General features: G+C 43.3%; 1 protein-coding gene and 2 pseudogenes across 3 annotated transcripts; all 3 read left to right on the top strand.

The window, feature by feature from the left end:
• Nucleotides 1-79835: 79835 nt before the first annotated feature.
• Nucleotides 79836-83977, top strand: LOC308512493 (cyclin-Q-like; the record flags this gene model as incomplete). The annotated part of the gene is made up of 2 exons (XM_081082221.1): nt 79836-80643; nt 83952-83977. The coding sequence occupies 2 exons, from the start codon at nt 79836-79838 to the stop codon at nt 83975-83977; spliced, it is 834 nt and encodes a 277-aa protein (XP_080938347.1).
• A 58075-nt stretch (nt 83978-142052) lies between these two features.
• On the top strand, nt 142053-142625 carry LOC308512492 (TCF3 fusion partner-like; annotated as a pseudogene). The gene has a single exon. The product of its transcript is annotated as a TCF3 fusion partner-like (transcript).
• Nucleotides 142626-160932: 18307 nt separating this feature from the next.
• On the top strand, nt 160933-280435 carry LOC308512491 (centriole and centriolar satellite protein OFD1-like; annotated as a pseudogene). The gene is made up of 17 exons: nt 160933-160963; nt 181782-181889; nt 183129-183265; nt 183890-184052; nt 198757-198855; nt 202350-202445; nt 204440-204513; nt 206091-206184; nt 207088-207277; nt 208704-208834; nt 209362-209457; nt 214047-214171; nt 215635-215747; nt 216745-216858; nt 224343-224494; nt 225150-225302; nt 280415-280435. The product of its transcript is annotated as a centriole and centriolar satellite protein OFD1-like (transcript).
• Nucleotides 280436-288358: the final 7923 nt, after the last annotated feature.

The raw sequence follows: 288358 nt of genomic DNA, 5'->3' as shown, positions 1-288358 counted from the left end.
GGGGGAAAAATTAGACATATGTAATACTCTTTGTAATACTTTAAGCAACAAAAAAAAAAAAAGGAAAAAAATGTTAATGAGGTATTTTACCTTCAAGTTTTGCACAAAGTCTTCTTAGTTTGATGTCTCTCACAGGCCATCTCACTAAGGATTGAGTGCTAAATTGTATCTTTTTAAATCAGGAATGCTGAGTCTGTATTTGCATTCCCTAACATTTGATAAAATAGATTCATTGACACACTCAAGGTGTTCTAAACAATAACCAAAGTATATGTTACCTTGATAGATTAAAATAAAAACTCAGCTCCTCAAGTGCACTGCATATATTTCAAGGGCTTAATCATCACATGGGGTTGGTGGCTACCGTACTGGACAGGGAGGCCCTGACCATCTGCTATGTGCAGCACAGGAGGTACTACAAGGCTGAGTACCTTGTTTCCAGGGGTGGGGAGGGCTGCTGTTGGTGAAACTGGTCCCAGGGGAGATGCTGCAAGCACTGGTCAAGGGGAGACACTGCAAGGGTAGATGCTGCAGCTCTGTTTGCCTGTGTGGCAGCTGCAGCCACAATTAGGGACACAGCAGGGAACCTTTGTTTGGGCCCCAGTGTCCCCAACCTCAGTCCAGGGCTCACTAAGTTTTGTGCTGAGCAGAGGTCTCTGGGCTCTGCAAACCTCCAAGTGGGGTGTGTGTCGGGGGTGTGGGGTGAGACTCCGGGCTTCCTAAACTGCTCCTTATATTTGATTTGCACCCATAGATGAGAAAGTGATTCATGCGCAGGTATCATGAATGTTTGTTTACCAGCTGTTGTCAACCTCTTGGTCAGGAACAATGGAACTACATCCTGCATATCAGATATGTACATTACTATTCATAACAGTAGCAAACTTACAGTTATGAAGTAGCAACGAAAATAATCTTATGGTGGGGGCTCACCACAACATGAGGAAATTTATTAAAGGGTCGCAGCATTAGGAATGTTGAGAACACTGGTTTAGACAGTTGTGGAACTTTGGAACAAACCTTGGCTCACACTTATTGGGTCCTGTGCTCTCAGCTCTTCGCCCTGAATAACTCTGCTCAGGGGCCTTGTCTCCATGGGGAGCCCCTCGTAGATTTATTTTTAAACATATATACCAGACACACCCTCTTGGCCAGGTCCCAAGGAGGCAGGACACTCTCTGAGGTCCCACCTTTAGGGGTCTGAAGTGAGGGGGGACAGTGAAGACAGTCCAGGCTCAGAGAAGGCCTCTGAATGAATAGGCATGAACACCTTCCCACCTCCACCGCCAACACAGGACAGCCTGCTGAGACCAATAACCCCAGGGGTAGGCTGCCCTGTCCAGCTCTGGGCTCAGGAGGCACTCTGAGAGCCTCTAGCATGTCTGGGTCCCTGTGCTCCTCACCACCCTTGATCACTGCACAGGCATAGTTTGTTTCTTGGGTGACCAGTTATTTCATTGAGGCTCAACTGGAGCCATGGTCCTGGACTTGCAATCTGCCTGTGCCTTTGTCTTCATTTTCAAGTTCATGAACTCTCTCTTCATGACTCAACCTCCCTCAGCATTCAGGTCTCTGAAGCAGAAGCTCCAGAAGAGCCAGTGACACTGGGTGGGGAGGAGTGCGGGTTATGATGAGGTGGCCTAGCCCCAATAAGGCAGGGGCACTGCCTCTCAACTTCTGATGGATCCTGTCAGTTTGTAGCCTTCAGGGATCTCAGACCATTCCTCTGGCTACTGGTTCGGCACTCCAGCCTCTGTGATCATCTCTAGGCTCCAGCGTGGAAGGGGGCTGATGTCATTGTTTCATATCCCATCTGTGGCACTTACCACAGTGCCTCAAGCAACTGGGGGAAATGAGAGCAAACCTGCCTGAGCTCCCAGGATCCCTGCTCACTGATTTCCTGTTTCCCTGTGTCCAGGGACATTTAGGTCTCCATGGCTGGAGTTCTCTCTGAACTCCTCTCACCTCTCGTCATGGACACAAGGAACCTACTCCAGTTTGGTGGCCCCTTGAAAAAGAAGCGTACCACAAGAGACACCACAGATGAGAACTTCCTTTAGGCTCTCTGTCTCCTTTGACACAACAATCAGTCAATATTTCATGAGGACTGAGCTGGGGGAGAGTTGGAGGGACAAATCCTGTGCACTGTACAGAACTGACCCCCCCACGGCCCTACCCGCTGCCCTCGTACCAAGCTTGGCACAGTGTCCTTTCCATCTTGATGAAATATTTCCCAATTGGCTCCTTTGCCCCATCTATCAAAAGATAGCATGGGGCTTTGTCTGTTGAGCAACTTCCTCCTAACTGCATTCACCTAATTTGCCAGGATGAAAGCATGAAGAAAATCATCGACCCACAGGTGTCATGAATGTGGAGTCTATGAGGAACTTCTGAACAAACTTGGGCTTGTGCTTCTGGAGCCTTGTGTACCGGGTCCTTCTCTCTTCCGTATTTTCCCAAACTCAGAGTATAGCCATCAGTCCCAGCTTGAGGAATCTCCTTGCCCCTCCTGGAGCAGAGCCTCACAGGGACCAGGCGGAGCCTCTCCTCTCTCAGGTGGAGTCACACCCTGATCACCTGTCCTTCAATTCTGTAATGCCAGGTAGGTGCTGTGCCCAGTGCCTCCTTAGACATCAAGGAAGGAAAGGGCAGAAAGTTGAGAGGTGCCAATGGATGTCACCCAGGCTCCACACGGAAAGCATCTTCCTGCCCATGATGGGAGGGAAGGAATGCCTTAAACAAAGAACCACATGGGAACCAGTGTGGGAATTCATAAGCGACGTCCTAAAATGTCTTTGATTGTAGGAGGAAAATGTCCTCTTTGGTTTATGGTAAGGCATAATTCAATGGGAAGCACTAGTGAAGGCTACAGAAGCTAGACTGTGAGCAAGGTTATACTGATGGATATTTCTAGGTCCTTCCCTTACTTTGTGTGCAGTCCTAAGCAGTGGGAACAGACTCTCAGGTTTCCATTAATATTAAAAGTATTTCAAGAAAAGGACAGCCAGGTCAATTTAAACGCTGTTTAAAAGTTGGTTTGGGGTAGCTCCTGTGTCTGGAACACCTCCATGTGCTACTGTGCAAAACATCCTGAGAACAGCCTCTCAGAGCCGTGTGTGTGTGTGTGTGTGTGTGTGTGTGTGTGTGTGTGTGTGTCACTGTGCAGGACTGGAAGGCTGGTTCCAGAGCCTAGGTAATGAGGCCACAAAGATATCCTGGTGTTAATCCCTGGGATCTGGGAATGTTACCTAATAAGGCAAAAGGGAGTTTGCAGATGGGATGAAGGCTTTGAGATGGGGACTGGGATTGTTAATTGTATGCCTTGGTTTCACAGCCCACAGGAGAGGACAGCAGCCCAACCTAAACATGATTTCTGGGTGTGTCTCTGAGCTAGTTTCAAGAGAAGTTTAGCATTTGAAGTGGTGGACCCTAAAAGGATATCACCCTCCCTATGTGCACAGCATCAATGCACTGAGAACCTGACTAGAACAAAAGGAGGAACTCACCCCTATATTCATGAATCACTGTAGGGTTGGGACATCACATCCCATCTCACAGGCCCCTGTCCTCACACTGGATCTTAAACCATCAGCTCCTCTGGTTCTCATGTCCTCAGTCTCAGGCCAAATTAGGCCAACAGCTTTCCTGGGCCCCCCAGCTTGCAGATCTTGGGGTTTCTCAGTCTTTGGAATCACACCAGCCAAGTCCTCATATCCTCCTGCTGCTCTGAAGAACCCTGACTAATACAGTGGATTACCAATGTGTGCATGCAGAGTTGGGGACAGAAGATGAGCAGGAGATGGGACCACAGAGCGGATATTGGAGTCATGTTGCTACAGCCATGGAATGCTGGCGACCTAGCAACTGGAGGAGCCAGGAAACAGAATCTCCCTGGAATCTCCACAAGGAACCAGTGCATCTCTCACCTTGACTTCTGCTATTCTAAGCCCGTGGGTCTTCTCAATCCCACAGAGCCTTTGCTTCTTTGTACAATATTTTTCTCCTCACAATTTGAGAAGTCAGTGTGTCTTCACCTGGCACCATGTTTCTCATCCAACCTTGCTATTCGGTGTTTTTAGGTAATGTGTCCTCAGCCTTGAGCCAAGAGCTGCCTCACAAGCAGCACCATGGTGCCTAGTCTATGGTGGGGCATACTAACAAGCCCTGATAATAGCATCTGGGCCACCTGGTGTGGCAGGCAACACCTTCCAGTCTAGAGGAAGTTGATGGACAAAGGGCAATGGGCTCACCGGGAAATAGAAGGGGTCAAGGAACCTGGTGCTGAGCTGGAAGGGACAGAAGATGGGAAGGAAGTAATCTGGGAATTGCCCCTTCCCCCTCAGCTGCCTTCCCTGAGGAATGCAGTCTTGGGACCCAAGGGGGATGTATAGTCTTAGGACCCTAGGGGCACAAGAGCCTGGATGTGGGGAAGGTACTTGCTGGGCTTTATGCTGTCCTGGGATGAAGTTTGAAGTGCTGCTTCCCTGCAAGCCCATGAGGTCCCCAAACTGTTGTGCCCGATACATCATCTCTTAAAAGAGCTAATACATTCAAGGGCTCTGCTTCAGAATAAAACCACTGCAAAGACAGAGGATGGAGCCATGCAGAGGAGCCATCCTCACTAAGGGGAATAAGAAGGAGTGGAGGGCAATATGCAGACCCCAGCTCTGCCATTGACACCCAGGAAATGGAGTGCCCGAACCTGTCTCAGTCAAGCTGTCTTTACCTTTGCCCACACCACACAAAGGGAAGTCCGGGGATAGCTCATCCAGGAGACACCAGGACTCCCCGAAGAGAAAAGGTAGGTATCCCTTGACTGGCTCCATTACTGCATGCTGTCCTGGGCTCTGTCTGACCTTACTTAGAGTATATGAAAGAGTTTGACTGTTTTGAAAGCATTTACTGATTGAATTTAGGGAGAGAGGGGAGGAGAGAGAAGGACGGGGAGGTTTTGTTCTGATTTCCTAAGCACTCATTATGAATTCCTGTATGTGCACTGGCCAGGCATCAAACACCCAACCTTGCCATACCAGGATGATGCTGTGACCCACTAAGCCACCCAGCCAGGGCAAGAGCTTCATTCTTGGGAAAGCTCTTCTTTCCAGGGTTGCAGGTGTATGTAGACTCCAGGTCAGTATGGAGTGGAATGTGTTGAGGCAGGTGAAGGAAGCAGATTTGCATGGAGGCCCCTCCCTCCTCTGAGGCAGGGGAGAAGATAAGAGAAGTGTGGGGAGCCAGGCTCAGGCTTGGGGTGTCAGAAGGCAGCATTGTTGGTGTAGCTCCACCATGACCTGGCCTCTGCTCCTGCTCACCCTCCTCACTCAGGGCCCAGGTGAGGCCTCTGTGGAAGGGACCGTGGGTTCACCTTGGCCTGATTCTTTGCCTCCTCTTCAGGCTCACCAGGTCCCCAGCACTGCACCCACCAGTGAGTGCTTTTGCTGTTTTCAGGGCCCTTGGCCCAGTCTGCCCTGACTCAGCCTCACGCAGTGTCCAGGGCTCTGGGACAGGCAGTCTCCTCCACCTGTGCCAGACACAGCGATGATTTTAGTTGTTATGATCATGTCTCCTAGTAAAAAGAATGACCAGGCATGGCCCTAAACTGCTGGTTTATAAAATCCAAAAATGGCCATCAGTGATCCCTTATTTATTCTCTTGATAAAAATGTGGAAAAAGAGCTACACTGCCCAGGCCTGGGCTGCCATTGCAGGATGGGGCTGATTAGTACTGTTGTTCTTCACATGAGCCATGGCACTACCCACTGCCAGAGTCCATTCATTGTCTTCACTTGCTGAGTTTAGACAGAGACCCCCCAAAAGCTAGTAGCCCTTGAAAGTCCTAGTAAAGGTCAGGGCTTGAAAGTCCTAGCAAAGGTCAGGGCTGTGCACCACCCAGTTAATCTAGGAACCACTCAGTTAATTTAGGTAATAATAGTTGAAGCATCCCCACCTTAGTTCCCTTAATTCCTTAGATACTTATGTAGATCCTTCTTGATTATTGTTAATCAGATACTCCCAGAAATCTATTGATGGGCTAATCAGATACTTTGTCTATTCCTGGAAATTTTCTGCTGATCTGTGTGTCATTGAAACCTCCTTACCCTAAGGGCTACTCCAGATCAATAAAAGATTGGAGCGGCCTGACCAAGGAGGAAGTCCTTCAGGACTTGCCGCCTGGTCCCCCAATATTGCAAAATTATCTCGCGTCTTTTTCTCTCATTTGCTGTGTGGCTCCTCTTTCAGATACTGAACCCTACTCCACGCAGAACGTGGAGGGAGTCTCACTCGACAATCCACAGTGTTGCTTGTTTGTGGGATCGTGAGACCAACACCTGCCCTGGGCTCACAGGCTCCCTCCTTGCTCTGAAGATGCTTCACCACCCCGAGCAGGTGCTCATGCAACATGGCTCTGAGGAAAATTCATCCTCTCTCTGTCCTTCCTCCTCTCACAAAGCATTGAGAGCACAGTTGTTTTCTTCAGATAGTGTTCTCTCTCACACACAATCCCAAAGCAAACTCTCCGTTACTGGCTGGTTGTCTTTACTTGTGTTTTGTGCTTCCAGATGACCACTCATTCAACCTTTCATTGTAACAGCCACAAGGAGGCCCCTCGTGTGCTTATTGGGTAGGTTTCCCACAATCCTCTGGGAAATGCCCACTTTAAATCCCTTAGCCTCTTGAAGGGACAGAACGGAACTTGAAAGAACTAAGCAGAACTAAGCAGCAATGCACCCTACTCCCTCTTCAAGGACGAAGCAGGGACATACTCTTCTCCCTCTCCTCTATCTTGTCTTGCAAGGCTGGGCCCTCAGCCCAAGCCGCTCCCCCGCGAGCGTGACCACAAGAATGCTGGTATTGTCCTAACTCTCCCAACCACCCACCTGAGTGGACCAATGAAGCTCCAGAAATGTAGCGACGATCCTAATAAGGCTACAGTGGAGGACGGCTCCAACCTTCAGAACATGATGGTCACTTCCTGACCCTTATGCTGTAAAACCCTGACCAATCTCTGTAACTCATGCCACCCCTAAAGCCCACCCCAAATAGCTAGCCCTATATAACCTTTGTTGTCCTGGGACACTCTCTCTCGCCTCACCGCTGTGCCGGATAGAGGCTGGGAGCCAATTCTAGAATTGATCAATAAAGACTCGTTGCTTTTGCATCGGAGGAGGCTCCCTGGTGGTGGATTATTGGGGACCCCGAGCTCTGGGCATAACATTTTGGGGGCACGTCCGGGATCCCCAAGAAAAACCCACGAGGGACCCGACTCCCAGAGTCTGCTGTCCGCGGTAAGTGTCTCTGTGTTATCTGTTCTGTCTTATGGGAGCTCGCTTCTGCAATCTGGCCTGATAAAGATCTAAGTGGACGCACTGGCGGGTCTCGGGCAGGAGGAGGCAACAGACGCCTTGCACCTCCATCTGGCGGGGTGTAAAAGCCCCCATCTGTTTTTTTTTGTTTTTTTGTGTTTTTTTTTTTCAGTTTTTCTTCTGCGGGGTCGGAAGGCTGTTCTTAGGTGTCTTTGTTTGTTTGGTGTCTGTGTTCTTTTGTTTGATTTTGTGGACTCACTGGACGGACGCTATGGGACAAACACAAACTACTCCTTTAAGCATTATGGTTGATCATTTTAAAGAGGTTAAGGGAAGGGCTAACAACCTCAGTGCAGAAGTGAAGAAGGGTCAATGGCAGACTTTCTGTTCCAGCGAGTGGCCGGCTCTCAATGCCGGGTGGCCGCCGGAGGGGACGTTCGACCTCCCCACCATTCGCCGGGTCAGGGAAGTCGTAGCTCAGCCGAAGGGGGGTCATCCCAATCAACTCCCTTACATTATTACTTGGCAGGACCTCGTGGAGGACCCTCCCTCCTGGCTCAAGCCCTTCCTGGCTCCACGCCCTCCAGAGCCGGCACCCATACTTGCCTTGCAGGATGCAGAAAAGAAGAAGGTGGTTCTGGGCGTAGATGGGAATCCAACTACCAACCAGGCCCAGATAGATGTCTCTTTCCCTTTAACCAGGCCTGAATGGGACTTCAACACTGCTGAAGGTAAGGAGAGGCTCAAAATCTACCGTCAGACTTTGATGGGGGGGGGTCTTCGTATGGCTGCTAGGAAGCCTACCAATTTGGCCAAGGTAGGGAACGTAAGACAGGAAAGGGATGAATCTCCAGCTGCCTTTCTAGAACGGATCATGGAGGCATATCGCACCTATACCCCCATGGATCCAGAAGCTCCTGAAAATAAGGCGGCTGTGGTCATGAGCTTTATAAACCAGTCAGCCACAGACATTAGAAAGGAACTGCAGAGGATAGATAGATTAGTGGAAAAGAGTTTTCGGGACTTGTTGGAGGTGGCTGAAAAGGTGTATAACAACCGAGAATCTCCTGAGGATAGGCAAGCCCGTGCCATGGTGGCTGCCATTGACAAGCAGACCCGAAACCTGGCCAAGGTTCTGCTGGCCACCACCACGGAGAACCCTGAGGAGCAGACCCGCCACCTTCGCCAGCTTGCCGATGACCAAGAGGGAGGTAAAGGGACCGCCCGGGGAGGGAAGAAGAAGCTGCTACGGAACCAGTGTGCTTACTGCAAAGAGATAGGACACTGGGCCCGGGAATGCCCAAAGAAGGCCGGTAAAAAAGGAAACAAGACAGATCAGGTGGAGGTCTTGGAGCTGGGAGGACTGAGTGATTAGGGGAGTCGGGGTTCGGACCCCCTCCCCGAGCCCAGGGTAACTCTTAGAGTGGAGGGGACGCCTATTAACTTCCTTGTCGACACTGGGGCACAACATTCGGTCCTACGCACACCTCAAGGGAAGCTAGCCAGCAAGAAGTCCTGGGTGCAAGGGGCAACTGGCATAAGCCAGTATTCATGGACTACCCGAAGAACAGATCTAGGAACGGGCCGGGTATCCCATTCCTTCATGGTAATACCGGAGTGCCCCTACCCCCTATTAGGACGGGACTTGCTGACCAAGATCGGAGCCCAAATAACTTTCAGACAAGGGGGGCCCCAGGTCACTGATGGCAAAGGCCATCCCATCCAGGTTCTGACTCTGAGACTGGAGGATGAATATCGCCTCCACCAGGGGGCGCCCCCAGGAGAGAACAATATGGACAGATGGCTACAAGAATTCCCCACCGCCTGGGCAGAGACGGGGGGGCGGGGGGGGAGGGGGAGTAGGACTGGCCGCTCACAGGCCCCAACCCTGGTAGAGTTAAAACCAGGGGAAAGTCCGATAAGAGTCAAACAGTATCCAATGCCCCAGGAGGCCCGGAAGGGGATTCAGCCTCATATCCGAAGACTGCGAAGCCTAGGGATACTGGTTCCATGCCAATCTGCCTGGAACACCCCCCTCCTGCCAGTCAGAAAGCCCCACACGAATGACTACCGACCAGTCCAGGACCTCTGAGAAGTAAATAAAAGAGTTATGGATACACACCCAACCGTTCCTAACCCGTACACTCTCCTAAGCTCTTTAACACCCACTAGAGTGTGGTACACTGTATTGGATTTGAAGGATGCTTTTTTCAGCCTGCCGCTCGCGCCTCAAAGCCAACCCCTGTTCGCCTTCGAATGGCACGATCCAGAGGGCGGCTACAGTGGACAATTAACCTGGACGCGGTTACCCCAAGGGTTCAAGAATTTGCCCACCATCTTTGACGAGGCACTGCATGAGGATCTCGGTGAGTACAGGAGAGAACACCCTAGTCTCACCCTCCTTCAGTATGTAGATGACATCCTGGTTGCTGCAGACACTGCCGAGGGCTGTGAGCAGGGGACCAAAGACTTGTTGACCACCCTAGGGACCTTAGGGTACCGGGCCTCTGCGAAGAAAGCTCAGATATGCCAAGAAAGGGTGAGTTACCTGGGGTACATACTGGAGGGCGGACAGCGGCGGTTGTCGGACACTAGGAAGGAGACAGTCCTGAAAATCCCTATTCCCACCACCCGGAGGGAAGTAAGGGAATTCCTAGGATCAGCTGGCTATTGCCGCCTCTGGATCCCAAGTTTTGCAGAGATCGCCAGGCCCCTATATGAAGCTACCAAAGAGGGAAAGGCCTTTGAATGGACTGAGACAGAGGAAATTGCCTTTAATCAGATAAAGAGAGCTCTTTTGGCTGCTCCAGCCCTGGGCCTGCCAGACATTACAAAACCCTTCCGCCTCTTTGTAGATGAGCGCAAGGGAATAGCAAAAGGGGTTTTAACTCAGGCTTTAGGCCCCTGGAGCCGCCCGGTAGCGTATTTGTCCAAAAAGCTGGACCCCGTAGCCGCCGGCTGGCCACCGTGCCTAAGAATCATTGCAGCAACCGCGCTCTTAGTCAAGGATGCCGACAAATTGACCCTGGGACAGGAAATCTGGATAACAACCCCCCATGCCCTTGAGGGAGTCCTAAAACAGCCTCCTGACCGATGGATGAGCAATGCACGCATGACCCACTATCAGAGCTTATTGCTCAACCCTCCTAGAGTGCGGTTCCATCCCAGCGAGGCTCTCAACCCCACTACCCTGCTGCCTGACCCCGACCTAGATGCCCCGCTGCACGACTGTGCGGGGATCCTGGAGCAGGTACATGGACTTCGGAAGGACTTGACTGACCGGCCCCTCCCTGATGCAGAGGCCACCTGGTTCACGGATGGAAGCAGCTTCGTGCGGGACGGATGCAGGTACGTGGGTGCAGCGGTGGTCACCGACACAGACACTGTGTGGGCAGAAGCACTGCCCCCTGGGACATCAGCCCAGCGAGCAGAACTCATTGCTCTCACCAAGGCACTGACACTGGGGGCGGGGAAGCGGCTCAACATTTACACAGACAGCCGTTATGCATTTGCTGCGGCTCATGTTCACGGGGCGATTTACCAGGAAAGAAGGCTGTTGACAGCAGAAGGACGAACAGTGAAAAACAAACAGGAGATTCTCGACCTGCTTGGGGCCCTATGGCTTCCCACGAAGCTAGCCATTATCCACTGTCAAGGGCACCAGAAGGCAGATGACCCAGTAGCAAAAGGTAACCAAAAAGCTGATCAGGCAGCCAAGGCAGCGGCCTTCACGCTGGTCCCTGCAATGGCCATGCAACTACCAGACCCCGGGGACCCAGTTCTACCAGATCAGCCTAAATACTCTCAGGAAGAGCTGCAGCAGATCAGAAAACTCCCCCTCGCTAAGGAAGTGAAAGGATGGTGGTACACCTCAGATGGGAAACTCATACTACCGGACTGGCTTGGGGTCACAGTATTAGAACGCATGCATCGGTCGACCCACTTGGGAGCCTGGAAGTTAAAGGACTTAATTCAGCATGCCAAAATCAAGATCCACCAACAAGACTCCAAAATCAATCAAATTATAACCTCCTGTAAGACCTGCCAACTCACAAATGCAAGAGCTGGGTCAGGTGGACAAGGAACCAGGCTCAGAGGCACCAAACCAGGAGCAAACTGGGAGGTTGATTTCACTGAAGTCAAACCAGGGAAGTATAGTTATAAATATCTTTTAGTATTCATAGATACCTTTTCTGGCTGGGTAGAGGCATACCCAACTAAGCATGAGACGGCCCAGACGGTGGCCAAGAAGCTGCTGGAAGACATCTTACCCAGGTATGGTTTTCCTGCTATGATAGGCTCCGACAACGGGCCAGCCTTTATTTTGCAGGTAACACAGGCAGTAGCCAAAGTCATAGGGGCGGATTGGAAATTGCATTGTGCTTACAGGCCCCAGAGTTCAGGGCAGGTAGAAAGAATAAATAGAACTCTAAAAGAGACCCTTACCAAATTAACCATGGAGACTGGCGGGGATTGGGTGGCTCTCCTTCCATATGCCCTTTACCAGGTGAGGAACTCTCCTTACACCCTGGGACTCACCCCTTACGAGATCATGTTTGGTAGGCCCCCTCCTATCATCCCTAATCTAAAAGCTGAACTTCTTATTGAGTTTGAAAATCAGGAGATATTTTCTTTCCTAAGAGAATTGCAGAGGGTGCATGAGGACATTTGGCCGCGCCTCCGCGCCATCTACGAGGCTGGCCCCACCCCGACGCCTCATCAGTACAAGCCAGGTGACTGGGTGTTCATCAGAAGACACTGCCGGGAGATCCTCAAACCACGCTGGAAAGGCCCCTACATCGTCGTGCTGACTACACCCACCGCTCTCAAGGTAGACGGCATCGCGACTTGGGTCCATCACTCCCACGTTCGCCCGGCTGACCCCTCTGCAATCCAGGAAGACTTCATCACACAATGGAGCATCGACCAAGACCAGCGCAACCCGCTCAAGCTCAAGCTGCGGTGCACTCGACCTACCTGATGTTGGTAACTTTACTCGTGAACACTCCTGCCACCGGGAGCCCGCACACTCCTTATAATATCACCTGGCAGATCATAGACACTAACTCAGGGGTGATCCTTAATCAGACTTCTCAAATCCATCCCAAAGACACCTGGTTCCCTGAACTGCGAGTAGACCTCCTAACTCTCCTTCCCAACCCACTCGACACCAGCGATTACTGCCTGGGTGCGGCAATACGCCAGGCTTTTGAGGACTCAAAACCAAGGAGAACCCTCTATTTTTATGTCTTCCCCGGACACTCACAAGCTCAGTCCCGGGGAAATGACCCTTGTGGAAGTGCTGGAGACTACTTCTGTGCTTCCTGGTCATGTGTGTCAACCGGACACATCTGGTGGAAGGCCCCCAAGAAGGGTGACCTAATCACCATTGGGCGACCGGCTGCTCCACCGTGTCCCCAGAGTGGCCGTGTCTACTGCAACCCCGTGAGCATTTCCTTCACAAAAGAGGGTAGAAAGGCTACAGGATGGGACACCGGAAAGACTTGGGGATTCCGAATCTATTCTTGCAGGGGGGCTTTGCGTAGGGCGGACCCTGGGATGTTGTTCACCCTCCGGGTTCAAAATACTCCCCTTCACTATCATTCCCCTGTGGGAATGGGGCCCAACAAAGTACTAGCTCCTCAACCTCAGCTGACCACTCCCCGGGTATCTACAACTGAAGGAGCATGGGCCCCGGCATCACTGCCTAACACCCTACTCGCACCTACCATGAAGAACCTGACTCTGAGTCATACCCCCCCCCCCCCCCCGCCTGAAGTAGACCCACTTATAAGCATGGTTATAGGAGCTTATTATGTTTTAAACGCCTCCAGGCCTGACCTGACCAAATCTTGCTGGCTCTGTCTAGACGTTGAGCCACCGTATTATGAGGGTATCGCGGTTAAGGGTAACTATACAACCGCCACTATTGTCAGCTCCTGCAGGTGGCAGCAAACTGTTGCAAGGCTAACCCTCCAGGCAGTAATGGGGCAGGGGGCCTGCGTAGGCAACGTACCCCCTGAGCAGTTGCATCTCTGCAACGAAACTCTGACTATCCCTGAAGAGGCAGTATACCCTTTGTCTCCCAAGAATGCATGGTGGGCCTGCTCCAGTGGCCTCGCTCCTTGTGTCCACTCCCTGGTCCTTAATTCCCAGAAGGAGGGCTTTTGCGTGCTCGTGCAGTTAATTCCCAAGTTAATATACCATTCAGAGAAAGAGGTCCTTAACAAATTCAGCGCTGCCAATCCCCGAAATAAAAGAGAGCCCATCACAGCCTTAACTATGGCCGCCCTCTTGGGATTGGGACTAGCGGGAGCAGGGACTGGAATATCCTCACTTGTCATACAAGACAAGAATTATGGAGCCCTAAGAGCAGCCATTGACCTAGACAAGGAAAGAATTGAAAAATCTATTACCCATTTACAGGATTCTCTCACCTCCTTATCTGAGGTAGTGCTCCAAAACAGAAGAGGACTAGACTTGCTATTCCTGCAGCAGGGGGGCTTATGTGCAGCTTTGGGAGAGGAATGTTGTTTTTATGTTGACCACTCAGGTGTTGTTAAAGAGTCTATGGCCCTCATAAGGGAAGGATTGCAGAAGCGGAAGTTGGAAAAAGAGCGGTCTCAGTCTTGGTATATATCCCTGTTTAATTGGTCCCCATGGTTAACCACTCTCATTTCTGCCCTCGCGGGGCCCCTTGTAATCCTCCTAATGTTGCTAACTTTTGGACCCTGCATTATTAACAAGCTAGTTCAATTTGTCAAGGAACGCATAGGGGAAGTTCAATGAATGGTCTTACAAGCTCAATACCGGCCTCTAGCGACAGGGAGAGGTAGAAATGCAGTCCGTCTCATGATTGAGCCATGAGTTCCAAGACAAGGGGGGAATGAAGGGACAGAACGGAACTTGAAAGAACTAAGCAGAACTAAGCAGAAATGCACCCTCCTCCCTCTTCAAGGACGAAGCCCCTCTTCTCCCTCTCCTCTATCTTGTCTTGCAAGGCTGGGCCCTCAGCCCAAGCCGCTCCCCCCCCCCCCACCGAGAGTAACCACAAGAATGCTGGTATTGTCCTAACTCTCCCAACCACCCACCTGAGTGGACCAATGAAGCTCCAGAAATGTAGCGACGGTCCTAATAAGGCTACAGTGGAGGACGGCTCCAACCTTCAGAATATGATGGTCACTTCCTGACCCTTATGCTGTAAAACCCTGACCAATCTCTGTAACTCACGCCACCCGTAAAGCCCACCCCAAATAGCTAGCCCTATATAACCTTTGTTGTCCTGGGACACTCTCTCTCGCCTCACCGCTGTGCCGGATAGAGGCTGGGAGCCAATTCTAGAATTGATCAATAAAGACTCGTTGTTTTTGCATCGGAGGAGGCTTCCTGGTGGTGGATTATTGGGGACCCCGAGCTCTGGGCATAACACTCTCATACCTGTGCAGACCACCTGGATTCAGCTCTCCACAAATGAAGTGGGAATGAGAATAAAGGAAAAAAATTTATTTCCTTCTCTTCCTTTCTCCCCTCCTTCCAATTTGATTTTCTGTCTTTTTATGCTCCCAATACTTCCCAGAACCTAGGAAGTTTTGAGGCTGGGTTTTGAATGAAAGGTTCTGTGTCCTCTCAGAATCACCTCTGCACTCAGGTATCTAAAGGATGCTTCTAAAAGCAGACCATGGCTGCTTGGATCTTGCAGAATCTGTGGGAGGTGGCCCCATTCCTCAGGGGTCCCCAAAGATTTCCGTGATGCTGCAACACATTTCCAGTGATAATCCCAGTTAAAGTGCATCAAACAGTACAAGTACACATAACTATCAGGCCAAGAAGTTCAGGACTGTTGAAGGAAGCTGGGCCAACGTGCCACAAGCCCTGGTGTGTGACCTCATGATCCAAAGGCTGTAAGCCATCTCTGACTTCCAGCCCTGCAGATGTCAGCTCTTAGAAATGACATGGATGATCACCCTACCTGGAAGTTAAGTCTTTGCTATAATTTCCTCCATTTAAATCACTTGGTGACATTTTCCCAAGTACTGCTTTGTTTACCATCATGCTTTAATCGTCCAAGCTGCAACAGTGACCCATGTAGACCCTCTCCAGTTGTGTCACAGCGCAGTGGGAAAGAGTCCCTGCTAATGAAGACGCGGAGAAGATCCTGAGTCCCAGCCCCACATCTGTGTAAAGCTGGTCAGAAGGGTGAGCCTGCCTGTAGGGTGTGTGTGTTTGTGTGTGTGTGTGTGTGTGTGTGTGTGTGTGTGAGGGGGCGGGGAGCGAGCAATATCGCTATGCTGGACACCAGTACGAACCAGAGAGTAATGGCTCTGCTGACCCTCCACCGTGGCATTTGAGATTGGTTGTGGCTCCTGACTGTAACAGCAGGGCCCATAGGTTGCATGTTATTTCGATGTTCATAGGACTGTGGGAGCCCCCACTGGCCCTTCTAGTGTTTCTCCTCAAAGGTGGACCACCATTTCCTTTTAAGAAGGTAGTCACTATTTCCTAAGAGGGACTATTACCAGGAGAACCAGGACAAGCTGTTGGGTGCTCAGGGTCTCTCTGATGAGACCTTGCTGGAATAAGAAGCACACTGTTCCCTGGGTATTTGGGGTCTCAGATGGTAGACATGGTCCCTGCATTTCTCAAGTAACAGCATTGGACACCTGTTTAATTTTTATTGGATGTGGAAGAAGGGTCATTTTTGATGGAAGGGATTAGAAGTGCTTTAGGTGTCACTATGGCCAATGTACCCATCACTCTTCTCCCATAAGATTCAGTCAGAGACTCAGCACCACAGAGCATGACCTTTCATGTGTCACAGAACCTCCGTGTCAGGTGCCTCTCTCTTTATCATGTACTATTTCCGGATGTTTCATCTTTCTCCCTAGTTGGCATTCTGAAAGGAAATTATTATATTTCTTTGACCTGAAAGTATGGGTTTGGGAATAAATATTAGTGTGTTTAAATGTATTTGTTTAGCTCTATTGGTTATTAACTATTTTTGCAAGTGGTCCTTTTGCCTGCTCTGGCAGCCATCATGCTTAGCATGTCTACGTCACGTGTTATCATGTGGGCACACGGGTAGAGGATGGTGTTAAATGAGTGTGGTTACTCCTGCAGCACTGGCCCTGGGTCCCTGTGGTCCTGACAGAACAAGGCACAATGAAGAGGACAAGGTGCAACTCCATGAAGGTCAGAGGTCTGCTTCCTGCAGGAAGGATGAGGATAACTGGAATGTGCCTAGGGCTTCCCACACTTTTCCCAGGAGATGAGGATTCAGTCTACTTGGTCCACAGGTCCAGCTGATGGATTTAAGAACAGGTCAGGGATTAGTACCATTTCACTGTTATCTCACACCAAAGACATTACTGTGGAAACTGACTTAATGGAGCACATACAGGTTTAGGCACTGACACTGAAGCCATGGTATCACATAGAATATTGTCACCGCCTAACATATCCAATTTACACGGCTCTGCTCCATCACAGATGCCTGACCTCCCTTAGCCAAGTTGTCACCACCCTTTGCTCTTCAGAATGTCTGTGCTGTGGTATGAACAATAATACAAACTTTGTGCCCTAGCTTTGTGGGAGCATCTTGATCCATAGGACTTCCAGTCATTACCTGAGTACAGTGCCATGTCAATCTGGCAAGGACCACTCGGTTCTGACTTGTCTGTTCTCCAAATCCAACTCTTTCCAGAAGAATACACCCCGCCAACCATCTCTCTGTGCATGAGGCAGATTTTGCCACCAGAAGTCATATGGCTCAGAGGTGAGGATTCCCAGTGGATCACGTAGGGGGTACAGTGAAGAACATGGTGTGCCCCATTTGAGATCCTGCCACACTCTTGGGAGGAGACCTGGGGTTAGGTTTCTTGCCAAGTCACCTCCCTGAATCTCAAACTCAGGATCCCACTTCGTGTTTTCCTCTCAGTGCAATCAATCCTACTGAGCTCTCTCCATCATGGGTATTGTGACCTTCAACGTTGTGGGAAGTCATTCTGTCTTCCCTTGATCCCATTTTCTTTTCACCCACTTGCCCTCCTGCAATTGATTTTACTCAACGTCTAATGTCTCCTCAGGCAAGGCAAAGAGCTACCTCAGGAGCACTAACCCTCTGCCAAAACTACCTAGAAACAAGCAAAATGGTCCTAAGGGGAGGGTCTGGTCCACCTCCTGTGGCCGGTGACAGCCCATGCGAAAGGAAGTGGGATACAAAGGTAACTGGGCTCAGATGCATGTAGGAGTTATCGAGGGGCCAGGTACTGAGCTGGATTGGACTTGAAAGAGTAAGAGAAGCAGACAGAGCAGAGTCTGCCACCTCCCTCTCAGCTGCCTTCTCTGACTCTCAGGTTGAATCATCTTAGGCCATCAGGGGGCACCGCTGTCCTCATATGGGGAGGAAGTTTGCTGTGGTTTACCCCTGACCTGTATGAAGTCCTCACTGGTGTTTAACAGGAGATTCTCTTGAGTCTGTGTCTGCCACAGAGGGGTATGCCCTGTGTCTGCTGTGTCCCAACATTTCAACTTCCCAATATTTCTACTTCTGGAAGTGGCAATAACGGGCCCCGAGCATCAGACACTGTGCAGATTGGGACAAGGGGGGCATGAGGACTCATTGCAACTGAGAGTGTCAAGGAAATGGCTGAGAAAGAATAAAAGAGTCCAGATTTGTCCATGGTTCTGGAGTAACCAAGCGATTGGATGTTTTCCGAGACAACCTCAGTCACTGTCCGCTCTTTCCTCCCAATGTCACATGAGGGAAGTCCTCAATTCCTCAGTCAAGTACCATGTTGATGCCCACAGGAGGAAAGACAAGGACATCCGAGGTTGGATCCAGTCACCAGGTCTCAGTGTGTCCTGAGTAAGAAGAAACACTCAAACTATTCCCATTCTCTCAGGTTGGATCGCCAGATTGTGTTCGTGGTCTTTTCAGGGTCCTGTGTCCTTGTCTGCCCTCAGGGTCCTGTGCCTTGTCCAGCACACCTGGAAAGTAGGTCACCATCTGCTTGCTGGAAGAAGTGATGGCACTGGGTTATGTGACCTGGTGCCGTTTATGCCTCTGACATGGCCCCTAACCTCCTGATTTATGGGGTCACACTGGCCCTCAGGAATCCCTGAGCACTTCTCTGGCCCCAAGTCTGGCAACACAGCCATGCTGACCATGCCTGGGCTGCAGTTGGCGGACGAGGCTGATCATTACTGTTGCTCACACACAAGGAGTGACACTCTTTACACAGTGGAGCCAGCTCATGAGACAGTGGAAACTCAACTGGCCTTGTACTCACAGGCTCCCTTCGTGCCCTGAAGATGCTTCCACAGCCTTCATTCACAATGGCCTGGAGAAACATTGCAGGAGCCTCTCTCACCATGGCACGCAAACTGTCTCTCTAGCTTATTCTTTTTTTTTATTTTTATTTTTTTTTTAAATTTATTGCTTAAAGTATTACAAAGGGTATTACATATGTGTCCATTTTATCCCCCCGCCCTAGACAGTCCCCTAGCCTCCTCTATCCCCCAATGTCTTATGTCCACTGGTTATGCTTATATGCATGTATACAAGTCCTTTCGTTGATCTCTTACCCCCCTACCTCCTGCCCCCCATCCCTCCCTGGCCTTCCCGCTGCAGTTTGACAATCTGTTAAGGCAGCTCTGCCTCTGTATCTATTATTGTTCAAAAGCTTATAATGGTCTCTATTATCCATGAATGAGTGAGATCATGTGGTATTTCTCCTTCATTGACTGGCTTATTTCACTTAGCATAATGCTCTCCAGTTCCATCCATGACGTTGCAAATGGTAAGAATTCCTTCCTTTTTATAGCAGCATAGTATTCCATCGTGTAGATGTACAACAGTTTTCTAATCCATTCATCTACTGATGGGCATTTAGGCTATTTCCAGATCTTAGCTATGGTGAATTGTGCTGCTATGAACATAGGGGTGCATATATCCTTTCTGATTGGTTTTTCTGGTTTCTTGGGATATATTCCTAGAAGTGGGATCACAGGGTCAAATGGGAGTTCCATTTTCCGTTTTTTAAGGAAACTCCATACTGTCTTCCATACTGACTGCACCAGTCTGCATTCCCACCAGCAATGCACAGGTGTTCCTTTTTCTCCACATCCTCTCCAGCACTTGTCGTTTGTTGATTTGTTGATGAAAGCCAGTCTGACAGGTGTGAGATGGTACCTCATTGTTGTTTTGATTTGCATCTCTCGGATGATTAGTGACTTTGAGCATGTTTTCATATGTCTCTTGGCTTTCTGAATGTCCTCTTTTGAAAGGTGTCTATTTAGGTCCTTTGCCCATTTTTTGATTGGATTGTTTATCTTCCTTTTGTTGAGTTGTATGAGTTCCCTATAAATTTTGGAGATTAGGCCCTTATCAGATATGACATTGGCAAATATGTTTTCGCACACAGTGGGTTTTCTCTTTGTTTTGTTGATGGTTTCTTTTGCTGTGCAGAAGCTTTTTATTTTGATGTAGTCCCATTTGTTCATTTTCTCTTTAGTTTCAAGTGCCCTAGGAGCTGTATCAGTGAAGAAATTGCTTCGGCATATGTCTGAGATTTTGTTGCCTTTGGATTCTTCTAGAATTTTTATGGTTTCCCGTCGTACATTTAAGTCCTTTATCCATTTTGAGTTTATTTTTGTGCATGGTATAAGTTGGTGGTCTAGTTTCATTTTCTTGCATATATCTGTCCAATTTTCCCAACACCATTTATTGAAGAGACTATCTTGGCTCCATTGTATGTTCTTGCCTCCTTTGTCAAATATTAATTGAGCATATTGGTTCGGGCCGATTTCTGGGCTCTCTATTCTATTCCATTGATCTATATGCCTATTCTTGTGCCAGTACCAGGCAGTTTTGAGAACAGTGGCTTTGTAATACAACTTAATATCTGGTATTGAGATCCCACCTACTTTGGTATTTTTCAGGATTGCTGTAGCTATTCGAGGTCTTTTTTTATTCCAGATGAATTTTTGGGGAGTTCGTTCTAGATCTCTGAAGTATGCCGTTGGTATTTTAATGGGAAGTGCGTTGAATTTATAGATTGCTTTGGGTAGTATGGACATTTTAATGATGTTGATTCTACCAATCCATGAACACGGTATGTTCTTCATTTTTATGTCTTCCTCTATATCTTTTTCAACGTCCTGTAGTTTTCTGAGTAGAGGTCTTTTACCTCTTTAGTTAAGTTTATTCCTAGGTAGCTTAATTTTTTTGGTGCGATGGTAAACGGTATTGTTTTTAGAATTACTCTTTCTGAAAGTTCACTATTGGTGTATAGAAATGCCTCAGATTTCTTGGGGTTAATTTTGTATCCTGCTACATTGCCAAATTCATGTATTAAGTCTAGTAGCTTTTTGATGGAGTCTCTAGGGTTCTGTATGTATAATATCATGTCGTCTGCAAGTAAGGATAGTTTTACTTCCTCTTTTCCAATTTGAATGCCTTTTATTTCTGCTTCTTGCGGAATTGCATGGCTAACACTTCCAGTACTATGTTGAACAGGAGTGGTGAGAGGGGGCATCCCTGTCTTGTTCCTGTTCTTAGGGGAAACGGTGTTAGTTTTTGTCCATTGAGTATGATGTTGGCTGTGGGCCTGTCATATATGGCTTTTATTATGTTGAGGTATGATCCTTCTACTCCCACCTTGCTGAGAGCTTTTATCAAAAATGGGTGTTGAATTTTGTCAAATGCTTTTTCTGCATCAATTGATATCACCATGTGGTTTTTTTCTTTCAGTTTGTTTATGTGATGTATCACGTTTATTGATTTGCGGATATTGTACCATCCTTGCATCCCTGGGATAAATCCTACTTGGTCATGGTGTATGATCTTTCTGATGTACTGCTGGATCCGATTTGCTAAGATTTTGTTGAGGATTTTGGCATCTATGTTTATGAGGGATATTGGCCTGTAATTCTCTTTCATTGTGTTGTCTTTACCTGGTTTTGGTATTAGGGTGATGCTGGCTTCATAGAATGAGCTTGGAAGGGTTCCTTCCTCCTGAATTTTTTGTAGTAGTCTGAGGAGGATAGGTTTTAGTTCTTCCTTGAATGTTTGGTAAAACTCCCCTGTGAAGCCGTCTGGTCCTGGGCTTTTGTTTGCTGGAAGCTTTTTGATGACTGCTTCAATTTCTTCCATAGTTACTGGCCTGTTGAGATTTTTAGATTCTTCCTGATTGAGTTTTGGAATGTTGTATTTTTCTAGGAATTTGTCCATTTCCTCCAGGTTGTCTAGTTTGTTGGAGTAGAGCTGTCCATAGTATTTTTTAACAATCATTTGTATTTCTGTGGGGTCTGTGGTTATTTCGCCTCTATCGTTTCTGATTTTGTTTATATGGGTCCTCTCTCTTTGCTTCTTGGTGAGTCTGGCTAGAGGTTTGTCAATCTTGTTTATCCTTTTAAAGTACCAGCTCTTGGTTTCATTGATTTTCTGTATTGTTTTTTTGGTCTCTATGTCATTTATTTCTGTGCTAATCTTTATTATCTCCTTCCTTCTGCTCACTCTGGGTTTTTTTGTTGTTGTTGTTGCTCTCTTTCTAATTCTTTGAGATGTAGAGTTAGCTGATTTACTACCATTTTTTTTTGTTTTTTGAGATAGGCCTGCAGAGCTATAAACTTCCCTCTCAGGACTGCTTTCATTGTGTCCCATAGGTTTTGGATTATTGTGTTTTCATTGTCATTAGTTTCTAGGATGTTTCGAATTTCTTCTTTGATTTCATTGGTAACCCAATCAATATTTAATAGCATGCTATTCAGCTTCCAGGTGTTTGAGTATTTTGGGTTGTTTTTATTGTAGTTTATTTCTAATATTATGCCATCGTGGTCTGCGAAGATGCTTGGTATGATTTCAATCTTCTTGAATTTGGGGATACTTTGCTTGTGACCCAATATATGGTCTACTTTTTGAATATGTCTTATGAGCATTTGAGTAGAATGTATATTCCCTGGCTTTGGGGTGAAGTGTTCTGAAGATGTCTGTTAAGTCCATCTGATCTAGTGAGTCATTTAGGATGGCTGTTTCTTTGCTGATTGTTTGTCTAGAGGATTTATCCAGTGTTGTCAGTGGTGTATTAAAGTCCCCGACTATGATTGTATTGTTGTCTATCTCTCCTTTGATATCTTCCAGGAGTTTTTTTATGAATTTGGGTGCTCGTGCATTGGGTGCATATATGTTTACCAGAGTTATATCTTCTTGTTGTATTGATCCCTTAAGTATTATGAAGTGGCCTTCCTTATCTCTTGTTATGGCCTTCACTTTGAGGTCTATTTTGTCCGATATAAGTATTGCTACCCCAGCTTTCTTTTCCTTTCCATTTGCCTGAAAGATATTTTTCCATCCTTTCACTTTCAGTCTGTGTGAGTCCCTTCTAATGAGGTGGGTTTCTTGTAGACAGCAGATGTATGGGTCATGTTTTTTTTATCCATTCAGCCACTCGATGTCTTTTGTTTGGAGCATTTAGTCCGTTTACGTTTAAAGTTATTATTGAAAGGTACTTGTTTGTAGCCATTTCTGTTTTTGTGTGGCTGTTTTCTTTCTTTGCTTTTTATTTCTTATTTTTATACCAGTCCCTTTAGCATTCCTTGCATTGCTGGCTTGGTGGTGATAAACTCCCTTAGGCTTTTTTTGTCTGTGAAGCTTCTTATTTCCCCTTCAAGTTTGAATGATAGCCTTGCTGCATAGAGTATTCTTGGATTCAGACCTTTGCTTTACATCACTTTGTAAATTTCTGTCCATTCTTATCTGGCCTGATGTGTTTCTGTTGAGAAATCATTTGACAATCTAATGGGAGATCCCTTGTATGTAACTTTCCGTCTCTCTCTTGCAGCCTGTAAGATTCTCTCTTTGTCCTGAACATTTGCCATGGTAATTATGATGTGTCTTGGTGTGGGTCTTTTCGGGTTCACCTTGTTTGGGACTCTCTGGGCTTGTGTGACTTTTTTCTTCCCCACCTCAGGGAAGTTTTCTGATATTATTTCTTCTAATAGGTTTTCTAATCCTTGTTCATCCTTCTGTTGTTCTGGTACCCCTATTATTCGTATGTTGTTTCGTTTCATGTTGTCCCAAAGCTCCCTTATTTTTTTTTTTTTTTTTTAAAGAAAGTTAATTTATTGAGATGTATGTATTGCAGTATTGGCCAGCATGTTTTTCTCCTACCTGTTTTTCTGAAAAGCAGCCAAGTTGGTTGTTCTCTTTATTTTTTTTTTAATTTTTTTATTGCTTAAAGTATTACAAAGGGTATTACATATGTGTCCATTTTATCCCCCCGCCCTAGACAGTCCCCCAGCCTCCCCTATCCCCCAGTGTCTTATGTCCATTGGTTATGCTTATACGCATGCATACAAGTCCTTTAGTTGATCTCTTACCCCCCTCCCTCCTGCCCCCCAACCCTCCCCGGCCTTCCCACTGCAGTTTGACAATCTGTTTGAGGCAGCTCTGCCTCTGAATCTATTATTGTTCAAAAGTTTATAATGGTCTCTATTATCCATGAATGAGTGAGATCATGTGGTATGTTTCCTTCATTGACTGGCTTATTTCACTTAGCATAATGCTCTCCAGTTCCATCCATGACGTTGCAAATGGTAAGAGTTCCTTCCTTTTTAGAGCAGCATAGTATTCCATCGTGTAGATGTACCACAGTTTTCTAATCCATTCATCTACTGATGGGCACTTAGGCTGTTTCCAGATCTTAGCTATGGTGAATTGTGCTGCTATGAACATAGGGGTGCATATATCTTTTCTGATTGGTGTTTCTGGTTTCTTGGGATATATTCCTAGAAGTGGGATCACAGGGTCAAATGGGAGTTCCATTTTCAGTTTTTTAAGGAAACTCCATACTGTCTTCCATAGTGGCTGCACCAGTCTGCATTCCCACCAGCAGTGCACAAGTGTTCCTTTTTCTCCAGATCCTCTCCAGCACTTGTCGTTTGTTGATTTGTTGATGATAGCCAGTCTGACAGGTGTGAGATGGTACCTCATTGTTGTTTTGATTTGCATCTCTCGGATGATTAGTGACTTTGAGCATGTTTTCATATGTCTCTTGGCTTTCTGAATGTCCTCTTTTGAAAGGTGTCTATTTAGGTCCTTTGCCCATTTTTTGATTGGATTGTTTATCTTCCTTTTGTTAAGTTGAATGAGTTCCCTATAGATTTTGGAGATTAGGCCCTTATCAGATATGACATTGGCAAATATGTTTTCCCACACAGTGGGTTTTCTCGTTGTTTTGTTGATGGTTTCTTTTGCTGTGCAGAAGCTTTTTATTTTGATGTAGTCCCATTTGTTCATTTTCTCTTTAGTTTCAAGTGCCCTAGGAGCTGTATCAGTGAAGAAATTGCTTCGGCATATGTCTGAGATTTTGTTGCCTTTGGATTCTTCTAGAATTTTTATGGTTTCCTGTCGTACATTTAAGTCCTTTATCCATTTTGAGTTTATTTTTGTGTATGGTGTAAGTTGGTGGTCTAGTTTCATTTTCTTGCATATATCTGTCCAATTTTCCCAACACCATTTATTGAAGAGATTATCTTGGCTCCATTGTATGTTCTTGCCTCCTTTGTCAAATATTAATTGAGCATATTGGTTCGGGCCGATTTCTGGGCTCTCTATTCTATTCCATTGATCTATATGCCTATTCTTGTGCCAGTACCAGGCAGTTTTGAGAACAGTGGCTTTGTAATACAACTTGATATCTGGTATTGAGATCCCACCTACTTTGTTCTTTTTCAGGATTGCTGCAGCTATTCGGGGTCTTTTTTTATTCCAGATGAATTTTTGGAGAGTTCGTTCTAGATCTCTGAAGTATGCCGTTGGTATTTTAATGGGAAGTGCATTGAATTTATAGATTGCTTTGGGTAGTATGGACATTTTAATGATGTTGATTCTACCAATCCATGAACACGGTATGTTCTTCCATCTGTTTATGTCTTCCTCTATATCTTTTTTCAACGTCCTGTAGTTTTCTGAGTAGAGGTCTTTTACCGCTTTAGTTAAGATTATTCCTAGGTAGCTTAGTTTTTTTGGTGCGATGGTAAACGGGATTGTTTTTATAATCTCTCTTTCTGAAAGTTCACTATTGGTGTATAGAAATGCCTCAGATTTCTTGGGGTTAATTTTGTATCCTGCTACATTGCCAAATTCATGTATTAAGTCTAGTAGCTTTTTGATGGAGTCTCTAGGGTTTTGTATGTATAATATCATGTCGTCTGCAAATAAGGACAGTTTTACTTCCTCTTTTCCAATTTGGATGCCTTTTATTTCTTCTTCTTGCCGAATTGCAATGGCTAACACTTCCAGTACTATGTTGAACAGGAGTGGTGAGAGGGGGCATCCCTGTCTTGTTCCTGTTCTTAGGGGGAATGGTGTAAGTTTTTGTCCATTGAGAATGATGTTGGCTGTGGGCCTGTCATACATGGCTTTTATTATGTTGAGGTATGATCCTCCTACTCCCACCTTGCTGAGAGTTTTTATCAAAAATGGGTGTTGAATTTTGTCAAATGCTTTTTCTGCATCAATTGATAAGACCATGTGGTTTTTTTCTTTCAATTTGTTTATGTGATGTATCACGTTTATTGATTTGCGGATATTGTACCATCCTTGCATCCCTGGGATAAATCCTACTTGGTCATGGTGTATGATCTTTCTGATGTACTGCTGGATCCGATTTGCTAAGATTTTGTTGAGGATTTTGGCATCTATGTTCATGAGGGATATTGGCCTGTAATTCTCTTTCATTGTGTTGTCTTTACCTGGTTTTGGTATTAGGGTGATGCTGGCTTCATAGAATGAGCTTGGAAGTGTTCCTTCCTCTTGAATTTTTTGTAGTAGTCTGAGGAGGATAGGTTTTAGTTCTTCCTTGAATGTTTGGTAAAACTCCCCTGTGAAGCCGTCTGGTCCTGGGCTTTTGTTTGCTGGAAGCTTTTTGATGACTGCTTCAATTTCTTCCATAGTTATTGGCCTGTTGAGATTTTTAGATTCTTCCTGATTGAGTTTTGGAATGTTGTATTTTTCTAGGAATTTGTCCATTTCCTCCAGGTTGTCTAGTTTGCTGGAGTAGAGCTGTCCATAGTATTTTTTAACAATCATTTGTATTTCTGTGGGGTCTGTTGTTATTTCACCTCTTTCATTTCTGATTTTGTTTATTTGGGTCCTCTCTCTTTGCTTCTTGGTGAGTCTGGCTAGAGGTTTGTCAATCTTGTTTATCCTTTCGAAGAACCAGCTATTGGTTTCATTGATTTTCTGTATTATTTTTTGGGTCTCTATGTTATTTATTTCTGCTCTAATCTTTATTATCTCCTTCCTTCTGCTCACTCTGGGGTTTTCTTGTTGCTCTCTTTCTAATTCTTTGAGTTGTAGAGTTACCTGATTTACTACCATTTTTTTTTGTTTTTTTAGATAGGACTGTAGAGCTATAAACTTCCCTCTCAGGACTGCTTTCATTGTGTCCCATAGGTTTTGGATTGTTGTGATTTCATTGTCATTAGTTTCCAGGATGTTTTGAATTTCTTCTTTGATTTCATTGGTAACCCAATCAATATTTAATAGCATGCTATTCAGCTTCCAGGTGTTTGAGTATTTTGGGTTGTTTTTATTGCAGTTTATTTCTAATATTATGCCATCGTGGTCTGCGAAGACGCTTTTTATGATTTCAATCTTCTTGAATTTGGGGATACTTTGCTTGTGACCCAATATATGGTCTATTTTTGAATATGTGTCATGAGCACTGGAGTAGAATGTATATTCCGTGGCACTGGGGTGAAGTGTTCTGAAGATGTCTATTAAGTCCATCTGATCTAGTGAGTCATTTAGTATTGCTGTATCTTTGCTGATTGTTTGTCTAGAGGACTTGTCCAGTGATGACAGTGGTGTATTAAAGTCCCCTACTATGATTGTATTGTTGTCGATCTCTCCTTTGATATCTTCCAGGAGATTTTTTATGTATTTGGGTGCTCCTGCATTGGGTGCATATATGTTTATCAGGGTTATATCTTCTTGTTGTATTGATCCTTTTAGTATTATGAAGTGGCCTTCCGTATCTCTTGTTATGGCCTTCACTTTGAGGTCTATTTTGTCCGATATAAGTATTGCTACCCCAGCTTTCTTTTCTTTTCCATTAGCCTGAAAGATATTTTTCCATCCCTTCACTTTCAGTCTGTGTGAGTCCTTTCTAATGAGGTGGGTCTCTTGTAGACAGCAAATGTATGGGTCATGATTTTTTATCCATTCAGCCACTCGATATCTTTTGGTTGGAGCATTTAGCCCGTTTACATTTAAAGTTATTATTGAAAGGTACTTGTTTGTAGCCATTTCTTTTTTTGTGTGTGTGGCTGTTTTCTTTCTGGGATTTTTATTTCTTCTTTTTACACCAGTCCCTTTAGCATTTCTTGCATTGCTGGCTTGGTGGTGATAAACTCCCTTAGCCTTTTTTTGTCTGTGAAGCTTCTTATTTCCCCTTCAATTTTGAATGATAGCCTTGCTGGATAGAGTATTCTTGGATTCAGTCCTTTGCTTTGCATCACTTTGTAAATTTCCGTCCATTCTTTTCTGGCCTGATGTGTTTCTGTTGAGAAATCATTTGATAATCTAATGGGAGATCCCTTGTATGTAACTTTCCGTCTCTCTCTTGCAGCCTGTAAGATTCTCTCTTTGTCCTGAACATTTGCCATGGTAATTATGATGTGTCTTGGTGTGGGTCTTTTCGGGTTCACCTTGCTTGGGACTCTCTGGGCTTGTGTGACTTTTTTCTTCCCCACCTCAGGGAAGTTTTCTGATATTATTTCTTCCAATAGGTTTTCTAATCCTTGTTCCTCTTTCTGTTGTTCTGGCACCCCTATTATTCGTATGTTGTTTCGTTTCATGTTGTCCCAAAGCTCCCTTAGGCTCTCCTCCTGTCTTTTAATTTTTTTCTCCAACTGAAGTACAGTTTGGGTGTGTTTTGCTTCCCTGTCTTCTAATTCACTAATTCGGTCTTCCGCTTCTCCTAGTCTACTGTTGATACTTTCAATGGTGTTCTTTATTGCAGCTATATCGCACTTCATTTCTTCTTGGGTTTTAGTTAAGTTGTCGATTTTTTCATCTGTTTCTTCTTGCTTCTTGGATAAGTTGTCGATTTTTTCCTCCATCCGGTGTATGCACTCTAGGACCCTTATTCTGAATTCTTTTTCTGTCATGTTGTATGCCTCTGTATCACTTAGCTGCTTTTCTGGTGAGTCCTCCTTTTCTTTCCTTTGGGGATTTCTTTGTCTACCCATGTTTGATCTCACTGACGTATATAGATATTGAGTCGTTCAGTGGCTGCTCCCTAGGTGGCAGTGGTTCCTTGGGCTGTGGTTGCTCCTTGGGCGGTTGTGTTAGCAGCTGCTCCTCTGTTGTTAGCGGGTCTTCTGATGGGTGCTGTTCACAGCTGTTGTGGCTCTTTTGGCTGGTGGAGGGAGGCTTCACCCACAGCAGCTGTTCCTCAGACAGAGCGTGTGGAGATCAGGAGGCCGCTGTTGCTTGGATCTGCTGCGTTGATTTAAAGGCACAAAATACAACACAACAAGGCACAACGTACCAGGCACTGAACACAAATGAATTACGGTATTAATAACCCCAAATAAAGATGGCCACCCAAGCTAAGAGAGTTGGGGGGTAAGGAAGAAAGAAGAAAAAAAGATAGAGAGAAAAACAGAAAAAAGAGAAAAAAAAAAGAAGAAAAAGAAAAAAAAAGAAAAATAGAATGAAGTAGAAGAGGGGAGGAGACTATTCATATGAGGAGAAAACTCCGATTGAACCGCCACTAATCCCAACAAATTCCAGCAACGGATCTCTGGAGTGAATACAAACTACAAACAGCCAATAATATCAAGTGAGGCAAGGGAAAGCAGAAGCACAAAAATAACTGGCCGGGGGTGGGGTGGGGAGGGGGAATGAGAGACAGAAAAAGAAAAAGAAAAAGCAGAACAACCTCACATACAATCCTTAAAGAAAAGAGAAGAAAAAAAAAAAACACAATATACTCAACAATCGAGCAAGCAACAACAGAACAATAGAGAAAAGAAGAGAATAAAAAATTTGGATAGTGAAGAAAGATAAGGGAGAGGTGGATAAGGATTTAGAGCAGGTGATTGGAAAAGGGATATATAAGTAGGGTGAAATTTAGACAGGGCATATGAAGAATAGGAAAAATCTAAAGCAGGAATAGGGTAAGAGAAACAGGACAGCAAAAGGGGAAAAGTGGGGAAGAGAGTTTTAGCACAGCAGCACAATTGAGGTAGAGGAAAATGATGCTAAAGGAATGATGAAAATAGAATGGAGAACCTTAGTCCCAAAATAAAATAAAGAGAAAATAAAATGACACTTTAAAAAAAAAATGGTAAAATGGCAGCAGTAATAATACTGGTTAAAAATAAAAATGTAGTAATTAAAAGGGTAATATCAGGTGATGAAAAAAGAAAATAAATGGTTTCTTAGTTAAAAGGTGAAACAATAATTAAAACAAAAATAATTAAAAAAAAATGGGCTGTAATGAAGGTGCTTCAGATCTTCTGCTCCTCTTTTTGGCACACCAGGTATTCAGGAGAATGTTGAATTTTCCTCTGATACACTGTTCCTCTGTGTTGTAAGCCACAGTCCTGATTTTAAGGCAGGCTACATGGGTTTCCCAGACAGCCCTTATCTGTATTTACAGAAGAGTCAGTTCGTGGCTCTGCCTCTGGGTGGCAGTGCGTCGGGATTGACCTCCGAGGGTATAGGACCTCTCTGACCAGGTGTTCTCTATTGTACCAGAAGCTGGTTTGGGAATGTCCTCCGCCCAGAGCTGGTTTTCCAGTAGTCACTCCCCGCTCTGTTTCCCAGGCTCCCCCAAAACAGCCTTCCCTTACAAGCTCTGTGACTGACCCCAACTGGGTAGTCCCTTGCACTGGGTTCAACAATCAAACGCACAGATTTAAGAGCCTGGGAAGTTGTGCGAACTCGCAACGCTTCACCTTCCAAATCTGCGCGAAGTCTCTGCGCGCGCTCTGGCTCCTGGCACCGAGTAGCCGGCAAACTGGCGTAATCTGAGGCTGCCCGTTTGTGTCCCGTCCAACTGTGGGCTTATTTATAGCGTTCCCTTCTGCCAGCAGCCCTGGGGGTGCCCTTCCACACTCGTGGGTCACGCTGGCTCCAACGGCCGCGGTCTTTGTGGGGCGCAGAGCCCCCACCCCCCTGCGCGCGTTCCACTCTCCAACCTAAACTGCAAACTGCACCTTTGGGGAAAGTCTAACCTTTCTGTGGGGAGAAGCAGAGTTCCTCCGAGTTCACGTAGTCGCGCTGCTTGAGAGCCATTGTTGCCGGGTTAGTAGCTGGTCTCTGGATGCCGGCGACAGTCACCCAAGATGGCACGGTCTCCGTGGCTGTGCCGGCGCACCTGGAGAGGTTTCAGCCTCAGCCTCTAACCGTTCCCTTTATCTAGGATTTCTCTGTCTTTCCTGGCTGCAGACTGTCTCAGCTGAATCTCCTCTGCTTATTCGGGCTGTATGCTACCCGTTTCAGCTGCCCGCCCTTATCTGCTCCGGGACAAGGCACCGACACGTCTGTCTAAACCTCCGCCATTTTCTCTCCTCCCCAAAGCTCCCTTAGGCTCTCCTCCTGTCTTTTAATTTTTTTCTCCAATTGCAGTACATTTTGGGTGTGTTTTGCTTCCTTGTCTTCTAATTCACTAATTCGGTCCTCCGCTTCTCCTAGTCTACTGTTGATACTTTCAATGGAGTTTTTCATTGCAGCTATATCACTCTTCATTTCTTCTTGGGTCTTACTTAAGTTGTTGATTTTTTCATCTGTTTCTTCTAGCTTCTTCCATATGTTATCGATTTTTTCATCTGTTTCTTCTTGCTTCTTGCAGAGGTTGTCGATTTTTTCCTCCATCCGGTTTATGCACTCTAGGACCCTTATTCTGAATTCTTTGTCTGTCATGTTGCATGCCTCTGTATTACTTAGCTGCTTTTCTGGAGAGTCCTCCTTCTCTTTCCTTTGGGGGTTTCTTTGTCTACCCATGTTTGATCTCACTGACATATCTATACGTTGAGTCGTTCAGTGGTTGCTCCCTTGGTGGCAGTGACTCCTTGGTCTGTGGTTGCTCTTCGGGCGGTTGTGGTAGCAGCTGCTCTTCAGTTGGCAGCAGCTCCTCTGGTGGGTGCTGTTCACAGCTGTGGTGGCTCTTCTGGCTGGTGGGGCGAGGTTTCACGTACAGCTGCTGTTCCTCAGCAGAGGGTGTTGGTGCTCAGGAGGTTGCTGTTGCTTGGATCTGCTGCGTTGATTTAAAGGCACAAAATACAGCACAACAAGGCACCACGTACCAGGCACTATACACAAATATATTCACGATATTAATAACCCCAAAAAAAGGTGACCACCTGAATTAAGAGAATTAGGGGATAAGGAATAAGGAAGAGAAAAAGATAAAAGAGAAAAAAGAAAAGAAAAGAGAAGTAGGGACCAAAAAAAGGAGTGCAAAAATGAAATTGGGAAAAAGGAGGGGGGAAAATAAAAGCGAGAAAAGAAAAGAAAAGAAAAAAAAAAGAGCGAAAAGAGAGAATGAAGTGGAAGAGGGGAAGAGACTTTTTTATATGAGGAGAATACTCCTATAGAACAGCCATTAATCCCAACAAATTCCAGCAACAGCTCCCTGGAGATGAATGCAAACTAGAAACAACCAATAATATAACGACGAAAATAGAATGGAGAACACTAATCCCAAAATAAAATAAAGAGAAAATAAAATGGCACTTTAAAAAAAATGGTAAAATGGTAGCAGTAATAATACTGGTTAAAAATAAGAAGGTAGTAATTAAAAGGGTAAAATCAGGTGATGGAAAAAAGAAGAAAAAGAAAAAAAAAGAAAAAAAGAAGAAAAGAAAAAAAAGAAAAAAAAAGAAGAAAAGAAAAAAAAAAAGAAAAAAATTGGTTTCTTAGTTAAAAGGTGAAAAAAGAAAAAAAATTGCAGTAGTAAAGGTCCTTCGGTTCTTCTATTCTTCAGTGTGGCTCGCCTTAGACCTGCCAGGTATTCACGAGAGTGTTGAGTTTCCCTGCGATACACTGTTCCTCTGTGTTGTAAACCACAGTCCTTATTTTAAAGCAAGCCGCATTTGTTTCCCAGACTGCCTTATTTTGTGTTTAGCAAAGAGTCAGTTTGTGGGTCAGCCTCTGGATGGCAGTGTTCTGGGGCTGGCCTCTGAGGCTATAGGGCCTCTCTGTCCAGTGGAAGTTCACTGCCCAGAGCTGGCTGCGCAATAGTTAGTTACTGGCGCTGTGTTGTTGCTGGGATTGAAAATCCCTCCCTCTCTAGCTTATTCTTTTGGGACAGTGACAGTTTCCTCTTTACCTGTGTGTCAGAGTCCCAGAACATGCAACTCTTTCCACCTCTTCAACTGCAGTCATGGGGAGAAGAGGGCGTGCATGCATGGGGCCATTTTACCGTTCTCAGGAGAATCTCCACTTTAAGTGCTTTGATCTCTACCGCAGAGCAGAGCACCAGAGATGGATTTTCTTCTATTGTTGCCCACTTCAATTCTGAGTGCCCAGGCTCTCTTGGCAGGATGGCCCTCCTCAGTGGGTGGTCCCTCTCTGGGCCCGTTGCTGAAAGAAGAGCAACTGAAAAAGGGGACTGTGTTGCTGAGGGACTGAGGAGAGTCAAGTGCTCTCAGTCTTTTGGGATATCTCATTGTGACACCATATCCAAGGAGGCTGAGCAGTAAAGGTCTGGAGTTGCAACTCTGTTTTTGGAGAATGTCCTCTCCCTTAGAGCAATGGACTCCTAATCTGGAGGCGGTTCTCACAATGCCTGTCTCCCTATCACCTGGCCTCTTTCCAAAATGGCTCCTTTTTCCCCACAAGGGAAGAGATACCGGGTGTGTGTGTGCCCTCTTTGCAAGGACCCTCAAGGGGTCTGCGATACGTCGATGAGTTTCTACCTGGCACATATGTATTTCTGCTGTGTATATACAATGCCAAGAACTGTTTGCATGTCTCAATCAGCCTGGCAGAAGCACTGGAAAAACTGCACTGTGACCGATTCTTGCCATTTTTCCAGGATTTCCCCGGTTTTAGCACTGAAAGCGTATATCTTAGCAAGGTCCTCATTCTCAGGGCAATTAGGATAGGTGTTCATGGTGAACATTAATTTAATGGTGATCTCGAGTGGGCTACGGGGTTCTGGGATTACACATTATATCTGGGTGTATCTGTGAGGGTGTTCCTGGCTGTGACCGACATGTCACTGGCTGACTCAGTTTAGCAGACACATTGCCCTCCCGTGAGATTGAGCTCAAACAACCTGCTGAGGATCTGAGAAGAACAAAAGGCCAGGTAAGAAGGATCTGACCCCCCCTGTGTCTCATGGATTGAATGGGGACATCTCATCTCACCTTCTCCTGCCCTCAGACTGAAATTTACATAATCTTCTCCCCTGGTTCTCAGGCCTTTGTAGTGAAATTGAGTGGCAACACCAGCTTTCCTGTCTCTGTAGCTTAGTGGGCAGCTCCTGGGACTTTCCTGCCTCAGTAATCAATAACCATGTGAGAGCCTATTTTATATATCCAGGGTGGAGCAAAAGTAGCTTAACAGTTGTTCATGTGGAAAAGAATAGCATGATTAATAAATAATAATACAGGCATAAACTCTGTGTTTCCCATACTCACAGCTGTAAACCTGCCTGTGCCCCAACCGTGTGTTTCTGAGTCAGGACAGACGGAGCCCAATGACAGAGCCGAGGGAATCAAGCCCGCCTTAGGGTGTCCTTACTTTCCTACTGCAGGAGTTACAGTGCTGAAGGCAGAGGATCATAGGACATCCCCAATTGCTGTGTGGGACAAAGGTAACAAGAACATCACAGGATGGCTGGGGTTAGGGCGATCCAAATCCTGCCCTTCTCGGGGACCACGGGCAGAGCTGGAGATTGGAAATTCTCCCTCAACCCCTTCTTGATCCCGCTCTGTTGGGAGATGCTTACTGGCACTTCCAGAAAAGGAATTATCCTGACACAATCAACATTGATATAAACAGTAAACATTCTTTGTGTCCCACTTAGGAATGGCTCAGCATGCAGCTAATGAGACTCTACACAGCAAAGGATAACAACGAAAGTACCTTTCCCAACTACAGGCCCTTGCTGACCCCTTGCGGCCTTAGATAGTGAATACCGAGCACCATGCTCTGCTCCTACTCCTGGCATCCCTCCCCAGCTCATGACCAGGGCCCGGGCCCCTCTGATCCAATTCATGATCCTTTAAAGTCCGCCAGAAAGGCTTATGTTGGTCAAAGATGTGTCGCCCATGGTAAAGCATTTCTTCTTTGAAAGCAAGGATATACCTTCGCACAGACCCCAGTCCATTTTGAGATGTGTCAACAGCACCCTCTCCTTAATGGTTTCCCCACCTTGGTAGGAACACCTTGGAACTTAGAGGGGATGGAAGCCACCTCTGATGCCCAGAGAAGACCTCTGACAGAGCATGGAACTATCGACTCCCCACAGGTCTCTGGGTAATGAGAATCCCATGGAGCTTGGCCTAGAGGTTAGCTCATGTCAGCTATCCACAAACCAGTGAACCATGACGATCAGGGTTGCTACCTTCTGGGTCTAGTTCCACGGCTTCTGGTTTAGCAGTGATGGCAACTAGAAAACGTCACCTGTCTTCTGTGCTGACAAGGGTAGGTGTCTGAGAAAATTGCAATGTCAGTGACTACCCAAGTCAAAGGTATTGAGAAGCTATGGACCGGGAGCTAACATCAGGCCCCTGTCCTCCTGAAGTGTACACAGCCCCTGTCCCCTGAAAACGTATAACATGTCCTTTTTCTTTCCATTATTTTTTTCATGGCAGTTATTTTTTAAAAATCTTTATTGTTGAAAATATTACATATGTCTGTTTCCTTCCCCCCAGCGACCCTTCCAGGCCACTCCAGCTCCCTTCCCCAGGCCCTGACCACCCCCATTGTCTGCTTCTGTGGGTTGTGCATACATTCACACAAGGTCCTTGGTTGGTTATGTCTCAGCCATCACCCACTCACCCTCCCCTGCCTTCCCTGTGAGTTTCCACAGCCTGTCCATGCTTCCATGTCTCCGCCTCCATGATTTTTAAATCAATGTATTTTGTTCATGAGATTCCAAATAAGAGTGAGATCACACGATACTTGTGTAGTTCTGGCTTGCTTATTCCCTGAGCATAATGCTCTATAGGTCCACCCATGCTTAGCAAATGAAAGAGTTCTTCCTTTTTTTCTGCTGAGTAGTATTCCATTGTGTCAATGTACAGCAGTTTGTTTGTCTTATCCACTCACCTGTTGATAGGCACTTAGGTGCTTTCCAAATCTTAGCAATTGTAAATTATGCTGCTATGAATATAGGGGAATATGTATCCTTAATGATGTGTGTTTTGGGTTTCCTAAAATATATTCCTAGAAGTGAGATGGCAGGGTCATATGGGAGTTCCGTTTTCAATTTTTTTATGGACATGCCATTTTGTTTGTCATTATGGCTGCACCAGTCTGCTTTCCCATCATCAGTGTGCTAGGGTTCCCTTTCCTCCACAACCTTGCCAGCACTTGTTATTTGTCGATGGTACCCATTCTGACAGGAGTGAGGTGATTCCTCATTGTCCTTTTAATTTGCTCAATGTCCTTTTGGTTTCTGGTGTGTTGAAGGTGCTCTTTACATATTGACCTTTATACTCTACGTTCATATTTAGGGTTTTGTAGTAGCTAATAATTAGATTTGCCTCATAATTTTTGTTGAGTTCAAAGATCCATTTATTTGACTTATGAAGAATAATTGATGGTCATTCCCTTTTTGCTACTTTCTAAGCACAACAAAATGTAGTTTGTGTAGACGTTATTCCTCAATTTCTTCTTTCAACAGATATTTACACGTGTGCCTTCTGAGTGCTAAGTACGAGAAACACCTTATTTTATTCAGCAATGAGTTTTGTGGTAAAGACAACAGATATTCAAGGAAAAGAAAGTAAGTACTATTATGCACAAGAATGTTGAGAAGGAAAATAAGGGTGGTAATTTAGGCGGAATCAGTGGGGGCACTTGAAAACGCTTTTATTCATAAAAAATCAAGGGAACCAAGGGTATTAGCTAAATCTTGAATGTTGGGGATGTGGCAGAGGTGCGTAGTTCTCGAGGGAATATTTTAGACCCAGAATATGTGAATGGCTTTTATGGCTGTCACTTTGTATCAGGGCCCCTGTGTGGCAGAAATTTTATTGGGATTTGTTTACAAAAGTAATACCAAATTTTCCTTCTGAAGTTGTTTATGTGCATCAGTTACTATCCCATCAGTTATGTTTACACAGCCAATTTGACTTTGGGACATCAGCGAATTTGAGCATTTATGATAATGAAAATGCTACATTTTAAAATGTTATATTCATAGACCCATTTAAGTAAAAATAGCTGAGTGATGTAAACATACGATAGATTATGTAATGATTCTATTTCATAATAGAAGAGATGAAATCATTTTAAGCTGTAAGCAAAGAATGCAATTCAAATGGAGAATTTTTACTTCTGGCATTTTAACCGGAGAAGTAATAAAAATAATACAGACTATAAGTAAAATAACAAAGCACTCTGAACGAATGATTCAATACTTTATTTCAAAGCTAGTACACACTTGTTGACCACCTGGGCATACTTTAAAATGAATAAAAGCTGACAATGCAAAAATGAAGAGAGGGCAATTCATGTAATCTCTCATCATATGGGAGACATGTAAAACTTTGCTTATTTCTAGGGGGCATTTGCATAACTTTTAATAATCAATATATATGGCCCACACTTTTTCCTCCACCTTAGTGGTTTCCTGAGTCCGCACCCCATCTAATTAGCAGCTCCAGCCAAGCTGTTTGTAGCAGCTTTTCCATATGCATGGCCTGGGCTGGCTCAGGCTTCAGACTCTCTAACACCTATCAAACAAGGAGCAGCTGGCATCAGAAAAAAATGTTAAAAACAACCCAAGATCCAGCACTAGCAGAAATCTGAATTGCTTCATGCTGGGTCTCTCCAGGGCATTTCCAAGCCCAATGAAAATAGCAGCTGGTGGTGGGCATGGTTGGAAGGTGCTGTGCCCAGCTTCACAGACCCCTAACTGGAAAACAGGGCAGCATGCTCTGAAGCAGAAACACAGTGCTTCATTTTGTATACAGTTCACTTCAAAGACTTTATGTACGTATGGTCATAGACACCCTGGGAAATCTGGGCCATGAATATAACTCACCATCCAAGCACATTGCTTTGTATGTTTGTAGTAAAGTCAGACAAATGCAATTTTGTGGGAAACTTTATCCTGAAAATTTTAACACAACAAGTATTCAAATTAAACATTTAAGTATGTTGTAATTAAATTAACACTTATGAAAAAACCTTGAAAAATTCAAATTTTGCATTCTCTGCAGAAATTTCATAAAGAGTCGATAATTCTTGCTTCTTCCCCATCCCACAGTTTGCTTTTAGTCATTCTTAAATAACAGAAGACAATGTCTTTACAAATTAAATGTCAACCAAACCTTAGCATTATTTTTTATTTCAGTGTCTACTTCCTTTGTCACAGGGGCTTCCCCTATGACTCCTCCAGAGGAGCCCAATAGTTTAGCTACTGCACTGTATGATTCACTCTCTCCTGCGCAGATGGTGAATCCTATGATCCCCGCCAGCACCACGCTCAGGACCTCTTACAGGGGTGTCCCATTGGCTGTTGCAGTAATTGTTATTCCCCCTCCATCATATCCATCTCGTCTGCGGCTGTAATAATCATCCCAGCGACTCCTTCCACCATAAGTCAGAGGGGCCCTCATGTTGGTGGTGCTCCACCTGAGCTTCCTGGAAAATCAGTGAACAGATAACAATACTTTCACATCTTAAGGAATAATTTTAAGTCAGTATGACATAACCCTAGTAAAGCCTTAAATAGTTGGAAAACCTATGCTTTTATACATACACCTGTGCTAAAAATATGTCAGTATTGCTGAGGCAGGCAAGGGAGCTTACATTTATCTAAAATACAGCTGAAGAATAATGTTTTAACTGAAATAATTGATTATGAATATATGTGAAGGTACATTTTCTGGAAACAGGCTGAAATCCTGACCTTCGTATTATTTCTATGCTTCACACTGTCAAATTCTCCTTCTGAAAAAGAAAAAAGTGAAAAGAACCCCCTGGATGTTGTGCCTAAGTGTGTCGAGCACCAGCCTTTGCACTGCAGGATACCGGGTTTGACTCCAGGTCAAGGGCATGACCCTGATTTTCAGGGTCCATTCCTGTCGCTGGATGGGGATTGTACATGAAGAAACGAAACAAAGTATCTCTCTCACATTGATGTAGAGTTCTCTCAGCCCCACTCCCTCCGTACCACTCTCCCGAGGTCAATGATATATATCCTCAGGTGAGAAAAAAAAAAAAAGAAAATGTTGTACTTTGTTTCATTAATAAAGACAATAAATGAGTGTGATCCTGCACCCCTGAAAGAATTGCACTGTTCCAAATGAGCTGCTAACAATAGAAAACAAGACCTCACAGATAATACAAAACCCATACTGCATATAGTCCTCACTGTGGCAAATGGAAGTAAAATTAGAGTAAATCACAAGGCGGCCTGTTAAATCCAATCCTGTCACTTACACACAGTCTATCTGGACACTTACCATAGCTCTCATATGAACCTCTGTAAGAGCCTCCAGTTCGATATTCAGAATAATATCTACCAGGACTGCTGCCACAGCCATCACGATCACTACGTTAAAAAAACACGGTATTAATTTTGTCCAAGTTAACAACTGCAGTGTGCTACTAGATAAAAAGAGAGAAGGCTTTTAAACACCTGTGTCTCCTACAGGAGTGCTCATCTCCAGAACCTGAAAGGCCATGGTCACAGTGTGCATCCTCCCTAGATGGTGGGCCATAATGCTTCCTGACTCGGGAACCTGGATCAGCTCTGCCGGAATAACTGAAGGAAATAAAGCAGAAGTATTTTGAAATCACCTTCTAAGATACAGAACAGGGACACACTCTGACTACACAGATAGGAAAATGCCAATGGGCAGAAGGCTTCAAGAGACATTTCTCCAAAGAAGATACACAAACAGCTAACAAGCTCATGAAAGGATGGGTCATTAGGGAAGTGCCAATCAACTAAAATGAGATGCTTTATTCCTAAGTAGGTTCCAATGTTTGAAGAGGAAAACATCAGGAAATGTTGGGGATTTAGAACAACTGGAATCCTGTGCACAAGGAACAGGAAGGTGACAAGGTCTGGCTGCTGTTGGAAATAATGGAAATTAGGACTCTGAATATACTACATGCTACTTAGTCGGTCAATGGTAAATATTTAGTGTTATGATAGATGAATTTCACCTCACCAACAACAGTACCTAGCATATATTAGGTGTCCTTATGTTTTGTTGCCGGTTACCTATAACTAGTAGTGCCATCATCATTTCTTGGAGACAAATGGTAATTTCTCCTGGAAGGGGTTTTCTCTTTGCAAGGAACGCCTGCATAATTCTCTCTCACACATGACAGCGGTCCTGTAAATGACAAATACTTACGTGAGGGTATCACAATGGAGATCAATATTTTAAGGAAAAAGCAACTATTCAAAGCACCACTTTATTTCCTCTTTCAATGAAAATGTTTACATTTCCTCTAAGACTCCAATAAGCTCATGGTTAAATGCACTGTAGAATGTTATTCTGGAATGTATTATCTTTTGACATCTTGTCCTCCCTCTATATCTTCCTTAATTTCTTAAATGACCATCGGTGGGAAAAAACGGGCCTCTATCCTATATAACAAAAGGGTAATAGGCAAATTAACTCTATCAGCAGAACAACTGGAAATGACTGATCACTATTACACACGCTGACCACCAGGGAGAAGATGTCCAATGCAGGAGCTGCCCCCCTGGTTGTCAGTGCACTCCCACAGGGGGAGCTCTACTCAGTCACAAGCCAGGCTGATGGGGGCCAGCGCAGTGGTGGTGTTGGGAGCCTCTCCAGCCTTCTCAGCAGTGCTAAGGTCGTCCTACTGCAGCTTACGCCTTCTCCCTGCTGGCAAGTGGACATTCCTGAGGACTCTTGGGTGGCCAGAAGGAAGTCTGACTTCCAGCTGAGGTGGACATGCTAAGCCAGCAGGTGGACAACCCCCGAGGGAGTCCCAGACTGCAAGAGGGTACAAGCTGGGCTGACGGGCCTCCCCGAGTGAACAAATTTTTGTGCACCAGGCCTCTAGTCTACACTAGTAAAGGACAAACTTGCAAATTGACCGTACCTTCACTACACCTAAGCCATGCCCACCCGCCAATCAGAGTGACTATATGCAAATTAAACCAACCAATAAGGCAGCTGGCAGCCATGGAGCTGGAGCGAGCAGGAGGCTTGGTTGCCCCAGTGATGGAGGAAGCCAATCTTCCTGCGTGCCATGACCGGATCTGAGCTCCACTCAAGGCAACAAATTTTCAATTATAGAAGATAAATAAATCCTAGATTCCTGCTTTAAGCTGGCCGTGGCCTCGGAGCTGGAGCGAGCACGAGGCTTGGGCTGCCCCTGGTATGGAGGAAGCCAAGCCTCCCGCCCGCCCTGGCTGGCTCTGAGCTACACTCAAGGCTACAAATTGTCAATTATACTAGGTAAATAAATCCCAGAATATAAAAAAACAAAGACAAAAACAAAAAAGAGGAGAGGCTGGGAGCTTCCATCGCCAGGGTCTTGGCCAACCTAAAAGCAGCCCTCAGCCCCTCACCCAGGCTGGCCAAACCTTCATGGGGTTAGCGTATCCACTGGGGTGGGGCTTGACCAGCCTGAAAGAGCCATCAGCCCCTCATCCAGGCTGGCCAGGCACTCCAGTGGGCACCCCCACCCTGACGGGTGTGTGACCTGCTGCAAACAGCAATCATCCCCTCATCCAGGCAGGCCAGGCAGCCCAGTGGGGACCCCAACCCTGATCCAGGACACCCTTCAGGGCAAACCAGCCGGCCCCCACCCGTGCACCAGACTTCTATCCTATATAGTAAAAGGGTACTATGCCTCTCAGCACCGGGATCAGCTGAGCCTCGAGGCCTCCCGGCACCGGGATCAGCGTGACAGGGGGCAGCCCCCAAACCCCCTGATTGCCCTGAGGCTCTGTGTGTGACAGGGGGCGGGGCCATAACCTCCCTATCCGCCCTCTCTGTTCGTGACAGGGGAAGGTGCCCCAACTCCCCAATCAGCCCTGCTCTGAGCCCGACCAGTGGCTGCACCTAGGGATTGGGCCTGCCCTCTGCCACCTGGGAGCAGGCCTAAGCCAGCAGGTCGTTATCTCCCGAGGGGTCCCAGACTGCGAGAGGGCACAGGCCGGGCTGAGGGGACCCACCCTCCCCCTCGAGTGCACAAATTTTTCTACACCGGGCCTCTCTCTACATATAAAAGACTGAGTGACTGTATGTCTTTGTGACCATCAGACCCACAGCCAGTATACATGATGTGCACTGGCAATCTACATTTATAAAAGGCAAATATGCTAAGTGTCCATCTGGGTAATGACATCATGTAGCAATGCCCGGCTTCCTCTCCCCAGCAACTCACCTCCTTGCAGTTTCTTCAGTCCTGGAACATGACTTGGTTTAGAGCCAGGTGGGAATATTTTACACTAACCAAATGTCTGTGAAGCATTTTCCCGTGTGTCTTTTGATCCTCACAGAAGTCGTGGAATAGGTAGATGGTAGACTCGGTGGTATCCTATTTTCTCTTCATTAGCCAGAAAACAGAGATTTAGAAAGCTGAGAAACTTGACCTGACTGAAAATAAGGAAGAAATGATGGAACTTGTAAATGACTTCAGGTTTTCTCACTGTGAAGAATATAGGCAAACACTGCTGCAGTTAAATGGTTTACTCTTTGTTCTCCCTGGGTGAGCTACAATAATAACCTGCTTTGTGTTGAAATTTACTGCTGTGTTGCTCACAATTACCTGAAAGAGAAGTTGCGCTGCTTCACTGGGTTGGAAAAAATTTAGCTACCTTAGACAGCAGGTCTAATTAAGCAAGTTTACACCCTCTCGCTCTCTCTCTGTCACTCTAGGTTGACCTGCCCATGTGCGAAACATATGCAGCTCTTGCTGGCGCCAATGGTATGCATGTGTTTCAATTTGTCATGGCCAATCCTGAATTTGGTTGACACTTCTAATATAGAGAAAGGGCAAATAGCGGCATTACAATATTTCTTCTAATTAATTCCTTAGTATTAATTAGTATTTCCTTAGTATTAATTAATTAATTAGGGCCACAAGTATTCTAATAGTGGCAAGATGTCATCTGTGAATAGTAAGGTTTTATTGGGCCCAAAGCCTAAGGGACCATTATGAGTCGTTGCTATGATGCACACTGACCAGCAGGTGGCAGATGCTCAACACAGGAGCTTCCCCCTGGTGGTCAGGGAGCTCCCAGAGTGGGACCCTTGCTCAGGCAGAAGCCAGGCTCATACCTGGAGAGTGCAGCTGTGGCAGCAGGAGCCTTCGCTGCCTATGCCACAGTGCTACCAATAGGTGGTGGCAGGTGGAGTGAGGCTTGGATGAGCGGGAACACAGCACCTGGCTCCAGCTTGGGCTCCTGCCCACCTGCCTGCCGTTTTGTGCACTGCTACATCCCTCAGGAGATGTCAGACCTAACCTGGCAGTCCCACATCTCCCAAGGGGTCCCAGATTGTGTGAGGCCGCAGGCCAAGCTGTGGGATGACACCGGTGCTTGAATTTCATTCACCGGGCCTCTAATCATTTCATAATTTATCACCCATTTAGCATGGTTCTCTTCTAATGCTGAATAATTTAAAGGTAGAATCTGAATTTTGGTAATGATGGCCATTGAGATTTAACTGCTCTTTAGCGGTATTTTTTAATGGCTTATATGAAGGGCACTAATCTCCTTCAAAGATGAGAAATATTACATTCCCATAAATATTACTATGTTCCAGTGCTAATTTTCCACTAATGCCACTAAGTGAGCCTTTCACTAATTTTCTTTGCTCACTAGCTCATCCAAAATTGAAATGGGCAGGCTGCTTGTCTATATTCAAGTGCAGAGGCATATTCTTCTTAACTACACTGATGCTCTCAATACTTACATTTTTCCAACATAATTTATAGTGAGGGTCTCTATGTTAGATTTTAAAACATCTCTTTACTAATATGAATAAGTCACTTTTACCTGATTTCTTCACAACTATGTGCATGCAATGATTTGGAACTTGCAATGCCTGACTCTCTCAAGTGTGCCTTCCCACCCTTGTTTTCATTAAAACACCATCAGAACCCACATTAATCACTTTTCAGTCTGTTAAGAAAATGCAGACCATCCTCGGGTTACATTGGACTCGAAGTACATCATTTTGTGGTTACAGTGCCATCCTCTGAGTATTTATTTTAAAAAAACTTCCATCATTTATATGTATTTACATATGTGCTTTATGTTTTTTATTATTTACTAGAGGCAAGGTGCACAAAAATTTGTGCACTGGAGTGGGGCCCCTGAGCCCAGCTTGGCCCCTATCACATACTGGGAGCCCTCAGGGGATGTCCTACTCCCTGCTCCATGCTCCCTTTGGGGAGTGGGCCTAAGCCACAGCCTGGCCTCCCTTTGTGGGCGGCGACCGGGCTGATCAGTCGAAGTCATCAGCTCAATCACCCCGCTGTTGCAGCCACTGCCAGTCAACCTCAGCCACCAAGGTGTTTTCATCAACACGGACTCCAGTCCCTTTACTATGAAAAAAATGACAACTTCTTTTAGGCATTCTCAAGATGTGTCTTTCATAGGATATGACATTTCTTTCTTTCTTCCTTTTCTTCCTTCCTTCCTTCTTTCCTTCCTTCCTTCCTTCCTTCCTTCCTTCCTTCCTTCCTTTCTTCCTTCCTTCTCACCTGAGGATATGTTTCCATTGATTTTTCAAGAATGTGGAAGAGAAAGGGAAAGACAGAGAGAAACGTCAAAGTGAGAGGAACACTTTGATTGGTTGCTGCCTGCATGAGCCGTGACCTGGGGCCAGGCCAGGGAGGAGCCTGCAACCTATGTACATGCCCTTAGCCAGAATTGAACCAAGACTCAGCAGTGGGCAGGCCAAGGCATTATCCACTCAGCAAAATCAGCAAGGATAGGATATGGCATTTCTTACCCCTCCAGCAGTGGACCTTCCTTTTTTCTCCAGGAGTGTGGTAAAAAACCCTACATCACCTATTTTGATTCTTATTACCCAATTTACTAAGAATATTACCAGTGGCATAGAGGGAGCTTAACCAATGAGCAGTCAGAAAAGGTGTTTCCTCTGGAGTTCACACCAATTGACGGCTTGGTCCCTGCCCAGGCCTAATGCCTGTGGTCCAGTCATTAGCTCTGGGCAGGGGACCACCAACTCCCTCAATCGCCTGCTTAGACCCTGCTCCCCATGATCACTGGCTCTGCCCCTGCTCCCGGCCATAGCCAGCTGCCTCCCTGCTCCCCGAAATTGCTGGCTCTGAACCTGCCCAGGGCGAATGCCTCTGGCCGGGGCATTAGGCCTGGGCAGGGGACCCCCAACTCCCCAGGATTGTCAGCTCCACCCCTGCCAAGGCCTAATGCCATGGGCAGGAGACCCCATGCTCCCCTCAATCACAGGCTCCTCCCCTGCTCAAAACTAACGCCTCTAGCAAAGGCATTAGACCTGGGAAGGGACCAATAATACCCCTGCAATTACCGGCTCCAGACCTGCCCAAGCCTAATGCCTCTGGCAAAGGCATTAGGCCTGGGCAGAGGACCCCCAGCTCCCACCATCGCCAACCCCTCTCCTGCTCCCCACCATCGCTGGCTTACCCCCTGCTACCCACCATCCCAGCTCCGCCCTTGCCCAGGTCTAACACTTCTGACCAAGGCATCAGGCCTTGGCAGGGGACCTCTCAGCTCTGATTGCAGGCTCCAATAGCCTATAGCCATTGGGCACCTACTTATGCAAATTAACCGCCATCTTTGTTGGTGGTTAATTTGCATATCATGCTGATTAGCCAATGGGAGGTTAAGGGAAGATACTGTCAGTTACCCTGTTTGTCTATTATTAGATAGGATTTAGCACAAGTAAAGGTCAGGAATCATTATTTTACTTTTAATTTTTTACTTTTATATATATATATTTTTTTTATTGTTTCACCTCATTACTGCTGTGTATGTGTGCTCCATGTGAGTGATGTAGATGCTTATCTAGGTGGGTTCTGACTTACAGCAAAAACCATTATGACGTGCTGCAGGAATAGATCTTAATTGGAACATGAGGACGTATTGTACTTATATTCTCCTGATTAAGATGTCGTTATTTGGTCTTCATATTTCCTCATTAAGTACATGATTGTTGGAAGCACAAAGTATATCTTTATATATCTATGTGATTCTTAGACTATTAATTCAATAAGAAATAAAAACTGGGGTGGGGGGGGAAGCTGGGAAGGTCAAGGGGAGAAAACAAAACAAAAAAAAGGACACATTTCTAATACGCTTTGATATATTATAAGGAATAAAAAAAAATTAAAAAATGAAAGCCTTATCCTTATAAAAAGATCTGGCCTTATAATTAAATGACCTAATACATTTTAGAGTAGGGCACCTTTCCAAAGTATTCTCAGAAGAACATGGCTTGAAATCCAGGGTGTATCCTTTAACACCCTATTGGAAACAAGAGCCTTAGTTGGGCTCCATCATGATCCAAACAGAGACAGAAACAGCAAGAGACATGGCAGGTTTCTGTTACTATATTCCTACTGAGCATCCCTCAATGCACATTTCCTGATGGTGCTATTGATCAGAATGTGCACTCACAGGACATTAGGGCCTTCATGCACAACTCCGTCATGAAACCACCTGAAAGAGAAGCCTATTGGACAAGAATGTTAGCAGGGACTTTACAATGCAGAGGGATTCTGAAGAAGATTGAAAAAGGGGGCAGAACCATAGCCAGTTTGGAACAGTGGACAGATCACTGGCTTTCAGAATGAAGGGCTCAGATTTGATTCAGGTCAAGGGCACTTGCCTGGGTGTGGGCTCAATCTCCAGTCTGGGGCTTGCAGGAGGAACTGATCAAAGAATCGCTCTCATCACTGATGTTTCTAACTCTCACAAGCTCTCCTTTCCTCTCTGAGATAAGTACAAATATATTTAAAAGAATGGTGGCAGAATCATGGATGATGCAGGGACATGCTCCCAGGAACAAACTGTATTCCAACTAAAATACAGAACAACTTCCTGAATAATCAATGGAAAACTCACAGGAGAGAACCCTGACACCAGAAGACCGAAGGTGGAGGCCACTTAGACACTGGTAGGAGGAGAGGAGGCTTGAAGGGGCGGGCCTGACACCCACAGAAAGCAACTGAAGTCTCAGAGAGATATCTCAGCTGTGGAGGACTGCCACTGAGAACTCTGGGTCTAATCCCCAAGCTGCGCCTCCTAGCAGAGAGCACCAGAACTGAGGAGGGTACCCATATAACCTGTGGATGTGAATAGCAGCAGGGCACTGTCTGCCAGGGAGAGACAGCTAGAAAATCAGGTATAATCTTAAAGGGCCAGCACACAAATATCCCTGTGGAGCCACACACCTTGTGCCCTGGCAAAGGGAGGGTGAAGTGGACTGGAGCTGTGAGGGAAAAAGCCAGAACTGGGGAGTCAAGGGTTCCAGCACAGAAGACAGACACTTCAGGTTTCCTGGGATGAGTCATTTCCTCATGCAGCAGAGAAAATCTTTCCCATGCAGACATTTGCCTTTCCTGGAGGAGTGACAATTAACACACACTACTGGGAAACACCTTGCCCGGAGGACACTTAAGAGATTATAAATAACAATAAACCTCCACACAGAAGCAACTGCCCCACCCTGTTGAAACAAACTGTTGCTATAACCTGAGGACCATTGCCTTGGAGGCAAGTTAAGTTGGAATCCTATCAGTCTATAGACAGAGGAGGTCTCTGGAGGCTTTGAGTCTTTGTCTGATCTAATTAGTCAGAAACATCCTTTAACAATGTTCTGCACTAGAGACTGAGAGGCACAGAGGATCTACCTAACTTGTCACCACACACCCACACAGAAAGCCAGAAAGAGGAAATAAATAAACAACCCCCAAATGAGTGAACTAGAGAATTCTCCAGATATTGAGAGAGATGAAGCACAGAGAAGACATTTATCTGAATCTGACTTCAGAGTTATGAAGGTAAAAGAGCTCAACAGCATGAAAAAAGATATAGTGACCATGAAAAGAAGAACAGTCCTAGATATAAAATGACATAATACAAACAGGAGGACCACTTACATAACAGTATTAGAATAGCGAGTGTGCCAAAAGAGGCAGGAGGGGAGAAAAGCGTAGAGACGGTCTTTGAAGAAACAATGGCAGAACACTTCCCTAACGTGGTAAAGAAAAATCCCACACAAGGTCAAGAGCCAAAGAGAACCCAATAGAAAAAGTACCCAAACACGTGCCCAGACACATCATAATTAAAATGCCCAAAATTAAAGACAAGGAGAGAATCTTCAAGGCAGCAATTAAAAAGAAAACTGTTAGCTACGAAGTCGTCCCCATAAGGATGAGTCCTGATATCTCACCTGAAACTCTACAGGCCAGAGGGATTGGCATGAAGTACTCTAGTTAATGGAAAGAGAGGATCTGAGACCAAGATTACTATATACGGTAATTCTTTCCTTCAAAATAGACACTCAAATACAGAGCTTCATAGACAGAAAAAGGCTAAAAGTGTAAATTGTCACCAAGCCAGCATTACAAGAAATGCAAAGGGATTGCTGTAATGAGAATGAGAAACAGAGACAGAAACTTAGCCATACAGAAAGATAATGGAAAGAAATAAATACCTATCAATAATAACTCTAAATATAAATAGGTAAATGCTCCAATCAAAAGGCATAGGGTATCAAAATGGATACAATAATATGATGCAAGTATATGCTGTATACAGGAGTGCCATCTGAAAACAAAAGACACACAAAGGATTGGAGTGAAGGAATGGGAAAATTTCCATGCAAATGGAAAGAAAAAAAGGCTGGAGTACCAATATTCACATCAGACAAAATAGACTTTTTAATAAAGGCCATCACAAGAGACAGAAAGGTCACTGCATGATACCAAAGGGATCAACCAGCAGAAAATATTACCCTAGGAAACAAATATTCATCCAACATAGGAATATATGTATATCTCCTATATAATAAAAGAGAAACATGGTAATTAGCATACGACCAGTACTCTTCCCTTTGGCTATCAGCGAGATATGCAAATTAGCTGCCTGCCAAGATGGCGGCCGGCAGCCAGGCAGCTTGAAACTAACATGAGGCTTGCTTGCTTCAGTGACAGAGGACACCAACGTTCCCAGCCTGCCTTGCCGGCCTCTGAGCTTGCAGTTTAAGAAACATTGTAACAAATATAGAAGCTAAACAAAGCCCCAGAAACATGCTTTCAGTGAGCCCGGGATCTCAGAGCTGGAGTTCTATATTGTTTCGATTATAGAACCCAAACAAACCAGATACCTTCTTTCAGCAGCAGAGGCCTCAGAGCTGGAGCCAGAGCTAAAGCTGGCCCAGAATAAAAACAAAAGAAAAAAAAAAGCATTTGGGAGCTTCAGTAGACCAGAAAACAGCCCTCAGCCCCTCACACAGGCTGGCCACGCACCCCAGTGGGGACCCCCACCCTGATCCAGGACACCCTTCAGGGCAAACCAGCCAGCCCCACCCATGCATCAGGCCTCTATCCTATACAGTAAAAGGGTAATATGCCTCCCAGCACCGGGATCAGCAGAGCTGAGAGGGCTCCCGGCACGCAGGGGGATCAGCGTGACAGGGGGCAGCACCCAAAACCCCTGATGGCCCTGAGGCTCCGTGTGTAACAGGGGATGGGGCCTCAACCTCCCTATCCGCTGTGCTCTGTTCATGACAGGGGAAGGCGCCCCAACCTCCTGGTCAGCCCTGCTCGGTGCCTGATGGGAGGAGCTCCCCAACCCCCTGATCGCCCTGCGGCTCTGTGTGTGACAAGATGCGGCGCCTCAAACCCCTGATCAGCCCTTCTCTGTGTTTGACAGGGTGCTGGGCCCCAACCCTCTCCTCCCCCTCGGGCCCTGCTCTGTGTGTGACGGGGTAGAGCCATAACCTCCCCATCAGCCCTGCCCTGAGTGTGACTGGGGGCGGTGTCCCAACCCCCCAATCGGCCCTACCCTGAGCATGAGTGAGGGTGGCATCGCAACCTCCCAATCTGCCCTGCTTTGTGCATGACAGGAGAAGGCGCCCCAACTCCCCAATCAGCCCTGCTCTGAGCCCGACAAGGGTCTGAACCTAGGGATTGGGCCTGCCCTCTGCCACCCAGGAGTAGGCCTAAGCCAGCAGGTCGTTTTCTCCTGAGGGGTCCCAGACTGCGAGGGGGCACAGACCCAGCTGATGGACCCTCCTTTCCCCACCAAGTGCACAAATTTTTGTGCACCGGTCCTCTAGTATATACATGCCAATTCAAAGCTATATGCCAAAATGCTGGACAATGTGGATGAAATAGATGAAGTCAGTAAAAAATGCGAACTACCAAAATTGATTCAGAAAGAATTACTTATACATCTGAAACAAACAAACAAAAATCAAACAAAGAGACTTCCAGGGGACTTTAATGGAGAGCCTGAAAACAGGACAGTCATAGTAGCAGACTTTTATCACTCCTATCACTTCACTGGATAGATCTTCCATGTGACAAGACAATGATTCAGAGACTCTAAAGGACACACTGCATCAGATGGATTTAATTGACATTTTAGAACGTTCACCCCAACAGAGCAGAATATACTTTCTTCTCAAGTGCACAGGGGTCATTCCCAAAGATAGACCACATGGTAGGACACATAACAAGTCCCTACAAGTTCAAGAAGATTTAAATCATATAAAGCATGTTCTTGGATCACAGTGGAATGAAATGAGAAATCAACTAGCGTAAAAACACCCAAAAACTTTTAAACACTTACAGGCTAAATAGCATGCTATTAAACAATGAATTTGGTACAATGAGATCAAGAAAATATCAAAGACTTTTTGGAAAAAAAGGAAAATGAACAAATAACAACACAATATCTCTGGGAAACAGCAAAAGCAGTCCTGAGAGGGAACTTCATAGCACTATAGACCTATCTCAGAAAATAACAAAAATCAGCAATAAACTATTTATCCCTACAACTGAATAATTAGAAAGAAACCAACAAGAAGAGCCCAGAGTAAGTAGCGGAAGGAAAAAATAAAGATTACAGTAGAAAAAATAACAGAGAAAAAAAATTCAATGAAACCAAAAGCTGGTTCCATGAAAGGATAAACAAAATTGATAAACCATTAGCAAGACTCATGAAGAAACACACACACATGATTCCAATAAGTAAAATCAGAAACAAGAGTGGAGGAGTAAGCACTGGCACCACAGAAATTCAAAGGATTGTAAGAAAATACTATGAACAACTATATGCTAAAATGCTGGACAATGTAGATGAAATAGATGAAGTCAGTAAAAAATGCAAACTACCAAAACTGATTCAGAAAGAATTAAGAAACCTCAATAGGCTCATAACAACTGATGAAATAGAAGCAGTAATCAAAACACTTCCAACCAACAAAAGCTCAGGTCTGGACAGCTTCACAGGGGAGTTCTACCAAACAGTCAGAAAACTACAATCTATAGTCCTCACACTGTTTCAGAAAATCAAAGAGGAAAGAATACTTCCAAACTCTTTGTATGAGGTCAGCATTATTCTAATTCCAAAAGAAGGTAAAGACACTACAAAGAAAGAGAATTACAGGCCAATATAGCTGATGATGACAGATACTAAAATCCTCAACCAAGTATTAGCAAATCACATCCAGCATTATATTAAATGATCAAATGACATGATCAAGTGGGATATATTCCAGGGATGCAAGGCTGGTATGATATTCACAAATCAATAAATGTGATACAACTCATAAACAAACTGAAGGTTAAAAATCACGTGATCATATTGATAGACACAGAAAAAGAATTGGAAAAAACCCAACCCCCAATTTTGATAAAAAGTCTCAGGAATGTGGTAATAGAGGGAGCATACTCAACATGATAAAGGCCATATATGAGAAACCCACAGCCAACATCATACTCAATAGGCAAAAACTAAAACCATTTCCCATGAAAGAACAGGAACATGACAGGGATGCCAATTTTCACCATTCCTGTTCAACATAGTACAGGAAGTGCTACCATAGTGCTCAGACATGAAGAAATAAAAGTCATCCCAACCGGAAAAGCACATAATAAATGAATTTGGTCATGAATCAGGATACAAAATTAACACCCATAAATATATGTATTTTTATTTACCAAGAATGAACTCCCAAAAAGATAAACTAAGAAAAGAATCCCACTTACCATTGCAATAAAGGAATTAAGAAAAAAACTCAATTAAGGAAGTAAAAGAACTGCACTTGGAAAATGACAGAATATTGAAAAGGAGATAAAGATATCAACCAGTGGACTAATATACCGTGTTGATGGGTTGGCAGAATTAACATTATTAAGATGTCCATACTACCCAAAGCAATTTATAGATTCAATGTAATCTCCATTAAAATATACCAACAGAATATTTCACAGACAAAGAACAAACTCTCCAAAAATTCATATGGAGTAAAAATAGCCTCAGCAATCCAGGGAACAAGAAAAAAATATGGAAGGCTCACAATCGCAGATATTAAGCTCTATTATAAAGCCACCATTCTCAAAACTGCCTGCTACTGGCACTAGAAAAGACATATACACCACTGAAACAGAACAGAGAAGCCAGAAGTGGACCCAAGTCATTACGCTGTATTATTAATTTACAAAGGAGGCGAGAGCATTCAATGGAGTCAAGAGAGTCTCTTTGATTTCTACAAGATGGCGGCGATATAGGCAGACGAGTCCCAGGTCTTGTGCCAGAGCAGATGGAGTAAGCAGCTGAAACTGCGAATTGGGGAAATTACTCAGCTGGTGAGACGGTTTGCAGTAGGGAAGGGCAGAGCTCCCCTGGAAAGGTAAAAGAACCTGGGATCTGGGCAGGAAAGTTTGCCAGACCTCTGAGCCCAGAGGGTCAGAGGGAGACCGCATGGCACTGGGACAGGCACAGCCCCTGACTGGGGAAAAGAGATCCGCGGGATTCCTGGCACAGGGGGATTTGAGATCTGGGTTCTGTGATTATGGAGGACTGAGCCTAGAGGGGGCTGCCTCAACAGCTGAACAGACCATGCAGTGCTGGTAAGAGAGGAGCTTACAGAAATTCAGAATTCCCCGTTTCTGTGGCCAGCATTTGTTTGTTTATATTCACTGAACCCTGTTCATAGGACATTTCAGATACGGACACTCACCTGTGCTGAAGAGAGGGAGAAGGTGCAGATGAGTGGAATCTGGGGAGAGGCTGGGGAGAAAGGGGGCGCCGGGAGAGGTGCCAGCGAATTTAGTGCTGAGACACCCCTGGGACCAGGACTCGGGCAGCCATTCTTTCCGGAGTGTGGGACTCCTCCACCTAGCCCCCAGGCAAGGAGCACAGCCACACCCAGATTAGACCCTGAAGGAGATGAAGGATTAAAATAATCTGATCAGTCCCTGGGCGTTAACAGGGTCTGGCCTATAGAGGGACTTTCAGTCCCAGCAATAACATAGACCAGGGCCACGATTAAAGAACCGGTTCTGGGGAGTTGACCTCCCCAAACCAGTTTTAAGTGCAATAGAGAAAATAAACCCTTGCTACTGGATAGAGAAGCTGTATAGCCTCAGAGGCCAACCCAAAAATACTGCCACCCAGAGGCTGAGCCACAACCTTAATCTCAGCTAAACACAAATTGAGGCAGTCTGAGACACAAATACGGCCTGCTTTAAAATCAGGACTATGGTTTACAACACTGAGGAACAGTGTATCACAGGGAAATTCAACACTCTCCTGAATAACTGGCAAGACCAAGGCGAGCCAGACCGAAGAGTAGAAGAACCGAATTACCTTCACTCCTGCAATTTTTTTTTCTTTTTTCACCTTTTAACTAAGAAAGCAATTTTTTCTTCTTTTTCCATCAGCTGATTTTATCCTTTTAATTACCACATTTTTATGTTTAACCAGTATTATTGCTGCTACTACTTTACCATTTTTTTAAAGTGACATTTTATTGTCTCTCTATTTTATTTTGGGATTAGTGTTCTCCATTCTATTTTCATCGTTCCTATAGCATCAATTTTCCCTACCTCAATTTTACCTCTATGCTAAAACCCTCTTCCCCACTTTTCCCTTTTTGTTGTCCTGTTTCTCTTACCCTATTCCTGCTTTAGATTTTCCTGATTCCTTCTTTTTCCCCCTGTCAAAATTTCACCCTAATTATATATCCTATTTCCACTCCACTGCTCTAAATCCTTATACACCTATCCCTTATCTTTCTTCACTATCCAAAATTTTTTCCCTTCTTTTATCTTTCTATGTTTTGTTGCTGTTTGCTTGATTGTTGAGTATGTTGGGGTTTTTTTTGTTTTTTTTTGTTTGTTTTTTTTTTGTGTGTGTGTGTGTGTGTGTGTGTGTTTGTGTGTGTGTGTGTGGTTTAGGACTGGTTGTGAGGTTATTTTGCTTTTTCCTTTTTTTTTTCTTTTGCTGGCTTTTCCCCTCTCTCCACCCCCGCTCCCCGCCAGTTATTTTTTTGCTTCTGTTTTCCCTTGCCTCTCTTGATATTATTGATTATTTGTAGTTTGCATTCATCTCCAGTGATCTGTTGCTGGAATCTGTTGGGATTAGTGGTGGTTCTATCAGAGTTTTCTCCTCATATAAATAGTCTCTTCCCCTCTTCTACTTCATTCTCTCTTTTCACTCTTTTTTTTTTTCTTTTTTCCGCGTCATTTTTCCCAATTTCATTTTTGAACTCCTTTTTTTCCTTACTTTTCTTTTCTTTTCTCTCTTTTATATTTTTCTCTTCTTTCTTCCTTATCCCCTAATTCTCTTAATTTGGGAAGTCACCTTTATTTGGGGTTATTAATATTGTGAATATATTTGTCTTCAGTGCCTGGTACATTGTGGCTTGATTTGTTGCATTATGTGCCCTTAAATCAACGCAGCAGATCCAAGCCGCAGCAGCCTCCTGATCACCATACCCTCTGAGGATCAGCAGCTGTATGTGAAGCCTCCCCCCACCAGCAAGAAGAGCCACCAAAGCTGTGAACAGCACACATAAGAGGAGCTGCTAACTGAGGAAAAGCTGCTATCGCAACCGCCCGAGGAGCAACCACAGCCCAAGGAGCCACTACGACCCAGGGAGCAGCTCATGAATGACTCAACGTCTACATATGTCAGTCAGATCAAACATGGGTAGACAAAGAAATCCCGAAAGGAAAGAGAAGGAGGATTCGCCAGAAAACCAGCTAAGTGATACAGAGGCATGCAACATGAGAGGAAAAGAATTCAGAATAAGGGTCCTAGAGTCCATAAACCGAATGGAGGAAAAAATCAAAAACATATAGAAGAACCAAGAAAAAAAAGATGAAAAAATCAACTACTTAAGCAAGAATCAAGAAGTAAGAGATAAAAAATCAACAACTTAAGTAAGACCCAAGAAGAAATGAAGAGTGATATAGCTGCAATGAAAAACTCCATTGAAAGTATCAACAGTAGACTAGGAGAAGCGTAGGACCAAATTAGTGAATTAGAAGACAAGGAAGCAAACACACCCAAACTGCACTGCAATTGGATAAAAAAATTAAAAGACAGGAGGAGAGCGTAAGTGACATTGGGACAACATGAAACGAAACAACATATGGATAATAGGGGTGCCAGAACAACAGAAAGAGGAACAAGGATTAGAAAACCTATTGGAAGAAATAATATCAGAAAACTGCCCTGTGTTGGGGAAGAAAAAAGTCACACAAGCCCAGAGAGTCCCAAACAAGGTGAACCCAAAAAGACTGACACAAGACACATCATAATTATCATGGCAACTGTTCAGGACAAAGAGAGAATCTTACAGGCTGCAAGAGAGAGACGGAAAGTTACATACAAGGGATCTCCCATTAGATTATCCAATGATTTCTCAACAGAAACACATCAGGCCAGAAAAGAATGGACAGAAATTTACAAAGTGATGCAAAGCAAAGGACTGAATTCAAAAATACTCTATCAAAGGCTATCATGCAAAATTGAAGGGGAAATAGGAAGCTTCACAGACAAAAAAAGGCTATGAGAGTTTATCACCACCAAGCCGGCAATGCAAGAAATTCTAAAGGGACTGGTGTAAAAAAAGGAACAAAAAGCTCAGAAAGAAAACAGCCACACACAAAAAAAAGAAATGGCTACAAACATGTACCTTTCAATAATAACTTTAAACTTAAATGGACTAAATGCTCCAAACAAAAGACATCGAGTGGCTGAATGGAAAAAAAAAAAAAACATGACCCATACATTTGTTGTCTACAAGAGACCCTCCTCAGAAGAAGGGACTCACACGGACTGAAAGTGAAGGGATGGAAAAATATCTTTCAGGCAAATGGAAAGGAAAAGAAAGCTGGGGTAGCAATACTTATATCGGACAAAATAGACCTCAAAGTGAAGGCCATAACAAGAGATAAGGAAGGCCACTTCATAATACTAAACGGATCAATACATCAAGAAGATATAACCCTGGTAAACATATATGCACCCAATGCAGGAGCACCCAAATACATAAAAATAACTCCTGGAAGATATCAAAGGAGAGATCAACAACAATGCAATCATAGAGGGGGACTTTAATACACCACTGACATCACTGGATAAATCCTCTAGGCAAAAAATCAGCAAAGAAACAGCCATCCTAAATGACTCACTAAATCAGATGGACTTAATTGACATCTTCAGAACGCTTCACCCCACAGCCAAGGAATATACATTCTACTCAAGTGCTCTTAAGACACATTCAAAAATAGACCACATATTGGGTCACAAACAAAGTCTCCCCAAATTCAAGAAGATTGAAATCATACCAAGCATCTTCTCAGACCACGATGGCATAATATTAGAAATAAACTACAATAAAAACAACCCAAAATACTCAAACACTTGGAAGCTGAAGAGCATGTTATTAAATATTGATTGGGTTACCAATGAGATCAAAGAAGAAATTAAAAACATCCTGGAAACTAATGACAATGAAAACACAACAATCCAACACCTATGGGACACATAGAAAGCAATCCTGAGAGGGAAGTTTATAGCTCTACAGGCCTATCTCAAAAAACAAGAAAAAATGGTAGTAAATCATCTAACTCTACATCTCAAAGAATTAGAAAGAGCAACAACAACAACAAAAAAACCCAGAGTGAGCAGAAGGAAGGAGATAATAAAGATTAGCACAGAAATAAATGACATAGAGACCAAAAAAATAATACAGAAAATCAATGAAACCAAGAGCGGGTTCTTCGAAAGGATAAACAAGATTGACAAACCTCTAGCCAGGCTCACCAAGAAGCAGAGAGAGAGGACCCAAATAAAGAAAATCAGAAACGATAGGGGTAAAATAACCACAGACCCCACAGAAATACAAATGATTGTTAAAAAATACTGTGGACAGCTCTACTCCAAAAAAACTAGACAACCTGGAGGAAATGGATAAATTCCTAGAAAAATACAACATTCCAAAACTCAATCAGGAAGAATCTAAAAATCTCAACAGGCCAATAACTATGGAAGAAATTGAAGCAGTCATCAAAAAGCTTCCAGCAAACAAAAGCCCAGGACCAGATGGCCTCACAGGGGAATTTTACCAAACATTCAAGGAAGTACTAAAACCTATCCTCCTCAGACTACTACAAAAAATTCAGGAGGAAGGAACACTTCCAAGCTCATTCTATGAAGCCAGCATCACCCTAATACCAAAACCAGGTAAAGACAACACAATGAAAGAGAATTAAAGGCCAATACCCTCATGAACATAGACGCGAAAATCCTCAACACAATCTTAGCAATCAGATCCAGCAGTACATCAGAAAGATCATACACCATGACAAAGTAGGATTTATCCCAGGGATGCAAGGATGGTACAATATCCGCAAGTCAATAAACGTGATACATCACATAAACAAATTGAAAGAAGAAAAAAACATGGTCCAATCAATTGATGCAGTAAAAGCATTTGACAAAACCCAACACCCATTTTTGATAAAAACTCTCAGCAAGGTGGGAGTAGAAGGATCATACCTCAACATAATAAAAGCCATATATGACAGGCCCACAGCCAACATCATACTCAATGGGCAAAAACTAACACCATTTCCCCTAAGAACAGGAACAAGACAGGGATGCCCGCTCTCACCACTCCTGTTCAACAAAGTACTGGAAGTATTAGCCATTGCAATTAGACAAGAAGAAGAAATAAAAGGCAACCAAATTGGAAAAGAGGAAGTAAAACTGTCCTTATTTGCAGGCGACATGATATTATACATACAAAACCCTAGAGTTTCCATCAAAAAACTAAAAGACTAAATACATGAATTTGGCAATGTAGCAGGATACAAAATTAACCCCAAGAGACCTGACGCATTTCTATACATCAATAGTCAACTTTCAGAAAGAGAGATTACAAAAACAATCCCATTTACCATCGCACCAAAAAAATTAAGCTACCTAGGAATAAACTTAACTAAAGAGGTAAAAGACCTCTACTCACAAAACTACAGGACATTGAAAAAAGAGATAGAGGAAGACATAAACTGTTGGAAGAACATACCTTGTTCATGGACTGGTAGAAGCAACACCATTAAAATGTCCACACATCCCAAAGCAATCTATAAATTCAATGCACTTCCCATTAAAATAGCAACGGCATACTTTACAGATCTAGAACGAACTCTCCAAAAATTCTTCCATAATAAAAAAAGGACCCCGAATAACTGCAGCAATCCTGAGAAAGAACAAAGTAGGTGGGATCTCAATACCAGATATTAAGCTGTATTACAAAGCCGCTGTTCGCAAAACTGCCTGGTATGGGCACAAGAACAGACATATAGATCAATGGAATAGAATAGAGAGCCCAGAATTCAATTCGAACAAATATGCTCAATTAATATATGACAAAGGAGGCAAGAACATACAATGGAGTCAAGATAGTCTCTTCAATAAGTTGTGCTGGGAAAATTGGACTGACATATGCAGGAAAATGAAACTAGACCACCAACTTACACCATACACAAAAATAAACTCAAAATGAATAAAGGACTTAAATGTACGACGGGAAACCATAAAAATTCTAGAAGAATCCAAAGGCAGCAAAATCTCAGACATATGCCGAAGCAATTTCTTCACTGATACAGCACCTAGGGCACTTGAAACTAAAGAGAAAATGAACAAATGGGACTCCATCAAAATAAAAAGCTTCTGCACAGCAAAAGAAACCATCAATGAAACAACAAGAAAACCCACTGTGTGGGAAAACATATTTGCCAATGTCATATCAAATAAGGGCATAATCTCCAAACTTTATAGGGAACTCATACAACTTAACAAAAGGAAGATAAACAATCCAATCAAAAAATGCACAAAGGTTCTAAATAGACACCTTTCAAAAGAGGACATTCAGAAAGCCAAGAGACATATGAAAACATGCTCAAAGTCACTAATCATCTGATAAATGCAAATCAAAACAACAATGAGGTACCATCTCACACCTGTCAGATTGGCTATCACCAACAAATCAACAAATGACAAGTGCTGGAGAGGAGGTGGAGAAAAATGAACAGTCGTGCACTGCTGGTGGGTTGCAGACTGGTGCAACCACTATGGAAGGCAGAATGGAGCTTCCTCAGAAAACTACAAATGGAACTGCCATTTGACCCTGTGATCCCACTTCTAGGAATATATCCCAAGAAACCAGAAACACCAATCAGAAAGGATATATGCACCCATATGTTCATAGAAGCACAATTCACCATAGCTAAGATCTGGATACAGCCTAAGTGCCCATCAGTAGATGAATAGATTAGAAAACTGTGATACATCTACACGATGGAATACTATGCTGCTGTAGAAAAGAAGGAACTCACCATTTGCAACAGAATGGATGGAAGTGGAAAGCATTATGCCAAGTGAAATAAGCCAGTCAATGAAAGAAAAATACCACATGATCTCACTGATTCATGGAAAATAAAGACCATTATAAACTTATGAACAATAATAGATACGAGGCAGAGCTGCCTCAAACGGATTGTCAAACTGCAGCGGGAAGGCCGGGAAGGGTTGGGGGGCAGATGGGAAAGGGGTAAGAGATCAACTAAAGGACTGGTATGCATATGCATGCATACAAACATAACCAACAGACATAAGACACAGGGGGGGGGGGGGGAGAAGTGGAGGCCAGGGGATTGTCAAGGACGGAGAAACAAAAAGGACAAATATGTAATACTCTTTGTAATACTTTACGCAATAAAATTTAAAAAAACACAGTCTCTTCAATAAATGATGAAAATCAGACAGAAACATGCAAGAAAATGAAACTAGACCACCACCTTACACCATACACAAAAATAAACTCAAAGTGGATAAAGGACTTGAACGTTAGTTGGGAATCTATATGAAGAAATCTCAGAAGACTGCACAGGCAGCAAATTATCAGACATATGTCTTTGCATCTCTTTACTGACACAGCTCTGAGGGCAATGCACACAAAGGAGAAATTAAACAAATGGTCCACATCATAATAAAAATCTTCTGCACGGCAAACTAAATCCTGAACAAAACAACAAGAAAGCCCACTGCATAGGAGAACATACTTGCCAATGGTATCTCTGATAAGTGTTGAATTCCAAAGTTGACAGGGAACTCACACAAATTAACAATAGGAAGATAAACAATCCAATCAAAACATGGGCAAAGGACTTAAATGGACATTTTTTGAAAGGGGGCCTACATAAGGCCAAGAGACATAGGGAAAAATGCTCAAAGGCAATAGCAGTCCAAGAGATGTGAATCAAAATGAGAGAAGTACCAATCCACCACTGTCAGAATAGCTGTCAGAAAAAAATAAAAAATAAAAAACCACAAGTGCTGGAGAGGATGCAGAGAAAAAGCAGCCAGGCAGCTGCAGCTAACAGGAGGCTATCTTGCTCCAGTGAAGGAGGAAGCCATGGTTCCCTGCCTGCCACTGCTGGAAAGTGAGCTTGCACTCTAAGCAACTATGTTGCAATTATAGACACTAAACAAACCCCATGCTTTCAGCCAGCCAGCAGATCTGGAGTTGCAACAGAGTTTCGATAACAGAACCCAAACAAACACAGATACCTGCTTTCAGCAGCCGAGGCCTCAGAGCTGGGGCTGACCCTCAGAGCTAAAGCCAGCCCTCAGTTCCAGTGACAGCCATAGAAGATAAATAAATCCCAGAATAAAAAAAAATTAAAAAAGGGAGAGGTTGGGAGCTTCAGTCACCCACCTGCTGAAAAGAGCCCTCAGCCCCTCACCCAGACTGGCCAGGAACCCGAGTGAGGACCCTGACCATAAAGGCGGTGTGACCAGCTGCAAACAGCTATCATCCCCTCATCCAGGCTGGCCAGGCACCCAAGCGGAACCCCCACCCTGATCCAGGACACCCTTCAGGGCAATCCAGCCGGCCCCCACCTGTGCACCAGGCCTATATCCTATATAGTAAGAGGGCAATATGCCTCCCAGCACCAGGATCAGCAGAGCCACGAGGCCTCCGGAACCCGTGATCAGCGGAGCCTGCCAGCACCAGGATCAGCAGAGCAGCAAATGCTCACTGCCCCTGTGTCAAGCACAGCTGAAAGGCCTCCCAGCACAGGGATCAGTGGAGCAGCAAGACCTCACTACCCCTGTGTCAAGCGGAGCTTCAAGGCCTCCCAGCACTAGGATCATTGGAACCTCCAGGCCTCCTGGCCCCTGGAGCAGCATGACAGGAGGCAGCGCCCAAACCCACTGATCACCCTGCGGCTCTGTGTAGGACAGGGTGCTGCGCCCCAAGCACCCCATGGGCCCTGCTCTGTTTGTGACGGGGTGGAGCCACAACCTCCTCCTTGGCCCTGCCCTGAGTGTGACAGGGGCGGCACTCCAACTCCCCGATCCACCCTGCTCTGTGTGTGACAGGGACAGTGCCCCAACTCTCCTATCTGCCCTACTCTATGCATGACAGCAGGGAGCACCCCAGCACCCTGATCAGCCGTGCTCTGTGTGTGACAGGGTACAGAGCCCCAAACCCCCTGATGGGCCCTGCTCTGTGCATGACAGCAGGTGTTGCTGCAACCTCCCCATCAACCCTGCCTTGAGTGTGACAGGGGGTGGTGCCCCAACCTTCCAATCAGCCCTACCCTGAGCCTGACTGGGGATGGCATCCCAACCTCCCAATCCGCCCTGCTCTGTGCATGACAGGGGCAGCACCCAACACCCAATCAGCCCTGCTCTAATCACAACCACGGGCTGCACATAGGAATTGGGCATGCCCTCTGCCAGGCAGGAGCAAGCCAAAGAGGGCATGTCATTATCTCCTGAGGGATCCCAGACTGTGAGAGGGGACAAGTGGGGCTGAGGGACACCCCCCCAACCAGTGCACAAATTTTTGTGCACTGGGCCTCATATATATATATATATGTATGTATATATATATATATATATATATATATATATATATATATATATATAGGCAGACACACACACACACACACACACACACACACACACACACATATATAAATATACTAGAGGCCCGGTGCACAAAAATTTGTGCACTCAGTGGGGAGAGGGGTTCTCTCATGCCAGCCTGTGCCCTCTCGCAGTCTGGGACATCTCAGGACATAATGACCTGCTGGCTTAGGCCTGCTCCTGGGTGGCAGAGGGCAGGCCTAATCCCTAGGTGCAGCCCTTGGTAGGGTTCAGAGCAGGGCCGATTAGGGAGTTGGGGCGCTGCCCCCTGTCATGCACAGAGCAGGGCGGATCAGAAAGTTGCAATGCCACCCTCAGGCACACTCAAGGCATGGTTGATGGGGAGGTTGCGGCGCCACCCCCTGTCATGCACAGAGCAGGGCCAATCAGGTGATTGGGGCGCTGCCCCTTGTCAAGCACAGAAAAGGGTCCATCAGGTGGGTTGGGGCTCCCCCCTGTCACTCATAGAGTAGGGCCGATAGGGAGGTTGAGGCCCCGCCCCCTGTCCACACAGAGCCTCACGGCGATCAGGGGGTTTGGGCGCTGCCCCCTGTCACACTGATCCCGGTGCCGGGAGGCCTCGAGGCTCTGCTGATCCCAGTGCTGGGAGGCATATTACCCTTTTACTATATAGAATAGAGGCCTGGTGCACTGGTGGGGGCTGGTTGGTTTGCCCTGAAGGGTGTCCTGGATCAGGGTGGCGTTCCCAGTGGGGTGCCAGGACAGTCTCGATGAGGGGATGATGGCTGTTTGCAGCTGGTTACACACCCTTCAGGGTGGGGGTCCCCACTGGGGTGCCTGGCCAGTCTGGGTGAGGGGCTGAGGGCTGTTTTCAGGCTGGGACTGAAGCTCCCAACTGCTCCTTCTTTTTTTTTTTTTTTTTTTTTTTTTATTCTGAGCCACTTTTAGCTCTGAGGCTCCAGCTCTTAGGCCTCCGTTCTTGAAAGCAGGTGTCTGGTTTGTTTGGGTTCTGTAATCGCAACTCTGCATCAACTCCAGCTCTGAGATCCCAGCCGGCTGAAAGCTGGTTTCTGGGGTTTTGTTTAGCTTCTATACGTTACAATGTTTCTTAAACTGCAAGCTCAGAGGCCGCAAGGCAGGCGGGGAATGGTGCAGTCCTTTGGCACGGAAGCAAGCAAGACTCATGTTCAGTTTAAGCTTCCTGGCTGCCGGCAGCCATCTTGGCTGGAAGTTAATTTGCATATCACCCTGATTAGCTAATGGGAAGGGTAGCAGTCGTACGCCAATTACCATGTTTCTCTTTTATTAGATAGGATATGCACACACACACATACATATATATATATATATATATATATATATATATATATATATATGTACATGTGTTTGTATAGATAGATATAGATATATATATATATATATATATATATATATAGATATATATATATATATATATACATATCTATATGTATCTCTCGGAGAGGGCTAATGAACTTTGATATACAGCAAGGCTGAAAATCAGCATTATATTACCTTGCAGTTGGCAAAATGGCTGAAGGAAATCTCCTAACCTGATAACCCTTTTAATATTTAACATACTTGACTGCTGACATGCCTGTTTGCTTTGCTAAAGGGCATATATGAGAAACCTAAAGCCAAGTCAATAAAAGCTGATGGGTGCAGGGTTTGAGAGAGCTTCTCCGCTAGAAAGAAAGGTCTCTGCCTGGCTCCCCCATGTCTTCTAAATTTCTATTTGTTGTCTAGTGTACTCATTTGTGTTCAGCTCCTTTTCCAGATCCTGAATCCTTGCAGCATTCTGGCGCCCAATGTGGGGCATCTGGAGAAGAAATTTCACCAGAGTGAAAAATGAAGACATTTCACCAGAAAGCTGAGAAGTGCACTGAAAAGGTGGGGAAAATTCTCTGTGCACAAAGCCCATGCCAGCTTTGGAAATTGTGAAACATAAAGTGGGCGGAAAATCGTTCATTACTGCCAGGCTATAATGAGGGAAAGTTTGATTATAAATCAAAATAAATAAATAAATAAATAAATAAATAAATAAATAAATGTAAACATTTACTTGTATGCTCAAGGATAAAGAAATTAAAATATCAAAAGGTACTCTCTGAAATCAGGCTCAAGGAAAAATGTAACATTGCCATCTTGAACTATGTGGGCTCTTGTTCGCACTGCATTATGCCTAATTCGTATTGGGGATCAAAAGTCTGTAATACCTAAGCCCTGGGTCCTCCACCTCTAGTGTGGAAAGGCACAGCAGCTAGAGAAAATGGGGTTAACAGTCATTTTACAAAAGGACTGTTTAATGCTTTGTCTGAAAATTACCATATGACACCTTGGGACAGGCAGATTTTAGGTAAAATAACTTTGGAGGACAGCCAATGCCATGAAGAGCAGAATAAGATCCATGAAAACTACTCTGATTCATTAAGCCTTGTCTCTATGTTATGGGCGCATGTCAGTTGATTATTATTAATCTGTTTTGGTTGTTTATTGTTAGTCTATTAAGCATGCCTTCAATTTAATTTAATAAGAAAAGAAACAGTAGATGGACAGGCCATTACTAAATATCTAAAACACCTCCCAACCCATTAATTACTAGTCTTTTGGTGATCCTGTAAAATGTATGCCCACTCTCGAGAGTGTTATTAAAAGTCTCATTTTATTTCCCAGACCGTCATTTGAAATTTGGATAGATGAGACATTCCTCACAATTTAAGGGATATCTCTGGGATTTCTGTACCCATGAAGAGAAAAACACTAGGTTAAGAGAAGTCGCACCCCACCCGATTTTGGGTGGCCTCTTGGACTGACCCCCATCTCTTCACAGATGTTATAGTACAAACCCAAGACTGTTTTTCTTTATAAGATGGTGAAAATGACACAAGGAAAATATACAGGCTGTGTTTAAGCAATAAGATTAGTGTTTCCATAATAAGGGGCAGTTCTTAAATAATAATGGACCATATTCCAAGCTTAACATTAATGCCAATGAAAGCCAGTAAGTTTTCTCTGCTGCAAAATTTGCCAAAGTGAAACGCCCTCAGATGGTGATAACTGGCTTTTGGAATCTCAAAATTGTTAAAAGTTAAATAGATAGATATAACTAAAATGAAGGCTTTGTGACAAAGCTTTTCAGTAATAATCTAATCTAATAAAAGAGAAACATGGTAATTGGCGTCCGACCGCTACCGTTTTCATTGTCTAATCAGGGCGATATGCAAATTAACTGCCAACTAAGATGGCAGTGAACTGCTATCAAATATGGCGGTTAATTTGCATATATAGGCACAATTCAGGGAGGCGAAAGGGAAAGCAGGAAGAAGCCCCCTGTCACTGTCAGTGATCGGAAACCCAGGGGGGTGCTAAGAGCCCTGCCCCCCAGCCATGGTCGGATAATTGGGCACCTTTGCCAACCTGGCCAGTGATTGTGGGAAGTAGGGTTGGAGCCAGCAATGGGTGCTGGGCACAGGCAAATTTGGCAGTCCCAGCAGCACGGAGTCCCTTGCCTGGGCTTAAAGCAGAGGCTACAATCACAGGGCCGCTGCCACTGCGGGTCCCCGCTGCCCAGGCCGGACACCTCGGCCAGAGGCATTAGGCCTGGTTAGGGGCAGAGCCTGCAATCGTGGGGAGCTGGGGATCCCCTGCCCAGATCTAATGCCTCAGCCAGAGGCATTAGGCCTGGGCAGGGGCAGAGCAGGAGATCGTGGGGAGCTCAGGGTCCCCTGCCCAGGCCTAATGCCCCGGCCAGGGGTATTAGGCCTGGGCAGGGGCAGAGCAGGAGATCGTAGGGAGCTGGGGGTCGCCTGCCCAGGCCTACTGCCTTGGCCAGAGGCGTTAGGCCTGGGCAGAAATGGATCCTGCAAACCTGGGGAGCTGGGGGTCCCCTCCCCAGGCCTAACACCTTGGCCAGAGGCGTTAGGCCTGGGCAGGGGCAAAGCGGGAGACTGTGGGGAGCTCGGGGTCCCATGAGGCATTAGGCATGGGCAGGGGCAGAGCAGGAGATCGTGGGGAGCTGGGGGTCCCCTGCCCAGGCCTACTGCCTTGGGCCAGAGGCCTCAGGCCTGGGCAAGGGGCTGATCTGGTGATTGGTGATCAGAGGGTGATGAGGGTCAACTCCTCTGGCCGAGGCATCAGGCCTGGGCGGGGGGTTGAGCCAGCAATTGAAGGGGGCTGGAGGTCCTCAACCCAGGCCTGATGCCTGGGCCAGAGGCATCAGGGCTGGGTGGGGGGTGGAGCCGGTGATTGGGGGGATATGAGGGTCCCCTTGCCTAGGCCTGAAGCCTGGGTCAGAGGCGTCAGGCTTGGGCGGAGTGTGGAGCAAGCGATCAGAGGGAGATGGGGGTCCCCTGCCCAGGCATGATTCCTGGCCAGAGGCCTCAGGCCTGGGCGGGGGCCAGAGCCAGTGATCAGGGGAGATGTGGGTCCCCTGTCGAAGCCTGACACCTCTGGCGGAGGTGTCAGGCCTGGGCAAGGGGCCGATCCTGCGATTGGAGGGTGATGGGGGTCAACGTCTGAGGGCTCCCAGTATGTGAGAGGGGGCAGGCTGGGCTGTGAGACAGTATCCCCCTTCGCACGAGTGCATGAATTTTGTGCACCGGGCCCATAGTTATAAATAAATATATTGATGGTGAGGGTGAAGTCCCTGAGGAGAGGGCGGACTACACTCTCTGTTGGAGGAAAGGGCCAGTGGATCTTCTCCCTGTAAAAGCAGAGAACCTGGAAAAGCACTCTTAGATGTTATCTCTGAAGGAAAAATGTGGTGGTTTTAAAATTCCAATGGCTACAGGCCTTCTTCCTTTCTCCCCCTACTTCTTTGGCAAGTATGTCTAAACATACTTTTCCAAAGTCTTTGTTCACTTAAAAAATTGGAGTTGCTTACATTAAGTAAAAAAACTTATTAAAACACTAAATGTTTTGAAATAACAAAATTTTGCAATATTTATTTGAGTTTGACTCGAATGAAAAAACAAAGGACAGATTTGAATCTATTAATTAAATAAGTCTTTGTTAATTTTATTGGAAATATATCCCTAAAAATGTGAAGGTATTACTAAACTAAGAAATGCTAAGTGTTTAACTTACCACCTAAAATTTAAGGCTTCCAAGAGTTAAAAGTTCAAATTAAATTGGGAGAAATTATGTGCTCATAATGATACAATGCATAAAGTTTAGAAATTCATTATCAAGAAAAATAATTCATGTGATTTCTCTGGAAAAACTTAGTAGTACAAAATATATTGTAGTCCTTATGTGTACTATGTGTGGTAAAATGTCAACCTAGGATATACTATTTTATTGGACTGATTAAAAAAGAGGATTAATTCTATGGTCTGAACCAAATTTTTAATATAAAATCCAGTTTAAATTTTATTGATCTATTTTAGAATAATTACAACAAATGTATAATGTAATGTTTGGGTTACACATATTTGTGATAGTCTTTCCATGTTAAATTTCAAGACTTTAACCAAGAGATAGATTTGAAACTTTTCAAGTGCCCTGGAATAATTCAAGGGTTTACTCTCTTCTTAAAAGAAATATTTTAGGAAAAGAAATATTTTCAAACCAAATTACCCCGATCTAATATACTTGAAATCACTTGAAGCTTCATCAAATAAAAATTAATAACTGTGTTCTCTTTACATGCACGTATTTTAAATGTTATAAAAGTTTCACCCTCTAAGGGAGGGCAGGACAAAGTTGCTGAATACTTCTTAAGCAACATCAGATTATTCAGCAGCAGAATTTTAATATGGGAGACCTGACAGCCAGATCTTTAGCTAGGCCCGGGGGTAGTGCAACATCTGGACTTCATAGGTCAAATGTATAAGTTTACTTACTTTGCTTTCTCAATAAAGATGCGTACTATAGTCACTAAATAAATCAGCTTTTTACAATATAATCATGGTCTCATATAAACTCAGTTATAGGAGAAGCAGATATTTTATTAGCAATTGGTTCTAACACAGTCCAGAGTAAAATTTCTGTACCTATGCAAATGAGCAATAGCCAAAAGAATGCTGTTCAAAAGTAAATTTTAAGCTCAAAAAAAAGGAGAAATTTTTAAATCTCTTCTGCTACTATTTACAAGGAAAACAAAAAGTTATTATTGGAGCATTAAATCTCACCATTAATAAGACACCACAGAAAAAAAGGAGTTACTTTTACTTAATCTGTATGCATTGCACAATTGGCCAGCATACCTCTTATTGGTATTTCTTAAAAGGAACCAAGTTTGTAGCTCTATTTAAAAGAAAAAAAAATGTTTTTAAAAGAAACTCCCTAAATGTGGCCTAGAAATTACTCTGGGTGAAAAAACAGGAGCAGATTCCCTTCAAAAATCTAGAAAACTGTAATTAAAAATAAATGTATTAGGCCTCATAAAGAAAAGTAAACCATTTGCATTTTGCCTCCATAAACAACGCTTATGTCAATATACTCAAAGACTGATACCAAAAACCCTATTAGTGTCATTTACTGTCCCCACCCAATGACAAAGTTAGGAAATAAGCCTTATTTTGACTGATTCAAATTAGCAAATGAAAATAAAAGAATATTCAGGGGAACTTAGTTGGAATAGGCAGAAACCTATTCCTGGAGCAGTCACTGTTTTTACTGATAGTTCATCTCATGGTAAAGCTGCTTATAATGCAAAGAATTCAGACCAAGTCATTCAGACCAGTCATACTTCTGTGCAAAGAATCGAATTAGAAATGATCAAGGCTGACTTGCAGGATTTCCAAAAGCCTCTTCATATTATCTCTGATCTGCCTATGCTGCTGGCTTGGTAAACAGATCTGCAACTACTCAATTTAAATGGCTTTGACCGATGCCTATCTATACTATTTGAACAAGTCCTGGTCCTTTAACAAAAGGAAATGCAAAGGCCTATCAATTAGTTATTTTATTAAACAGGCCACAGAATCTCATCAACTTTTACATCAGCCTGCCAAAATATTGTACAGCAGGCAAAACAGATTATCAAGAAATGTCCCCCTTGCATGTTATATCTGCTACAAGGTCCTCTAAATCCCAACTTGAAAAACAAAAGTGGGGGAATAGTGAAGAAATCTCCTGTAAGTAGACTACACCAAGCCTTAATTACTTTAAAATTTTTCCTTGTAATGCTGATGGCAAGTCACCCATAGAATTACACTGGTGTCAGAATAAGCCAAACCAAAATGGTCTGGTTAAATGGAAAGATACCGAGTCTGGTTTATAGAAGGGTCCCTTTATTAACCTTTGGTCGAGGATATACTTGTGTGTTTCCATAAAACTCCTCCAAGCCTGGATGGTTCCTGCAACATGACTCTGAGGGAGGAACTGACCAGACTACTGCAACCACAGATAGCAGAGGCCCCAAGCAAAACGCTGAGGAGTCAGAGGAGAAACATCCAGAGATAGGGGATGGTGAAGACGCCTTGCCATGCTAGCACTCATCATCGGTGCATTGGTGCAGGTTGCCCATGACAAAGCCAAAGAAATTCAGACCTACATTGTCATTTCTCACCATGTGTCCTCCATCCAGAACTCAAACATCATTGCTGTCATGTCACAAGCTAACTGTGACTGGGAAAGGGATCCATAAAAAACTAATGGCCCCAAAAGAAGCCTGCTATGAATGAATTCCTTAAATACCTGACAATAATATTTAGAAGGACATGAAAGAACTCAATCCTTGTCGTCGAATCTCCCTACGTTTCCTTTTTAGAGTAACCGCTATTGTCTTTCTTTCTTGTTCTTCTATGTTTGCTTCCAGTCTGAAGATGCAGAATGAAAAGTCTTAAAAGGATCTGAGCCCAGCTAATGGCAGACACCTTTCTAAACTAATTAAGAAAGCAAAAAGGGGGAAATGTCGGACCAGCAAAGACCAACAGTAGTGAACATATCAAAGCGAGAATCCTACAGCAGGCGAATGGACTTTGATATTCAGCATGGCGGAAAATCAGCATTTTGCTACCCTGCTGTTGGCAAAATGGCTGTAAGCAACCTCCTACCATGATAATACTTTTGTTGTTTACCAAACTTTACCATTGATATGCCTGTATGCTTTGCTAAAGGGAAAATGTGTATTAAAGTAAATAAAAACTGATGGGTCCTGGGTTTCAGAGAGCCTTTTTACTAGAGAGAAATGTCTTCACCTGGCTCCCCCACGCCTTCTAAATATGTAATTGTTGTCTAGTGTATTCATTTCAGTTCATACACTTTTCCAGTTCCTGAATCTTTGCTGCAAAAGGTTGCTGCAGGGAAGGTAGTGGAAGGTGGGGTTAGAGAGATCAACTAAAGGACTTGAGGCATGCATATGAGCCTGACTAATGGACACTGACACCAGTGGGGGTGATGACATGAGGAGGAGGTAGGAGGGACAAATGGGGGATAAGGACACATATGTAATACCTTAATCAATACAGAAAAAATAGCCCTAGCTGGTTAGGCACTGTGGATAGACTATTGGCCTCCAGACTGAAGGGTCCCAGGTTCGATTCTGGCCAAAGACACATGCCTGGGTTGTGGGCTTGGTCCCCAGTGTGAGGCATGCAGGTGGCAGGGAATCAATGATTCTCAGGCATCATTGATGTTGCAATCTCTCTCCCTCTCCCTTTCTCACTGAAATCAATAAAAAATATTTCAAACAATAAAAGAATAAACGGATGAATAAAATAGAGCCAGAGTAAAAAATATATGTTTTAGAATATAATAAAAGGAATCCTATTATTTTCAGATATTTAATAATTCCTACAACTTTTGTGATAAAATAGGTTTGCACTGTTTTGGTAATACTATATTTAATATTTTTTTCCTTAACATATTAATGTTTATTGCATGTAACACTATATTATAACAGACTAATATGCAAATTGTCCCTTCAAACAGGAGTTTGACCAGGAGATCCACCATGGGGTGGGACAGTCTGGCTAGCATCCCGGCTGCACCCTGCAGGCAACCCCACACTGTACTGTCCACGGCCCCCCTCCACCCCCTCAATGATTGAGGACCCGCCAGCCAGTAATCTGCCCACAGCCCCTTCCCCTGGCCTTCATCTTCCCCCATCTGATCCCCCACTCGATCTGGGTGGAGCCAGCCGGCCAAACACCTGTATCCCCTACCCCTGGCCAACCCGGCGATTGGGGTGTGCAGGCCGGACACCACCCATGCATGAATTGTACACTGGGTCTCCAGTATTATTACATTTAAAATTGTTTTTCTGGAAATATTAACATTTATTGAATGTAACATTATGAAACTAAAACCATTTTTCTTAAAATATTAAAAAAGTAAACATAAAAAAGAGGGACACTGTATCAACATGGATTAAAAGGAATGCATTCTTCACTCTGGTGTTATCTACTTATTACCTCACTAATCAGAAGATGAAGAATTATTCCTAACAATGAAACAATAAGATAGTGTTGAGTACAGATGCCCATCCACTACTCACTTTCCACATGGCTTCCAGAAATTAAAGTGTAGCATTCCTTTTAAAACAGCTCATTACTCTAATCCATGAGAGACTGTACCATTTACCTTGACTTCCCATCCCAGTAATGCTTTGCCTTGGATCAGAATGGGCAGGTCTTGTAGGTGGAGGATCCCAACTTCTTGAAGATGGAGTTCTTTTCAGCGGAAGGGAATCCACCCTGCAGCCACTTCTGTGAAGATTAATTGTATGTCCGCCATCCTCTGTGTCATAAATAACATCATTCTACTTGAGTAGGGTCAACATTTGTTAAATGGTCAAGTCTGGTTATTGTGTATAAATATTTACTAAACAGGATCATGGTCATAAGCATGCTGGTTAGCCCAAAATGATAAAATTCTATCTTCACATGTCTTCAGTACAGTGCTCAGAGTTATTGAAAGTCAGTTTGGATAACTGAGAAAGAACTGAAGCAGAATTATATATACGTGCCAATAAAACAAAACAAAACACACACACACACACACACACACACACACACACACACACACACACACCGGAATTTGAATGCAGAGAATCCAGATATACTAAGTGAAAGAAGTTATTTAAAAGATACAAGAAAACAGTCTCAACTAGTCTTCAAACTAATTTCATCTCAATAAAAGCTTTTAAAACATGTAATGTCATAGTTAAAAATTAAAATATAAAAAGTCAACACATGATGCATTTCAAAAAAGTGTTATTTCACGAATGTTATCATATAATTCCTACAGTTCATTTATAAATTAACTCTTTGATCAGAATACTACACTATTTTAATAGTATTTAAAGAAAACATGTTGAATTATACATAATTAACAATCACTGTTTTCGTTTTCAAATAGGAAAGAGGCTTATCTTCCAATTCTGTAATTCGTCATGGGAAAGAAGAACTATGAGCATCCTCATATGTGGCCAAATATGAACTGGCAAACTCTTCTCAGTATCACCCAGATGGTAAAAACAGGAACATTCACCTTCATCTTGCACAAACCCTGCAATAACACTTTAGGAAATTTCCCGTGAAATGTCACACACCTAATTATCACAAATGGACACTAAATCTTTGAAATTAGGAAAACTGGTTAATATGAAATCAACTTTTCCTGCTACAGACATATTGAAATGAACATACTTTCCTTTCATAGTCAGTCAAATAAGTAAATAGATAAATAAAAGACAGCTCCCTGAAAATTGCTCGTCAACATTTTTATTCATGTTTCATATTCCTCATATACAAGAAAGAAAGAAGGAAAGAAAGGCCAATAAACTTGGTGAATCATTGGTTTTTAGCATTTTCCTGAGTCAGAGACCCCTTTGTGAATCTATTTAATATCATAGACATTTCTCTTATGTAGTTTCCAAATGGAAAGTTTTCTACATCAAACGTAAGTACAAGATCATCTTATCAAATTAATAATAGAGATTATTATTTTACACAGTACAGGGTTGCACATTCCTATACTCAAAACTAGTATTTCAAATCCAATTCTAAATAATGAAGTGTGTGTCCTTGACGTTTATATAGTTAGACCAACTTTTATTTCAGTGGGAATTTTCCAAGGTGAACTGATGTCCTTTTTTGAGACGAAAGAAGGGTACTTTCAGAACAAATTCTTAGTAGTTCAATAAGTATGAATCTTCACTTTAAACCTACATGACTTCCTGTTCCCAAAGTGTAAATTCTAACATAAGATCAATAGAATTGAGTTCTTCAGAGAACAGTTGAAGTGACTAGAGGCAAACAGTAATGCTATCATAGACTGAATTTAGCTTGAGGTTTAAATCGTATCCCTGTAAGATCATTAGGAGTGTTTCACACATTACATATTGCATTCATTATTAGAAGTGCTATACCTCTTTACCAATTACAAATCATCTTGATCATCAGTATACATTCTCAATTTAATGAACGGTATCATTTCTTTTGCTTTGAATGATATGAATGAAATTGAGGTGTATCTCTTCATTCAATGTTACTGTTTTCACATAAATAATGGTTTCATGCCCATATCTTTTTTTTAATTTTTTAAAAACATTTGAGTTACTGACAGTAACTTTATGAATTTAAAGTTATTGAATTTATGGAAGTTAATATGATCTCATAGGCTTCAGGTACACAAGTCTATGACACCTCATTTGCATATTGTGTTATGTGTTTACCTAAGTCAGATCTCCTACCATCCCTAGATTTTGAAACATTACCTAAGTGTTTTACACCTGAGGGTCCTTTTGCTTCTCTTACTTCCTCCTCTTCCACTTCTCAGACTTCTCACATCACCTCTATTTCTTGATGGAACTGGTGCCCTCTGCCCACCCCCACTTTGAAAAGATGGTTTTTTGGTGTAGTCTACTTTAGTTGTTTTTCCACCCACAGACTAAAATGAGTACACATAATATCAACACTACATAACATTTAACCTGAACAAATGAGCAACTGTTTGAACCTACTTATTATTGCAACTAAAATCAAGATCTACCTCAAATTCTTCTCCCAAACCAAGTGTTTCCTTCAAAAATGACAGAGTCCTTTTTCATGGTAAGTTTATGAAACACTTCATTATTAACAATATTCCATTGAAGTATTCAACACAGAACCATATATGTTGGTTAGTAAAATTCCTCAAAAGACCCCTAGTAATAAGGACTAAAATGTATGTTGGTTAATAAAAGTCCTCCAAAGACCCCTAGAAATAAGGACGAAAATGTCTCACATTCCAGGGGAAAGCACATAAATTCCATTCTTGTTTTTTAGTAGGCTTATTCTTGGTTATCTGGAGAGAGGGATAGAGAGATGGAAACATAGATGAAAGAGAAATATTTTGATCAGCGGCTTCCTTAAATGGCTCCTACTGGCAAACCAGCCAGCACCCTGGGCATGTGTCCTCACCCGATATAGATGATGAGACATCTTGGTTCACAATTCTATCCTCAACCATTGAGCAATACTGACTGGGCAATGTGGATTACTTTTTAGAATGTGTCTGTTACTTCATTTATGTTTTGACACATCTATTTCATGTTTTCCAGTGCACCCGGCTTACATAAACTATTTATTTTTTTAAAACAAACAATCATTCATTCAAAATGATTAGGTACTTTATTCCTCCTCTACCGCTTCTCAGGTTTCTTACTTTTACTATTTCTTCAGTTAAAATGACAGAAAACAATGTCCAGTATGAATGCAACTCTGTATACATAGTTCTGATTTGTTTCTCCATTCTATTTTTAATCGGCTCTTTGCACAATCTTTAGTATTTTTATGTTACTGCACTGTTTGATGTTAAATATGGTTCTAAGAAAACAAACCATCTTGAAGGGGAGAGCTGCTATGACTAGGAACCCAGCCTCACCTCTACCCAGATGGGCCTCACACATCACCTGAGAGCCACTCTGGCCAAAGACCTTTTTACGGCAGCAGCAGACCCACGGACACCGGGACTACAGTCCCCCACCACTGCCATTGCCTCCTGTGAGTCTTGGAGTGTACAATTGAATTGCGGATCCACTCTGTGGCCATTGGCCCATCACACCCTGGCACCTGGGTTCTGACATGATAGCTAAAATGGGGAGACAAACAAACAACACCCAAAGGACAGAAAAGGAGGAATTGCCAGAAGAGGAACTCAATTAAATGGAGACATACAATATGTTCGAAAAGGAATTCAGAATAAGGGTCATAAAGTTCATACACCAGATGCATGGGAAATCCACAACTTACATAAGAATCAAGGACAAATGAAAAAAATTGATAATAGCTACAATAAAAAATACGATGGAAGGTTTCAATAGTAGACTAGAAGTAGCAAAGGATTGAATCAGCGATTTAGGAGACAGGGCAGAGTAACACACCTGGAACAACACAATCTGAACAGCAACTTGAGAGAAAAAATAGAAAGCAGGTGGATATCCTAAGGGAGATTGGGGATAACATGAAACAAATAACATGTGTATAATAAGGGTGTCAGAAGGAGAAGATGAGGAACAAGGATTAGGAAACCTATTAGAAGAAATAATCACAAAACCTTCCTGATCTTGGGAAGAAAAAGTCACACAAGCACAGACAGTCCCAAACAAGATGAAACCAATAAGACCTATACCAAGACACATTGTAATTATAATGGCAAACAATAATGACACAAACAGAACCTTAAAGGCTGCAAAAGAGAGACAGAGAGTCACCTACAAAGGCTCTCCTGTTAGATTATCAAATGATGTTTAACAGAAACAGATCAGGCCAGAAGGGAATGAAAGGAAATATACAAAGTGATGCAAAACAAGGGACCAAATCCAGGAATACTTATCCAGCAAGGCAATCATTCAAGACTATAGGGGAATTCAGTGTCTTTACAGAAAAAAAAAATCTAAGGGATTGTTTCACTACTAAACCATCAATGCAAGAAATGCTGAAGGGACTGTTGTAAAAAGAAGGAATAGAAGAGACAGAAGAAACACAGGCATAAAGAAAAAAGTGGCAACATATCAGTACCTATCAAAATAACCTTAAACCTAAATGGACTAAACACTCCATTCAAAAGATATATAATGGCCAAAATTATAATAAAACAAGACCCATATATATGCTGTCTATGAGAGACCCACCTCAGAATAAGGACTCACAGGGACTGAAAGTGGAAGGAGAGAAATATTTTTCAGGCAAAGAAGGGGAAAAAACTAGGGGATCAATAATTATATTTGAAGAAATAAATCTCAAGAAGCCAAGATGGCGATGGAATAGGCATACACGTCCCAGGGCACATCTTGGAGCAAATGGAGTGAGCAGCTGAAACTAATAACACCCACCCAGAATTGGCAAAGTACACTCAGGTGGTCAGACAGTTTACAGCCAGGAAGGGCAGAGTTCCTCTGGTAAGGTAAAAACCAGGGATCTGGGCAGGAAAGTTTGCCACACCTCTGAGCCCAGAAAGGGTATAAGCACCCCTATGTTCATAGCAGCACAGTTCACCATAGCTAAGACCTGGAAACAGTCTAAGTGCCCATCAGCAGATGAATGGATTAGAAAACGGTGGTATATCTACATGATGGAATACTATGCTGTTGTAAAAAAGAAGGAATTCTTGCCATTTGCAGCAGCATGGATGGAACTGGAGAGCATTATGCTAAGTGAAATAAGCCAGTCAATGAAGGAAAAATACCACATGATCTCACTCATTTATGGATAATAAAGACCATTATAAACTTATGAACAAAAATAGATACAGAGGCAGAGCAGCTTCGAACAGACTGTCAAACTACAGTGGGAAGGCCGGGGAGGGTTGGGGGCAGGCGGGGAGAGTAAGAGATCACCCGAAAGACTTGTATGATGTATATAAGCATAACCAATGGACATAAGACACTGGGAGTTAGGGGAGGCCAGGGGATAGTCAGGGCGGGGAAGAAAGAGGAGACATATGTAATACCCTTTGTAATACTTTAAGCAATAAAACAATTTAGAAAAGAGATAAAAAAGAAATCTCAAAGTAAAGGTCATAAAAAAGAGATAAGACCGATTGCTATGATGTGCTCTGACACCCAGGGAGTAGACTCTCAATGCAAGAGCTGCCCTTGGGGATCAGTGAGCTCCCACAGGGCAGCGCAATTCAGCTGGATCCTGTGCTGACGACTGGCCAGTGGAGCAGCAGTGGCAGGAATCTCTCCCACCTCCACAGAGGCGCTAAGCATGTTTGGCAACTGGGACTAAGCCTAAGACATCATTCGGACATCCCCTGAGGTCTCACAGGCTGCCAGAGGGTGAGGGACTCTGCCAAGTGTACAAAGTTCGTTCACTGGGCCTCTTATATTGCTAATAAACTACAATAAGATATAACAAAATTCAAATACTGGGAGGCTAAATAGTCTTTTATTAAATAAATGGAGGCCCAGGGTATGAATTCCTGTATGGAAGCAGTCTGGTTGTCCTCCCCAGATGGGGGCACATGGGGCCAGGCCTGCAGCGGTTAGTGGCCATTGGCAGTTAACCAGAAAGCCATGCCTCCAATCTGGGCGTTAGCGCATATAGGGGGTGTGGCTGACCAGGGGAAAGGCTGTGAGTGGTTTTCTTATCAGTCCTGCCCCGAATGGGGGGTTGGGGGCAGATGGGAAGCAAGGCTGGTCAGGGATATGGCCGATTGGGGACCAGATAAGGCTGGTTGGCTGCCGCAATGCAAGTCATAGCCACCAGCTATTCTGGTCATTCTGCCATTCCGGTCACAGGGCTTTTATGTACAAAGATAGATAACTGGGTTACCGAAGAGGTTAAAGAAGAAATTAAAATCATCCTGGAAGTAAATGAAAATTAAAAATAAAAGTCCAAAATCTATGGGACACACTGAAAGTAGTCCTTAGAGGGAACTTCATAGCATTACAGGCCTAACACAAAGAACAAGAAAAACAGTTAACAAATTATCTAACCCGCACAACTTAAAAAGTTAGACAGAGCAACAAGCAAAGCCCAAACTGAGCAGCAGGAAGGAAATAATGAAGATCACAGCAGAAATAAATGACATAGAGACCAAAAACCGCACAAAAGATTAATAAAGACATGAGCTATTTCTTTGAAAGGATAAACCAGATTGACTAAGCTCTAGCTAGGCTCACCAACAGGACCCCAGTAAACAAAATCAGAAATGAAAGAGGCAAAATAGCAAAAGACCCCACAGATATAAAAAGGATTGTAAATAAATACTATGGACAACTCTACTCCAACAAACTGATCAACCCTGAAGAAATGGACATATTCCTAGAAAAATACAATCTTCCTAAACTCAGTTAGGAAGAATACAACATAGGACCACGCCAATAACTACTCAGGAAATTCAAGCAGTCACAAAAATAACTTGCAGCAAACAAAAGCCTGGGCGAGACGGCTTCACAGGGACTTTTACCAAGTGTTCAAAGAAAAACTAAAACCTTCTTCCTCAGACTATTCCATAAAATTCAAAGGAAGTACCATTTCCCAACACTTCCTATGAAGCCAGCATTACTCTAATCCCAAAGCCAGATAGAGAAAACACAAAGAAAGAAAAATGCAGGCCAATATATCTCTGATGACCATAGATGTTACAATCCTCAACAGAACTCTAACAAATGCGATGCAACATTACATTGAAATGAGCATACACCATGCCAAAGCGGATATATTCTGGGGAAGTAGGATGAGTCAACATCCAGAAATCAGTAAGTGTGATGCATCACATAAACAAATTGAGAGAGATTCATATCCATTGGTGCAGGAAAAGCATTTGACAAAATCCAACACCCAATTTTGATAAAAACTCTAAGCAAACTGGGCATAGAGGGATCATACCTCAACATTAAAAAAGCCTTATGTGACAAAACTACAGACAACATCATACTCAATGGGCAAAAACAATTACTCTAAGAAGAGGAACAAGACAGGGATGCCCACTCTCACCACTTCTGTTCGACAGTTTTTGGTAGTGCTAGGCAATGCAGTCAGACAAGAAGAAGTCAAACAAGGCATGCAAAGTAGAAAAGAGGAAGTAAAACTGTCATAATTCTCGCAGATGGCATGGTATTGTCCATAGAAATACCTAAAGACTCCACCAAAAAAACTAGGAGATTTAATAAATGAATTTGGCAATGTAGCAGGGTACAAAATTAACACCCAGAATTCTATGGCTTTTTGATACACGGATAATGAACTCAGAAATAGAAACAAACAAACAAAAATGCCATTTAGCAGTGCAACAAAAATTTAAGAAACCTAGGAATAAACTTAACTAAGGAGGTAAAAACCTGTTCTTGGAAAACTACAGGAAATTGAAAAAAAGTGATAGAGGAAGACTAAAGCAAATAGAAGAACATACCATATTCATGGTTTGGTACAATCAACATCATTAAAATGTTCATAGTACCCAAAGCAATGTACAGTTTTAATGTATTAACCATTAAAATGTCAATGGCGTATCTCACAGACCTAGAAGCAAGTTTCCAAAAATTCCTATGAATTTAAGAAAAGACCCCAAATAGTTACAGCAATCTGGACAAAGAAGAACAAATTTGGAGGGATCACAATACCAGATATCAAGCTATACTACAAGCCACCATTCTCAGAACTGCCTCTTACTGTAACTAAAACAGACATAAAGACCAATGGGACAGAACAGAGAACATAGAAGTCAACCCTAACCATTATGCTCAATTAATATTTGACAAAGGGAGGCAAAAGCATAGAATGGAGTCATACAGTCTCTTCAATAATTGGTGGTGGAACCTGGATGGCAGTCAGGCCTAGGCAGGGCTGGGTAGGTGGGGCGGCGCGGGGCGGGGCAGGGCGCGGCGGGGCGGGGCGCGGTGGGGCGGCTGCGCACTGGGCTAGGACTCTGCTGGCACAGGCACTGCACTGGAGACTCTTGCCCTTCCCGCGGGGTCTGGGGCCTCCCAGCAGGGCCCCATGGAGGACCTTAGCCTGGAGAGCTGCAGAGAGGAGGACGCGGCGCCAGGCGCCAAGGGGTGGCCCGAACCCCAGGCGAGGGTGCACTTCCGCGTGACAAGGTTCATCATGGAGGCAGGTGTCAAGCTAGGGATGCAGTCCATTCCCCTCGCCACCGCCTGTGCCATTTACCATAAGTTCTTCTGCGAGATCAACCTGGACGCCTATGACCCCTACTTGGTCGCCATGTCTGCCCTTTACTTGGCTGGCAAAGTGGAAGAACCGCCCCTGCGAACCCGTGACATCATCAACGTGTCCAACAGGTACTTCCACCCAGGCAGCGAGCCCTTGGAGATGGACTCCCTAGTCTGGGTGATCCAGGACAGCATTGTGCAGTGCGAGCTCCTTGTGCTGCGGGTACTGCGCTTCCAAGTCTCCTTTCAGCACCCACACAGGTACCTGCTCCACTACCTGATTTCTCTCAAGAACTGGCTGAATCCTTACAGCTGGCAACGGACCCCCATCTCCGTCACTGCCTGGGCCCTGCTGCGGGACAGCTACCGCGGGGGGCTGTGCTTCCGGTTCCAGGCTCAGCACATAGCGGTGGCGGTGCTCCACCTGGCCCTGCAGGTCTATGGGGTCCAGGTGCCCGCTGAGGCCATGGCCAAGAAGCCATGGTGGCAAGTGTTTAGTGGCGACCTTACCAAGCCAATCATTGATAACATTGTGTCTGATCTCACTCACATTTATACCATGGACACAGAGATCCCCAAAGACAAGCCTGGGACACTCGGCTGCCAGGGGACAGCGCCACCACATCGCCCTGAGGGCCGGTCCCCAGAGCACTGGCAGGGAGGACTGGTTTTGTGCTGCTGGAGACAGGCCGGTGAAGGCGATGACATGCTGCCACTTTGATTCTCAGGCTTTGACTCTCCCTGGCAGCCAAGGTCCAGATGGGGATGGGCGCTGCACCTCCCGCGGGCAGGAGGGTGCCGCGGGCAGGAGGGTGCTGCGGGCAGCTCTGAGGCCTCCGGGTCTGCTTTTGTCTTTTGAAAGGACGCAGACTACAGCCGAGGTTTGGGATCAGTGGAAGGAAAATCAAAGAATGGATGGGACTGTGCCCCAGGGGATTTTTTTAAAGGCCAGATTTAGAGAAAGTATGACTCAATTATCATAGAGGAAATTTTATTTTGTTTCATTGAAGATATTACAAAGCCAAAATAAAAACATAATAATAATTGGTGTTGGACTTATAGCACAGATACATGCAAAAAAAATTAGTCTAGACCACCAACTTACACCATACACAAGTATAAATTGGGAATGAATAAAGGACTTAAAAGTAAGTGGGTAACCATGAAAATCTTAGAAGAAGCAAAATATCAGGCATCTGTCTCAGCAATACCTTTACTGATACAGCTCCTAGGGCAATGGAAACTGAGGAGAAAAGAAACAAATGGGACAACGTCAAATTAAAACACTTCTGCAGAGAAGAAGCGGCCAACAAATACAACAACAACAACAACAACAACAAAACAAGGAAGTCCACTGCCTGGGAGAAGATATTTGCCAATGTTATATCAGATAAGGACCTATTCTCCAAAATTCATACTGAACTCATCCACTAAACAAAAGGAAGATCAACATTCCAATAAAATACTGGGCACCACCACCACGAAGGCCCCTTCTGACTTATGGTGGCCCAGTTCCTGTGATGATTATTACAGCCACACAGGAGATGGGTATGATGGGGGCACGGCAATTACTGCAACAGCCGATGGGACACCCCTGTAAGAGGTCCTGAGTGTGGTGCTGGCGGCGATCACAGGATACACCATGTATGCAAGAGAGAGTGAATCATGCAGTACAGTAGCTCACCTGATTGGGCACTCGGGGAGTCAGAGGGGAAGCCCCTGTGACAGAAGAATTAGACACTGAAAATAAAAATGATAAGGTACAGACAATATTTTATTGTAAGCAATTTGGCTTCTGTTATTTAAGAATGACAAAAAGCAAATGGTAGGTTTGGGGGAAGCATCAAGAATTGTAGGTACCATTATGAAGTTTCAGGATTGGAGGCAAGGTTTGAATTGTACAAGGTTGCTTCCTAAGTGCTGATTTAAATTACAATATACTTAAATGTTTAAATTTTACATATTGTATTGTTAAAATATTCAGAATATAAGCACAACCAACAGACCAACAGAGGCAAGACACTGGGAGTGGGTGACACGATCAAGAGACTAGAGATAGAGGAAGCCAGAGGGAAGGTCAGTAGAAAAAAAGAAAGAGACATATATATTAATTTTTGTAAAAACTTAAACACTAACATTACAAAAAATTTTCAGAAGAAAGTGTTCTGCAACATGGGATTTCTTGTCTGATTTTACTACAAACACAGAAAAGCAGTCTGTTTGGATGGTGAGTTATATTCATGGCCCTAAATTTCCCAGGGTGTCTATGACCATACGTACATAAAGTCTTTGAAGTGAACTGCATACAAAATGAAGCAGTGTGTTATTTCGTCATGGCATGCTGCCCTGTTTTCCAGTTAGGGAGGGTAAACAAATGAGGTATTCTCTTTGGAAAACGTAAATGGATAAAAGGATTGAAGAACCTCTGACAAGGCTGCAAAACAAAGATTCCTCCAGCTCTGTGGCCCACACTTTGCCCCCTAAGATACTGATGAGCAGGCCGATCCCACTGGCCCCAGGAGGAAGAGGAGACCTTGGGGAAATAGGAGATGGTGGTGAGCAGCAACAGGGCAATGTGGCATGGCAGCACAGCAGCCTAGGCCTCAGCATGAGGAAGATCCGCAGACACCTGTGGAAAGGAGTATAGGAAGAACATGTCATGGCAGCTCCTGTTGAGGGGCAGGTGGAAAGGCCTGAAGGTGCTGTGGGTGGCCTAGAGGGAGAGTTCAGAGGAGGGGCTGAGGTAATCTTCTTTGACTCTGAGTGACAGTGGACATGCACACTCCCTCCTCCTGCCTAAGCCTCCCTGCCTGAGCTGGAATTGCACTGCCCTTGTTGTGCTGGTAGTTCCTGTCTCAGGCACACACCCTGCGGCCCTGGTGTTACAGGCTGTTTCCCTCCCAGCATCCAGGTGTCCCTGTGAGAGAAAAATAATGGCCCAGGAACCTGGCAGCACACCAGGGGAGAGCCCAGGCAGCCACTCCTCGCCCATCCTGTCCGCTCACTACGGGCCATCATCCTCTCATAGTACTTCAGGGGATTGAGCCACAGGTCCTTGCTGATGATCTGGTAGGGCAAACAGACCTGGGTTAGGAGAGCACAGGGACCCGAATAGAATCCCAAGCAGCAGGCGGACACAGGAAGCTGTATGCTGGCATGGCCAGTGACATCCCACCTCAGCAATCCTGCCAGATGCTGTCACACTGTGGTCAGAGAACCAGTAGAAGAAGCTGGCGCTGCTGTCCTAGAGCCTGTGGCTGTAGAGTTCTCGTTCACAATGCTGGTACCACTGAAGGGGAGTGGCATGGGACAACCTGTATCCTGCAGGAGAGGGGTATGTGAAGCTGGGTACATCGCCCTCCATCCCTGCCCACCACCAACTGCAACCCATGCAGGGAGCCTCCTTTTACCTGTGAGGGTGATGAGATACTCCTTCACAATCACATGGTTGCGGAAGTAGGGGTTGCTGCGGAAGTACAGGCTAATGGTGCAGCAACCCCAGGGATGCCTGACTTCCCTCACCTGCAGAAGGAAAGTGGATCCAGGGAGTGAAATCGCAGCCCAGTGCTGCCGCCTGTAGCTGTTTTCAGGGACAGGCCATTTCCCCACCTGCCCTCCACTACTCCTTGGACCAGGTGCACTTACCTTCAAATCAATCACATGGCCGAGCATATTTTCATCTTGGACGCTGATCATGGCCGACAACTCTGGGTGGTTGACAAACTGCTTTGGGTCAAGGAGCCTGCAACCTGGGAGCTGGGCATGGACCAGCTAGAAAGAGCAGCCTGGCCTGGCCTCTCCTTCCCTTAAGGCCACTCCTTCTCCATCAAGGGCAGAAAGGGGCACAGCACCACTCTGTTTCCTGACAGACCCTGATGCCCACCAGATTGTTTTGTGCTGAGGGCTTAACAGGCTACACTTCACCCATTCGTGCTTCTGAAAGAGGATTTGGACATAGAGACGGCCTGAAAGGCAGCGTTAGTTAGTCCCAGAACAGCCCGTGCAACACAGCCCTGTCTGTGGGCATCAGCCCCTGGTGTATGCGTGCCTCTGCCTTGGAGCTCTGTCCCTGGACCCCCTGGTAATGCTTCTCTGGTGCCTGTACAAGACAGAGGGTGTCTCCAGGATCCTGGGCCAGACCGGGGCGCACTGCCCCTAGCTTGTCCTCAATGTTTTTTTCTATGGGAACCATCCCCGCTTACACGGTTCTCGTGCACTGTCCCATGCTCCTTGTGATCCTGCTCCTCTACCCTCAAGGATACAGCTGTGAGCCAGAACCCAGGGATGCGCCGGATATTGAGGCTTCTCCGTTTGAAATAGGGCTTTAGCCTCTGCCGAGTCCTGCACCTGAGCCGAGAGAAGGCACTGCTGGCTTGCTCGTTCATGGGCTCCATCTCCAATTGAAGGGGCTGGAGCACCTCCAGAGGAGACCAGGTTAACTTGGCCCCGGGCCCTGACTGGGCCTGCTCCTGCTGCACTGGCTCCTCTTCTTCTGGCTTTGCTTTGGCCTTGGACTGAGGCTCCACCTCTCCCACCTGTTCCACTGCCTCCATGGTGCACTTCCCCTCCCCCTGCAGGACAAACTGCTGCCCTGCAATTAATTGCTCCTCCACCCACCCCTCCTCCTGGTGGTCACTCCCTTGTGGGTCACCTGGATCCTGTGCCTCCAGCCTCAGCTCTTCACTCACCACCTCCTCCTGCCTCCCCACCTGTAGATCTGGGAAAACCTCCTCACCTGCCCACTTGGCCTGCCATGGCACCACCTGCAGAAGGCCCTCTGTCCACAGGATAAACTGAGCCTGTGCCTGGAACTCCTCCCCCAGGCCCTCCTTGTCTTCCCCTTGAGGAGCAAGGGTTCCCTGCTGCACCTCACTCTCCTCTCCCTGCACACACTGCTCTGCAGCCACCCAGTCCTCCCCTCTCCTGCACTCAAGATCAAGCCCAACATCCTGGCCTGTGTCCAACCTCAGCTCCAGGGTCTCAGCCTCCCCCACCTGCATGAAGTCCTCCCACTCCAGCCCCAAAGCTGCCCTCTGAACTTCCTTTGCCCTTGTGTCCTGGGTATCACCACTTCCCTGCACCGAGGTGAAGCTAAAAGCCTCCTGGATCATCCTGCTTGCCCTGTCCTTCCTGGTGCAATGTCCCTGGGGAGCCCTGTGAATCCTCAGGTGCCCTGCAGCTGAAGGCCCCCTAGTGGAACTGAGAGGAAGCGCGCTGCCCCCAGGAGCCCCTCAGTCTCCCAACACAGCCTGACTCTGGATGCCCCCTGGCTCTGAGACTGGTGCTGTGAAGGAGCAGGTGGTGCAGAGCCTGCTGAGTCCAGGCAAGGTGCTTGCTCACTGGTGCATGCAACCAGGCCCTGGTGTGCTGAGTGTGGGCACAGTGGGCTCATGCACAGGCGCTGGTCATGTGAGCATGTGATACAGAAGGCACCTAGCCAGGCCCAGCCTGCTGTTTCTGGTTGGGCTCCTCAAAAGCCTCCTCCAATCACGGACGGGGCAGTGGGTGTCACCCTGCGCAACCCCGCCCCTCACTCAAAGCTCTGGTGTAGGTAGATGGTAACTCGGAGGTATCCTCTTATCTCTTCATTAGCCAGAAAACGGAGATTTTGAAAGCTTAGAATCTTGACCTGACCAAAAAGAAGGAAGAAATGGTGGAACTTGAAAATGACGTCAGGTTTTCTCACTGTGCTGAATGAAGTCAAACACTGCTGCAGTGAAATATTTTACCCGTTGTTCTCCCTGCATGAACTATAATAATAATGTGCTTTGTGTTGACATTTACTGCTGTGTTGCTGACAATTACCTGGAAGAGAAGTTAAGGTGATTCAATGGGTTGGAAAAAGTTGAGCTAAATCAGAAAGCAGGTCTAATTAAGCAAGTTTATTCTCTATCTATCTAAAGACACACACACACACACACACACACACACACACACACATTTATATGGCTAAGGTGACTCGTGCATGTGCCATACGTTTGAAGCTCTTGCTGGCGCCAATTGCATGCATGTGTTTCAAATCGTCATTGTCAATCTGAATTTGGTTGACACTGCTATTACAGAGAAAGGGCAAATAGCAGTATTAAAATATTTCTTCTCATTAATCTCCTTTCAATGGGCACAAATCCATGCACCTGGCCACTGGTATTCTAATAGTGGCAAGATATCATCCGTGACTCCTAATATTCTATTGGGCCAGGACATGCCAAATTGGTCACACATATCTATATATATAAAAGCGTAAGCGACATTGTGAGTGGTTGGTACGATGCACACCGACCACCAGGACGCAGACGCTCAACACAGGAGCTTCACCCAGGTGGTCAAGGCTCTCCCACAGCGAGAGCATCACTCAGCCAGAAGGCGGGCTAATGGCTGGAAAGTGCAGCTGTGACAGCAAGAGCCTCTGCTGCCTATGTGCCTATGTGACAAGGCTACGAAGCAGTGGTGGCAGGTGGAGTGGGGCTTGGATGAGCGGGAACAGAGCACCTGGCTCCAGCTTGGGCTCCTGTCCGGCTGCCTGCCGTTTCGTGCATTGCTAAATCCCTCAGGAGGTGTCAGACCTAACCTGGCAGTCCCACATCTCCCAAGGGGTCCCAGATTGCGTGAGGGTGCAGACCAGGCTGTGGGACACCACCGGTGCTTGAATTTCGTTCACCGGGCTTCTAGTCATTGTATTATTTATCACCGATTTAGCATGGTTCTCTTCTAATGCTGAATAATTTAAAGGTATAACCTGAATTTTGGTAATGATGGCCATTGAGATTTTACTGCTCTTTAGCGGTATTATTTAATGGCTTATATGAAGGGCACTAATCTCCCACAAAATATGAGAAATATTACATGTCCCACAAACAGTACTATGCTTCAGTGATAATTCTTTCCACTAATGCCCCTAAGGGAGCCTTTCACTAATTTTCTTTGCTCACTAGCTCATCCAAAATTGAAATGGGAAGGCTGCTTGTCTATATTCAAGTGCAGAGGCATATTCTTCTTAACTACACTGATGCTATCAATACTTTCAATTTTCCAACATAATTTATAGTGAGGGTCTCTATGTTAGACTTTAAAACATCTCTTTACTAATATGAATAAGTCACTTTTACCTTATTTCTTCACAACTATGTGCACACTCTGATTTAGCAACTTTCAATGCCTGACTCAAGTGTCCTTTTCCACCCTTCTTTTCATTAAAAACAGGCCATCTGAATCCACACTGATCACTTTTCAGCCTGCTGTGATAATTCAGACATATGTGAGTGACATATGTGCTTATGTAGGTGGGTTCTGACTTACGCGATTATTGCATTACATCCCACTGCAGGAACGCGTCAACAATGTAACGCGAGGAACTACTGTACTTGTATCCTATTGATTAAGATGTAGTTATTTGGTCTCCATATTTCTTCAATACGTATATGGTTGTTGGAAGTACAAATTATATCTTTATATATTAATGTGTTAATTAGAATTTTCACTCAATAAAAATAAATGCCTTGTCCTTACAAAAAGATCTGGCCTTATAATTGAATGGCCTAATACATATTAGAGTAGGGCATGACTACCAAAGTTTCTCAGAAGAACACAGGTTGAAATGAAGAGTATATTCTGCCTACCCCTACTTGAAACAAGAGCCTCAGTTGAGCTCCATCATGATCCAAACAGAAACAGAAACAGTAAGAGACATGGCAGGTTTCTGTTACTATATGCCTACTGAGCATGCCTCAGTGCACATTTCCTGACGGTGCTATTGATCAGAAGGTGCACTCACAGGACATTAGGGCCTTCATGCACAACTCCGTCATGAAACCACATGAAAGAGAAGCCTATTGGACAAGAATGTTAGCAGGGACTTTACAATGCAGAGGGATTCTGAAGAAGATTGAAAAAGGTGGCAGAACCCTAGTCAGTTGGGAACAGTGGACAGATCACCGACCTTCATACTGAAGGGCCCAGTTTCGATTCACGTCAAGGGCACTTGCCTGAGTGTGGGCTCAATCTCCAGTCTGGGGCTGGCAGGAGGGAGCTGCTCAATGAATCGCTCTCATGACTGATGTTTCTAACTCTCACTTGCTCTCTGTTTCTCTCTGAGATAAATAAAAATATATTTAAAAGAATGGTGTCAGAATAAGTGGATGCTACAGGGACATGCTCCCAGGAACAAACTGATATTCCAACTAAAATACAGAACAACTTCCTGAATAATCAATGGAAAACTCACAGGAGAGAACCCTGACACCGAGGATCGAAGGTGGAGGCCACTTAGACACTGGTAGGAGGAGAGGAGGCTTGAAGGGGCGGGCCTGACACCCACAGAAAGCAACTGAAGTCTCGGAGAGATATCTCAGCTGTGGAGGACTGCCACTGAGAAATCTGGGTCCAATCCCCAAGCTGGGCCTCCTAGCAGAGAGCACCAGAACTGAGGAGGGTACCCATATAACCTGTGGATGTGAATAGCAGCAGGGCACTGTCTGCCAGGGAGAGACAACTGGAAATTCAGGCATCCTCTTAAAGGGCCAGCACACAAATTTCCCTGTGGAGCCACACACCTTGTGCCCTGGCAAAGGGAGGGTGAAGTGGACTGGAGCTGTGAAGGAAAAAGCCAGAACTGGGGAGTCAAGGGTTCCAGCACAGAAGACAGACACTTCAAGTTTCCTGGGAGGAGTCATTTCCTCATGCAGCAGAGAAAATCTTTCCCATGCAGACATTTGCCTTTCCTGGAGGGGAGACAATTAACACACACTACTGGGAAACACCTTCCCCTGAGGACACTTAAGAGATTATAAATAATAATTAACCTCCACACAGAGGAAACTGCCCCACCCTGTTGAAACAAACTCTTGCTATAACCTGAGGACCATTGCCTTGGAGGCAAGTTAAGTTGGAATCCTATCAGTCTATAGACAGAGGAGGTCTCTGGAGGCTTTGAGTCTTTGTCTGACCTAATTAGTCAGAAACATCCTTTAACAATGTTCTGCACTAGAGACTGATAAGCAGACAGGTCTACCTAACTTGTCACCACAAACCCACACAGAAAGCCAGAAAGAGGAAATAAATAAACAATCCTCAAATGAGAGAACTGGAGAATTCTCCAGATAGAGAGAGAGATGAAGCACAGAGAAGACATTTATCTGAATCTGACTTTAGAGTTATGAAGGAAAAAGAGCTCAACAGCATGAAAAAAGATATAGTGACTATGAAAAGAAGAACAGTCCTAGATATAAAATGACATAATACAAATAAAGAACATATTAGAAGGAATAGGCAGATATTAGGGAAAGCTGAGGATCCAATCACTGATTTAGAACAGAGTTAAAAATATCATCCAATAAAAAAAGACAGAAAAATTAAGATTTAAAACAAACAAACAAACAAACAAACAAACAGGAGGACCACTTACATAACAGTATTAGAATAGCCAGTGTGCCAAAAGAGGCAGGAGGGGAGAAAGGCATAGAGAAGGTCTTTGAAGAAACAATGGCAGAACACTTACCTAACCTGGTAAAGGAAAATCCCACACAAGATCAAGAGCCAAAGAGAACCCCAGAGAAGAAGTACCCAAACAAACCCGTGACCAGACACATCATAATTTAAATGCCAAAAATTAAAGACAAAGAGAGAATCTTCAAGGCAGTAAGATAAAAGAAAACTGTTAGCTATGAAGGAGTTCCCAGAAGGCTGACTCCTGATCTCTCATCAGAAACTCTACAGGCCAGAAGAAGATGGCATGAAGTACTCAAGTTAATGGAAAGCAAGGATCTGAGACCAAGATTACTATATCTGGCAATTCTTTCATTCAAAATAGACGGTCAAATACAGAGCTTCCTAGACAGAAAAAGGCTGAAGGAGTACATCATCTCCAAGCCAGCTTTACAAGAAATGCTACAGAGATTGCTGTAATGAGAAGGAGAAACAGAGACAGAAACTTAGCCACACAGAAACGAAATGGAAAGAAATAAATAAATACCTAAGAATAATAACCCTAAATGTAAATAGGTCAATGCTCCAATCTAAAGGTGTAGTGGAGCAAAATGGATACAGAAACATGATGCAAGTATATGCTGTCTACAGGAGCACCATCTCAAAACAAAAGACACACACAGGATGAGAGTGAAGGAATGGGAAAAATTTCCATGCAAATGGAAAAGAAAAAAAAGGCCGAAGTAACAATATGCATATCAGAAAAAATAGACTTTAAAATAAAGGCCATCACAAGAGACATAAAGGTCACTGCATGATACTAAAGGGACCAACCAACAAGACGATATAATCCTAGTAATCATATATGCAGCCAACATAGGAGCACCTCAATATATATATATATCTCAAACAAACAAACAAAAAATCAAAACAAACAAAAATTCTAGAAGACTTTAACAGAGAGTGTGACAAAAGGACAGTCACAGTAAGGGACATTTATCACCCCTCTGACATCACTGGATAGATCTTCCATATGAAAAAATAACAAGGATGCAGAGCCTCTAAAGGACACACTGGATCCATTAGATTTAAGTGACATTTTAGAATAGCGGTTCTCAACCTGTGGGTTGCGACCCCTTTGTGGGTCGAATGGCCCTTTCACAGGAGTCGCCTAAGTAAAGGGTGTCCCACAATTCACGCAAGAAGTAATTTTGATAGAAAACAAGGTTTATAATTAAAAACTGTACATTTTTATTGATTCATAAAAAAAGTAAAAGAACTGCACTTGGAAAACTACAGGACATTGAAATGGAGATAAAGATATCAACCAATGGATTCATATACCATGTTGAAGGGTTGGTAGACTTAACTTCATTAACATGTCCATACTACACAAAGCAATCTATAGATTCATTGTAATCTCCATTAATATACCAACAGAATATTTCACAGACACAAAAAAAATCCTCGAAAAAATTCAAATGGAGTAAAAATAGTCTGAGCAATCCTGAGGAAGAAGAAAAAAGTTGGCGGGCTCACAATACCAGATATTAAGCTATATTATAAAGCCACCATTCTCAAAACTGCCTGCTACTGGCACTAGAAAAGACATATACTCCACTGAAACAGAACAGAGAACCCAAAAGTGGACCCAAGTCATTACGCTCTATTATTAATTTACAAAGGAGGCAAGAGCATACAATGGAGTCAAGACAGTCTCTTCAATAAATGTTAGGTAAATTAGAAAGATACATGCAAAATAATGAAACTAGACCACCAACTTACACCATTCACAAAAATAAACTCAGAATGGATGGACTTCAACATCAGATGAGAATGTATAAAAAAAAAAAAACTTATAAGATTGCCTATGTAGCAATATATCAGATGTCTTCGCAGTATCTTTATTGATACAGCTCCAAAGGCAATGCACACAAAGGGGAAAATAAACAAATGGACTACGTCAAAATAAAAAACTTCTGCGCAGCAAACAAAATCCCGAAGAAAACAACCAGAAAGCCCACTGCATAGGGAGAACATATTTGCCAATGGTATCTCGGATAAGTGTTGAATCTCCAAAGTTTTCAGGGAACTCACACAAATTAACAATAGGAAGATAAACAATCCAATCAAAACATAGGCAAAGGACCTAAATTAACACTTTTTAAAAGGAGACCTATAAAAGGCCAAGAGACATATGAAAAATGCTCAAAGGCACGAACAGTCCAAGAGATGCAAATCAAAACGACAATGAGGTACTATCCACACCTGTCAGAATTGCTGTCAGAAAAAAATCAACAAACCACAAGTGCTGGTGAGGATGCAGAGAAAAAGCAACCCTTGTGCACTGCTGGTGGGAATGCAGACTGCTGCAACCACTGTGGAAAACCATATAGAGTTTGCTTAAAAAATTAGAAATGGAGCTCCCCTTTGACCCAGTGTTCTCTCTTCTAGGTATATATCCCAAGAAATGAGAAAGGCCAATCAGGAAAGATATATGCAACTGTATGTTCATACCAGCCCAATTTACAATAGCTAAGATTTGGAAACAGTCTAAATGCCCATTAGCAGATGCACAGATGAAAAAACTGTGATACATCTATACAATGGAATACTCTACTGCTGTAACAAAGAATGAACTCTTATAATTTGAAACAGCATGGATGGACTTGGAGAGCATTACACTAAGCTAATTAAGCCAGTCAGAGGACGATAAATATCACATTATCTCACTCATTTGTGGAATATAATGAACAATATTAGCTGATGAACAACAAGACATCCAGACACAAAGAAGCATTGATCACACTGTCAAACCTCAGAGTAAAGTGCTTGAGGCAAAGACCAACAGTAGTATGTGTGTGTGTATATGTGTGTGTGTGTGTGTGTGTGTGTGTGTGTGTGTGTGTATGGAGGGCTAATGAACTTTGACATGAACTTTAATATTCAGGAGGGCTGAAAATCAGCAGTATATTACACGGCTGTTGGCAAAATGGCTGAAGGCAATCTTGCTAACCTGATGATTAAACCTTACAACTGATATGCCTGTCTGCTTTGCTAAAGGGCATATATGAGAAACCTACAGCCAAGTAAATGAAAGCTGATGGGTGCTGCATTTCAGAGAGCCTCTCCCCAAGAGAAAAAGGTCTCCGCCTGGCTCCCCAATGCCTTCTAAATTTATAGTTGTTGTCTAGTGTATTCATTTGTGTGCAGCTCCTTTCCCAGATCCTGAATCATTGCAGCAAAAGGTTGCAACATTCTGGCGCCCAATGTGGGACATCTGGAGAAGAAGTCTCACCAGAGCAAAAAAAGAAGACTGTCAAGGGCATGTACCTTGGTTGCGGGGACATACCCAGTGGGGACTGTGCAGGAGGCAGCTGATTGATGTTTCTCTCTCATTGATGTTTCTAACTCTCTATCGCTCTCCCTTCCTCTCTGTTAAAAATCAATAAAAATATCTTAAAAAAAAAACACAAAAAAACTCATTCAAGCATTAAATCTCACCATTAATAAGACACGATAAGTAAAAAGATAGTTTTACTTAATCTGTATGCATTACAGCATTGGCCAGCATATCTCTCTCCTATTGGTATTTCTGAAAAGAAACCAAGTTTGTAGCACTATTTAAAAGAAAGAAAAAGGCTTTTAAAAGAAACTCCATAACTGTGGCCTAGAAATTTCTCTGGAAGAAGAAACGGAAGGAGATTCCCTTCAAATATCTAGAAAACTGCATATAAAAATAAATGTATCAGGCCTCAAAAAGAAAACAATTTCCATTATGCTTTCCTAAAAAAAAATTATGTCAATATACTCAAAGACTGATAGCAAAAATCCAATTAGTGTCATTTACTGTCCCCACCCAATGAGAAAGGAAGATAGGAAATAAGCCTTGTTTTAGCCTGATTTAAATTAGCAAATGGAAATAAAAGAATATTCAGGGGAACATAGTTGGAATAGGCAGAAACCTATTCCTGGAGAAGTCACTGTTTTTACTGATAGTTCATCTCATGGTAAAGCTGCTTATACTGCAATGAATTCAGACCAAGTCATGCAGACCAGTCACACTTCTGTGCAAAGAATCGAACTAGAAACGACCAAGGCTGACTTGCAGGATTTCCAAAAGCCTCTTCATATTCTCTCTTTATCTACTTATGCTGCTGGCTTGGTAAACAGAACTGCAACTACTCAATTTCAATGGCTCAGTGACCAAAGCCTTTCTATACTATTTGAACAAGTCCTGGTCCTTTAACAAAAGGAAATGAATATGCCTGTCAGTTAGTTATTTTATTAAGCAAGTCACAGAATTTCACAAGCTTTTACATCAGCCTGCCAAAATATTGTACAGCCGGCAAAACAGATTATGAAGAAATGCCCTCCTTGCATGTTACATCTACTACAAGGGCTCTAAAATCCCAACTTGGAAAACAAAAGTGGCGGAATAGTGAAGACATCTCTTGTAAGTAGACCACACCAAGCCTTAATTACTTTAAATTTTACCCTTGTAATGCTGATGGCAAGACACCCATAGAATTACACTGGTGTCAGAATAAGCCAAAGCAAAATGGTCTGGTTAAATGGAAAGGTACCGAGTCTGGTTTAAGGAAGGGTCCCTTTATTAATCTTTGGTCAAGAATATGCTTGTGTATTTCCAGAAAACTCCTCCAAGCCTGTGTGGATTCCTGCAACATGAATGTGAGAGAGGAACTGACCAGAGTACTCCAACTACAGATAGCAGTGCCCCAAGCAACATGCTGAGGAGACAGAGGAGAAACATCTAGAGATGGGGGATGGTGACCATGCCTTGCCACGCTAGCAGTCATCAGCTGTGCCTATGTGCCGGTGGCTCTTGACAAAGCCCAAAGAGGTCAGACCTGCATTGTCATTTCTCACCGTTTGCCCACCATCCAGAACTCGAACATCATTGCTGTCATGTCACAAGGGAACAGTGACTGGAAAGGGACCCATAAAGAACTGATAGCCCAAAAAGAAGCCTACTACGGACAAATTCCTTAAATACCTGAAAACGATATTTAAAAGGACATGAAAGAACTCAATCCTTTTCATTGAATCTCCTTACAGTTGCTTTTTAGAATAACCAATATTGTCTCTCTTTCTTGTTCTTCTATGTTTTCTTCCAGTCTGAAAAAGCAGAATCACAAGTCTTAAAAGGATCTGAGCCCAGAAGATGGCATACACCTTGCTAAATTAATTAAGAAAACAAAAAGGGGGAAATTGTGGGGTAAAGACCAAAAGTAGTTAACATATCAATGGGAGAAGTCCCACAGAAGGCGAATGGACTTTGATGTTCAGCATGGCAGAAAATCAGCATTTTGTTATCCTGTTGTGGGAAAAATGGCTGAAGGCAACCTCCTAACATGAAAATTCTTCTATTGTTTACCAAACTTTACCATTGATATGCCTGTTTGCTTTGCTAAAGGACAAATGTGTATTCAAGTAAATAAAAGCTGTTTTGTCCTGGGCTTCAGAGTGCCTCTCCATTAGAGAAAAAAGCCCACAGTACACAAAAAGAAAGAGATAATAAAGGTAAGGTCAGAACAGAAATAAATGACGTAGGGATGAAAAAAAAAATAATACAAAAGATCAATGAAACCAAGAGCTGGTTCTTGGAAAGAATAAACAACATTGATGAACCTCTAGTCAGGCTCAGCAAGAAACTTAGAGAGAGCACCCAAATAAACAAAAGCAGAAAGGAGAGAGGTGAAGTAACAATCGACCCCACAGATATACGAAGGATTATAAAAAATTACAATGAACAACTCTACTACAACAAACTGGACGAGCTCAATAAAATGGACACATTCCTACAAAAATACAAGCTTTCAAAACTCAATCAGGAAGAAGCAAAAATCCTGAACAGACCGATAAATACTGATAAAATTGACACAGTAATCAAAAAGCTTCCAAAAAACAAAAGCTCTGGACCAGATGGCTTCACAGGGGAGTTTTACCAAACATTCAAAGAAGAAGGAAAACCAAACTTTCTCACACTATTTCAAATATTTCAAGAGGATGGCATACTTCCAAGCTCTTTTTAAGAAGCCAGCATTACCATAATCGCAAAGCCAGAAAAAGACACTACAAAGAAAGTGACTTACAGGCCAATATTCCAGATGAACATTAATGCTGCATTCCTCAACTAAATTCAGCAAACTGGATTCAGCATTGCATTAGAAAGATCATACACCATGACCAAGTGGGATTTATTCCAGGGATGCAAGGATGGTACAAAATCTGCAAATCAATGAACGTGAACATCACATAAACTATTTGAGGGAGAAAAACCACACAATCATATCAATTGGTGCAGAAAAGGCATGTGACGAAGTGCAACAGCCTTTTCTGATAAAAACACTCAGCAAAGTAGGAATAGCAGAATCATCCTTCCACATAATAAAAGCCTTATATGACAAACATACAGCCAACAACATACTCAAAGTGCAAAACAAAAACCATTTCCCTCTAGGACAGGAACAAGAAAGGGACGCCCACTTTCATCACGCCTGTTCAACACAGTACTGGAAGTCCTAGTCAGTGCGATCACATGAAAAAGAAATAAATGGTTCCCAAATTGGAAAAGAAGAAGTAAATTGTCATTATTTGCAGATGACATGATACTGTACATAGAAAACCACAAACACTCCTTCAAAAATTTAATAAACTTAGTAAATGAATTTGGCAATGTAGCAGACTACAAAATTAACGCCAAGAAATATATGGCATTTTTATACACCAATAGTGAACTTACAGAAAAGGAGATTGAAAAAAGAATCCTATGTATCATCCCACCAAAAAAATTAAGACACCTAGGAATAAATTTAGCTAAGGACGTAAAAGACCTACACTCAGAAAAGAAGATGTTGAAAAAAGAGATAGAGGAAGACATAAACAGATGGAAGGACATACCTTGTTCATGGATTGGTAGAAACAACCTCATTAAAATGGCTATACTACCCAAAGCAATCTATACGTTCAATGCACTCCGCATTAAAACACCAACAGCATATTTCACAGACCTAGAATGAACTCTCCAAAAATCCATCTGTAATGAAAAAAAGACCCTGAGCCCAAACAGGTTTGGCACAGTGGATAGAGCGTCGGCCTCCGGACTGAAAGGTGCCTGGTTCGATTCCGATCAAGGGCATGTACCTTGGTTGGGGGCACATATCAAGTAGGGGGTGTGCAGGAGGAGGCTGATCTATGTTTTTCTCTCATTGATGTTTCTAACTCTCTATCCCTCTCCTTTACTCTCTGTAAAAAATCAATAAAATATATTTAAAAAACAAACAAACCCCAAAGAGCTGCAGCGATCCTGAGAAAGAAGAACAAAGTAGGAGGGATCTCAGTACCAGATATCAAGCTGTTTTACAAAGCCACTGTTCTCAAAACTGCCTGACACTGGCACAAGAATAGACATATAGGCCACTGCAATAAAACAGAGAACCCAGAAACCAATCCAAACCAATAAGCTCAATTAATATTTGACAAAGGAGGCCAAAACATACAATGGAGTTAAGACAGTCTCTTCAATAAATGGTGCTGGGAAATTTGGTCAGACACATGCAGAAAATGAAACTAGGCCACCAACTTTCACCATGCACAATAATAAGGTCAAAATGGATAATGACTTAAACAGAAAGCTGGAAACCAGAAAAATATATAGAGGAATCCATAGGCAGCAGAGTCTCAGATATATGCTGAAGCAATCTCTTCACCAACGCAGCTCCTGGGGCAATGGAAAATAAAGTTAAAGCAAACAAATGGGACGACATCAAAATAAAAGGCTTCTTCATAGCAAAAGAAACCATCAACAAGACAACAACAAAGCCCACTGCATGGGAGAACATATTTGCCAATGTTCTCTCTGATAAGGGTTTCATCTACAACATTTACAGGGAACTCATACAACTTAACAAAAGGAAGATAAACAACCCAATCACAAAAATGGGCAACGGACCTAAATAGATACTTTTCCAGAGAGGACAAAAGGAAGGCCAAGAGACACATTAAAACATGCTCAGAGTCACTGATCACCCAAGAGATGCAAATCAAAAGGACAAGGAGGTACTACTTCACAGCTGTCAGAATGGCTATCACCAACAAATCAACAAAGGGCGAGTGCTGGTGAGGATGGGGAGAAAAAGGAACCCTCCTTCACTGCTGGTGTGAATGCAGACTGGTGCAGCCACTATGGAGAAGAGTATGGAGTTTCCTCAAAAAACTAAAAACGGAACTCCCATTTGACCCAGTGATCCCACTTCTAGGAATATATCCCAGGAACCTAGAATTACCAATCTGTAAGGATGCATGCTCCTCTATGTTCACTGCAGCACAATTTACAATAGCTAAGATTTGGAAACAGCCTAAGTGCTGGTCAGCAGATGAGTGGGTTAAACAGCCGTGGTACATCTACACACTGGCATAGTATGCTGCCACAAAAAAGGAAGGGGCACTGACCATCTGCAACAGCATGGATGGAGCTGGACAGCATTATGCTAAGCAAAGCTAGTCAGTCAGTGAGTCCGAGAAGGAGAAATATCACATGACCTCACTCATCTGTGGATTATAATGAACAACATAAACCAATGAACAAAAACAGATCCAGAGACAGAGAAGCATGGATCAGACCATCACCCTCAGAGGGAAGGTAGGGGAGGGTGGGGCTAAGGGGGAGAGATCAACCAAAGGACTTGTATGCATGCCTATAAGCCTAGCCAATGGACGCAGACACCAGGGGGTGAGCGTGAGGGCATGCTTGCGGGGTGGGGGTGGGGGTGTGGGGGTAGTGGGGGATAAGAACACACATGTAATACCTTAATCAGTAGTAGGAATGAAAAGGAACCCAGGAACATATCATCAGGTGAGAATTCACACACTCACACTCACGCACACTCAGGCACCCGCACACTCACACCAGGAGAGGGCTCTGCCGCTCTCAGTGGAAGTCACCTCTTATCTCCCAGCCTGACCACCGCTTTCTCACCAGCTGAACCAGAGGACAATGATGAGTGACGGCCCTGGTGCTCTGTGGAAAGCAACCTTTCCCTCCTGGACACTGCCCACCGTCCAGCAGCCACTTTTGTGCGCCCTCTCTGTCCCCCACGCCCTGAGCAGGGCTGGGCTGGCCTGAGAGCCCACAGACTTGAGGACCCAGATCCCGGGGGTGTTGGCGCCGGGGCCTGTGGGGGCCCCCTTGGTCAACTGCAAACTCGGCCAGCTGAGGTCACACAATAAAGGACAAAGCCAGAGTTCCATGAATTGTTGCGTGTAAATCCCCTCAGCGAGCTCGCACTCTGGCGCAGCAAGCGGAAGGCCTCACGCCAGCGAGCCCGGTTTGGACCTCAGGCCTTCAGGACAACCAGGTGGGAACTCATTTCCAGATGGAAAAAGCCGACTCGGGAGGGGCTGGGGGTAGCCAGTGACTAGAGCAAGTTCACCCCTGGAGACAGCATGTTCACCCCTGGAGACAGCAAGAACCCAGAGTGTGCTCTTACCTTTTCCACAGGCCGTGCTCCTCACCACGTGGACTCCTGCACAGCAGGGACGCTGGCGGGAAGGAAGAGGTGGGGGGCTGCGCCTGGCAAGCTTCCTGGGACTGAGCCCTGGTTCCTGCCAGGGCGAAATCTCGCGGGATCACGAGATCAGGAACAAACCAAGATCAGGGGGCCGGAGGGGGGGCGTGTTTTAACAGGCCCAGAGAAAGTGGGGACAGGGGCGCCTGTGCCACACCCACCAGGCTGCAAGGAGTGGCAGAGGGTGGGGGACTGTCAGGGGGACCCTGTGCTTCCAAGCATGAGGGTGGGGGCGGTCCCGATGTGGAGGGAGAAACAGGAGGCCGCGACCCCCAGCTTACCTCCCACTCGCCACCCCTGGTCTGTGTTTCTGGGGACCCCTTTCCCACTGTGGTTGTGGCTGCCACTTACCTACCTTGTTCCCTGGGCCAGGCTTGGCGCCCCACTCCCACCCCACCGCAGCCCTCTGTCTAGAAAAGAGCGCCCTGCCCTGGGCTAGCCCACTGTCCCTACTGTCTGGATGGGGACATTTTAGTAACCCCCGGGGCAGAGGAGAGCTGGCCAGATGCAATTACATTGTCTCTCTCCACAGGTGCCCTCCTCAGTCTACCCCTGGGGTTTGGGTCACCAGAGCTCTTTGACAAGCCTGGAATCCAGCCTTTGCTCTGCTCACCTCCCCTAAGCCTTCAGGTGATGGCAGCCTCCCTGCCTTCCTGCCCCCTCAGGAAGGGGTTCTCCTCTCACCAACAAATCCCTTTGGCAAAGTCCCACCTGGGCCTGAAAACAGAATGACTGGGCAGGGGGCTCCTGAGGAGGAGCAGGCCAACAAAGCTGAGGAGAGGGGGGGAGGCACCAGCCACAGCCTGGTGCTCAGGCACTGGCAGAGCTGCCCCTTAGCTGAACCTTAACCCAGGGCTCTCCTCTCAGGTGGCGCCTCCAGGGGGCACAGGGGGCCTGGCATGCTCAGTCTGACAGGATTTGCTGCCTGCTTTTCCATAGTCTCTTTAGGAGACAAAAGCCAGGCTTGTGAGGAGAGAGGGAGAGGGGAAGAGCAAAGCTGAGGCCCAGCCCTGTCATCCAGGCTGGCCTGAGGCATCTCCTGGGCGTCCTTGGAAATCAGCTTCTCATAGTGAGGAAGGGCTTGTAATAAGAATAGAGCCGCAGTTGTTTAATCATTACTTACAAACTATAAATACGAGGCCCTGGGACACTGGAGGATGAAACAGGCTCTACTGAAAACATAGGCTGCCTCCATGGCCCATTACTCAGAAAAGAACTGCATTTTGCAAAGAGACCAGGCACAGGACAGGCTTTGATTTGGCAGCTTTGCTGCACCCTGACCCCCTTCCTGGGGTCTTCCTCAGGAAGGCTGACCATTCCAATCTCATCCCAGGAAAGGGCTGAGCTGTTCCTAAAGTCTTGGAAGATTAGACACCTTGTGGTCAGCCTTTGAGCTCCTGAAGGGCAGATAGTAGGCCCTCCCCTCCCCTTTGCATGTGACACTTGCAGCTGGCAGCTACAGGTAGCTATCTTCTCCCCAAGAGGCTGAGAGCCGAATTTCCAGGGTGAGGGACTGCTCTCCCCATACTGACCGCATCCTTGGATAAACGCTCATTGTGTGGTTCAAACCTCTCTCTGCTTAACTTGGCTCAAGGAGTGACAGGCAGCCTCAGACACATTGTGCTGCCTTTCTCTTCCTCACTCAGACTTGGGGAATATTCAGACTCTGCAAACTGTGAGACCTTATCTGAGAGGGAGAGTGGGCTGAGGACACTGTGTCCCTGTCATGCAGGTGATCCTGCATCTCCTCACCATAGGCTGTGGGGAGGTCAGGGGGGTGGAGCGTAACAGCAGGGTGGTAAGGCTGGCTTCTAGTGTGTCCCTACCCTTCCATTCCTCCAGACGTTCCCAATGCCTATGAACTAGCAGAGTTTAAGACTTCCAACTACATAGATGGAGGAATGAGGACAAATGAGGCCACTGCACTCAGCCTCAGTGGATTTGGGTTTGTCACCTGGAGCAGAGCAGATAAAAAGCAGAAACAGAAACAACTCCACTATTTCACCTGGGAACTAGAGATTCAGCATAGCCCTCCCCCCTCTCTCCTTGATGCATTTGGCAACTATTTTTTTCCTGAGTGGCTGCTTATCCCATGCTCAGAGCTACACACAGTCTCTCCTCACAGAGTTTAGGATGACAATAGAAAACACACACACACACACACACACACACACACACACACCAAAACCCAACAAGACCATTATCTACAAATGGCTGTTTGTAACTAATTCTGTCAAGAGAACAAAGGGGCTGGTATGGAAAGTTACAGAGGCAGGAGACTCCTGCCTGAGGGTTGTACAAGGAGGGGCCATCAGGGGCTTGGAAGGATCCTGTTCAGGGCTTGAGGACAGACTGCACAATTTCTGAGAGAGTAAAGTGCTTGGCCAATTTGAGAATGCAAGAGACACTGGGGCACAGTGAAAGAGAGGGCAATGGATGTATCCAGGGAAGGTGAAATTCAAAGGGAATCTATTTGAAGTTTGTCCACCCTTATGTTCATGATGATCCGGTTGTTTGTCAGCATTGCAGAGGTTGATGCACTAAAAAGACATGGTCTGTTATATCAAAAGCAAAATGCAGGCCACCCGACTGATTACATAATGCAACCCTATTCTTGTAAAGTTAAATGTGAATATAACATTCATTTATTCCATTGCTTCACCCATTGCCTCACAATGTTCACCATGTTCCTAGGTGACAGTAAGCCTGCATAAGGAACAGGGACTAACAGTTCTTGGGCCCTACTCTCCTGGGAAATCAGCAAATCATATTTATGAATATCTTAAAGCAGTCCACATGTCCACTAAAAATGATAATGCTAGTCATTGTAAAATATCTTCCTGTATTTTTTACAGGGTTCTTTATTACAATTTCCTCTCCTGGACTGGTGGTGAAGACGTATTTTCATTTTAGAAACATGAAAAGTGTCAGTCAACCAGCACTGCATAATAATGATCACGATCATGACTTAAAAACCCTTCAGTAGTGGAAGAGAGGGAAGCTGGATGCTTTTGAAGGAGCTGCTGTGTGTTTGTGTGTGTGTGTGTGTGTGTGTGTGTGTGAGTGTGTGTGCATACACACACTCCTGCACAGCTGAGAGAGGCTGAGTCTAGCCTGTCCTGTGAGGGGATGAAATAGAGGTGAGGTGGAAGGGGTACATACTTTTGTCTACAATCACCTACAGTAAGCCTAAGTACGAAGGAAGCTGCATTCTCAAACTAAGCATCATACAGCCCTTACAGACTAAGGAAAACTTAGCCTTTTGATGTTGTAGTCTGACTCATGCCATGACAGTTTGAACTTTAATGCTGTCAGTTGTTTTCAGGTGAAGACACTAAGACAAGGGAGATTAAACAGGGGTCCAAAGCAGGGAGGGCAAATCAGGAAGGCATTTGGGGCTGACTTGTGCTTCCATGACACCCACTGTACAATAGGCTCCTGATTTCCTAACAGGCACATGCAATGGCCTCTGCACTCCCAGTACACTGCAGGATTAGCCAATGTGAAAGATCTCGGAGAGAATTCAGGGTGGCCAGAGTGCATTCGCCACAGTGTGTGTCCCGATTTCTGTGAACCACACCTTTTGAAAATTCTTTTGGCGTAAATATCCAGGAGCCCAGAGGGAAAGGCAGGAACCTCCATCCCTGGGCGGCATCCCTTCACCCAGATTCGGGCCTCCAAGAGACTGGACTCGAAGAGGGTACAGCCCTCCCCATGAGAGTAACTTCTGGGTTAGAGGTTGGTTGTTTGGAGAGGAACACTCAGCTGAAGGCCAGCTGCTCAATGACAGATGGAGCTCGCACAGCTCCAGGTTCATCTGAGTCATCCCCCTCTGTTTTTCCCCTCTTCTCCAGGTCCTGGGCCCAGCTAGCCTGGACCCAGTCTCTTCCCTGTCCAGCTGTGGCTCAGGAGGTGTGCTGGGTGAGCTGAACTGCAGCTACTGGAATTTATAACCCTGCCTCCTGGGACCAACAATGTCTGGGAACCCCTCCCACACTCCTGATTGATGGTGTCACAGGGGAGGAGGGCAAACTAGCCAATAGACATCTGCTGAAGCCCTCTTGTTTACCATGTTTCATTCCAATCAGGCAAAGGCAACAATCTTCTGAAGAAGGTCTCTCTCTCTGAATTTTTGGGCAGGAGCGGGTAGGGGTTGCCCAAAGTTTCTCTCTGACTCTTTGGCTTCTAAATAAAGAGCTGAAAATCAATATCCCAAAAGGCAGCTATAGGGTGGAATAATCTTGGCTTCCTTTATTTCTTAACTATTGGCTAAGAGGGTTCAGACTGGTGTCAGTCAGGTAGGTAGATATATATATCAAACAAACAAACCAACAAACAAAAAACAAAGAGACTTCTAGGGGACTTTAAAAGAGAGCCTGAAAACACGACAGTCATAGTAGCAGACTTTTATCACTCCTCTGACTTCACTGGATAGGTCTTCCATGTGACAAAATAATGATACAGAGACTCTAAAGAACACACTGCATCAGATGGATTTAATTTACATTTTAGGACGTTTCACCCCAACAGAGCAGAATATACATTCTTCTCAAGTGCACATGGATCATTCCCAAAGATAGACCACATGGTAGGACACATAACAAGTCCCTACAAGTTCAAGAAGTTTTAAATCATATCAAGCATCTTCTTGGATCACAGTGGAATGAAATGAGAAATCAAATAGAGTAAAAACACCCCAAAACATTTAAACACTTAGAGACTAAATAGAAGGCTAATAAACAATGAATTTGTTACAATGAGATCAAGAAAATATCATAGATTATTTGGAAAAATAGGAAAATGAACAAATAACAACAAAGAATCTCTGGGAAACAGCAAAAGCAGTTCTGAGAGGGAAGTTCATAGCACTATAGACATATCTCAGAAAAATAACAAAATCAGCAATAAACTATTTATCCCTACAACTGAAGAATTAGAAAGAGACCAACAAGAAGAGCCCAGAGTAAGTAGAAGGAAGGAAAAAATAAAGATTACAGCAGAAAAAATAACAGAGACAAAAAATTCAATGAAACCAAAAGCTGGTTCCATGAAAGGATAAAAAAAATTGATAAACCATTAGCCAGACTCATTAAGAAACAAACACATATGATTCCACTAAGTAAAATCAGAAACAAGAGTGGAGGAGTAAGCACTGGCACCACAGAAATTCAAAGGATTGTAAGAAAATACTATAAATAGCTTTATGCCAAAATGCTGGACAATATGGATGAAATAGATGAAGTCAGTAAAAAATGCAATCTACCAAATGTGATTCAGTAAGAATTAAGAAACCTGAATAGGCTCATAACAACTAATGAAATGGAAGCAGTAATCAAAACGCTTGCAACCAACAAAAGCTCCAGCCTGGACACCTTCACAGGGTAGTTCTACCTAACAGTCAGAAAACTACAATCTATACTCCTCAAATTATTTCAGAAAATCAGAGGAAAGAATACTTCCAAACTCTTTGTATGAGGCCAGCATTATTCTAATTCCCAAACAAAGTAAAAACACTACAAAGAAAGAGAATTACAGGCCGATATAGCTGATGATGACAGATACGAAAGTCCTTAACCAAGTATTAGCAAATAGCATCCAGCATTATATTAAAAGGACCAAATGCCATTATCAAGTGGGATATATACTAGGGATGCAAGGCTGGTATTATATTCACAAATCAATAAACGTGATACAACTCATAAACAAACTGAGAGACAAAAATCTTGTGATCATATCGATAGACAAAGGAAAAGAACTGGAAAAAACCCAACACCCAATTGTGATAAAAACTCTCAGCAACTTGGTAATAGATGGAGTATACCTCAACATGATAAAGGCCATATATGAGAAACCCACAGCCAACATCATACTCAATGGGCAAAAACTAAAACCATTTCCCCTAAAAGAACAGGAACAAGACAGTGATGCCAATTTTCACCATTCCTGTTCGACATAGTACAGGAAGTGCTCCCATAGTGTTCAGACATGAAGAAATAAAAGTCATCCCAACCGGAAAAGCACATAATTAGTGAATTTGGTCATGTATCAGTATACAAAATTAACACTCAAAAATATGTCTTTTGATACACCAAGAATGAACTCATAAAAAGAGAAACTAAGAAAAGTATCCCACTTACCATTGCAGTAAAAGAATTAAGGAAAAAACTCAATGAAGGAAGTAAAAGAACTGTACTTGGAAAATGACAGAACATTGAAAAGGAGATAAAGATATCAACAATGGACTAATATACCTTGTTGATGGGTTGGTAGAATTAACATCATTAAAATGTCCATACTACCCAAAGCAATTTATAGATTCAATGTAATCTCCATTAATATATCAACAGAATAATTCACAGACAAAGAACAAACTCTCCAAGAATTCCTATGGAGTAAAAATAGCCTCAGCCATCCAGGGAACAAGAAAAAAATATGGAAGGCTCACAATACCATATATTAAGCTATATTATAAAGCCACCATTCTCAAAACTGCCTGCTACTGCCACTAGAAAAGACATATACACCACTGAAACAGAACCGAGAACCCAGCAGTGGACCCAAGTCATTACGCTCTATTATTAATTTACAAAGGAGGCAAGAGCATACAATGGATTCAAGACAGTCTCTTCAATAAATGATGAAAATCAGACAGAAACAAGGAAGAAAATGAAACTAGACCACCAACATACACCTTACACAAAAATAAACTCAAAGTGGAGAAAGGACTTGAACGTTAGTTGGGAATCTATATAAAAAAATCTTAGAAGATTGCATAGGCAGCAAAATATTACACATATGTCTTAGCATATCTTTACTGACACAGCTCCGAAGGCAACGCACACAAAGGGGAAAATAAACAAATGGTCTATATCAAAATAAAAACCTTCTGCATGGCAAATTAAATCCTGAACAAAACAACAAGAAAGCCCACTGCATAGTAGAACACATTTGCCAATGTTATCTCTGATAAGTGTTGAATTCCAATGTTTACAGGGAACACACACAAATTAACAGTAGGAAGATAAAGAATCCAATCAAACACGGGCAATAGACTTAAATGGACAATTTTTGAAAGGGGACCTACATAAGGCCCAGAGACATAGGAAAAATTGCTCAAAGGCACTAACAGTCCAAGAGATGCAAATCAAAATGAGAGAAGTACCAATCCACACCTGTCAGAATAGCTGTTATAAAAAAAATAAAAAACCACAAGTGCTGGAGAGGATGCAGAGAAAAAGCAACCCTTGTGCACTGCTGGTGGGAATGCAGACTGCTGCAACCATTGTGGAAAACCATATAGAGTTTCTCAAAAAATTAAAAATGGAGCTCCCATTTGATTCAGTACTCTCTCTTTTAGGCATATATATCTCAAGAAATGAGTAACATTAATCAGGACAGATATATGCAACTGTATGTTCATACCTGCCCAATTTACAATAGCTAAGATCTGGAAACAGTCTAAGTGCCCATTAGCAGATGCACGGATTAAAAACTGTGGAACATCTATACAATGGAAAACTCAACTGCTGTAACAAAGAATGAACTCTTATAATTTGCAACTCCCAAGGGGTACCAGACTGTGAGAGGGCACAAGTGGGGCTGAGGGACACCCCCGCACCAGTGAACAAATTTTTGTGCACTGGGCCTCTAGTATATATATATATATGTGTGTGTGTGTGTGTGTGTGTGTGTGTGTGAAGGTATATATACACAAATATACAGAAATACGTATATGTATATATATGTATATGTATATGTATATGTATATGTATATGTATATGTATATGTACATGTATATGTATATGTACATGTATCTCCCTTAGAGGGCCAATGAACTTTGATATTCAGCAGGGCTGAAAAATCAGCATTATATTACCCTGCTGTTGGCAAAATGGCTGAAGGTAATCTCCTAACCTGATAACCCTGTTTGCTTTGCTAAAGGGCATATATGAGAAACCTAAATCCAAGTGAATAAAAGCTGATGGGTGCTAGGGTTCAGAGAGCTTCTCTGCTAGAGAGAAAGGTCTCTCCCTGGCCCCCCTATGCCTTCTAAACTTATATTTGTTGTCTAGTGTATTCATTTGTGTCCAGCTCCTTTTCCTGATCCTGAATCCTTGCTGCAAAAGGTTGCAGCATTCTGGCGCCCTATGGGGGGCATCTGGAGAAGAAATTTCACCAGAGTGAAAAATGAAGACATTTCACCAGAAAGCTGAGAAGTGCACTGAAAAGGTGGGGAAAATTCTCTGTGCACAAAGCCCATGCCAGCTTTGGAAATTGTGAAACAAAAAGTGGGCGGAAAATCTTTCATTTCTGCCAGGCTATAATGAGGGAAAGTTTGATTATAAAGCAAAATAAATAAATAAATAAATAAATAAATAAATAAATAAATAATTGTAAACATTTACTTGTATGCTCAAGGATAAAGAAATTAAAATATCAAAAGGTACTCTCTGAAATCAGGCTCAAGGAAAAAAAGTAACATTGCCATCTTGAACTATGTGTGCTCTTGTTCGCACTGCATTATGCCTAATTCGTATTGGGGATCAAAAGTCTGTAATACCTAAGCCCTGGGTCCTCCACTCTAGTGTGGAAAGACACAGCAGCTAGAGAAAACGGGGTTAACAGTCATTTTACAAAAGGACTCTTTAATGCTTTGTCTGAAAATTACCATATGACACCTTGGGACAGGCAGATTTTAGCTAAAATAACTTTAGAGGACAGCCAATGCCATGAAGAGCAGAATAGGATAATATCTATGAAAACTACTGTGATTCATTAAGCCTTGTCTCTATATTATGGTCACTTGTCTGTTGATTATTATCAATCTGTCTTGGTTGTTTATTGTTAGTCTATTAAGCATGACTTCAATTTAATTTAATAAGAAAAGAAACAGTAGATGGACAGGCCATTACTAAACATCTAAAACACCTCCCAACCCATTAATTACTAGTCTCTTGGTGATCCTGTAACATGTATGCCCACTCTCGAGAGTGTTATTAAAAGTCTCCTTTTATTTCCCAGACCGTCATTTGAAATTTGGATAGATGAGATATTCCTCACAACTTAAGGGATATCTCTGGGATTTCTGTACCCATGAAGAGAAAAACACTAGGTTAAGAGAAGTCGCACCCCACCCGATTTTGGGTGACCTCTTGGACTGACCCCCATTTCCTCACAGATGTTATAGTACAAACACAAGACTATTTTTCTTAATAAGATGGTGAAATGACACAAGGAAAATATACAGGCTGTGTTTAGGCAATAAGATTAGTGTTTCCATAATAAGGGGCAGTTCTTAAATAATAATGGACCATATTCCAAGGATCACGTTAAAGCCAATGAAAGCCAGTAAGTTTTTTCTGCTGCAAAATTTGCCAAAGTAAAGCGCCTTAGATGGTGATAACTGGCTTTGGAAGCTCAAAATTGTTAAAAGTTAAATAGATAGATATAACTAAAATGAAGGCTTTGTGGCAAAGCTTTCCAGTAATAATTATAAATAAATATATTGATGGTGAGGGTGTAGTCACTGAGGAGAGGGCTGACTGCAATCTCTGTTGGTGGAAAGGTCCAGTGGATCTTCTCCCTGTAAAAGTGGAGAACCAGGTAGAGCAACCTTATATTTTATCTCTGAATGAAAAATGTGGTGGTTTTAAAATTCAAATGGCTACAGGCCTTCATCCCTTCTTCCCCTACTTCTTTGGCAACCTCATATCTCTAAACATATTTTTTAAATTTTTGGTAACTTAAAAATTTGGAGTTGGTTACATTAAGGAATGAAACTTATTAAATCTCTAAATGTTTTGAAATAACAAAATACTGAAATATTATTTTGAGTGTGCCAAAATGAAAAAAATAAAGCACAAAATGAATCTATTAATTAAATAAGTCTTTGTTAATTTTATTGGAAATATATCCTTAAAAATGTGACGGTATTACTAATCTAAGAAATGCTAAGTATTTAACTTACCAACTAAAATTTAAGGCTCCCAAGAGTTAAAAGTTCAAATTCAATTGGCAGAAATTATATGCTTGTAATTATAAAATGCATAAAGTTTAGAAATTCATTATCAAGAAAAATAATTCTTGTGATTTCTCTGGAAAAAATTAGTAGTAAAAAAGATATTGTAGTCCTTATGTGTACTATGTGTGGTAAAATTTCAAACTAATATATAATATTTTATTGGACTGATTAAAAAAGAGGATTAATTCTATGGTCTGAAATTAATTTTTAATATAAAAACCAGTTTAAATTTTATTGATCTATTTTAGAATAATTGCAACATATGTATAATGTAATCTTTGGGTTACACATATTTGTGATAGTCTTTCCATGTTAAATTTCAAGATTTTAACCAAGAGATAGCTTTGAAAGTTTTCAAGTGCCCTGGAATAATTCAAGGGTTTACTCTCTTCTTAAAAGAAATATTTTAGGAAAAGAAATATCTTTAAACCAATTTACGCCAAACTAATATACTTGAAATCACTTGCAGCTTCATCAAATAAAAATTAATAACTGTGTTCTCTTTACATACACATATTTTAAATGTTATAAAAGTTTCAACCTCTAAGGGAGGGCAGGAAAAAGTTGCTGAATACTTCTTAAGAAACATGGGACTATTCAGCAGCAGAATTTTAAGATGGGAGCCCTGACAGCCTGATCTTTAGATAGGCCAGGGGGCAGTGCAACATCTGTAGTTCATAGGTCAAATGTATAAGTTTACTTACTTTGCTTTCTCAATAAGGGTGCATACTTTAGTCACTTAACAAATTAGCTTTTTACAATATAATCAAGTTCTCATATAAACTCAGTTATATGAGAAGCAGATATTTTATTAGCAATTGGTTCTAACAGAGTCCAGAGTGTACCTATGTAAATGAGCACCAGCCAAAAGAATGCTGTTTAAAAGTAAATTTTAAGCCTAAGAAAAAGGAGACATTTTTAAGTCTCTTCTGCTACTATTTACAAGGTAAACAAAAAGTTATTCAAATATTAAATCTCACCATTAATAAGACAACATAAAAAAAGAGACTTACTTTTACTTAATCTGTATGCATTGCAGTATTGGCCAGCATACCTCTCTTTTAGAGGTATTTCTTAAAAGGAACTAAGTTTGTAGCTCTATTTAAAAGAAATAAAAAAGCTTTTAAAAGAAACTCCCAAATTGTGGCCTAGAAATTACTCTGGAAGAAAAAACAGGAGGAGATTCCCTTCAAATATCTAGAAAACTGCAATTAAAAATAAATGTATTAGGCCTCAAAAAGAAAAGTAAACAATTTCCATTTTGCCTCCCTAAACAAAGCTTATGTCAATACTAGAGGCCCAGTGCACAAAAATTTGTGCACTTGGTGGGGAGGGGGATCCCTCAGCCTTGCCTGTGCCCTCTGGCAGTCTGGGACCCTTGGGGAGATAACTACCTGCTGGGTTAGGCCTGCTCCCGGGTGGCAGAGGGCAGGCCCAATCCCTAGGTGCAGCCCCTGGTCGGGATCAGAGCAGGGCTGATTGGGGAGTTGGGGCACTGCCCCATCATGCACAGAGCAGGGCAGATTGGGAGGTTGTGATGCCACCCTCAGTCATGCTCAGGGTAGGGCCAATTGGGGGGTCGGGGCACCGTCCCCTGTCACACTCAAGGCTGGGTAGATGGGGAGATTGCGGCCCCACCCCCTGTCACGCACAGAGCAGGGCCAATCAGGGGGTTGGGGCGCTGACCCCGTCACACACAGAGCAGGGCCAATCAGGGGGTTGGGGCACCACCACTCTCACACTGAGGGCAGGGCCGATGGGGAGGTTATGGCTCTACCCCATCACACACAGAGCAGGACCCGTGGGGGAGGGATTGGGGAGCTCCCCCCTATCAGGCACAGAGCAGGGCTGCTCAGGGATTTGGGGCCCCGCCCCCTGTCACACACAGAGCCGCAGAGCGATCGGGGGTTTGGGCGCTGCCCCCTGTCATGCTGATCCCGGTGCCGGGAGGCATATTACCCTTTTACTATATAGGGTAGAGGCCTGGTGCATGGGTGGGGCTGGCTGGTTTGCCCTGAAGGGTGTCCTGGATCAAGGTGGGGGTCCCCACTGGGATGCCTGGCCAGTCTGGGTGAGGGGCTGAGGGCTGTTTTCAGGCTGGGAGTGACTGAAATTCCCAACCGCTCCTTCTTTTCTTTTTTTTTTATTCTGGGCCAGCTTTACCTTGAGGCTTGGCTCCAGCTCTTAGGCCTCCGTGGCTGAAAGTGGGTTCTAGCCTTTGCTTACAATGTTGCGAATCTGCTGGTTGAAGTCCAGCGGTATTTGTTACAATGTTTCTTAAACTGCCTGCTCTGAGGCCTGCAGCCACAGGCGGGAAAGTTGGTTTCCTCCAACGATCCTCCCTCACTGAGGCAAGCAAGCTGCATGTTAGTTTCAAGCTGCCTGGCTGCCTGCCGCCATCTTGGCTGACAGTTAATTTGCATATCTCGATGATTAGCCAATGAAAAGGGTAGCAGTCGTATGCCAATTATCATGTTTCTCTTTTATTAGTGTAGATACTCAAAGACTGATAGCAGAAATCCTATTAGTGTCATTTACTGTCCCCAGTGAGAAAGGAAGTTAGGAAATAAGTCTTATTTTAGACTGATTTAAATTAGCAAATGAAAATCAAAGAATATTCAGGGGAACTTAGTTGAAATAGGCAGAAACCTATTCCTAGAGCAGTCACTGTTTTTACTGATAGTTCATCTCATGGTAAAGCTGCTTATAATGCAAAGAATTCAGACCAAGTCATTCAGACCAGTCATACTTCTGTGCAAAGAATCGAATTAGAGAGTTGAGTCCCATCCTTTGGTTTTAGAGCGGGAGCTAACTCCCGCGGTCCTTGGCTGCTGCTTGCCAGTTCTCTGGAGCTGGGGACAGAAGGCAAGGAAATGCTGCAGGGAAGGCGGAGTCCCCGTGACCCATTCTGCTGTGGCCCCGGGGGGCGCAGCTGGGCTCCTGAGCCTTGTGCATCCTGAGTGACTCAGGCGCGGCCTGGCCAGTGGCGCTGCTGGTCTCCCCATGTCCCTGACCCTGTGCCCAACCGCCCAGGGCGGCTTGGCCTGGGAGCTGGGCTCTGCGCCGCCACTCCCCGCGCTGCTCCCCCCCAACCCCCCCCCCCCCAGGCCTCCTTCCCAGCTGAGCGCAGTGTCCCTGCTGCCACAGCTCTGGGCGGGCCTGCCCCACAGCCAGCGCTGCTGAGGCCCCAGCTCAGCCCGCGGGTCTTGCCTACCCTGAGGCCCTGGACGTGGCCCTTCTGCCCAGACCTGGCTCAGGTGCCTCCTGTGCCTTCGGGTCCCCACCAAACCGCCTCGTGTGCTCTTGGAAGGTCCGTGTTCCCAGGAAGCGAGGCCGCAGTCTCCATGGGAGCGCATCAGTTCAACGCAGGGCTGTTATAGGGCGCCGAGAAGCGCACACACAGTTGGGGCTGCAAAGAACTAAATATACTAATCAGCACAAAGTGGTCATTGTTCTGTGCAGGCGATTCTTTAATTACTGATTCTGTGGCTTCCTCTCAAGTTAATATGTTGGTTAACCCATTGACTAGAACATAGGAAGGTCGGCTGGATTTTATGGGTGTTTGGTGTAAGTTTTATAAGGCACTGTGGGGTGCACAGTCCTCTGCCAGGGGCTGTACCCACGTGAACGCCGGGTAGTAGACAAAGAGGACATGAGAAGACAGAGGCATATAGGAGAGTCTTTTTAAAAAAATATTTTCATTTTTTTTACGTAGAGGAAGGGAGAAGGATAGTTAGAAACATCATGAGAGAGAAACATTGATCAGCTGCCTCCTGCACAACCCCTACTGGGGATGTGCCTGCAACCAAGGTACATGCCCTTGACTGGGACCCTTCAGTCTGCAGGCTGTTCTCTATCCCCTGAGCAAAACCGGTTAGGGCAGGAGAGTCTCTTTTGCAGGCCATGTAGCCATTGCTAACAAGGAACCATCAGACAAAACAGTTCTTCAAAGTAGCTTCACACAGTGGCTGCGCCAAGCAGCCCTTGCTAATACAGTAGCAAACAGGAACCATACCAAGCAGCCACCCACTGGCTGGTTAGTAACACATTTATACTAACTTAGACACAAAGGCTTCCTGCCAAATAGTGACATCAGTATTTGGGTTATAGTAAGGTACTCCTGCCCAGTGTGTACAGTACAATCTCTGTGTCCTTGCTTAGATTGGCCTTGACCATCCTGATTAGGATTCTCCTGCTCAGATTGGGCTTGAACATCCGGCGTACTCTGATTAGGCTCCCACAGGCACTATCTCAGTCATGGCCCAAGTTTAAGTGTTCTCAAAACTGACTTATCAGGAGGAAAAAGTGTCATGAATGTGACATAACCGTTCTCTCAGGAATAACACTTAATTCACAGAAAACGTAACTGCAACCCTAGAGGAGCTGCATGGGAACCACAGGCTCAGATATTTCAGCCAAGAAAGCTGCTGGTGCCAAAAAGACCTCAGAGGAGAAACCAAGTCAAATTAAACTGTTTGTGATGTGAAAGCCATTTCCAACACTGTTTTTAAAGGTTGTCTAGTGCTGACATGAATGTTTGTTTTGATTCCTGTATTTGAGGATTGCAGCTTAACCTCTATGCCACAAAACCGTTTTCCATATAAGAGTTGTCCATCCACCTTCTACAGTGGCCGAATTTGACTGGCTTTCAGTTACTGTTTGTAGAAATGTTCTGGAGGTTGTGGGTGAGGGCTGTTTCCACCCACAGCTTGCCCACTTCTTTGTAGTAATGAGCTGAACTGTAGTAGATTGTGTTCTTTCAAAGCCAGAACTGTTAAGTTTGCAAACAAGCATGACTGTTCCATTGCCAGTAATTTTATTCATGCCTTGGTCTTTTGGGTTTGCACCAGAAATTGGAATTGCTTGCAATTATACGGTTAGGTAGATTGAGGCTCAAAATTAATGATGACATTTAATAGTTTCTTAAAGCACCAAGTGGTTCAACTTTTGATGAATTAGAAATGATATGTTGTTTTTGTTTGTTTCATTTCAATATGCCAGTGATCTGTTAGGTGTGCTTTTTAAATGTTGTTCCAGCATTTGAACAGAAATGCCCTTAAATGTTGAGAGCCATTTACTATAAAGTAAAACTTGTCTAAATCCTTAAATGTGAAATGTGGAGAAATTAGTGAGTAGTAGTAGGAAATGTAGGATCAATATTGTCAGACATAAGTGCTTATCTCTCAGCCCAGTGATTTCCTACAGTTGATTTTGTCAGCAACTAACATGTAGCTGTAATGTTAATTATGCTCTGATAGTGTAAGGTAACTATGAAATGGTAACTAATTACCTGAAAGAATCAGATCTGGAATGCCCTTTGATGTTATGATTACTTGTACACCTACAATGTGATAGGATTGTATGACACTCATCTAAGGATTAATGGCTCTTCTGTAAACTTCTGATAATTTTCTTCTCGTTTTGATTCCAACAGCGGTCCAGAATGTGTTTGAATTCACACAGAAATAATATTGATATCTGAAAGCCATGTTGAACTTCTCTGAAGAAAGGGAAACAATGATTGCAGCTGGGGATTTGCAGGAATTTGTTCCTTTTGGTCGAGACCACTGCAGACACCACCCTAATTCTTTGAACCTTCAGCTTCGGCAGCTGCACCCAGCCTCTGAGTTGTGGTCCTCTGATGGTGCTGCTGGCTTGGTGGGATCCCTGCAGGAGGTTCCAATCCATGAAAAACAGAAGGTTTTATCAAGGTTCTCAGTTTGCTTTTGAAATGTAGAGAGATTCGATCTACCTGTAATTTAAGGCTACCCGGATGCAACTGAGAAATGAGTATGATGCTACTTCTAGGGTATAGGTTAAGATTTGGTCATTTTTGTCAAAGCTAAAAATAATGACCTTAATTGTATTATAGTGTCATGGCTGTTTAGACATATAACTCAGGGATTTATAATGAGAGTCACTATGATTATGGTCCATTTAAATCTCTTTTTCTTCACTTAGTATGTGGGACCAGATTTCATGTTATTTGATGGTTAGATAGTAGAGTTAGCAATGGTCCCTGCTGCCAAAAACTTACATGTTTCTAGAGGAGAAAAGAAATGCCACATAAGTAGATACAGTACTAGTTTTTAAATAGGGGAATGAGATACTTCCCCTGTGCATGTTAAACAGTCAGTCTTTCTAATCTTAATTCCATTTCTGTATCCCTTTTGGGATACCAAAATTTCCAGGAGCGGAAGTCTGTAGTTAGGAATCCAAACCTTTCTCTGCCCTGTTCTATTTGATGGTTGGCACAAGGGCAGGAAGGTGAATGCATATGCAGTTGTGAAGCAGGGAAGTCTGCATGGTGGGTAAGCTCCCCCAGTGTCCCATGTGCACTTCACTGCCATCTCTGCTTCACCCCGCATATGCTTAATATGTCTTTAGTCTCCCAAGAATGTTGGTTTAATTTTTTGATATATAGGTAAGGTCTAGTTTTTGTTTATTTATGTTTTTGGCAGCATAAAATGGTAATGTAATAATAAAATACTTAATATAGAGAATTCTTGAGGTAAATTCCCATTTTTGAAATCCTGTAAGATACAGTATGATACATACACCCACACCCCCTCCTCTGTTAATCAGTGGCACCAAACCTAAGAGTTGGGCTTGGACTGAGTCTTACTCCACAGACAGAGTAGGAGACTTGTATCTGGATTGCTGTTCAATTTTAATTAATAAATCTTGCTCCATAATGTTGCAAAAGAAATAAAAACCGCGTAAACATGTCTTACATATGTAAAGTTTTAAGGAAAGCTGCCAGTTAAGGAGAGGTGGAAATGAAATTGGAGAAGTGGATGATGACGAGGAACTCTATGTGGCTGGAAATATGGTGATCTGGAGCAAAGGAAGTAAAAGCCAGGCATTGGCTCTTTACAAGGCCTTTACAGTTGATAGTCCTGTTCAACAGGTGAGTTGATTGGAATTTTAGTATTTGATTGATTATTGAGTAATTTTTTTTTTAAAAAAAACAAAGCTTTTATCCTAAAATTTAACAGAAATAATAAAAACAATATATAATGATCCCAGTAGCTAGATATATGTTTTAACATATAGTGAAGATAATGGTAGGGAAATAAACATTTCATTTATTTTCTATATCATCATTTTTTTGCACTGTTCTTTATCCATTTAATGGTAATATTTAAACACTTGAGTAATTCAATTAGTTATTGCCAAAAAAATTTATAAGACTTAAATTTAAGGCTATAAGACTATATTAGCACATGATTATATTTGGTTGCAAAGTGTTAAATAAATAAAAATCAAGTTCATAGTAAAAATACTCAGAGAGTAAGGGAAAGGAAGAAAAAATCTAATTTGCTGTCATTGCACATGCTTGGGTTGCACTCAGGGGGAAGACTCAGTGAGCACCAAAGCCCCACTGAAGCAAGTCTTGCCCCAGAGAGGTGTGTCCAGCACAGAAGTTCTCCCTCTGCAGACACAGCTGATTCTCACAGCCGATTGGCCTGGAGGTCAATTCCTCCCAGTGATAACTACAACAATCAAGGCTTAACTACAACAAGACTGTGCACAAAGACCACAAGGGGGTGCACCAAGAGTGTCCTCCTCAGGTAATTGGGGAGGCTGAACCACTGGGCCCTAGTGGACACTCAGCACAGAAAACCACTTTATCAACACAGGGAAGCATAAAAAATGCGGAGACAAAGAAGAAGGACACAAATGATAGAAATGGAGGAAAGCAAACTATTGGATATAGAGTTCAAAACCACACTTCTAAGGTTTTTCAAGAATTTTCTAGAAACTGCCAATAAACTTAATGAGGTCTACAAGAAATCTAATGAGACCCTCGAGGTTGCGATAAAGGACCGACTAGAAATTAGGCATACACTGACTGAAATAAAGAATATTATACAGACTCCCAACAGCAGACTAGAGGATTGCAAGAATCAGGGCAAAGATTTGAAATACGAAGAAGCAAAAAACACCCAACCAGAAAAGAAAATGAAAAAAGAATCCAAAAATACGAAGATAGTGTAAGGAGCCTCTAGGGTTGGCTTCAAGCGTACCAACATCCGAATTATAGGGGTGCCAGAAGAAGAGAGAGAGCAAGATATTGAAAACCTATTTGAAGAAATAATGACAGAAAACTTCCCACACCTGATGAAAGAAATAGACTTACAAGTCCAGGAAGCGCAGAGAATCCCAAACAAAAGGAATCCAAAGAGGACCACACCAACACACATCATAATTAAAATGCCAAGAGCAAAAGACAAAGAGAGAATCTTAAAAGCGGCAAGAGAAAGAAAGTCAGTTACCTACAAGGGAGTGCCCATACAACTGTCAGCTGATTTCTCAACAGAAACTTTGCAGTCCAGAAGGGAGTGGCAAGAAATTTTCAAAGTGATGAATGCCAAGAACCTACAACCAAGATTACTTTATCCAGCAAAGCTATCATTCAGAATTGAAGGTCAGATAAAGAGCTTCACAGATAAGGAAAAGCTAAAGGAGTTCATCACCACCAAACCAGTATTCTATGAAATGCTGAAAGGTATCCTTTAAGAAGAGGAAGAAGAAGAAAAAGGTAAAGATACAAATTTTGAACACCAAATACACATCTATCAACAAGTGAATCTGAAAATAAAGTGAATAATCTGATGAACAGAATGAACTGGTGATTATAATAGAATCAGGGGCATAGAAAGTGAGTGGACTGGCTATTCTTGGGGGGCAAAGGGGTGAGGGGGATATGCCGGGAGCCGGTCCATCCTTGCTGTTTCAAGGGACCTGGCATATATAGCATACTGTTCTTAATATGTTTGCTCCCCTTAGCGCTGTGTGTTTTAACCAAGGTCACCTCTCCAAGAAAGGTTGTTTCCCCAGGTAGGAATTTTTCCCTGAAGTCAGGGAGGGGATGCCTCTCCTAGAAAGGTTGTTTCCCCAGGTAGGAATTTTTCCCTGAATTTAGGGAGGGAATAAAACCCCTCAACTAAGTGCCAGGCGGGTAATTAATCACTTTAACTATGAATAATCATGCTTAAGCTACATAATCTTTACTCCCTGGACTGGAGATAAGAAACGCCCTAACCTTTGTAATAGAAATTGACAGGATTAAAATCAACTGGTATAAATATGGATGTAACAAAACAATAAACAGCATAACCTCTCTGGAGATCCAGACCATAACTTGGCAGGAGACCCTGACAAGAGAACCCGGCTATGATGATCAACTGAACGCTGCCTCCGTGTCATTCCTTCTTCGCCGACTCCGTCTACACCTTTGGGGACCCCTGGACCCGCTGGGGTTGGACCCCGGCATATGGCGCCCGAACAGGGACCCCTAGGTAAGCACCCCACACTCGGGACGGATAGGACGCCACCGTAGGAAGAGGGTAGATAGTCTTCGCCGACTCCGTCCACACCTTTGGGAACCCCTGGAACAGGATTCCCTTAGGTAAGCCCCCCCCATTGAGAACCCCCACACTCGGGACGGATAGGACTCCACCAGGGTGCTACAGACCCCCCTATAGAGGATAAGTAGGGTAAGAAGGTGGATAGTACAGAACTTAGATTGAGAAGATGTGCCATACTGAGTCCAAAGAAAGAAGACTCTGTATTGATCTTTAGATTAAGAAGATGTGCCATACTGAGTCTAAAGAAATAAGACTCTGTATTGATCTTTTAACACATATGCTTGCTAGCAGAGGAATTAAGGTTACTCCCAGTCAGACAGAACGTTTTATATAAGAAGTATGTCCATGCTTTTCTGAGGAAGGAAAGGTAAATGTAAAGGCATGGGAGGAGGTAGGCCCAAGGAGCCTTATCCTTAACCCCACTGCAGCCTTTCCACCCCAGGAAAGTTCAGGATTGGCAAGCTCTCCCTGGGGTGATAGATCAGGACTCAGGTAATAGCGGAAAACGCCAATCCTATTCTTAAAATGGATACAAGAGAGCATTTGGGGTTTTTCTTTTTAATGCCTGCTTTTAAAAAATAAAAAAGGGGGAATTTGCCGGGAGCCGGTCCATTCTTGCTGTTTCAAGGGACCTGGCATATATAGCATACTGTTCTTAATATGTTTGCTCCCCTTAGCGCTGTGTGTTTTAACCAAGGTCACCTCTCCGAGAAAGGTTGTTTCCCCAGGTAGGAATTTTTCCCTGAAGTCAGGGAGGGGATGCCTCTCCTAGAAAGGTTGTTTCCCCAGGTAGGAATTTTTCCCTGAAGTTAGGGAGGGAATAAAACCCTTCAACTAAGTGCCAGGCGGGTAATTAATCACTTTAACTATGAACAATCATGCTTAAGCTACATAATCTTTACTCCCTGGAATGGAGATAAGAAACGCCCTAACCTTTGTAATAGAGATTGATAGGATTGAATCAACTGGTATAAATACAGATGTAATAAGACAGCAAGAGACAGAACTTAGGAGACAGAAAGAAGACAGCACCTACACAGAACCTACAGACAGAAGAACTTCGCTGGAGAGAACATGGCAAAAGATCCTGGACTGAACCTGACTACAGAAATTGGCAAGAGAACCTGACTAGAACCTGGTGACTGAACTTGGCTGGAGAACCTGGACAGAACCTGGCTGGAGAACCTAGCGAGGGAACATGGCTACAGAACCTGGCTGGAGAATCTGGAGAACCTGGCTGGAGAACCTAGCAAGAGAACATGGACACAGAACCTGGCTGGAGATCCTAGCCAGAACTTCGCTGGAGATCCAGACCAGAACTTGGCAGGAGACCCTGACAAGAGAACCCGGCTATGATGATCAACTGAACGCTGCCTCCGTGTCATTCCTTCTTCGCCGACTCCGTCTACACCTTTGGGGACCCCTGGACCCGCTGGGGTTGGACCCCGGCAGGGATGTGGGAAGAGACTGGACAAAAATCGCGCACCTATGGATGAGGACAGTGGATGGGGAGTGAGGGAGGAGGGTGGGGTGGGAACTGGGTGGAGGGGAGTTATGGGGAGAAAAAAGAGGAACAAATGTAATAATCTGAACAATAAAGATGTAATTAATTTTTTAAAAAAAAGAAAAAAAAAGAACAGTAGTAAAAATAAAAAAAAAAAGAGTCATGGAGGGGGGAAAAAGGTGGGGCCTATTCTAGGTTAAAAGAGACTAAAGGACATCACCAAATGCAATATTTTTTGCACCATTTTGAGTGAACTTTGATTGAGTCCTGGTTCTAGAAAATTATCTTAAAAAAACATTTTGGGGAAAATTTGAAAAAGTTGCAAATGGTCTGAATATTAGGCGATGTTAGAAAAATTTTTTCTTAGGCAAGATGATGGTTTTGTGGTGTATAGGAGAGAATATTTATTTTGGGGAAATGCATGATGAAGTCATGATGTGGGGGATTTTCAGGTAGTCAGCACCCCCCACTCAAATCCCTCACATCCACATAAGCAGATATGGCATAATGGTAACCACAGTTAGATTTATTTGTTTATTTTTAAAACATTTTTTATTGATTTTAGGGAGGAAGGGAGAGGGAGAGAGAGAGAGAGGAACATCAATAACATCAATGGTAAGAAGAGAATCATTGATTGGCTGCCTCCTGCATGCCCACTACTAGGGATTGAGCCCACAACCTGGGTATGTGCCCTTGACTGGAATTAAACGCAGGACCAGTCCGCAGGCCGATGCTCTATCCACTGAGCCAAACAGGCTAGACCTTAACAACTCTTAGATTTAGATGAAACAGGTGTTCACTGTATTATTTCAACTTTTCTTACTGAATATTTTTAGAATAAAAAGTTTTGGGGCGAGGGAGAATATATTTATAGCAGTTTAATTAATTATTGGGCTATTGACAAGAGATTTCAAGACTTTTTGACTAATGTTAAATTCCTTAGTGGTAAGCACTGCAATCTTGGTACCTGGACATTGCTTTTTTTGTGTTTTCCCCCATTAACTGTTTCCTGATGAACATTGTACCCTTCTAACAATATACTGGGAACGATAAACTGAATTATTCCTAAACTTAAAAAAAAAATGAATCGAATTAGAAACGATCAAGACTGACTTGCAGGATTTTCAAAAGCCTCTTAATATTATCTCTTATCTGCCTATGCTGCCAGCCTGGTAAACAGAACTGCAACTACTCAATTTAAATGGCTCAGTGACTGATGCCTATCTATACTCTTTGAACAAGTCCTGGTCCTTTAACAAAAGGAAATGAATATGCCTATCAGTTAGTTATTTTATTAAACAGGCCAGGGGAATCTCATCAACTTTTACACTAGTCTGCCAAAATATTGTACAGCAGGCAAAACAGATTATCAAGAAATGTCCCCCTTGCATATTATATCTGCTACAAGGGCCTCTAAATCCCAACATGAAAAACAAAAGTGGGGGAATTGTGAAGAAATCTCCTGTAAATACACTACACCAAGCCTTAATTACTTTAAAATTTTTCCCTTGTAATGCTGATGGCAAGACACCCATGGAAAGACACTAGTGAAAGAATAAGCTAAAGGAAAATGCTCTAGTTAAATGGAAAGATACCGAGTCTGGTTTATAGAAGGGTCCCTTTATAAACCTTTGGTCGAGGATATACTTGTGTTATTTCCAGAAAACTCCTCCAATTCCTGCAGCATGAATCTGAGAGAGGAACTGACCAGACTACGCCAACCACAGATATCAGTGGCCCCAAGCAAAACGCTGAGGAGTCAGAGGAGAAACATCCAGATGGGGGATGGGGAAGACGGCTTGCCATGCTAGCACTCATCAGCTGTGCATTGGTGCAGGTTCCCCATAACAAAGCCAAAAAGGGCAGACCTGCATTGTCATTTCTCACCATTTGTCCACCATCCAGTACTTGAACATCATTGCTGTCATGTCACAAGCTAACAGTGACTGGGAAAATGATCCATAAAAAACTAATGGCCCCCAAAGAATCCTACTATGAATGAATTCCTTAAATACCTGACAATAATATTTAAAAGGACATGAAATAACTCAATCCTTGTCATCAAATCTCCCTACATTTCCTTTTTAGAATAACCAGTATTGTCTTTCTTTCTTGTTCTTCTATGTTTGCTTCCAGTCTGAAGATGCAGAATGAAAAGTCTTAAAAGGATGTGAGCTCAGCAAATGGCATACACCTTTCTAAATTAATTAAGAAAGCAAAAAGGGGCAAGTGTTGGAGCAAAGACCAACAGTAGTTAACATATCAATATGAGAAGTCCACAGAAGGCAAATGGACTTTGACATTCAGCATGGCTGAAAATCAGCATTTTGTTACCCTGCTGTTGACAAAATGGCTGAAAGCAACCTCCTACCATGATAATACTTTTATTGTTTACCAAACTTTACCATTGATATGCCTGTTTGTTTTGCTCAAGGGCAAATGTGTATTCAAGTAAATGAAAGCTGATGGGTCCTGGGTTTCAGAGAGCCTCTCCAATAGAGAGAAATGTCTTTACCTGTATCCCCCATGCCTTCTAAATTTGTAATTGTTGTCTAGGTGTATTCATTTGAGTTCATCCACTTTTCCAGATCCTGAATCTTTGCTGCAAAATGTTGCTGCAGGGAAGGTAGGGGAAGGTGGGGTTAGGGGGAGAGATCAACCAAAGGACTTATAGACATGCATATAAGCCTGACTAATGGGCACAGACACCAGTGGGGGTGATGACATGAGTAGGAGGCAGGGGGGACCAATGGGGGATAAAGACACATATGTAATACTTTAATCCATAAAGAAAAATTATCCCTAGCTGGTTAGGAACTATGGATACATTATTGGCCTCCAGACTGAAGGGTCTCAGGTTTGATTCCAGCCAAAGACACATGTCTGGGTTGTGGGCTTGGTCCCAGTTTGAAGCATGCAGCGGGCAGGGGATCAATGATTCTCACTCATCATTGATGTTGCTATATCTCTCTCTCCTTCACCCTTTCTCACTGAAATCAGTAAAAAATATTTCAAAAAATAAAAGAATAAACAGATGAATAAAACAGAGCCAGAGTAAAAAAAAAATATGTTTTAGAATATAATAAAAGGAATCCTATTATTTTCAGATATTTAGTAATTTCTACAACTTTTGTGATAAAACAGGTTTGCACTGTTTTGGTAATATATATTTAATTTTTTTTCTTAACATATTAATTTTTATTGCATGTAACACTATATCATAAAAGCATTAGGCTTTTATGATATGCAAGCATATCATAAAGCAATATGCAAATTGTCCCTTCAAACAGGAGTTTGACCAGGAGATCAACCATGGGGTGGGACGGTGTAGCTATTTGTCCCCAGCTGCACCCTTTAGCCAGTCCCACACTGTTCTGTCCAACACCCCACCCCCATTCAATGATCGAGGACCCGCCGGCCAGTAAGCTTCCCACAGCCCCTTCCACTGACCTTCACCTTCCCCCACCTGACCCCCCGCTCGATCGGGGTGGGGCCAGCCAGCCAAACACCTGCATCGCCTCCCCATGGCCAACACGGGATTGGGGTGTGCATGCCGGACACCACCCATGCAAGAATTTGTACACTGGGTCTCCAGTATTATTATATTTAAAATTGTTAATCTTGGAATGTTAATGCTTATGACATGTAAAATTATTACATTTAAAATAGTTTTTCTGGAAATATTAACATTTATTGAATGTAACATTATGACACTAAAACCATTTTTCTTAAAATATTAAAAAAGGTAAATATAAAAAAGAGTGACACTGTATCAACATGGATTAAAAGGAATGCATTCCTCACTCTGGTGTTATCTACTTCTTACCTCACTAATCAGAAGATGAAGAATTATTTCCTAACAATGAAACAATAAGGTAGTGTTCAGTACAGATGCCCATCCACTACTCACTTTCCACATGGCTTCCTGAAATTAAAGTGCAGCATTCCTTTTAAAACAGCTCATTACTCTAATACATGAGAGGCTGTACCATTTACCTTGACTTCCCATCCCAGTAGTGCTTTGCCTTGGAACAGAATGGGCAGGTCTTGTTGGTGGAGGATCCCAACTTCTTGAAGATGGAGCCCTTTTCAGTAGAAGGAAACCCACCCATGGAGCCACTGCTGTGAAGATTAATTTTATGTCTGCCATCCTCTTTGTTATAAATAACATCATTCTACTTGAGTAGGGTCAACATTTGTTAAATGGTCAAGTCTGGTTATTGTGTATAAATTTTTACCAAACAGGATCATGGTCATAAGCATGCTGGTTAGCCCAAAATGATAAAATTCTATCTTTACATGTCTTCAGCACAGTGCTCAGAGTTATTGAAAATCAGTTTGGATAACTGAGAAAGAACTGAAGCAGCATTATATATATGTGCCAATAAAAGAAAACAAAACAACACACACACACACACACACACACACACACACACACACACACACAGAAACACACACCGGAATTTGAATGCAGCGTATCCAGTTATGGTAAGTGAAAGAAGTTATTTTAAAGATACAAGGTAATAGTCTCAACTAGTATTTAAATTAGTTTCATCTCAATAAAAGCTTTTAAAACGTGTAACGTCATAGTTAAAAATTAAAATATAAAAAGTCAAAACATGCATTACAAAAAAGTGTTATTTAACGAATGTTATCATATAATTCCTACAGTTTATTTATAAAATAATTCTTTGATCAGAATACTATACTCTATTTTAATAGTATTTAAAGTAAACATGTTGAATAATACATAATTAAAAATCACTCTTATCAATTTTAAATAGAAAATAGGCTTATCTTCCAATTCTGTAATTTGTCATGGGAAAGAAGAACTAAGAGCATCCTTATATGTGGCCCAATATGAACTGGCAAACTCTTCTCAGTATCACCTCGGTGGGAAAAACAGGAACATCCACCTTCATCTTGCACAAACTCTGCAATAACACTTTAGGAAATTTCCCATGAAATGTCACACACCTAATTATCACAAATGGACACTAAATCTTTGAAATTGGGAAAACTGGTTAATATGAAACCAACTTTTCCTGCTACAGATATATTGAAATGAATATACCTTCCTTTCATAGTCAGTAAAATAAGTAAATAGATAAATTAATTACAAGACAACTTCCCTGAAAATAGCTCATCAACATTTTTATTCATGTTTCATATTCCTCATATACAAGAAAGAAAGAGAGAAAGAAAGAAAGAAAGAAAGACCAATAAACTTGGTGAATCATTGGTTTTTAGCCTTTTCCTGAGTCAGAGACCCCTTCGTGAATCTATTTAATACTATAGACATTTCCCTTATGTAGTTTCCAAATGGAAAGTTCTCTACACCAAATATAGGTACAAGATCCTCTTATCAAAATAATAATAGAGATTATTTTACACAGTACAGGGTTGCACATTCCTATACTCAAAGCTAGTATTTCAAATCCAATTCTAAATGAAGTGTGTGTCTTTGAAGTTTATATAGTTAGAGTAACTTTTATTTCAATGGGAATTTTCTAAGGTGAACTGATGTGCTTTTTTTGAGACGAAAGAAGTGTACTTTCAGAACAGATTCTTAGTAGTTCAGTAAGTATGAATCTTCATTTTAAACCTACATAGCTTCTCGTTCCCAAAGTGTAACATACTAACATTATATCAATAGAATTGAGTTCTTCGGAGAAATATTGAAGTGACTAGAGGCAAACAGTAATGCTAAAATAGACTGAATTTAGCTTGAGGTTTAAATCCTATCCCTAGAAGGTGATTAGGAGTGTTTCACACATTACATATTTCATTCATTATTATAAGTGCTATGCCTCTTTAGCAATTACAAATCATACTGATCATCAGTATACATTCTCAATCTAATGAATGGTATCATTTCTTTTGCTTCTAAAGATATAAATGAAATTGAGGTGTATCTCTTCATTCAATGGTACTGTTTTCATATAAATAATGGTTTCATGCTCATATCTTTATTCTTTAATTTTTTAAAAACATTTGAGTTACTGACCATTTCTGCACTTTTTATTGAACTTATAGGAGTCAATATGATCACATAGGCTTCAGCTACAGAAGTCTATGATACCTCATTTTCATATTGTAATATATGTTTACCTAAGTCAGATCTCCTACCATCCCTAGATTTTGAAATATTACCTAAGTGTTTTCCACCTGAGGGATGTCCTTTTCCTTCTCTTACTTCCTCCTCTTCCACTTCTCAGACTTCTTACATCACCTCTATTTCTTTATGGAAGTGGTGCCCTCTGCCCACCCCCACTTTGAAAAGATGGTTTCTTGGTGTAGTCTACTTCAATTGTTTTTCCATCCACAGACTAAAATGAGTACACATAATATGAACATTACATAACATTTAACCTGAACAAGTGAACAACTGTTAGAAACCTACTAATTATTGCAACTAAAATCAAGATCTACCTCAAATTCTTCTCCCAAACCAAGCATTTCCTTCAAAAATGATAGAGTCCTTTTCCATGGTAAGTATGAAACACTTCATTATTACCAATATTCCATTGAGGTATTCAACACAGAACCATATATGTTGGTTAATAAAAGTCCTCCAAAGACCTCTAGTAATAAGCACTAAAATGTCTCACATTCCAGGGGAAAACAGATACATTCCATTCTTGTCTTTTAATAGGCTTATTCTTGGTTTTCTGGAGAGAGAGAAAGGGAAAAGGATAGAGAGTTGGAAACATAGATAAAAGAGAAATATTTTGATCAGCGGCTTCCTTAAATGTGTCAAACTGGTGAATCAGCCAGCACCCTGGGAATTTTTCCTGACCAGGAAAAGATGATGAGACATCTTAATTCACAATTCTATCCTCAACCATTGAGCAATACTTGCTGGGCAATGTGGATTACTTTTTAGAATGTGTCAGTTACTTCATTTTTGTTTTGACAACATCTATTTCATTTTTTCCAGTGCACCCGGCTTACATAAACTATTTTTTAAAACAAACAATCATTCATTCAAAATGATTAGGTACTTTATTCCTCCTCTACCCCCTCTCAGTTTTCTTACTTTTATTATTTCTTCAGTTAAAATGACAGAAAAAAATGTCCAGTATGACTGAAAATCTGTATTTACATAGTTCTGATTTTTTTCTCCATTGTATTTTTAATTGGCTTCTTGCACAATCTTTAGTATTTTTATGTTATACACTGTTTGTTAAATATGGTTCTAAGAAAACAAGCCATCTTGAAGGGGAGAGCTGCTATGACTAGGAACCCAGCCTCACCTCCACCCAGATGGGCCTCAGACATCACCTGTGATCCTAGAGCCACTCTGGCCAAAGACCTTTTTACGGCAGCAGCAGGCCCACGGACACCAGGACTTCAGCCCCCCACCAACGCCACTGCCTCCTGTGAGACTTGGAGTGCACAACTGAATTGCCGATCCACTCTGTGGCCATTGGCCCCTCGCACCCTGGCACCAAAGGTTCTGCAATGATAGCTAAAATGGGGAGACAAACAAACCACCCCCAAAGGAGAGAAAAGGAGGAATTGCCGAGAAGGGAAACGCAACTAAATGGAGGCATACATTATGTTCTAAAAGGAATTCAGAATAAGGGTCATACAGTTTATACATCAGATGCATGGGAAATCCACAACTTACATAAGAATCAAGGAAAATGAAAAAATTGATAATAGCTACAATAAAATATACGATGGAAGGTTTCAATAGTAGACTAGAATTAGCAAAGGATTAAATCAGCGATTTAGGAGACAAGGCAGAGTAACAACCCTGAACAACACAATCTGAACAGCAATTGGAGAGAAAAAATAAAAAGCAGGTGGATATCTTAAGGGAGACTGGGGACAACATGAAACAAAGTAACATGTGTATAATGTGTCAGAGGGACAAGATGAGGAACAAGGATTAGGAAACCTATTAGAAGAAATAATCACAAAACCTTCCTGATCTTGGGAAGAAAAAGTCACATAAGCACAGACAGTCCCAAACAAGATGAACCCAGTAAGACCTATACCAAGACACATTGTAATTATAATGGCAAACAATAACGACACAAACAGAACCTTAAAGGCTGCAAGAGAGAGAGAGAGAGAGTCACCTACAAACGCTCTCCTGTTAGATTATCAAATAATTTTTAACAGAAACACATCAGGCCAGAAGGGAATGAAAGGAAATATACAAAGTGATGCAAAACAAGGGACTGAATACAAGAATACTTATCCAGCAAGGCTATCATTCAAAACTATAGAGGAATTCAGTTTCTTCACAGAAAAAAAAAAAATCTAAGGGAATGTTTCACTACGAAACCATCAATGCAAGAAATGCTAAACAGAAAGTTGTGAAAAGAAGGAATAGAAGAGACAGAAGAAAAACAGGCATAAAGAAAAAAGTGGCAACAAATCAGTACCTATCAAAATAACCTTAAACCTAAATGAAATAAACACTCCATTCAAAAGATATAGGATGGCTAAAATTATAATAAAACAAGACCCATATGTATGCAGTCCATGATAAACCCACCTCATAATAAGGGACTCACACGGACTGAAAGTGGAAGGAGAGAAAATATTTTTCAGGCAAACGCGGGGGGGGGGGGAACTAGGGGATCAATAATTATATTTGAAAAAATAAATCTCGAGAAGCCAAGATTGTGGCGGAATAAGCAGAAGCTTCCCAGGGCTTGTCCTGGAGCAAATGGAGTGAGCAGCTGAAACTAGTAACACCCACCCCGAATTGGCGAAGTACACTCAGGTGGTGAGACAGTTTGCAGCAGGGAAGGGCAGAGTTCCTCTGGTAAGGTAAAAACCAGGGATCTGGGCAGGAAAGTTTGCCACACCTTTGAGCACAGAGGGTAGGAGGGAGACCACGCAGCACACAGCCGCGACTCTTGGGATAGGCACAGCTCCTGACTGTGGAAAGGAGATCCGCGGGACTGTTGGTGCAGGGAGATTTGAGATCTGGTTTCCATAATTACGGAGGACTGAGCCTATAGGGGCAGCCTGAAGTGTTGACCAGACCATGCCGTGCCCGTAAAAGAGGAGCTTACAGAAACTCAGCCTTCCCCGTTTCTGTGGCTGGAGTTTGTTTGTTTGTTTCCACTGAACCCTGTTCATAGGACATTTCGGATACAGACACTCACCTGTGCTGAAGAGCGGGAGAAGGTGAGGACAAGTGGAATCTGGGGAGAGGCTGGGAAGAGAAGGTGTGCCAGGAGAAGTGGCAGTAAATTGAGTTTTGAGTCACCCCTGAGCCTAGGACTTGGGCAACCATTTTCTACTGAGGCTATAATTCCTCCGTCCAGGCCCCAGGCAAGGAGAACAGCCACATCCAGATTCCACCCTGAATGAGATGAAGGATTAAAATAATATGATTAGTCCCTGGGACTTATCAGGGTCTGGCCTAGAGCGGGGCTTTCAGTCCCAGCAATGACAACAAAAACAACAACAATAACAACAACAACAAAAAGCACAGACATTTCTGAAACCTGGGATCTTAAGCCAACCTAAGGAATGACATTTCAATTTTTCATTTTTATATTATTATTAATATTATTATTGTTATTTGTTAGCTTTTTTCTTGCATTTTTCTTTGTTCTCCTTTTTTTTTTGTTTATTCCTTTATTTCCTACTTCTTTTCACATTATTTTTTCAACCACGGGAGCAGCAGTCACGTGAGTGGCACGCACTTGTCCAGGAAACATCAGCCCTATGAGCAGCCTGCCTCGAGCCTAAGGGCAGCAGCCTCATGTGACCTGCCCCGTCCACAGAGCAGCAGCTGTGTGAGTGGCCTGCTTCCCCTTCTGAGGAGCAGCAACCATGTGAGCAGTCTGACTTGTCCAAGGAAGAGCAGCCACTGGAGCAATCTTCCTACATCTGAGGAAAAGCAGCCCTGTGAAGCCCGCCCCTATCCGAGGAGCAGCAGCTGCGCACACCCTGCAGTAGTCTGAGGAGCAGCAGCTGCAGAAGCATCTTGGAATCGTCCAAGCAGCAGCAGCCACACGAGCACTCTGCCCAATCCAAGGAACAGAGGCTGTATGGGCAGCCCACCCCCATTGAAAAGCAACAGTTCTGTGAGTGGCCATGCCCCATTCGAGGAGCAGCAGCCCAACCCTGTCCAAGGAGCAGCAGCGACACGAGCAGACCACCCACGTCTGAGGAGCGGCAGTCCTACACAGCACGCACCGGTCCGAGGAGCAGAACCACAACAGCCTGCACCTGTCTGACGAGCAGCAGACGGGTGAGTGGCGCATCCCCATCCGAGGAGGAGCAGCCACGCGTGTAGCTCACGCCCGTCCAAAGATCAGCAGCCTTGCAAGCAGCCCATTCCTGTCTGAGGAGCAAAAGACTTGCAATCAACCTGTCCAAGTCCTAGGAGCAGTAGCCCAACAAGCAGCACACCACATCAGAGGAACAACAGCAGCGTGCAACCAGCCCCCATCGAAGGATCAGCAGCCATGTGAGCAGTCCGCCCCAGTTCAAGGAGTAGCAGCTGCGTGTGTAGCCCACCCCCATCCAAAGAACAGATACCTCGTGATAAGCACATCGTTCGTCTGAGGAACGGCAGCTGCGTGTGAAGCTTCCCCGCACCAGGCAGAGGAACCACCACAGCTGTGAACAGCACCCACCAGAGGAGCGGCTGCCAACTGAGGAGCAGCTGCTACCACAACTGCTTGAGGAGCAACCACAACTCGAGGAGCCACTGCCACCCAAGGAGCAGCTCCTGAATGACTCAACATCTAGATATGTCGGTGAGATCAAACATGGGTAGACAAAGGAAAGAAAAGGAGGACTCACCAGAAAAGCAGCTAAGTGAAACAGAGGCATGCAGCTTGACAGACAAAGAATTCAGATTAAGGGTGCTAGAATCCATAAACCAGATGGAGGAAAAAATAAACAACTTATGCAAGAACATAGAAGAAACAGAAGAAAAAAACCATCAACTTATATAAGAATCAAAAAGAAACGAATGAAAAAAATCAATAAATTATGGAAGAACCAAGAAGAAATGAAGAGTGTTATAGCTGTAATAAAAAACACCATTGAAAGTTTCTATAGTAGACTAGGAGAAGCAGAGGACTGAATTAGCGACTTAGAAGACAGGGAGGCAAAACACACCCAAACTGAACTGCAATTGGAGAAAAAATATTCAAAGACAGGAGGAGAGCCTAAGGGAACAATGGAACAACATGAAACGAAACAACATGTGAATAATAGGGGTTCCTGAACAACAGAAAGAGGAACAAGGTTTAGAAAACCTATTGGAAGAAATAATATCCGAAAACTTCCCTCAGGTGGGGAAGAAAAAAGTCACACAAGCACAGAGTTCCAAACAATGTGAACCCAAAAAGACCCGCATCAAGACTCATCATAATCACCATGGCAAATGTTCAGGACATAGAGAGAATCTTAAAGACTACAAGAGAGAGACTGAAAGTTACATACAAGTGATCTCCCATTAGATTATCAAATGATTTCTCAACAGAAACACATCAGGCCAGAAAAGAATGGATGGAAATTAACAAAGTGATGCAAAGCAAAGGACTGAATCCAAGAATACTATATCCAGCAAGGCTATCATTCAGAATTGAAGGGGAAATAAGAAGCTTCACAGACAAAAAAAGGCTAAGGGAGTTTATCACCACCAAGCCAGCAATGATAAAAATGCTAAAAGGACTGGTGAAAAAAAGAAGAAAGACAAAGCTAAGAAAGAAAACAGGCACAAAAATTAGAAATGGCTACAAACAAGTACCTTTCAATAATAACTTTAAATGTACATGGACTAAATGCTCCAATCAAAAGACATCAAGTGGCTGAATGGATAAAAAACAATGACCCATATATGTGCTGTCTACAAGAGACCCTCCTCAGAAGAATGGACTCACAGAGACTGAAAGTGAAGGGATGGAAAAATATCTTTCAGGCAAACGGAAATGAAAGAGAAAAAAAAAACAGCTGTGGTAGCCATACTTATATCGGACAAAATAGACCTCAAAGTGAAGGCCATAACAAGAGATAAAGAAGGCCACTTCATAATACTAAAGGGATCAATACAAGAGGCTATAACCCTGATAAACATATATCCACCCAATGCAGGAGTTCCCAAATACATAAAAAAAAGCTCCTGGAAGACATCAAGGGAGAGATCGACAACAATACAATCATAGTAAGGGACTTTAATACACCACTGACATCACTGGATAAATCCTCTAGACAAACAATTGGCAAAGAACCAGCAATCCTAAATGACTCACTAGATCAGATGGACTTAATTGACATCTTCAGAACATTTCACCGCAAATCCAGGGAATATATGTTCTTCTGAAGTGCTCATAGGACATTTTCAAAAATAGACCACGTATTGTGTCACAAAGTCTACCCAAATTCAAGAAGATTGAAAGCATCTTCTCAGACCACAATGGCATAATATTAGAAATAAACTACAATAAAAACCATCCAAAATACTCAAACACTGGAAGCTGAATAGCATGTTATTCAATATTGATTGGTTACCAATGAGATCAAAGAAGAAATGAAAAACATCCTGGAAACTAATGACAATGAAAACACAACAATCAAAAACCTATGGGACACAATGAAAGCAGTCCTGTGAGGGAAGTGTATAGCTCTACAGGCCTATCTCAAAAAAACAAGAAAAATGGTAGTAAATCATCTAACTCTACAACTCAAAGAACTAGAAAGAGAGCAACATGAAAACCCCAGAGTGAGCAGAAGGAAGGAGATAATAAAGATTAGAGCAGAAAAAAATGACATAGAGACCAAAAAAATACAGAAAATCAATGAAACCAAGAGCTGGTTCTTTGAAAGGATAAACAAGATTGACAAACCTCTAGCCAGGCTCACCAAGAAGCAGAGAGAGAGGAGCCAAATAAACAAAATCAGAAATGATAGAGGCGAAATAACAACAGACCCCCACAGAAATATAAATGATTGTTAAAAAATACTATGGACAACTCAACTCCAACAAACTAGACAACCCGTAGGAAATCGACATGTTCCTAGAAAAATACAACATTCCAAGACTCAATCAGGAAGAATCAAATCATCTCAAAAGGCCAATAACTATGGAAGAAATTAGAGCAGTCACCAAAAAGCTACCAGCAAACAAAAGCCGGGGTCAGACAGCTTCACAGGGGAGTTTTACCAAACACTCAACAAAGACCTAAAACCTATCCTGCTTACACTTCTACAAGAATCCAAGAGGAAGGAACACTTTCAAGATCATTCTATGAAGCCAGTATCACCCTAATACCAAAACCAGGTAAAGACAACACAATAAAAGAGACTTACAGGCCAATATCCCTCATGAACAAAGATGCCAGAATCCTCAACAAAATCTTAGCAAATCAGATCCTGCAGTATATCAGAAAGATCATACACCATGGCCAAGTAGGATTTTTCTCAAGGATGCAAGGATGGTACAATATCAGAAAATCAATAAACATGATACATCACATAAACAAACTGAGAGTAAAAATCCACATAGTCATATAAAGTGATGCAGAAAAAGCATTTGACAAAATCCAACACCCAATTTTGAGAAAAACTCTAAGCAAACAGGGCATAGAGGGATCATACTTCAACATAATAAAAGCCTTATTTGACAAACCTACAGACATCATACTCAATAGGCAAAAACAATTACTCTAAGAAGAGGAACAAGACAGGGATGCCCACTCTCACCATTTCTGTTCGACAGAGTACTGGTAGTGCTAGGCAATGCAGTCAGACAAGAAGAAGTCAAACAAGGCATGCTAAGTGGAAAAGAAGAAGTAAAACTGTCATAATTCGCAGATGGCATGGTATTGTCCATAGAAATACCTAAAGACTCCATCAAAAAAACTAGGAGATTTAACAAATGAATTTAGCAATGTAGCAGGGTACAAAATTAACACCCAGAATTCTATGGCTTTTTGATACACGGATAATGAACTCAGAAATGGAAACAAACAAACAAAAATGCCTTTTAGCAGTGCAACAAAAATTTAAGAAACCTAGGAATAAACTTAACTAAGGGGGTAAAAAGCTGTTCTTGGAAAACTACAGGAAATTGAAAAAAAGTGATAGAGGAAGACTAAAGCAAATAGAAGAACATACCATATTCATGGATTGGTACAATCAACATCATTAAAAATGTTCATAGTACCCAAAGCAATGTACAGTTTTAAGGTATTCCCCATTAAAATATCAATGGCGTATCTCACAGACCTAGAAGAAAGTTTCCAAAAATTCCTATGGATTTAAAAAAAGACCCCAAAGAGTTACAGGAATCTGGACAAAGAAGAACAAAGTTGGAGGGATAACCATACCAGATATCAAGCTATATTACAAAGCCACCATTCTCAGAACTGCCTGTTACTGGCACTAAAGCAGACATAAAGACCAATGGGACAGAACAGAGAACATAGAAGTCGACCCTAACCATTATACTCAATTAATATTTGACAAAGGTGGCAAAAGCATAGAATGGAGTCATACAGTGTCTTCAATAATTGGTGTTGGAACCTGGATGGCAATCAGGCCTAGGCGGGGTGGGACAGGTGAGGCCGCGAGGCAGGGTGGGGACTGGCGGGGCTGGGCGAGGCAGGGTGGCTGTGCACTGGGCTAAGACTAGGCTATCACAGGCAGAGAGACTATTGCCCTTCCCACAAGGTCTGGGGCCTCTGGGCTGGGTCCCATGTAGGAACGTAGCCTGGACAGCTGCAGAGAGGAGGATGAGGCGCCGGGCACCAAGGGGTGGCCCACACCCCAGGCGAGGGTGCACTTACAAGTGACAAGGTTCATCATGGAGGCAGGTGTCAAGCTAGGGATGGAGTCCGTTCCCCTCGCAACCGCCTGTGCCATTTACTGTAAGTTCTTCTGCGAGATCAACCTGGACGCCTATGACCCCTACTTGGTCGCCATGTCTGCCCTTTACGTGGCTGGCAAAGTGGAAGAACAGCCCCTGCTAACCCGCGACATCATCAACGTGTCCAACAGGTACTTCCACCTGGGCAGCGAGCCCTTGGAGCTGGACTCCCGATTCTGGGTGATCCGGGACAGCATTGTGCAGTGCGAGCTCCTTGTGCTGCGGGTACTGCGCTTCCAAGTCTCCTTTCCGTACCCACACAGGTACCTGCTCCACTACCTGATTTCTCTCAAGAACTGGCTGAATCCTTACAGCTGGCAACGGACCCCCATCTCCGTCACTGCCTGGGCCCTGCTGCGGGACAGCTACCGCGGGGGGCTGTGCATCCGGTTCCAGACTCAGCACATAGCAGAGGCAGTGCTCCACCTGGCCCTGCAGGTCTATGGGGTCCAGGTGCCCGCCGAGGCTAAGGCCGAGAAGCAATGGTGGCACGTATTTAGTGGAGACCTTACCAAGCCAATCATAGATAACATTGTGTCTGATCTCACTCGGTTTTATACCATGGACACAGAGATCCCCGAAGGCCCTGGCCCAGGCCTGCCCAAAGAGAAGCCTGGGATGCTCGGCTGCCAGGGGACAGCGCCACCACATCGCCCTGACGGTCTGTCCCCAGAGCACTGGCTGGGAGGACTGGTTTTGTGCTGCTGGAGACAGGCCAGAGAAGGCAATGATATGCTGCCACTTTGATTCTCAGGCTTTGACTCTCCCTGGCAGCCAAGGTCCAGATGGGGATGGGCGCTGCACCTCCCGCGGGCAGGAGCGTGCAGTGGGCGGCTCTGAGGACTCAGTGTCTGCTTTTTTCCTTTGAAAGGATGCAGACTACAACCGAGGTTTGGGATCAGTGGAAGAAAATCAAAGAATGGATGGGATTGTGCCCCAGGGGATTTTTTTAAAGGCAAGATTTAGAGAAAGCATGACTCAATTAACAGAGGAAATTTTATTTTGTTTCATTGAAGATATTACAAAGCTAAAATAAAAACATAATAATAATTGGTGTTGGACATATAGCATACATACATGCAAAAAAGTTAATCTAGACCACCAACTTACACCATACACAAGTATAAACTGGAAATGAATAAAAGACTTAAACATAAGTGGGTAACCATGAAAATCTTAGAAGAATCCATAGGCAGCAAAATAGCAGGCATCTGTCTCAGCAATACCTTTACTGATACAGCTCCTAGGGCAATGGAAACTGAGGAGAAAAGAAACAAATGGGACGACGTCAAATTAAAACACTTCTGCAGAGAAGAAGCGGTCAACAAATACAACAACAACAACAACAACAACAAAACAAGGAAGTCCACTGCCTGGGAGAAGATATTTGCCAATGTTATATCCGATGAGGACCTATTCTCCAAAATTCATACTGAACTCATCCAATTAAACAAAAGCAAGATCAACATCCCAGTAAAAAAATGGGCACCACCAGCACGAAGGCCCCCTCTGACTTATGGTTGTCCAGTCCCTGTGATGATTATTACAGCCACACAAGAGATGGATATGATGGGGGCACGGCAATTACTCCAGCAGCTGACGGGACACTCCTGTAAGAGGTTCTGAGTGTGGTGCTGGCGGCGATCACAGGATACACCATGTACGCAAGAGAGAGTGATTCATGCAGTACAGTAGCTCACCTGATTGGCCACTTGGGGAGCCAGGGGGGAAGCCACTGTGACAGAAGAATTAGAGACTGAAATTAAAAATGATAAGGTACCGACAAAATTTTATTGTAAAGAATGTGGCTTCTGTTATTTAAGGTGACTAAAAGGAAATGGTAGGTTTGGGGGAAGCATCAAGAATTCTAGTTACCATTATGAAGTTTCAGGATTGGAGGCAAGTTTTGAATTATACCAGGTTGTTTCATAAGTGCTGATTTAAATTACAATATACTTAAATGTTTAAATTTTACATATTGTATTGTTAAAATATTCAGAATATAAGCACAACCAACAGACCAACAGAGGAAAGACACTGGGAGTGGGTGACGAGAACAAGTGACTAGGAATAGGGGAGGCCAGGGGGAGGTCAGTAGAAAAAAAGAAAGAGACATATATATTACTTTTTGTAAAACCTTAAACACTAACATTACAAAAAATTTTCAGAAGAAAGTGTTCTGCAAATGGGATTTCTTGTCTGATTTTATGACAAACACATAAAAGCAATCTGTTTGGATGGTGAGTTATATTCATGGCCCTAAATTTCCCAGGGTGTCTATGACCATATGTGCATAAAGTCTATGAAGTGAACTGCATACAAAATGAAGCAGTGTGTTATTTCGTCATGGCATGCTGCCCTGTTTTCCAGTTAGGGAGGGTAAACAAATGAGGTATTCTCCTTGGAAAACCTAAATGGATAAAGGGATTGAAGAACCTCTGACAAGGCTGCAAAATAAGGATTCCTCCAGCTCTGTGGCCCACACTTTGCCCCCTAAGATACTGATAAGGAGCAGGCCGATCCCACTGGCCCCAGGAGGAAGAGGAGACCTTGGGGAAATAGGAGATGGTGGTGAGCAGCAATAGGGCAATGTGGCATGGCAGCGCAGCAGCCTAGGCCTCAGCATGAGGAAGATTCACAGACACCTGTGGAAAGGAGTATAGGAAGAACATGTCATGGCAGCCCCTGTTGAGGGGCAGGTGGAAAGGCCTGAAGGTGCTGTGGGTGGCCTAGAGGGAGAGTTCAGAGGAGGGGCTGAGGTAATCTGCTTTGACTCTGAGTGACAGTGGACATGCACACTCTCTCCGCCTGCCTAAGCCCCCCTGCCTGAGCTGGAATTGCACTGCCCTTGTTGTACTGGTAGTTCCTGTCACAGGCACACACCCTACAGCCCTGGTGTCACAGGCTGTTTCCCTCCCAGCATCCAGGTGTCCCTGTGAGAGAAAACTAATGGCCCAGGAACCTGGCAGCACACCAGGGGAGAGCCCAGGCAGCCCCTCCTCACCCGCCCTGTCCACTCTGGGGGCCATCTTCCTCTCATAGTTCTCCAGGGGATTGAGCCACAGGTCCTTGCTGATGATCTGGAAGGGCAAACAGGAGACCATAGGGACCTGAATAGAATTGCAAGCAGCAGGTGGACACAGGAAGCTGCATGCTGGCATGGCCAGTGACATCCCACCTCAGCAATCCTGCCAGATCCTGCCACGCTGTTGTCAGAGAACCAGTAGAAGAAGCTGGCGCTGTTGTCCTGGAGCCTGAGGCTGTAGGCTTCTCATTCACAATGCTGGTACCACTGAATTGGAGTGGCACTGGACACCCTGTATCCTGCAGGAGAGGGGTATGTGAAGCTGGGCACATGGCCTTCCATCCCTGCCCACCACCAGCTGCAGCCCATACAGGGAGTCTCCTGTTACTTGTGAGAGTGATGAGATCCTCCTTCACAATCACATGGTTGTGGAAGTAGGGGTTGCTGCGGAAGTACAGGCTAATGGTTCAGCAACCCCAGGGATGCCTGACTTCCCTCACCTGCAGAAGGAAAGTGGATCCAGGGAGTGAAATCGCTGCCCAGGGCTCCAGCCTGTAGCTGTTTTCAGAGAAAGGCCACTTCCCCACCTGCCCTCCACCACTCCCTGGAGCAGGTGGACTGACCTTCAAATTGATCATGTGACCAAGGATGTTTTCACCTTGGACCCTGATCATTGCCGACAACTCTGGGTGGTTGACAAACTGCTGTGGGTCAAGCAACCTGCACCTTGGGAGCTGGGCATGGACCAGCTAGAAAGAGCAGCCTGGCCTGGCCTCTCCTTCCCTTAAGGCCACTCCTTCTCCATCAAGGGCAGAAAGGGGCACAGCACCACTCTGTTTCCTGACAGACCCTGATGCCCACCAGACTGTGTTGTGCTGAGGGTTTGACAGGTTACACATCACACATTCATGCTTCTGACTGAGGAACTGGACATACAGATGGCCTGTAGGGCACTGTTAGTCCCAGAAGAGCCCGTGCAACACAGCCCTGTCTGTGGGCATCAGCCTCTGGTGTATGCGTGCCTCTGCCTTGGAGCTCTGCCCCTGGACCCCCTGGTAATGCTTCTATGGTGCCTGTATAAGACAGAGGGTGTCTCCAGGATCCTGGGCCAGACCGGGGAGCACTGCCCCTAGATTGTCCTCAATGTTCTTTTCTATGGGAACCATCCCCGTTAACACCATTCTACTGCACTGTCCCATGTTCCTTGTGATCCTGCTCCTCTACCCTTAAGGATAGAGCTGTGAGCCAGAACCCAGGGATGCGCCGGATATTGAGGCTTCTCCGTTTGAAATAGGGCTTGAGCCTCTGCCGAGTCCTGCACCTGAGCCGAGAGAAGGCCCTGCTGGCTTGCTCGTTCATGGGCTCCATCTCCAATTGAAGGGCCTGGAGCACCTCCAGAGGGGACCAGGTGAACTTGGCCCTGGGCCCTGACTGGGCCTGCTCCTGCTGCACTGGCTGCTCTTCTTCTGGCTTTGCTTTGGCCTTGGACTGAGGCTCCACCTCTCCCAGCTGTTCCACTCCCTTCATGGTGCCCTCCACTCCCCCTGCAGGAAAAACTGCTCTCCTGCAATTAATTGCTCCTCCATCCACCCCTTCTCCAGGTGGTCACTCCCTTGCGGGTCACCTGGAACCTGTGCCTCCAGCCTCAGCTCTTCACTCACCACCTCCTCCTGCCTCCCCCCGCTGCAGATCTGGGAAATCCTCCTTCCCTGCCCACTTGGCCTGCCATGGCACCACCTGCAGAAGGCCCTCTGTCCACAGGATAAACTGAGCCTGTGCCTGGAACACCTCCCCCAGGCCCTCCTTGTCTTCCCCTTGCTCCTCACTCTGGGTTCCCTGCTGCACCTCACTCTCCTCTCCCTGCACACACTGCTCTTCAGACACCCAGTCCTCCTCTTTCCTGCACTGAAGATCAAGCCCAACATCCTGGCCTGTGTCCAACCTCCGCTCCAGGGTCTCAGCCTCCCCCACCTGCATGAAGTCCTCCCACTCCAGCCCCAAAGCTGCCCTCTGAACCTCCTGTGCCCTTGTGTCCTGGGTATCAACACTTTCCTGCACCGAGGTGAAGCTAAAATCCTCCTGGATCATCCTCCTTGCCCTGTCCTTCCTGGTGCAAAGGCCCTGGGGAGCCCTGTGAATCTTCAGGCGCCCTGCAGCTGAAGGCCCCCTAGTGGAACTGAGAGGAAGCGCGCTGCCCCCAGGAGCCCCTCAGTCTCCCAACACAGCCTGACTCTGGATGCCCCCTGGCTCTGAGACTGGTGCTGTGAAGGAGCAGGTGGTGCAGAGCCTGCTGAGTCCAGGCAAGGTGCTTGCTCACTGGTACATGCAACCAGGCCCTCGTGTGCTGAGTGGGGGCACAGTGGGCTCATGCACAGGCGCTGGTCATGTGAGCATGTGGTACAGAAGGCACCTAGCCAGGCCCAGCCTGCTGTTTCTGGGTGGGCTCCACAAAAGCCTCCTCTAATCACAGATGGGGCAGTGGGCATCACCCTGCGAAGCCCTGCCACTTACTCAAAGCTCTGGTGTAGATAGTTGGTAGACTCAGAGGTATTCTATTATTAGCCTGAAAGCCGAGATTTTGCAAGCTTAGAAACTTGACCTGACTGAAAAGAAGGAAGAAATGGTGGAACTTGAAAATGACTTCAGGTTTTCTCACTGTGCAGAATAAAGTCAAACATTGCTTCAGTTAAATATTTTAGCCGTTGTTCTCCCCACATGAACTACAATAATAATGTGCTTTGTGTTGATATTTACTGCTGTGTTGCTGACAATTACCTGGAAGAGAAGTTAAGGTGATTCAATGGGTTGGAAAAAGTTGAGCTAAATCAGAAAGCAGGTCTAATTAAGCAAGTTTATTCCATATATATATATATATATATATATATATATATATATATATATATATTTATATGGCTAAGTTGACTCGTGCATGTGTGATACATATGAAGCTCTTACTGGCGCCAATTGCATGAGTGTGTTTCAATTTGTCATTGTCAATCTGCATTTGATTGACACTGCTATTATTGAGAAAGGGCAAATAGCAGTATTAAGGTATTTCTTCTAATTAATTTCCTTTCAACATGCACGAATCCATGCACCTGGCTACTGGTATTCTAATAGTGGCAAGATATCATCCGTGAATGGTAATATTCTATTGGGCAGGACATGCCAAATTGGTTGCACATATCTATCCTATCTAATAAAAGAGAAATATGGTAATTGGCGTACGACCGCTACCCTTCCCATTGGCTAATCAGGGCGATATGCAAATTAACTGCCAGCCAAGTTGGAGGTTAACTGCCAACAAAGATGGCAGTTAATTTGCATACATATGTGCAATGCTAGGAGGCGAAAGGGGAAGGAGGGAAGAAGCCGCCTGCCCTGACTGTAATTGGAAACCCAGTGGCAGCCAAGAGCCAGAGAACCGAGCTGCTTTTGCTCAGAGAAGCCAGGCTGCCTTTGCTGGCTTCTGTGATAGGAGGACCTGGCCACCTTTGCTGGCCCTGGGCCAGTAATCGGAGAAGCTGGGTGGGGCAGGGAAGAGGCAGATGTCTGCCTCTTCCCTGCCCAGCGTGGCTTCTCAGATCACTGATCACCAGTGATGGGAGAACACCCAGAGGCGGGGCCAGAGGCCAGGCTGCATAGCTGCCTGGGGACACCATTTGGACCCCAGGGGCGAAGCAGCCAGGCCCCAGCAAGAGACCCAGAAGGCGACCCAGGTGCTGGGGCTACATCGCTGCTGGGTCAGAAATCCGGTGCCCAGGCTGAGGAGACCCAGGACCCAGAGCTGCGTTGCAGCTGGGGCACAGGATCCGGTGCCCAGGCTGAGGAGACCCAGGGCCCGGGGCTGTGTAGCAGCTGGGGCACGCCATCCGGTTCGGGGGCGATGCAGCCAGGCCCGAGAAGGAGACCCAGAAGGAGACCCAGGGGCCTCCCAAGAGGAGAGTCTCCATGGCCAGATGGCGTGGTGTCGGGGCAGGAATAAAGACCCGAGGTGACTCAGATGCCTGGCCACAGGGTTAGTCCAGCCAGCAGGGCCTTTCAGTTGGGACTGGGGTGGGGGTGGGGCAGGGAGGCAAGCTGGAAATAGAGAACTACAACTCACAGGAGGCTTAGCAGCCGGACCTGGGTGCCTGGCTGTGAAATCCAATGGGCTGTAGTTTTGCAAGCCACTTTAAACTAGAGGCTTGCAAGGTTGGAAGTTCTGCGCCTGGAGCCAGGGAGAAATGGAGCTGGAGCAGAGAGAGGGGTCCATGGCAGCCGTGGGCTTTGAGGAGTTCTCAGCACCTCCTGGCTGGGAGCTGGCGCTGCCTCTGCTGAAGGTGGTCACATCCTGGAGAGCGAGCTTGAGACCGAAGTGGAGTTCCTGTCTGGGGGTCTGGGCAGCTCCAGCCTCCAGGAGCTAGAGGAAGAGGAGGAGGCAGCCTGAGGCTGGCAACAGCGGCGCCAAAGGGAACTTAATCGCAGGAAGTACCAGGCGCTGCAGGGAGATTGAGCAGGCGAAGGAGTGGGTCCTGGACAGGCTCCATCAGATATAGAGGATAACATGGAGACTCCAGCAGGAGAGGAGGTTCCTCATGAAGGTGCTGGACTCCTACGGTGACAACTACTGGGCCAGCCAGTTCACCATCTTACTGGAGGATGAGGGCAGCCAGGGCACAGATGCCCCCACCCCAGGCAACGCTGAGAACCAGCCTCCAGAGAAAGAGGGGCTGTCCCCGCCCAGGAGGACGCCAGCGCCTGCAGAAGCCAGCAGCCTGGCCCCTGGCGAGGGGCCCAGGGGTTGGAAGAGGTGGCGAGTGCCACCGGAAGGGGGCCAGGCGTGAGTCCCGCTGACTCTGGAGCTGGCCCCCATGCAGATAAAGGTGGAGGAAGACTTTGGCTTCAAAGCGGTCAAGGCTTTGGACTCAAGTTGGGTTTCTGGGGGCCAGACAAGTAGCTGCCCTACCCCACCCTAGCCAGCTCCCCCTTTGACTGACCCCCCAATAAACAGACCCCATGCTCTCCTTGGCAAAAAAAAGCTTATAGAGGCATGCTTTTAGGATCAAATAGTATAAATATAGATGTAACAGGACAATAAAAAGAGAACCTGGATATGATGATCACCTGAATGCTGCCTCTGTGTCATTCCTTTGTCGCCGACTCCATCCACACCTTTGGGAACCCCCGGACCTACTGAGGCAGGGCCCCAACATTCCTCTTCTTATAAGGACTTCAGTGAGATGGGCTAAGGGTCCCACTAGAACTGCCTCAATTTAATCTAATCCCCTCTTTAAAGATCTTATCTCTATACACAGGTACATTCTGAGGTTCTGGAGATTAGGATTCTAACATACATTTTGTTGATTACCCAAATCAGCCCTTAACAACCAACATGTTTCAGAAAGGAGATTCCTACAGGGTTATTTACCAAACATTCAGAAGTATTTTTAAAAGAGCTAAGTCCCTAGCCCACTGTGCGCGCCCCTCCTGGCGAAGAGGGAAGGCCTGGGTTCCAGGCGCCGGAGGAAAACTGGTGCCAGCAGCCAGGGGAAGGGGCCCTCAAGGGGCCCCAGATTGCGAGAGGGCACAGGGCGGGCTGAGGGACCCACCCGAGTGCACAAATTTTTGTGCACCGGGCCTCTAGTATATATATATATATATATATATATATATATATATATATATATATAGGCATAAGCGACATTATGAGTGGTTGGTACGATGCACACCGACCACCAGGACGCAGACGCTCAACACAGGAGCTTCCCCCAGGTGGTCAAGGCTCTCCCACAGCGAGAGCATCACTCAGCCAGAAGCCGGGCTAAAGGCTGGAAAGTGCAGCTGTGACAGCCTGAGCCTCTGCTGCCTATGTGACAAGGCTACGAACCAGTGGTGGCAGGTGGAGTGGGGCCTGGATGAGCGGGAACACAGCACCTGGCTCCAGCTTGGGCTCCTGCCCGGCTGCCTGCCGTTTTGTGCACCGCTACATCCCTCAGGAGGTGTCAGACCTAACCTGGCAGTCCCACATCTCCCAAGGGGTCCCAGATTGCGTGAGGGCGCAGGCCAGGCTGTGGGACGCCACCAGCGCTTGAATTTCGTTCACCGGGCCTCTAGTCATTTTATTATTTATCACCGATTTAGCATGGTTCTCTTCTAATGCTGAATAATTTAAAGGTATAACCTGAATTTTGGTAATGATGGCCATTGAGATTTTACTGCTCTTTAGTGGTATTATTTAATGGCTTATATGAAGGGCACTAATCTCCTTCAAAATATGAGAAATATTACATCTCCCACAAACAGTACTATGTTTCAGTGCTAATTCTTTCCACTAATGCCACTAAATGAGCCTTTCACTAATTTTCTTTGCTCACTAGCTCATCCAAAATTGAAATGGGCAGGCTGCTTGTCTATATTCAAGTGCAGAGGCATATTCTTCTTAACTACACTGATGCTATCAATACTTTCAATTTTCCAACATAAATTATAGTGAGGGTCTCAGTGTTAGATTTTAAAACATCTCTTTACTAATATGAATAAGTCACTTTTACCTTATTTCTTCACAACGATGTGCACGCTCTGATTTGGAACTTGCAATGCCTGACTCTTTGAAGTGTGCCTTCCCAACCTTGTTTTCATTAAAAACAGACCATCTGAATCCACATTGGTCACTTTTCAGCCTGTTGAGATAATGTAGACATTCCTTGGGTTATGTTGGACTCAAAATACATAGGTTCTGGATACGTCTTCATACCCCATTTATTTATTTTTTAAAAAAGTTTGATCATTTCTACGTATGTACATATATGCTTCATGGTTTTTTTTTTTATTATTATTATTCATTTACCACAAGTAAAGGTCAGGAATTGTTATCTTTCTTTTAATTTTTTTTTTTTTTTTTTTTTTTTACTGTTTCACGCCATTACTGCTGTGTATGTGTACTCCATGTGAGTGACATACGTGCTTATGTAGATGGGTTCTGACTTACGCGAATATTGCATTACATCCCACTTCAGGAACGTGTCAACAATGTAATGCGAGGAACTACAGTAATTGCATCCTATTGATTCAGTTGTAGTTATTTGGTCTCCACATTTCCTCAATACGTATATGATTGTTGGAAGCACAAAGTATATCTTTATATACTTATTAGAGGCCCGGTGCACAAAAATTTGTGCACTCAGGCCGGGGGGGGGAGGGGGGGCCTCAGCCTGGCCTGTGCCCTCTCACAGTCTGGGACCCCTTGGGAGATAACGACCTGCTGGCTTAGGCCTGCTCCCGGGTGGCAGAGGGCAGGCCCAATCTCTCGGTGCAGCCCCTGGTTGGGCTCAGAGCAGGGCCCACTGGGATTTGGGGCACCACCCCCTGTCATGCACAGAGCAGGGCGGACTGGGAGGTTGCGATGCCACCCTCAGTCATGCTCAGAGTAGGGCCAATTGGGGGGTTGGGGCACCGTCCCCTGTCACACTCAAGGCAGGGTCGATGGGGAGGTGGTGGCACCAACCCTTGTCATGCATAGAGCAGGGCCGATCAGAGGGTTGGGGCACTGTCCCCTGTCACGCACAGAGCAGGGCTGATCAGGGGGTTGGGGAGCTCGCCCCCCCCCACCTGTCACGCACAGAGCAGGGCCCATCAGGGGGTTGGGGAGCATCACCCTGTCACTAAAAGAGTAGGGCCGATAGGGGAGTTGGCACAACACCCCCTGTTACACACAGAGCAGGGCGGATCAGGGGATTGGGGCGCCACTCTCTATCACCCACAGAGCAGGGCCGATCAGGGGGGTTGGGGCGCCACCACTGTCACACTCAGGGCAGGGCCGATGGGGAGGTTATGACTCTACCCCATCACACACAGAGCAGGGCCCAGTGGGGTTGGGGCGCCGCCCTCTATCACCCACAGAGAAGGGCAATCAGGGGGTTTGGGCGCTGCCCCCTGTCACGCTGATCCTGGTGCAGGGAGGCCCCTCGGCTCCGCTGATCCTGGTGCTGGGAGGCATATTATCCTTTTACTATATAGAATAGAGAACTGGTTCATGGGTGGGGCTGGCTGGTTTGCCCTGAAGAGTGTTCTGGATCAGGGTGGGGGTCTCCACTGGGGTGCCTGGCCAGCCTGGATGAGGGGATGTTTGCAGCTGGTCACACACCCATCAGGGTGGGGGTCCCCACTGGGGTGCCTGGCCAGTCTGGGTGAGGGGCTGAGGGCTGTTTTCAGGCTGGGACTGAAGCTCCCAACTGCTCCTTTTTTCTTTTCCTAATTCTGGGCCAGCTTTAGCTCTGAGGCTCCAGCTCTTAGGCCTCTGCTCCTGAAAGCAGGTATCTGGTTTGTTTTAGTTCTCAAAACTCTGTATCAACCCCAGCTCTGAGATCCCAGCTGGCTGAGGTCTTGTTTAGTGTCTATATTTGTTACAATGTTTGAAACTGCAGGCTCAGAGGCCTGCAGCAGCCGGCGGGGAACGTTGGAGTCCTCCGTCACTGAAGCAAGCAAGCCTCATGTTAGGTTCAAGCTGCCTGGCTGCCGGCCGCCATCTTGGCTGATAGTTAATTTGCATATTGCCCTGATTAGCCAATGGGAAGGGTAGCGGTCGTACACCAATTACCATGTTTATCTTTTATTAGATTAGATGTGTTTCTTAGAATTATCATTCAATAAAAATAAATGCCTTGTCTTTATAAAAAGATCTGGCCTTATAATTGAATGGCCTAATACATTTTAGAATAGGGCACCATTACCAAAGTTTCTCAGAAGAACACGTGTTGAAATGAAGAGTATATCCTGCCAAACCCTACTTGAAACAAGAGCCTTAGTTGGGATCCATCATGATCCAAACAGAGACAGAAACAGTAAGAGACATGGCAGGTTTATGTTACTATATGCCTACTGAGCATGCCTCAATGCACATTTCCTGATGGTGCTATTGATCAGAATGTGCACTCACAGGACATTAGGGCCTTCATGCACAACTCCATCCTGAAACCACATGGAAGAGAAGCCTATTGGACAAGAATGTTAGCAGGGACTTTACAATGCAGAGGGATTCTGAAGAAGATTGAAAAAGGTGGCAGAACCCTAGCCAATTTGGAACAGTGGACAGATCACTGGCCTTCAGACTGAAGGGCCCAGATTTGATTCAGGTCAAGGGCACTTACCTGGGAGTGGAATAAATCACCAGTCTGGGGAATGCAAGAGGAAGCTGATCAATGAATCTCTCTCATCACTGATGTTTCTAACTCTCACTTGCTCTCCGTTTCTCTCTGAGATAAATAAAAATATTTTTAAAAAGAATGGTGGCAGAATAAGTGTATGCTGCAGGGACATGCTCCCAGGAACAAACTGATATTCCAACTAAAATACAGAACAACTTCCTGAATAATCAATGGAAAACTCACAGGAGAGAACCCTGACACCCGAGGACCGAAGGTGGAGGCCACGTAGACACTGGTAGGAGGAGAGGAGGCTGGAAGGGGGCGGGCCTGACACCCACAGACAGCAACTGAAGTCTCAGAGAGATATCTCAGCTGTGGAGGACTGCCACTGAGAACTCTGGGTCTAATCCCCAAGCTGCGCCTCCTAGCAGAGAGCACCAGAACTGAGGAGGGTACCCATATAACCTGTGGATGTGAATAGCAGCAGGGCACTGTCTGCCAGGGAGAGACAACTGGAAATTCAGGCATCCTCTTAAAGGGCCAACACACAAACTTCCCTGTGGAGCCACACACCTTGTGCCCTGGCAAAGGGAGGGTGAAGTGGACTGGAGCTGTGAGGGAAAAAGCCAGAACTGGGAGTCAAGGTTACCAGCTCAGAAGACAAACACTTCAAGTTCCTGGGAGAAGTCATTTCCTCATGCAGCAGAGAAAATCTCTCCCATGCAGACATTTGCTTTTCCTGGAGGGGACACAATTAACACACACTACTGGTAAACACCGTGCCCTGAGGGCAGTTAAGAGATTATAAATAACAATTAACCTCCAGGCTGAGGCAACTGCCCCACCCTGTTGAAACAAACTCTTGTCACAGCTGATGACCATTGCCTTGGAGGCAAGTGAAGTTTGAATCCTATCAGTCTATAGACAGAGGAGATCTCTGGAGTCTTTGAGTCTTTGCCTGACCGAATTAGTCAGAAACATACTTTAACAATGTCCTGCACTAGAGACTGAGAGGCATATAGGATCCACCTAGCTCCTCACCACAAACCCAGACAGAAAGACAGAAAGAGGAAACAAAGAAACAACCCCCAATAACAGAACTAGAGAATTCTTCAGATATAGAGATAGATGAAGCACAGAGCAGACATTTATCTGAATCTGACTTCAGAGTTATGAGGGTAAAAGAGCTCAAGAGCATGAAAAAAGATATAGTGACTATGAAAAGAACATTCCTTGATATAAAATGACATAACACAAATAAAGAACACATTGGAAGGAATAGGCAGATATTAGGGAAAGCTGAGGATCAATCACTGAATTAGAACAAAGTTAAAAATATCACCCAATAAAAAAAAAGACAGAAAAAATAAGATTTAAAAAAAAACAAAAAACAAACAAACAGGAGGACCACTTACCTAACAGTATTAGAATAGCGAGAGTGACAAAAGAGGCAGAGGAGAGAAAGGCATAGAGGTCTTTGAAGAAACAATGGCAGAACACTTACCTAACCTGGTAAAGGAAAATCCCACACAAGATCAAGAGCCAAAGAGAACCCCAAAGAAGAAGTACCCAAACAAACCCGTGCCCAGACACATCATAATTTAAATGCCAAAAATTAAAGACAAAGAGAGAATCTTCAAGGCAGCAAGACAAAACTGTTAGCTATGAAGGAGTTCCCATAAGGCTGACTCCTGATCTCTCATCAGAAACTCTACAGGCCAGAAGAAGATGGCATGAAGTACTCAAGTTAATGGAAAGTAAGGATCTGAGGCCAAGATTACTATATCCAGCAATTCTTTCAATCAAAATAGACTGTCAAATACAGAGCTTCCTAGACCGAAAAAGGCTGAAGGAGTACATCATCTCCAAGCCAGCTTTACAAGAAATGCTAAAGAGATTGCTGTAATGAGAAGGAGAAACAGAGTCAGAAAGTTAGCCACACAGAAATGAAATGGAAAGAAATAAATACCTATCAATAATAACCCTAAATGTAAATAGGTCAATGCTCCAATCTAAAGGTGTAGTGGAGCAAAATGGATACAAAAACATGATGCAAGTATATGCTTTCTACAGGAACACCACCTCAAAACAAAAGACACACACAGGATGAGAGTGAAGGAATGGGAAAAATTTCCATGCAAATGGAAATGAAAAAAATAAACAAGGCTGAAGTAACAATATGGGTATCAGACAAAATAGACTTTAAAATAAAGGCCATCACAAGAGACAGAAAGGTCACTGCATGATACTAAAGGGACCAACCAACAAGACAATATAATCCTAGTAAACATATATTCACCCAACAGAGGAGCACCTCAATATATATATCTCAAACAAACAAACAAAAAATCAAAACTAACAAAAATTCTAGAAGACTTTTACAGAGAGTGTGACAACAGGACAGTCACAGTAAGGACTTTTATCACCCCTCTGACTTCTCTGGATAGATCTTCCATATGGAAAAATAACAAGGATGCAGAGCCTCTAAAGGACACACTGGATCCATTAGATTTAATTGACATTTTAGAATAGCGGTTCTCAACCTGTGGGTTGCGACCCCTTTGTGGGTCAAATGGCCCTTTCACCGGAGTCACCTAAGTAAAGGGTGTCCTAAAATTCACGCGTGAAGTAATTTTGATAGAAAACAAGGTTTATAATTAAAAACTGTACATTTTTATTGACTCATAAAGAAAGTAAAAGAACTGCACTTGGAAAACTACAGGCCATTGAAATGGAGATAAACATATCAACCAATGGACTAATATACCATGTTGATGGGTTGGTAGAATTAACATCATTAACATGTCCATACTCCCGAAAGCAATCTATAGATTAATTGTAATCTCCATTATTATAGCAACAAAATATATCACAGACACAGAAAAAAATCCTCCAAAAATTGAAATGGAGTAAAAATAGCCTGAGCAATCTGAGGAAGAAGAAAAAAGTTGGCAGGCACACAATACCAGATATTAAGCTATAATATAAAGCCACCATTCTCAAAACTGCCTGCTACTGCCACTAGAAAAGACATATACTCCACTGAAACAGAACAGAGTACCCCGAAGTGGACCCAAGTCATTATGCTCTATTATTAATTTACAAAGGAGGCAAGACCATATAATGGAGTCAAGATATTCTCTTCAATAAATGTTAGGAAAATTAGAAAGATACATGCAGAATAATGAAACTGGACCACCAACTTACACCATCCACAAAAATAAACTCAAAGTGGATAAAGGACTTAAACATCAGATGAGAATCTATAAAAAATCTTACAAGATTGCATATGTAGCAAAATATCAGATACGTCTCCGCAATATCTTTACCGATACAGCTTCAAAGGCAATGCACACAAAGGGGAAAATAAACAAATTGACTACATCAAAATAAAAATCTTTTGCACAGCAAACAAAATCCTGAACAAAACAATAAGAAAGCCCACAGCATAGGAGAACATATTTCCCAATGGTATCTCGGATAAGTGTTGAATATCCAAAGATTTCAGGGAACTCACACAAATTAACAATAGGAAGATAAACAATCCAATCAAAACAAAGGACCTAAATTAACACTTTTCAAAAGGGGACCTACAAAAGGCCAAGAGACATACAAAAAAATGCTCAAAGGCACGAACAGTCCAAGAGATGCAAATCAAAACGACAATGAGTTACCAATCCACACCTGTCAGAATAGCTGTCAGAAAAAAATCAACAAACCACAAGTGCTGGTGAGGATGCAGAGAAAAAGCAACAATACCCACATCAGACAAAATAGACTTTAAAATAAAGGCATGCTTAATGCAGTAACAATAAACAACAAAGACAGGTATAATAATAAAATATAATATTAAAAAAATAATAAAAATATCAAAAGGTACTCTCTGAACTCAGGCTCAAGGAAAACAAGTGACCTTGTCATCTTGAACTATGTGTGCTCTTATTCGAACTGCATTATGCCTAATTCGTATTGGGGATCAAAAGTCTGTAATACCTAAGGCCCTGGATCCAAGAAAACAGCCACACAAAAAAGAATCCATGTGCACTGCTAGTGGGAATGCAGACTGATGCAAGCACTGTGGAAAACCGTGTAGAGTTTTCTCAAAAAATTAAAAATGGAGCTCCCATTTGACCCAGTATTCTCTCTTCTAGGCATATATATCCCAAGAAATGAGATAGACCAATCAGGAAAGATATATGCAACTGTATGTTCATACCAGCCCAATTTACAATAGCTAAGATTTGGAAACTGTCTCAGTGCCCATTAGCAGATGCACGGATGAATGAGCTGTGGAACATCTATACAATGGAATACTCTACTGCTATAACAAAGAATGAACTCTTATAATTTGAAACAGCATGGATGGACTTGGAGAGCATTACACTAAGCAAATTAAGCCACTCAGAGAATGATAAATATCACATTCTCACTCATTTGTGGAATATAATGAACAACATTAACTGATGAACAACAAGACATCTAGACACAAAGAAGCACTGATCACACTGTCAAACCTCAGAGTTAAGTGCTGGAGGTAAAGACCAACAGTAGTATGTGTCTGTGTGTATGTGTGTGTGTGTGTGTGTGTGTATAGATGTATGTGTGTGTGTGTGTGTGTGTTTATTTATATATATATATATATATATATATATATATATATATATATATATACCTATATATGTATATATATATATACTATCTAATAATAGATAAACATGGGAATTAACCATAACTTCACTACCCTTCCCATTGGCTAATCAGCGAGATATGCAAATTAACTCCCAATCAAGATGCCTGCCGGAAGCCACGCAGCTGAAGTGAACATGAGGCTTGGTTGCTCCAGTGACGGAGGAAGCCAAGTTTCCCCACCTGCGGCAGCCCTGCTCTGAGCTCCAGATGCAACAATGTTGCAATTATAGAAGCTAAACAAACCCAGATACCTGCTTTCAGCCAGCCATAGCCTCAAGCTGCAGCCGGCTCTCAGCTCCAGTGACAGCAATAGAAGGTAAATAAATCCCAGAATAAAAAATAAAAAAAAGAGGCTGGGAGCTTCAGTCGCCTGCCATCCTGAAAACGGCCCTTAGCCCCTCACCCAGACTGGTCAGGAACCCCAGTGGGGACCCCTACTCTGAAGAGTGTGTGACCAGCTGCAAACAGCCATCAGCCCCTCACCCAGGCTGGCCAGGAACCACAGTGGGGACCCCACCCTGATCTGGAACACACTTCAGGGAAAACCAGCCGGCCCCCTCCCATGCACCAGGCTTCTATCCTATATAGTAAAAGAGTAATATGCAAACTGACCCTAACAGCAGAAAGACTGAGGATGACTGGTCACTATGACACACACTGACCACCAGGGGGCAGACGCTCAATGCAGGTGCTGCCCTCTGGTAGTCAGGTCGCTCTCACATGGGAGGAGCTCTGCTCAGCCACAAGCCAGGCTGATGGCTGCCATTACAGCAGTGGTGGAGGGAGGCTCTCCAGACTCGTCAGCAGTGCTAAGGATGTCTGACTGAAGCTTAGGTCTTCTCCCCGCTGGCAAGTGGACATCTCCCGAGGGCTGCCAGGCTGCCAGAGGAATGTCTGATTGCCATCTTCGGCCCAATTCCCCAGGGAGCAGGCCTAAGCCAGAAGGTGGTCATCCCCTGAGGGGTCCCAGACTGCGAGAGGGCACAGGCTGGGCTGAGGGACCCTCTCTCCCCTGAGTGCACAAATTTTTGTGCACTGGGCCTGTAAAATATATATATATTTTATTTTTTTTTTGATACAGGGCTAATGAACTTTGATAAACAGCAGGGCTGAAAATCCGCATTATATTACCCTGCTGTTGGCAAAATGGCTGAAGGCAATCTGCTAACCTGATAATTAAAGTAACTAATCATCGGAGAGATGCAAATCAAAATAACAATGAGGTACCATCTCACACCTGTCAGACTGGCTATCTTCAACAAATCAACGAACGACAAGTGCTGGAGAGGATGTGGAGAGAAAGGAACACTCGTGCACTGCTGGTGGGAATGCAGACTGGTGCAGCCACGATGGAAGACAGTCTGGACCTTCGTCAAAAAACTAAAAATGGAACTCCCATTTGATGCTATGGTCTCACTTCTAGGAATATATCTCAAGAAATCAGAAACACCAATCAGAAAGGATATATGCACCCATATGTTCAAAGCAGCACAATTCAACATAGCTAAGATCTGGAAACAGTCCAAGTGTCCATTAGTAGATGAATGGATTAGAGAACTGTGGTACATCACATGATGGAATACTATGCTGCTGTAAAAAAGAAGGAACTCTTACCATTTGCAATGGCATGGATGGAACTGGAGAGCATTATGCTAAGTGAAATAAGCCAGTCAATGAAGAAAAAACAGCACATGATCTCACTCACTCATGGATAATAAAGACTATTATAAACTTAAAAAAAAATAAGAAGACTATTGGCTCATGAAAGAGTGCACTCATTCATTCTTTAAAAAACATACTTAGATCTTAATGTTTCCAAATAATACATATATTTATTAAAAAAGAAAGAGAACTGTGCTCGTTTCGGCACCACATGTACTAAAATTGGAACGATATAGAGAAGATTAGCATGGCCCCTGCACAAGGATGACATGCAAATTCGTGAAGCATTCCATATTATTTTATATGAAATGCCGAAAGGTATTCTTTAAGAAGAGGAAGAAGTAAAGGTAAAGATAAAAATTATGAACAACAAATACATGTCTATCAACAAGTGAATCTAAAAATCAAGTGAGTAAAAAATCTGATCAGAGTAAACTGGTGAATATAATATAAAATTGGGCATAGAGAGGGGGTGGACTGAAAATTCTTGCCGGGGAAAGGGATGTGGGGGGTGTGGGGAGCGTGGGAGGAGACTGGACAAAAATCGTACACCTATGGATGAGGACAGTGTCGGGGTAAGGGCAGAAGGTGGGGTGGGAACTGGGTGGAGGGGAGCTATGGAGGAAAAAGAGGGACAACTGTAATAATCTGAACAATAATGATAAAAAAAAATAAATGAAGCAGCGTGTTACTTCTTCATGGCATGCTGCCCTGTTTCCAGTTAGGGAGGGTAAACAATTTACATATTTTCCTTGGAAAACCTAAATGGAAAAAAGGATTGGGGAACCTCCACCAAGGCTGCAAAACAATTCTTGACCTCCTTCCTGTGACATTTTGTATGTCCTCAACCTTGAAAGGAATAGTAGAAATAGGGAAATATTGCATACGGAATGATATACAAGTTTGAAGAAGTCTAAATGTGGGCATCCTTTTGCTTACTTAAGTGACATCAGCACTTTCTGAAGTGGTTATACTAAGATTGAAACAGAGATTACCACTTAAATGGAACCAGTTAGCTTCCTGACTATACTTCTGAACGGAGTGAACAAAAGTGCCCCTAGATTGTGATATGTATTTTATTGGAGAACTATTCAGGCACTTTCTCTGCAACTATTTGACATTTAATGTACCACAAAGGGTATGATCACTCAAACTCTGAGTTATCTTGAATCCTCAGTATTTTTATTAGTGAATATAAACAAACATCATGAATGGGAAAGGTTTTTAAAAACTCACCTCTTGGACTGTTGAGTGTATAGTTATCAACAAGCCTTCCAACTTCAATTTTAAAAATTACCCCAATAATGTGTGGTTTTTTTAACATTATTTTTATTGAAATAGTGCATGTGAAATTAGTTGAAAATTTAGGAAGCTTGGACCTCAAAATTTTAAGGATTTTAAAATGTAGCCTGTCAGATTGCATGTTGTGGGGTGGAACAAACCATGAATGGCATGGCTCAGTGAGTCCATTTTTCATTGCCAGCTGGCATGCACCTGGATTGGTGAAATACTTAGTAAAGCCATTTGGATGCCAAATTTACTCAGCCTAATTTTTCCACTGTAGGTTTGTATTAATAACGTATTATGGTACAGAGAAATACAACAAGACAAACAATACAAAACGTCCCAGCATGAAATAGATCACTTTATATACTATCCCATGGGGAAGTGGACTAGAAAGGAAGATTAAAGGGGAAGAAGAAACAGCATATAAATCCTGACCATGACAAAAGGCTCTCTTGTATTTCTAAATGGATATTCAGGGTATCAAAACCCTAAACTATGTACATACTTTAAGATATATATATATTTTTTTATTGATTTCACAGAGGAAGGGAGAGGGAGAAAGAGTTAGAACCATCAATGGTGAGAGAGAATCATTTATTGGCTGCCTCCTACAAGACATCAACTGGGCTAAGAGCCCACGACATGGGCATGTCCCGGCCTGGGAATTGAACCCTGACCTCCTGGTTCACAGGTCAAAACTCATCCAATGAGCCAAGCATGTCAGGCTTTGGCTCTTCTTTATTCAGAGTCTTCCCTTTGACATTCGTGTGCTCCAGCTGCCCTGTATCCAGCCTGCCTGACTGCGGTGCAGATTGGTGGACTCTAGGGTACATTCTAGTAGTAAGGAACCTATTATGTGTGCCTTACTCTCCCTGCTTGCTTTCTGATGCGCTAGAGACCCTGCCCAAGGGCCTTCATGTACAAGATGCCTGTGCACCAGCAGTAACCTCTTATCCAGGCCCCTTCTATGCCCAACTTCACAGATGTAGTCTCTATCTAAGCTTTCTCAGCCTCATTGCCTTAATACTATGCTTTTCTGAATATTTTATAGAATAATCCGGATTCCAATAAAGAATTTTGCTAGATTTCTCACTGTGGTCTCCAGAACAAATAAAGAGTCAAGTGCAGGACACTTGGTTTTAGAGGCAACATGCAGCAATGAGTTTTCTTTTGTTGTGTTTTAATATGGTGGGTTTTTAAAATTAATTCTTTAGAGAGAGGTAAATGGAGAGAGACAGACACAGAAGCATGCATTCCTGTGAGAGAGAAACAATGTTGGATGCCTGGGGACTGAATCTGCAACCTGGACATGTGCCCTGGCCAGAAATCAAATCAGTAAACTTTCTGGTGCACAGGAAAATGCCCAGACACACTGGCCAGTGTGCACTGTCTTTCATTTTCTTCCTTATCTTGCATCTGGTGGATAATAAATACCATCAATGCTAATAACAGTGGGCAATTCTAGAGGAGGACATGCTGACAAGAGCTTTACATAAGTTGGCCCCACAGGTGAATCTCCACACAAGGTAATGGGCACGATCTCTTTGTGCAGAGGAATTAACACCCAGACCACAGGATGTTTTGCCTATGTCCTTCCTCCCTAAGAACCTGCCCATTTGTATACTTTTCCCCAAATTCCAGAGGTTCTGATTCCCATTATGGACACTATTTCCTGTTAAGGTGGGGATGGGAAGACAAGGTGCATGTCAGACAGAGGGACAGGGAGAGGGAGATGGAATAGGAGAGGGAGAGGAAGAGAAAGAGAGCGTTTGCTGTAAGAGATACACATTTTCTGAGCCTTGTTCTCTTATCCTCTTTTTGGGGGGAGTGGGGAGCTCACAGACTGTTACAGAGACTTCAGCATTTTCTCTTCCCACTAGAAGAAGCAGAGTGTGATGGCCAGTGTGGCTCAGTAGGCCTATGAACCAAGAGGACATGGTTCAATTATCAATTGGAGGAGGGGCCGGAGTTTATGTTTGGATCCCCAGGTGGATGTGCAGGAGAAAGCCAACCAATGATTTTGTCTCATTATTGGTGTTTTATCCATCTCTCCTTCTCCCTTCCTCTCTGAAATCAATAAAAAATGTACTTAAGAAACGGGAAAATGAGCTCCTACGCTGATAGGCCCTAGCTAGAAGACTGGAAGGTAGAAGACAAAGACAGGAAGAGCAATAAAAAGAGAACGAAGGGCCAGGTGCTGTATGTGACAAGCTATGAACTGCTGAAACCCAGCAGAGAGCAGCAAGCACATGAGTGGCTGGCACTGAATGAGGAGCAGTAGAAGTAGAAAACGCAGGACTGACTTCCTCACAATTAGGGAGACATACAGGCAAATGGAGTCCTGCCCCTGGGCCTGGATGTGTGGCCTTCTCCCTAGGTGCTCCTCTGGCAGGCCACACAGTGAGCAAACTGAGACAGCCTAGGGCCAGAATGCAGTGGCAGGTGGGCAGGGAGCCTGTTCCTTGCTGGCCAGCTAACTGTCCATTGACTGTGGGATCCAACAGCACACTAGGACATCTCCCTTTCACTTGGTTGTATTGACCCTCAGGGTGGCCCTCCATACCCCTATCTCCCCGGTGTGACCTTCACCTGTGTCCACTTAAATGCTCTCTGGGAACTGGCTTGGGGTTGTCCACTCTTCAGACCAGGGCCTGTCACTGGCTGAGAGTTGCTTTACCACCTCCTTTATTGATGGGAAGGAGGATCATGAGGGATAGTCTTCGAACATTAGACCATCCTCTACAAAAGGATGTCCTATTCTAGGGCAGGACACAGAACAAAGCAGAGGTTTATGCCAGCTTAATATTTTGCTGAAAAGAATGTAAATGTGTTTCCAGGCCACAGGAACTTGAGTTCAAGTAGGGCCTTGATCCAGGGGAATAACAGGCATGGACTGGTGAGGCCAGGGCTCTGGGTTCCTGACAGGCTAATGTCCCTTTCAGTATTGGGGGCCTGACTTGTGTACAGGGAAGCCCTACCATGGAGCCACCACAGGCAATTGGGGAGGAGTGTTGGAGACCAGGGCCTGGACTAGTTACCGGTGACAGCCCCAGAGAAGTTGTACCTCGGTGGTGCTCACTGGAAACCACTTGTTCCAGTCCCTATGGATGCGCCTTGTGTGTGCTGACCCAGTACAAAGAGACAGAGAGGCCCAGATTTTCTGTAGGCTCTTCTGTACCCCCTGCATTGTGATGCCCCAACAACTCTCATATTCCAGGCAGAGGGACCACATGACAGATTAGCACAGTGGTGTTGACCAGAAAATTTCAGACTGGCTGTTTAGGTTTCTGGAAGAGGTGCAAACTGTAATGAGTTCAGCAGTTGAGCCTAGACTTGGTATCATGGGATTTTAGCCTGAGGGTGCCACCTGGGGGCTGAGATTTTCTCTTTAACACAGACATTACATGCACCAGGCAGAAACTGGAAAATTATAGGAGCCCAAGCTCAGGCTGCCTCTATGAGATCCCAGTGTCCAGGAGATACAGGGAGGCAGGATGGACCACTTAGAATGACCTAGAAACAAAATCTGAGCCCAACATGCCTTCTTCATGAGCAAGAAACACTCCTCTATCCACGCCCCCCATGCGGAGCCAGCTTTACCCAGGGCATGTGCTATGGCACTATGGGCAGGAGAACTTCCTGCCCAGTAATGGACAGGCCCCGCCGACTCCCAGCACCCACACATGAATTTGGGGGATGTTTTCACCACATCCTGGTCACCTGCCACCTGCTCTCATCATAGCCCTCACTTACGTACAGAACACAGTAGCCTCTGAGCCCACGAATAGGGCTGTCCTTTGCAACCTGCTCCAGTCACAAAATTCCTACTGCGATCCCAGGTCATCTGCCCTTGTGACCTTTTTTGGAAGAAAGGGGGTCCTTAGAATGTGCTCCAAGTCTGGGACCCTCTTTATGCATCCCTGGAATGTCAGTCAGCCCATCAGGAATCTCATGCTGGGGACACCCACTGATAACGGAAATCAGGAGTTCTCCCCAATTCTTCTGAGCTGTTTTGGAGAACGTGACAAGCTACAGTGTACAGAGGAAAATCAACATCCCAACTGCCTTTCTGGATCCAAAGAGGCACCAAAGAGGCAGGAGGATGCCCTTCCTGGGTTCCACAGCAAGCCCTGCCTCTATGGGCCTTCAGAGGCCCTGGGGACCAGTCCCCATGCATGGGCTTTCCCATCGTCCGCTCTCTTAACCCAGCCTTCGAGCAGACAGCCTTCCACCTGGCTTCTTTCCCTCTGCAGTCAGACCTCTTCCTACCCTGACATATTTTGTCCTCTGTGCCTTTTTCAGACTCACAAGTCTCTGCTGGCACTACCTGCCCTGCCCGTGCCCAACAAGACCTGGTTCCAATGACATCTAGACCTAAACAAGGGATTGCCCCTCTTTTTTGCTCCCCAAGGAGAACATGCCTCATATCCAAGACATGCCTGGCTCTAGCCATTTAATGCCAAGGGCAGTGCTTCTAGAGGCACAAGGGAGGTGCATGAGGAAGAGCACTCACTCTGGGCTAGAGGGACAGGGCAGAAATTGGCCCAGAGAATCCCATAAGGAACCCAGAATGAGGCACAAAAGTGAAATGGCAGCAGAGCATGGGCCAGTCTTGCTGAATCTGTGATCTGCATCCCTTAAATATCAGAGACATAATCTACCAGATTATGCAGACAGCGGTGGTGTTGGGGAGGGGTTGGGGTGCAGGGTTGGCCTGGCGTAGATGAAGTGCCAGTGACATTCCCAGATCCCAACCCCAAAGGCACTAGGTCATTCCAATAGAGAGTGCAGGGCAAGGTGGGGAGAATGGCACACACCGATCCTGGACACAAAGAAGAGGAGAGGTCGAGAGGGAAAGGGAGGGCCCAACCATGGCATTCAGGCCTGAAGAGGGATGCTTCTGGTGAAGATTGCACTTCTGCCTCATCAGATGGTAAGAATTATGCTTCTGACCAGAGAAGGAGAGAATGGTTCCTGCTACTGCATCCCTGTCATCCACTGACCCTAAATCTCCAACGCGAAGCCAGAGGAAGACTATTGTGGCTGAGAGGAAAACCAGATGCTATAGGCTGTACAGCCCGTTCCACTGCTGATTGTTCCCCTGGAGACGGTTCCATAAGACTCATGGCCACAAAAGTTCTGTATCCATACTTGACAGGAAATCCCTCTATGCCCTATGTGAGGGCTGGCAGGAGGCACTGGCACAGAGTGGACATCTTCTCAGGGATGTCCACGGGTCAGCTGATCCTCACCTGCCAAAGCCAGACACCTCTCCTCGCTCTTCAATCCTTGATTTACTCCAAAAAATTTACTGAGTGCCTAAGGGTACATCCACTGCTATTCTGGGTGATCAGCTCGGACACCTCATGAGACGTTCATGATCTTCCTCAGGGTATCTCTGAGCCATGAACCCTCACTAGATTGAGGAGACCAACAAACAAACAAAACAAATGAAATGCAAAATGAGTAAATCACAGACTAGTCTTGCTTTGCACTGTAGAGCAACCCACATAGAATAGTACCTCCAGCTAATACCCTGCCCAGCAATCCTAATAACCATAGGAAAAGTTGTTATTTTTCAATGGCTATTACAGAGTTATGTCACAACATTAAAAAACTGTTATAAACATACCATACATGTAAATAAATAAAGTAGTAAAATCACTAGTTAGCACCCTGTGATTTTAAATATTTGAGAATTAAACACTGACATGCGCCTTTGCAAACTATTTCAAGAGTAGTTTAAACATGGCTTGAAGGTCTTCTGCTCATACAATTTTCCACACAGAGTGAGAGTCTTTTCCATGCCCTGGTGAACTGTCACATTGCTTACTAGTTTTGGATAAGCTTCCAAGGTCCCATCCTTCCTGCTGCCTACGTGGGCACCTGTCTCTGGGAGAGATCCTTTAGTGTGAAGCTCTTTGGCCTCATGGCTTTCCCTGGGACCTCTCCATCCTTTTTTTGGTCACAACCATGTTGCTCATTTACACTTGTCTGATAGCTGGCCATTGTGAACCTGAAGCTGGATTCTGAGTCAAGATGATGAGTAAAAGTAATTCCTCATGTTCGGCAGAATTTAAGAAATTACAGAAGCATTCCACTTTCCAAGTCTCATTACTTCTCTCTCCAGGCAAGAGACCTTGGCAGGGGCCACCAATTGACTTCCTTCTCCATGTTCAGTATCTGAGGCCTGAATCAGTCGCCTGCACTCGTATCTCTGAGTGGGTCATGGGACGGTGACACAAGAACAAGGCACTGGTTCCTGATGTAAGGCTCCCATGTCCATCACCTGGGCCAGCCTGATGGGAGTGTGCCTAGAGAAGTCACCGGAGAATGGGAACATGCCACTCTATGTGTGGCAGCGGTGGACATGGTCAGGGTCATGGGCAAACAGCAGGAGTGTACATTTAGGTGACCATCACTCACCGCAATCCAGGTTCTCAGCAGGTCTGTGCTCAGTCTTGGTCTATAGACCCAGCCAGTTCTTCCAGTCAGATGGGGGAGGGGAAAACATGTTGGAAGAAATAACGACAGAAAACTTCCCTGATACAGGCCAGAAAATAACTATGCAAGTCCAAGAACCACACAGAGTCACAAATAAGATGAACCCAAAAAGACCAACACCAAGCCACATCATAATTAAACATCAATGCAAAAGTAAGAATCATAAAGGTTGACAGACAGAGACAGAAAGTTACCTACAAGGCATCTCCCATTAGAATATCAACAGATTTCTCAACAGAAACACACCAGGCCTGAAGGGAATGGAATGAAATATACAAAGTGATGTAAAACAAGGGGCTGAATCCATACCCAGCAAGGCTATAATTCAAAATTGAAGAACTAATAAGGAAATTTACAGACAAAAAAGGGCTATGAGTGTTTATTACCACCAAGTCAGCAATGCAAGAAATGCTAGAGGGATGGAAGTAAAAAGAAGAAACAGAAAGGCAAGGAGAAGCACACACATGAAGAATAAATATGACAAACAAGTACTTACAATAATAACATTAAAGGTAAATGGATTCAGTGCTCCAATCAAGACATGAGGCAGCTGAATGGATAAGGAAACAAAACCCATATTTTGCAGTCTGCAAGAGACTCACCTCAGAGCAAAGGATTCACACAGATAGTGAAAGAGGGAAAAATAAATTTTCAACAAATGGAAATGAGAAAAAAGCTGGGGTGGCAATGCTTATATCGGAACAAAATAGAACTCTAATGAAGGTCATAGCAAGGGATAAGGAAGGCCACTACACAATACTAAAAGGAGCAAATCAACAAGAGGATATAACTCTGGTAAACATATATGCACCCAGTACAGGAGTGCCCAAATACAAAAAACAACTTCTGGAAGGTATCAAGGGATAGATAGATAGCAATAGTATCAATGTAGGGTACTTCAATACCTCACTGACACCACTGGATAAATCCTCTAAACAAAAAACCTCCAAACAAACAGCAATCCTAAATGACTCTCCAGTTCAGATGGACTTGACATCTCCAGAACATTTCATCCCAAAGCTACCAAATATACATTCTTCTCCAGTGCACACGGGACATTTTCAAAGATAGGCCACATATTAGGACACAGGCAAAGTCTCTTCAAATTCAGGAGGATAGAAAACGTAATAAGCATCTTCTCAGGTCACAATGGCATAAAACTAGAAATCAAGTGCAATAAAAACAATGAAAAAAATCAAACACTTGGAGGCTAAATAGCATGCTATTAAACTATGGTTGGGTTACCAAAGAGATCAGAGAAGAAATGAAAAGCATCCTGGAAACAAATGACAATGAAAACACACAATCCTAAAATCTATGGGACACAATGAAAGCAGTCCTGCAAGGGAAGGTCACAACTATACAGGCCTACCTTAGAAAACAGGAAAAAAATGGTAATAAATTAAGTAATCTTCAACTTAAATAATTAGAAAGAGTGCAACAATAAAAGCCCATATTACCAAAAAAGAAAGAGATAATAAAGATCAGAGCAGAAATAAAAGCCATAGAGACCAAAAAAATAATACAAAAGATCATGAAAGCAAGAGCTGGTTCTTTGAAAAAAAGAAAAAAAAATTGATGAACCTCTAGGGAGGCTCACCAAGAAACTAAGAAAGGGGACCCAAATAAACAAAATCAGAAATGGAAGAGTTGAAGTAACAAATAACCCGGCAGATATACAAAGGATTGTAAAAACTATAAGAACTCTACTCCAACAAATGGAAAACCTGGACAAAATGGACACATTTCTAGACAAATACAAGCTTCCAATACTCAATCAGAAAGAAGCAAAAAAACTGAACAGGCCGATAACTACTGATAAAATTGAAACGGTAATCAAAAAGCTTCCGAAAACAAAATCCCTGGACCAGATGGCTTCACAGGGGAGTTTTTCCAAACATTCAAAGAAGAACTAAAAGCAATCTTTTTCACACTATTTCAAATAATTCAAGAGGACGGCATACTTCCAAGCTCTTTTCATGAAGCCAGCATTACCATAATCCCAAAACCAGAAAAAGACACCACAAAGAAAGTGATTTACAGGCCAATATTCCAGATGAACATTGATGCTGCAATCCTCACCTAAATTCTACAACCCGGATACAACATTACATTAGAAAGATCATACACCATGACCAAGTGGATTTATTCCAGGGATTCAAGGATGGTACAATATCCACAAATCAATGCACATGAAACATCACATAAACAAATTGAGAGAGAAAAACCACACAATCATATCATCTGGTGCAGAAAAAGCATTTGACCAAGTGCAACAGCCTTTTCTGATAAAAACACTCAGCAAAGTAGGAATAGAAGGATCATCCTTCCACATAATAAAAGCCTTATATGACAAACCTACAGCCAACATCATACTCAATGGGCAAAAACTAAAACCATTTCCCTCTAGAACAGGAACAAGAGAGGGACACCCACTTTCACCACTCCTGTTCAACACAGTACTGGAAGTCCTAGTCACAGTGATCACACAAGAAAAGTAAATAAATGGTTCCCAAATTGGAAAAGAAGAAGTAAATTGTCATTATTTGAAGATGACATGATACTGTACATAGAAAACCACAAACACTCCTTCAAAAATTTAGTAAACTTAATAAATGAATTCGGCAATTTAGCAGACTACAAAATTAACGCCAAGAAATATATGGCATTTTTATACACCAATAGTGAACTTACAGAAAAGGAGATTAAAAAAAGAATCCCATTCATCATCCCACCAAAAAAAATAAGATAACTGGGAATAAACTTAGCTAAGGAGGTAAAAGACCTCCAATCAGAACACTAGAAGATGTTGAAAAAAGAGATAGAGGAAGACATAAACAGATGGAAGAACATACCTTGTTCATGGGTTGGTAGAAACAACATCATTAAAATGGCTATACTACCCAAAGCAATCTATAGATTCAATGCACTCCGCATTAAAATACCAACAGCATATTTCACAGACCTAGAATGAACTCTCCAAAAATCCATCTGGAATAAAAAAAAAGATCACGAATAGTGGCAGCAATCTTGAGTAAGAAGAACAAAGTAGGAGGGATCTCAATACCAGATATCAAGCTGTATTACAAAGCTACTGTGTACAAAACTGCTTGACACTGGCACAAGAATAGACATATAGGCCAATGGAATTGAATAGAGAACCCAGAAACCAATTCAAACAACCAAGCTCAATTAATATTTGACAAAAAAAGCAAAAACATACAATGGGGATAAGACAGTCTCTTCAATAAATGGTGCTGGGAAATTTGGTCAGACAAATGCAAAAATGAAACTAGGCCACAAACTGACACCATGCATATAAATAAGCTCAAAATGGATAAATAACTTGAACATAAAGCTGGAAACCATAAAAATAATAGAGGTATCCATAGGCAGCAAAGTCTCAGATATATACGGAAGCAATCTCTTCACAGACACAGCTCCTGGGGCAATAGAAAATAAACTTAAAATAAACAAATGGGAAGACATCAAAATAAAAAGCTTCTTCAGAGCAAAAGAAACCATCAACAAGGCAACAACAAAGCCCACTGCATGGGAGAACATATTTGCCAATGTTCTCTCTGATAAGGGTTTCATCTACAACATTTATAGGGAACACATACTACTTAACAAAAGGAAGATAAACAACCCAATCACAAAAATGGGCAATGGACCTAAATAGATACTTTTCCAGAGAGGACAAAAGGAAGGCCAAGGGACACATGAAAACATGCTCAGAGTCACTAATCATCTGACAGATACAAATCAAAAGGACAATGATTTACCACCTAACAGCTGTCAGAATGGCTATCATCAACAAAGGGCAAGTGCTGGTGAGGATGGGGAGAAAAAGGAACCCTCCTTCACTGGTGGTGGGAATGCAGACTGGTGCAGCCACTATGGAGAAGAGTATGGAGTTTCCTCAAAAAACTAAAAACGGAACTCCCATTTGACGCACTGATCCCACTTCTAGGAATATATCCCAGGAACCTAGAATTACCAATCTGAAAGGATGCATGCTCCTCTATGTTCACTGCAGCACAATTTCCAATAGCTAAGATTTGGAAACAGCCTAAGTGCTGGTCAGCAGATGAGTGGGTTAAAAAGCCCTGGTATATCTACATAGTGGAATAGTATGCTACATCAGAGCAAAAGCTGGCCCAGTATAAAACAAAAAGGAGCGGTTGGGAGCTTCAGTCACCCGCCAGCCTGAAAACAACCCTCAGCCCCTCACCCAGACTGGCCAGGAACCCCAGTGGGGACCCCCACCCTGAAGGGTGTGTGACCAGCTGCAAACAGCCATCATCCCTTCACCCAGGCTGGCCAGGCACCCCAGTGGGGATCCCCATCCTGATCCAGGACAGCCTTCAGGGCAAACCAGCCGGCCCCCACCCGGGCACCAGGCCTCTATCCTATATAGCAAAAGGGTAATATGCCTCCCAGCACTGGGATCAGTGTGACTGGGCAGAGCGCCCAAACCCCCTGATCGCCCCGCAGCTCTTTGTGTGACAGGAGGCGTGGCCACAACCTCCCTATCTGCCCTGCTCTGTTCATGACAGTGGAAGGCGCCCCAACCCCCTGATCAACCCTGCTCTGTGCCTGATAGGGGGGAGCTCCCCAACCCCCTGATTGGCCCTGCTCTGTGTGTGACAGGGGGGAGCTCCCCAACCCCCTGATGGGCCCTGCTCTGTGCATGACAGCGTATGGAGCCCCATATGGAGCCCCTCTGTGTGGGATGCAGCACTCCAGCCCCCCTTCTCTGTGTGTGATGGGGTAGAGCCATAACTTCCCCATTGACTCTGCCATGAGTGTGACAGGATGTGGTACCCCAACCCCCTAATCCGCCCTGCTCTGTGTGTGACAGAGGGCGGTGCCCCAACTCCCCTATCTGCCCTACTCTGTGAGTGACAGGGGGGAGCTCCTCAAACCCCTCATGGGCCTTTTCTGTGCATTACAGGGGGAAGCTTTCCAAACCCCTGATGGGCCCTGCTCTGTGCGTGACAGAGGGGAGCTCCCCAACCCCCTGATGGGCCCTGCTCTGTGCGTGACAGGGTATGGAGCCCCAACCCCCCTGATGGGCCCTGCTCTGTGTGTGACATGGGGTGGCTCCACAACCTCCCCATCGACGCTGCCTTGAGTGTGACAGGGGGCGGTGCCCCAATCCCCCAATCGGACATACCCTGAGCATGACTGAGGGTGGTATCGCAACCTCACAATCCACCCTGCTCTGTGCATGACAGGGTGCGGTGCCCCAACTCCCCAATCAGCCTTGCTCTGAGCCCGACCAGGGGCTGCACCTAGGTATTGGGCCAGCCCTCTGCCACCCGGGGGCAGGCCTAAGCCTGCAGGTCATTATCTCCCAAGGGGTCCCAGACTGTGAGAGGGCACAAGCCAGGCTGAGGGACCACCCCCCACCCCCCAGTGCACAAATTTTTGTGCACTGGGCCTCTAGTTCAAGTATAAGGGGCTTTCAAAGTTGCGGAGGGAGGTATGAGAGGAAATCAGGGGGAGATGTGACTTCAGTAGAGTCACAAGATGCAATATTCCTGGCTTTTAATGATGAAGGAAGCGGTCACCAGTCACAGAATATGGGTGGTCTCCAGAAGCTGGAAAGAAAGTCTCCCCAAGAGCCTCCAGAAGAGAATGCAGCCTCCTGATACCTGGATTGCAGCCTGGTGAGCCCCACATCAGACTTCTGTGCTAATAACTGTAACACATTTGCATTGTTTCAGGCCACTAAATTTGTGATAATTTTTTACAGCAGCAGTAGATAACTAACACACATGTCAAAGCTTAAAAAAAGCCTTGCAGGCATGAGGAAAAAATATTTAAAGAAGTGTCAGCAAAAAGGTAAAAGAAAGTGAGGATAGAGGGAGTTCATTTACTATGGCACATGGATTGTAAAACTTTGTCAGAAAGGTTGGTCTGAGCACAATGCTGCATCAACGTGGAGCTACTTACAGCAATATGGAGAAAGAGTATGGAAAAGAACAGCGTTGTGTTTTTTTCCAGCCTGATTCCCTAACACTGAGACCAGGATATAATAAGTGCTCAATGTTTGCAGAATGCAGCTGCAAGGAGGGGACTGTAATTTAGACAGTATAAGATGACCCTGAGATTAGGGCAGAGGTAATGCTGGCATGAAAGGCAGGGTGGGATTGACTAGCTCAGTTGAGGACCTTTGAGGGCATGGAGGAAAGGGGTGGTCTCAGGCCTGAGAGCTGAAGTCTGTGTTTGAACAATTATCACCACCTTTTTGAGAACCGGCTGAAGTTGTTAAGGTCCTTACATAAAGCAATCCTCATTACAAGGGACAGGGCCTGTTGCCTAAAGGTAGGGGAGCCCTGACTGGCTCCTGTGGGGAAGATAGCATCTGTCTCGAGTAGCTAGGGTGACTTTGTTAGGGGCAGAAATAGAACATTCAAGACTAGCTATCCTATATAATAAAAGGTTAATATGCAAATCAACGAAAAGGTGGAACAACAAGTTGCTATGACATGCACTGACCCCAGGGAGCAAATGCTCAATGCAGGAGCTGCTCTCTGGGGGTCAGTGCACTCCCACAGAGGGAGCACTGCTTGGCCAGAAGCCGGGCTCATGGCTGGCAAGTGCAGTGGCAGTGGCGGGAGCCTCTCCTGACTCCATGGCAGTGCTAAGGATGTCTGACTGATGGTTTAGGTCCACTCCCCAAGGGCTCCCGGACTGTGAGCGGGTGCAGGCCAGGCTGAGGGACCCCTCACCCCTGAGTGCCCAAATTTCGTGCACCAGACCTCTAGATAATTATAAAAAACATTAATCATGTTCTGCTCACTGTGATTGTTTTGTCCTGATTAAAGAAGGCACATTCTAACCTGGCTGGGAGTTGCAAGCAGGACCTAGGACCTCACTTGGAAAGACGGCCCATCCTCCACATCCAGTGATGCCTTCCCCAGGATATAAGTGACACATTTTCCCATGGAACTCTGAATTAGTACCTTTCCCTCTAACTTTCTTCAAATTAAGAGAATCTATGGAGTTCCCTATACTGCACAGTTTTAATGAAAGAAAATAAGACTTTCTAAGAGCATCAAATACATTTTTTTTATTTATAAACATATATACTCCTCTCTCTCTCTCTCTCTCTCTCTCTCTCTCTCTCTCTCTTTCTCTTTAAAATATATTCTTACTGATTCAGAGAGGAAGGGAGAGGGAGGGAGATAAAAACATCAATGATGAGAGAGAATCGTTGGTCGGCTGCCTCCTACACACCCCGTATAAGGGATCAGGCCAAAACCTAGACATGTGGCCTGACCTGGAAACAAACTGTGACTTCCTGGTTCATAGGTTGATGTTAACCCACTGAGTCACACTGGCCGGGCTCAATTCTTATTTATAAATTCATTCCAAGGACATATACAGCTTGAAAAGCTTTGAAAGCAGTTTTTAAAAAAAACAACAACTAGCTTTTAAGTAGCAAGAAAACAGTTATAGAAGAAAGTTTAAATTAAAAGAAAAAATAATTGTTTTACTTTATTCAAGAGTGGGAACATCCTCCATGAAAATGTGTACCTTGACTGAGGATGGCTGGGTGGCCTTATCACACCTTAGGAAATCAAATGCTTTTTACAATGACAAGAAAGAGAGTTTCATCTAATTTCTCTCCCAGGGTAGATGTCTGTCAACAGAAGGTGGACATGAATAAAAGGAGGGGCTTGCACAATCAATCAGGAAATCAGCAATCTATGAGTAATCCAGAACCCAGTATTTATCTCCTCTGCCACACACCCTCCCTCCCAGCCAGTGAGCAAGACAATTACTCTCAAGTCAAGCTAAGTGAACCCCCACTCACAGTGGCCCAATGCTGACATACAAAGCATACAAATAATTCTCACTCTGGCATAAAAGTGACAACTTTCTTGGAAGAAAAGCAGATACTGTAAATTTCTCAAAGTCTTCCTGAAACATTTTCTAAAGTAATTTTTACTTCTTTAGAAAAAAATGCATACCTGGCAAACCATCTGTAATAAAAGGCCCATTCTATAAAACCTTACCTGATCCTACTCATATCTGCAATCATAATCATATCTACAGACAAATATATCTATACTAAGAAAAGAGCAATATGCTAATTAGACTGGGAGACCTTCCAGGAGACCTTCCAGATGTTCTTCTGGACAAAGCCATGGTGGTGGGGCCAAGGTAGAGGCGGTTAGAGGCCAAGAGGGGAGGGCAGTTGTGGGTGATCAGGCTGGTGGGGGGCGGGGCTGTTGGGGGTAAGCAGATCAGCAGGGGGGCCATGTGGGGGCAAGCAGGCCGTCAGAGGGGGTCAGTTGGAGGTGATCAGGATAGCGGGGGTGGGGGGCAGTTTGGAGTGAGCAGGCCAGCAGGGGACAGTTGGGGATGAGCAGGCCAGTGGGAAGGGAAGGAGGGACAAGCAGGCCAGCAGGGGGGGAAGTTTGTGGTGATCAGGCTCATGGGGGTCATGTGGGTGCAAGCAGGCCAGCAGCGGGGGGCGAGGGGAGGTCAGTTGGGGTCGAGCAGGCCGGCAGGCAGAGTGATTAGAGGCAACGAGGCAGGCAGGCAGGCAGGTGAGCGGTTAGGAGCCAGCAGTCCCAGATTGCGAGAAGGATGTGTGACTGCTGTAAACTGGCAGTAGGACATCCTTCGAGGGGTCCCAAATTGGAGAGGGTGCAGGCCAGGCTGAGGAACACACTGTCCCCCGTGCATGAATTTCATGCACCGGGCCACTAGTAAAAATATAAACAAACAGATAAAAAGAAAGATAACATGCTAAAGACCACAAATTTATTATATGGCAAAAGTCAAGATTCAAAAATATCTCCCCTACTAGCAGAATTAGGTGGGAAATTAACAAAGTAGAATTTAATAGGATGCAAAATAAAGTCTCGTACTAGGGCTTTAAAAAAAAAAACCTGCACAACAGGATAACCTAGTTTAAGACCAGTGCATCTACAAAAACACATTTTCGTTTATTGCAAGCTCAACAAGAGGCAGCAGTCTGAAACAGTGGTCCCAAAAAGCTAATGCAATTCTAAGTTGCATTAAGAGAAGACAATGTCCTCTTCACAAATAATATCATCCTGGGGACCATACTCAGTTCTGGGAATCACATTTTAAAAGAATCAATAACTGAACTGTGTGTTGGGAGAAGGGTGGGATCTAGCCTAGGGAATATTCTGCACAAAAGCTAGTGAAGGAACTGGGGATGTTTAAACTGTTTTATTTTGTTTTTCATCTCATCTGTAAAGAGGATATGCTGCATAATGGAAAAGGGAGTGGACTAGGAATGACAAATGGGTTTCCTTTCCTGAGCCAGTTCTAATCAACTGGTAGTGACTCCCAGGACCTGGTGCTGAGAAAGATTCTGAGATTAGAAAGGAGGGAGTGAGGGCAGAGAGAGAGACACCAACTGGTTGCCTCCCACATTATCCCAATCTGGGGATTAGGGGAGTAGAGGAGCAAACTGCAACCAAAGTAGGTACCTCTGACTGGGAATTGAACCCAGGACCCTTGGGTATGCTGCAATTCTCTAACCACTGAACAACACCCGCAAGGCTTCAGTGCATCTTAGTTCTTATACCATTCTCTGGCTATGGTTTTATTACCGTGTTAACATAAGAAACATTCAAACCTGTAAAGAATTTTGTGTTTATTTGAGCAAACTGTCGACAAGTGCCTGGAAGCAGTACCTCAATGGATTGGGAAAGTGCTCTGGAGAGTGGTGGGTTTTCTTCTATTTTTATACATTACAACCAAAGGAGGAGACATAGGTAGGTTACAAGAAATTCATTGGTGATAGATTAGAGAGGCGGGAGAAACCAAAGGGGTCTTGGGGGTGAGGGAGAGAACCTGTGGGACTGGATAAAAAATAAAATGATAGACACATACTTAGAAGGGTGTAGGATAGCCAACAGTCAACAATTAACATGGGAACAATGAAGGAATTAGTGGTAACTGTCTGGGAGCCCAAGCATATTAGGTTGTGCCACAAGGGGCCCAGAAAAAGGGAAGTTACAAGTTACCCAGATATTTCAAGGGTATCCTAGCTAATAAAAGACAAAAGGGTAATTAACCGTACCTCCGCTATGCTTCCCATTGGCTAATCAGGGCGATATGCAAATTAACTGCCAACAAAGATGGCGGTTAATTTGCATACAGAGGCACAATGATGGGAGGCGAAAGGGGAAGGACAGAGGAAGCTGCCTGACGCTGACAGTGATCGGAAACCCAGGCAGCAGGCAAGAGCCGGGTGGCAGGGCAAAGGTGTAGAACCTGGGCCGCCTTTGCCCTGCATGAACTATGCAGCTGGGAGAGGGGTTTGCGGCCGCTGGGAGCAGGGCGGGAACTTCCCAGGTTTTGCATCAGGCAGCCGGGAGAGGGGCGAGAACTATGCAGCCAGGAGAGGGGCACCAGGTGGCTGGGAGCAGGGCGGGAACTTCCCTGGGTTTGCAGCAGGCAGCTGGGAGCGGGGCGGGAACTTCTGCCGCATTGTCATGGCAATGCGGCAGAAGTTCCCGCCTCGTAGCTGCTTGCTCATTCACTTACTCGCTCATTCATTCACTCATTCACTCACCCATTATTCACTCACTCACTCACTCACTCAGCAAACCCTCTCAGGTCCCTGGCACCAGGCCAGGCACTGAAGTTGAAGCAGGATAAGACAGAGCAATGTCCTCAAGATGTTAGTAATTCAGTAGGGCGAAGCAGGCACATGAACAAGGCAGTTGTACGCACAGATGCAGTGTACTGGGTTCAGTGAGAGCAGTAACTAATGCCGACTTTGTTCTCTTGATACAATGGGGCCTCGGGAGCCAGGCCGCCCCAAGCCTGTAGGCCTGTGCCTAGGCCAGGAGTGGCTGGGGTCCAGGAACATGACAGAAGGCGCAGGTCGGGCTGAGGGGTCTGACCCCACCCCTCACCCTCACCCCCGAGTGCACAAATTTTTGTGCACCGGGCTACTAGTCTATCTATATAAAAGACTAATATGCTAAGTGTCCTGCCGTCAGGGTAATACGTTATGTCGCAATGCCCAGCTTCCTCTCCCTAGCAACTAGCCTCCTAGAAGTTTCTTCAGCCCAGGAACACAAGTTGCTTTATAGCCAGGTAGAAACATTCAAATGTCTGTGAAGTTAACCAAATGTCTGTGAAGTATTTTCCTGTGCCTCATCTCATTTGATCCTCACACAAGTCGTGGAGTAGGTAGATCGGAGACTTGGTAGAATCCTATTTTCTTTTCATTAAACAGAAAATGAAGATTTAGAAAGTTTAGAAACTCGACCCAACTGAAAAGAATTGAGAAATGGTGGGCCCTCACCGACCCCCCTCCAACCCCCCCCCCTTCCCCCGCTCAAAAAGAAATAAAGAAAAGAAATGGTGGACCTTAAAAATGACTTCAGGTTTTTTCACTGCACAAAATATAGTCAAACACTGCTGCAAATTAAATATTTTACCCTTTGTTCTCCCTGCGTGATCTACAATAATAATGTGCTTCTTCGTGTTGATATTTACTGCTGTGTTGCTGACAATTACCTGAAAAAGAAGTTGGAGTGCTTCACTGGGCTGGAAAAAGTTTAGCTAAATCAGAAAGCAGCTCTAATTAACAAGTTTGTTTTATATCTATAAAAGGCTAAGTTGACTCGCACATGGGTGATACATATAAAGCTCTCATTGGCAGCAATCACATGCATTTCAATCTGTCATTGTCGATCATGAATTTGGTTGACACTTCTATTATTGAGAAAGGGTGAACAGGGATATTAAAATATTTCTTCTAATTAATTTCCTTTCAATGTGCACAAATTCATGCACCAGGCCTCTAGTGTTATTATAGATGCAAAAAGACAGATAGGCTCAGTGAAGATACTGTCCTAGAATGTAACTACCCACTATTACTGCTTTTGGTTAAAGTTTAATTTCAGATCGTCCTTTGTGGTTACTTCAGGTCTTTGAGTTTGCAAGACCATCATACAGGCCTTCCCTGAGCTTGTCAGGTTACCATGTGGCCCCTTTCACCCACAGCATCTTGGTAAGCCAGCTTACCTTTATCTTCCTCGGTATGCACAAGAGTGGGTACTTGCCATGGCCTGTGTTGCTCGGTGGTTAGAGCATCAACCTGAGCAGCAGAGTCACCTATTGGATTCCTGGCCAAGGGCACATACCTGGGTTGCAAGTCCAAGCCCACAGTGGAGTGGAATGGGGGTGCTGCAGGAGGCAACCTATAGATGTCTCTTTCACATTGGTGTTTTTCTGACTCCCCCCCCCCCCCCCCCCCCCCGCCACCCCCCCTTCCTTCAGGTCTCTAAAATCAATGGAAAATATGTCCTTACTCCTTGGGAGAGGTACAAAGAAAACCAAAAACCAAAAAACGATAAAAAGGTAGATACTTAAAGTTTAGCTCACTGATTTTCAACCAGTGACTTTTGCCTCTCCAAGAACATCAGGCAATGTCTGAGACATTCAGTAAGGTCAGAACTGGTAAGAGGCGCTGCATTTAGTGGGCAGAGAGGCCAGGGATGCTGCTAAATCACCCGGCGGTGCACAAGACAGAGCCCCCTACAAAGGGTTTTCCGGTCCCAAAAGGCAACAGTGCCGCGGTTACTGAGTGACTTAATGAAAGGAAAAATAAGCAAAGCCCGAGCTGGCGGAGCTCGCTGGGTGCAATGCCTGGGCTGTGATGGGACCAGCTGGCCAGGGGATAGCCAGGTTGGGTCCAGCGCCCTAGGCCGCAACAGGAGGAAGACACAGGGTTAACACCCAGATCCCGCAGGCCCCGGATGTGGTGCAGAGCACATGGCTTCTCCTCCAATCCCCGCTCTAGCCCAGCGGTCCTCGCGGGACTCAGAGGCCAAGCTCTCGCGAGAAGTGGGCGGAGCTTCCGGCGGTTGTTGGCATTGACTTGGCTGTAAAGCTCTGGGTTCCCGGATTCCCGGATTCCCGGATTCCCGTGCTGGGCTGGCTGGGTCTCGGGAAGGGGCGGGATCGGCTGTGAGGCCCCCACCCGCCGCGAGGTGCCTCCACTTCCAGGGCCGCGGGTTTCACAGCCTCGCTCCGTATCTCTACTCTCCAGCCGCTGGTGAGAGTCGCGCCCGGTACACAACCCGCTCACCCGTGGCAAGCCGAGGGGAGGAAATGTGTTTATCCGCCATTTCCTAGTTCGAGTGGGCGGGAGAGCCTTGAGGTATACCCGTTCCTCTTGATTCCCGGCCCGCGGTTGGGCTCTGAGGACAGGTGAGGAAAAAGTACCGGGAGCACACGTGAGGAGATGTAGCATCTTGTTTGTTTCCGTTAAAGCACCAACCCGGTGCGCGGGTGAGGAGGCGAACCTTCTTGCTTGTTGTCGTGCAAGCGCCGTCCCCGCTGGGCTTTCGTGCTTTCCCGCTTTCCCGAAGGTCAGCCACTGTTCCGTCTTCAGAAATTCCCGTGCCCTCTGCCTGCCTGGTAACCGTTGGCATCTTCTCTTCCAGCTCACCGTGCCCCCCAAATATGACGTGTTGAGTCAAGACGAACTACGCACAAAGCTGTCCCAGACCTTCAAGCGCCGAGGTATCCTGGACTCCCTCAAGGTGTCGGCTTGAGGCATATCTGTTCTGTAACTTTTACAAGTGGAAGCGGTGACAGGGAGTCCGCATTTAAACCCACTGGGTCTTGGTTTTAAAAATAATATGATATGCAGGTGGTATTGGGGAGTGACGCTTTTATGTTTTGTAGAACTCGTTATCCTGGAAAGCATTCTCAAAAGGTTGAGAGTTTGCCCGGTCTTCATATTCAAATAGATTTATTGACTGACATTCAGGTAGGAGCGAGTAGCTGTATAAAATGAAAACATTTTAGCAACAAGGCAAGTTTTGTGAAACTGGTTTGTAGGTTCTTGAATTAATACGTGGTTTTGTAATAGTCATGTTTGGATGAAGGATATTGAGACAATATAATAAGCATTGTGTGCTGCTTACAGTACAATAGTCTGGAGAATGACAGCTTTTTTCTTTAAAATATAATGAAAGCTCTGAAGGTTTCACTTGGGCAGCACATACGTATAGTATGAATTAACAGCAAGGAGTAGGGTTACCTCAAATGTGTTTTCATTACTATATACAGTTAGACGTGTATTTTACACTTATCAGGGGAAATACTGAGTTTTTCCTTCTCCCCCCATTGTTTTCGTAACTTAAAAAACAAAACAGAACACTTTATACCTATCTGAAAAACCCATAAAAACATAGAGGAAGAGAGTCTTTTCTGATTCAGCTATTATTGGCACAGTGGTGTGTGTGTGTATTCTTAGTTCACTGTTGTATAGTGAGCATTTTCCTGTGACCCGAAAAGTTCCTTGAAACCCTCCATTTAAGTGTCCCATGATTGGATGTATGTGTAATTTATGTAGCAGTCCCTGGTGAATGTTTAATCTTGGCAGAGAATAATTTACTAATACACTTTACATGTAAAGTAACATCAGGAATAGAATTGGTTTAAATGTGTTTTCATTACTACATATATTTCAGAAGTATATCTGAAATATAAATGCTGAATAGGTTATAACCAGGTCTGTGCATCCTTCAGTTGCATTTCTCATTTTTGCCTAGGTTACATGGCATTCTTACATTCTTGTATGACTTTATCTATATAGAAAAGGCTAATATGCAAAGTGTTTCCTTGGAGGTTAGCCCGGGAGACCGGGAATTCGATTGCTCGCTATGATGTGCGCTGACCATCGGGGGGTCGCACAGAAAATTGCAGGCAGCGAGCTGGTGTTGGCGGGGTACTGAGGGAGCAAGGAAAGGGGGAAGCAGGAACAGGGGAGGGGGGAACCGCGTGGTGGTGGTGCATGAGGGAGCAGGAAAGCAGGGAACCTGATCAGCCGTGATTGCCAGCCAGGCCTAGGGACCCTACCTATGCACTAATTTCTTGCATCAGGCCTTTAGTCCTGGAAAATAAAAGGCCATAAGCATTTTTTAAAAAATACATTTTATTGATTTTTTAAAGAGAGGAAGGAAGAAGGGTAGAGAGTCAGAAACATCGATAAGAGAGAAACATCGACCAGCTGCCTTCCGCACACCCCCTACCCAGGTACATGCCCTTGACCAGAATCGAACCTGGGACCTTTCAGTTCTCAGGCTGATGCTCTATCCACTGAGCCAAACCGGTTAGGGCCGTGGTCGCCAAACTGTGGCTCGCGAGCCACATGCGTCTCTTTGGCCCCTTGAGTGTGGCTCTTCCTAAGCCTTAGGAGTATCCTAATCTACACTAATAAAAGAGAACAATGGTAATTGGCGTACGGCGATACCGTTTTTATTGGCTAATCAGGGCCATATGCAAATTAACTGCCAAGAAAGATTGGCGGTTAACTGCCAACAAGATGGCGGCTAACTTGCATATGTAGGCACAATTCAGGGAGGCGAAAGGGAAAGCAGGAAGAAGCCCCCTGCCACTGACAGTGGTCGGAAACCCAGGGGGGAGCTAAGAACTGGGGGGCAGGGCAAAGGCGGCCCTGGGGCCGCCTTTGGCCTGCCCCCCAGCCATGATCGGAGAATCAGGTGCCTTTGCCGCCCTGGCCAGTGATAGCAGGAAGTAGGGGTGGAGCCAGCAATGGGAGCTGGGCACGGTCAAAGCTGGTAGTCCCGGGAGCTAGGGGTCCCTTGCCTGGGCCTAATGCGAAGCCCACGATCACGGCGCCCCCCGCTGCCACTGCAGGTCCCCGCTGCCCGGGACGGACGCCTAGGCCAGAGGCGTTAGGTCTGGGCAGGGGCGGAGCCTGCAACCGTGGGGAGCTGGGGTTCCCCTTCCCAGGCCTGACACCTCTGCCAGAGCCCTCAGGCCTGGTCAAGGGGCCGATCCGGTGATTTGTGATCGGAGGGTGATGAGGGTCAACTCCTCTGGCTGAGGCGTCAGGTCTGGGCGGGGGGTGGAGCAAGCGATCAGAGGGAGGTGGGGGTCCCCTGTCCAGGCATGATTCCTGGGCCAGAGGCCTCAGGCCTGGGCGGGGGCCAGAGCCAGTGATCGGGGGGCAATAGGGGTCCCCTCTCCAAGCCTGACACCTCTGGCAGAGGCGTCAGGCCTGGGCAAGGGGCCGATCAGGCGATCGGAGGGTGATGGGGGTCAACGCCTGAGGGCTCCCAGTATGTGAGAGGGAGCTGGCTGGGCTGAGGGACATTCTCCCCCCACACACACACCCAGAGCACGAATTTCGTGCACCGGGCCCCTAGTTACGTTACTAACAATGTACCTACCTATATAGTTTAAGTTTAAAAAGTTTGGCTCTCAAAAGAAACTTCAATCGTTGTACTGTTGATATTTGGCTCTGTTGACTAATGAGTTTGCTGACCACTGGGTTAGGGCAAAGCATTTTTTTAAGGCTCTTTGGCAGAGCATGTGTATTCTTCTCAGTATAAATGTCTTTTGTACTATAGGATTTTTGATGTGTAAGTACTGTTCTGAACTTGTAGTTATATACTCTTGTTCTTTTCAGGTGTAGGATAGAAGATAGAGGTATAGCAACACTATTTGTTTCCTGCTTGTATAGTATTGATATGAATACGTTGCGTGGATATAGGCAACATAGTCTTGAGCTCTGCTCAATTAATATGTTTCCAGATTATATGCAAAGTAGATTAGGACAATATTCAGTAGTTCAGTTAATTTAGAGGTTTTCTTAAAACTCAAAGGAAAACTAACACATTATAACCTTGAAGAAAATTACCCACTTTGAACCTAAGTTTTCATATTTATAAAATGTGGGAAAATTACTGTATTTCACAGTGCCTTGAGATGTAAATAATATATATGGAAGTGCATTTTTAAAAATATATTTTTATTGATTTCAGAGAGGAAGGGAGAGGGAGAGAGAGATAGAAAAATGAATGATGAGAGAGAATCATTGATCAGCTGCCTCCTGCACACCCTCAACTGGAGCTGGTGTCCTGCAACCTGGACATGTGCCCTTGACCAGAATCGAAACCAGCACCCAATATTTCTTCCAATATTATTTTCATATTCTTCATCAATCCACAGAGAGTTGAGGAAGCAACAGAATTTTCTCTTATACATGCTATCTGAATCAAAGACTGCTGAAATGGACTCATAGGGAAGATAGTTAGAGTCTTCATGTGTTCTGACTAAGCAGCAATTCACTTGGAAGCAGGTGAAAACAGCTTCTCTGGCCAGAATCCATGGGCTGCTTATCTCATAGAGTAAGACAAAGTGTGCAGCAGAGTAGTACTAACTTTTGGCCATGGATCTAAAACAACTCCCCCATCAGACCTGCCTTGAGTGTGACGGGGGGCGGTGCCCCAAACCCCCAATCGGCCCTACCCTGAGCATGACTGAGGGTGGCATCACAACCTCCCAATCCACCCTGCTTTGTGCATGACAGGGGGCGGCGCCCCAACTCCCAAATCAGCCCTGCTCTGAGCCGGACCAGGGACTGCACCTAGGGATTGGGCCTGCCCTCTGCCACCCGGGAGCAGGCCTAAATAAAACGATTCTAATAAAACGATTCTAATTTGTGTGGCAAATCTGTGTATTCCTAGTGCAGCAAACCTGAAAGTTTGTTCCCATTTGTTTTTTTTTTTGTTTGTTTTTTTCTTTTTTGTCATTGAGCTAGACACAACTGAGAAAGCAGGTCATTCACGAATTGATGCACCCTGTATTGAGTGGAAGTCCTCCACCATTTCAGTGGAAGGGAGTGCCCTCTTCTTTTTAAAACATATTTTATTGATTTCAGAGAGGAAGGGAGAGGGAGAGAGAGAGAGAAATATCAATGATGAGAGAGAATCATTGATTGGCTGCTTCCCGCATGCCCCCCTACTGTGGATTGAGCCCACAACTTGGGCATGTGCCCTTGACTGGAATCGAACCCGGACCTGTCAGTCCCCAGGCCAACGCTCTATTCACTGAGCCTTCCAGCCAGGGCAGGAGCACCCTCTTAATAGGCAGGTATACCTGTGTCCCACATGAGAAACCAGAGTCTGCAGAAGTGGGTAATTTGCTTAAGGTCACAGGATTTCAAGATGGCAACACAGGGCAGTAAATCTAGATCTCTAAAATGTGCTCTTTAGATAAGAGAAATAAAGAATACATTAATTTTTTTGAAACCTGTTTTAATCCTCAAGTATTAAAACATATGTTTACCACTTCTTAATTATTTTAACTGTATTCCTACACCATTGCCTTTGAACATATTAGTTACATTTTATCTTAAAGGCAGATATAGCAAACTTTCCATATATTTTTTAAATTGACTTAACATTTTAGAGCAGCTTCATAGCAAAATTGAACAGAACGGAGAGTTTCTGTATGTCTCCTCCTCCTTCATGCACAGCCTTCCCCATGATCAACATTTATACAGTCAATGAGCCTACATGGTGGCATCATTGTCACCTAAAATCCATAATTAACATTAGGGTGCACTCTTTATGTTGTCCCTATGTTTTAATTCTCTTTCTATTAGCTGTAGTTGTCCAAAAGTTTCTTACTCAGAAGTTTTAAGAAATCTTGAACAGTGTTAGTATTTGAAAAACTTGAAACTTAAATATGCTGTATTTAAGTTTGCCTGAGCATTAGTCAATTACGTAGTTACTAGAGGCCGGATGCACAAAAATTTGTGCACTGGCGGGGGTGGGGGGTGTCCCTCAGCCCCACTTGTGTCCTCTTACAGTCTGGGACCCCTCGGGAGATTACGACCTGCTGGCTTAGGCCCACTCCCGGGTGGCAGAGGGCAGGCCCAATCCCTAGATGCCTGCACCGCAGCTCCTGGTCGGGCTCAGAGCAGGGCCGACAGGGGAGTTGGGGCGCCGCCCCCTGTCATGCACAGAGCAGGGCAGATCAGAAGGTTGCGATGCCACCTCTAGTCACGCTCAGGGTAGGGCTGATTGGGGGCTTGGGGCACTGCCCCCTGTCACGCTCAGAGCAGGGCCCATCAGGGGGGTTGGGGCTCCGTACCCTGTCACACACAGAGCAGGGCCCATCAGGGGGTTAGGTAGCTCCCCCCTGTCATGCACAGAGCAGGGCCGATTGGGGGGTTGGGGAGCTCCCCCCATCATACACAGAGCAGGGCCGATCAGGGGGTTGTGATGCCACCCTCAGTAACGCTCAGGGTAGGGCCGATTGGGGGGTTGGGGTGCTGCCCCCTGTCACACTCAGTGCAGGGCTGATGGGGAGGTTGCGGCTCCACCCCGTCACACACAGAGCAGGGCCCATGTGGGGGTTGGGGCGCCGCACCCTGTCACACACAGTGCAGGGCCCATCAGGGGGTTGGGGCGCTGCCACTGTCACACTCAGGGCAGGGCCAATGGGGAGGTTATGGCTCTACCCTGTCACACACAGATTAGGGCCCTGCTCTGTGCGTGACAGGGGGCAGCGCCCAAACCCCCTGATTGTCCCGGCTCTGTGCGTGACAGGGGGTGGCGCCGCAACTTCCCCATCAGACCTGCCTTGAGTGTGACATGGGGTGGTGCCCCAACCCCCCAATCGGCCCTGCTCTGAGCCGGACCAGGGACTGCACCTAGGGATTGGGCCTGCCCTCTGCCACCCGGGAGCAGGCCTAATCCAGCAGGTTGTTATTTCCCGAGGGGTCCCAGACTGCGAGAGGGCACAGGCCGGGCTGAGGCATCCCCTCTTCCCCCCCACCCCCCCCCGAGTGCACAAATTTTTGTGCACCGGGCCTCTACTACTAATATAAGGGTAATACGCTAATCAGACTGGATGTCTTCCAGACATCCTTCTGGACAAAGCCATGTTGGTGAGGGCCGAGGCAGAGGCAATTAGGGGCAATCAGGCCAGCAGGGGAGAGCAGTTGGGGCAATCAGGCAGGCAGGTGAGCGGATAGGAACCAGCGGTTCCAGATTGGGAGATGGATATTGGACTGCCGGTTTAGACCCATTCCTGGCAGTTGGACATTCCCCGAGGGGTCCTGATTTGGAGAGGGTGCAGGCCAGGCTGAGGGATCCTCCCTCACCACTCCCTTACCCCACTCTTTCCCCCTACCCCGTGCATGAATTTTGTGCACCTGGCCTCTAGTATTATATATTTAAATGAATTAATCGTGAAGAACATAGTTAATTAAGCACCTGTTGATTGAGATTTTGTTGTTTTATTGTTTGGGTTTTGCCATTAGAAGCGGTGTGCAGTGTACACTCTTTGTTTCCCTGTGGAAGTGTAGCTGTGTGAATTCCTAGAGGTGAAAAGACTAGGTTAAAGAACACATGTCTTTTTGAATACACAAACACTAACAAATTTCCCTCCTGAGTGATTGAACCTGCCGACTTCCCCGCTTTCTTGCCAGCACTTCAAGTATGATCAGAGTTTTAATCTTAGCAGTCTTATTGGGAAAATAGGACCCCTTTGTTTTAGTATTAATTTGCATTTTCTTAGGATTTTGTTTATCGACATTAAATTGTCTTACTGATTTATTAGATCTCTTTAATATTATGAAAGTTAGTGTGCTTTCTCCTCATTATAGCAAATATTTTCTTCCAGTGTGTCATTTGTCTTTTGACTTTATTTCATGCCATATATAAGTTCTTAATTTTTATGTTATTAAATATTTCTCTTTATCACTTCTAGATTTTTGTATCATGCTTGGGAAGGACTTCCTTCAGAAATTATTCTTAAGAGATATATAACGTACAACAGGATAATGTTATAAGTCCAAAATTTATAAAGTGACTGAGTAATGGTTGAATGAAAGTTGTGAGACAAAACTATGTACATTGTGTTTTTTAGGTTTTCTCGTGGAGTTTTTAAAAGAAATGGCAGAATATCATCAAGCTAAAGAGACTTGTGACATGGACCCTCAGACAAGTGCAATTTTGCCTAGCAAAGACTCTCTTGGTAATTTCAGGCTTTTTTCCTGATTCCAGGTTTCTATTTTCTTTTTGAATGAAGAAAAAGATCTGCTTTCCTATGTTGTGTGTGTTCCTAAACTGTGTGCAGGTGGAGTGCTCATTTCCCATTGTGTCAGCACAGTCCTACCTTCAGTGCTGCCCCTCCCTCTGTGATCACCAGGTGGATGCAAAGGCCCATGTTCTTGTTTGTTGGGTCAACCCCTCAACTGGGAGGCTCTTCCCTGTGACTCATCTAACTTTATCGTATAGCCATTAACGTGAGAAGATCCTAGACTATTTGCATTGCGGAAAACTAGAGAAGTCAGTGGCCCGTCACTTCATGTTATAGTTGAGGAAACCAAGGTCACCAGATGAAGGAAAAGTGATACTGGAGTCCAAGTTTTCTGGTCCATGATCCAGATCCTTTTCCATGGGACAGCCTTTCTACATACAGTACCATCCTGCCTTTAGGCGTATGCTCAGAAGGGAAACAGGTGGCTAAAATGCTGTGATTAATCCTGGCTCCTCCTTACTCATTAAAAGCAATAACTTGTTAGACAATAAATTCAAATATCTTAATCTGATTCTGCCAGTCTTTTTTTCCTGTGCATACTTTTTAGTGGGCACTGGTGTTTACATGATTGAGATTGCACTCTCGTGTGGGTTTTGCACTCTGTTAATGTTTGATTCTAATCCATATTTGGTTTGAGGGCTTCGGGTCTGCTGCAGAGAGCACTGGAATGAGAGAAATAGCAGACCTGGCTTTTGTCCCAGTTATGCCGTTGTGTAGTTGCTAAGCCCTCTGGGAGTCACCTACACTGTGTGGGCACCTGTGTCTCTGTAAAATGGAAGACTTAAAACTAAGAATCTCTGATTCATTTTAAGATCAGTGTTTTGAACATGTGACTCAGCTTTCACCAAAGACCATAAAAGAACTCTTTGGCACTTGGAGACTGGAAAAAGATGCCATTGTTTTCTGACCTACCTTTTGCTTTCTTTATCCTGACTTTTATGATGGAAATTTTCCAGCATTCAAAAAAGTTGAAAGTTTTACAGTTCACCAGTAAGTTTGTATTATGTTTGCTTGATCACTTTCTGTTCATCCAGTAATCTATCTCAATTTTTTGAATTGGTTCAGAGTAAATTGCAGATGCCCCCTGTCCGTATCCCTGTACTCTTTGCTTTTGAACAGACTTCTTGCTCACCTACCCTGAGTCCTCTGCCCTGTTTATGTTTTTTTTAATAGCTGAGAAGCTTCAACATATTGATGATCAGTTTTCAGGTGCTTACCCTCAGCATCCAACATTAGGAACTCTAGAAATAAAGTTAAATGAATATAAGAGAGAACAAGAACAGCAGCTTCAGGCAGAAATGCATGAAAGGGTAAGTTTATCTTGTTGCTGTTAACAAAAGTGGTATTTTTGCTTATCTTTTCATTCTTAATCTTAGGTATATAGGAAAATATCTAGAATCTTTAATAAACTAGAGGCCCAGTGCATGTGTAGGTTCCCTAGTAGCTACCTGCTGGTGGGGCCTCCCTTTCCCTGGCCACCTGCTGCCAGGTGGGGCTGGTCTCAGGGGACGGGCTGCAGGTGGTTGGCCAGCCCTGCCCCTGCTTGAACTCCCGGTGAAGGGGACAATTTGCATATATGGCTTTCATTATATAGTTAATATGATATATACTCTTGTGCATGTTATTATTTTTTTTCCACTTGCTGTTGTTTCTTTTTGCCTTTTGAATGAGTTTTACAGGAACAGTTAATGAGACCAAAGATGAATTAAACTATAAATATAGGGTGTCCCAAAAATATATAAACACACCTTGAATAATTATAAAGGCAGTGTATATTAAACAACATTTTCACAATTGAGCTATCGGCTGTTAGAGTGTGTATACATTTTGGGGGGGATACCCTGTATAATTAATGAATATTGAACTTAAACATGGAGAATTTGTTACTAATTGTTTAGTATTATTATTTACAATGATTTGTAGTCAATTTGCAGTTGAAGCATTTTAAAAATACTGAAGTAGTACAAATTAAAATGGAAGAGAAAGGAAAGTCTGAGGAGTTAGTGGTTTGGGAATGATGTTGGAGAGCTTGTCAAGCAAGATCGGAAGCCTTCTTGGGAAAAGATGTTCCTTGAGAGAATTCAAAAGCACCAGAAGGCAATATTTTAAAATCATTTACTGGATGGCTCCTTCCTGCAGCTGCTTGTAGATTTGCTAAAAGTCCAGGGGTGAGATGAGACATTTGCTGGAACACTTGAGGACCTAGAGCAGTGATGGTGAACGTTTTGAGCTTGGCGTGTCAAAAATTTTGAAAAACCCTAACTTAACTCTGGTGCCATGTCACATATAGAAATATTCATATATTTTTTTGATACTTGCAACCATAATAAAAAAAGATTTATATTTTTGATATTTATTTTATATATGTAAATGCCATTTAACAAAGAAAAATCAACCAAAAATATGTATAAAATGAACAAAAACAGAAAAACAATGTACATTTAAGAAAAAATAATAATAAAAACAATGATAATCATTACCATTTGCAACGTCATGGATGGAACTGGAGAGCATTATGCTAAGTGAAATAAGCCAGTCAATGAAGGAAAAATACCACATGATCTCACTCATTCATGGATAATAGAGACCGTTATAAACTTTTGAACAATAATAGATACAGAGGCAGGCCTGCCTCAAACAGATTGTCAAACTGCAGCGGGAAGGCCGGGGAGGGTTGGGGGGCAGGAGGTAGGGGGGTAAGAGATCAACTAAAGGACTTGTATGCATGCATATAAGCATAACCAGTGGACATAAGACATTGGGGGATAGGGGAGGCTAGGGGACTGTCTAGGGCGGGGGAATAAAATGGAGACATATGTAATACCCTTTGGAATACTTTAAGCAATAAATTAAAATAAATAAAATAAATAAATAAATAAATAAATAAATAAATAAATAAATAAAAAATAAAAAGTTAAAAAAAAACAAACAATGATAATCAAATGGTACGAAAACTAGAAATTAGTGACTTTTTTGGTGCTGAAGTTTGTCTGCTAATTCTTCGATTGCAGGTTCATACTTGGTGCACTTCAAAGCCAAGCAAGCGCCACTAACATCATGTTAGCCGGTTCCTTTTGTTCATTTTAATATTATTTAATGCTGAGAACAAAGTCTCACAAAAATATGTTGATGAAAAAATTGTTAGCAAAGCCATTGCTAGATTTTTTATATTGCTAAAAGTGTCAGGAACTCTGTTCCAAGCACTCAAAATTTCTTCTTCATAGTTGCACTCTTCATGTTTCAAACGATTTCGTTCCAGATTTTCAAGTTTCGACCTTAAGTCGACAAACACGAGTCCAAATGCTACCTTGAAAATCTGCAAGTTGCATCTCTAAATCATCAATTTGCATCCATTGGAAATTATTCAATTCCAAAGTACTGTAAACTACATCCAGATACTTAATTATTTTAATGGTCTGTTCTAGGCTTCTAAATTGGTTGAATCTTTCGCTGAACTGTTCAAAGAACGTGTTTACTATATTCTGGTACATAAGTATAGACTCCATTACACTTGTAGTAGCCTTCTCGAAATACTTTTTCATCTGAGGAAAATACGAGTTTTAGTTTCAATATCTCGCTTGAAAATTTTAAGTTTACTTTCAAAAGATTTGATGTATCCAAACATAACGTCAATATTTTTGCCAAAACCTTGTAATTTTAAGTTCAGTTCATTCATATGAACAGAGAGATCTGTAAAAAACATCAAATTGCTGACCCACTTATGATCATTGATCTGAGGAAAGTTTGCCAGATCCTTATTCTCAATAAATACCATAATTTCTTCAAAGCACTCCACAAATCGCTCAAGTAGTTTTCCTTGACTTAGCCATCTCACACGATTGAACATCAGTAGTCCACTGTAGGTTGAATCAACTTCCTGTAAAAGTACAGAAAATTCTCGCTTGTGAAGGGGTCGAGAAGCTATAAAATTCACAATTTTTGTTACAACTGACATTAAATCATTCAATTCAGAGAATCCCGATTTGGCACACAACACCTCCTGATGGATAATGCAATGAAAAGGTGCAAGTGGATGTCTAATAGCTTCCATAAACAATTTCAGGAATCCCACTTTTTTCCCACCATCTTTGGTGCCCCGTCTGTCGTGACTGACACAATTTTAGAGATATCAATGTTTAGGACACTGAATGTTTTTATAACAACTTTACATATTTGGTTTCCTGATGTACTCATTGGCACTTATTCTAACTTTATCAACTCTTCTCTCATAGTGAGACCATCAGAATATCTAGCAATAATGGCCAACCGAGCATATGATGTGACATCAGTAGTTTCATCAAGAGAAATCAAAAAATATTTACATCTATTTAAGTCTTTTTTTTATTGACTTTGTACGTTTTTGTCAAGATTTGTTATTCTACCTTTTTTTAAAATTAAATCTTTATTGTTCAGATTATTACAGTTGTTCCTCTATTTTCCCCCCATAGCTCCCTGCCACCCAGTTCCCACCCCACCCTCTGCCCTTACCCCCACACGCTACTGTCCTCACCCATAGGTGTATGATTTTTTTTTCTATGTCCCTGATTCTATTATGATCACCAGATTATTTATTCACTTGATTCTTAGATTCACTTGTTGATAGATGCATGTTTGTTGTTCATAATTTGTATCTTTACCTTTTTCTTCTTCTTCCTCTTCTTAAAGGATACCTTTCAGCATCTCATATAATACTGGTTTGGTGGTGATGAACTCCTTTAGCTTTTCCTTATCTGTGAAGCTCTTTATCTGACCTTCAGTTCTGAATGATAGCTTTGCTGGATAAAGTAATCTTGGTTGTAGGTTCTTGGTATTCATCACTTTGAGTATTTCTTGCCACTCCCTTCTGGCCTGCAAAGTTTCTGTTGAGAAATGAGCTGACAGTCGTATGGGTATTCCCTTGTAGGTAACTGAGTTTCTTTCTCTTGCTGCTTTTAAGATTCTCTCTTTGTCTTTTGCTCTTGGCATTTTAATTATGATGTGTCTTGGTGTGGTCCCCTTTGGATTCCTTTTGTTTGGGGTTCTCTGCGCTTCCTGGACCTGTAAGTCTATTTCTTTCACCAGGTGGGGGAAGTTTTCTGTCATTATTTCTTCAAATAGGTTTTCAATATCTTGGTCTCTCTCATCTTCTGGCACCCCTATAATTCTGATGTTGGTACGCTTGAAGCTGTCCCAGAGGCTCCTTACACTATCTTCGTATTTTCGGATTCTTTTTTCTTTTTGCTTTTCCAGTTGGGTGTTCTTTGCTTCTTCGCATTTCGAATCTTTGACTTGATTCTTGCGCTCCTCTGGTCTGCTGTTGGGTGTCTGTATAGTATTCTTTATTTCAGTCAGTGTATGCTTAATTTCTAGTTGGTTCTTTATCACAACATCGAGGGTCTCATTAGATTTCTTGAGGATCTCACTACATTTATCGGCGGTCTCACCAGTCTTTTCGAGGGCCTTACTAAGTTTATCAGCAGCTTCTAGACAGTTCTTGAGAGACCTTAAAAGTATGGTTTTAAGCTCTATATCTTCCATTTCTGACATTTGCGTCCTATTTCTTTGTCTCCGCATTTTTTTATCTTTTCTTGGTGCACCCCCTAGTGGTCTTTGTGCGCAGTCTTGTTGTAGTTAAGCCTTGATTGTTGTCGGCAATACCGGGGGTGATTTGGCCTCCAGGCTAACTGGCTATGAGAGCTATTCTGCCTTTGATAGTATTTCTACTGAGTGGTAACTTAGAAATTCTTTTAATAACATCATCTTTTTTTTTCATATCGTGAAATAGAGCTGGTGCACCTCTTAGAAATGTTTCCTTACTAAATTCTCTGTCACTGAGGGTTTTTTCCATGCTGAGCTATGGAGAGAGCAATATAGTAACTTGCTGATATTAAATTTGTAGAGCATCTTACAAATTTAATGATGGAATTTGATTGACTTTTATAGAGGTGTAGCTGCCTAGAAATGCATTCCTTCCTCTCATCAATACTTTTTTTCAAGAACTGACAATGATTAGTTTCAAAATGTCTCTTTACATTCCACGTTCTGCTTACTACTGTTTCATTAAACACTATGCACAATGAATTGTTGTTTCTGTTGACAATCCCGTACATCTCAGTGCATATGTCTTTTTAAGGGTCGGCTACTGCTACTTCCACTTCCCTTATCATTCAATCTTGCTTTTTTATTTTTTTGATTCTCCATCACAAGGCTGCAAAAATAAATATAAATGACGGCATTTTTTATAAAAGGTTGATAGTTTTCTTACCTATTAACTTTTAGCAGTGTTGTTGCACTGACTCCTGTTGCAAAACAATTCAAAAACAGTACGTATAACCAACAAATATATGGTGCTGTAATCAATTATCTGACATGCAGAATGTCTCGTTGAGCACTGTTGCACTGTATATCTTTTTGTTTTTTTTTTATTAGGTAAGGTATTACAAATGTGTCCTCTTCCCCCCCATTATCCCCAGCCTCCCCAACCTCCCCGCACACTCATGCTCCCATCCCCCTGTTGTCCATGTCCATTGGTTTGGCTTATATACATGTATACAAGTCCTTCGGTTGATCTCTTCACCTTACCCCCGCCCTCCCCTACTTTCCTTCTGGGGATTGATAGCCTGATTGCTGTTTCTCAGTCTTTGGATCTGTCCCTTTTCATCAGTCTATGTTGTTCTCTATAATCCACAAATGAGTGAGATCATGTGGTATTTATCTTTCTCTGACTGACTTATTTCACTTAGCATAATGCTCTCCAGTTCCACCCATGCTGTTGCAAAAGGCAAGAGTTCCTTCTTTTTTACCGCAGCATAGTATTCCATTGTGTATATGTACCACAGTTTTCTAATCCACTCATCTGCTGATGGGCTCTTAGGCTGTTTCCAAATCTTAGCTATGGTGAATTGTGCTGCTATGAACATAGGGGTGCATATATCCTTTCTGATTGGTGTTTCTGGTTTCTTGGGATATATTCCTACTAGTGGGATCACTGGGTCAAATGGGAGTTCCATTTTTAGTTTTTTGAGGTGGCTACATACTGTTCTCCACAGTGGCTGCACCAGTCTGTATTCCCACCAGCAGTGCAGAAGGGTTCCTTTTTCTCCACATCCTCTCCAACACTTGTTGTTTGTTGATTTTTTGATGATAGCCATTCTGACAGTTGTGAGATGATAACGCGTTGTCGTTTTGATTTGTATCTCTCCTATAATTAGTGACTTTGAGCATGTTTTCATGTCTTTCGGTCTTCTGTATGTCCTCTTTCGAAAAGTGTTCATCTAGGTCCGTTGCCCATTTTTTTATTGGATTGTTTATCTTCCTTTTGTTAAGTTACATGAGACCCCTGTAAATGTTGGAAATTAAACCCCTGTCGGTGGTATCATTGGCAAATATGTTCTCCCATACAGTGGGTCTTCTTGTTGTTTTGTTGATGGTTTCCGTTGCTGTGCAAAAGCTTTTTATTTTGATGTAGTCCAATTTGTTTATTTCCTCTTTAGTCTCCATTGCCCTAGGAGCATTATCAGAGAGGAAATTCCTTGGGCATATGTTTGCAATTTCGCTGCCTGTGGATTCCTCTAGTATTTTTATGGTTTCCCATCTTACATTGAAGTTTTTATCCATTTTGAGTTTAATTTTGTGTATGGTGTGAGTTGGTGGTCTAGTTTCATCTTTTTGCATGTATCTGTCTAATTTTCCCAACAGCATTTATTGAAGAGACTGTCTTGACTCCATTGTATGCTCTTGCCTCCTTTGTCGAATATTAATTGGGCATAGTGGTTTGTGTCGATTTCTGGGGTCTCTATTCTATTCCATTGACCTATATGTCTGTTCTTGTGCCAGTACCAAGCTGTTTTAAGAACAGTGGCTTTGTAATACAGTTTGATATCTGGTATTGAGATCCCACTTACTTTGTTCTTCTTTATCGGGATTGCTGCAGCTATTCGGGATCTTTTTTTTATTCCAGATGAATTTTTGGAACGTTCGTTCTAGATTTGTGAAATATGCCATTGGTAATTTAATGGGGATTGCATTGAATCTATAGATTCCTTTGGGTAGTATGGACATTTTGATGATGTTGATTCTACCAATCCATGAACACGGTGTGTTCTTCCATCTGTTTCTGTCTTCCTCTACCTCTGTTTTCAGTGTCCTGTAGTTTTTTGCATATAAGTCTTTTACCTCCTTAGTTAAGTTTATTCCTAGGTATTTTAATTTTTTTGGTTCAATGGTAAATGGGATTGCTTTTGTAGTTTCACTCTCGGTAAGTTCACTTTTGGTGTAAAGAAATGCCATGGATTTCTTAGCATTAATTTTGTATCCTGCTACATTGCTGAATTCATTTATTAAGTCTAATAATTTTTTGATGGAGTCTTTTGGGTTCCTTATGTACAGTATCATGTCATCTGCAAATAAGGACAGTTTTACTTCTTCTTTTCCAATCTGGATGCCTCTTATTTCTTCTTGTCTGATCGCAATGGCTAGTACTTCCAGTACTGTATTGAACTGGAGTGGTGAGAAGGGGCATCCCTGTCTTGTTCCTGATTTTAAGGGGAATGATTTTAGTTTTTGCCCATTGATTATGATGTTGGCTATTGGTTTGTCATATATGGCTTTTATTATGTTGAGGTATGATCCCTCAATTCCTATCTTGCTGAGAGTTTTTATCAAGAAAGAGTGTTGGATTTAGTCAAATGCTTTTTCCGCATCAATTGATATGATTATACGGTTTTTTTCTCTCAATTTGTTTACGTGATGTATCACATTTATTGATTTGCGGATATTGTACCATCCTTTCATCCCTGGGATAAATCCTACTTAGTCATGGTGTATGATCTTTTTGATGTACTGCTGGATCCGATTTGCTAGGATTTTGTTGAGGATTTTGGCATCTATGTTCTTGAGGGATATTGGCCTATAATTCTCTTTCATTGTGTTGTCTTTATCTGGTTTTGGTGTTAGGGTGATGCTGGCTTCATAGAATGAGCTGGGAAGTGTTCCTTCCTTTTGGATCTTTTGACATAGTCTGAGGAGGATAGGTTTAGTTCTTCCTTCAATGTTTGGTAAAACTCCCCTGTGAAGCCGTCTGGCCCCGGGCTTTTGTTTGCTGGAAGCTTTTTGATTACTGCTTCGATTTCCTCCATAGTTATTGGCCTATTGAAATTTTTAGATTCTTCCTGATTAAGTTTTGGAATGTTGTATTTTTCTAGGAATATGTCCATTTCCTCCAGGTTGTCTAGTGTGTTGGAGTAGAGTTCATAGTATTTTCTAACAATCCTTTGTATTTCTATGGGGTCTGTTGTTATTTCTCCTATTTCATTCCTGATTTTGTTTACTTGGGTCCTCTCTCTTTGTTTCTTGGTGAGCCTGGCTAGAGGTGTATCAATCTTGTTTATCCTTTCAAAGAACCAGATCTTGTTTTTGTTGATCTTTTGTATTGTTTTTTTTGGTCTCTGTGTTGTTTATCTCCGCTCTGATCTTTGTTATTTCCTTCCTTCTGCTTAGAGTGGGCTTTTTTTGTTGCTCTCTTTCTAACTCTTTGCGTTGTAGAGTTAGGTCATTTATTCTCATTGTTTCTTGTTTCTTGCAGTAGGCTTGTAGAGCTGTGAACTTCCCTCTCAAGAGTGCTTTCACTGTGTCCCATAGGTTTTGGATTGTTGTGTTTTCATTTTTGTTTGTTGCCATGATGTTTTTTATTTCTTCTTTGATCTCTCTGGTAACCCAGTCGTTGCTTAATAGCATGCTATTTAGTCTCCATGTGTTTGATTTTCTTGGATTGTTTTTGTTGTAGTTGATTTCCAGTTTTATGCGTTTGTGGTCTGAGAAGATGCTGGATATGATTTCAATTTTCTTGAATTTGAAGAGACTTTATCTGTGACCCAGTACATGCTCTATCTTTGAAGATGACAAATGTGCAGTTGAGGAGAATGTATATTCTGTGGTTTGGGGTGAAATGTTCTGAAGATGTTAATTAATTCCATCTGATCTAGTGAGTCATTTAGGATTGATGTTTCTTTGCTGAGTTTTTGTTTAGAGGATTTGTCCAATGGTGATAATGGGGTGTTAAGGTCCCCTACTATGATTGTATTGCTGTCAATCTCTCCCTTGATCTCCTCCAGAAGTTTTCTTACATATTTGGGTGTTCCTATATTGGGTGCATATATATTTACCAGAGTTATTTCTTCTTGTTGGACTCCTCCGTTTAGTATTATGAAGTGGCCTTCTTTATCTCTTTTTATGTCCTTCACTTTGAGATCTAATTTGTTAGATATAAGTATTGTTACCCCGGTTTTTTTTTCACTTCCATTGGCCTAAAAAACCTTTTTCCATTACTTCACCATCAGTCTGTGTGCGTCTTTTTTTCTGAGTTGGGTTTCCTGTAGACAGCGGATATATGGGTCATGTTTTCTTATCCACTCATTTACCCTATGCGTTTTTACTGGGGCATTTAATCCATTTACATTTAAAGTTATTATTGATAGAAACTTGTTAGTCACCATTTTTGATCTTTACCTTTGCGTTCCTTCTTTGTTTCCTATTTTTTCTTTTTACAGCAGACCCTTTAGCATTTCTTGCATTGCTGGTTCGGTTGTAATAAACTCCCGTAGACCGTTTTTGTCTGTGAAGCTCCTGATTTGACCCTCAATTTTGATTGATAGCCTCGCTGGGTACAGTATTCTTGGATTCAGACCCTTCCTTTGCATGACTTTGTATATTTCATTCCATTCCTTTCTTGCCTGATGTGTTTCTGTTGAGAAATCGGTCTCTAGTCTGATGGAGGATCCTTTGTAGGTAACTTTCTGTCTCTCTCTGGCTGCTTTTAATATTCTTGCTTTGTCGTTGGTGTTTGCCAATTTAATTATTATGTGCCTTGGTGTCGGTCTTTCTGGGTTCATTATGTTTGGGACTCTGTGAGCTTCTTGGATTTGTGTGAGTTTTTTCTTCCCTATCTCAGGGAAATTTTCCGTTATTATTTTTTCAAACAGGTTTTCTATTCCTTGCTCAGTTTCCTCTCCTTCTGGGACCCCTGTTATTTGGATGTTGTTTCGTTTAGTGTTGTCCCAGAGTTCTCTTAGGCTGTCCTCATGCTTTTTAATTTTTTTTTCTAGAAGCTGCTCTGTTTGGGTATTTTTTCCTACCTTGTCTCCTAGCTCGCTTATGTGGTCCTCTGCTTCTCCTAGTCTACTGTTGATGCTTTCTATTGAGTTCTTTATAGCAGTGATGTCATTTTTCATTTCTTCTTGGTTTTTCTTCATTTCCTCTTGGTTCCTACACATATTGGTGAATTTGTCTTCCATTCTTTTCATCCACCTTATGGCCATTTCTCTGATTTCTTTCTTTGACAGGGTGCTTGCCTCCATTGCCCCCATTTCGTTTACTTCCTTTTCTGATGATGCCTGTTTTTCTTTCATATGTGGGTTGGTTCTTTTTTCACCATGATCTCTCTTCTCCAGGTGTTTGGTTATGTAGTTCTCTTTCTGATGCGTTGATTTAAAGGCACAAAATACAACACAACAAGGCACAACATACAAGGCCCCGAAAACAAATGTATTTACGATATTAATAACCCCAAATAAAGGTGACCACTGAGCGAAGAGAATTAGGGGATAAAGAAGAAAAAAGAGAAAAAGTTTAAAGAGAGAAAGAAAAAAACAAAAAGGAATGCCGAAATGAGATTGGGAAAAGGGAGAGAAGAAAGAAGAAAAAAAAAGTGAGAGAATGAATTAGAGGTGGGGAAGAGGCTATTTGGGGAGAAAACTCTAATAGAACCACAAATAATCCCAATGAATTCCAGCAGCAGACCCCTGGAGATTAATGCAAACTACAATCAACCACTAATATCAGGCGAGGCAAGGGAAAACAGAAGCACAAAAATAACCAGAGAAAGAAAAAGCAAAACAGGAAAATAAAAATGAAAAACAAAACAGTCTCCCAAACAAGCATAAAAAAAAAAATATACTCAAAATCAAGCAAACACTAGCAAAACGACAGACAGAGAAAAAAAATTGGGTAGTGAAGAACGAGAAGAGAGAGGTGTATATGGATTTAGAGCAAGGGATTGGAAATTAGGTATATAAGTAGGGTGAAATTTAGACAGTGGGTAAAAAGAATGAATAGGGAAAATCTAAAGCAGGAATAGGGTAAGAGAAACAGGACAACAGAAGGGGAAAAGTGAGGAAGAGTTATGGCTTAAGGGTAAAGGTGAGATAGAGAGAACTGATGCTAAAGGAACGATGAAAATAGAGTGTAGAACACTAATTCCAAAATAAAATAACGAAAAAAAAAATAAAATGACACTTGAAAAAGTGGTAAAATGATAGCAATAATACTGGCTAAAAAAATGTAGTAATTACAAAGGTAAAATCAGGTGATAAAAAAAATAATAATAGGTTCTTTATGAAATGGTGAAAAAAGAATTAAAAAGAAAAAAAGATAAAAATGTGCAGTAGTGAAGGTGCTTCAGATCTTCTACTCTTCTTTTTGGCACGCCTTAGTCCTGCCAGGCATTTAGGAGATTGTTGAATTTCCCTGCGATACACTGTCCCTCCGTGCTGTAAACCACAGTCCTGATTTTAAGGCAGGTTGTATTTGTTTACCAGACTGCCTTTATTTGCATTTACAGAAGAGACAGTTCGTGGCTCTGCCTCTGGGTGGCAGTGTGTCTGGATTGACCTCCGAGGCTATAAGTCCTCTCTATCCAGTAGTTAGGGTTTATTTTCTCTATGTTACTTGAAACTGGTTTGGGAAAGTCCACTGCCCAGAGCTGGTTCTTTAATCATTACTCCCCGCACTGTTTCCCAGGTTCCCCAAAAAGATCTTTCCCCTACAGGCTATGTGAATGACCCCACCTGGGGAATCCCATTCACTGGGTTTAATAATCAAACACACGGATCTAAGGGGAACTGTAACAACAAGAGCCTGAGAAGTTGTGCGAATTTGCAAGCCTCCACCTTCCAGGTCTGCGCACAGTCTCCACGCACCCACTCGCCCCTGGCACCAAGCACCCGGCAGACTGGCAGAATCCGAGGCTGCTTTTTTGCATCCAGTCCAGCTATGTGCTTATTTTTATCGTTCCCTTCTGCCAGCAGCCCTGTGGGGCCCCTTCCCCACTTGAGGGTCACGCTGGTCCCAAGGGCCACGGACTCTGGGGCGCAGATTTCACCCCGCGCGGTTCTCTCTCCAACCTGAATTGCAAACCGCACCTTTAGGGGAAGTCTAACCTTTCTGTGAGAAGAAGCAGTGCTCGTCTGAGTTCACGCAGTCACGCTGCTTGAGATCCCTTGTTTCCAGGTTAGTAGCTGATCTCTGGTTGTCTGTAACAGCCACTCAAGATGGCACAGTCTCCGCTGCTGAGCCGGCACACAGGGAGACGTTTCAGCCGCAGTCTCCAACCGTCCTTTTTTTTCTGGGAGTTCTCTGTCTTTCCCAGCTGCAGACTGTCTCTCAGCTGAATATCCTCTGCCTATTCGGGCTGTATGTTACCCGTTTCAGCTGCTCACCCTTATCTGCTCCAGGACAAGGCACAGGACACGTCCGTTTATACCTCCGCCATTTTTCTCCCCTTATATCTTTTTCTTCTAACCTTCCCACTCCTGTCTCCTAATGAACATGGCGATCAAGTGCGTCCGTTTGCCGAATGCACCCGAACGCACAGGAAGCTTACCCGAGGCACATGTTGACAATAATGAGGCCGTTTCCAGAATTGGGCATTTTGTCACTCGAGTAAAAATAAAGTGACTTGAGTAAAGATTAATCTCTTTATAGTGCAATTCTTAACCTTTTCATATTAATGCCAATATTGGAACAGTGTATCTTGGATGTTTTCACAATGTATCTTTGCTACGCAACACTGATGTACATGCTTACATCTGGTTTTAGAATTGTGTAATTGATCATGAGTAACATGAGTAATAATATTACTCGAGTGATGCCCAGCTCTGGCCATTGAGAGAGACAAATATATGAATACGCAATTTTTTGTCTCTTTCGATGCGTGTCACCCAAAATGGTACGCGTGTCATAGGTTCGCCATCACTGGCCTAGAGGACTAGTAGGGACTGCGGTCAAGAATACACCTGGAAGAATCAGCTTTGAAAAGGATACTAAGACTTCTTTTTTCGAGATTACTGGAAGGAAGAGTGGAAGTGAATGTCTGAGTCAGGGGCGTGAGACAACCTCACTAAAATTGCAGCAGATGTGAGAATTAAGTGATAAGGAGAGGACTAGAGGTATGGAATGGCCACTGGGTGGCGGGGGGTTGCAGAAGGAGCAGAGCAGCTCTCTGAAGCTGACAGGATTCTCGAGCTGTTTTGAGGGTACTGCTGAAGTGGGCAACCTGGAATTGAAGTAGACCAGACCAAGTGCATGTAGGTCAAGAATTTCAAACACTAACACGAACCAAGTTTATGTGGGCTGCAAAACAAAAGCTTCAATTTTCATAGAAAGGTTTATTTCGATAAAGACATGCTGGATACAAAGGGCTAAAATAAATGAGTAATCGTTAACCAAAAATAATAGAACGTTTTAATAAAAATTAGTATTTTGCATTGAACATTAACTTCCCAGACACTGAATAACTGGGCAGATTAATAAGCACAATGCAAATAAACCTACTTTTCTCATTCTCCAAAAGCAAAGTATTTCCTGTTGCACATACCAAACAAGTCAGTACAAGACTAATGATGTGGTCATCGGGTGCTAAAATATTGTCTGCTAGTATTAATGGAGAGAAATGGCACGCCTGCGCGTAAGGCGCACAAGGAAAATGAATGCAACACAATTATAATCAGTCATTAGCAAATGTAGTTAGTAATTAATAATTATGTAAATCAGGTTATTGTAAAAATCAGGTTACGAAATTTTTATTAATACGCTACATACTGTTATATTCGCTGAGCCACAAACATATTCATTGTGGGCCACGTGCGGCCTGTGGGCCATGAGTTTGACATGCTTGTTGTAGGTGATTGTTCTGTTGCAGCTCTTGGGAGGATTTGGAAGGTCAATGAGGGCAGAAAAATGGTCGTAGTTGAGGAGTGTAGCTTTATAGAGCTGAATTTATTTCATTTGAGAAAGGCAGCCTGTTTAGTTGAAGACATTGGGGTTCAGCATGATGGTGAGCGGAACCAGAGCAGAGTGTGGATGACTAATAATCCAGGAGAGAAGGGAGAGATACGTGGCAGTCTCAGACATCAAGGAGTAAGTCTGGGGATACAGACAGATGGAAGAATAAGGGTGGACCAACAGGACAGAGTTGCAGGTTGGGGTTCTAGGTGAAGTTGGAAACCAAATGCAATGTGCTTCCATCTGAGCAAAGGCAAAGGTCCCTGCAGTAGAAGGGTCTGGGGCTTATAAGTGTCATCCGTGTGGCCATTTGATCTTGTCACCCAGAAAATGACTGGACAGGACATGAAGAGGTTGAGGAATGGTGGGGAGTGCATGCCAGCAAAAGAGATTGGATTGTTTCTTTTGGAAAAACAGTTCCTTTCCCAAGGGTTGTCAGACCTAACTAGGTTGGGGTCATGGTTTCCTCAGCCAGGACTACTGATACCAGGAGATGGTTGAAGTTAAAAGGCTTCCTCCCAGTGTCAACCTTTCTTGGAGCTTCTCAGTAAAACCCAGTTATTAATGGTGACCACACCCCCTCTCCAATTTTTTCTGGCATTTCTGGGAATTGGGTTAATTTTAGCTATAAAAATAAATGGAAGCACTGGTCTTTGAGATGATGGGTTGTGTTCAGACTAACACTTTGAACCTTAAAATGAGTGACTGACTAGATCAGATCAACCAGTTGACAGCCTGTCTCCATTCAGTCAGATTCTCTGAAGGCACTGGAGAAGCTTGGCATCCTCATAAAAGGCACCATACTTTTACTCTGCCACCCGACTGTTCACCCCCTTCTCTCCCTGATAAAACTGTCCTGTCCTTCAAACTTTAGCTTCAATGATGCTTCCTGGTGACGCCTTCCCTGAATCCCATTGATAGACTCATTTAGGCATCATTCCTGCCGTGGAGACTGGACTCTGGTTGTGAAATTATCACATTGTAGTATTATTTCTCTCTCCCTCAGTAAATTGTGAATTTTTTAAAAGATGGGGACTGTAGCTGTTCATCTTTTCATATCCAGCTCACTGTGCTTTTTGACATGATATTCAGTAAATCCTTGCTCAGTGAACACGCAAATGTAAGTGTGATCTATTTTTCACAGTTTCATTCCAGCTTGTTCATTCTGAGTCAGAACCGCCCATGAATTGAAACTTTCAGACGACTATTGAACCATGGGGATTCCACTTTGTTAAGTTCCCCCATTTTGTTTTTTTTTGTTTTTTTTTTTTCTGGAGAACTTACAAAAATGTTAAGGAAGTGTCAGGATATTCTGCACAAGGGATATTAGGGTAATATAGCGTAACAGTCATTGGGCTAGGGAAGCCATGGGCAAACTACGGCCCGCGGGCCGGATCCGGCCCGTTTGAAATGAATAAAACTAAAAGAAAAAAAGACCGTACCCTTTTATGTAATGATGTTTACTTTGAATTTATATTAGTTCATACACACACTCCATCCATGCTTTCGTTCCGGCCCTCCGGACCAGTTTAAGAACCCATTGTGGCCCTCGCGTCCAAAAGTTTGCCCACCCCTGGACTAGGAGGTAAATTCTTGTGTAACTAGAATAGGCAAAATGCATACCTTGAGATGGAATGTTTTAAAAGTGAAATTGTTCCTCTAATTGTCTGTACTTTGTTCTCTGGAATGTAGGAAGCAGTCCATTAGTTCAAATCTGTCTTATTTTCCTCAGCTTGCTTGCTACAATTAATGCTTTCCTCTACAGATGGAAACAAAAGAAAGTTATGCTCAAATACAGCTTCTACTGAAAGATATCGATTTCCTAAAAGGCAGAGAAGCAGAACTGAAGCAAAGAATTGAAGCTTTTGATTTGTAAGTAATGTTTTCATTTTGACTATTCAGAGTCTGTGAGTTTAAAACAAATACTACTAATTATTCTAATGCTAATTGCCAAGTAGAGTTCTTGGTTGTAAAGGTGCATTCGGCTAGTTTTAAAAGGCGTAAGTTGAGAGAAACAAAGACTAGGATTTTGCTTTTGAAATATTAGTTATTGGGATGAAAAGCAGTGAGACACCATCATCAGGCTACAGTAAAACCAGACCAGTACTTTGAAGAAGCTAACAACTGTTAACAAATTATGTTCAGTCACACACTTATGTTTAGTCATTGAGATCTAATGGTTCCATGTGCATGTAGTAACTCAATGCAGTGGCTCTGACTTGATTTGTACTGGGTGATGGATGTGTGTGTACTAAGTGCTCACCACTATTTCATTCTTCACATTGTACCTGCCATTAATGGCAAGCTCACCAGTCTAGTTTATGAAACAGGTTTCATTTCCATTAGGTTCTACTGTTAGTTGACTCTTACTTCCTTAGTGGATTTGCCCTGGTCTTCATTAATGTGGTTAGATCATTTATATAGGCTTTAATTCATTTTATTTTTCATCTCTGCTACATTACTCTGTTCTAAGCAGTACTGAAGTGGTAAATTGATCATGACAGAAAAGGAAAGTGACAAATAAGCCATCGATTTTCAACTGGTGTGCTGCAAGAATATATAAAACATGACATACCTGACTGTAGTCAAGGGCGTTAACCTCTTTTTCCTTAGATTTTCAAAAAAAAAAAAAAGACAACAGTCAACAAAAAATAGCGGTTCATTGTGAACGATTCAAAAATATACCTGTTGTGTTTTTTTTAAATGGGCGAATATATTTTTGGCATGCTGCAGAATTTTAGTAGTTTATGTGTGTCAGAGATAAATAAGGTTGAAAATCGCTGATATCTTACGTAATAAAAGCCTAATATGCAAATTATTCCCTCTACTGGAGTTCCACTGTGAGTTTGACCACTGGATCAGTCGATCAGTCACTATGACGTGCACTGACCACCAGGGGGCAGACGCTCGGACCAGTAGGTTAGCTTGCTGTGGGCACTGGTGGGCTGGACTGGAAAGTGAGATGTGAGGTGAGAGCTGTCAGGAAGTTCCTGGGGTTTGTCTTGAGCCCTGGGCAGAGGCAGGTGGGGGCGGGAGCCAGCAGGGACCGGGTGGCTGGGGAGGCTTCTATTCTGAGAGCCTGGACTATGCAGCCCTCCGCAGCCTGTGGCCTTCTCAGTGCTCAATTTATAATCTTCAGAGCTGCTTATATTTATTTAAGTTTCACTAACTACTCCAGGAGAGTGGGTAACACCATTATAGGGGGCAGGCCAGGCATAGCTGCCCAAAGCCAAGGTGCAGCCTCAGGCTCCTGGAACGCAGCTGAGAGGGGGGTGGGGCTGAGTCAAAGAAACTGAGTCCAAAACTTGAGGCGGAGGCAGCAAGAGGTGGAGGATGATAGCTGTGCAGGGGCCTAGAAAAGCTGTTGTGTGGGGACAGCCAAGGAACCCAGTGCCTCTCCCACGGGACAAGGTCTACATCCCTCCCTCCTCCTCCCGGTGACCTGTCACCCCAGCTCTTCTCCAAAGGTTGGACTTGGCCCACAGAGCTCTCCACCACTGCACACCCTGTACTGCCTTGTCTGCCCCACCCCACTCTGCACAGCCCGCTCCATTCCCACACAGCCTTTGGAGAGCTCTGCCCCCAGAGGAGAAAGTGGGAGGCTGCAGACAGGAGGTCACATGAGGAGGGGGCAGAGCAGGGCCCACCAAGTTAGATGGAGGGGAAGGAGGGAGAAACCCCACAGGACTGGGGGCAAAGACAGTCGGGGAAGGAGGGCCATGTGGAAGCTTTGCCCTTGGTTGAAGTAGAAATCCTGACCCCATTTTACAGACCGCAGCAGAGTGTGTGTGTGGGGAGGGTCAAAGCAAAAGAGGGTTTGAGGGGACTGGATGGAGAGCAGCAACGTTTGATTAATGGCCTACTTACTATTTTTATTGATTTCAGAGAGGAAGGCAGAGTGAGAGAGAGAGAGAGAAACATCAATGATGACAGAGAATCCATCGCCTCCTGCATGTGCTCCATACTGGGGATTAAGCCCGCAATCCAGGAATGTGTCTTTGACCGGAATCAAACCTAGGACCCTTTAGTTCGCAGGCTGCGGCTGTACCTACTCTACCAAACCATCTAGGGCGACCCATGGCCTATTTAAAAACCACTGCAGTAGGCTGAGCAGGGGTCTTACCATGATGGTGTTACCTGATAATGAGGGTGTCTGTCTTTATGTTGGAGTAATTGGAACTGCAACGAAGTAAAGACACAGCAATGGAGCCTACAAAGGGTTTCCACGCACACAATGCAATTTACTTCATGTGGCAGCTGAATTTGGTGAGCAGAGCCTTAGAAGAACATGCGGTCTCCAAGACCAGGGGCAGGGGAAAGTTCATGCTGAACATTCTGTGCTGTGAGTTACAACCTATATATATAAAGGCATGATATGCTAAGTGTCTGACCGAGTGGTCAACTGACTGGTCGCTACGACTTGCACTGACCACCCGGGGGCAGATGTTCCAACCAGTAAGTTGCTTGCTGCTGGGGTGGGGCCCATCAGGACCAGGCAAGACAGGACCAGACTTGCCCTGGAGCCCTCCTGTGATCCCACCCCAGCCCCAATTGGGACTGGGTGAGAAGATCAGGACTGTGTGAGACCACCGTGATCAGCCAGGTGGAGGGACCCCTGCCATTCATGAATTTGTGCACCAGGCATCTAGTAAGCTAATAAGTATAGTTTACTGCTCCTTTGCTTTACATGTTAGTCAGCAGAGGGTGCTAACACATAGAGCTTTTATCCTTTGCTTGGAATGGTCAGCATTCCCTAGCACTTACCTGGCTCGATCAAAGGGAAGACCATTCCATTCTTCAGTATTTGGAAGTTCTGATTGACCTATCTATCTTTTTCTATTGTTCAGCACTCTTCAGTATTCAATCACTAGATTATTAAATATCAGAAACAAATCTTTTGTCTTTCATACCTATGGGCTGATCAGTTAAACCTCACAGAAATAATCTTACTGAAGAAATAAGTACTAAAGCAAAAGTACACTAACTTAAGTTTGGTATGTAGCTTTTCTCTGAATTTATTATGGCCATTTATTACCTGCAATCATTTTTTAAGTGTTCATCATCTTCTATGAAAAGCACTTTGGTCTTGAAACTTGCACACTCCCTGCAGCCTGGTGCACCATGCTGCTCCATCTGCTACTTCAGATCCCACATAACTTGGTCAGTTCATAAAATAGATGGAGAACTCCAGCTCTTTCCAGTTACTTCCCAGCAGTGACAGTCACATAACAGTTTTAGCTTGTGGAGCTAAAATTATGTTATTTTTTTCTCCTAAAGTCTTTACTTCAGCAATTACAGTTTTATTTTTTTGCTTTTATATTTTTGCTAATATCAGAGGCTACAGAAGAAAATCATAAAAGTGTGGCTGATGCACTTAGGAGACAGGATCCTGAATATAAAGAGCATGGAGGAGACCTGTGACCAAAAGCTCAAGAATGAAATTCTAAAGAAATTGTTTGGTGTTCTTAAACAAGTAATAGATTTGGAATAAGTTGATGGAAACACAGCAATACTAGTGAAGTAGATAAGACTTAACATTTTATGGTGATAGTGTTTAAAAAAATACGTGTTTTTTATTGACAGTCAAGCCTTTCCCATGAATATTTAAGATAATTTTACAGAGTTACAGTATAGGGAATAGCATCCTCTGCTCTTTCTTACTCATAGCTTTTCTAACATGTATTGAGGGTCTGTGATTTGCTTTCATTTTATGGCACATTGTGAGTTGCTCAGCTCACATTGTAGATAAACTATAAAAGTGGTTGATCTAAGGCAGTTATTCTCAACCTTCTGACCTTTTAAATACGGTTTCTCATGTTGTGACCCAACCATAAAATTATGTTCGTTGCTACTGCATAACTGTAATGTTGCTACTGTTATGAATCGTAATGTAAATAGCTGTTATGCAGGATGGTCTTAGGCGACCCCTGTGAAAGGGTCGTTCAACCACCAAAGGGGTCGCGACCCACAGGTTGATCAACTTTTTAAAAATTCACTTTAAAAAAAAAAATAATTTTAGGGAGGAAAGGAGAGAGACAGATAAAAATCAGCATGAGAGAGAAATATTGATCTGTTGCCTCCTGTATGTGCCCTGATCAGGAATTGATCCCATGACCTTCCAATGCACTGGACAGTGCTTCAACCATCTGAATCAGGCTGACCAGGGCTGGAATTATAATCCCTTTTAGTTCTCTTTTCCTCTCCCGCCTCATACTTGCCACTACGATGGAGGGATCTATCAATTTATAAATTATTCTGCCTAGTGGTTTTAGTGCTTATCAGGTAACATGTGCCCTGTATTCCTTCAAGATTCTGCAAAGCCAGAATCAAAAGGAATAAATGGAAATTAACAATGGAGCAAAAAAATTATACAGGAAAAGGAAAATATGATAACTATGGTTACTATGACTTCCCTATAATCTGAGTTTTAATGTGTTGCAGTGATTAACTACTCAGTGCAGACATCAAGCCCATATGGTAACTTTTCTCTACAGTGCTCAGTGTAGTGTCTAGCACACAGGTGTTCATACAATATTCATTGAGTAAATGAATTTGTGGTGAAGAGATGACTCAACTAACTTTTGGTATGTCTTAATAAGTGGTCTCTTTTTACTGCCTTGCCTGTAATTTGTCATGAGATTACATTACATAGTACTTACATTACATAGTACTGAGCTTATTCTTTAAAAGAATTCTAATTAAAATATAGTACCTTTCCATGTATAGATTTTGAAATGATGACATACATATAGTATGTCAGCTTCTCGAGTATAATAGCAAATGCTGACATGTCTGTAGTTGTTAAACCCTTAGGACTAAATGAATGAGTAAATGTGTATGTTAATTTTCCCACTGCTTCGCAGATCATGTACTGTTTGATGTTGTCTGGTTTGGGTATCCTCTATGACTTGAGCAAGGGTGGGAATTCACAGGATACTCACCATCTCAACTGAAACGTCTGCTAGTGGCAGTTGGTGGAGATAAGTAAAACTTGAAAGTGTGCTTTTGGTATTGCTAACCCAGATATGAGGGTGGTCGAAGTTGGCCCCGAACCCTATGCCCAGCCCTTGAGGGCAAAAGTTCTTTGGGGTGGGGATGGGGTGCAAGGCAAGGCAGGTGGATGTGACTGACTTCTTGTTCTTGGGATTTAGAGTCAGTTGTACCAGTGTAAATTGAACTTAATTTACTTTTGTGTGCCAATCCAGACCACCATGGAATAATTGTTCTCAATAACCTCACAATAACGAGTTTTGGGGACCAAATTAAAGGATTGTAGCAGGTTTTATATTCAGAATTTGGATCTCTGGGCTTTGGTACTGATAGTCCTTGAAGTTATGCATGGCCATGTTCATGCCCTTAGGTGCCTGGGTGCCACAGAAACCCATACATTGATAGGAATCTGTTCAGGAAAGTGACAAGAAAATCATTTTGGTCATTCTAATTCTCAGGTATCAACTTGAGCTAAAGGATGACTACATCGATAGATCTAACAGACTGGGTGAAGAGGACAGGAAGAATAAAGGTGATTCTTGTGGAGAAGAAAGCTGCATTTGTAAATTTCTGGTATAGGTTATTAGCTTCCTAAATTGGGCCTGTTCTAAATTTATATGTGTGTGTGTAGCTTACATTTTACTTTTACTACAAAATTAATCATTATTTTGTTCTTTTAATTTTACGTATCAAAAATGACCTTAACCTGAGAGAGGTAGGGTATTCAGGAGGTTTTTCTTCCCCCATCTACTTTCCTCCCTCCCCTTTGACCACCACTTGCTTGTTATCAATATATGGGCCTGTCTGTTTTGTTTTGTTTATTTTTATTTCTTAAGATTCCACATGTAAGTTAAATCATAAGGTATTTGTTTTTCTCTGTAACTTATTTCATCATAATATCCTTTAGATTCATCCATGTTGTCACAGGTGGCAAGATTTTATTCATTTCAGTGGCTGAGTAATATTTCACATCTTCTGTATCCACACATTCATTTATTGATGGTAGTCTAGGTTGCTTCCAAATCTTGTCTGTTACTAGTAATGCTGCAGTGAACATGTGGGTGCACATGTATGTCTTTTCAAATTGGCATGTTGTTGTTTTTTACATATACTGAGAAGTAGAATTATTAGAACATATGGCTGCTCTTATTATTATTTTTTTTTGGGGGGTGGGGGTGGGGAGAGTGACTTCACACTGTTTTTCCATAGTGGCTGCACCAATCTGCATTCCCACCAACAGTGTATGAGGGTTCTCTTTTTTCCACATCTTGGCCAGCACTTGTTATTTATCCATTTATTGATGATAGCTGTTCTAACAGGTGGGAGGTGATATCTCATTGTGGTTTTAAGCATGAGAGACTTCATTTTTTACTTATGGAAAATTTTAACTTCTCCATTCCCTGTGACCTGTTTCCTTATTTCTTTTACTTGTAACATATGTTTATGCCTCATGATATTTTTACCTGACATATAACTTCCTAAACTGTTTTATAACTAACCCAGGAGTAGGAAAGTTGAATAATTTTTCAATCTCTTGATATTTTATGTCTCAGTATATTTGTAGAAACTTGTCTATGAAAAGAAGTGAACTTAAGTAGAAATTTCAAAGGAACCAGAGCTGGGTACTTGATAAGGACCCATAAGGTCACCCAGTGTGTGGCTGCTCCTCTGTGACTATCTTGTGAAAACTAGACTAATACTTCTTAGGAATTAGTACCATCATGTAGTCAGCTAATTTTTTTTTAATGATATATCTGCATAGACTCATATTGAATGAAGTGGAAATGATGAAATAGACATTAAAATCATAAGACAAATCTTTGTATTTAAGGAAATTCAGATCTTTGTGTATGAGGGCTCTGAGCAGCTGGTGCAACTGGTTGGTATGTGTAGTGGAAGAAAGTTCACAATATATGTGACCATTAAGACTTCCCATCACCTGTTGGGTAATAGGACTTATTTCTTACTTTCCCTACTGATTTTTGACTATGACACCTGCTATTTTAGATAATGAAATAATCGTCATTAGGTCTGACATTGTACATAAATTCTTAAATGAGTTTTTATTCACTAGAAAAACATCTTTAATTGGTTGGCTTTCTCTTTCAGAAAAACCTATTCTTTTGCAAGAGCAGTCCATGGCTACCAATTCAAACAGGAAGAAGAATGCAATCATTCTGCAACTCGTGTGAAAGAACTTGAGGTAATTGCTAAGCCTATTGTTTTTTGAAGTCGATAAAACTTCAAGGCAGTAGATGAAATTTTAGTTTCAGCCATACATTATTTAGCTTGATGTGTTTAGACTGTTTATTTTATGACTAAGAAGGCCCAACTTAAGTTAATTTAGTAGTTCTTCCTTTTAGTCCTTCCTGCTTGTTGCCTCGAACAAGTTCCTTAAACATTGGGGTGGTTGAGGTTCCGTGGTGAGCTGACCTATGTGCCTAGCCCATAGCAGGTGGCCAGTGCTTTTAGTTTCTGCCTTAGCCTCTCCTTCCTTCCCATCAGCAGAAGGTGAACATTCCTGTCATTACATTGGGATCTTACAGGATAAAACAGAATGAGATGTGTTTTTCACATGCCATTTATTTTCTTGCTGTTCATCACGTGTGCTCTCTGAAGGACAGAGCTGGAACTTGATGTACCTGGATATATCCTGCACATAAAATGTATTTTTGCAGCTGTAATGATCTATTTATTTGAGAACATTGTAGACTTTTGTATGTAAACATGAAATGTATAAAAAAAGGAAAGCACCACAGCATGTTTGTGATAGCTCAGCTTTTCATTTTTATAAACATTGCTGCAGTCTGTGATTGCTATTGGGACCTTAGTTGTATCTGGAAAATGGGCAACAAACTTAATCTGAAGCACTTGCTTTGTAGGCCAGGGTTCTTCTGCATAAGTATAAGGTTGGATGAACTTCCCCCGCCCCTTCTAGGGCAAAGATGAGCTTCCATGTTGGAATCAGGTTCTTCTTACTGCAGAGAATGAGTCCTCTGTCCAGTGACCTTACTTACTTTGACACCCAGTTTATAGCAGCCTGCCAGTTTTTGCATAAGAAGTACTGCAGTAACTGTTCAAATGCAAGTTTTTTTTTCAATTCCAGCTTGAACTCGAATCTCTCAAGGCCCAGTTCTTGGCAATAACCAAGCAAAACCACCTGCTGAATGAAGAGATGAAAGAGATGAGTGGCTATTTGCTTCTAAAAGAAGAGAAATTAGAGCTTCAGGCTCAAAATAAATTACTTAAACAACAACTGGAAGAGAGCAGAAATGAAAACTTGCATCTTTTTAACTGTATGTCTTTTTCCTGATTTGCATGTCTTTGTAATTCATATTAGCTTAATATTATGACACTATGCTTTGTATCTGTAAGGAAGGCTTCAATCAGGAAAATTTTTATAAAATTAAGATTCTCAATTTGAAGTTACTTCCTTTTTTGCTTGCTATTACTATAGTATATTATTAGTGTCACTAAGAAGTATCTTTAAACTACAAATCTGCCTTCTGGGTTGTACAAATCTCCCCTCACTTTCTGCTGCTCAGATTTGGCCATTGAGAAGGAGGAATGAGAGTGAGGTTGAGGTTATTATTCCCTCTCCACCATTGCATCCTCACCCCCACTGTATATATTGGCTGTGGGCTGGCCCTGTGCCTCTCAGCAAGGCAAGATCCAGTGCTTACAGGATGACCTCTCACCATTGCTCTGTGCCTGTGCCAGATCTTTCTCTCCCAATTCTGGGAATTCTTCCCTCCCTGATGGTTTAGGCCAAGTGTGGAGACTGTCCTGCCCACAGGCTATAGAAGACCCATAAAATCTTTTGATCTGGCCCTGCCAAGGCATTAGGGGTGAGTTAATTAAATGTTTGACCAAATATAGGAGGCTAATTAAGTTGATAATTTTGTATGACCTGCAAATGATGTTATAAATATCCATGTCAAAACCGGTTTGGCTCAGTGGATGGAGCGTCGGCCTGCAGACTGAAGGGTCCCAGGTTCGATTCCGGTCAAGGGCATGTGCCTGGGTTGCGGGCACATCCCCAATGGGGGATGTGCAGGAGGCAGCTGATCGATGTTTCTCTCTCATCGATGTTTCTGGCTCTCTATCTCTCTCCCTTCCCCTCTGTAAAAAATCAATAAAATATATTTAAAAATAAATAACTAACTAAAAATAAATATCCCAATGGCCCTTGGCAGAAGAAAGTTTCCCCACTCCTACTTTGGGCCCACGGAGTTAACAGCATGGCCCCATTACTAGCCCAGAGAACTATACCACCCTTAGTGGCTAACCTACATGAATCACCCTTTAGTGGTTCTTCAGTGACTGAAATGGTGGAACTCCATCTGATGTCTGCTTGAACCCTGAGTGTTGCTGACTGGTGCACAGATCAGATTAGACCTAGGGGTACTTAACAGGTTTTGATGGAGAACTCCTTTTATGCCTCCTGTGTGTGATAGAGGAAAGAGGTGGGCTTTCAGGTTAGTTAAAGGATTTGAAAGAATTTCTTTCATTTGCATTAGAAAAGAGTAGTGAAGTTTGCCTCTGCATGCATTCAACTCTTCTGAAATTTGTGCTCTTAGTCCATTCCATAGAATTAATATGGTATTAACTACATGTGTACAAAGAAAAGAAAGAACAATTTAAAATATCTTTAGCTGCTTTTGCTAAGTGAAATGGGAAAACTTACTGTTGATAATCACTAGGCTTTTTTTACCTTCTTAGTTATAGCTCAACCACCTCCTGAACTGGTAAATTTGCAGAAACAGTTGAAGGAAGCAGGAGCTGCTTTCGTGTTAGGGCATAAGAAGTTTGAAACTCACAAGGAGGCTCTGCAGAGACAGCTGCAAAGTGAAGTGAGTACTGATCTTTATTTGGTCGGGTGTTAGTCTGATCCACTGTGTACACATGTAAGCTTGGTGTGTGTCACACCAGTGTAAATCAGATTGGTTTTAACATCAAAAATTATCCCCCCACTATTCTAAGGTAACCTTCTCACCTGAGAAATTCTTGGGTGATGATATAACTATATTTATAACAGTAATAAAATCCCAAGGAAAGCGCACTCATAAACAAAAATTGTCCCAGTCTCGGTTGTGCCCTCTAGTAATGTCTCTTGATTCTTGCCCTGTGACTTAGAATTGTTGACACTCTGGTGTCTGCCTCATACCTTATAGAACTATTCTTAGAGATGAGTGCAAATGGAGGTGGCAAACTTGTTTGTGTGCTCTATTGTTTTCTAGGGACCTGTGGACCACAGGCATGAAGCTGCTCAGAATGGGCAAAATGGAAAAGAGAATAAGCCCTATAAAAGACTTGTTCCTTTTGAAGTGAACTGGGATTTCTTTTACATTGATTTCTTCCCTTCTTTAAATCTTTTCAGGTTGAGCATTCTGCAAAGCTGAAGGCCCAGATATTAAATTATGATGCTTCTGTAAGGAGGTTAACTATGCAGGTGGCTGATTTAAAATTGCAACTGAAGCAGATTGAGACAGGTTAGAGAGATTTTTAACTTACAAATGTGTATGTGTAAAACTTCCAGTATATATGGAAATGTAATGATCATTACTGAAGTTTCAGTAATTCTCATAGTAGGGGAAAAGCCATAGAAATATGTCATCTTAGAAGTAAAAACTCTGTCCATTTCAGGAATACCAACCAGTCAGTCATCAGCTAACGTGACTTGCTTTTATAGGTTCCTTTGGCTTGGAAGAGCCTTGTACCCCAAATAAGAAAGGTGTAATGGCACAGAGGTTCCCAAATTCATGGACCTTGGTTTTTCTTTTATATTTGTTACCTTGATAATAAGATCAATCTGACCCTTCAGGGTTTTTACGTGTTCCTTGAGAGATGAGTAAAATATGTGAGAAGCAGGGTGACTTATGTCACTCTAGAGGCCTGGTGCATGAATTTGTGCATGGGTGGGGTCCCTCAGTGTGGCCTGTGGGGATTGTGCTGAAACTGGCAGTCCAGCGCCACCTGCTGCTACTGCCTACCACTCTCGCTCATCCTGATCCTGCTGCACCTGCCGCAGGCTCACGCCCAGTCAGTCCTGATCAGGAGAAGCTGGTCTGCTGCAGTGGCGCTTGCCTGCATCTGGCGCCTGTCCCAAAGGGTATGGGATGGAGGGGCGGTAGGGGGAGAACGCAATCTGCCCTTTGGGCAGGTGGTGGGATGCCCTTGCCTGCCCAGGATCCAGATCTGTCCCTGACGTTCCCAGGGATTGTCAAGATTTCTTCCTTGCAGAGTGTCTAGGGAGGGGAAGCAGCTGCGGTGCCTGAGGCCAACTTTCAGGAGGCTAGTGGCCCTGTGCTAGTGGTACTGGTCTGTTGGTGCCTGGCCTGTTCTCTAGAGATTGGACCTGCAGGACTACTGAGGGAGTGAGTGGCTACTGCTGCTGGCTGGTGGGCCTCCAGGAACAGGTCAGTCAGCAGAGCGGCACTCCCCCTGTGGGAGCGCACTCACCACCAGGGGGCAGCTCCTGCGTTGAGTGTCTGCCCCCTGGTATCAGTACATGTCAGAGTGACTGGTGGACCTGTCATTCAGTTGCTTTAGATAGAGGTTAGTATATATCACATTGATTATATACAGTGTTTATGTTTTTGCACCTCAATTTTGAAGTTACTGATTAACCTTGGTTGGACACATTTAACTTCTTTGTGATAACCATTATAATAACCTGGTTATTAACAGGGAAGGAGTAAAAGGAAGATTAGGTAATAGAGACATGCCATTTATACAGCTTTGCCAGGGAATTGCAGTTAATAGTCTCCAAGTTTATTACCTAAAGATCACTGTGGGAAGGCACTAGACAATGGACCCATGCCCAGTGAGGTCTGCATGACGTGGGATGTTGCTTATCTGTTAGTCAGTCACACCAGGGAATAAGTCAGTAGCCAGAAATAGGCATGCCACCGCAAGTACAGGAATATTTAATTTTTAAGCTCCTGAACAAAGAAGCCCCTCTCTCTCGCTGCTCACCTCAGATTCCCAGCTTATGGTCTTCTTACCTCCCTCTACTCACCCTGTGACCCACAGCCATGTAGACTTCACACAGTGTACTGATGTACTAAATGTAGCCTGACACTAAATCATGCCCTGCTCCACCATGGAATGGACACTCTGGATACTGGCCCTACTCTTTGATTCTGCTGGAGCCCCGTCTGCACTCTTTTCAGGACTAGGCTAAGGGACATTGAACCCTGCAGACCAGAAAATATAATTACACACCAATAAAATACATTCATTCTCCCATGGGAGTCTTAGAAAAGTCTTTTTCTAAAGATACTGCAAGAGCCACCCACTACCACTAAAGTCGGAAAAATTTGACCCAGTGATTTCTCCAGCTACAGTTGGACCTCAGTTTCCTCATTTGCAATGGGGATATGAATATCTACTTTGCCATGGTGAAGAAGGCAAAATGAGATGGCTCTCAGTTGAGTGCCTGCAACACATCAGATACTCAGAAGGATTACTGCTATCATGTTACTGCACATGCATTGCCCTGGAGGCATTGCTGGAGAGTAGCGGCCACAAGACTGGCTATGCATGTTCAGGTTTTGCTTAGGGAGTCCCAGCATCTGTACACCTCCCTACCTGTATGACCTAGCCTTAGCTCCCCAGGTGTAATGTGGGAGGAGCAGAGTTGTTAGTCTTGTTGTGGCTGCAGGTCCTCATACCCTTATCTGAAAACTAGAGGCCTGATGCATGAAATTTGTGCACTCACCTTCGGTGGCTCGCCTCAGACCTCGCAGCTGTGGCTTTGTCTGGAAGGTTGTCCAGAAGGATGTCTGGAAGGTCATTCGGCTGTCCGGTCTAATTAGCACATTATGCTTTTATTATCGACTAGAGGCCTGGTGCACAAAATTCCTGCAGTCAGGCGGAAGGGGCCCCCCAGCCTGGCCTGTGCCCTCTCAGTTCTGGAGCCCCACGATAGATCGCCCCAAAGATGTAGGCTCCTGGATGAATTGCCCCAAAGAGGTAGGCTGGAGTAGGGTCCCTGCCTGCAGGCATGTAAAGCCTCGGGACCCCCAGTGCTAGAAGCTAAGACCAGCAGGTCATAATAAATGCGAGAAGTTCACCAGAAGGCTGATGGGCTTCTATATTCAGCAGGGCTGAAAATCTGCAAATTATTACCTGCTGCTAGAGGAAAGGCCAAAAGCAGTTCCTCTAACCTGATAATTTTTTCCTGTTTATCAAACCTGACCTTTGATATGTGTGTTTATTTTGCTAAAGGGCAAAATGTGTAAATAAAAAGCCATGGGTCCAGAAATTCGGCAAGCCACTCCACTAGAGAGCTGGTTTCCGCCTGGCTTTCCCCCATGCCTTCCAAATTTATACTTCTTGTCCAGTGTATCCATTTATGTGTCAGCCCCTTCTCCAAATTCCTGAACCCTTGATGCAAAAAGACTGCGGCACCCCAGGCCACGCCATGTGGAGCTAGCTGCCAGGCCCCGCCTCCGTGCACACAGCATCGAGTCTGCGCCCACCTGTGCACGCAGCCTCCTGATGATGGATGTGATGGGCATGAGGGCATTGCGGCGTGAGGGCTTAACAACCACATAAACTTATATTAGCATAGATAGATTGGGCCCTATAGTGGTTTTGCCACAGCCCTGGGAGTTCTGGGGCAGCATCCTTTAGTGAACCATGTTTGCAGTCAAATATGTGACTATCCATGCTGGGTAGAATAAATAAAGGTAATGAATGGATTTGCATCAGTTCAGGTAAAGTTTATCAACAGTGAATTCAGGTCTGCTTAGGCTTTGTTACCAAATTTATGAATATGATTGTGGATCGTGGGTTGTGAAATAATATCATGCATTAAGAAGGAAGGCCTAGCTCTGGCTAATTTTGTTCAGTGGTTAGAGCGATGGCTTGCAGACCAAAAGATGGTGGGTTCCATTTCTGTCAACCACATATACCTCAGTTGTGGGTTTTCTCACCATCTTTGGTTGGGGGTGCATGTGGGAGGCCAAGTTGAGGTGTCTCTCACATCAGTGTTTCTCTTCTCTCTCCCTATTCCTCTACTCTTCCCTTTCACTCTTCAATGGAAAATACATCTTTAAATGAGGACTAAAAAAAGGCCTAAAAACAAGGTCTGTGAAGTTATAACTGGTACATAAAGCTCTCAAAAAAATGCTAATAAATAAGAATTGGCTTCAGAAATTGTTTAGTGTGCATATTTGTTCTTATTAATACCTCTCTCTTCATTTAAAAAAAAATATCAAGCATATTTGAATTTTTTTTCCTGCTCATTGGTCACATTATTTTCATTTAGCCCCCAGCCAAAGCCATCTCTGTTTCATCATTCTGCCAGCAGATTTATGGTGTCTCCTACTGGTGAAACAAGCAGGGATTTCTTGAAAAAAATCATCTCAAACAGGAAAAGCTGATGGGAGAGACAGTTACACCAAGGATCATAAATCATCCAAATACAAGCACAGTTGTTTGCTCCCACATTTCTGATCTTTAGTTTGTAATCACACCAAGGCAAGAATGAAAGAGCTAGAGCAAGAGATTGATTGCTTAGAAAAAGCTTTCTTCGGTATTCTGTTGCTAGAAGCCCACTAGCATCTAAGAGTCTGCCTCCACTCATGTAGGTAAGCTTCTGCAGAAAGGGTTTCAGGACTTTCATGGTCCTTTTATCTGAGTACGAGTGAGTGAGCTGTAGAGAGCAAGAAGGAGGAGAAGTCTATGCTTGCTGTACCTGGGAAATCTTTAGCCTGAGTAGCTTCATCCTCACTGCACCTATGGTTGCCTGCTTACCAGAGACTTCTCCCCTGTGACATAACATTGTGGGAGGCAACGGGTTAGAGCAAGTTCAGCATTTTGCTTGACATGCAGACGTGTTCAGAGAATGGTAATCAATGGCTTTTCCCTTACTGCTGATTAGTTTTATTATTAATGCTGAATCCTTAATAATGTGGGTCAGTTATACATCATACTCAACTATTTGCAAGGATAATAGAATTTCTTTTCAAATTAAACTCCTTGGGAACCATGTTGCTGTTTTCACTGTGTAATTTGTAATACTCTTGTCCTGATACCTTTTGCCCTTTAGGTCTGGACCAATCCCAGTCCTTTGCTTTTCCCAGTCCTTGTCCTGAAAGAATGCTCCCGCCTTCAGCAACTGAATCTAGGCACAGCCTTTCCATCCATTCACTCTCAAGCCTTCTGGAGCAGAAAGCCAAGTAAGTTCCACATTCTGATTGGCCCAGCCAAGTCTGGTTAGCTGAATGGCCCTGACTTTGCGTTGTTTTAAAGTGACGCTCAAGACCATGTGGAGTGTAGAATCAGATTGTAAGATGATGTGTAATCTTCAAGAATCATCTGAATTATTTGGGGAAAATTCCTTTTAGCAAATAATTAATTTTTCCTTGTTTGCTAAACCTGATGTGTACACAGTGCACTATGGTAGCAGTAAGCATTTTCATAGTTCTATGAATAGACTTGGTTTATAGAAATAAAAAAGCAACATACAAAATCTACAGAAGCAAATTCAGTTTATTTTTAAACTTGAAGTAGTTTCACACATTTTAATTTTAAAGTCCTTCCAAAAAAATAAGTCAGTTAAAAAATATTTGGGCATTTAGTCCAAACAAAAGTCTAATTTGTCTATTGAGATAAATACTGAATTGGTAGTGGGTTGTAGGGTCTGATTGCTGAAGTAGAATGGCGTATGTAGAAGTTGGGTGGCGGGTCACCCAGGCTGGGATTGAGGCGCATAGGAGACTCCTGTCTGTGCTTGATCCATATGGACGGCACTCTGACTCCTTAGTTCTGGGCTCCAGGCTGGACATCTGTCTGCATATTTTGATTCACTCCCAGTGTACAGAGTTGAAAACTGCCACATGTGTCCATCGTGGTCCTAATGCGTGTAATGTGCATTTATTTATATTGCTTTCTCATGATAAAGCCAAGAGGAGAAACAGCACACCCATGTGGGAGTTAGGGCACTTGGATGCACATGGGGCTTGTAGTTTTGCATCTTCAGCTGACTCATACTGATGCTGTGCAGAATTTGTTCTTTTCAAAAACGTTTTGTGGTTCTTGAAAATACAAAAGCATTGAGAGTGCCACATTATTTCTTGTCAGCAATATAATACCTGCCTCACAGTGTAAGGTGGTTCTGCAGAGTGCCCAAGCTAATGTCTTGATTACTTGGAATGATGCCAGTTGCATGGAGCGTGCCCAGTGCAGGACAGCTTTCATTTTCACAGAGCACAGTTCATTCTCTAGAGCAGCGGTTCTCAACCTGTGGGTCGAGACCCCTTGGGGGTCAAATGACCCTTTCACAGGGGTCGCCTAAGACCATCGGCAAACATATATATAATTACATATTGTTTTTGTGATTAATCACTATGCTTTAATTATGTTCAATTTGTAACAATGAAAATACATCCTGCATATCAGATATTTACATGACGATTCTCAACAGTAGCAAAATTACAGTTATGAAGTAGCAACGAAAATAATTTTATGGTTGGGGGTCACCACAACATGAGGAACTGTATTAAAGGGTCGCGGCATTAGGAAGGTTGAGAACCACCGCCCTAGAGCCTTTTCCAGAGTCACAAAGGCTTTTCATAGCCCTGTGCTCTTGGTTTTACCTTATTACAACTTCACACTCATGAATTTTATTCTTTCAACCCAGTCTTTATCAAAGACAAACTGAAGTTCAAGACAGACATAAATTTTCAAATGTGGATGAACTATCTTTTGAGGATAATGAGGAATTTGGATCATCTTTTGAACGTAAGTTTAAATGTAAGTACCAGTTTTTAACAGTTGAAAATGTAGAAAGCTAAGTCTTGGTGAAATATATCCATTGTTAAATCAAAGGCCTTTATAAATTACAACATTTGTATTTTGTGATAAAAACATGGATACAGATGTATTACCTTTTTTATATCACAGATTTTGATGGGTCTATTTGAGTGTTACTTTTTTTTAATTTTCAAGATAACCAATAATTTCAAAGTTGGAGCTAAGCTCACAAGTGAACCCTTAACTTAATTTACCAAGTTTGGGATTGCCTCAGATTAAAATACCTGATTTTTAATTTTTTTTTCTTTTGATGGAATATGAAGATGCTAAGTTATTTAAGTTATACAGATTCTGATGACTGCATCAGATGTAGAAACCTCATTCTTAGTGAATGAATGGAGGTGGAAGTATATTAGCTTCCTTATCTGAAAACTGGAGGCCTGGCTCTGGCTCTGCCTTAGATTGTTCTCTGGGAGCATACTGCTTAAGTATAAAATTAGGATATAGAAGTCAGTCAGCTCTAAGGTTCTCTCTAGCCTAGGAAATCTTTATATTTGTATATAATATGTAGTTTTGCATTGTGAGCTTCATTGTCAAATCTGAAAGTACTCTTCTTTGAACAGTTAAATGAAAGAGCTTAGTAAAATTGGTAAATTCTTTGCAACTAACTTTTTAACAATTTTGTTAAGGCTTTACTATCTAAATGGAGTTCATATAATTATCAGCAAGTCAGGTGAATTCTGTCACTTTCCTGTTGGGTTATAAATCTAGTTTTGGAAACAAATCTAATTCTTTTAAGTGTAATAACACTTTGAGAAGCAAATAGATTGTCAAGTGGTATGCTGAAAGTCTTAGGATTAATTCTGTAGGAAAAGATCTGGCTTGGTTGCTTTGGCTGAGACTTGAGCGCAGCCAAAGTTACCCCCATACTGCCCTGCCTTCTTTTGCTGTTGTTAAGGACTCCTGGGACACTCATTTGTACCTATTATAGATGCAGCAGACATGCCGATACAGTTTGAAGTGAATGGCCTCCATCCTGCTGGTGACATGCCTCTCTTGGGAACTGCCTTGGGTGCTCCTCCTGCCAGACCTATCTCCTCTCATTACCCAAGTAAGTTTTCCTTGGTTGTAACTACAGATAGTATGATAGCTACTAAATGCCAGCCTGTTCCTAGTGAGTTATTTCATTTATTGAGGGAGGACCTTTATAAGCATAAATTATTCAAAGTCTTAGAGTTGAGTATTGCCATTGTTAATACATTTCTGAAATAAATTTGAACATGTAAAGAGGAGAAAATTAAAGGAGTTGCTTCTCATTAATCTTCCCCAACAGTGGCTTTTTAAAAAAAAATCTTTATTGTTGAAACTATTACAGAAGTCCCCTTCTTTCCCCCATTGACCTCTTCCAGCCTGCTCCTGGCACACGCCCGCCCCCCCCCCCCCCACACACACACAGGCCCTCACCATCCCATTATTTGTGTTCACTCATTATGCATATATGCATACAAGTTCAATGATTGAGCTCTTCCTACCCACCTCCCCTCCCCTGACTTCCCTCTGAGGTTTCACAGTCTGTTCCATGCTTTTATGTCTCTGGGTCTATTTTTGTTCATCAGTTTATTTTGTTCATTAGATTCTACACATGAGGGAGATCATGTGATACTTATCTTTCTTTGACTGGCTTACTTCACTTAGCATAATGTTCTCCAGGTCCATCCATGCTGTTGCAAATGGTAAGGGTTCTTTCTTTTTTACTGCCACACAGTATTCCATTGTGTAAGTGTACTATAGTTTTTTTTATCTACTCATCTGCTGATGAGCACTTAAGGCTCATTCCAAATCTCAGCTACTGTAAATTGTGCTGCTATGAACATAGGGGTGCATTTATTCTTTCTAATGAGTGCATTGGGTTTCTTAGAATATATTTCTAGAAGTGGGATCACTGGGTCAAATGGGAGTTCCATTTTGAATTTTTTGAGGAAACTATACTGTTTTCCACAGTAGCTACACCAGTCTGCATTCCCACCAGCAGTGTACTTTTCTCCACATCCTCGCCAACAGCTGTCATTTGATTTCTTGATGATAGCCACTCTGACAGGTGTGAGCTGGTACCTTATTGTTGTTTTGATTTGCATTTCCCAGATGATTAGTTACTCTGAGAATTTTTTCATATGTCTCTTGGCTTTCTGTATGTCCTCTTTGGAGAAGTGTCTATTTATGTCCTTTGCCCATTTTTTAATTGGACTGTTTACCTTGTTTTTGTTAAATTGTATGAGTTCTCTATATATTTTGGAAACTGACTCCTTATTGGATGTATCATTGGCAAATATGTTCTCCCATGCAGTAGACTCTCTTGTTATTTTCTTTTTAAAAAAATACTTTTATTGATTTTTTACAGAGAGGAAGGGAGAGGGATAGAGAGTTAGAAACATCGATGAGAGAGAAACACCAATCAGCTGCCTCCTGCACACCCCCCACTGGGGATGTGCCTGTAACCAAGGTACATGCCCTTGACCAGAATCGAACCTAGGACCCTTCAGTCCACATGTCAACGCTCTATCCACTGAGCCAAACCAGTCAGGGCTCTTGTTATTTTCTTGATGGTTTCTTTTGCTGTGCAGCTGCTTTTTATTTTGATGTAGCCCCATTTGTCTATTTCCTTCTTAGTTTCCTTTGCCCTAGGCATTGTATCCATAAACATGTTGCTGTGTAAGATGGCTGAGATTTTGGTGCCCGTGATTTCTTCTAGGATTTTTATGGTTTCCCAACTTAAATTTAAGTCTTTTATCCATTTTGAGTTTATTTTGTGTATGGTATAAGTTGGTCTTATTTCATGTTTTTGCATATATCTGTCTAATTACCCCAACACCATTTCTTGAAGAGACTGCCTCTGCTCCATTGTATGCTCTTGCCTCCTTTGTCAAATACTAGTTTAGTATAGTGGTGTGGGTCAATTTCTGGGTTCTTAGTTCTGTTCCATTGCTCTGTATGCGATACTTGTACCAGTACCAGGCTATTTTGATTACAGTGGCTTTCTAGTATAACTTGATATCTAGTATTGTTATTCCTCCAACTTTTCTCTTTCTCAAGCTTGCTGCAGCTTTTGAGGTCTTTATTGGTATAATTTTTAGAGTATTTTTCTAAGTCTGTGAAATATGCCATTGGTATTTTAATAGGTATGCATTGAACCTAAAGATTGCTTTGGGTAGTATGGACATTTTGATGGTATTTATTTCTGCCAATCTATGAACATGGTATATTCTTCCTCTAGTTTATATCTTCTTCTACCTCTTTTTTCAATGTGCTATGGTTTTCTGAGTATAGGTATTTTACCACTTTGGTTAAGTTTATTCATAAGTCTCAATTTTTTGTTGTTGTTGCAGTGCTAATTGGGATTGTTCTTTTATTTCTCTTTCTGAGCGTTCAATATTGGTATATAAAAATGCCATAGTTTACTGGGTGTTAATTTTATATCCTGTTATGTTGCATCCCTGTCTTCCTATTCTTAGGGAAAATGGTTTTAGTTTTTAGCCATTGAGTATGATATTGGCTGTAGGTTTGTAATATATGGCTTTTTAATATGTTGAGATATGATCTATTTCTACTTTACTGAAAGTTTTTATCAAAAAAGGGTGTTGGATTTTGTCATGCTTTTTCTGCATTGATTGAAATGATCATGTGATTTTTGAGTGTTGCAGTCTGTTAATGTGATATATCACATTTATTGATTTGTGGATATTGTACCAGCCTTGCATTCCTAGAATAAATGCCATTTGGTCATGATGTATGGTCTTTTTAATGTATTGCTGGATCTCATTTGCTAAAATTATGTTGAAGATTTTAGGGTCTGTATTCATCGGGGATAATTCTCTTTCTTTGTAGTGGCTTTATCTGCATTTGGGATTAGGGTAATGCTGTCCTCATAGAAAGTGTTCCTTTCCCTTGGATATTTGGAATAGTTGAGGAGATTAGGTATTAGTTTTTCTTTGAATGTTTGATAAAACTTCCCTATGAAGCCATCTGGACCAGGACTTCTGTTTGCTGGAAGTTATCTAATTACTGCTTCAATTCCATCAGTACTTACTGGCTTATTCAGGTTTTCTGATTTTTCCTGATTGAGTTTTGGAAGATTGTATTTTTCTTATTTGTCCATAGTCTGACAAAGCAGTTACCTTTTTGCTTAAGACAGTTCTTCAGAAACCATTCCATTTTGGGAAATCATAGTATAAAATTGAAATGGCGGTTAATACCCATATACATCTTCAATGTGATTGTAGTATGTTAATAATTCTTTGTTTCCTTCATGTCTTTAAAAAAAAAAAAATAAGGACAGAAGAACCTTTATATTTCAGTTTTCAGAAGAGCTGATGACATTGGAGGAAAACTCGTCATCAAACTTGTCTGGCCCACTTTCTCTTTCTTCTTACTGTCTCTAATTTACACACTTCCCTCCCCTGTGTGGAATCAGGGAGGAAAGCTCTAGGGGGAGATTAGAGCTTTGTCTCATACTCCAGCCAGATCTTTTTCTCCTTAAAATAAAGAGTTTAAGCCTCAAGCTTGAAAGGAGATTTCTTAAGTAAAACCACCTCTTGTTTTTCCAGTGTTTGGATGGGACTATCATGTTCAACGCCTCTTGTAAGTAGTTTCTTGGTTCAAGTCAGCATACTCAGGGAGATGAGGAATTGCCAAAGGAAACAAGACTTTGAAAGGATTGTTCTCACTGATTCCAGGGTACACCATCCTGTAAAGCACTCATTCAGCGAGACTTCATTGAGAACCTTCACTTCATATATGAAAACTCTATCACCCAATATCACCTCATTGATTTAATTGTGAAAAAAGAAAAACAAACACCTCCTGTGTGCTGGGTGCTGGGCATACTGCAGTGGGACAACCCAAGACCTCTGATGGGATAGATACTGAGTAGGGGCAGTGGCCACCCAAGAGTGGCTGTGATAGGTTGTTTCGCAGAGACCTGGGTGAGTAGGAAATAAAAATAATACAATAAAGGAAACCAACTGAGTTCATAGGTGTTCTATCTCAGAGATAGAATGAAAATTATAACAATGGCTTTTAAAATTATTCTTAAGTAATGTTTACATTGATCATTGAAAAATTCTCTTATAATCATCATTTCCCCTCTTCGTTTGGATACAAAGGGAAGTGAAAAAATCCAAAACTTGATATCTTTGAGATGTCCAGTGGAAATACTAATTAGGTAGCTACAAAGTACAGTCATGCACCATTTAATAGCAGGTATGTATTCTAAGAAATGTGTCCTTGGGGAATTCATTGTTGTGTGAACATCAGAGTGCACTTTTGTAAATCTAGGTGGTACAGCCTCCTGTACATCCAGGTAGCCTATTGCCCCTCCGGTACAAGCACATACAGCATGTTACTGTACAAAACAAGATTAAATCAAGCACAGGAGAAAATGACGCCATCGAGAGATGTAATAAACATGAGGTATATGAAGTTGCTGCCCATATAACATGGGATGCTGTTTCACAGCACACTTTTCTTTATCATTAGAAAAAAAAAAAAACCACTATAAAACAGTGATTAAAAGGGTAGTGTAGTAAATACATAAACCAGTGACATGGTCCTTTATTATATTTATTAAGTATTAGGTACTAGACGTAGTTGTATGTGCTGTACTTTTATATGACTGGCAGCACAGTGGGTTGGTTTACATTAGCATCTCCATAGACACGGGAGTAATGCATTGTATTACATTACCATGTGGTGATAGCCACACCAGTTAGACAGTAGTGATTTTTCAGCTCCATTATAATCTTACCAGAGGCCTGGTGCATGATTTTGGGGGGTCCCTTGGCCTGGCTGGTGAACAGGGCCATCTTGTCCACTCCTGATCGGGGCCTACTGGCAGGGGTGGGGTCGCGGGAGCAACCATGGGAAGTTGTCTGGTCATGGGAGCTTGGCTATGGGAGCACACTGACCACCAGGGAGCAGATTCTGCCTTGAGCATCTGCCCTCTGGTGGTCAGTGCACATCATAGCTACCGGCCAGTCTTAACCGTTGCTTGGACTTTTATATAGAGAGAAGATGGGACCACTGTCATATATGTGGTCTGTTGAACGAAATGTTGTTATGCAATGCACAGCAAAGATATAGTCCTTTTTTCTTCTTTATTGTTTAAAGTCAGCAACCAAACAGCATTTCTCTTTTGAGATTGCTATTCCATGTGATAAAGTGATGGCATTTAGGTCTGCAAGCAAGAAGAAGATTGCATTTCTGCCTGTGAAAATGATCAACTGCCTCCTCTGGTATTTGAATTTCATGACCAGGAGTATGAGTCCGAAATGACTGTGTTGTTTCTGTCCTGTTAGCAAAAACCTTCAAAATCCTTTGGTGAACCTATGAATTTGTCTCTTAGCATTGCTGGGGGGAAAGTGTAGCCTACAAAAGTTTAGGCTCTTCCAGAGCCAGAGGAGAAAGGCAAGCATAGCCATCTGTGGGATTGACATTGAGTTAAACCTGTGACAGGTGAGGACTTTTGCTTTGAGCTACAGGGAATAGGCAAATAAAGCCTGGAACAATAGATGTAGAACAAACAGATTCATGTGGTTGTGAGAAGGCAGGTACAAAATACTGTGTAAATGTGGTGGTGGAGAGGTGTCACTTTAGGAATACTGTTTTTCTTAGTGGCTGTATCTTGTATTCCTTAGCCAGAAGTGTGCTAAGGTTCCTTCTTATCCACAACCTCACCAGCACTTATTGTATGACTTATTAATGGTTGCTATTCTGGCTGGTTTGCAGTGGCACCTCATTGTCATTTTAATTTGCATCTCTCTAATAATTAGTGACATTGAGCCTATCTTCATGTCTCTTGCCATTTGTATGTTGTCTTTGGAGAAGTATCTATTTAGATTTTCTGTCCACATTTAATGGGGTTGTTTTTCTTTTGGTGGATTATAGGAGTACTTTATGTGTTTTGGAAATTAACCCCTTACCATATGTATTATTGGCAAATATGTGCTCCAATACAGTGGATTCCCTTTTCATTTTGATGCTGATTTTTTTTTGCTTTGCAGAAGTTTTTTTAGTTCAATGTAGTCTCATTTGTTCCTGTTTCTCAAGAATGTTGAGGCTAGGGGACCCTACCCCCCTCCCTATGTGGGAGTCTGTTCTGTGGTACTCTTTCCCCCTCCCTACTTTGGAGTCTGTACTTGTTCTTTAACAAATCTCCGCCTTTGCTATACCGAAAAACAAAAAACAAAAACAAAAACAAAAACAAAAACGAATGTTGTGGCTATTTTGGGGTCTTTTTCAGTGTTCTGTATCTCATTTGAATGTTCAGAACATTCAAATTTATATGCAAATATAAATTTTTTGCATATTTCTAGATCTGTGAAATATGCACTTGGCATTTTAATAGTGATTGCATTGAATCTAAGGATTGCTTTGGATAGTAGGCACATTTTAATGATATTAATTCTACCAGTCCATGAACATGGTATATTCTTCTGTTCATTTATCTCTTTTTTCAGGGTCCTGGGCGCTTGCTCAGTGGTGGGGTTGTGTGGGAGAGGTGGGAGGAAGTGAGTATTAGGTTAGGGAGAGATTGAAAGCAAAGCACAGAGCAAGGGAGGCACAAATATACCCAGGTAGCATGAGTCTGCTGCTGGAGGTGCAGTGTTCCCAGTGCAGAAGTAGTGTACTATTTCAGGTCAGTCCGGAAAGAAGGTGTGGACACCACCAGAGCAGAGACAGCAACAGAAATCCAGGTCTTCTTTTCAGGAAATGAAGGGTGCTGCTGATGGTGGTTGCTTGAAGGCAGAGAGACTGATGTCAGGGTGAGCACATTGATTAGGTTATTTCAGCTCAGCTGTCCAGGTAAAAGGTGAGAGGTAGTCTTATTGCAGTATCTGGGGGAGTTAGAGCCTGTAAGCCCTGGTGGATGAGTGAATGTAGTGTAGAAAGGCATGATAAAAAGGGACAGGAATGATAACTTCAGGTCTGAAGCTGATGCTGTGGGATTTCCAAGTGTTGATGGTAGGGAACTGGCCAGAAATGCGGATGAGACTCGGGGAGAGATCTGTGCTAGAGAAAAAGATGTGAGAATGATCAGGGCAGAGGTAATAGCTAAAACTCCAGGAAGGGATCGGCCCAGGGCAAGTGGGAAATGTTGGTAAGATGACTAGGGGAGTTCAGGGGCGGGGTGCTGGTTTTGTACTAATTTTGTACTGTTCTGGGCGGGAGAGGCTCGATTACTTTTGTGGGAATTAGGGGAAGAGTTATACAACTGCTGTATAAATACAGACTAATGTTTAAGTTAGAATCCTAAATAGAGAGTTACAACTGAGGATAGAGGCAGAAATGCAAGGCTTGCGAAGGGCAGAGTACAGAAGAAGGGGTGAGGAAGATAAGGAAATGTGTTGTGGCAGGAGGACAGTTGAAGTTGTTCTTGGCAAGGGTGACTTGTTTTCATCGAAGTAAAGTAAAAGGCAGATGCTGTGCCAGGTGTGGGGCTGGAGGCTGCGAGACCATGAAGATGGATCAGCAGGCCAACACAATCAACTGAGAGTTGAGCAGTCTCCCTGGGCCTCTGCTCTTTATTTTCTGTCTCTTTAGGTGCAGATGAGAAAGAAGTTAGAGAAGAGAGTGAAGAAGAAAGAATATGGAACCTGCTGAAAGAACAGAAGCTGAGAGAAGAAAGAAGGCAGAATGAACAGAAAGCTTTGGAAAGAGAACGGAGAAAACTAGAAAACCTGGATCGAGAAAAGGTATAATAAGCATAGCTCAGTTCTCCATGCTAGTAGGTAACTTTTAAAAAGCTTGCTGCAGGCATCCCAATCCTCTCCTGTGCTTAAGCCCACTGAAAAGGGCTGTACATGGGCATAATAGGAGTCTCATAGGAAAAGGGAGCTTTGCAAGTCTGTGAGCATGCATTCTCATGTTCCTGAAAACACACTCGGAAAGGAGATGGACCCTGCTTTGCTGTAGAACTTCCCTGTGTAAGGGATTTCAAGGTCAGCTGGCTAGGACCAGAAGAAACTGGGGGAGGTGGCTGCCAATCTGGTGGCTTCCTCAGGCTGCCCTGCCCTCCTCCCTCCTCATTGTCTTTGACTTTCTATGTCCTGATTCTGGTCCCAGGCAGATGGATTACCCTGCTACTTCTCATGCCTGCTGGACCTTACGTAGATTAATCTTCTGTATCATGTTCCTTGAATTCCTGGCTCATTTGATCTGGAACACAGACACTTTAGGCACAGTAATTCCTATTCTTCATTACATGATATATTTGTGCCACTTTGATAGTAGCAACGAATGAAACAGTTTTCTGTCATGCACATGTCACATAAAGAAACAGAGTTATAGTACTATGTGTTTTTAAAATGTATATGTGTATCTCCTATTTTGCTGGTCATCTATTTACAGCAGATTATTGAAGAGTCTTTCAAGACGTAAATGGAGAAAGAATTAGAAGTGAGTGCTCAGGAAATGAAAGACAAATCTGTTTGTGGTGAATATGCTTTAAAGAAATACATGCATATCACCCAAAAGGACCAAGACCTGAAGAAGGTGGATAAGGTACTGATGCTATGGACCAGTGGTCTGTATGTGAGGATGTGAGGGCTTCTGTGGTTTGTTAGAAAACCTTGGGACAGGAGTTGGAGACAAAAGGTAACAGCAGAGGAAATCCAAAATTCAAATGGAGCCTCAAGTCGTATGTATATTACACTTCTGACAAAATGTTATCTCCTTTGCTTGGGCCAAAGAGTGAACAGATCTTGATTGGTAAGGTTTGTAAAATTGGAGCTATCTCATTATTTTCAGAACAAGAATGAAAGTGCTATCAATGAAAAACAAATGGATTGGTACTATCTGAGACATGAATTCTATATAATAAAATCCTAATATGCAAATGGTTGAACCGCAGAATGACCAGTCATTATGATGGGCACTGACCACCAGGGACAGATGCTCAATACAGAAGCTGCATCCTGGTGATCAGTGCGCTCCCATAGGGCTCATGGCTGGCGAGCGCAGCGGTGGTGGTGGGAGCCTCTCCCACCTCTGTAGCATCGCGAAGCGATCAGTGGGACATCCCCCGAGGGCTCCCAGAATGTGAGAGGGTTCTGGCCGGGCTGAGGGACCCCCTGAGTGCACGAATTTCATGCACTGGGCCTCTAATATATTACATAAGTCTAGAATACTATGGCTATTGAGAATGCGCACAGGACAGTTAGAGTGCTTGCTAAATTTCACATCTAAAAGTCAACGTTTTGGACTCAAATTATATTTAGGCAGTCCTCGGGTTACGTTGAACTTGATGTATGTTGTTTTGCGGTTACATCACTATCTCCCATTTACAGTGTTAATAAAAAAAAGTTCCGTCATTTCGACATATGTACATATGTGCTTTGTTTTTTATTATCTGCCACAAGTAAAGGTCAGGAATTGTTATCTTGCTTTAATTTTTTTTTTTTTACTCTTTCACTTCATTACTGCTGTGTATGTGCTCCATGTGAGTGATGTAGGTGATTCTATAGGTGGGTTCCGACTTAACGGGGAAAATCGCATTATGTCGCGATATAACCCGAGGACCTACTGTATATTTCAAAAAGTTTTCAGCCCAACCAGCATGGCTCAGTGATTGAGTGTTGACCTATGAGTCAGAAGGTCACAGTTTGATTCCTGGTCTGGACACATAACCCAGGTTGCTGGCTCGATCCCCAGTGAGGGACGTACAGGAGGCAGCCAATCAATGATTCTCATTGTTGATGTTTCTATCTCTCCCTCTCCATTCCTCTCTGATATTTTATTTTATTTTATTTTTTATTTTAGTATTTTTTATTGTTTTATTGCTTAAAGTATTATAAAGAGTATTACATATGTCTCCTTTTTTTCCCGCCCTTGACAATCCCCTGGCCTCGCTTACCCCCAGTGTCTTATGTCCATTGGTTATGCTTATATGCATGCATACAAATCCTTCAGCTGATCTCTTGTCACCCCTCTCCAGCCACCCAGCCCTCCCCGGCTTTCCCGCTGTAGTTTGGCTGTTTGTTTGAGGCAGCTCTGCCTCTGTATCTATTTTTGATCATAAGTTTATAATGGTCTTTATTATCCATAAATGAGTGAGATCATGTGGTATTTTTCCTTCATTGACCGGCTTATTTCACTTAGCATAATGCTCTCCAGTTCCATCCATTCTGTTGCAAATGGTAAGAGTTCCTTCTTTTTTACAGCAGCATAGTATTCCATCGTGTAGATGTACCACAGTTTTTTAACCCATTCATCTACTGATGGGCACTTAGGCTGTTTCCAGATCTTACCTATGGTGAATTGTGCTGCTATGAACATAGGAGTGCATATATCCTTTCTGATTGGTGTTTCTGGTTTCTTGGGATATATTCCTAGAAGTGGGATCACAGGGTCAAATGGGAGTTCCATTTGTAGTTTTTTGAGAAACTCCATACTGTCTTCCATAGTGGCTGCCCCAGTCTGCATTCTCACCAGCAGTGCACGAGTGTTCCTTTTTCTCCACATCCACTCCAGCACTTGTGTTTTGTGGATTTGTTGATGATAGCCATTCTGACAGGTGTGAGGTGGTACCTCATTGTTGTTTTGATTGGCATCACTCGGATGATTTCAGTGACTTTGAGCATGTTTTCATATGTCTCTTGGCTTTCTGAATGTCCTCTTTTGAAAGGTGTCTATTTAGGTCCTTTGCCAATTTTTTGATTGGATTATCTCCCTTTTATTAAGTTGTATGAGTTCCCTAGTTGGAGATTAAAAACTTATCGGTGATAACATTGGCAAATATGTTCTCCCATGCAGTGGGTTTTCTTGTTGTTTTGTTGATAGTTTCTTTGCTGTGCAGAAGCTTTTTATTTTGATGTAGTCCCATTTGTTTATTTTCTGTTTAGTTTCCAATGCCATAGGAACTGTATCGGTGAAGAAATTGCTTTGGCATATGTCTGAGATTTTGTTGCCTTTGGATTCTTCTAATATTCTAATGGTTTCTGGTCGTATATTTAAGTCCTTTATCCATGTTGAGTTTATTTTTGTGTGTGGTGTAAGTTGGCGGTCTAGTTTCATTTTCTTGCATGTATCTGTCCAATTGTCCCAACACCATTTATTGAAGGGACTATCTGGACTCCATTGTATGTTCTTGCCTCCTTTGTCAAATATTAATTGAGAATATTGGTTCGGGCCCGTTTCTGGGCTGTCTGTTCTATTCCATTGATCTATATGTCTGTTCTTGTGCCAGTACCAGGCAGTTTTGAGAACAGTGGCTTTGTAATACAACTTGATACCTGGTATTGAGATCCCACCTACATTGTTCTTTCTCAGGATCGCTGCAGCTATTTGGGGTCTTTTTTTATTCCAGATGAATTTTTTGAGAGTTCGTTCTAGGTCTGTGAAATATGCCATTGGTATTTTAATGGAAAGTGCCTTGAATTTATACATTTCTTTGGGTATTATGGACATTTTAATGATGTTGATTCTACCAATCCAAGAACATGAATATTTTCTGAATAGAGGTCTTTTACCTCTTTAGTTAAGTTTATTTCTAGGTAGCTTAGTATTTTTTGGTGCGATGGTAAATGGGATTGCTTTTTAAGTCTCTCTTTCGGTAAGTTCACTATTGGTGCATAGAAATGCCATAGACTTCTTGGCAGTAATTTTGTATCCTGCTACATTGCCAGATTCATTTATTAAGTCTAATAGTTTTTTGATGGAGTATTTAGGTTTTTTTTATGTATAATATCATATCATCTGCAAATAAAGACAGTTTTACTTCTTCTTTTCCAATTTGGATGCCTTTTATTTCTTCTTCTTCTTGTCTAATTGCAGTGGCTAATACTTCCAGTACACTGTCAAACAGGAGTGGTGAGAGTGGGCATCCCGGTCTTGTTCCTGTTCTTAGGGGAAATGGTTTTAGTTTTTGCCCATTGAGTATGCTGTTGGCTGTGGGTTTGTCATATATGGCTTCTATTATGTTGAGGTATGATCCTTCTATTCCTACCTTGCTGAGAGGTTTTATCAAAAATGGGTGTTGAATTTTGTCAAATGCTTTTTCTGTATCAGTTGATATGACTGTGTGTTTTTTTTCTTTCAATTTGTTTATGTGGTATATCATGTTTATTGATTTGCGGATATTGTACCATCCTTGCATCCCTGGGATAAATCCTACTTGTTCATGGTGTATGATCTCTCTTATGTACTGCTGGATCTGATTTGCCAAGATTTTGTTGAGGATTTTGGCATCTATGTTCATGAGGGATATTGGCCTGTAATTCTCTTTCATTGTGTTGTCTTTACCTGGTTTTGGAATTAGGGTGATGCTGGCTTCATAAAATGAGCTTGGAAGTGTTCCTTCCTCTTGGATTTTTTGTAGTAGTCTGAGGAGGATAGGTTTTAGTTCTTCCTTGAATGTTTGGTAAAACTCCCCTGTGAAGCCGTGTGGTCCTGGGCTTTTGTTTGCTGGAAGCTTTTTGATGACTCTTCAATTTCTTCCATAGCTATTGGCCTGTTGAGATTTTTAGATTCTTCCTGATTGAGTTTTGGAATGTTGTATGTTTCTAGGAATATGTCCTTTTCCTCCAGGTTGTCTAGTTTGTTGGAGTGGAGTTGTCCATAGTATTTTTTAACAATCATTTGTATTTCTCTGGGGTCTGTTGTTATTTCGCCATTATCATTTCTGATTTTGTTTATTTGGGTCCTCTCTCTTTATTTCTTGGTGAGTCTGACTAGAGGTTCAACAATCTTGTTTATCCTTTCAAAGAACAAGCTCTTGGTTTCATTGATTTTCTGTATTGTTTTTTTTGTCTCTATGTCATGTATTTCTGCTCTAATCTTTATTATCTCCTTCCTTTTGCTCCTTCTGGGCTTTCCTTGTTGCTCTCTTTCTTATTCTTTGAGAGGTAGTTTTAGATGATTTACTACCATTTTTTCTTGTTTGTTGAGATAGACCTGTAGAGCTATAGACTTCCCTCTCAGGACTGCTTTCATTGTGTGCCATAGGTTTTGGATTGTTGTGTTTTCATTGTCAGTAGTTTCCAGGATGTTTTTAATTTCTTCTTTGATCTCATTGGTAACCCAATCAATATTTAATAACATGCTATTCAGCTCCTAAGTGTTTTTATTTCTAAGTGTTTGAAAATGTTGAGTTGTTTTTATTCTAGTTTATTTCTAGTATTATGCCCTTGTGGTCTGAGGAAATGCTTGGTATGATTTTAATCTTCTTGAATTTGGGGAGACTTTGTTTGTGACCCAGTATGTGGTCTGTTTTTGAATATGTCTGATGAGCACTTGAGAAGAACGTATATTCCGTGGCTTTGGGGTGAAATGTTCTGAAGATGTCAATTAAGTCCATCTGATCTAGTGAGTCATTTAGGATTGCTGTTTCTTTACCATTTTTTTTTTTGTCTAGAGGATTTATCCAGGGATGTCAGTGGTGTATTAAAGTCCCCTACTATGATTGTATTGTTGTCAGTCTCTCCCTTGATATCTTCCAGGAGTTTTTTTTTTATGTATTTGGGTGCTTCTGTATTGAGTGCATATATGTTTTTCAGGGTTAAATCCTCTGTATATTCAATCCTTTAGTATTATGAAGTGGCCTCCCTTATCTCTTATTATGGCCTTCACTTTGAGGTCTATTTTGTCAGATATAAGTATTGCTACCCCAGCTATATTTTCATTTCCAGTTGCCTGAAAGATATTTTTCCATCCCTTCACTTTCAGTCTGTGTGAGTCCCTGATTCTGAGGTCAGTCTCTTGTGGACAGCAAATGTATGGGTCATGTTTTTTGTTTTTTGTTTTGTTTTTTTGTTTGTTTGTTTTTTTTATCCATTCAGCCACTCGATGTCTTTTGGTTGGAGCATTTAGTCCATTTACCTTTGAAGTTATTATTGAAAGGTACTTGTTTGTAGCCATTTCTATTTTTTCTGTGTGTTTTCTTTCTGAGCTTTTTATTTCTTCTTTTTACACTGATCCCTTTAGCATTTCTTGCATTGCTGGCTTGGTATTGATAAACTCCCTTAGCCTTATTTTGTCTGTGAAGCTTCTTATTTCCCCTTCAGTTTTGAATGATAGTCTTGCTGGATAGTGTATTCTTGGATTCATTGCTTTGCTTTGCATCACTGTGTAAATTTCCGTCCATTCTTTTCTGTCCTGATGTGTTTAGTTGAGAAATCATATGATAATCTAATGGGAGATCCCTTGTATGTAATTTTCCGTCTCTCTCTTGCAGCCTTTAAGATTCTCTCTTTGTCCTGAACATTTGCCATGGTAATTATGATGTGTTTTGATGTGGGTCTTTTAAGGTCACCTTGTTTGGGACTCTCTGTGCTTGTGTGACTCTTTTTTCTTCCCCACCTCAGGGAAGTTTTCTGATATTAGTTCTTCAAATAGGTTTTCTAAGTCTTGTTCCTCTTTCTGTTGTTCTGGCACCCCTATTATTCGCATTTGTTTCGTTTCATGTTGTTCCATAGCTCCCATAGGCTCTCCTCCTGTCTTTTAATTTTTTTTCGCCAATTGCAATTCAGTTTGGGAGTTTTGCTTCCCTGTCTTCTAATTCGCTAATTTGGTCCTCCGCTTCTCCTAGTCTACTGTTGAAACTTTCAATGGTGTTTTTTATTGCAGCTATATCACTCTTCATTTCTTCTTGGTTCTTACATAATTTATTGATTTTTTTTTTATCTGTTTCTTCTTGCTTCTTGCATAAGTTGTTGAGTTTTTCCTTCATCCGGTTTATGCACTCTAGGACCCTTAATCTGAATTCTTTTTCTGTCATGCATGCCTCGGTTTCACTTAGCTGCTTTTCTGGCGAGTCCTCCTTCTCTTTCTTTCGGGGGTTTCTTTGTGTACCCATGTTTGATCTCACCGACATATCTAGATGTTGAGTCATTCAGCGACTGCTCCTTGGGTGGCAGTGGCTCCTCGGGCTGTGGTTGCTCCTCTGGCGGTTATTGTAGCAGCTGCTCCTCAGTTGGCAGCAGCTCCTCTGGTGGGTGCTGTTCACAGTTGTGGTGGCTCCTCTGGCTGGTGGGGGGAGGCTTCACACACAGAATCTGTTCCTGAGACAGAGGATGTGCTGATCACGAAGCTGCTGTTCCTTGGTTGGGGCTGGCTACGCACGCAGCTGCTACTCCTTGACCTGGGGCGGACTGCTCACGTGGCCGCTGAACCTTGATTGGGGGCTGGCTGCATGCTGCTGTTGTTCCTCTGTGGTGGGCTGCTTGTGGGGCTACTGCTCCTAGTATCGGCTGCTGCTCATCAGACAGGTGCAGGCTGTTGTGGCTCTGCTCCTCCGGTGCATGCTGTGTAGAGCTGCCACTCACCAGATGTGGCCGGTCTGCTCATGTGGTTGCTGTTTCTTGGACCGGGTTCGGCTGCCGCTGCTCCTCGAATGGGGCCAGGCCACTTGCAGAACTGCTGCTCCTCGGATGGGCACACAGCTGCTGTTCCTTGGATTGGGCAGGCTGCTTGTGCGGCTGCTGCTGCTTGGACAAGGGCAAGATGCTTGTTCAGCTGCTGCTCCTCGGACAGGTCAGACTGCTCATGTGGTTGCTGCTCTTCGGACGGGGAAGCGGGCTGCTCACACAGCTGCTGCTCCTTGGATAGGGGCAGGCCACATGAGGCTGCCTCTCTTTGGCTCGACGCAGGCTGCTCACGGGGCTAATGCTCCATGGACAAGAGTGCACCGCTCACATGTCTTTTGCTCACGTGGTTGAAAAAATAATGTGTACAGAAGTAGGAAATAAAGGAACAAACAACAAAAAAAGAAGAACAAAGAAAGAAGAAAGAATAAAAGCAACAAACAAAAAAAAGGGGGGGGGACGACAAAAAAGAAAAACAAAAGCTAACAAAATAATAAATAAAATTGAAAAATTGAAATGTCATTCCTTTGGCTGGGTTAAGATCCCAGTTTTCTGGAATGTCTGTGATCTTCTGATATTTTCAAAATCATTTTTTTAAGAGTTTCAGAGAAATCAAAATCTACACTAATAAAAGAGAAAAATGGTAATTGGCGTACGGCACTACCCTTTTCATTGGGTAATCAGGGCTATATGCAAATTAACTGCCAACTGAGATGGCAGTTAACTGCCAACAAGATGGCGGCTAATTTGCATATGTAGGCACATGCAGGGAGGCGAAAGGGAAAGCAGGAAGAAGCTCCCTGCCACTGACAGTGATGGGAAACCCAGGGGGGAGCTAAGAGGTGGGGGGCAGTTCAAAGGCGGCCCTGGGGCCACCTTTGGCCTGCCCCCCAGCCATGATCGGAGAATCAGGCGCCTTTGCCACCCTGGCCAGTGATAGCAGGAAGTAGGGGTGGAGCCAGCGATGGGAGCTGGGCACAGTCGAAACTGGCAGTCCCGAGAGCTAGGGGTCCCTTGCCTGTGCCTAAAGCGGAGCCCATGATGGCGGGGCCACTGCAGCTGCGGGTCCCCGCTACCCGAGCCGGATGCCTCAGCCAGAGGCGTCCTGCAGGGGCAGGGGCGGAGCCCGTGCGATGGCGGCGCCCCCCGCTGCCACTGCGGGTCCCCGCTGCCCGGGCCGGACGGCTAGGCCAGGGGCGTTAGGCCTGGGCAGGGGCGGAGCCTGCAACCACTGGGAGCTGGGGGTCCCCTGCCCAGGCCTAATGCTTCGGCCAGAGGTGTTAGGCCTGGGCAGGGGCAGAGCGGGGGATCACGGCGCTGCTGCCGCTGCGGGTCCCCGCTGCCCAGGCCGGACGCCTCGGCCAGAGGCATCAGGCCTGGGTGGGGGGCGGAGCCGGGGATTGGGGGGATATGATGGTCCCCTTGCCCAGGCCTGAAGCCTGGGTCAGAGGTGTCAGGCTTGGGCGGGGGGTGGAGCAAGCGATCAGAGGGAGATGGGGGTCCCCTGCCCAGGCATGATTCCTGGGCCAGAGGCCTCAGGCCTGGGCGGGGGTCAGAGCCAGTGATCGGGGGGAGATGGGGGTCCCTTGTCCAAGCCTGACACCTCTGGCGGAGGCGTCAGGCCTGGGCAAGGGGCTGATCAGGCGATCGGAGGGTGATGGGAGTCTACACCTCTGGCCGAGGCATCAGGCCTGGGCAAGGGGCAGAGCCAGCAATCGGAGGGGTCTGGGGGTCCCCTGCCCAGGCCTGACGCCTGGGCCAGAGGCATCAGGCCTGGGCTGGGGGCAGAACCAGTGATGGGGGGAAATGTGGGTCCCCTGCCCAGGCCTGACGCCTCTGTCAGAGGCGTCAGGCCTGGGCAAGGGGCCGATCCTGCGATTGGAGGGTGATGGGGGTCAACGCCTGAGGGCTCCCAGTATGTGAGAGGGGGCAGGCTGGGCTGAGGGACACTACCCCCACACACACACCCGGTGCACGAATTTCGTGCACCGGGCCCCTAGTTGTTTAATAAAATTAATACATTAATACACCTCTAATTTCAAAATTATTCTTTCTCCTCTTTTCAGAGCTCAATAAAGAGTGTCAGAGAAGACTCACAAGTGGACAAGCTGCTCCCTAGTGATAAAGATTAAAGGTATGCTTTCCCCAACATTGTGTTCTTATGCAAATCATTCATCACATTGCTGACTTTGTTAGCCCAAGAGCATTGTTCATATGTTGAGGTCTGCCTCTAAGAAACTATTGAATTAATCAAAATTACTGACTGCCAAAAGAATCTTTTACATTTTGAAGTTATGATATGGCTACTGATTAGGAAAGGAATGAGAACATTAGAAAGGTCCCCTAATGAACTGACAAGAATTTAACAAATTTTTAAAATTTTTGTCTTTCTCTAATTTAGTTTCACAGGGCTGTCTCATGAAGAACCAGATGACTTCTGGTAACCACCTGTGTTGCCCAGCTTTTTTCTCATGTAACACAATGTAATAAATACAATTCTCAATAAAAAATGTTTGTTTAATACAGGGTGGTTTCTTTTTCATCATTTAATTTGGTACTCTAGTGTATAAAATTAAAAATAATCAGAATTCCTCATACTTAGACCTTTCATTACACTAGAATGAGCTGTTACGTGTTTTTTTCCTCATTTTTGTGTTAGATATTTCTTTGAAAATCATGTTATTGGTCAAATTTCCGGACTGCATTTTGGTCGTTTCTTCTGTGTTCCTTGCTCTCCAGAGTTGGGCTATTGCCTGTCAAACCAGAGGCCATCTTCCCCAGCACCATCCTTCTGATTTGTCCCTCAAAATAAAGACAAAGGTTTTTCATTCTAGGTGCCAGAAACAGCATAGTACACTGGGCTTTATTTCTGACATCTTTGTCTTGAGAATGAACCCAAACCCTGAGAAGAAAAGGTAACAGTTACTGAGCACTTACTGACTGTGTGTCAGGTATTCTTTAAACTTGTACCTGTATTAACTCACTTAATGCTCATATCAGCCATATGAAGTGTGACTGCCTGCATTTTATAGATTAGGGAACGTGGGACACAGAGGTTAGAGACTTGACCAAGGTCTTGTGACCATCCAGTTGTGCAGCCAGGACCCAGGTGTCTAGACCAGCATCGCTGCCTCTAGCCTGGGCTGTGCTGGAGCTGCTTCTATGGAATACATCCCAGGACTGGGAATGTCTCAGCCCCTAGAAGCTCTTCCAGAATGGCCTTTAGAAAATGCACTTCACCCAAATCCAGCCTAACACAGGAAGGATTTATCTGGTCAGTCCTTCCATGAAAATCCTGGAGTGGATCATCTTCCTTTACAAATACAAGCTAAGCTGAATTGTTTTTGCCATTAATACTTGTCTAGCCCTTGAGTTCTACAACAAAATGATAAGGCTTTTTAGTGTTATTCTTTAGGCTTTAAGAAATTTATCTTTGAAGTATTTTTAATCCTTGACAATATGTTTTTCATTTCTTAGTTTTTTTTAATTTTTGAGACGGGGACAGAGAGAGACATCAATTTGGTTGCCTCCCCTACGTGCCTGACCAGGGATCAAATCTGCAACCTGGGTATGTGCCCTGACAAGAAATCAAACCTGTGACCTTTTGGTGCACTCCAACCAAGTGAGCCACACCAGCCAGGGCTATTGAAGAATATTTTGGAAAGTAATTGAAAGAATTTAAGCACTATTTTTTTGTCACAATTAGCATAAGCAAAACATTTACTCATGTTGCCACCAAGAATTTGACATCTCTTGCAACAGCTCTTAGATAACATTATTTTTCTTCCAGCTTTATTGAGATAAAATTGACAGAAGATTGTGAGTTTAAGGTAAGGTATATAATGTGTTCATTTGGCACACTACTGCAGAATGTTTGCCACCATGGAATTCAATGACACCTGCATCATGTCATATAATTATCAAATATTTGTGGTGAGAACATTTAAGACCTGCTCTCATCAATATTCAATTATACAACATAGCATTATAACTATAGTTACTATAACACATAATAGATTTCCCAATCTTACTCATTCCCTAACAGGGAGTATATGCTTTTTGGCCAACATCTCTTTTTGCCCACTACTCAGCCTCTGGTAAACCCTTACTTTAGTCTCTGTTTATATGAGTTCTTTTTAAGATTCCACATATAGAGATTTAGCATTTGTCTCTGTAATTTATTCACTTAGCATACGAATCATCCATGTTGTTGCATATGCGAGGATTTCCATGTCTTCTCATGGCTGTGTTTCTAGGAATTTATCCAGGATGTTCAATTGTTGGCCTGTAATTGTTCATAGTAGTCTCTTACACACACCCACACATATTTTTCTCCATTCATCCCTTATAGACACTAGGCACTTAGGTTGTTTCTATATCTTGGCTATTGTGATTAATGCTGCATTATATCTGCTAACATTGGAGTGCAGAGTCTTCAGTATTCTGTTCTCATTTTCTTTTGATAATACCCAGAGGTGGAATTGCTGATCATATGGTAGTTCTATTTTAAATATTTTGAGGGACCTCCATATTGTTTTTCATAGTGGTTGGACCAATTTACATTCTTACCAAGAGTGCACAAGGGTTCCCCTTTTCTCCATATTATCACCAACATTTGTCTTCTTTATGATAGCCAACCTAAATGTGTGAGGTTATAGCTCATTGTGGTTTTGATTTTGCATTTCCCTGATTAGTGATTTTGAACACATTTTCATGTACCTGTTAGCGATTTGTATGTTTTCATTGGAAAAACGTCTTCAGTTCTGCCTATTTTTTGGATTAATTGTTTTTTGTTTGTTTTGGCTTAGGTGCATTTTATTGGTTTTCTGTCAGAATCCTTCTACAAAAGGGCAAAGTTAAAATCTAAGTCCCTAGTAAGGCAGTGAGAACCCTCCCCTTTACCCAGAGCCCTCCACCCTTCTCATGTTCATGGAGGTGGAGAGGGGGCTAATTCCATCCCACTTAGTGGGCTCCGTTAAAGTCATAGGTAACATACAAGTTTTACATTTGTCACAGACGTGTTAGAAACCCCAAAAGGGGAAAGACCTTCCCCCTAACTCACCCTGCCCCTCAACCCCACCCCTCACACGTTGGTCCTGGCTGCAGGAGCCTGTCGTTAAGAACTGGTGCCATCCAGCAGGAGTTCTAACCCCAAGAAGGCCACGGCCAGGTTATAATCCAGGAACATCCGTCCTCCAGCAGCACTGCGGAGCCCAGCACCATCTCACTCCCGGAGGCCGGCTATGTGCAATCTGGGCCAGGGAGAAGCCGAGGATGGGCAGGGAGAAGCCGAGGATGGGGCCGTGTCCGGGAGCTGGTGCAGGTAAATGCAGTCAGACTTGAAGGGGCAGCGGTCATTCCCCTGCGCAAAGTACCAGCATCGGATCTGGCTGGTCCGAGCCTTGAAGTTCCTGATGATTTGCACCTTCTCTGCCCCCCTCACTCACCCAGAATTTGTGGGGGATGATGTAGCTGGAATAGACACGGCACTGGGGACAGGCCTTGATGACATTCAGCGGGAAGTGCTGGCGGCTCATCCGCCAGGTGCTCAGGCAGCCCAGGCAGTGGGCTTGTGTGCAGTTGGGCAGGATGCCGAAGATCCGCTTGCCCTCCGGCTTGTCCCACACCTTGTCCATGCAGATGCCACACACGACATCGCGGCTGTCTTGCTCGCTCGCAAGGTCCGTGCTCTGAAGTGGGGCCCAGAGCCCCTGGGCAGGGTCTGACTTAGGCCGAGACTTCTGGGAGTAGCCGTGATCTCCATCAAGTGATGTCAGCCACCAAGCTCCTCATTCCGGCTGGCCAGCCCCTCGAGGCCAGGCTCCATGTCCCAGATGGCCTCAGCCTCGGCCTCAGCCCCTCCCCAACCCACGGCCACTGTGGGCAAGTAGGTGGGCTCGGAGCCCCTGCGGGTCAGCCCCAGCGGGGGTCCTGGCTGGGTGACAAGCGGCTAGGAATGGCGGCGGCCCCCACTGCAAGTGGCCCGGGGGCTGCGGGTGCTGATAGCTGCACCAGTCTCCATGGAAGCAGAATCCTCGCTGAAGTACCTGCAGTCCTGGGACGCCTTCCTGTCTTGAGCAAAATGGCAGCTGGATCCCGAGTGATGGGCCCGTCAGGTAAAGGTCCTGAATGGCCACTGGGAGTGGGGTCTGTCCTCACCATGGCTGCCGCCACCGCCACCGCCATCCAGCCCTGCAGGGTCCATGCCAGCTGTAGCTCCTAGTGCCTGGATTAATTGTTTTTAATGTGTTTTGCTGTTGAGTTGTATGAAAGGGACAGAATATATACTTTGGATATTAACCTCTTATCATATAATAGTAGATGAATTGTGAATACTTCCTCCCATCCTATCTAGTTTGCCTTTTTATTTTGTTGATGATTTTCTTTGCTGTGCAGAAGCTTACTTTGATGTAGTCCCACTTATCTGTTTTGGCTTTGTTAGCTTTGCTTTTGGTCTTAACCCCCGCCCCCCCCAAAAAAAAAAATAATTGCCAAATCTGTTAAGGAGCTTGCTTATGTTTTGTTCTAGGAATGTTACTGTTTCAGGTCTTACATTCAAGTCTGTATTCCATTTGGAGTTGATTTCTGTATAGGGTGTAAGATAGCGGTCCAATTTTTATTCTTTTGCATGTGCCTACCCAACTTTCCCGATAAAATTTGTTGAAGAGACTTCTTTCCTTATTGTACATTGTTGGCTGCTTTGTCATAACTTAATTGACCATATAAGCGTGGATTTATTTCTAGGATCTCCATTTTGTTTCATTGATCTATGTATATTTTTATGCCAATACCATACTATTGATTACTATATCTTTGTAACATATTTTGAAATCAGAAGTGTGATGCTTCCAATTATGTTCTTAACATCATTTTAGCTATTCAGATTTTTGTTGTTTTGTGATTTTATACAAATTTTAGGATTTTTTTTCTATTGCTATGAAAAAAAATGACTTTGTAATTTTGATAAGTGTTACATTGACTTTTTAGATCTCTTTGGGTAATATGAACATCTTACCAGCATTCTTCCAGTTGAGCATGGAATATTTTCCATGTATTTGTGTCTATAGTTTCTCTTATCAGTGTCTTACACTTTTCAATGTATAGATGTTTTATCTTTGTTAAATATACTCCTAAGTATTTTCTTATTTTTACTAGAGGCCCAGTGCACGAAATTCTTGCACTGAGGGTCGGGGGTCCCACAGCCCAGCCTGCCCCTTCTTATAGTCCGGGAGCCCTAGTGGATGTCCTACTGACAGGGAGTGGGCCTAAGCCACAGTCTGGCAGCAGAGGCTCAGAGCAGGCCCTCTGTGTGTGTGTGTGTGTGTGTGTGTGTGTGTGTGTGTACGCTGGGGGCCTGCCCCCAGCCGCGTCGGAGGCTTAGCGAGCAGGCACCCCGTGTGTGTGTGTGTGTGTGTGTGTGTGTGTGTGTGTCCGTGTCCACTGGGGGCCTGCCCCCAGCCACACTGCTGAGGATTGGAGCAGGCACCCCTCTGTGTTGATCTCTCAGGCTCTTGGCCGCGGCTGCGTGTTGTTTCCTCCCTTGAGCGTGGCCAGGGTAGGGGGTAAGCTTGGCTTCCTCCATCACCGGGGGCAACTCAAGCCTCCTGCTCCATGGCTGCTGGCATCTTTGTTGGGTTAATTTGCATACTCTCCTTGATTGGCTGGTAGGTGTAGCTTAGTGACACCAATTTGCATGTTTCTCTTTTATTGGTGTAGATACTGTTGTAAATGATAGTTTTCTTAATTTTTCTTTCTGAGTTTTCATTGTTAGTGCATTGAATTTTATATATTGGTTTTTCATTGTTTACAGATTTTTCTTATTGGTTCCAACAGTAGTAGGGTACTTAGGGATTTCTATATATGATACCATGTCATTTTCAAATAGAGACACTTTTACTTCTTTCTGATTTGGATAGGTGGGTTATTTATTTCCTAATTGTTTTGGCTGAGTCTTTCATCCTGTGTTGCATAAAAGTTACAAGAGTACACATCCTTCTGATTTTAGAGGAAAAGCTTCCGGCTTTTCACTGTTGAGTATGATGTTAGTTGTGGATTTGTCATATATAGCCATTGTTGTGTCTCAACAAACTGGTATTGGCACAAAAACAGGCATAGATCAGTGGAATAGAATAGAGAGCCCAGAATTCAATCCACGCCTTTATAGCCAATAAATATTTGACAAAGGGGGCAAGAGCATAGAAGGGAGTAAAGACAGTCTCTTCAGTAAATATTGGGAAAACTGGACAGATACATGAAAAAAAAAATGAAACTAGACCACCATCTTAAGCCAATCACAAGAATAAACTCAAAATGGATTAAAGACAAATATAAGTTGTAAAATAATAAAAATCTTAAAAGATTACAAGTAGTAAAATTTCAGACATCTCTTGAAGCAATATATTTTCTTATTTGTCTCCAAGGAAAGAGAAACAAAGGAAAAAGAGACAAATGAGACTACCTAAGAGCAAAAAGCTTCTGTACAGCAAAAATGTGGCAGAAATCATGGGAGAACAATCAGTTAACACTCTGAGGGAGGAAAGTTTAACCTTTATTTCACAGATCTGCTAGTCCAAGGAATTCCAGATTCAAAGCCAGAACTGAACTAGTGGGGAGGCTCTGACCTATATATCTCCTCATGTGATGGGCCCCAGAGTCCCCGCAGCTCTGCCTGTCAGTCTTGGCTCCGCCCAAGTGGGCTGTGGCAGGGACCTGGGATTAGGCTCTGCTGCTCCACCCAAGTTCAATACTCATTCTGCAATCAGAGGCATCAGATACTGAAAGCATGTTCTAGTAGAGTCAATATTAAAAGGCAGAAGAAAAGTTATACAGATATAATGCACTTGGAAAAATGGCCAAAGTTATTAAGAAAAGGCAAATATAAAACAAGAGGGTGCTTTTACCATAGAGTAATTTCATAAACTAATGCAGAAATTAAGAAACATTGTGGTTATTTTCAAGTAACTGTAGAGCAAATATCTTTCCTATGAAAGGTCTTTTACACAATAAAAATCAATTACACGAAAGACCTAAAAAATGTAAACAATGTTTATTTTGGGTAAATAATAACTACATAATTAACATAAAATAATTAAGTGAATTTCAAAATCAAACTTAAAAATTACAAGCAAAGCATGCAGTCTGTGTTAACTAATTTCTAGTAGTAAAAATACATTTTTCATTTTATAACTATTTCATTCCAAAAAAGTAAAAATTCTGATTGGGAATTTTTACAGTTGATGTGGCAACACTTTTTCACATTTATTTCCCTCATCTTTCCTACAAAATCTACATTTCAAGTTCCTTATATTTCAACATATTTAACACTTTCAGATCCAGGAACAGTTTTTCTTCCCATAAAAATCTTACATGTAATTTGAGAACTGGCTTTGATAAATCAGCTACTACTCAAACAGAATTTACAGTTACCAATTTTGTGGGCTCTGCAAGGAAAGACTGTGTTGGGGGAAAAACAGGCCCGCCCATAAAAGTCCTTTATCACAGAAAATAAATGGGTGGTCTTTATTTTACTTCAAATCTTTATCTGATTTATTCAAGGGGCATTTATTTGGTAGTGATCCATGTAATCAAAGAGCTAAGTAATATTGAGGCAAACAACTTATCTGACAGTTCAGGAAAAGGTTATAAGGATGCTCAAAGAACTTAGAACTACAAGGTACTTAATGAAAACTACAACCACATGAAAGAGAATATAGAAACCATAAGAAATAACCAGTCAGAAATAAAGGATACAATATCTGAACCTGGCCAGTGGCTAAATTAGTTGGAATATTGTCTCATAAACTAAAAGTGGGTTCAATCTCCAGTCGGTACATTTGAAGGAAATCAATTATTTTTCTTTCACACTGACATTTCTCTCTCCTGAAAATACATTTAAAAATACCTCACTTTTAACTGCTCACTAAAAAAAAAGAATACTAGTATGATATTTGAAATGAGGAATACACTGAAAGGAATAAATGGTAGGTTAAATGAAGCATAGGTTTGATTCACCAATTTGGAAGATGGGGTATAAAAAAAACACAATCAGATGAACAGAAAAAATGATAATTAGCCCTGGCTGGTTATCTCATTGGTTAGAGCATCAACCTGCACACCAAGTTCCTGGTTGAGGACATGGGCCTCGGTTGAGGGTTTGTCCCTGCCCTTGTTTAGAATGCATGCAGGAGCAATCAGTTGATATGTCTGACATTGATCTATCTCTTTTCCATGCTCTGAAAAGCAATGGGAAGAATACTATTAGGTGAGGATTAACACAGAGAGGAAGGGAGGGAGGGAGGGAGGGAGGGAGGGAGGGAGAGAGAGAGAGAGAGAGAGAGAGAGAGAGAGAGAGAGAGAGAAGGAGGAAGAGGATAATTCAAGGGAACTTAGGGACAATATAGAATGTACCAACATCTGCATCACAGGGGAACCAGAAAGAGAAGGGATTGAGTAAGGGAATGAGAACCTATTTTCAGAAATAATGAACAAAAACTATACTAGCCTGGTGAAGAAAAACAGCACAGTCATGAAGCATAGTCCCAAACAAGAGGAACTAAAGAAGCCCACACCAAGACTTATAGTAATTAAAACTGCAAAGGTTAAGGACAAATAGAATATCTTAAAAGCTCCAAGATAAAGATAGTTACCTAAAAGGAGGGTCCCGTAGGACTATCAGCTGAAACACCAGGTCAGATGGGATTGGCATGAAATAGTCAAAGAGATGAAGATAAAGGACCTACAAACAAGGCTGCATTATCAAGAAATGCAATTATTTAAAACTAGTGGCCTGGTGCACGAAATTCGTGCAATGAGTAGGGGGTGTTCCTCATCCCAGGCTGCACCCTCTCCAATCTGGGACCGCTCGAAGGGATTGGGCCTAAAATGGCAGTCGGACATCCTTCTCACAATCCAGGACTGCTGACCCCTAACTGCTCACCTGCCTGCCTGCCTGATTGCCCCCAACTGCCCCCTCTGCCAGCCTAGTCACCCCCAACTACCCTCTGTGCCAGTGTGCTTGCCCCCAACTTCCTGCCCTGCCAGCCTGCTCACTCTCAACTTCCCCCTCTGCGGGCCTGCTTGTCCCCAACTTCCCTCCCCACTAGCATGCTTGCCCCCAACTGTGCCCCTGCTGGTCTGCTCACTCCAAACTGCATTCCCCCTCCCCCCGCACTGTCCTGATCACCTCCAACTGACCCCCACTGATGGCCTGCTTGCCACAACTGGTCCCCCTGCTGGTCTGTTACTACCAATAGCCCTGCCCCCCACCAGCCTGATCACCCACAAATGCCCTCCCCTCTTGGCCTCTAACCACCTCTACCTCAGCCTTGCCACCATGGCTTTGTCCGGAAGAATGTCCAGAGGTCTCCTGGAAGGTCTCCCAGTCTAATTAGCATAGTACCCTTTTATTAGTATAGACTAGAGGCCCGGTGACAAAAATTTGTGACCTTGTGGGGGGAGGTCCCTCAGCCTGGCCTGTGCCCTCTTGTAGTCTGGAACCCCTTGGGGGATGTCCACCTGCTGGCTTAGGCCCAATCCCCAGAGGATCAGGCCTAAGCTGGCAGTCAGACATCCCGCTGGCAACCCGGGAGCCCTAAGGGGATGTCCATTTGCCAGTGGGGAGCAGGCCTAAACTGCAGTTGGACATCCTTAGCGCTGTTGAAGAGGTGGGAGAGGCTCCCACCACCACCGCTGTACTGGCAGCCATCAGCCTGGCTTGTGGCTGAACAGAGCTCCCCCTGTGGGAGTGCACTGACCACCAGGGGACAGCTCCTGCATTGAGCATCTGCCTCCTGGTGGTCAGTGTGTGTCATAGTGACCAGTCATTCCCAGTCATTCTGCTGTTAGGGTCAATTTGCATATTACCCCTTTATTATATAGGATAGAGGCCTGGTGCATGGGTAGGGGTTGTCTGGTTTGCTCTAAAGGGTGTCCTAGGTCAGCGTGGGGGTCCCTATGGGATGCCTGCCAGCCTGGGTCAGGGGCTGAGAGCCGTTTTTAGGCTAGCCACACCCCCTTCAGGGTGGGGGTCCCCACTGGGATGCCTGGGCAGCCTGGGTGAGGGGCTGATGGCTGTTTGCAGGCTAGTCAAGCCCCCCAGTGGGGACCTTCACCCCATGGGGGTTTGGCCAGCCTGGGTGAGGGACTGATGGCTGTTTCCAGGCTGGCCACGGCCATGGCTGGAAGCAGGTATCTGGGATTTATTTATCTTCTAGAATGGAAACTTTGTAGGCTTGAGCAGAGCTCAGGGCCGGCAGGGCAGGCTGGAAGCTTGGCTTCCTCCATTGCCGGGGCCAACCCAAGTCACCTGCTTGCCCCAGCTCCGTGGCCGCTGCCATCTGAGTCGGGTTAATTTGCATATTTGCTCCTGATTGGCTGATGGGCGTGGCTTGTGGGTGTAGCAGAGGTACAGTCAATTTGCATGTTTCTCTTTTATTAGATTAGCTAGAGCCCTGGTGCATGGGTGGGGGCCTTCTGGTTTGCCCTGAAGGGTGCCCTGGATCAGGGTAGGGGTTTTCTTCATGCATGGGGCAGCCTAGGTAAGTGGCCTGTGGTGGTTTGCAGGCCGGTCATGCCCTCATGGAGTGAGGATCCCTGCTGGGGGACTGTGGCCAGCCTGGGTGAGGGGCTGAAGGCTTTTTTAAAGCTGGCCACATCCCCTTCAGGGTGGGCGTCCTCACTGGGGTGCCTGGCCAGCCTGGGTGAGGGCCTGATGGCTCTTTGAAGGATGGCCATGGCCCCAGTGACCCAAACTCCTAGCCCCTTCTTGCCGGCTGGAAGCAGGTATCTGGGATTTATTTATCTTCTATAATTGAAACTTTGTAGCCTTGAGGGAGGCCAGGGACTGTCAGGGCAGGCCAGAAGTTTGGCTTCCTCCATCACCAGGGGTAACCCAAGCCTCCTGCTCATTCCAGCTCCATGGCTGCCACCATCTTGGTTGGGTTAATTTGCATACTTGCTCTTGATTGGCTGCTAGGCGTGGCTTGTGGGTGGAATGGAGTGATGGTTAATTTGCATGTTTCTCTTTTATTAGATAGGATTAAAGGAAAAAGAGCTTCCCAGGCAAGGAAAATCAAAAGGAGTTTGTTACCACTAAGTATTACAAGAAATGTTAAAGGGGCTGCATTAAGAAGGAGGGGAGAAAAGGAAGAGGAAGAGGTAAAGAAGAAAAACAAAGGAACATAGTTAAAAGACTAAAATGGCAATATATATGAAACATAGTATTTACTTTAAATGTAAATAGCTTAAAAGTTTCAAACATAAGACATAAGACAGCTGAATAGATAAGAACAGAAAAAGTATACATATGTTGTCTACAAAAGATACATACACTAAAAGCAAAAAAAAAAAAAAAGATATTTCACACAAATAGAAAAAATTGCTGGGTGGCAAAACTTATATCTGATAAAATATATTTTAAAGCAAAAGTTATAGTTAATACAACTAAAACACTATAAAATGATAACAATAACAATCCAACAAGAGGATATAATCCTTGTAAATATTAATGTACCAAACATAGGAGCACTAAAATATGTAAAGCAAATCTTGATGGACATAAGGCAGGAGGTTACCAGCAATACAGTCACAGTAGGGGATTTAAACACCTCATAGATATCAATGGATAGATATTCCAATCAGAAAATCAGTAAGGATATGGTGGCTTTAAATGACACACCAGATCAGATGGATTTAATTGATATCTTCAGAAAATTTCACCCAAAGCAGTACAATATACATTATTTTCAAGTGCACTTGAAATATTTTATAGGTCAGACACATGTTAGGACACAAAATAAGCCTCAATAAATTTAAGAAGATTGAAGCATATCAAGCATCTTCTCTGACCGTAATGCTATGAAACTTGACATTAATCACAACATGAAAACTAAAAAACAGAAAAAGATAGATGCTATAGGCCTACCTCAAGAAACAAGAAAAAACACTAATAAACTCTTTAACCCGCAATACATAATTAGAAAGAGAACAGCAAGAAAACCCAGTGCCCTGACTGGTTTGGCTCAGTGGATAGAGTGTCGGCCTGCAGACTGAAGGGTTCCAGGTTTGAATCCTGTCAAGGGCATGTACTTTGGTTGCAGGCACATCCCCAGTTTGAGGTGTGCAGGAGGCAGCTGACTGATGTTTCTCTCTCAACAATGTTTCTAACTCTCTATCCCTCTCTCTTCCTCTCTGTAAAATATCAATAAAATATATTTGAAAAAGAAAAGCCCAGTGGAAGTAGAAGGAAGGAAATAATAAAGACCAGAATGGAACTAAATTATGTAGAGAATAAAAAAAAAAACAGTACAAAAGGTTAATGAATATAAGAGCTGGGTGGTTGGTGTTTTTTTTTACAAGATAAACAAAGTTGATGAAAATCCTTAGTCAAACTCATCAAGAATCAAAGAGAGAGGATCCAAATAAATAAAATCAGAAATGAAAGTGGTGGTATAATAACAGACACCACAGATATACAATGAATGGTAAACAAATACTACGAACAATTATATGCCAACAAAATGGACAAATCCCTAGAAACATACAGTCTTATAAAATTCAATCAAGAAGAGCCAGAAAAGCTGAGTAGGCCAATAACTATTGATGAAATAGAAGCAGTAATAATAATAAAAACACTTCCAGCAAACAAAAGTCCTAGGCCAGATGGATTTACAGAAGAATTTTACCAAATGTTCAAAGAACAAACACATATCCTCCTCAAACTATTCAAAAAAATTCAAGAAGAAGGAACACTTCTAAGCTCTTTTTACAAAGCCAGCATTATATCAATTCCAAAACCAGAAACTACAAAAAAAGAGAATTATAGGACAATAACCCTAATGAACACGGATGCTAATATCCTCAGCAAGAGGAGAATCAAGATGGCAGGTTAGGTAAATGCCTGTACTTGCTGCCTCCCACAACCAAATCAAAATTACAGCTAAAATACAGAACAACCATCCTCCAGACCATGAGAAAACTGGCTGAGTGGAAATACTACAACTAGAGAGGTAAAGAAGAAAGTGCATTGGGACTGATAGGAGGTTCAGAGGCATGGAACGGGCTGGTCTGGCACCTAGGTGTGCCACTTTGTTAATCAGGAGGGAGATTGCCTCTGCAGAGGCCACCTGAAGGAGCAAGAGGTCCCAGCCCCATATCAGACACCCAGCTCAGGGTTCCAGAGCTGGGGAAAGAGGTCCCTACAGGAAGTAAGAAATATGGGCTGCAAAAACCAGTGTGGATTGGGGCTGAGTAACATACAGGTTGCTGGAGACCTAGCTGCTCCTCTTAAAAGGCTGACACCACAAACTGCATTTATAAGCTCTGAGCTCCTCTGCTGGATGAGGCTGTCGTGGTCCCAGACATATACGGAGAGAAATGGGACTGTTTAGCAGCAGGGCAGGAACTCGGAGGTGGCTTTCTTCCAGATGGAGGAGCTCTCAGTGGTCATTGTTCCCAAGCTGAGACCTCCCTGGTGCAGAGCTGACTGGCAGCCATTTCTCTTTGCTCCACCAAGGTGAATACCTAAGACCCCACCCCACCCAATTTATAACACCACCCAAGCTCTGTGCAGCAGCTTTTGCATATGAATGGCCTGTTCTTTCTCAGGCTAAAACCTGTCAAACAAGCTGCAGCTGGGTCAGGGAGTCCCAAACTTATAAATAAAAGGCATCAAAACTGGCATCAGAACCAGCCTGCCTTGCTTCACAGCTGGGCCTCCTCTGGACACTTCCAAACCTGATTCAAAGAGGAGGAATCTGCAGATGTCTCTGTAGCTCCTGCTGGATGGCTCCAGGCAGAGGCTGTCTTTGCACCGCCCTGGAGACCCAAGAACCAGTGTACCCAGTAGTCAGTGTGAGACCATACCAGATTACAACGTTTCACATCCATAAGAGATACACTCAAGGGACAGACTCAGTGAGCACCAAAGTCCCACTAAAGCAAGTCCTGCTCCATAAGGGTGTCTCCTGTACACCAGCTCTCCCACTCTAGTCACAGCTGGTCCCTACAGCCAATTGGCCTGGAGGTCAATTCCTCTAAATAACACCAACAGCAATTAAGGCTTAACTGCAACAAAACTGTGCGCACAGCATACAAAGGATGTCCATATCAGGTGATTGGGTAGGCTGAGCCACTGGGCCCTATAGGACACCTACTACACAAGGCCACTCTACTAACTCAAGGAGACTTAGCAGCAACCTAATACATAGAAACAAACACAGGAAAGCAGCCAAAATGTGGAGACAAGGAAACATGTCACACATGAAAGAAATGGAAGAAAACAAACTACTAGATATAGAGTTCAAAACCACAGTTATAAGATGACTCAAGAATCTTCTAGAAACCTCTGAGGAACGTTGCCAGAAGCCGGTCCATCCTTGCTGCTTGACACAGTCGCTGCAGGATAGAAACATCTGCACAGCATATGTTTCAAGGGACCTGGCGTACATAGCATACTGTTCTTAATATGTTTGCTCCCCTTAGCGCTGTGTGTTTTAACCAAGGTCACCTCTCCAAGACAGGTTGTTTCCCCAGGTAGGGATTTTTCCCTGAAGTTAGGGAGGGGATGAAACTCCTTAACTAAGTGCCAGGCGGGTAGTTAATCACTTTAACTACAAACAATCATGCTTAAGCTACATAATCTTTACTCCCTGGAATGGAGATAAGAAACACCCTAACCTTTGTAATAGAAATTGACAGGATTAAAATCAACTGGTATAAATACGGATGTAACAAGACAATAAACAGCAGAACCTCTCTGGAGATCCAGACCAGAAGTTGGCTGGAGATCCTGGCTGGAGATCCTGGCTGGAGATCATGGCTAGGCTGCTGATCAACTGAACACCGTCGCTGTGTCCTTCCGTCTTCGCCGACTCCGTCTTCGCCGACTCCGTCTATGCCTTTGGGAACCCCTGGACCTGCTGGGGTTGGGCCCCGGCATCTGGCGCCCGAACAGGAACCCTTAGGTAATTCCCCCTATACTTGGGACGGATAGGACTGCACCTTAGGGTGCTGCAGACCCCCCACCCCCCAGAGGATAAGTAGGGTAAGTGGGTAGTTAGTACAGAACTTAGATTGACAGGATGGGTCATACTGAGTCTAAAGAAAAAAGACTCTGTATTAATCTTTTAACGCATATGCTTGCTAGCAGAGGAGTTAAGGTTACTCCCAGTCAGACAGAAAGTTTTATAGAAGACCTATGTCAATGGCTTCCTGAGGATGGAACTGTTAATTTAGAAACTTGGACTAAAGCAGGAAAGCAATGAAAGAACTATTACAGCTACCATGGATCTGAGAAAGTCCTGCCAAATGTCTTTTCCCTCTGGAATTCAATCTGTGACACCTTGGCACCAGAGGCAAAAACGGTTGAACTTTCTCAAATTTTAAATAGTCCCTCGGCTCCACCCAGAGAGGACACATCATCATTGTCTTCAGCTCAATCTAAAAGCAATTTAGCTATGCCTACTGATCGGGAGGAGAATAAATATCATAAACATGACCATTGGTCCTTTCCAGTCAGTAGAGAGGAGAGAGGCCATCCCATTCAAAACAGGCTCCCCAAATTAGAAAGGAAGACTGTGGCTCCTAAGAGCTCCATGTCTAAATTTCAAAGGGCGATAAGAGAAGCTGAAGCTAATGGAGATCTTGAATTCTCACTCTGCTTCCCAGTTGCATATGAGAATGAGTCTGGTGGGGACGGAAACCCCACCTGGGAGCCTATACCTTACAAAGTACTTAAAGAATTAAAATTGGCCTGCTCTGAATATGGACCTCTAGCTCCTTACACACAAACCTTGGTAGAAACCCTAGCCAGTAAATGGATGACTCCTTATGATTGGTCACAGGTTTGTAAAGCCTGTCTCTCAGGAGGCGATTACTTATTATGGAAAACTGAATATGATGATCTTTCTAAGAAAGCTGTAGCCACTAGCAAAAAAAAAAAAAAAAAAAAAAGAAAAGAAAAGAAAAAGAATAACCCTAGACATGATATTAGGAGAAGGTGATTTTAACATGGCTCAGGAGCGAATGAATATGCCCACAGGGGCACTTACCAAAGTAACCAGTTGTGCAGGAAATGCCTGGAAATCCCTACCTTATACAGCAGGAAAAACAACCACCCTTACAGAGGTTCAACAGAAGGTCGAGGAACCATATCAGGATTTCCTTTCTCACCTCATACAGGCAGTCAAGAGAGTAATCAATAACAAAGAGGCAGCCGATATCCTAATCAAACAACTGGCTTTTGAAAATGCTAATAATACCTGTCGGGCTTTATTAAGGCCGATTCGCAGAACAGGAACTATAAATGATTTTATAAAACAGTGTGCTGATGTAAGTCCAGCATTTATACAGGGTGTAGCTATAGCTGCAGCTCTCAAAGGGGAGACATACCCTCAATATGTACAGGGTATAGGACAAGCCAGCAATACTACAGGTAATAAAAGAAATATGAACTGCTACTCTTGTGGCTTATCTGGGCACTTTAGCAGAGAATGCCCAAATAAAAATAATAATACTCAGGCCAGATGGCAAGCTCCTCGACAGCCTGGAAATACATTAGGGAATAATATTAACCCTCCAAAAACCGTTTGTCCCCGATGTCAGAAAGGATTCCATTGGGCAAAGGAATGTAGATCAAAATACCATAAAAATGGTTGGCCAGCCGAAACCGGTTTGGCTCAGTGGATAGAGCGTCGGCCTGCGGACTGAAAGGTCCCAGGTTCGATTCCGGTCGAGGGCATGTACCTGGGTGGCGAGCACATCCCCAGTGGGAGATGTGCAGGAGGCAGCTGATCGATGTTTCTCTCTCATCGATGTTTCTAACTCTCTATCTCTCTCCCTTCCTCTCTGTAAAAAAATCAATAAAATATATTTTAAAAAAAAATGGTCGGCCTTTAAACTCTACAAATAGCTCCCAAGGAGGTTATATCCCATCACCTCAATTGGGAAACTTGAGAAGGGGCCAGCCTCAGGCCCCTGCAATAAAAGGGGCATCAACCTTCAACCCCTCTGCAAATTTCGATCAGTCAGTGACCTCTTCAGGGCAACCCCAGGCAGTGCAGGATTGGACCTGCACTCAACCACCCATGCAATACTAACCCCAGACTCACCAGTAGCAGCCATTCCTACAGGAGTGTCTGGGCCGCTGCCTGAGGGAACTGTAGGTTTAATATTAGGACGGAGCTCCACCTCGTTACAGGGGATCTTAGTCATCCCAGGAGTTGTTGATGCAGACTACACAGGAGAAATACAGATTTTACTTTCCCCACCCACCACAGCTATACAGATTCAGCCCAACCAGAGAATTGCCCAATTACTCCTGTTACCAATACATAAAATAGGAACAGCTGTTACCCAGAAAGCTAGAGGGGCCAGAGGCTTTGGATCTAGTGATGCAGCATTTTGGATACAAGAAATCCATGCTACTAGATCTACAAAAATTTTACAAATTCAGGGAAAACCAATTGAAGGTCTATTGGATACAGGAGCAGATGTGTCCTGCATAGCAGGGAAGGATTGGCCCTCTTCATGGCCCACGCACACCACCTCCACTTCCCTAGTAGGCCTAGGCAAGGCATCTAATGTAAAAAAGAGTTCTCAGATTTTAACTTGGGCTGATGAAGATCAACATTCAGGAACATTCTGTCCCTATGTAATTACGACTATCCCGTTTACATTATGGGGAAGAGATATCTTATCTCAAATGGGAGTTCTATTATATAGCCCCAGCGGTGTTTGATTTACTCCTGTTACAAAATATTACAAGAAAATGAGTTTAAATATTCCTCTCCTCATCATGTTCTACAACATACTCTATTTGTAATTAATATACTAAATGTAGATTCTGAGGGAAATTCCCCGATGTACAGGCATTGGAACCCTGATTTAACTAAACCTAAAGCCCTCGTCAAATGGAGAGACTTGCTTACAGGAACCTGGAAGGGACCTGATGTACTTTTAACCTGGGGGAGAGGATATGCTTATATATTTCCACAGGACGCAGACTCACCTGTGTGGATTCCAGACCGTCTAGTCCAACCTTATGTCTCACCGCCCTCCATCTCTGCCTCACCATAGCACACCTGACCAGTGCCCGTCTGCAGCAAATGTGCAGCCCTGAGCTGGAACAATCTGTCCGTTGGGAGGATCACATGTGCCTCCTTTTTGTCTTTCCACATGTCCCAGCTTTGCCCCACATCTCCTTTCCTTTTTTCCTTCTTTTAAAACCTAACTACTTGTTTGATGGTTCTTTGGCCTTTCTCCTTCTTTCCTGAACACAGCCTTTTCTAGAATCTCCCTACCCTACTGTTCCAGGAAGGGCACCTCTCTTTTACGCCGTGACTAGGGGTGTTTGGTATATGTCCCATACATAGAGTTGCCTTGTGCCAAGAGCCTGACATCCTGGGCTGAGAAAGCCCTGTTCCTGGACTCTCCTTTGTCCTGTATTGGCCTCTCTTACCCTTGTGCCAAGAGGGACCCTCTTCTTACAATCCAATTGCCCATAGCTATTGCCTGAGCTCTCTGTTCATGCTGAGGTTGAAGCCTCATGGTGGCTGGTACCGTGGATCTGTCTCTCACCCAATAGCGTGAGCTGGGCCCTCCCTGGAGAAGAAACCCGGGTTCCCCAAGATATGTGATCAATGTCGGGGCCCGGCCAGCAGGCAAGGGGATCCCAAGGCAGTTGCTGGGCATGGAGGCCAGAGGGACATAGGCTACCAAGGAGACAGAACTGAACCTCACATCACCCTACTTGGCCCAGAGATGGCTGGTAGTCAAAGACGGGTAAGACCCCAAGGGGTGGGGCAACCTAAGACAGGCACAGTTCGGAGGGCCAGTAGGAGAGAACTTGGGGTTCAACAGAGGTGGGGCACAGATCCTCACCCCCCCCCCCAATGGTTCAGGGGCTTGAACACTCGCCCCTTCTGAGGAAGGTCTCCTGTCGCCATGGCTGCTTCCTGCTTCCCACACCCAGCTCAGATCGGGACCCAGGTAAAGACAGAGACTGGCTGACAGCAGCTGCCCTCTCACTGCAACAGGACTTGTTTCCCATTTCTACCTTGGACCACGGGGAAAGGGTCAGCTGAAGGTAAGGGCTGTGTCAGGATGCTGCCTTCTTCCCTGTCTTCTCCCTCTTTTTTCTAAACACTTCCATGCCTTGTAGTTCTTTTGCTTTCTCTTCTTTTTCTCTCTATTGCCCTCCATCTTCCATATCAGCTGACCCAGAGGGCACAGCTTACTCCTCCTCGGACACCGACACCACCATCAACCACGGCCCTGATGGACGCTTTGATGCAGCCCTTCAACTCGCTGATGCTTCGGGAAGCCCGTCGCCAGTGACGCCGCCCGCTAGCCAGACCAACAAAGACAATCAAAACAACAACTTGAAGACAGCTGAAATCCCTTGACTGAAGAGGCCGGCAACCTTCTACAGGAATGGGGCTCCTTGTGCACTCCATCCACTATGTTTATAGTTATGCTCACTGCCATTGCTTGCCAGTCTTCTTCCGAGTTTTAAATGGCCCAATCTGAGAGGTGGCCAGTGATTTGCATGTGCTATCATTTGAAAAACAAGAAAGGGGGAATTTGCCGGAAGCCGGTCCATCCTTGCTGCTTGACACAGTCGCTGCAGGATAGAAACATCTGCACAGCATATGTTTCAAGGGACCTGGCGTACATAGCATACTGTTCTTAATATGTTTGCTCCCCTTAGCGCTGTGTGTTTTAACCAAGGTCACCTCTCCAAGACAGGTTGTTTCCCCAGGTAGGGATTTTTCCCTGAAGTTAGGGAGGGGATGAAACTCCTTAACTAAGTGCCAGGCGGGTAGTTAATCACTTTAACTACAAACAATCATGCTTAAGCTACATAATCTTTACTCCCTGGAATGGAGATAAGAAACACCCTAACCTTTGTAATAGAAATTGACAGGATTAAAATCAACTGGTATAAATACGGATGTAACAAGACAATAAACAGCAGAACCTCTCTGGAGAACCAGACCAGAAGTTGGCTGGAGATCCTGGCTGGAGATCCTGGCTAGGCTGCTGATCAACTGAACACTGTCTCTGTGTCCTTTCTTCTTCGCTGACTCCGTCTACGCCTTTGAGAACCCCTGGACCTGCTGGGGTTGGATCCCAGCAGAACTTAGTGATACTTACAGGGATCTTAGGGAGAATGCCAAGAAAATTGAAAAGGACCATACACTGAAATAAAAAATAATATACAGGGATTCAACAGTAGACTAGTGAAACCGAAGAATCAAATCAATGATTTGAAACATGAGGAAACAAAAAACACCCAACCAGAAGAGAAAAAAAAATTATTTATTTATATTTTAATTAAATCTTTATTGTTCAGTTTATTACATTTGTTCCTCTTTTCCCCCCCAGAACTCCCCTCCTCCCAGTTCCCACCCCACCCTCCTCCCTCACTCCCCACCCACTGTCCTCATCCATAGGTGCACGATTTCTGTCCAGTCTCTTCCCGCATCTCCCACACCCCTTTCCCTCCCAAGAATGGTCAGTCCATTCCCTTTCTATGTCCCTGATTCTATTATAATCACCAGTTCATTCTGTTCATCAGAATATTTATTCACTTGATTCTTAGATTCACTTGTTGATAGATGCATATTTGTTGTTCATAATTTGTATCTTTACCTTTTTCTTCCTCTTCCTCTTCTTAAAGGATACCTTTCCGCATTTCATATAATCCTGGTTTGGTGGTGATGAACTCCTTTAGCTTTTCCTTATCTGTGAAGCTCTTTATCTGACCTTCAGTTCTGAATGATAGCTTTGCTGGATAAAGTAATCTTGGTTGTAGGTTCTTGGTATTCATCACTTTGAGTATTTCTTGCCACTCCCTTCTGGCCTGCAAAGTTTCTGTTGAGAAATGAGCTGACAGTCGTATGGGTATTCCCTTGTAGGTAACTGAGTTTCTTTCTCTTGCTGCTTTTAAGATTCTCTCTTTGTCTCTTGCTCTTGGCATTTTAATTATGATGTGTCTTGGTCCTCTTTGGATTCCTTTTGTTTGGGGTTCTCCACGCTTCTTGGACCTGTAAGTCCATTTCTTTCACCAGGTGGGGTTAGTTTTCTGTCATTATTTCTTCAAATAGGTTTTCAATATCTTGGTCTCTCTCATCTTCTGGCACCCCTATAATTCTGATGTTGGTACGCTTGAAGCTGTCCCAGAGGCTCCTTACACTATCCTCGCATTTTTGGATTCTTTTTTCATTCCGCCCCTCCGGTTGGGTGTTTTTTGTTTCCTCGCATTTCAAATCATTGACTTGATTCTTGCGCTCCTCTCGTCTGCTGTCGGGAGTCTGTATAATATTCGTTATTTCAGTCCATGTATGCTTAATTTCTAGTTGGTTCCCCATCATAACATCGAGGGTCTCATTAGTTTTCTTGTAGATCTCATTAAGTTTATCGGCGGCTTCTAAACAGTTCTTGAGAGACCTTAAAAGTGTGGTTCTGAACTCTATAGCTTCCATTGACAATTTTGTCCTGTTTCTTTGTCTCCGCATTTTGTTATGCTTTCTTGGTGCACCCCCTAGTGGTCTTTGTGCGCAGTCTTGTAGTTAAGCCTTGATTGTTGTAGCTAATACCAGGGAGGGTTTGACCTCCAGGCCAAGTGGCTGTAGAAAAAAGAATTAAAAAATAAGAAGATAGAGTAAGGAGCCTCTGGGACAACTTTAAGTGCACCAATATCCAAATTATGGGGGTGCCAGAAGATGAAAGGGAGAGCAAGATATTGAAAACTTATTTGAAGAAATAATGGCAGAAAACTTCCCCTACCTGGTGAAAGAAGCAGACTTTCAAGTCCAGGAAGCTCAGAGAACCCAAAAGAAGAGGAATCCAAAGAAGACCACATCAAGATACATGATAATTAAAATGCCAAGGCTATAGATAAAGAGATAATCTTAAAAGCAGCAAGTTAGTTACCTACAAGGGGTGCCCATATGACTCAGCTGATTTCTCAACAGAAACTATGCAGGCCAGAGGGAGAAGCAAGAAATATTTAAAGTGATGAATAGCAAGAACCTATGACCAAGTTTACCCAGCAAAGTTGTCATTTCGAATTGAAGGTCAGATAAAGAGCTTCAGTCAAGAATAAGCTAAAAGAGTTTATCACCACCAAACTAGTATTATATGAAATGCTGAAGGGTATTCTTTAAGAAGAGGAAGAAGCCAAAACCGGTTTGGCTCAGTGGATAGCGTCGGCCTGCGGACTGGAGGGTCCCAGGTTCGATTCCGGTCAAGGGCATGTGCCTGGGTTGTGGGCAGGAGGCAGCTGATCGATGTTTCTCTCTCATCGATGTTTCTAACTCTCTATCTCTCTCCCTTCCTCTCTGTAAAAAATCAATAAAATGTATTTAAAAAAAAAAAAGAAGAGGAAGAAGAAGGAAAGGGTAAAGATAAAAAATATGAGCATCAAAGTGACAACAAAGATATATCTATCAACAATTGAATCTAAAAATCAAATGAATAAAAAATCTGCTGAACAAATTAAACTGGTGAATGGCATAGAATTAGAGGCATGGAAATGGGACAGACTGACAATTCTTATAGGCAAGGGGATTTGGAGGGATGGTGGGAAGAGATTAGACAAAGATCTTATATGCATTACCTATGGACACAGACAATAGGATGGCGAGGGCCTGGAGTAGGGTGGGAACTGGGTGGAGGTAAACTATGGGGGGAAAAAAGATGGGCATCTGTAATAATCTCAACAATAAGTATTAATAAATGAAATAAATAAAAAATAAATCCTCAGCAAAATATTAGCATATCAGATCCAACAATATTTTGAAAAGGCTAGAGACCCAAGCACAAAATTTGTGCAAGGGGCTTGGCCCTTGCAGCTGCCTTGGCTTGCCTAGGCCTCACAGTCCTGGCTTCGTCCAGAAGGCCATCTAGAAGGATGCGAGGAAGGTTGTTCAGCTGTCCAGTCCAATTAGCACATTATGCTTTTATTATTAGAGATCATATACCATGATAAAGTGGGATTTATTCCAAGGTTATAAGGCTGGTACAATATTTGCAGATCAATAAGTGTGATACATCACATAAATAAATAGAAAAATAAATACCACATGATCATATCAATAGATGCAGAAAAAGGATTTGATAAAATCAAGCACTCTTTTTTGATAAAAACTCTCAAAAGAGTGGAAATAGAGAGATCATATCTCAACATAATATAGGCCACATATAACAAAACTACACACAACATAATACTGAATGGACAAAAACTAAAAGTGTTTCCCTTAACAAGAGGAATAAGAAAAGGATGTCCACTTTTACCACGCTTACTCAACACTGCATGAATCCATGCATGGTTGGGGTCCCTCTGCCTGTCCAATGATTGGGGCTGATCAGGGCTCTCTCACCCACTTCTGATTGGGGCCAGTAGCTGGAGAGAGACCAAGGGAGGGCTCCAGGGCCTGTCTGGCCTAATCTCACCCAGTCCTAATTGGCGGGACTCAAGCTGCAAATTAACCTAGTGGTCCAAGCATCTGCCCCCTGGTGGTCAGCACATGTCATAGTGACTAGTCGGCCAACTGCACAGTCCGACACTTAGCATATTAGGCTTTATATATATACTAGAGGCCCTGTGCACAAAAATTTGTGCACTTGGGGGGAGGGGGGTCCCTCAGCCCGGCCTGTGCCCTCTCGCAATCTGGGACCCCTCGGGAGATAACAACCTGCTGGCTTAGGCCTGCTCCCAGGTGGCAGAGGGCAGGCCCAATCCCTAGGTGCAGCCCCTGGTCAGGCTCAGAGCAGGGCTGATTAGGGAGTTGGGTTGCTGTCCCCTGTCATGCACAGAGCAGGGCGAATCAGGAGGTTGCAATGCCACCCTCAGTCACGCTCAGGGTAGGTATGATTGGGGGGTTGGGGCACCGCCCCCTGTCACACTCAAGGCAGGGTCAATGGGGAGGTTGCGGCGCCACCCCCTGTCATGCACAGAGCAGGGCCAGTCAGGGGGTTGGGGAGCTCCCCCCTGTCACGCACAGAGCAGGCCCATCAGGGGGTTGGGGCTCCGTAACCTGTCACGCACAGAGCAGGGTCGATCAGGGGTTTGGAGAGCTCTCTTCTGTCACACACAGAGTAGGGCTGATAGGGGAGTTGGGGCGCCACACTCTGTTACACTCAGGGCAGGACCGATCAGGAGGTTGGGGCGCCACACCCTGTCACACACAGAGCAGGGCCGATCAGAGGGTTGGGGTGCCGCACCCTGTCACACACAGAGCTGCAGGGCGATCAGGGGTTTGGGGAGCTCCCCCAATCAGGCACAGAGCAGGGTTGATCAGGAGGTTGTGGCGCCTTCCCCTGTCACAAACAGAGCAGGGCGGATAGGGAGGTTGTGGTCCCGCCTCCTGTCACACACAGAGCCACACAGCAATCAGGGGGTTTGGGCGCTGCCCCCTGTCACGCTGATCCCGGTGCCAGGAGGCCTCGCGGCTCCGCTGATCCTGGTGCTGGAAGGCATATTACCCTTTTACTATATAGGATAGAGGCCTGGTACATGGGTGGGGGCCAGCTGGTTTGTCCTAAAGGGTGTCCTGGATCAGGGTGAGGGTCCTGCTTGGGTGCCTGGTCAGCCTGGATGAGCAGATGATGGCTGTTTTCAGCTGGTCACACCCCGTTCAGGGTGGGGGTCCCCAATGGGGTGCCTGGCCAGTCTGGGTGAGGGGCTGAGGGCCATTTTCAGACTGGCAGGTGACTGAAGCTCCAAACCTCTCCTTTTTTTCTTTTTTCTTTTTTAAATTCTGGGATTTATTTACCTGCTATGGCTGTCACTGGAGCTGAGAGCCGGCTTTAGCTCGGAGGCTTGGCTCCAGCTCTGAGACCTTGGCTGCTGAAAGCATTTATCTGGGTTTGTTTGGGTTCTATAATTGTAACACTTTTGCGGTCCTGCTCGCTCCAGCTCTGACACCTGAAATCAGGTTTCTGGGGATTTTTTAGCTTCTATAATTGCAACATTGTTTCTTAGAGTGCAAGCTCAGAGGCTGGCAGCAGCAGGCGGGGAACGTTGGCTTCCTCCTTCACTGAAGCAAGCCTCCTGTTTGCTTCAGCTGTCCGGCTGCCGGCTGCCATATTGGTTGGCAGTTAATTTGCATATCTTGCTGATTAGCCAATGGGAAGGGTAGCGAAGTTACTGTTAATTACCATGTTTCTCTATTATTAGATAGGACTAGCATCCCAGTGCACAAAATTCATGCAAGGGAGGGGGGTCCCCTCAGCCCAGCCTGCACCCTCTCCAATCTGGGATCCCTTTCACAATCTTGGACCTCTGGCTCCTAATCGCTCATATGCCTGCCTGCCTGGTTGCCCCTAAATGCCTCCTACTGCCGGCCTGGCCACCCCCAATTGCCCCCATGCTGGCCTGGTTGCCCCCAACTGTGCCCCCTGCCAGCCTGGTCACCACTGATGCCTCCTCCCCGACTGGCCTTGTCACCCAACGCAGCCTGCTGTTTATTTATTTGGTCATCCCTCACTAACCCCCCTGCCGACCTGGTCACACCATGCGACTGCTTGTTCAGTTGTTTGGTTGTCCCTCACTATCCCCCCTGCTGGCCTGGTCTTGTGAGGGTGTGAGGGTTAATTTGCATATTACATCTTTATTATATAGGAATAGATAGTAACTCAAGGTGCGGAATGCCCCGCATGCACTTTCTCCTGCCCCTGGTCTTGGAGACCGCATGTCTTTCCAAGGCTCTGCTCACCATCATCAGCTGCCACATGAAGTAAATTGAATTGTGTGTGTGTAAACCCTTTGCAGGCTCCATGAATGTGTCTTAACTTAGCTGCAGTTCCAATTACTCCAACATAAGGAGAGACACCCTCATTATCAGGTAACACCATCATGGTAAGACTCCTCCTCAGCCTACTTCAGTGGTTTTAAATAGGCCATGAGTTTCCCTAGATGGTTTGCCTCAGTGAATAGAACCACATCCTGTGGACTGAAGGGTCCTGGGTTTGATTCCAGTCAAGAGCACATTCCTGGGTTGCAGGCTTAATCCCCAGGAGGTGGTGTGTGGGAGGCAGATCGATTCTCTCTCATCATTGATGTTTCTCTCTCTCTCTCTCTCTCTCTCTCTCTCTCTCTCTCTCTCTCTCTCTGCCTTCCTCTCTGAAATCAAAAAAAATATATTAACAAAAATAATAAATATGCCATTAATCAAATGTTGCTGCTCTCCATCCAGTCCCCTCAAACCCTCTTTTGTCTTTGACCCTCCCCACACACACACTCTGCTAGGGTCTGTAAAATGGGGTCAGGATTTCTACTTCAACCAAGGGCAAAGCTTCCACATGGCCCTCCTTCCCCGCCTGTCTCTGCCCCCAGTCCTGTGGGGTTTCTCTCCTTCCCCTCCATCTACCTTGGTGGGCCCTGCTCTGACCCCTCCTCATGTGACCTCCTGTCTACAGCCTCCCACTTTCTCCTCTGGGAGTGGAGCTCTCCAAAGGCTGTGTGGGAATTGAGGGGGGGTTGTGTAGAGTGGGGTGGGGCAGGCAAAGCATTGTGGGGTGTGCAGTGGTGGAGAGCTGTGTGGGGCAAGCCCAAGCTTTGGAGAAGAGCTGGGGTGACAAGTCACCGGGAGGAGGAGGGAGAGATGTGGTGCTTGTCCCATGAGAGAGGCATTGAGCTCCTCAGCTGCCCCCACCCATTAGCTTTTCTAGACCCCTGCACAACTATCACCCTCCACCCCTTGATGCCTCCACTTCAAGTTTTGGACTCAGTTTCTCTGACAGCCCCACCCCTCTCTCTGTTGCATTCCAGGGGCCCAAAGCTGCACCTTGGCTTTGGGCAGGTATGCCTGGCCTGCCCCCTGTAATGGTGCTACCCACTCTCCTGGAGTAGTTAGTGAAACTTAACAAATAAAAATAAGCATCTCTGAATATTATAACTCGTGCACTGAGAATGCCACAGGCTGCAGAGGGCTCTTGAATCAAGTGTAGCAGCCTCCCCTCCCGCTCCATCCCTCTTGGCTCCCACTGCCATCCTCATCCATCCAGCGGCCAAACCCTGGGAGCTTCCTGACAGCTCTCTCCTCACACCTCACTTTCCAGTCCAACCCACCAGCGCCTGCAGCAAGCTAAGTTACTGGTCCGAGCGTCTGCCCATTGGTGGTCAGTGCATGTCATAGAGACTGGTTAAGCTGTCAAACTCCCAGCCAAACTCTAGTCGAGGAAACAATTTGTATATTAGGCTTATATTATATAGGACTAGAGGCCTAGTGCACAAAAATTCATGTATTTGGGTGGGAGGGTTACCTCAGCCCGGCAAATCCTGACCTTTACTTGTGGTAAATAAATAATAAAAAACATAAAGCACATATGTACATACATCGAAATGACGAAACATTTTTTTATAAATAAATGGGAGATGAAGACTAACCACAAAACGGTAAGTCGAGACCTACATAACCCACGGATTGACTGTATTTAGGTCCGTTCCCCATTTTTTGATTGGATTGTTTATCTTCCTTTTGTTAAGTTGTATGACTTCCTGTAAACTTTGGAGATTAAACCCTTATCTGAAATAACATTGGCAACTATATTCTCCCATGCAGTGGGCATTTTTATTGTTTTGTTGATGGTTTCATTTGATGTGCAGAAGGTTTTTATATTGATGTAGTCCCATTTGTTTATTCCCTTATTAATTTCCATTGCCCTAGGATCTGTATTGGTGAAGACACTGCTTTTATTATGTTGAGCTATGATTCCTCTATTCCCACTTTGCTGATGGTTTTTATCAAAAATCACGGCATATGTCTGAGATCTTGCTGCCTGTAGATTCCTCTAAGATTTTTATGGTTTCCCATCTTACATTTCAGTCCTTTATCCATTTTCAGTTTATTTTTGGGTACGGTGTACGTTGGTGGTCTAGTTTCATTTTTTTACATGTATCAGTTCAATTTTCCCAACACCATTTATTGAAGAGACTGTATTGATTCCATTGTATGCTCTTGCATCTTTTGTCAAATATTAATTGAGCATACTGGCTTGGGTAGAATTCTGGGTTCTCTATTCTATTCCATTGTTCTATATGTCTGTTCTTGTGCCAGTACTGGGCAGCTCTGAGAACAGTGGCTTTGTAATGTAGCTTGATATCTGGTATTGAGATCCCACCCACTTTGCTCTTCTTTCTCAGGATTGCTGTGGCTATTTGGAGTTTTCTTAATTCTATATGAATTGTTGTTTTCTCTAGGTTGCAAAATATGCTGTTGGTATTTTAATGGGGATTGCATTGAATCTATAGATTGCTTTGAATAGTATGGACATTTTAATGGTGTTGATTCTACCAATCCATGAACAAAGTGTGTTCTTCTATCTATTTATGTCTTTATCTATTTTTTCAATGTTCTATAGTTTTCTGAGTACAGGTCAATTTCCTCCTTAGTTATCAGCCTGTTGAGATTTTTTGATTCTTCTTGGTTGAGTTTTGGAAGGTCTTATTTTTCTAGAAATATGTCCATTTCCTCTAGGTTGTCTAGTTTTTCATAGTATTTTTTTTTTAACAATCCTTTGTATTTCTGTGGGGTCTGTTGTTATTTTGCCTCTTTCATTTCTGATTTTGTTTATCTAGGTCCTATGTCTTTGTTCCTTGGTGAGCCGCCTAGATTTTCATCAATTTTGTTTATTCTTTCAAAGAACCAGCTCTTGGTTTCATTGACCATATATATTTGGTCTCTAAGTCATTTATTTTTGTTTTGGTCTCTATTATCTCTTTCCTTCTGTTCACTCTGGGCTTTCCTTGCTACTCTCTAATTCTTTATGTTGTAGAGTTAGATAATTTATTAACATTTTTCCTTGTTTATTTTGAGGTAGGCCTGTAGAGCTATAAACTTCCCTCTCAGAACTGCTTTCACTGTGTCCCATAGATTTTGGATTGTTGTGTTTTCACAACAATGGATTGTCATTTGTTTCAAGGATGTTTTTAACTTCTCTTTGATCTCTTTGGCAACCCAATCATTATTTAATAGCATGCTATTCAGCTTCCAAGTGTTTGAATTTTTTTGATTGTTTTTATTGTAGTTGATTTCTTTTTTAAAAAAATTCTTTATTACTTAAGGTATTACAAATGTGTCTTCGTCCCCCCCATTAAACCCCTTTTCTCCTCCTCCTACCCCCACTCATGCTCTCATCCCCCTGTTGTCCGTGTCCATTGGTCTGGCTTATATGCATGCATACAAGTCTTGCCCCCTCCCTTGCCTACTTTCCCTCTGGGGATTAATAGCCTGATCGCTGTTTCTCAGTCTTTGGATCTGTCCCTGTTCATCAGTCTCTGTTGTTCTCTATATTCCACAAATGAGTGAAATCATGAGGTATTTATCTTTCTCTGACTGGCTTATTTCACTTAGCATACTGCTCTCCAGTTCCATCCATTCTGTTACAAAAGGCAAGAGTTCCTTCTTTTTTGCCGCAGCATAGTATTCCATTCTGTAAATCGACCACAGTTTTTTGATCCACTCATCTGTTGATGGGCACTTACACTGTTTCCAAATCTTAGCTATAGTAAAATGTGCTGCTATGAAGATCGGAGTGCATATATCCTTTCTGATTGGTGTTTCTGGCTTCTTGGGATATATTCCTAGAAGTGGGATCACGGGGTCAAATGGGAGTTCCATTTTTAGTTTTTTGTGGAAGCTCCATACTGCTCTCCACAGTGGCTCACCAGTCTGCATTCCCACCAGCAGTGCACGAGAGTTCCTTTTTCTCCACATCCTCTCCAGCACTTGTTGTTTGTTGATTTGTTGATGATAGCCAGTCTGACAGGTGTGAGATGGTACCACATTGTCGTTTTGATTTGCATCTCTCATATAATTAGCGACTTTGAGCATGTTTTCATATGTCTTTGGCCTTTTGTATGTCCTCTTTCGAAAAGTGTCTCTTTAGGTCTGTTGTCCATTTTTTGATTGGATTGTTTATCTTCCTATTGTTAAGTTTCATGAGTTCTCTGTAAATGTTGGAGATTAAACACTTATCCGTGATATCATTACCAAATATCTTCTCCCATTCAGTGGGTCTTCTTGTTGTTTCTTTTATTTCTCTGCTTTTCTTTTTTTTTTATTTTTTTAAGTTGTTTTATCGCTTAAAGTATTACAAAGAGTATTACATATGTCTCCTTTTTTCCTGCCCTTAACAATCCCCTGGCCTCCTGTACCCCCCACTGTCTTATGTCCATTGGTTATACTTATATTCAAGTCCTTCGGTTGATCTCTTACTCCAACCCCTTCTGCCCCACAACCCTCCCCGGTCTTCCCACTGTAGTTTGACAATCTGTTCGAGGCTGCTCTGCCTCCATATCTATTTTTGTTCATAAGTTTATAATGGTCTTAATTATCCATAAATGAGTGAGATCATGTGGTATTTTTCCTTCATTGACCGGCTTATTTCACTTAGCATAATATTCTCCAGTTCCATCCATGCTGTTGCAAATGGTAAGAGTTCCTTCTTTTTTACAGCAGCATAGTATTCCATCGTGTAGATGTACCACAGTTTTCTAATCCATTTTTCTACTTATGGGCACTTAGGCTGTTTCCAGATCTTAGCTATGGTGAATTGCACTGGTAAGAACATATGGGTGCATATATCCTTTCTGATTGTTGTTTCTGTTTTCTTGGGATATATGCCTAGAAGTGGCATCATGGGGTCAAATGGGAGTTCCACTTTTAGTTTTTTGAGGAAACTCCATACTGTCTTCCATAGTGGCTGCACCAGTCTGCATTCTCACCAGTAGTGCACGAGAGTTCCTTCTTCTCCACATCCACTCCAGCACTTGTCATTTTTTGATTTGTTGATGATAGCCATTCTGACAGGTGTGAGATGGTACATCATTACTGTTTTGATTTGCATTTCTCTGATGATTAGTGACTTTGAGCATGTTTTCATATGTCTCTTGGCTTTCTGAATGTACTCTTTTGGAAGGTGTCTATTTTGATCATTTGTCCATTTTTGATTGAATTGTTTATCTTCCTTTTGTTAATTTGTAGGAGTTCCCTGTAAATGTTGGAGATTAAACCCTTATCGGAGATAACATTGACAAATATGTTCTCCAATATGGTGGGCTTTCTTGTAGTTTTATTGATGGTTTTCTTGGCTGTGCAAAAGCTTTTTATTTTGATGTAGTCCCATTAGTTTATTTTCTCTTTAGTTTCCAATGCCCTAGGAGCTGAATCAGTGAAGAAATTGTTTCAGCATATGTCTGAGATTTTGTTGCCTTTGGATTCTTCTAGTATTTTTATGGTTTCCCTTCGTACATTTAAGTCCTTTATCCATTTTGAGTTTATTTTTGTGCATGGTGTAAGTTGGTCGTCTAGTTTCATTGTTTTGCCTGTATCTGTCCAATTTTCCCAACACCATTTATTGAGGAGACTATCTTGACTTCATTGTATGTTCTTGCCTCCTTTATCAAATATTAATTTTGCATATTGGTTCGGGTCAATTTCTGGGCTCTATATTCTATTCCATTGATTCTTCTTGTTGTTTTGTTGATGGTTTCCTGTGCCATGCAAAAGCTTTTTATTTTGATGTAGTTCCATTTGTTTATTTTCTCTTTAGTTTCCATTGCCCTAGGAGCATTATTAGAGACGAAATTCCTTCAGCATATGTTTGCGATTTTGCTGCCTGTGGATTCCTCTAGTATTTTTATGGTTTCCCATCTTACGTTTAAGTCTTTTATCCATTTTAAGTTTATTTTTGTCTATGATGTGAGTTGGTGGTCTAGTTTCATCTTTTTGCATGTATCTGTCCAATTTCCCCAACACCGTCTTGACTCCATTGTATTCTCTTGCCTCCTTTGTCCAATATTAATTGGGCATAGTAGTTTGGGTCGATTTCTGGGTTCTCTAATCTATTCCATTGATCTAGATGTCTGTTCTTGTGCCAGTACCAAGCTGTTTAAGAATGGTGACTTTGTAATACAAGTTATTATCTGGTATTGAGATTACACCTACTTTGTTCTTCTTTCTCAGGATTGCTGCAGCTATTCGAGGTCTTTTTTTCTTCCAGATGAATTTTTGAAACATTTGCTCTAGTTTGTGAAATATGCCATTGGTAATTTAATGGGGATTGCATTGAATGTATAGATTGCCTTGGGTAGTATGGACATTCTGATGATGTTGATTCTACCAATCCATGAAGATGGTATGTTCTTCCTTCTGTTTATGTTTTTCTCTATCTCTATTTTCAGTGGCCCGTATTTTCGCACATAGGTTTTTTACATCCTTAGTTAAGTTTATTCCTTGGTATCTTAATTTTTTTGGTGCGATGGTAAATGGTATTGCTTTTTTAATCTCACTTTCTATAAGTTCACTATTGGTGTATAGAAATGCCATAGATTTCTTGGTATTAATTTTGTATCCTGCTACATTGCCAATTCATTTATTAAGTCTAATAAATTTTTTTTTATTTCTTTTTTTTTTATTGCTTAAAGTATTACAAAGGGTATTACATATGTGTCCATTTTATCCCCCCGCCCTAGACAGTCCCCCAGCCTCCCCTATCCCCCAGTGTCTTATGTCCATTGGTTATGCTTATATGCATGCATACAAGTCCTTAGGTTCATCTCTTACCCCCTACCTCCTGCCCCCCAACCCTCCCCGGCCTTCCCGCTGCAGTTTGACAATCTGTTTGAGGCAGCTCTGCCTCTGTATCTATTATTGTTCAAAAGTTTATAATGGTCTCTATTATCCATGAATGAGTGAGATCATGTGGTATTTTTCCTTCATTGACTGGCTTATTTCACTTAGCATAATGCTCTCCAGTTCCATCCATGACGTTGCAAATGGTAAGAGTTCCTTCCTTTTTAGAGAAGCATAGTATTCCATCGTGTAGATGTACCACAGTTTTCTAATCCATTCATCTACTGATGGGCACTTAGGCTGTTTCCAGATCTTAGCTATGGTGAATTGTGCTGCTATGAACATAGGGGTGCATATATCCTTTCTGATTGGTGTTTCTGGTTTCTTGGGATATATTCCTAGAAGTGGGATCACAGGGTCAAATGGGAGTTCCATTTTCAGTTTTTTAAGGAAACGCCATACTGTCTTCCATAGTGGCTGCACCAGTCTGCATTCCCACCAGCAGTGCACAAGTGTTCCTTTTTCTCCACATCCTCTCCAGCACTTGTCGTTTGTTGATTTGTTGATGATAGCCAGTCTGACAGGTGTGAGATGGTACCTCATTGTTGTTTTGATTTGCATCTCTCGGATGATTAGTGACTTTGAGCATGTTTTCATATGTCTCTTGGCTTTCTGAATGTCCTCTTTTGAAAGGTGTCTATTTAGGTCCTTTGCCCATTTTTTGATTGGATTGTTTATCTTCCTTTTGTTAAGTTGTATGAGTTCCCTATAAATTTTGGAGATTAGGCCCTTATCAGATATGACATTGGCAAATATGTTTTCCCACACAGTGGGTTTTCTCGTTGTTTTGTTGATGGTTTCTTTTGCTGTGCAGAAGCTTTTTATTTTGATGTAGCCCCATTTGTTCATTTTCTCTTTAGTTTCAAGTGCCCTAGGAGCTGTATCAGTGAAGAAATTGCTTCGGCATATGTCTGAGATTTTGTTGCCTTTGGATTCTTCCAGAATTTTTATGGTTTCCTGTCGTACATTTAAGTCCTTTATCCATTTTGAGTTTATTTTTGTGTATGGTGTAAGTTGGTGCTCTAGTTTCATTTTCTTGCATATATCTGTCCAATTTTCCCAACACCATTTATTGAAGAGACTATCTTGGCTCCATTGAATGTTCTTGCCTCCTTTGTCAAATATTAATTGAGCATATTGGTTCGGGCCGATTTCTGGGCTCTCTATTCTATTCCATTGATCTATATGCCTATTCTTGTGCCAGTACCAGGCTGTTTTGAGAACAGTGGCTTTGTAATACAACTTGATATCTGGTATTGAGATCCCACCTACTTTGTTCTTTTTCAGGATTGCTGCAGCTATTCGGGGTCTTTTTTTATTCCAGATGAATTTTTGGAGAGTTCGTTCTAGATCTCTGAAGTATGCTGTTGGTATTTTAATGGGAAGTGCGTTGAATTTATAGATTGCTTTGGGTAGTATGGACATTCTGATGATGTTGATTCTACCAATCCATGAACACGGTATGTTCTTCCATCTGTTTATGTCTTCCTCTATATCTTTTTTCAACGTCCTGTAGTTTTCTGAGTAGAGGTCTTTTACCTCTTTAGTTAAGTTTATTCCTAGGTAGCTTAATTTTTTTGGTGCGGTGGTAAACGGGATTGTTTTTATAATCTCTCTTTCTGAAAGTTCACTATTGGTGTATAGAAATGCCTCAGATTTCTTGGGGTTAATTTTGTATCCTGCTACATTGCCTAATTCATGTATTAAGTCTAGTAGCTTTTTGATGGAGTCTCTAGGGTTTTGTATGTATAATATCATGTCGTCTGCAAATAAGGACAGTTTTACTTCCTCTTTTCCAATATGGATGCCTTTTATTTCTTCTTCTTGCCGAATTGCAATGGCTAACACTTCCAGTACTATGTTGAACAGGAGTGGTGAGAGGGGGCATCCCTGTCTTGTTCCTGTTCTTAGGGGAAATGGTGTTAGTTTTTGTCCATTGAGTATGATGTTGGCTGTGGGCCTGTCATATATGGCTTTTATTATGTTGAGGTATGATCCTTCTACTCCCACCTTGCTGAGAGTTTTTATCAAAAATGGGTGTTGGGTTTTGTCAAATGCTTTTTCTGCATCAATTGATATGACCATGTGGTTTTTTTTCTTTCAGTTTGTTTATGTGATGTATCACGTTTATTGATATGCGGATATTGTACCATCCTTGCATCCCTGGGATAAATCCTACTTGGTCATGGTGTATGATCTTTCTGATGTACTGCTGGATCCGATTTGCTAAGATTTTGTTGAGGATTTTGGCATCTATGTTCATGAGGGATATTGGCCTGTAATTCTCTTTCATTGTGTTGTCTTTACCTGGTTTTGGTATTAGGGTGATACTGGCTTCATAGAATGAGCTTGGAAGTGTTCCTTCCTCTTGAATTTTTTTTAGCAGTCTGAGGAGGATAGGTTTTAGTTCTTCCTTGAATGTTTGGTAAAACTCCCCTGTGAAGCCGTCTGGTCCTGTGCTTTTGTTTGATGGAAGCTTTTTGATGACTGCTTCAATTTCTTCCATCGTTATTGGCCTGTTGAGATTTTTAGATTCTTCCTGATTGAGTTTTGGAATGTTGTATTTTTCTAGGAATTTGTCCATTTCCTCCAGGTTGTCTAGTTTGTTGGAGTAGAGCTGACCATAGTATTTTTTAACAATCATTTGTATTTCTGTGGGGTCTGTTGTTATTTCGCCTCTATCGTTTCTGATTTTGTTTATTTGGGTCCTCTCTCTTTGCTTCTTGGTGAGTCTGGCTAGAGGTTTGTCAATCTTGTTTATCCTTTCAAAGAACCAGCTCTTGGTTTCATTGATTTTCTGTATTGTTTTTTTGGTCTCTATGTCATTTATTTCTGCTTTAATCTTTATTATCTCCTTCCTTCTGCTCACTCTGGGGTTTTCTTGTTGCTCTCTTTCTAATTCTTTGAGTTGTAGAGTTAGCTGATTTACTACCATTTTTTCTTGTTTTTTGAGATAGGCCTGTAGAGCTATAAACTTCCCTCTCAGGACTGCTTTCATTGTGTCCCATAGATTTTGGATTGTTGTGTTTTCATTGTCATTAGTTTCCAGGATGTTTTGAATTTCTTCTTTGATTTCATTGGTAATCCAATCAATATTTAATAGCATGCTATTCAGCTTCCAGGTGTTTGAGTATTTTGGGTTGTTTTTATTGTAGTTTATTTCTAATATTATGCCATTGTGGTCTGAGAAGATGCTTTTTATGATTTCAATCTTCTTGAATTTGGGGATACTTTGCTTGTGACCCAATATATGGTCTATTTTTGAATATGTGTCATGAGCACTGGAGTAGAATGTATATTCCGTGGCACTGGGGTGAAGTGTTCTGAAGATGTCTATTAAGTCCATCTGATCTAGTGAGTCATTTAGGATTGCTGTATCTTTGCTTATTGTTTGTCTAGAGGACTTATCCAGTGCTGTCAGTGGTCTATTAAAGTCCCCTACTATGATTGTATTGTTGTTGATCTCTCCTTTGATATCTTCCAGGAGATTTTTTATGAATTTGGGTGCTCCTGCATTGGGTGCATATATGTTTACCAGGGTTATATCTTCTTGTTGAATTGATCCCTTTAGTATTATGAAGTGGCCTTCCTTATCTCTTGTTATGGCCTTCACTTTGAGGTCTATTTTGTCCGATATAAGTATTGCTACCCCAGCTTTCTTTTCCTTTCCATTTGCCTGAAAGATATTTTTCCATCCCTTCACTTTCAGTCTCTGTGAGTCCCTTCTAATGAGGTGGGTTTCTTGTAGACAGCAGATGTATGGGTCATGTTTTTTTATCCATTCAGCCACTCGATGTCTTTTGTTTGGAGCATTTAGTCCGTTTACGTTTAAAGTTATTATTTAAAGGTACTTATTTGTAGCCATTTCTTTTTTTGTGTGTGTGGCTGTTTTCTTTCTGAGCTTTTTATTATTTTTATACCAGTCCCTTTAGCATTCCTTGCATTGCTGGCTTGGTGGTGATAAACTCCCTTAGCCTTTTTTTGTCTGTGAAGCTTCTTATTTCCCCTTCAAGTTTGAATGATAGCCTTGCTGGATAGAGTATTCTTGGATTCAGTCCTTTGCTTTGCATCACTTTGTAAATTTCTGTCCATTCTTTTCTGGCCTGATGTGTTTCTGTTGAGAAATCATTTGACAATCTAATGGGAGATCCCTTGTATGTAACTTTCCGTCTCTCTCTTGCAGCCTGTAAGATTCTCTCTTTGTCCTGTACATTTGCCATTGTAATTATGATGTGTCTTGGTATGGGTCTTTTTGGGTTCACCTTGTTTGGGACTATCTGGGCTTGTGTGACTTTTTTCTTCCCCACGTCAGGGAAGTTTTCTGATATTATTTCTTCTAATAGGTTTTCTAATCCTTGTTCATCCTTCTGTTGTTCTGGTACCCCTATTATTCGTATGTTGTTTCGTTTCATGTTGTCCCAAAGCTCCCTTAGGCTCTCCTCCTGTCTTTTAATTTTTTTCTCCAATTGCAGTACATTTTGGGTGTGTTTTGCTTCCTTGTCTTCTAATTCACTAATTCGGTCCTCCGCTTCTCCTAGTCTACTGTTGATACTTTCAATGGAGTTTTTCATTGCAGCTATATCACTCTTCATTTCTTCTTGGGTCTTACTTAAGTTGTTGATTTTTTCATCTGTTTCTTCTAGCTTCTTCCATATGTTATCGATTTTTTCATCTGTTTCTTCTTGCTTCTTGCAGAGGATGTCGATTTTTTCCTCCATCCGGTTTATGCACTCTAGGACCCTTATTCTGAATTCTTTGTCTGTCATGTTGCATGCCTCTGTATTACTTAGCTGCTTTTCTGGAGAGTCCTCCTTCTCTTTCCTTTGGGGGTTTCTTTGTCTACCCATGTTTGATCTCACTGACATCTAGACGTTGAGTCGTTCAGTGGTTGCTCCCTTGGTGGCAGTGACTCCTTGGTCTGTGGTTGCTCTTCGGGCGGTTGCGGTAGCAGCTGCTCTTCAGTTGGCAGCAGCTCCTCTGGTGTGTGCTGTTCACAGCTGAGGTGGCTCTTCTGGCTGGTGGGGGGAGGCTTCACGTACAGCTGCTGTTCCTCAGCAGAGGGTGTGGTGCTCTGGAGGTTGCTGTAGCTTCGATCTGCTGCATTGATTTAAAGGCACAAAATACAACACAACAAGGCACCACGTACCCGGCAGTATACACAAATATATTCACGATATTAATAACCCCAAATAAAGGTGACCACCCGAATTAAGAGAATTAGGGGATAAGGAGGATGGAAGGGAAAAAGATAAAAGAGAAAAAAGAAAAGAAAAGTAAGGACCAAAAAAAGGAGTTCAAAAATGAAATTGGGAAAAAGGAGGGGGGGAAAAAAGCGAGAAAAGAAAAGACAAGAAAAAAAAAAAGAAAAGAGTGAAAAGAGAGAATGAAGTGGAAGAGGGGAAGAGACTTTTAATATGAGGAGAATACTCCTATAGAACCGCCATTAATCCCAACATATTCCAGCAACAGCTCCCTGGAGATGAATGCAAACTAGAAACAACCAATAATATAACGATGAAAATAGAATGAGAACACTAATCCCAAAATAAAATAAAGAGAAAATAAAATGGCACTTTAAAAAATGGTAAAATGGTAGCAGTAATAATACTGGTTAAAAATAAGAAGGTAGTAGTTAAAAGGGTAAAATGAGGTGATGGAAAAAGAAGAAAAAAAAAAGAAAAGAAAAAAAGAAGAAGAAAAAAATTGGTTTCTTAGTTAAAAGGTGAAAAAAGAAAAAAAAAAAGGAAAAAAAAAAAAGAATTGCAGTAGTGAAGGTCCTTCGGTTCTTCTATTCTTCAGTGTGGCTCACCTTAGACCTGCCAGGTATTCAGGAGAGTGTTGGGTTTCCCTGCGATACACTGTTCCTCTGTGTTGTAAACCACAGTCCTTATTTTAAAGCAAGCCGCATTTGTTTCCCAGACTGTCTTATTTTGTGTTTAGCAAAGAGTCAGTTTGTGGGTCAGCCTCTGGGTGGCAGTGTTCTGGGGTTGGCTTCTGAGGCTATAGGGCCTCTCTGTCCAGTGGAAGTTCACTGTCCAGAGCTGGCTGCGTAATAGTTAGTTACTGGCACTGTGTTGTTGCTGGGATTGAAAATCCCTCTATAGGCCAGACCCTGTTAACTCCCAGGGATTGATCAGATTATTTTAATCCTTGATCTCCTACAGGGTGGAATCTGGGTGTGGCTGTGCTCCTTGCCTGGGGGCTGGGGGGAGGAGTCTCACTCTCCGGAGAGAATGGCTGCCCCAGACCTGGGCCCAGGGGTGTCTCAGCACTCAATTCGCTGCCACCTCTCCCGGCCCCCCTCTCTCTTCAGTCTCTCCCCAGATTCCACTCCTCCGCACACTCTCCCTCTCTTCAGCACAGGTGAGTGTCTGTATCTGAAATGTCCCATGAACAGGATTCAGTGAAAACAAACAAACAAATGCCGGCCGCGGAAACGGGAAAGGCTTGGTTTCTGTAAGCTTCTTCTCTTACCTGGACTGCATGGTCTGGTCAGCTCTTCAGGCTACCCCCTTTAGGTTCAGTCCTCCGTGATCACAGAACCCAGCTCTCAATTCCCCCGGCGGCACCAGGAATCCCACGGTTCTCCTTTCCCCCGTCAGGGGCTGTGCCTGTCCCAAGGGACGCGGCTGTCTGCCACACGGTCTCACTCTGACTCTCTGGGCTCAGAGGTGTGGCAAACTTTCCTTCCCACAACCCTGGTTTTTTTTTTACCTTTCCGGGGGAGTTCTGCTCTTCCCGGCTGCAAACCGTCTCACCAGCTGAGCAATTTCGCCAATTCGGGGTGGATGCTATTAGTTTCAGCTGCTCTCTCCATTTGCTCCGGGACAGGACCTGGGACGCGTCTGCCTATATCGCCGCCATCTTCTGTCTCTCCTATTTATTTCTTTAAATTTAAATTCTATATTGTCTAATGTATTACCTATGTCTCCCTTCCTCACCATTGACTTCTCCCCAGCTGCTCCCACCCCCCAGCGCATGCCCTCTAAGTCTAATAAATTTTTGATGGAGTCTTTAGAGTTCTCTATGTACAGTATCATGTCATCTGCTAAAATGACAGTCTTATTTCTTTTCCAATTTGGATACCTTTTATTTCTTCTTCTTGTCTGATCGCAAATGCTAGTACTTCCATTACTATGTTGAGCAGAAGTGGTGAGAGGGGCATCCCTGTCTCGTTCCTGTTCTTAGGTGGAATGGTTTTAGTTTTTGTCCATTGATTATGATGTTGGCTTTCGGTTTGTCGTATATGGCTTTTATTATGTTGGGGTGTGATTTTTCTATTCTTACCTTGCTGAGAGTTTTTATCAAGAAAGGGTGTTGGATTTTGTCAAATGCTTTTTCTGCATCAATTGATATGACTGTGGTTTTTTTTCTCTCAATTTGTTTATGTGATGTATTACGTTTATTGATTTGCGGAGATTATACCTTCCTTGCATCCCTGGGATAAAACCTACTTGGTCATGGTGTATAATCTTTCTTATGTATTGCTGGACACGATTTGCTAAGATTTTTGTTGAGGATTTTGGCATCTATGTTCATGAGGGATATTGGCCTGCAATTCTCTTTCATTGTGTTGTCTTTATCTGGTTTTGGTATCTTTATCTGGTTTGTTGGAGTAGAGTTGTTCATAGTATTTTCTAACAATCCTTTGTATTTCTGTGAGGTCTGTAGTTATTTCTCCTCTTTCAGTTATGATTTTGTTTATTTGGGTTCTCTCTCTTTGTTTCTTGGTAGCCTGGATAGAGGTGTATCAATCTTGTTTATTCTTTCAAAGAACCAGCTCTTGGTTTTGTTGATCTTTTGTATTGTTTTTTTTTTTTTTTGTCTTTTATCTCCGCTCTGATCTTTATTATTTTCTTCCTTCTGCTTACACTGGGATATTCTTCTTGCTCTCTTTCTAAATCTTTTAGTTGTGGGGTTAAGTAATTTATTCTCATTGTTTCTTGTTTCTTGCAGTAGGCTTGTAGAGCTACGAACTTCCCTCTGAAGACTGCTTTCGCTGTGTCCCATACATTTTGGATTGTTGTGTTTTCATTGTCATTTGTTGCCATGATGTTTTCTATTTCTTCTTTGATCTCTCAGGTAACCCAGTCCTTGTTTAATAGCGTGCTATTTATTCTCCATGTGTTGATTTTTTTTGGATTGTTTTTGTTGTAGTTGATTTCTAGTTTTATGCCAGTGTGGTCTGAGAAGATGCTTGATATTATTTCAATCTTCTTGAATTTGAGGAGACTTTGCCTGTTACCCAATATATGGTCTATCTTTGCAAATGACTAATGAGCACTTGAGAAGAATGTATATTCTGTGGCTTTGGGTGAAATGTTTTGAAGATGTCAATTAATTCCATCTGATCTAGTGAGTCATTTAGGATTGATATTTCTTTGCTGATTTTTTGTTTAGAGGATTTGTCCAATGGTGATAGTGGGGTGTTAAAGTCCCCTACTATGATCAATCTCTCCCTTGATCTCCTCCAGAAGTTTTCTTACATTTTTGGGTGCTCCTATATTGGGTGCGTATGTGTTTACCAGAGCTATTTCTTCTTGTTGGATTGCTCCCTTTAGTATTATGAAGTGGCCTTCCTTATCTCTTTTTATGTCCTTCACTTTGAGATCTAATTTGTCAGATGTAAGTATTGCTACCCCAGCTTTTGGTTTTATTTTCATTTCCATTCACCTGAGAAACCTTTTCCATCCCTTTACCCTCAGTCTGTGTTCATCTTTTTTTTCTGAGGTGGGTTTCCTGTAGACAGCAGATATATGGGTCATGTTTTCTTATCCACTCAGTTACCCTATGTCTTTTGATCGGGGCATTTAATCCATTTACATTTAAAGTTATTATTGATAGACACTTGTTTGTCACCTTTTTGTTCTTTACCCCTGTGTTCCTTCTTTGTTTCCTATTTTTTCTTTTTACAGCAGACCCTTTAGCATTTCTTGCATTGCTGGTTTGGTGGTAATAAACTCCCATAGACCTTTTATGTCTGTGAAGCTCCTGACTTGACTCTCAATTTTGATTGATAGCCTTGCTGGGTACAGTATTCTTGGATTCAGACCCTTCCTTTGCATGACTTTGTATATTTCATTCCATTCCCTTCTTGCCTGATGTGTTTCTGGTGAGAAATCAGTCACTAGTCTGATGGAGGGTCCTTTGTAGTTAACTTTCTGTTTCTGGCTGCTTTTAAGATTCTTGCTTTGTCATTGGTGTTTGCCAATTTAATTATAATGTGCCTAGGAGTCGGTCTTTTGGGGTTCATTTTGTTTCAGACTCTGTGAGCTTCTTGGATTTTTGAGTTTTTTCTTCCAGATGTCAGGGAAGTTTTCTGTCATTATTTTTTCAAACAGGTTTTCTACTCCTTGCTCAGTTTCCCCTCCCTCTGGCACCCTTATTATTCGGATGTTCTTTCATTTTGTGTTGTCCCAGGGTTCTCTTAGGCTCTCTTCCTTTTTTTTATTTTTTTTTTCTAGAAGATACTCTGCTTGGATATTTTTTTCTACCTTGTCTTCTAGCTCACTGATGCGGTACTCTGCTTCTTCTAGTCTACTTTTGATGCTTTCTATTGAGTTCCTTATAGCAGTGATGTCATTTTTCAATTCTTCTTGGTTTTCATTCATTTCCTCTTGATTATTACACATATTGTTGAATTTGTCTTCCATTCTTTCATCCACCGTATGGCCATTTCTCTGAATTCTTTCTCTGACAGGTTGCTTGCCTCCATTGCCTCCATTTCGTTTACTTCCTTTTCTGGTGATGCCTGTTTTTCTTTCATATGTGGGCTGCTTCTTTGTTTCACCATGATCCCTCTTCTCCAGATGTTTGGTTATGTAGTTCTCTCTCTGTTGTGTTGAATTAAAGACACAAAATACAACACAACAAGGCACAACATACAAGGAACTGAACACAAATGTATTTACAATATTAATAACCCCTAATAAAGGTGGTCACTGAGCAAAGAGAATTAAGGGATAAGGAAGAAAGAAGAGGAAAAGATAAAAGAGAAAAGGGAAAAAAAGGAGTGCAAAAATGGAATTGGGAAAAGGGAGAAAAAAAAGTAAGAGAGAAAAGACAGAGAATGAAATAGAAGAGGGGAAGAGACTATTTATATAGAGATTAAACTCCAATAGAACCACCACTCATCCCAACCAATTCCAGCAACAGATCCCTGGAGATGAATGCAAACTAAAAACAACCACTAATATCAAGGGAGGCAAGGAAAAACATAAGCAAAAAAATAACCGGAGAAAAAAATACCAACAGGAGAAGAAAAAGCAAAAGCAAAACAATCTCACAAACAAGCATAAAAAACCCAATATACTCAACAATCAAGCAAACAAAACTAAACAACAGAGAGAAGAAAAAAATTTGGATAGAAAAGAAAGATAAGAGAGAGGTATATATGGATTTAGAGCAGGGGATTGGAAATTAGATATATAAGTAGGGTGAAATTTAGACAGGGGGTAAAAAAGGAATAGGGAAAATCTAAATCAGGAATAGGGTAAGAGTAACAGGACAACAAAGGGGAAAAGTGAGGAAAAGAGTTTTGGCATAACGGTAAAGTTGAGGTAGAGAAAAATGATGCTAAAAGAACGATGAAAATAAAATAAAGAGAAAATAAAATGACACTTTAAAAAATGGTAAAGTGGTAGTAGTAATAATACTGGTTTAAAATAAAAATGTAGTAATTAAAGAGGTAAAATCAGGTGATGAAAAAAGAAAAAAAATAGTTTCTTAATTAAAAGGTGAAAAAAGAACTAAAAATAAAAATGTACAGTAGTGAAGGTGCTTCGGGTCCTCTACTCCTCTTTCTGGCATGCTTTAGTCCTGCCAGGTTTTCAGGAGGGTGCTGAATTTCCCTGCGATACACTGTTCCTCTGTGTTGTAAACCACAGTCCTGATTTTAAGGCAGGCTGTATTTGTTTCCCAGATTGCCTTTATTTGTATTTACAGAAGAGTCAGTTCTGGATCAGCACCTGGGTGGCATTGTTTCTGGATAGACCTCCGAGGCTATAAGTCCTCTCTGTCCAGCAGTTAGGGTTTATTTTCCCGATCACACTTAAAACTGGTTTGGGAGCGTCGACTGTCCTAGATCCTGTTCTTTAATTGTTACTCCCACTCTGTTTCCCAGGTTCCACAAAAACAACTTTCCCCTGCAGTCTGTGTGAGTGACCCTGACTGGGCAATCCCATGTACTGGGTTTAATAATCAAACGCAAAGATTTAAGGGGAAGAGAGAGAACAAGAGCCTGAGAAGTTGCACGAATTCACAACCCCCCACCTTTCAGCTCTGTGCGCAGTCCCTTCCGTGCACCCTCTCTTCCCCAGTGCAAAGTAGCCGGCACACTGGCAAAATCCAAGGCTGCTTTTTTGCATCCAGTCCAGCTATGGACTTATTTTTAGCTTTCCCTTCTGCCAGCAGCCCTGCGGGAGCCCTCCCACACTCACAGATCACGCTGGCCCCAACGGCCGTGGACTTTGTGGGGCTCAGATTTCCCCTGCGCGTATGCATGTTCCTCTCTCCAACCTGAATTGCAAACCACACCTTTAGGGGAAATTTGACCTTTCCATAGAGAGAAGCAGGGATCCTCTAAGTTCATGTAGTCTCGATGCTTGGGATCCGTTGTTTCTGGGTTAGTAGCCGATATCTGGATGCTGTGGATGCCTGGTCTTTTGATGGATATGCTTCCAATAACAGCCACTCAAGATGGCATGGTCTCCAGCAGCTGAGCCAGTGCTCCGGGAGAGATTTCAGCCGCAGTCTCCAACTTTCCCCTTTCTCTGGGAGTCCTCCGCCTTTCCCAGCTGCAAACTGTCTCTCAGCTGAATATCTTCTGCTTATTAGGGCTGTATGTGACCCGTTTCAGCTGCTCACCCTTATCTGCTCCGGAACAAGGCACAGGACATGTCCGTCTATACCTCTGCCATTTTCTTCTCCCCATAAAATTATTTTCTTTGCTACTTCATAACTGTAATTTTGCTACTGTTATGAATCTTAATGTAAATATCTGATATGCAGGATGTATTTTCATTGTTACAAATTGAACATAATTAAAGCATAGTGATTAATCACAAAAACAATATGTAATTATGTTATGTGTTTTCTGATGGTCTTAGGCGACCCCTGTAAAAGGGTCATTTGACCCCCAAAGTGGTCGTGACCCAAAGGTTGAGAACCACTGGTCTAGAAGATCTATCTAGTGTTGTCAGTGGAGAATTAAAGTCCCCTACTATGATTGTATTGCTGTTGACACTCTCCTTTTAAATCCTTCACAAGTTTTCTTTTCTTTTCTTTTTTCATAAATTTGCTGCTACTATAATGGGTGCTTATATGTTTTCCAGGGTTATATCCTCTTGTTGAATCATTCCTTTTAGTATTAGGAAGTGGCCTTCATTGTCTCTTTTTATGGCCTTTATTTTGAAGTCTATTTTGTCAGATATGGATATTGCTCCCCATCTTTTTTTCCCCCAATTTGATTTGTTTGGAAAATATTTTTTCTATCTCTTCACTTTCATCCTGTGTGAGTCCTTGTTCTGAGGTGGGTCCTTATAGAGAGCATATATATGGGTCATGTTTTCTTATCCATTAATCTACCCTATGTCTTTTGGTTGGAGCACTTACATTTAAGGTTATTATTGATAGGTACTTTTTTGTTGTCATTTATATTTTTACTAGAGGCCTGGTGCATGAAATCCATGCCTGACTGGTGATCAGGCCTATCAATGGAGCGACCAGCAGGGCAATCGGGGGTCGCGGGGCCTGATGGCACCCACCTTGGCTGGCCTGAGGCCTATGGGCTGGTGGCAGCTCCTGTATTGAGTATCTGCACCCTGGTGGTCAATGCATGTCATAGCAACCAGTCATTCTGCCAGTCCTTCGCCATTTGGTCTATTTGCATAATATATGAAGAGAGATTACTTTCCTTCATACTTTCCAATTTGGATGCCTTTTATTTCCCTTTACTGCCTAATTGCTCAAATACTATGTTGAATATAAGTGGTGAGAGAGGGAATCCTTGTCTTACACTTCAACTTTCACCATGGAGTATGATATTACATAAAGGTTTGTCATACGTAGCCTTTATGATGTTGAAATAGTTCTCTTCTATTCCTACTTTTATAATTCTTATGTCATCAGTGTTGACTTTTTAAAAATCCTTTCCTTGTATCATGTCCTTTTAATGATTATATTTATTTCCTCTTTATTATGTCAATGTGGTAGACTACATTGGTAGATTTTCTTACATTGAACCTTATTTTCATTCAAGGAATCAATCCCACTTGATCATGGTGAAAAACATTAAAATATGTTGCTGAATTCAGTTTGCTAGAATTTTGTTAAGAATTTTGTATCATTGTAAATATTGGCTATTGGTCTGTGATTTTACTTGTTGTGGTTTTGTCTGCCTTTGGTGTCAGGGTGATGTAAGATTCATAGAATGAATTAGGAAGTGTTAGGAAGTGATTTTCCTAATCAAGTTTTAAAAACATTTAAGAAGGACTGGTGTTAGTTTTTGAAATTGGTGTTAGACTTTGTAGAATTCTCTGGTGAAGCCATCAGATTCAGAGCTTTGATTTATTGGGAGATATATTCTTATTACTGATTGAAAAGTCTTACTATTTATAGGTCTATTCAGATCTTCTATTTCTTTGTGGTATAGTCTTGGTAATTTTTCTGATTATAGGAATTTGTCCATTTTACCTAAGTTACCCAGTTTGTCAGCGCATATTTGCTCATACAGAGGCAGGAAAATCCCCAGGCAGGTGGAATAGAAAAACTGAGATAAGAAGATTAAATGGGCCAAACACTTTGAACAACTTAAAGCCAGCTAGTAAATCCTAAGACCATATTTTCCCCAACCAAGGACACTTGAGAACCAATGGTTTATACCTCTCCTCCACAAATAGGTAATACATAGCTTAAATCACTCTGGTCAGGAAAATAGAGAATAGAAAGTCAATTAATGACTTTGTTCTATCTAAACTTAAGGACAAATAAAGTCATGGGGACAATAACAAAATCCCAATTAGATCCAGGTAGACCCAAGATAAAAGTAAAATAGTAAAGCAGACGAAAGAATAATCCATATAGGGTCATTTTAATGCACTAGCATATTTGTAAAGCACCTGAAAAGCTAATGAATATTTTGATGAAATCCCCCCTAAGATTCTCACCCCCAAAGGAAAATTAAACAATCAATCCAATGATATGTGTGGGTTCGCTCTAGACTAGAGAAAGCCCATGCTGTTGTCTGCCAAAAACTTTTTCCTTCCTCCTAAACTCTAAGTGTCCTCATGAGACCTGCAATGGAGAGATCAGTGGGCAGTGGCAGCTCATCCTTGGCTTACCCACTGATCGTGTCTCCAAGGCCCCTTCTTTTCTGACTTCTCAGTGGGATAAAAGCAGCCCCGCCTTGGCTCACTTCTTTCCTATAACATTTCTAGAGAGCTAAGAAAAGAATTGCCTGGGCTCTCTCCTGTTGCTTCTTTTACCCAGAGTCCTTCCTTCATTTCAATATTTATAGCTTTAATAAATGTAATCTCAAAATCACCTGAACTTATTTTGTGAAATCTTTCCTGCATGGCTGGTCTGATGCAAACCTGCTCTGGGCCAGTCCATGTCCAGCAATAACTCTTCTTTTTTTCATTTAAATTCTTTATTGTTTAAACTATTACATAAGTCTCCCTTTTCCCCCATTGACCTCTCCTTAGCTGCCCTCAACGCCACCCCGTCTGTGTCCATTGGTTATGTTCATATACATGTATACAAGTCCTTTGGTTGATCTCTTACCTCCTCACCTTCTGCATTCCCTTATAGGTTGGACAGTCTGTTCGATGCTTCTATGACTCTGGCTCTATTTTTGTTCATTAGTATATGTTGTTCATTATATTCCACAAATGAGTGAGGTCATGTGATATTTATCTTTCTCTGACTGGCTTATTTCATTTAGCATAATGCTCTCTAGTTCCATTCATACTGTTGCAAATGGTAAGAATTCCTTTTTTTTTTTTTTTTTTTTTTACAGCAGTGTAGTATTCCATTGTGTAGATGTACTACAGTTTTCTAATACACTCATCTGGGCACTTAGTCTGTTTCCAAAACTTAGCTATTGTAAATTGTGCGGCTATGAACACAGGGGTGTATATATCCTTTCTAATTGGTGTTTCAGATTTATTGGGATATGTTCCTAGAAGTGGGATTACTGGGTCAAATGGGAGTTCCATTTTTAATTTTTTGAGAAAATGCCATACTGGTTTTGACTGGTTGCATCAATCTGCATTCCCAGCAGCAGTGCAAGTGGGTTCCTTTTTCTCCGTATCCTCTCCAGCACTTGTCACTTATTGATTTGTTGATGATAGCCATTCTGACTTGTGTGAGGTTGTACCTCATTATTGTTTTGATTTGTATCTCTCAGATGATTAGTAACTTTGAGCATGTTTTTATATGTCTCTTGGCCTTCTGTACGTCTTCTTTTGAAAAGTGTCTATTTTGGTCCTTTGCCCATTTTTTTTTAATATATTTTATTGATTTTCCACAGAGAGGAAGGGAGAGAGATAGAGAGTTAGAAACATCGATGAGAGAGAAACATCGATCAGCTGCCTCCTGCACATCCCCCACTGGGGACGTGCCCACAACCCAGGTACATGCCCTTGACCGGAATCGAACCTGGGACCTTTCAGTCCACAGGCCGACGCTCCATCCACTGAGCCAAACCAGTTTCGGCTCTTTGCCCATTTTTTAAATTGGATTATTTATCTTTCCTTTGATAAATTGTATAAATTCCCTGTAAATGTTGGAGATTAAACCCTTATCAGAGGTAACATTGGCAAATACGTAGGTTCTCCCATGCAGTGGTCTTTCTCGTTGTTTTGTTGATGGTTTCTTTTGCTGTGCAGAAACTTTTCATTTTGATGTAGTCTCATTTGTTTATTTTCTCCTTAGTTTTCCTTGTCCTAGGAGTTTTATCAGTAAACATATTGCTATGAGTTATGTCTGAGATTTTGTTGCCTTTAGAGTCCTCTAGTATTTTTATGGTTTCTGGTTGTACTTTTAAGTCCTTTACCCATTTTGAGTTTATTTTTGTGTATAGTCTAAGTTAGTGGTCTAGTTTCATTTTTTTGCTTCTAATCTGTATAATTTTCTCAACACCATTTATTGAAGAGACGTTTTTCACTCCATTGTATGCTCTTGCCTCCTTTGTCAAATATTAATTGAGCATAATGTCTTGGATCAATCTCTGAGTTCTCTGTTATGTTCATTGGTCTATATGTCTGTTCTCGTGCTTTGTAGTATTTTGGTATTGTGATCCCTCCAACATTGTTTGTTCTCATAATTGCTGTAGCTATTTGGGGTCTTTTTTTTTTTTATTCCAGATGAAATTTTGGAGAGTTTGTTCTAGGTATTTGAAGTATGTCGTTGGCATTTTAGAGGGGATTGCATTGAATCTATAGATTACTCTGGGTAGTATGGACATTTTAATGATGTTGATTCTACCAACCTATGAACATGGTGTATTCTTCCATTTGTTTATGTCTCCCTGTATCTCTCTCTCTCTCTCTCTCTCTCTTTTTTTTTTCCAGCGTCCTGTAATTTTCTGAGCACAGGTGCTTTATCTCGTTGGTTAAATTCCTAGGTATCATAATGTGTTGGTTGCAATGGTAAATGGAATTGTTTTTATTAGTTTCTCTTTCTGTGAGTTCATTGTTGGTGTATAAAAAAGCAATAGATTTCTGGGTGTTAATTTTGTATACTACTACACTGCCAAATTCATTAGTTCTAGTAGTTATTTTTGATGGAGTCTTTAGTGTTTTCTATGTACAATATCATGTCGTCTGCAAATAATGACAATTTTACTTCTTCTTTTACAATTGGGATGCCCTTATTTCTTTTTCTTGTCTGATTGAAATGGCGAGCACTTCCAGTACTATGTAAAACAGAAGTGGTGAAAGTGGGCATCCCTGTCTTGCTCCTGTTCTTAGGGGGAATGGTATTAGTTTTTACCATTAAGTATGATGTACTGCAGGTTTGTCACACAAGGCTTTTATTATGTTGAGGTATCATCCCTCTACTTTCACTTTCCTGAGAGCTTTCATCACAAAATGGTACTGGATTTTGTCAAATGCCATTTCTGCCTAATTGATATGATTATATGACTTTTTAAACATTTTCAATATATTTTTTTATTCTAATTTTTTTCAATCTTTAATTTCTTCATTGATTAAGGTATTACATATGTAACTTCATTGCCCCATAACACCCCCCCCCACACACACACTCATGCCCTCACCCCCCTGTTGTCTGTATCCATTAGATGGGCTTACATGCATGCATACAAGTCCTTTGGTTGATCTCCCCCCTCACCCCCACTCTCCCCTACTTTCCCTCTGAGGTTTGACAGTCTGATCGCTGCTTCTCTGTCTCTGGATCTGACCCTGTTCATCAGCCTATGTTGTTCACTATATTCCACAACTAAGTGAGATCATGTGAAATTTATCTTTCTCTGATTGGCTTATTTCACTTAGCATAATGCTCTCCAATTCCATCCATGCTGTTACAAATGGTAAGGGCTCCTTCTTTTTTACTGAAGTGTAATATTCCATTGGTATATATGTACCACAATTTTTTAATCCACTCATCTGATGATGGGCACTTAGGCTGTTTCCAAATCTTAGCTATGGTGAATTGTGCTGCTATGATCATAGGGATGCATAAATTCTTTCTGATTGGTGTTTCTAGCTTCTTGGTATATATCTAGAAGTGATATCACTGGGTCAAATGGGAGTTCCATTTTTAGTTTTTTGAGGAAACCCCATACTGTCCTCCACAGTGGCTGTACCAGTTTTTATTTCCACCAGCAGTGCAAAAGGGTTCATTTTTCTCCACATCCTCTCCAACACTTCTCTGTTGATTTGTTGATGCTAGCCATTCTGACAGGTGTGAAATGATACTGTATTGTCGTTTTGATTTGCATCTCTCATATAATTAGTGACTTTGAGTATTTTTTCATATGTCGTTTGGCCTTCTGTATGTCCTCTTTCGAGAAGTGTCTATTTAGGTCCATTGCCCATTTTTTGATTGGATTGTTTATCTTCCTTTTGTTAAGTTATATGAGTTCCCTGTAAATGCTGGAGATTAAACCCTTATCAGTGATAATATTAGCCAATATGTTCTCCCATACAGTGGGCTTTCTTTGTTGTTTTGTTGATGGTTTCCCTTTGCTGTGCAGAAGTTTTTTATTTTGATGTAGTCCCATTTGTTTATTTTCTCTTTAGTTTTCATTGCCCTAGGAGCAGTATCAATGAAGAAATTACTTCAGCATATGTCTGCAATTTCGTTGGCTGTGGATTCGCCTAGTATTTTTATGGTTTCCCATCTTATGTTTAAGTCCTTTATCAATTTTGAGTTCTTTTTTTTAAAATTAAATCTTTATTGTTCAGATTATTATAGTTGTTCCTCTTTTTTTCCCCCATAGCTCCCCTCCACTTGGTTCCCACCCCACCCTCTGCCCTTCCACCCCCAATGTCCTCATCCATAGGTGTACAATTTGTCCAGTCTCTTCCCGCAGATCCCATACTCCTTTCTCCCCAAGAATAGTCAGTCCACTACCTTTGTATGCCCTTGATTCTATTATATTCACCAGTTTATTCTGTTCATCAGGTTATTAATTCACTTGATTTTTAGATTCACTGTTGATAGATGTGTATTTGTTGTTCATAATTGTATCTTTACCTTTTTCTTCTTCTTCCTCTACTCAAAGGATACCTTTCAGCCTCTCAGATAATACTGGTTTGTTGGTAATGAACTCCTTTAGCTTTTTCTTATCTGTGAAGCTCATTATCTGACCTTCAATTCTGAATGATAGCTTTGCTGGGTAAAGTAATCTTGATTGTACGTTCTTGCTATTCATCATTTTGAATATTTCTTGCCACTCCCTTCTCGCCTGCATAGTTTCTGTTGAGAAATCAGCTGACAATCTTATGGGTACTCCCTTGTAAGTAACTGACTGTTTTTCTCTTGCTGCTTTTAAGATTCTCTCTTTGTCTTTTGCTCTTGGCATTTTAATTATGATGTCTCTTGGTGTGGTCCTCTTTGGATTCCTTTTGTTTGGGGTTCTCTGCGCTTCCTGGACTTGTAAGTCTATTTCTTTCACCAGGTAGGGGAAGTTTTCTGTCATTTTTCGAATAGGTTTCCAAAATCTTGCTCTCTCTCTTCTTCTGGCACCCCCATAATTTGGATGTTGGTACGTTTGAAGCTGTCCCAGAGGCTCCTTACACTATCTTTGTATTTTTGGATTCTTTTTTCTTTTTGTTTTTCCAGTTGGTTGTTTTTTGCTTCTTTGTATTTCAAATCTTTGTCTTGATTCTTGGGATCCTCTAGTCTACTGTTGGAACTCAGTATAATATCCTTTATTTCAGTCAGTGTATGTTTAATTTCTAGTTGGTCCATTTTCATAACCTTGAGGGACTCACTAGATTTCTTGAGGGTCTCACTAAATTTATTGGCAGTTTCTAGAAAATTCTTGAAAAACCTTAAAAGTGTGGTTTTGAACTCTATATCCAGTAGTTTGCTTTTCTCCATTTCTGTTGTTTGTGACCTGTTTCTTTGTCTCCACATTTTTTATGCTTCCCTGTGTTGATAGAGTGGCTTTCTGTGCTAGGTGTCCAACAGGGCCCAGTGGCTCAGCTTCCCCAATTACCTGAGGTGGACACTCGTGGTGCACCCCTTTGTGGGCTTTGTGCACAGTTTTGTAGTTAAGCCTTGATTGTTGTAGGTATCACTGGGAGGAATTGATCTCCAGACCAATTGGTTGTGAGAATCAGCTGTGTCTGCAGTAGGAGAACTTCTGTGCCGGAGACACCCTTATGGTGCAAGACTTGCTTCAGTGGGGCTTTGGTGCTCACTGAGTTCTGGGGTACAACCCCAGCAGGTCCAGGGGTCCCCGAAAGTGTAAAAAGAGTCGGCAAAGAAGGAATGACATGGAGACAGCATTCAGTTGATCAGGAGCCTAGCCAGAATCTCTAGCCAAGTTCTGGTTAGGATCTCCAGCCAAGTTCTGGTGTTTATTGTCTTGTTACATCTGTATTTATACCAGTTGATTTTAATCCTGTCAATTTCTATTGCAAAGGTTAGGGCGTTTCTTATCTCCATTCCAGGGAGTAAAGATTATGTAGCTTAAGTGTGATTATTTGTAGTTAAAGTGATTAACTACCCACTTGGCACGTAGTTAAGGGGTCTTATCCCCTCCCTAACTTCAGGGAAAAATCCCTAGCTGGGGAAACAACCTTTCTCGGAGAGGTGACCTTGGGAAAAACACATAGCGCTAAAGGGAGCAAAAATATTAAGAACAGTATGCTATATACGCCAGGTCCCTTGAAACATATGCTGTGCAGATGTTTCTTTCCTGCAGCGACTGTGTCAAGCAGCAAGGATGGACCGGCTTCTGGCAACTGAGTCTGCCCCCTGAGTGTGTCCCTTATGGATCTGAGGAGTTGTAATCTGGATGGTCCCACTCTGACCACTGGGTACACTGGCTCTTGGATCTCTAAGGAGGTGCGAATTTAGCCTCTGCCTGAGACTACACAGAAGGAGCTATGGAGAGATTCCTCTTCTTTGTTTGGGGTTTGGAGTTGTTCAAATGAGGCCCAGCTGTGAATCAATGCAAGCTGCAGTGGGGCCTTGGGCCTTTTGGAAGATCTGGGTCTCTCTGACCCAGCTGCAATTTGTTAGGTAATTTTTAAATTGCAAAGGGCTAGGCCTTTCATATGCAAAAGCCTCTGAGCACAGCTTGGGTGGGGCGGGGTCTCAAGGGATCAACAGGGAAGAGCAAGCAGCTATGGCTGGTCCCCAGTCGTACCCCAAGAGGCCCTAGGTCTCAGTGTTTCGTGGTAATCACTGAAAGCTCCTCTGAAAAAAAGCCGCCCTCGAATTCTGCCTGATGCCAGGCAGTTCAGTATCTCCCCCTATGAGTCTGGTTCCCCAAAGACTCACCTGGAACTGGAGTTCAGAGCAGTCGGGAGCTTGAGACTCCCACCCAATTGAAAAAGACAACTGCGTCCTCAGCTGCGCCCTTTCCACATGTGCTGCATCCTCAGCTGCGAGCCCTTTCCACCAGTGCTGCGTCCTCAGTTGCCAGCCCTTTCAGTGGGTGCCTCTGTACCTCTGCACTTTACTTCTGCACCTCCTCTGAGTCTCAGTGTGCTTTTCTCTTTCCATCTAGTTGTAGAATTTCCACTCAGCCAGCCTTCCTGTGGTTCTGGATGATGTCCGTTTTGTCTTTTAGTTGTATTTTTGAAGTGGTTGTGCAAGGCATCAATTTCTGGTGTTTACCTATGCCACCATCTTAGTTTCTCTTGAGTTCTTTTTCTGTGTATGGTGTAAGTTGGTGGTCTAATTTCATCTTTTTGCATGTATCAATCCAATTATCGCAACACCACTTATTGAAGAGAATGTCTTGACTCCATTTTATGCTCTTGCCTCCTTTTTCAAATATTGGACATATTGATTTGGGTCGATTTCTGGGTTTTCTATCCTATTCCATTGATCTATATGTCTGTTCTTGTGCCAGGACGAAGATATTTTAAGAACAGTGGCTTTGTAATACAGGTTGATATCTGGTATTGAGATCCCA

The sequence above is a fragment of the Myotis nattereri genome, assembly GCF_964212035.1.
Source record: "Myotis nattereri genome assembly, chromosome: Y".
Lineage (NCBI taxonomy): Eukaryota > Metazoa > Chordata > Mammalia > Chiroptera > Vespertilionidae > Myotis > Myotis nattereri.
The sequence above is the reverse complement of the archived record's forward strand: the minus strand, read 5'-3'. Positions and strand labels throughout refer to the sequence as shown.